At 41.1% G+C, this 288,358-nt stretch overlaps 2 protein-coding genes and 1 long non-coding RNA gene across 6 annotated transcripts; 1 reads left to right on the top strand and 2 right to left on the bottom strand.

The window, feature by feature from the left end:
• Positions 1-62,050: 62,050 nt before the first annotated feature.
• LOC129202436 (uncharacterized) lies at positions 62,051-76,567 on the bottom strand. Its single transcript, XR_008575699.1, has 3 exons — positions 67,477-76,567; positions 63,485-67,144; positions 62,051-62,870 (listed from the first exon to the last, which is right to left on the bottom strand). It is a non-coding gene; the product is annotated as an uncharacterized LOC129202436 (long non-coding RNA).
• Positions 76,567-137,230, top strand: TGFBR2 (transforming growth factor beta receptor 2). Of its 3 annotated transcripts, none has more exons than XM_054815115.1 (8): positions 76,567-76,626; positions 77,100-77,360; positions 104,577-104,748; positions 106,411-106,601; positions 118,638-119,437; positions 123,699-123,840; positions 131,688-131,815; positions 135,243-137,230. In XM_054815115.1, exons 2-8 carry the CDS (start codon positions 77,267-77,269, stop codon positions 135,420-135,422), a joined length of 1,707 nt encoding a protein of 568 aa, XP_054671090.1. In that variant the 5' UTR covers positions 76,567-76,626; positions 77,100-77,266; the 3' UTR covers positions 135,423-137,230. The 3 variants fall into 3 exon arrangements, with proteins under 3 accessions (XP_054671090.1, XP_054671089.1, XP_054671088.1); XM_054815114.1 differs by lacking the exon at positions 76,567-76,626 and adding an exon at positions 76,741-76,935; XM_054815113.1 differs by lacking the exon at positions 76,567-76,626 and having other exon boundaries at positions 76,967-77,360.
• A 12,787-nt stretch (positions 137,231-150,017) lies between these two features.
• Positions 150,018-282,710, bottom strand: GADL1 (glutamate decarboxylase like 1). 2 transcript variants are annotated; one of them, XM_054818276.1, is made up of 17 exons: positions 282,686-282,710; positions 281,325-281,480; positions 274,890-274,931; positions 222,799-222,971; positions 221,756-221,882; positions 219,933-220,023; positions 219,151-219,257; positions 217,403-217,518; positions 211,471-211,550; positions 211,301-211,355; positions 207,775-207,891; positions 201,811-201,875; positions 201,467-201,548; positions 193,138-193,337; positions 188,755-188,806; positions 185,593-185,682; positions 150,018-152,775 (listed from the first exon to the last, which is right to left on the bottom strand). In XM_054818276.1, exons 2-17 carry the CDS (start codon positions 281,326-281,328, stop codon positions 152,602-152,604), a joined length of 1,575 nt encoding a protein of 524 aa, XP_054674251.1. In that variant the 5' UTR covers positions 281,329-281,480; positions 282,686-282,710; the 3' UTR covers positions 150,018-152,601. The 2 variants fall into 2 exon arrangements, with proteins under 2 accessions (XP_054674251.1, XP_054674252.1); XM_054818277.1 differs by lacking the exons at positions 274,890-274,931; positions 281,325-281,480; positions 282,686-282,710 and adding an exon at positions 235,014-235,106.
• Between the last annotated feature and the right edge of the window lie 5,648 nt (positions 282,711-288,358).

Below are 288,358 nucleotides of genomic sequence, written 5' to 3'. Positions count from 1 at the left end.
GCTTCGTTAGAGGTGTGAATATTGCTATGTAGTTTTTACTCTGAGTTTTGGCTCTGTTCTCAGTTGTCGTTTTTATTCATAAGCTCAGAAATTCTGCTGAGTGTGTCAACCTCCTCTTTTTCTGCTGTGGCCAAACATGCTTTCTTCTGTTTTAGGAATATTCCTTGCGGTTCTCTCTGACAATAAGTTCTCGTTGATTTGTTGGCTTGATTTTGCTGAAAGGATGGGACGGGTAAGTTTGTGAAGAAAATAATCCTTCCTCTTAACTCCTCCATAGTTTTGCATTTGCCATCTTACCTGCACGATTAACAGGTTAGCTGATATGATAGGGTTTTCCTTTTTTAATAGCTTCAGGAGGAATTTTGTGATTGTGTCCTAGTATTCCCACCTGAGTGTCTGTCAGCTCTTTGGGCTTGTATACCATGGGATAAAGTGCCATGTTAGAGATACCCAGCTACCCTGAATGACTTGGTCTGTACATAACACAACTCAGCTCCAAGCAGATGCTAGCTTCAGAAATGGAACTAAGCCCAGCATTAAGCCCAGGCTAATTAGCCCCCCCTCCCCCCCCCCCCCAAGCTCACCACATTACCTAAGGTGTGACCTAAGATGCTGAAAAGCTTTGTTTTTCCTCTAAATATGTTTTATGGCTGCTTGATGTCTGAGCAGAACTCTTGAGCGTGACTCCAGTGTGCCCCCAGTAATTGTAACTAGGGAACATCTTCCTGACCTTTGTAATAAAGATTCCCATTCTTAAAGCCCCTTTGCTTTTGGCCCCTGGCTTGTTACTGGATTTGGTGTACTTAGGGAGCAGGAGAGAGACACGCTGAAGCCATTGCCTAAAGAATGGCTCTGTTATCTGCAGATGTGGATGGGAAAAGTATGGCACCTTTTACAGAGAGCGCTACTACACAGACTAGCAAAACTACCTTTCCCAAAGAGACTTGATGCAATACCGCGTGACAATGACAGAGGATTTGAAGATGTCATCATCACAAGTTTTTCAGCTTGTACACTCTGTCTGCAAGCATAATAATGATGGCTGAGCCCAGCAAACTTTTAAAAGCCAGCTGCAAGGATGGCTGCTATTGCTGCCTTTGTTTTGGTGCTTTGAAGACTGTCATTGAATTTTTTTTTTTGTGTCAGCTGCTTTCTTCTGCTAAAACAACTGTGGGCAGAATTAATTTGGGGGCGAGCAGATGAGAGGGAAGAGGACCAATGATAGTGATATCCGCCAGGGCAGAGGTAGCTCAAGGTCGCAGCCTTCAGACAGGGTCCAAGAGGTCTGCTCTGCTCTGAACCTGACTGGCCCGTCTCCCATGCAGCCGTGTGAGCCGACGAACGGTCAGCCCACAGTATCCAAGTTACTGTCATTTGCTGTTCCGGTGGTTCTTCCATGTGGACTTAATATTTTATTGTAGTAAATTTTACTGTAGTAAAATATTAAGTGAAGAGCCTTAGCCAATGTCAATAATATCTGGTTAATGCGTATTTTTGCAGTTGTAGAGCAAAATGCAGCAATATACGACTAAGCCATTTTTATTGTTTACCTAAGAAAGCTCAGTTTAGAGGTAAAATCTCTCTTTTTTGAATTTGGTCCCAAATTTATGCATCTTTCCAGATGAAGCATGTGAGGTGCCAACAGGCCTTGTGACTTTCTGAAGTCAGAGAGTTGGCTGGTGTAAATTTACATTGTCCACTTAAAATTAATGGAGCTAATGTGATTCTTGCTAGCTCAGGATCTAGCCCCAAGACTCAGTAGATGATTTTACTCAAATTAGAAACACCAGGTGTGTTACTGCTGTACCTCCAAGTTGTTTGTAAATAGGCTGCAGATGTTAAAACATTCATGATTTGCGGTGTCTGAGCGTGAGGTCCAGATATTATCTACTGTGACTTCAAAAGTAGGATAGGAGGAGGAGAAAACTGAAGCTTCCACTGTACTTATGGAAAAAGAAAAAATTACCATGGAGAGGATTCAGGGAAAAGTGCAGAAGAGAGAGCACAGGAATGGCGTAGGAATTTTGTGTCCATTGATGTGAGAGACGCTTGCCTTTGAAACAAGGCATTTAGCTCGGTTATCTAGTGTACAACGTTACAGTAGCAGAAGCAGCCAGCCTCCAGTTTTAACTTATTATCTCTTCTTAAAAAATATTTAGGGTGAGCAGACACACTACTTCCTTAAATACTGCATAAGATATCATTTATCAAAAAGAAATAGGTGCCATTTGGCACCTGCTGTAATTGCTATGATGGAAATGGCAATACATAACTATCAGAAGAAAGGGTGCCACACTTTTAAAAAGCTTACAGCTATTTTATGTATTTCTAATGGCCAATGAATAAATGATGCGACATACATTTTACATATCTGTGAAGTAATGAATTTGAGATTAAATCATACATAATGATTTTCAGGTGCTAGACACGTTTAATATACTGAGGCAAAAACTGCTTTTGATGTTAAGTATGAATATAATTACAAGTATGTGGATAGTTCCTGAGAGTACCTTCTATACCTGAAGAAAATTATTTGGCTCCAGCAGTGGACCCCCCTTAATACATGAAGAGCAGGCCTGTAGCCCTCACCCCAGATATCTAGTTCATCTTCAAAATGTCCAGTCATTAAAAACAAGTGCTAAATATTCTTGATTTTACCTGATCCTGCCACTGCTTGCTACTATAGTCTTCAACATGAGCCATTACAAGGCACACATGAACACAGCTGAACATGTTCATAAATGAGTGGCGAGGAATTTAAAAATAAAAAACAATAAACAAATTCCATGACCTTCTGACCTTCTTCCTGAAAAAAAAAAAAAACCAAAACCCCAACCTATGTTCATCAGTTACAAGTATTGTTCATATAGTAATAAAATATTTTTTTTCTTCCTAACAAAATGATGTCTGATTTTTTTTTTTTACTTACTGATATAATCTTTAAATCATGGAATTTTTTAGTCATTTTTTAACTCTTAAGGAGAAAGTGCATTGTCTGCCAGGCAGATGAATCTTCCATCAAAGAATTTCAGATGTGATTTTTTTCTTAATGTAATAAGACAGTATGCATTTTGTCCTCAGTTCTCTGGAAGGGATATCAAAGAAGCAATTAATATCAAACTGAATGACTGACCAACCATCTGCCAATTCCAGCACATTCAATACAACTGATGCTTTATTCAAATACAGAGTCAGAGTACAGACTCTGCCACCAGAAGAATTGATTTAGCTCAGACGGGAAGGCAAGAATGATATGTAATTACACGTACAGTGAAACCTGCTCGTATAAGACTTTGATGCAGTAAAAGTCTTTTTCTGCTACAGTAAAGGAGAAAAAGATAACAGGAAACTTTCAGTATATTGCAATGGATAAGATTCAAGGCAAGTCATACTGAATCTTTATTTGCCAGGTTGTCTGGGGAAGGGAAGGAGTTGCCTCATTACAGGAGGTTTTGCTGTTTAAACTCAGATATTCAGAGATGCTAAAAGGCTTAGACACTCAAATCTGATTTATTTTGGTGGACTTGGGCAACATAATCCTCGGGCAACACTTAACTCATGTTTTGATACCACAGAAGGCAGCTGCAGGGACAGGAAGCTATCCAACAAAGGGAGAGGAAATCCTGGGTTGTTTGGTTCAATAGAATATAAATGAAGAAGACATTACAATGAATAAGGAATCAAAGCTTGCAGAAGACATTTTGTGTCAGCTTCTGACCGCTGATTTGGTGACAGCCTATAAATCAACTGCAAAGTCAGCTGGAAAAGCCATGAGAGGTTTTCTACAACCTTGGGAGAACCTATAGGCCTACACTACAGTCTTCCTCAGTTGGTTTCCTTAGCTGCAGGGGGACAGGTTACAGTCTTGCCTGGAAATAAGGGCATAAAATCCTACATGGGTTACCATTTCTGTATTTACACAGAAAGTGTCCTCAAGTCACTGTGCAAGATGTGCAGCAAAGTTAGAGGAAATGGGATTTCTCAAAGTAGGACATTCATGGCTGGTTGTAGAGATTCCAGGTTTTGATAGAGAAAAATATCATAATAGCAATCAAAAGTAAAAATGATAATTCAAAGAATACCTACCTTTTCCTTCTTTTTCTGTGAAAATAACACCCCTCTGCTACGTGACATGGGCAGAAATCAGGAAGGGTCATATCAACCAAGCTCATCTCTACAGCATGGAGTTCTGGCAACAGGCACAAAGCGCTCAGCCTTTCACAGAAGTGAAAGTGCTAGTTTATTTATTCCTGAGACTGTTAGAACCTCTGCTTTGATATTACACAGAGCCAGTCATTCAGAAGAAGTTGATTTTGAGTCACCAACAGCTCTAGGATATGAGTAAGTTGCAGCTCAGGACTTTTATGAGTAGAGTTTGAAAATATAGCTTCTTGACCCAAATGCTTAGGTTCTAGGATTAGCTAAGTATCTTCACTGTTCACCTGGTGATTCTTATATGAAGTACCTACAGAAAACACACATCCTGTACACTTTGGCTGTCACAGATAATCCACCTTTCCTCCTGAAAAAGGTCAGCAGTTCAAACAGTGCATGCTTTCTTTTAATACAAATTGAAACTAATTAGCAGCATGTGAAAATGATTGCTAGCAATTAAGCCAGTGTTTATATAGCCAGGCACATTGCAAAGTTGGGATAGTAGGTTTTCTGTGGTTGTCTATAGGAGGCTTCTGTGTTAATTTTTAATTGCATAGTAGTGTTTAAACTAGAGCTTTGCTTGTTATACTTTGTATTTCACAGGTCAGTAAGGATTTATTTGTTTGTTTAAAATAAGGAAAATGAATTGACATTAATTTTCAATTTTATTGATTTAACTTGGTGTGGAGGAGGAAACTTTCTGGTACTGAACATTAACTGCTTCTATGTAATCTGATGCTCTTGCTGTGTCTGCTGTATCTTTTAAAATATTGCTGCTGACATTTGTCAACCTACTGAGCCCAAGGAAGTGAAACTTAGTGAACTTAAAATAATTCAGATTCCTTAGCAACAGCTATGCCTGCTGCTATTTTCTGCTACTATTGGGGAAAAGGGTGGAAGATCTCTAGACTGGAGTCTAGCTTTTCCATAGCCAAACTTGCTTCTTGTGCATGGTTCTGGCTCAATCCGTTCCATCAAACTGTACCTCTAAACCAGTCTGCAGATAATGATGGCACTGTTAGAAAGTTGGTTGGAGTTCCTGACACTAAACTTTACTTACCCTGCATACAGCTGCTGCAAAGAGAAGTTCTGTTTTGCCTTTCTCAGCACCTTCTAGAGGCAGCTGCAGCCCCCAGGTTCAACTACCTTGGTATGTTGGCAGAGTGATAGTTTTGATGACTCTTTACAGGTGGTGAGGTAATTCTCTATTTATGGCTGTTTTCCTATATTTCCAGGTAGTGTTTCCTCCTTTCTGTTGGTGAGCAGACATGCTGAACAACATACAGCATCAGAGGAGCAAGTTTTAGCCCAGTTCGTTGGTTCTTTAGGCTGCCTTGCACAGTTCTGTTGCAATATTGAGACCTGCCTTGACCGAAGGATAGCCCCTCTCCAAAATGATCCACAGCACTTTCACCCTGTCACCCCAGAAGGTGCTATCACAGGAGGACTTGCTATCTTGGGGGGAAAAAACAAGGGCACAGGCAAATCTTTAGGCTACTTTCACTTATACTGAGAATTGAGTCAAAATGCAAACAGGACAGATTTCTCTGCACCAATTTCTTTCCAGCAGCAAAGAGCTCTATGCAGACTTAATGATTTGGCTGCCTGCTGAGAGATGTAATGTATGCAACTGTCTCCCAATAGATTTCTTGCCTAAAAGATACCTTTTTTGTTTCATTCTTGTCATTGTTGTGCTACCTAACATGAAAGTAGAAAGGACAAGAGTAATTTTTTGAAGACATTTCTTATTGCAAATACGAAACTCTTAGAGTTGCTCAAAAGTTAGTACACATCTAAAAACATGGTCAGACCATCAGACCCTGAGTAGCCCAGGAACAGGTGGTGTATTGGCTGCTAAAGGCTAATCTTCATTTAAGATACTCTGATTGCAACTGAATATAGTGTAAAGGTATGGCTCTCAAAGCCCCTGCTGCTCAAATTGTTCTGTTTCTATTCCTGCTATTATACTTTTTTTTTTTTCTCGAGATTGGGAAGATTGAGATGAATGCGATCTCAAAATGGAAAGGCAACATGTAGCTTTATGAAAATTAAAATTTTATTTCTTCCTGATAGCACTAAAGTAAAAAATTGTTACCCTTATATTTCTAATTCCCTTCTCTGAATTTCTAAATCTGTGTTATTTCTTATGAATCTTTGTTTAATAAAACATGAAAATCCTGTAGCTCCTTCAGTTACAGTGATGTTTAGTCATTTCTGTTGTCTCAAACTAAAATAATAACAAATAGAAACCATTTTTAGAAGACAAACAACAAAATACCTCTGGTACTCCAGCAAAACAAATTGTACTATATGTTTGTTAACAGCTGTGAGTTGTCAGATATAAATTTTTACTTAAACATAAATCACAATTTATTTAAACAATTTATGATATTTAACAATGGTATTTATTTTATACTTAACAATTGTATTTAAGTAACACCCTTTGACTACTACTTCCTTTCATGGACTTTTCCTCACGATGCATTCTTATATTAGTATTTCCCATGCTCATGGGGTAGGTCTTCAAATCTTTATGTGTTTTTAATGTTTCTTAATCACAATTTTGCCCTTCTACTTTGCTTTTTTCCTCTGCTATTTTGACTAAATGTTTTAAATAGAATTCTTAAATATTTTTTACATTTGTGCAAGTTTTTAATCAAAAGTATTTGTCAAACTTTGTGACTAGTAGAATACTTTCAGTTGTCTCATCATTATTTTTCTTTGACAAATTCATTATTTGCAAAAAATATGTTTCTGGGTTCTTCACAAAGACTACTTTGTAGATAATACAAAAATGCAGAGAATGATTTTGGTGAACTTGGTGATCCTGAATGTTCATTAACAGGGAACATAAAGACCAGAATTGTTTCAATAGGCTATATGTAAAATGGATCTCTAGGTTACAGTGAGAAAATAATAGCAATATTATTTCATCACAAAAGGAAATACCACTGTAGGAAATGAGAAATCATGCAGACAAATGATAAGTCAATGCAGGAATGCTTCACTGTAATGGAATGATGAGGCTGAAGAAATTTTTTAAATGTTTCTTTTTTTTTTTTAATTGAATATTGTGGTTACTGTTTCACAGTCAATACCACAGAAAAGACTGTACAGACTGTATCTGTATATAATTTGGAAATGCAAGCATTCACCACTTACTTTGCAGGCTTGAAAACATGAAAAAAAGTTTTTCAGGTGTCTCCTAGGGGAATGGTGTTTTCCCTGCTTACGTGCAGGGTTATCATGGCAACTTGAATTAATTTTAAGGTGATGAACAAATGTAGTACAACTTGTTTGTTGGTTCATGATATGCAGACTGATAGTAAACTAAAAAAAAAAAATATATATATATATATATAAAATCATGGCTCTAATTTCCAGTAGAGTACAGTTGTGTGTTCAGTTTCTTCTGTATTTAGGTCAGTAGCATCCAAGAAATGGAGAGAGCAAAAAAGGCAAATGATTGCCCTTCAGTCTCACCTCAGAACTCCTAGCCAGTGTCTGAAACAGTCTGCTACTCCACTAGCATTTACAGGACTTCATGCAATATTTGGCATTACAATAGCTTAGTTTGGATCGTCTTTTCCAGAAGTTTATTGTAGCACTTGTGAAAAGATCTCGATTGACAGCTCTGTACAGTGAAGCCTTCTGTTAACTGGTCCACAGAAAATTTGCAGCAGCTGGTACATGGTCCCTGCGTGTCGGAGCCACCACCCTACAGAACTGTCTGGGGGAGCAGGAGGAAGAATCTCATTTCTCTGCCTGTAGCATCGCTGGGATTAAAGGTATTGATACTCACCGTTGTGTAAAAATCTTCAGCGTGCGTAACAGGAGAGAAAAGCGCTAAAGCAAAAGGTACCAAACCTTAACAAGCCTGCTTTTTAAGTGCAATCAGTTTGGCCTCAGTGTGAACGGTAGTAAATTACAGCACAAGACACCTACTAGAATGTTGTAGTTAGCAGAAAGGTATTTATACATGGATTTTTAAAGCCCAGGGAATTCAGAGTTAAGATTAAATTCACAAGCCATTGAACACTTGAAAGTTTGGAAATTCATAGTTAAGGTCCACAAACTTACTTAGCTCGCTCCCATGGATGATAGCAGCCTCCCTAAATTCTTTTTTATCTATGTTGTGGTAAATGGTATTTTTTTGATCAAGCATTTCTTAAATACTTTAAGAAGTCAGCAAATTTGGAAAAAACATTGCACTTGTACTTCCAGAGAAAATCCAGGAAGGGATCAAAGTGAGCGTGTGTGTTTGCATTTCTGGCTGACTCTTCTCTGTCCCTGAGCTGCTGATGAGCTAAAATTAGAACATCAAGATGGGTTGCTGGGAACTAATCACTACTAAAGTCTGGTTCTGTGCGTTTAGCTCTGACTGATACGTCCATTTAATCATGATGTATCTCACTTTTTTGTCATGTTTTTGCTGTGACATGGTGAAAACTGAGGAAGGAATGTGGGTTTTCTGTTTTGTCTCATAAATGCTGAAAAACTGCTTGTCTTTGAATTCCTCAGAAGGCACAGAATATTGTAATAAATTTTTCTTTTCTACATATCAACAAGCTTAGGGAAAATTATATCTTAGCACTTGCTTTGAAAATCAACTTGGGAGTGTGGGGGAGTAGGGGGTAAATTTTAGAATGAGGGCAAAATTACTAATAATCATGAAAGCTGTAGATGAGGCATTATTAATGTATGGTCTCCAGGAATATATACGAATGAGGAATCTATTGTGTTTTTGCAAACACAACTGTTATCATTGCATAAATAATTTATGCACTTTAGTGGTGAGCTTTTCATTTCCAGTACCTGTGTGTTGTTTGAGGATTACTAAGCCTGTATCTCTCATACAAATCCCAAAGTGACAGAGGCACTGCAGAGTTCAGAGCAGAGCTTCCAGAAGCTTAAACAATGTCAAACTTCACTGATGCCCTTTCCAGTCATGTGGATCCTGCTAGCTTTGCTTCTGGATACAAGTCAAATATAGCCGCCTGTAGAAGTAATGTAGAAATACATTTCCAGTGTTTGTTTTTAATTCTCCTTGTGACCTGGACAGCTTATGAACAAATTTGGAAGCCTAATTAAAATAATGCATTGAAAGCTGTCACTAGATTTGAACACAGAGTGAAGAAGTAGTGATGCTTTTCTGATTTAAAAACAAAGCAAGTTGGGAATCAGAGTGAAAAATAAAATCCTCTCTTTATTTGATTGTTCCCAGGGATTGAAATGAGCACACAGTGAAATGTTTGGAGAAGTCTCAGTTTTCCATTCCTCCTTCTTGTGTACTGCAAACACTATTATATGAGAACTGCAGGTAATATTGGCTCTAGGAAACAAAGGGCTGACGGTTTTCCAAGCTAGCGGCAGAGTATCCCTTACACTGCTGCTGGCTGGTGAAGAAGACCAAAGTGTTTTTAATGGCTTGCAGAGATAGCACTGTTTTGATTTAGAATCAGCACAGAGTATGCCATTCCCTGCTTATCTGCAACAAGCATCTGTTTTAAGATTACGGTACTTTCTATAGAGCTGCAAAAATGTGTTGACATGTTGTAAGTTAAAGGGAGATAGGGCTCTCAGTGTGCTCACACAAAGCCAAAAGCAAAGCTTGCCGTCACTTCATATATGTGAGGGATTCAGTCCCAGCTTCCAAAACATATCATGAAAAGACAAGGGAGAGACTATAAGGGCAGTGTAATAGCCAAGTTCTGAATCAAGTCACTAAGAACAGAGTGAACCTCTGACCCTGTCCAGCCAGCCAACTGTTTACCTGGAGGTAAGCAGTTCTTACCTGGGTTAAAGCCAACAGAGCCTTCTCCCATGCCACCCCTTTTGAGGAAAAGGAAGTGTGGATGTCAGTGTTCAGCTCTGTAGCCTCCATAGTGAAGTGAAAGCAGGCCCACCGTGATGCGGTTGGTTTGGCTGAGGGAACATATACAAACTAATATGACCCACAACCACCAACCTCTTGAGACTGTCTCCCAGATGTGTCTTTGCAATCGTACTTCTTTTCTGAAACAAGGATTTCTTATTTCATGCCATCAACATAATATATGCAGAAACACGCATACGCACAATTTACTATATGCTGAGGAAGGAAATGTTTGGTTTGTACTCAGTAACATCCAAGATCAGCAATCATCTGCTGCTGCAGTTATAAATACCAATTAAGGTTTTCCACTGTCTGATACTTGCTAGGACCTCCCATGCTTACCGTTCTACGGACATGTTACAATGCAATTTGTGTTTCTGTTGTGATGCTGTAACAAAGTCAAGGCTTTGAATTGGCTAAAAGTAATCTTGAAGAAAAGATTATTTTTTTTATTCTTAAAACTCTGGTTAAATTTAATAGCAATTAAGAGCCTGGTGATTCATCTGTATTATTCCTTTAGACATAACCACTGTGTGTGTTCCATGTATATCTATCAGCTGTATTTTACATTTCCATTTTTGTAATCTTGAGTGCCAAGAAGACAACTGGAGGTGCAGGGAGAATTTCTCAGAGAAACTGTGTTCACCTCTGTTGGAGAGTTGGAGGAATGTTGGAGGGATTTAGTAGTGCCATTCAATCAATGCAGAAATAATCATCTCAGTGTGATCCAATTTGATTACGTGCATTTGTATTCTTGTGTGATTTGGGAATATCTGCAGAGTTTCTATAGGAGGTAAAGGTAAGCAGTAATGCACCCTTTGTTAAGAGGCTGTATAATTTACATGGATCAGTTTCAGTGCGATTAGTTTAAGTGAGAAGGTGCTAGCAGATACTACCTGTCAGCTGTATATTAATAAATGTGCATAGTACAGAGATAATAGAAATGAAATCTCCCATATTTTTGTTTCTTTAGTCTTAATGCCTAAAGATATTGAAAGTAAAATCCCCCTAAAATGCACTGTAGCCTTTCTCCAGTTCACAACTGAGTAATTTGTTCTGCTCCCAGCTAGGCCTAGACGAGCTACCTAGTTATGTGTTATTTATATCTTGGACTGAATTCCATGCGAGCCCTAAGACCCTCTTGTCCTTTTCCTCTTGTGACTGAAGGTCTAGGAAGACTGATGCAACTTGAAGAGAAGAACTGGCAAAGTAGTACTTGTTGGTAGCTTGGTACGGTGCTGCTGTGCAATTTCTATCTCAGACATTGGTGTTACAGCCAGGAACTGCCTTCGTTTGTGATTCTCCTTTTGTTGCAGTTGGGAGTAATGGCTGCTCCTCGGGTTTCAGTGCCTCCAATGTGGCAAGTTTGGCTTCCTGTGGTGAAGAGTGAGTGAATGAGTATGATGAGAGACAGCTATGGTTGATGGTAGCCACAAGTAAAGTGGCTTTCCTGGTGATTGTGGCCCCAGTCATGGTTTCTGAAATGCCTGACACAGAATAAGTATCATTATTTTCCTCTACAGCAAACAAGCCCTTATTTCATCCATAATTGATAGAGAGGAACATAACTGAGAGAAATTAACGTATTTATTGACTGAAATAACAGAAATTTGGGGGAAAATATGTTGTGAATAACATTCTCTTATTACTTTCTTGACTGGAAACTCTACCTAAGAAACTTGACTCCGTTCAGGCTTGGAAAATAGGTGCTCTAACTGAGGCCGCCACAAATGTTCTCTGAGACTTGCATGTTCTGATAAAAAAAAGCAGATCATGTCCATCAGCAAGATGACAGGAAAGGAAAGGGGGCCTTCCCACTATTAAGTTCGCAATGTTTGGTACCTTGAGGCTCATTCCTAATAAATTTTGGGGTTCCACAGTCCTCCTGATGTGTCTGCCATGACTAATTGCATAATCTAAAGTTTTAAGCCACTTTGCTGTGGAATGGCAAAGCTTTTACAAAAGCATGACCAGCAATATATAAACGCCATCTTAATTACATTGCTTGAATCAAAACCATTTGCATGTAAGCATTAGCTGGAGAATGCAGCAAATTGCTGCTCTCCGTAAGTGTTAAACCAACCCTAGGATATCCTGCACTGTTATGAAATTTTGTGATTTATATTGGCTATTAAGAAATATTAAAAATCTCCAACTATGCAAAAGTGCACTATAGCTGGAGGGGATCTGGAGATACTCATATTGTGAAGTGATCCTTTATGAGAAAAGCTCTTCTTTACTTGACAGCTGCATTATTCGCCCTATGATATGCTTCCAAAATATTTCAAGTTGTGGATTAGTTGCACTGTTTTAATTACTAAATGCAGGCTTTTTTAATCAACCATGCTTCTAATGCCTGAGGAATTTGCCCGATCCTCTAGTAAATGTTAAGTCTTTGTTAGTGAAAGGCATTTGAAGAATAGCTCAGTAGTCTGAGGGCTAAAGAAAATCCGTATAAAACAAAGATATATTTTTATTTTTCTAGTTCTGCATATGAAAAAAATGCTGATATGCCATAAACTATGTAGCCTTCTGCCATTTTTCTAACCCTTGGGGAATGCAGTGCAGAATGGACACTTGTTCAGTTACTAAAACTTCTTTTCAGCCTCACAAAGACTTGGCTTCCCAACCTGATGAAAACATTCTTAGGAGTTTATATATAGCACTGATTCTTTGAGCAGTATTGTTTGGTGACAATAATAACATTATTGTTTTAGTTTCTCAAAAGCTCTCTTCACAGCAGTAGTTGAATAGTAGCAGGCTAAATGCCACAGTACAGTCCCATGTGTTGTACAATTTTCTTCTGCACCCATAGACGTAGAAGATGCAGGTGTTGGTTTCTCTCACCAAATGTATATTGTTACATAATATCCATGGGCATAAAGGTATTGTTGCGTGAAATACACCTTCACAAAATGTGAATAGAGCTTCACGATTTGTAAAATACAAGGACAACATTGATTTTTTTTAATTTTGGAGCAAACTCCCAGCTGGTGTCAATTAACTCAGATTTGGTGAAGTCTTTCTTTTGTCATATGCCACCATATGATTTAAGGGAAACATTTTGGCACAGTCATTTTATCCTGGCTCAGGATTCATCTGCCTAGAGAATTTGACAGCTTCTTCAGTGATATGAAGTCAATACAGAAGTTGAACACTTTTCCCTCACCCCATCAGGATGCTCTCATTTAGAAGTAGACTTCTTTTCACTGCAGTTGACAATAGAGTATCTGAAGTGCTTTTAAGGATTTTTTTTTGTTTTTATTTTCAACTTCAAACATTAAGCCTAAGCTTCCAGAGTACCTCTGGATAGATAAGCAAAGAGATTCCTTGACTTGCTCAAGAAATTTAACTGCATAGTTTCCTGGTATAGGTTTGTGGTAACATAACTTGTTCATGTAACAGTAATTCATAAATCAGGAGATCTCTAGGTTTGTAATTAACTGCTTAGCACCCATATTTGTAAAGCTGCCATTTTGCTTACCCACAGTTGTGAGAAAGCCCCATTCATCCAACCCCCATTTTACACTGTGCTCACAGATGTAGTATAACCTCATGTAATTGATACAGTCCCTTGTGACATGTTATAATATAATAGGCCAGCTGGTAAAAGTGGAATAATGAAGAAACATAAGTAACTGTTGATGTCAAGATAGGACTGATGTGAATGTTGTGTTCTGGCCAAATCCCAAATTAGAGCAGAAATCACAATCAGCTGAGAGATGTATGGTTTGAAGCAGCATTCAAAATATTAGTGTCCTGTAGCAATGTGCAAAAGCTCACTAGCTCACTAACTTTCAGAGGAACTGAGGATTCTCAGCACCTCTAAATGAGGCCCCTTCCTGAAGAATAATTCAGAGTGAAGTCAGAATGCATGAGAAAAGCTACTTTGCAGAAATCTCTCAGCAAGAACAGTGGTGCAGTTTATATCAGTGTCAGCCATTCCTTTTCAGAAATCAAATTATGTTATAACCCGGGCTCCTGAGGATGTGGGCACATTCTTACAGCATTGCTCCAGAAACATTCAGCCAAATGATATCGATAAAACATATGAGTTGTGCTTGCTTGATTGTGCTGAAAGATACAGGATGTGCACTGGCTAAATATCACTGTAAGATGCTTATCACACTTGACTTCCTGAGAACAGAGCTATACTTGTATGTACAGCTGGTCAAAATTCCTTTTTTATAAATGTTGACTTGAGCACAAAAATATTAGAATTTCTTGTCCAGAATATTCTTAAAAGGAGGAGGGGAGGAGATTTTATTATCTATAAGAAAAAATGTTTGAAGAAAACTTTTTTCTTAAAAAGAGCCATGCTCCACAAAAAGAAGATTTCTCGTCCCCTCCTTGCCTTTGCAAGCATTCCTGGTTAATTAAAAATTCACTTTTTGTCTTTGCTTTTGCTTTTTTATGATGTTCTGACTTGGAAGACACCAAGTTCCTTGCCTAGCCTAGCGATGTTACCAGCACTGGAAGTTAGAGCAGCCCACTGGGCACAGTAACTGCTGCTATTTTTCACTTGGTGTTGAGAAACAACCCTGAGACCCAGAATGGTTGAGGTTTCAGGGCTTCTTTGGCCTCACTCCTCTGCTAGTCTTCTGATGGAGCAGCTTGAGGTTTCACATACAAGTTTAGCATCAATCTTGCATTATGGAAAATTCTCTAAGAGGCTACTGAGATTCTCTTACGTTGTTGAACAAGTTCAAAATCTGACCCATAATGTTTGATGGTAATCTGAGTATGAGTGAGCTCAGGAATGTTACTTGGGATTTGGAATTTTTTTTCACTTTGAGTACAACAAATACAGGCTCTGTCTCCTTAACACTCATTTTGTTCAAACTACCGAAGGTTAGACAGTTTCTAATTTGGTACCAAATTGATCTTGTCAGTGGAAATAACCAAGTGCTTAACATGTTCAAATAGGCTTTAGCTTCCAGAGATAATGCTTTGTAAGCATTAAGAAAATAAAACTCTAAGTCAGCTGTAGAGTATCCAAAGCACAACTTACCGATGTAAATGTTATTTGCCACATTCCTCCATTTCCAAATGGAATAAGATGGCCAGCAAAGGGCAGAAATATCTTTAAAAGGGATGTTGGAACAGGTAATTTTTTTCAGATGGAAGAGACAAGTGAATGGCAAGGAACCCAGAGTTGCATTCTTGTGGCCAAGGGTAAAGGAAAATACAAAGACACCTTAGGGCAAAGAGCAATCTCCAATTAGTGGCTAAGGGAAAAGTTTTTTAGATGCTCGTATTACTAGAATGGGGGAAATAAATGAGAGTGTTGAAATGAATATAGACCAGCTTCAGAAAGTCTCATCTGATGATGTTGAGATGGTAAGGTTAGCTGGAAGAACCTAGCAAGCCTATATTTCAATAGAAAATACCTGTTTAGTTTTGAGGAACTGATTATTCACTTCGATTTACCAAAACTGTGTAGCTACCTCGGCTCTGTAGTCAGTAGGCAGATAAGGTGGACTCAGTCCTGTGCTAGGGAAGAAAACTGGCTTCACCACAGTCAGTCAGTGTGATCCTGAACATTATGTGTCTCTGTTCACGTTGGTCATAACCAAGTGAGTTGTTCTCGGTCAGTTCTGTAGAGGAGACAAGGACAAAGTAGATGGAGATGCTGAAAGTTATGGAGATGACCTTAAGCATCCATGTGTTCTTTTCTCTCCCTGTCACATAAATTCCAAAAATCTGAAAGGAGAAAAATAGACTGAGATGGGGAGGGGAAGGAAAAAGGCAGCTGCACATATGTTTCTAAAGAAATTTGACGCACTGAAGACAAGATAATTTGAGAAATTTCAACATCAATTGAAATTGAATTTTTGATTTGTATTTTATTTGTAGCCATCAAGCAATTGCTTGGCCTTCCTTATTAGAAAGCTATAAAAGCCACTCAGTTTATGAATTGTGACAGGAAAAAAAATCAAGAAAAAAATTTAAAAATCACCCTAAAATTGTCATATTATCTGCATGTGACCCAGTGTAAATACTTAAAGAATTCCAGTTTGAAATACAATGTGGTAGAGAACAAAATGAAATACAAGAATTCTCGAGTTCTAATGATGTGCCTTTAAGTGAAAATTGCTCAGCTTACACAACTCATTACCTTTTCTGTGTAATGGAAGAAATATTCACCTACCTCAAAGGAATTTATGAATTGGATCCTGAGTCTGATTTTATGGTCACATAAATGGTAAATTTACCAATGAACATTTTGGCTGGTAAAAGGACAGAGGGGAAAATTTTTTTTTTCAAAGTAGAGACTTCTGCAGGTGCAAAGCAGCAAGCATTAGTATTTCCTTAATAATATTTGACACCACATAAAATTATGAATAGATCCCCATCTCTCCAGATTCCCAAGCCACTATTAACAATAATGATACAAATAAAAACTGTTTTGTGTCCTGTTTGGAATCAGTAGATTGGGCTGTTATCTCCATCTGGAAATTTTAAACCCATATAAACTTAGTGTAGCAATATTGCTTTTGAACTACTTTGACAATACTGTCTGGACTTGGAACAGAATTTGCCTAGAAATGCAATGCAAAGACATCAAAACAGAAGTTTGCATCTAAATAACCAGAAGAATTAATGTGATGAGGTTCTGAGTTCCTTATCCTCTGGAAATGAATAGCAAAGGTCCTGCTAACTTGGAGGGTGGCTTCAAACATCTGTCTATGTCTGGTACATGGAAGAAAAAAAATGATGATTTGATACATCCTCAAGACTTAGGAGTCTGAATTATCAGATCCTTGTCAATTTGTTTCTTCCTCCCTTTCCTGCAAACCTTTTTCCTTCTGGTTCTTTGTTGCAGGCTGTGCTTGCTTTGCTGTGCCTGTTCTTTAGACATTTAGGATGGCGCAAAACAAAGACAGCCACTCTGTGCTTGGAGGAGATAGTTGTGTGTCTTGAAATGGTTAACTTGAGATATATAACAGTCACTGCTTTGCCTCAAAGACTACTTTTGCTGTTACACAAACTGCTTTTTCCCCAATGTCTTGACATAGTCCCTGTTCATGCAAATGGTAAGATTTGAAATTTAAAATGCTTCATTGCCCTGGACTTCCTGCCACTGGCAAAGGAGGGAAGACAGTGTCAGTAACCTTGGTGATTTTTTCAGTCAGGCCTTTTCAGCAAATCCAAACAAAATCATAGGTCTCAATATAAAAAGCTTTACAAGATTGCTGATTCCCTCTCAAACCAGTCTCAGTGCTAAAGGAAATTATTTGATTACTTTGCACATTATAAATTATTATGAAGGATATTTGCAAAAGTTCCTAACTTGTGATGTATTTAGGCACACAAGTCATGACCATAGCTCCCTTCCCTGCTTTTACTCTCTAATATATAATCTGGTGCTACCAGACTGTACTGTGCTGGCAGTTCTGGTACAGGATGGGTCCACGCAGCTGCACCGTGACTTCAAGGAGGCCAGGAGTCTGCCCTAAAATTTTCTTAATCCAAAAGTCCAGAATGCAAATGAGCACAACAGAATCCCATTCTCCTATAAGCAGTCCAGATGCAACTGATGGTTGCTTCAGTTTTTGAGTTCTTAATCTCTTACACCATTGCCATTGATTAGAGATGCAGAAGGTTTAGTACCTTTGTAACAGCTGCAGTTTCTGTCTTTACGTCAGAAGATAAAAATATTCTGGTCTTTGTGTCTAATTCTGTTCCATTACAGTAAAATTAGTGCTGAAATTAGGGATTCTGGTTTTCAGGTTAGTAAAAAAAAAAATCTGATAAAATTACATCAGCTGCAAATTTCCTAGAGTGAAAATAAACATACTTGAATGGCAGAAAGTGACACATTTCCTTTAAAAAGCTTTACTGGAATTTACATTCTGTTCACACTTTCTGCTGCACGACACACATCTCTTCCTGTTCATGCTCTCTGTGGTTCACATGTGCACTGGTAAAAGTAGTATCATAGAATCATACAGTGGTTTGGGTTGGAAGGCATCTCAAAGATCATCTAGTTCCAACCCCCCTGCCGCGGGCAGGGACACCCTCCACTAGACCAGGTTGCCCAAAGCCCCATCCAACCTGGCCTTGAACACTTCCAGGGAGGGGGCATCCACAACCTCTCTGGGCAACCTGTTCCAGTGCCTCACCACCCTCACAGTGAAGAATTTCTTCCTAATATCTAATCTAAATCGACCCTCCTTCAGCTTAAACCCATTACCCCTTGTCCCATCACTCCATGCCCTTGTAAACAGTCCCCCTCCAGCTTTCCTGTAGGCCCCCTTCAGGTACTGGAAGGCTGCTATAAGATGTCCCTGGAGCCTTCTCTTCTCCAGGCTGAACAACCCCAGCTCTCTCAGCCTGTCTTCATAACAGCTTTTTATTTGAGTTCTAAACTCCATGTGGGACCATATGAAACGAATTCTAAATGAAGTAATGGCAAAGTTTGTATATGTTTTCCTATTGCCTTCCTGTCTGTCTTGTAAAACAGCTCATTTTTGCTCAGGTTTACATGGCTACCATTCAAATCATAGTGTAAAAACCAGTTTTCTAAGAATTTACAAAGTACTAACCATTTGTAAAAACAGACACTAAGGATTCACTAATTATACCACTAATTAAAAAGAAATCTCTTTCCTGGAGCTGTAAATAATTCATTTTATGTTATATGCCTGGGAAGAGTACAGTGTCTCTTTTTTTTTTTTTTAGCGGAAAAGAGTTGGAGTTTATTCTAAATGTTACGAAGTCAAGGACAGAAAATACAATTAAAAATGACATTTTTATCATAATCCCCCTTTCAGATATGGTATGTAAAAGAAAAGGTATATTTAGTAATGGATCATTTCACAGAAGGGCTTAAAATGTCATTGCTAACCATATTTTCTAACTTTGCTCTGTGCGTAGATAACCCCTTGTTCCATTTGCCGCCTACACACTGATAAAGCTTTAAGACCCCTTCTCCAGGTGAAAGGATAATCCGGTGGTTAGACTGAAATTTGAATTTGATGAGCAGCTTTGCCATAGACCTATATCTGGTGACCTGCCACAAATCCCTTATTGCCATATGCAAACAAAAGGCAGTAAATGCTGCAATATTTAGGTCTTTTCTGGTGGTGTCTGGCTTGTGCCGGCTTACCGGGCCTAGCTGAGCTTGTGGGACACCTCACCTAGAAGCAGCCACCTCAAAATATGGGAACATTCAGTCTAGGGAATCAGGCTAACTCATGTCTGAAGTAAAACACACAGAATGACTTGCACGGGATCCTCAGTACCAACTGCTTGATCTTCTTTTATTCCACTGCGCTTACTAGCGTGACTGACTCCTGGCTATGTTTCAGCATACTGTTTGCCTGATTGTATGCGCTGTCTGCTTGCTAGACCAGTCCTGAGATTTCACCTGGAATGGAGTAACTAGGTCTCTTTCTGGACAAAATTAGCAGTTATGTAGGATTTGAACAGTGATTGTTCCACTAGGCAGGACGGTCCTCTGGTACTGGTCCTCTAACTAGTCTGGTCATCCACTGCCATTCCAGAATGTGCAATCATTTTGGCACATGACCTCCTACAGTAGCATAGAGAGATTAATGCTTAGAGAACCTTTAAAAGGTTTCTAAGGTATCTCAACCCAAAAAAGGGACCGTGAGGAACCTGGAGCAGAGATGGGATTTTTATACCAATGTTCCTCAAGCTATGCCAGACGAGATAGGAGAGTTCATGACTGTGGTGTTGGTCATCTACAAGGATGTGGAATGGTTTCATCTAGAGGAGTTTAAAAACAGCATTGAAACTAAATGTGATCTGTATTAAGGTCCAAGGAGAGAAACTGCCCTGTAGAGCACAGAGCAAATACTGTGCATGGCATGACCCATGTGCTAGAAATGTCTTTGACAGAGGAAAAGCGAAGGTGTATGGGACAGCTGTGGAGCCAGGGTTGGCATTAAGTGGTGTGCAGTGTGGAATTGACTGGCTGATGCTAAGTGTGGCTACTCTGGACCCCTTGGCCAAAGCAGTGGGCCCACTCATAGATGAAAACCACAAAAAGGGGAAACTTGTATACTTCAGTTCCCCAGTGACAGAATTAGTATTTCACTGTCAAGTATGTTGTAAAGTGAGTAATTCAGAGGCACGTTTTAAGGGAGTTGTGTAAGCAAGTACTAGATACACGGTGGAATCCCATTGGCCCTTGAGCCAGCAAGGCAGGTGTTTAGTTCTGCTAAACAAGGATGGATTAAAACAAGAGCATAAGGTCAAGGTGCCTATTTTGTTACTTTTTTCTCTTTGCTTTGGCCCTAACAACATCTGCTGTACTGCATCATCCTGCTAAGCACATCAGAACAGTCAAGACAGCACTTCTTAAAAAAAGCCGGTTGTCATTTCATACTAATTTCCTGACAGGAATGAAGCTAAATTGGTTAGAATTTTTTTTTTTAAGGAACATCAGCATTTGGCAAATAAGGATGCATAAAAATAATTGAATATACTATACATTTCACTAGAGCAGGCTTGAATAGTTCCTGCACCAAATTACATACGTGGATCCCACTGTTTCATCTGAGATCATCTCAGCAGGGATGACTATGGAAATGCAAATTTACACTGCTGCTGAGTCCTTGCAGATTTTACACTATATGTCAATAATTCGCTTAAGGATCTTGGAATGGCTTGTTTTCTTTCTTAACGTTTAGCGATTCAAACATTCTGCTCTCCAAATTATATAAAACTATTTAAATCATAATGGTCTTTTCATTATCTGCTCTGGGCCTCTTCTTGCTGCAGGAGATTCCAGCTTTCCCTATGTCTCCTTTGTGCAATGTATGACTATGTCCGTCACTTCATCTAAAACATGGAGGGGACTTTGTGCCAACAGTCTTTCAAAAAATGACAAAATGTTAATTTTTCATATAATTTTTTATTTTACCAAAACCAGAGTCAACACAGGTGACAGTATTGTTGTTCATACAAAATCCTACCGTTATTCTGCCATCTATTTTTTTTGCAAAGTTTCCTTCAAAAGCACTGCAAGCTATGCCTATGTAATGACTGATGAAGCATTCTCTGTATGGAGGTGTTAGATATCTTGTAAGACAGACTGATAGAGTTGTTAAAAGATAGCCGAGTTTTTGCCTATGTGAGCTGTTTTCACCTTGTCTCACACAAACTATCACAGCCAAATTGACTCAAAGTCTGTAAATATCCAAAACTGGCAAACTCCTAATTGCATTAATCCTCATAGTAACGAAGCAGCAGCAAATGACCAAGACTGGTCTGTTAAAAGTTGGGAAAAAAATTAAGCCTCCTAATAATATTGTCTTGCTTTCTTCTATTAGAAAAATCCAGTTTTTTCTGTAAGCATCAAAGGGAAGGAAACTTACTTGCCTACGAATTTCTTTGGTGATTGACTTCACAGCCTAAGACGCAAGGTCTTGCTCAAGCGTTACCAACAGTGGGGGTGTTTAGAGGGGCTTTTGATACTGCAGACTTTCTGGTATGTAATAAGCACTGCGTCTTTCTCCCTCATGGGAGGCACTGGTAGCCTGACTGTACCCTGCCTTCGTGGAGCTGCTAGGAGCTTAATGTCTCTGAGACTGCCCTCACTCTGCCGTGCTTGGCTGAGCATATTATTGGGAACTGGATGGACAGATAAGCACAGCACTTACCTAGCCTCATGTGACTGCGTGCTTCTTACCTTACTAACAAGGGTAGAAAACACTGCTGCTTGTAGCGAGGCTAGTCAGACTCACATTTTGGGGCATACCTGATTTTCAGGAGATCGTTAACGTTCTTCCAGTTTACTGTAAGACTCTGATACATACCTCTCCATCTGCCAAAATTTAATTGTAGAACAAATTAGGGATGTTTAAAAAAATCAGTCATTCTGAAAAGTAAACTGTACTGGGATGAATTCTCTTAATGTAAAATGGTCTTTCTGTTATGTCTGCTTTTGAACTCTGTTTCTGAGGGCAAAGTGTTTTAGCAGTCACAGTGAAAGGGATGGCACGTTTCTGTGGCAGTGCTGAAGGTGCTTTTAGCTTGAAACTAGTGCTACTCCTTGAAATGAGATACTCGTGGGAAGTGTGCTTGGAAACCTGACTGACTGAAGCATGCTGCCCTGGGCATTAGCTGTGGCCATGTTTTGTCATAGGTCAAAGAACAAGAGGAAGTCTTGTACGACCCCAAGAATAGAGTGGATTGGATGTTCTCCAGTCAAACCATTTTTTTTTTTTCTGTCAGAAAATGGTGACTCATCACATCTGGAATTATTTGCAGCACTCTGTCAGTTTTAGCAAACTGACAGAGAACCGTAAGGAGATTTTCATCATTTCATACTTGTTTGCCTGGTAGGAGGTTGTAGGCCCCAGCAACAGTCACTTCTTCAGCACCATGGGACTTCTATGGGTTTTTATAACTTCCAGGAACTCTCACAGGCATTTGGAGGCCAGAAGCCCGAGGAGCCTTTGGTCCACTTGGAGTTTGGCCCACTGTTGTGCAGCTGAGAGCTCATGTTAGGGGCCTCTCTCATATAGACATGAGAGACACTGTTGAAATTTTCCAGATATAAACTGCTTTTTTGTTCTGAAAAAAACAGCTATTTATATCCATACAAATAATTTACAGATACTTTGAGTGAAAAAGAGAGTCAACACATTTATTTCTTAAATTGACCTAAATTTAAAGTTTAAAAAAAAAACCAAACCCAAAACCAGAAACCATCACAAATTCTCGAACTCCAACATTTCATTCTGCCCAGAACAATCTTCCTTCCGTATTTGGGAGAAAGAAAGGCTGAGAGGTTGTTTTCTGGTTTTTGATGATGGCTCGTGTGGAAAGCAGGACTTAAGCCAGCCAAAAAGCCTGCTCCGTGTAAAAACCCAACTCTGGACACCTTTGCCAATGAGCTGGAATGCTCGTTCCTGCACTCCCAATCTGCTGCCTCACCCATGGACCCTTGGGGCTTTGCCGTTTCTGACTCCCTGTTGTTACCCCTAGGATATAAGCATTAAGCAAGAGTCTGTCATTGTCTCAGTTTTCAGTTTCTTCAACATTTTTGAAAAATCAGTCATTTTAGCTATTTGGAAACAAAATATTTGGGGACTTCTAACTTTCATGGGAAACTCATGAAATTTTTACTTTTTTTTTAATTCCAAAAGAAAGGAAGAAAAGAGTCTAGAATTTCCTACAGAGAAGAAATGTTAACTTTTTATGTGGTGTTCTCAGGAATATCCTTGCTAGAGGCCAGAGCATTGCAGCCTTAGGAACGATGGGAGCTGGGTAGAATAGCTGGAGGCAATGTGAAGTGTCCGTTTTCTGTGATGTCATTTTACTTTTATCCGGGAACAGCAGAGTGCTAATGCTTTGACAGCCAAAGTCACAATAAGCTCTAGCTGTAGTGAATGTAGGGATGCAGACTTGCCTGCAAATCATAAGAGGTGTGAGTCTTGGATGCAGTCATCTGTACTGCCAAACCTTGCCCACATGTGCTGTTCGCACATTGGGGTTTTTCAACTGTTACTTCTATTAAGAAATAGCCCTCAGAAATTACAGAAAAGAATTTTGGGAAAAAGCAGAGCATTTTTGAAATCTCATCTCTGTCACCCCCTCTCTAACATCCCATTGTCACCTTTTCCTTCCATAAATTACTTGAAATAATTAGAGCTTTTTAACAAATCTGAAATGATCTGTTTATCAGTGAGCTCTTCAATAGTGCTTGTTAGCAGGGTCACACTGATTAGCCAATCACCCACAGTTTCTTTCCTCTCTCGATCTTGGAAAATGTTGCTGGTGAGATTAAAATGAATGACATCGAATATGCTGTTTTCTAAAGAGCGACCTTTTGGTTCCATGGAAGGAGAGCTGCCTTTTTCACTCTGCTGCCAAAGCTTTTCCTCTACACTTTCAAATTAGTATGAGTCATTTTTTGCAGAGAGCTGAATATCTGTCTGCTAGTGGGGCTGCAGGTGTCGGGTGTTATTCCCAAAGTCCTCTTCACATTCCGTGCTTGCTGTTGTGTTCCCTCAGCACTGCTCCTGCCTTTTTGCTTGCTAGATTGAAACATGCATTCAATTCTTGCGAGGCCTTTGTTGCAGGAAAGCATTGATCCTGGTCTTGTTCAATAACCTCTGACACTAAAGGTGTCTGCGTGTTCTCTTTGAAGCAACTCCAAGCTTGAAGGGAGAGGCCATAGTTTGCATTAGAACAGCTGAAACCCTTGGAGAACAGAGACAAGTCTTCACGCATGCAAACTTTTCTTCTGGTCTGAGGGAGAAGCAGCAGGCAGGCTCATGCCAACTAATATTACTTAGCCATCATGGCCGCGAAAACGCCACTACTGTTGTATAGTAATGCTTTCTATTTTCTATTTCTCTGGCGTTTTTACAGAAAGCTGGGCAGGGGTAGTTTAAATTTTTAGTATTCTGCATGAGAAACAGTTCCCCAAACTGAAATAATTTTGTTTGGCATTTTTCCTAGATTTTTACTTGCGCAAGTCTGACTCCAGAGTGAATATGATCGCTTAACAGGGTCACAAAAGTATTTATCAGCAGGCATCTTTAAGATTGCCTTCCTCTCTTTCGCCTTGTTTCAGTTGCCAGGCCATATTCCCTCAGCCCTACAGAGCTTCGTTTTCCTTCCAGCCTGAAGGCTGGTTCTCTGCTGTCTATTCATATCCATCATAGTGCCTTTACGTTTACAAAATATTAGGACCAAGCACAAGACTATTCAGTTTGTAAATAAGAGCAAAATCTATTAGGCAAGCAAGGAAGCAAGAATTCATCATTTCAATCCCAGCTTAGAAACAGTGGGTATAAAAAAGCTGCTTGAAACTGTATCATGCATTAAAAGGAAAATAGAGCCTGTCATTTATTCACTGGACTTTATTTATTTTTCTCTCACGCAAGAAGTGGGCTTCAGTATATGTGTCATATTAATGATGTTTGAACTTCAGCCATCTTAAGGCTTGCCCCTTAATCTCATGAAGTATCATAGTTCTGTTTGGAGATAGAGAACAGAGGCAGGAAGCTCCTGAGAGTAATTCAACCCACCTCTCGTCTAAGAGGATGAATAGTCCTGTGTGACTGTCTTGGATTGCCTTTCTTCAAGGTAGCTTAAGTTAGGGGAGATGAACCCCGTTTCCCAAAGTGAAACCCTAGATTTTCCCCCATTCCCTCTTCCTATGAATTGATCTGTTTTTCTCAGAAGCACTAAAAGAAAATAAGTGGATATAGAATCAGTTGGAAGGATCCCTGCGGGATGATGCCTCTCTTTAAAAATAATTTTTAAAAAACTAAAAAAAGAGAAGAAAAAAAAAAAAGAGCTCCAGTGATATTGTACAATCCATAAAGAGTTCTCTACATTTGGCAGAAATAAAATGCAAAGCATTTATCCCAGTATTGCACAGGGCCCTAGAGGTGCAGTAATCAACACTTTATACAGCCAAAGCGGCGTTCTAGGAGACACACTGTAAAGCAGAGCCCGACTCAGTGGCTATACAATCCCGTGTTGGTGGTAACTTTGATAAAGAGGGGAAAGTGGGGATCGTTGTTTCACAAGGAGGTTTGGATAGTTTAATCCTGGGGATCCTAGCAGCAAAGGTGATACGGCTGGAGCAATTTATGTTTGATTTAAAGCCTAGAAGACCGTGAGCATTTTCCATGCTGTCAGAACCAGTGGGGCACAGGGAGGCTTGTATTCTGCAGAACCAGCCCCCTATTTACAGTTCTAGTTTATAAAGAAAATGACATGAGATAAACTTCTTTGTCAATGCCAGGGAAATATGACCAGAACAGTCCACTTTGAGGGGGGGTCTTTAAGTTCCCTGAAATATTTACCATGGTGTGGCCTGATCCTAAAGTGAGCTGGGGAGCAGTGGCTCTTCAGACTGCATGGAGACCCCCTATATGGAGTCCCTCTGTGGGACACTCTCTCCAAGGCGGATCACATTGCCACCTAGCCACAGGTCTCTGCAAAAATGTTACTAGTCGACATGCAGTAACAACCTTTATTGGAGAAAAATGCAGTCTTGCAGATCCAATCAAAAGACCCTTTCCTTTGTCAGAACTGGGGAGTGACTCATTTCAGTACTGATAGTAGAGCCTCCTCTGCATCTCATAGGCATCTAACCACTTTCTAGGAGCCTCAAAACCCACAGAAGTAATTTCTGGGTAAACCTTAAGCTGGGTATTTTGAAACAGATGTTTTTCCCCAAAATAAAGGTACCATTTCTCATTGGTTATTCTACTCCACCTTTGTCATTCTCTTTTCCTTAGAAAAGGCTGTAACTGCAATAATTAAATTGACACTTTCAAGAATAAATTTACCTGGAGCCACTTCTACAAATATGAAGTCATTAGACTTTGGCCTGTGCTTTAGATTTTGCCAGAAAGCCACTTCTCTTTACAGTCATGTCCATTCAGCCAAAAAGGAAACTGTCCTAAAAATATTATGCAGCTTGATAGAATGAATGGACCATTTATCAGTTTTGGGCCAAATCTCATCTTCAGTGATTACTTCATGCCACTCTATCCACTCTAATGGATTCGATGTGAAAACAGACGGAGCTGATAGAAGCTCAACCTACACTTTCAAGCCAAGACTACAGGCACCAAATCCAAAGCGTGTTGATTTAATGTATACTGATGAGGGCAACATCTTGGCAGCAAAAATTCAGTAGTGTGCTTAAGTGAGCAAGTCCAGTAGGCTAATATGTGCATGGTTCAGTAGAAACAATTGCACCTTAAGCTGGCAAAGTATGATTAGTAAGAATAGGAAATCCAAATTCTGGTAAATAAACGTTAGTGTTTGTTACATCCAGTAGTTGTGCAGCAACAGAAATGGAAGAAAAATGTTATCCCCTGACACACTCAATACTAGTCTTGTTAAATTTCAAGCGCTCCGATGCCATGAAACGTGCAAATAAACTAGCTGCCAGCATCTGAGTAGTCACATGGAATTATTAGCTCCGTTGCATTTTCTTCAAATGGATAATCAAGTGTAAACTTGCAGCTTCTTTACTGTCTGACACTTCACACCTAACTAAGGTTCTGCGAAGGCGGTTAAGGACTTCCAGAAGGCCATTCACTGAATACAGGTGATGAACGTGCTCCTCATTCCGGGCCCTCACTTAAATCCCTGAATTTGGATGGAAATAATGCCAACCATAGTCTGTTCAGGAGGATGTCAAAAGCCAGTTACATGTGATGAAGAGGCAAATCTGATGGTGCCCAAAACAGGTATGGAAAGCACAATGAGATATCATCAGTCTATGTGACGTGCCCTTGAAATTTCTCATCCAGAAACACAATCTGTTTCTGAAGAGGGGAGCAGTGCTGGGAAGCAAGGCTGCAAAACTGCATGGCTAAAAGCAGCAGTTAAACTGCTGTGTGGCCTGAAAGGCATTTGGGAAAGAATGAAATGGGAAGGCATCACTCAGGGCTGCCTTAGTGTGAAGTTTGTAGTTTTACGATTGCAAAAGGAAGGAAAATAGACTCTGTAAATCTCTTCACTATTATGGGAACACATGTAAGACAAGGTCAGTTTTCTGGAAGCTGGTCATTTGAAAGTTATTCTGATCTGCACCTTCTCCTTTAACCTTTACTTCCTGAAATGCATGAAGTTAGTTTCCTAAATAGAAGATGGATTAAAAGCTCCAAAAAGCTGATGTCACTTGATTCTTTTCACTGGTAGATCTATTGTTACATAATCATCACAGAAACATTTAATTGGGAAGGGACCCGTGGAAGGCAACTGATTAAACTACTACTAATGAAAAAGTTCAGAATTTCTAACTGCAGAATCTTTGCTGGCAGTGGCATAAACTGTGCTCTTTGATTTCAGTCACTGTGGTTAGTGTAGAGACTGGGGAAAGGGAGAGAGATTTTAAACCACCTCTTTGATTTTCCTGTATTTTTGTGCTCTTAGGTCTGCCTGGCTCCCACTGTAAATTGAGACCTCTCTAAAGTATGTTTTGTTAATGGGCCGTGAGAAAGAAAATACAGTTTTAGCATTCCCTACTCTGCCTGTGTCTTTTGTTCCCATTTTTGAGGAGTGCCATTACAGTGGGAGCTGAGAGAAGAGGTGGAATAGGGTCATTCCCACAACCTGTGCTGATGGGGGAGGCTCCTTCGCCTAGTCCCACATGCTGAAAGATCAAATGTAAACCTTTCTTACGTCTTTTGCTGTACTCAAAGAAATGGTACAAAGGGCCTATGCATTTACGTTTCAAATAACCATGTTTGCTAATACACAGGGCCCAGCTGCATCTGCAGGGAGCTGGAATCCATCCACGTCTGCTGGATTTCAAATTGGCACTTTACATATCTCTCCAAAAACCAATAAGAGGCATGTAAAGAAATGAGATATATTTTCCAGTTCAGAATTTCCCTGTAATTAGAAATATTTCAAGTCCTCTTTTTCTGTTTCAGTAATCTAAAATGGAAAAGCTCATCATAAGCAAAAGGCAAGCAATTTTCAATCTACATGTGAGACATCATTTATCATTAGGAGCTATGAGAGCATGACCATTAATTTTTTCCCAGGTCTTTCATATCTTGTATTTTTTAACTCACTTTTGTATTACGTTTTTGAATGATAAAGTGTTCAATTCACTGCTTAGGGATTGTTCTCAAACTCTTTAATATAAACCACATCCATACAATATTGAAAGATCTGACTTAAATTAAATCTACAGAAGAAGGGATATTCAAAGTTCTCTATTTTTATGAGTGTATCATTCATCTTCATCTGTCACGTCAGTGTCTCTCTGTACTGTAAGACTGTGCACTTGTCCATTCTAAATTGCTTAGATATCCTTGAAAAACGAGAAAAAAAATCAGCAGCGCTGAGCATTTTGTCATCAGCTTCACAGAGCCCAGAATTCAGCTTTTAATGCAAGGAGTGCTACTTACATGGAAGTCTCTGCTCCGTCACTGCAGAAAATTAAATATCAGGTGTGAGAGTCTATGGAAATTATGCTCACCTTAGTTATGCAAGTGTTAATCAAAACGGAGCTCCATGGATTTAAATGGAGGTGCAGCAAGGTCAACCAGCTGCCAGACAAGAACCAGGTTCATTAAGTGCTAAGGGAGTGACTTCCACCAATTTTCCAGACGTTGCATTTTCCTGTATCATTGCAGGGTGAATGGGAAGCAATAAGCAGCAGTAAATAACAGAAGAGGACCTGACAAAGTGGTGGGGGGGAGGTTAACCGTAACCTTCTTGTGAGTCGTTTTCCTGCTACGCATTGCTTTCCCCTGCAGTTGGTTTGCCTGCCCACAGAATGTCAAGTTATTGCAAGACGCACTGTTCTAGCACATCTGTCAATTCTCCAACCAGTCTTGACTTGATGCACTGTATACGTGCAACGTGGCTTACACGTACCATCTAAGAAGGCATGTATATATGCATATGAACCTGAAATGTTGTTGATGGAGACTTTCAGTGGTCTGGCCTCTTTGGAAACACGGTAAATCGTCTGATATCTGTGCACCAAATTGTCTAAGAATTTGCTCCTGAAAACACTTTTGGTGCCAGAGTTTCAGTTCTAAAATTTGTCTGTGATCAAAAGGCTTATACAGCGTCTGCTACTTAGAGTAGTTGCACAGCATATATGCTCTAGAGAACATTTACATGCTTTTGATGCAGTTTAGAAACAGTTTCTCAGAACAAAATACAATCCAGTATAACTTATCACTAGCAACCTGGATAGTTTTTAGAGCTTAATTACTTCGTCCCTTTCTTAAAGTGCAAAAACTTGACTGACTTCACAATGCCTTCTCTCGTGGAGAAATGCTATCAGGCATGGGTCATACTACCTCCGCTCACAGTTACAGGAGCATGCACAGATATGCATCAACAGTATCCCTAAAAAAATGATGTCTCTTATGAGCCCTTTTAAATGAATTTTCTACTATTTATTATGGGGACTGTATTTATTAAGAGCTTTTATCAAGAGTTTTGGACTTTTTAGTTATATCAAACAAAAATATATTATTCTTATTTGTGCTACTGTAACTCCATTGCTTGTAGTGTTTCAGCAGCCAGTGTAATTCAGAGGACAATCTGACTTTTTGTATTTATATTCCTAATGAAGTTAATATGAAATTTCATTCCCATTTCCCTATTCCCAGATGAGCTGTCATAAGAAAAGTTCAGGGCAATACCGTTTGGCCATGGCATATCTAAGAAACCCAAAAGCTTGGATTTCAGCTGAAAAATATCAGTAACCAGAGGTGATTTTTGTTTACTGTTCCCTACCATGTCCCTGTTCTCACACTGTCCTGCAGTGGGCACATATGGGTTTGTTTTTAACATTGTGGTCTGGACACGTGCAGCACCTCTCGCTGTAACAGCTTTCAAGATTCCAAACCTCCAGCAAGCAGAAATGCCTGATTGCAGAGCTGTGTCCTTGCTGTCCAGCTGAGGAAAGCTCTGCTTGACCTCACCACCTGCATCCTCCCAGCACTTCTAAGAACACCGTGCAGTGGGGTGACTAACTGGTGAAACGCTCTTCTGGGAAGAGTTAGCACAAAACACAAGGAACCTGAAAAGAATGAACTCACTGTGTGGTTGCGGGGGGGGGGGGGCGGGATGTGTGCGCGCATGAAATTCAAACCAAATGTCTTACAGAATTAAGACTGGTTTGCAGGGAGACCTCCTGTGTTAAGACTGAAAGCTGATCATGGTCTGCAAACAGAAAGAGATGAAAAATGAATACCCCACAGGTTTGTAGTCACCTGGGAACTTGGGCACGTGTGAAACTTCCAACACGTAAGCAGCTGCGTTGAAGCCTGTACCCACGATTAAGCCTCTTCCTGTACTGGGACCTGGTTGTGAATTATTGGCTTAGTTCTAATTCTTGCTACTTGGGACTGCTTTTAAATCTAAATTCATTCATTAATGTTTATAAGGCGCACTGAGATCTTGCAATGTGTATGGCACTATTGAAATGTTAAGTGTCGTGATAACTCATGCTTACAAAAGCAGCTGAAGATGGATTTACTTTACGTGGCAGACGGTAATGGCTCACTTGGAACAGTTACACATTCTATTGGGTAAATAACAGGAGTGTTATAAATTATAGCAGTGATATGTTTACATAATAGACGGTAACCACTCCAGAGGAGCCATAACAGTCAGCTTAATAATATGTGTTTTGAAAATGATGGAAATATATGTATATGTGAGGAAGCAAAATGGCTGTAGGAGATAGAGAGCTGACAGTTCTTGGTAAATACTGCTTGTTTTGAATGCTGTATTGTAATGTTTTTATGCAAACATGTCCATCCGGTGGCTTAACATGATAGCAGAGCAGAAAAAGGATTGTATTCCGGGGCCTGTCACTAATGTATACACCAGTACTATTAAATGCACTATAGATGGGCTGTACAGTGGGCTGCTGACTTTGCAAGTCAGGCAGTGCTGCTAAAAGCTTTCAGGCGTGCTTGTTCCCCAGGACAACTCCATCTTCTCATCCCCTTTTTGGCTGTGTACCTTCACATAAGCTTCCTCCCACACTTTAAAAAATGCGACCACTTCTTTTCTGCCAAGCACGTTGCTTGTCCTCCATCTATAGAATGCCTCAGGAAAAAAAGTTCTCCCAGCTTTGTTCTCTGGCTCTGTAGCATTTACCTGGCTGTTTCTACCTTATCTTGCCTTAATTTTTAATATTCTGGGTAGTGACGTTCTGGTAAGGAATGCTGCTCTATGAAACAGTGTGAAACTATATATTCCGTATCAATAACCACGCTGTTAATGGCACTACGTGTGAGGGGAAATAATGCGGTAGCATTAACTGCAAGAGTGAAACCAAATTCTTGACTGGAGCTATTCTGTGGCTGTTTGTGAAACATTTTTTCAACAAAAGCAAAAATGCCTTTTTGCCCAAAGGAATTTTTTTCATGGGAAAAGCATCTTTTGATCAAAATCATTCATTTTGGAAAGGAAAAAGGAGGGGAAGCATACAATAAAGGCACCATTTTAATTTAAAAAAAAAAAAGGGGAGGAAAATCATGATACAACTTTTTTTTCCCACCTCTCCCAAAATAGCCAGTCAAAAATGGTCATAACGATGTGCTGTATTCCATAGCTGTGTTGGCCGCTACATAGTCCATTTAAAAGCGTTCCTCATTATTCTTCCACTATTCTGAGAAAAATACCTGAACTGTATCTATCACTCTCTTTCGTTTCCCCATCTTTTAAAAAATAATAAATGTACTCAAATAACTTTTTAAGTATTAAGAATAAGCTAAGAACACTTTCAAACTTATCTTTAGTATTGAAACTATTTTTAGTACCCTAAAATAACAAGCCTAAAGACAGGAAAATTTGTCAACAAGGAGCTCTGTTACCCCCTGTGCTGTGGTGGCTGTGTGACAGACCAGGAGAATTATATTCTTACAGCTTCAGTACAGTAACAATCATACTGCTCTTTCCATATTTATCTGGATTCTGTTTCTCTCTAAGTCTGTGCAGTTTGGGTCCTTGTGACAGAAGAGTTTTTCTGTGGGGCAAGTCACATGGGAGTCCGGAAATCAAGCTGCCTGTTCAAATCTGAGGGACGCAGCCTGGCGCTGTGGCTGCTGAGTCACCTGGGTCTCTCGGGGTGCACCAACACTTCAGTGGAGCCCGCACTGCGGGGGACATGGCAAAAATCCCTGTCCCCTGTGGAGGAGTCCTCCGCTGCTCCTTGCCCCCACTGGCACAAAGAATGTGATTCCTCCCTTTTGGGTCATCTGGGGTGACACGTGAGGAGGAGAGAGTCTGGTGGAGCTGGAGAAAGGAGTTTTGGAGGTGTAGTCCATGGACAAACTGGGACCAGTTTGTCAATTATGGTTAGCACTAAAAAATGGAAAAAATTTCTTGAGGGCTGGGACTGGGGGAAGTGCTTCACTCCCCCAAAGCTCTCGTACATTCAGTTTACTCATTAGGCATCTCCCTTTGCCAGAGGATGAACCTGGGCTGCAGCTTTAACACCCCCTTGCAGCTTAGCCCCAGTGCATGTTCCTCGCCCCCTCCCCTCTGCTGTGAGGCTCTCGAGTCTCTTCCTCTACATCTACAGCAGGAAGCCGAGCAAAAGTCAGGAACAGAAAGGTCTGGGCATGAGTCCTGTGTCAAAGCTGAGAGAGAGGAGCAGTTCTGGAGATGATATGGCTGTCCATATTCCTAATAAGGATTGCTTAGAGTTAGAATAAAGCTTGCTGTATGGTTTTGATTTGTTTTTTAACTTAGTGGCTTTCAGCAGTGCCTAGGAGCTAAATAGATTTCTACTATTACCTATTTCAGATGCCTTATTTAAAATCTGTTATAATACTTTGATCTAAATTTATTCATGATTTTATAAAGATTTTGCTTCCTTGAGGATTCTCTTCCCAAACTAGAAGTAATATCTCAGTGTTAAAAGTACATGGCAGATCTAGAGGTTTACAGTCAATTAGATGAAGCCTCGGGGAGGGGAGTTTGGATTTCATTCTTATCTGTGTGCGCAGCAACTGGGTTAGGATGAGGACACGCTCCAAAGATTGATTTTTCTTTTCCTGTAAATACAATGGAGGGATGAGTCTTTCAACTACAGAAGAACCACACCCTGCCATAACAGGATCCCCACCCTGTCTCTACTCAATCCTTTCGATAAAAGCCCCATGCTGTGGGCAATACAGATTAGTTTTAGATGAAGGAAGCGAATCAGAGAGGTAAGGATGGGGGGGTGGGTGTCTGACTTACAATGCTGTCCATTATGGTTATCTAGGAGAATGTCTAGGGACAGCACCTCGTCTTACCCCAGCAATTGCTAAGAGCTCTGCGTCTCATCAATGTTCTGTCCAGCTCTGGGACTGGGATAGTTTCACTTTTCATATGAAATGGTCTTAGCTCTTCTCAGGCACATGATTTTAACCGAAATGTGGTATTTACAGTATATCCTTTTCTCATTTATTTTGCAACATCATCTGTCATCTAAAAAAAAGACCTACAGGAAATATTAGAGGGAAAGGCAAAAGTACAAGAGTTTCCATCAGCAAGACACTGGGAAAGTGAGAGACACACAGACCAAAAAGGAAAAAAGGAATTACCAAACCAACCCAGCTAACATGGACTTGATGTTATTCTTCCTAAAATCAAAATGTCATGGCAGCACCAAGAAGCGAGTTGTACAGTGTGATATTTTAACTGGGCTGATTCGTGGTAGACTCATAAGAGTTGCAGAGAGACAACCCCACTGATAAGTAAATTTTAATCAAGATGCAGGTCTTTCTCTTTCCTTCTTTCTCCTAAAGACACATCATTAGCCCAAAAAGTGACTTGTGCTTTCTGTTTCTTACTCAAGTAAGAGAAGCTGAATGGGAGAAATGAGCTAATCTATAAAGTAGGCCAAGTTCTTAAAATTTGGATTTTGGACAGCATATTTGGGAGTGTTAATTGGGGGATAAACTTTTAGAGTTGTTTCCTGCAAGCCCTTCAAGGTGCAACCCAGTAACTCCAATTAAGTTGTTCTGAAGAACTCCAGTGAGGAGTGGGATTGACTCACGCACATTATATTTAAACACTTCATCTGAATAACAAAAAACCTATTTCTCTCTCCTCTCTTTCTAATATCCATTTTGTGATGATGGCTTGATTGTAGCCCATATTTTCTTTGTAGCATTTTTGGTTGAGAGTTTCAAAAAGCTTAGGCAAGTCTGATACTTCTTGCCACTGAAACGCAGGGTTAACTGGGAATCGTAACTATGTTTTATTAGCTTCAGAAATCTGGACTTTTATTTTTCCATCTGTTACTAATTTTTTTTTAACAGATTGCATTTTTTGAGGCGTGAAAAAGACAAACAGATTTTATTGGGTTTTTTCACCTGCGGAACCTGATTAAAAAACATCTTTCTGCACAGAATACACTCAGCCTGTGACACTGTGGGTGGGGAACTCTTCTGGGTCCTCATGTACCAGGAGACCGATTTAGTACATAATTCACATTTTAGTATGTAACATATTTTTCTTTCTAAGCTGTAGCATTTTCTAATAACTTTGATGGCAACATTTGTCATCAAAAGGAATATATGCAGTACATGTATACATATGTGTACATATATGTATATGCATTTAATTCTAGTGCGTGAGAGAGCATAGTGCTTTATGGAGATACTGGACCATATATGCTATCCGAAGGTACTGATATCTGCGTTGTAAAATCTGAGAAGAAAGTAAGTTAACTATTGTGATACCAAGAGAGAGCTGGCAGCTGAGTATCTAAATACTTCCTTGCATGCCAACCTGTACAAAGGCAGCAGGGCAGGTGTGCTGTGAGACCAAGTAGGACCCCATGGCATCTCCACCTCTTATTCCCCTTCCTGATTTCTATGTTAAATAAGACGGTTTCAAGTTTGATTATTTTGTCGCCTTCCTTTCAATTTTTAGAGGCATTTAAACGAGTCCCTTTTGAAGAAGCTCTTTGGCTTGGCTGCAGGAATTGTTCCTTAGAGGAAGGCAGCCAGTAAAATACCCTAGAAACAAAAGAAGAAAATGAGAAAAACAGCCCCAATGGGAATGATTTACAGGCAATCTCAGTGAGATTAGTAAATGGAATAAAAGCCAAGTCTACAAAAGGAGGCAATGCAGAAATGAGATACTGATCTCTCTGCAAGAGACACTGTCCCAGAATTTGGGATCAGCTCAGCTGAGCAGCAATAAACAAACAAACAAAAACCAGCAAAGCTCACAATAGTTGGGATCATAAAAACCTTTAAACCGTTGAAAGCCATATTAATACAAAGCCAACAGGAGAAACAACAAAATTTTTGAGTAAGCTACAGTTTACTGCAACTCACAAGAAAATTGCCCCACCAATATCTAATGTGAATATGCATTATGTTACAAGACCTCAGCACCGGCTGACCGTATCTTGGTATTTTACAAAGCCCTTTACATGCCGGTTCAGCTATGTCTAGTAGTCAGTGCCTGTATTTGCTCTCCATCCTTATCCCTTCCTAATAAATTTGGCCCCACGCACTCCAGTCAGCTCTGGGAAGGTTGGGGTTTTGGTTTATTTTTGGTCAAAAAAATTACTGAAACTAAAATTTTTAAGAATAATGTGTCACTTATGACAGAATTTTAATTGGAAAATGTTTTTTCAGTTCCAGGAATTTGTAGTCCAAGTGTGAGTGTAACGAATTGTTTCAGTCTGGGTTTTAGTATCTCCTGGTTGGAAGAGAACGCAGGTTTTTTTCAGATTTAAGGCATGGTATCTGTTCTGGTTTCCCGATCTGTTAAAAGAACCTGACGATGGATTAGGACTAACAGAAAACGTGCTCTAGGCCTCTTGGTGTAAACTGTGAACATGAATGAATTTACATTAGCAAAAGGCAGTCAAGCTACCCAAAGCAAGATTTGGTGCAGCACCATGGGGGATATTTCTGAGCTACCTTATTCTGTTCCAGCTCTGGGCCCCTTGCTCTGCACTCTGTTGCACAGTGAAGATATGACAAATTCAGCCTTTGAAGATTTTGCTGCGTTTCACATCAATTATATTCCAGGTCAGATTTCTTTTCACATTAATAGTCGCTGCCCTCTGATTACTGCTGGAGCCCACTCTTGAAAAGTGCTAGTGATTTGCCCAGTCCCAAACGCTTTACTTCAGTACAAATAAAATAAAAACAGATCCACAATTTACAATCAGCACATCCATTTTATATTTTAAGAAACAGATTCTACACAGATTGTTCAGTGCAGCGAAGCAGTATTCATGATGGAACAGCACTCAGGCATTTCCCACACTACAAGCTGGGATCTTTTAATTAGACTCAAGGGATTGTTATTCCTCAGTCTGTTTTTCTAGCCCAAGGACACGGTGGTAAGAAGTTCAGCCTGAGAAACCGATGTGGGACCTCGCATTCGTTGGCAGCTTTGAAAGCCTCACCTTCGAGGCCAAAAGCTGCACTGTCCTGGAGTCCATCCTGACCTCTCAGTTGAGACGTTGTCTGCACGCTAGAGCCAGCTCACAGAGAGGTAGGACATGAGGCATAAAGGCACTCAAAATCCAACTTGTTCTGCTTTGCTACTGGATGTGTAGCAGAAGAGCAGTCACCTGGGGGAGGTAGGATGGAGAAGCCACTGCTTCCCAACCTCATCCCCAACCCACTGCACTCCAAGAGAGCTTGAGGAACAGTGCTGGGAAAACTTGCTGCTGTGCTGCCAGAACTCACTGTTTGCTACAGAAAAAGGCCATTGGTCTGTAGTTCTTCTCCAAGCCAGGAAGCATTACATTCACTCCAAAAGGAGTGGATGTTTAAATAATTTTTTTAAGGAAGAGAAAAAAGATTTTATGCTGTGAGCAAGGGGGGTGCAGAAAAGGGGCAAAGAACAAAAAAAGAAATGCATAAAAGTTAATTTAAAATTATTTGCTTCATGAAGCAGTTACGTAACATGCACCTAAAATACAACATTGGTAAGAAATCAAAACATGGATTTTTTTTTTTTTATATGCAGAATGAAACTCTTCACTACAATATCCAGTAGCTAGAATCACTAAAAAACTGTGGATCCATGTTGGAAGTGGGTTTGAGGTTATTTTAAAACAAAGGGAAAAGAATAGCAATCAATGAAATACAATGGTTTGTAAAGACTTTTCCTGGAAGAGAGATATACTTTTTAGGGCATTCATGATCCAGTGGGACAAGTACTTCTGCTGCTGCTTTGATAAATGATCTTTTTTGCTGCTTCAGAGTCAAAGGGAGAGCCACTTTTCAGAGTGAATGGAGCTGGGTGAATCACATGGTCTATGGCAAGCTCCGGAGTGCTTAGCAAATGAAGTCATCCAGACAGGATTAAACAGAGTTATGTCTCCGTAGCAGAGCCTTGTTTATGGAAAATGAGTTTGGGCGATTGGCTTAGCCTAAGCACATACTGTTCTTTTTTGCCTAGGCACATACGGCTTTCTTCAATAAAGTAGTCCTGTCCCAGGCAGCAAACGTTCCTGGTTTTAGTTCATAGAGGTGGAGCTTTGGGGAAGGAGGCTGGACTATCTGTTCCTCTGATTTCCCATAGCCTTGGCAAGCTCCTCAATATATGCAGCAGTCTGTGCTGCTTTTTTTTTTTTTTTTCTAATGAAATCCTACACTTTTTGAGGTCCCTGTGTCTTTTCCAAATGAAGCCGCCAAGAAACACATGAAGCGTATATCAGCTGCAATTAGAAAATGGTGGTTTAAAATTATGTTGGTATTTTAAGGCATAAATATTCCTATTCATATGCATTTAAAATGTATAAATGCACCAGCTGCAAGGTTTTTCCTTTACTTCAGCTTATGAAAAATTCCGGGAGATCAGGAAATTTACAGCACAAGGATGGTTTATTTCTATACCTATTTCCCTTGTCATTTCCTTTTCCCATTCCAGTCCCTCTGAGAAGAACCAATTAACTTGAGACATTTTCCACATTCATTAGTATCTTCATTATAAAAAAGGCAGAATTGTTTCAAGACTGGTATTTTATGCCCAGTAAACTATGATAATGTTGCCTGTCAGAGTGCAGCAAATAGGGGAAGTGCTAAAGATGTAAAATCTGTGAATAAATAAACCTGTTAAATTTTGCATCTGCACCTGTATCAGAACGGAACAGACACCATTACAAAACAGCAGGTTGCTAAATAAAATGTACTTTAAGAAAGTAGGTTAGTGGCCATAAATGAAAAGGTGATTGCTAATGCTGTTGGATCTGGTTGCTGGAAAAGAACCCGATTAGCACTTTTCAATAGAAGAACAAACTGTTGTGACTTCAGCAAAACTCTTCAATGCTGTCAGGCGTGTAAGGAGTCACCAAAACGGCACCGGAGCTACATGCCGCAATCGGAGCAGTAGCACAGCCAGGGAGACAGGAGTGTCACATCTGGATGCCATCCGGGGAGTGCTGGACCCACAGAGCATCCGGTGCTGGTACCGCCGCATGATCCCCTTCTCCTTCTCCCTCCTTGCCTCTCGCCCGCCACCATTACAGAGATGCCACAGCCACCCTGCCGTCAGCGCAACCAGTAGCAGAGGCAGGTGATGGGTAGGAGCACAGTACGTGCAGGGGGTGAGAGCTGGTCCCTTCACGTGTATGCTCTTCTCACCTGATTTGGCTGGCTAGGGACATTGCTCTGGGCCCAGAATGCTCCTTAGATGTATGCTCAAGTTTGAGCCTGATGCTTTTGCTCCTTTGCTTCTCGGCTGCAGTAGAAAAACAGTAGGTCAGTAATAGTGTAGGACAGAGTTACTTTTGCTGCGTACACATGGTTGATTCCCTGCTCTTTATCACTGTGTTTCTATGGGCTATATTACAAACCTTTTTATTATTATTATTATTTCTAATAATTTAGTGAAAAACACTAACAGGTTCTTTTCCACTGCTCTTTTTCTTTTTTACTACTGAGGGGGCTGGAATTGGCTCGAGCTGTCCAGCCAAAATTGTGTATGATATCCAGAAGTCCTCAGATGGCATGAGACCAAGGTAGCTGGTTCTTACACCCACTCATCTTAATTCTTTGCTATGGAGATACAAAGTCCAGTGCAGATTTTTCCTGTCCTTCAAAGATTTCTCAAATTATTTACAGTGAACATTAGACACGACCAGTAGTGTACATTGGAGCAACCCCAAGTTTTTTTTTTAGGATTAGAAAAGCCTGTACATCAGCAATATGTCACACTTCCTCACGCAACTCTCTGTATTCTTTCCTTCTTGCCACGCTGAGCAAGTTGTCGTAGAGCTATCGTTTTTCACTAGACTGGCAGCAACCCTGCTCTGACCCATTTACCCCAACGGGCTCGACAGCCTCTTGCAGCGACAGTTGCCCAGCACAGACAGGTTGGACACTATTTTTTTGGTGAAGATCCAGCAACTTGCTCTGTAATTCCTAGCTGAATCTGGTTTTCCTATTACTAGGGTTTTTAAGTTGCCAAGCTCAGCCAGCATTTCAGACTTAGGGTTTGTGGCTAAAGTCAAATACAGTCAATTTTGAAACTAGGGTCTAGCTGCTGCTTGAATAAAGTGAGCAGATCTTTAGTAGCTCCATCTCAGCTATTAAAAGTAGAGAGAGAAAGAAGAGGGAAGGAAAATAAAAGCATGTTTGACAGAGCAAAACTGTCACCCCAGAAATAAAGCGGAGGAACCTTTCATAATTGTTAAACTGGTGTCACCACACCTCTGGTAAGGTTAGAGAGGCTTTTTGGTTAGACGCCTTTAGTTCCCAAGCTCCTGTTTCTTCAAGACCCCACTCAGAAAATTCAGTGTACTGTTATGTGAAAGATTAAAGTTTTCTTGACTAAATTATCAAGAAAGATCACAACTGCCTTCAATGACTGCTTGCAAAATATTGTTCCTCTGGGGAAAGAAAAATGGCCCCGTTTTTAACAAAAGGGCTTTGCATATGACTGCTACAGTGTAGGTTCAGACATAGATAAGAGAATTTTAAATGCAAAATTTAATATGAGAAACAGAATAGCTGTTTGAGTTCTTGATAGGCACAATATGAATGGCAAGTTCCTGATCTTCATCACAAACAGCATTGAATAGAGCCTCCACCTCTTGGTCATATTTGCTGAAGTAATTTCGTATCTGTTATCATGTTGCCTAAATGGTTTCATTACACATAGAAGACAAATCTGAGCCATGTATCTCAAGCATCTTTCAGAGTTTGTAAGCACAATATCTTACAATACAAAGCATTTCAGCGTCAGAGTGCTGCAAAAATCTCATGCTTAAAAATGTTATGTATAGGACAGTTCACCTCAGAAATGATGTTTAGCTTTTTAAAAAACATTTGCCAATTTTAATTAGCTTATTCTTCAATATCCTATACTTAAAAATACAGGAAACAAGAATTAGACAATGGATAAAAGAGCTCATAATAACTAAACCAAAATTTCCTCCCATGAAGTCAGAGCTCTGAACCTTGCAGGAATATCAAAGTACTGCATATATTTTCTGTGTACTAAACTAAATATTTTAAAATACCATAGAGGCTTTTAAAAATAAATACCTTACTTAAAGCACTACTCCTCCTAAAAATATTTTTAAGAAACACAATTGTGTTTTTGGTTTCTATATTGTTCAAAAGAAGAAAAGAAAATCTGATGAAGCAGAAGCCAGAAAACAGAGCAAATGCTGCAATGTTCCTGTAGAAAAGTAAACAAACACCCCCCACCCTCCCCAAACCACTATGTGGGGAGATGTACTGAGCTATCCACGGCAAGGTTGTAAATGACAGTGAAGGGAATCACGTATGCCACATCAGGAAAGGAAAAGCAGATTCAAAGCTAAGTCAATCCCACTACATAGAATAAAAAAGATAACCTAACCATACACAGACATTCTGTTGGCTTTACGTGTCTGTGCCACACATCTATGGATTTCAGTGGTTGATTAAGGATTTGGGAGGTTTTTACATTTTCATGGGTCTGCTGCTTTCTTGGGGATATAAACTCTGTCCTTGGCAGTAAACTGCATGTGAAGGATGGATGCTTGCAAAAAGAAATGCCAAATGTCCTCAAGCTGAGCTTAGAGCTCTGCATTTCAGTGTTGTCCATGGAGCTGGTTGTACAGTACTCACCCTGCTCTAATTGTTAGTGATATCTGTGCCTGTGTGACCAGGAAGATGGAGTGATAGAACCTTAGCACCTTACGTGAAGAAATGATGTCTAATATTTGTGAATGTTTTCTAAATTGTTGAATAACAGCTGAGACTGTTCTGATGGTGCAGGTGCCTTTGCAGTGGAAAGATCAGCAATAAATGTTACCCAAAGCAATATTTGATTAGTGCAGGAATAGTTGCAGCTAAATTTTGTGAGCTCTTTGTCTCCTGAATTATGACTTTGGGCTTGATCCAGCCCCTACTGAAATCAGCAACAGTCTTTCCATTGACATTTAAGAGAAGCTGGATATAGAGAGACCTACAAAGTCAGTAGTCTTTGGGCAAAACTTCTTTGGCTTCAGCTGGAGAGAAAGCAGCCCAAAAAGGCTGTAAATATTTCAGGATGGAGTTATATACTTGTGCTGACACAGCAGACAGTTTCTTTTTATCTGGACATAAAGTGCATTTCAGCCAACTTCTGGATTTTAGCTGGTTAGAGCAGAGTTTTAAAATTCACAAAATACCGCATTACAAGTGGCAGATATATTCTTACTACTGTGGGTCAATGTGAAACAGTGAGAAAGTAAAACAGCCTGAGAGAGCTTGCCATGTGCTGTGTTGATGGACATTCACTAAATGGCTACATGTTCTTGGGGGTTAACTGCAACTTTGGATTTGAGCGTTTTGGCACATCCATGGGTCAGCAGAACTCTAATGCAGCCTTTCTTGGAGTTATTGCATGACTGGACTTGTGTAGTGCGAATGATTGATTCAGGCAGCCTGAGCCTCCTCCCTGTGCCTGAGAGGATCCTTTAGAGAACTGTTTTCCGTGTTTCCTCAAGTTTCCTGGAGAGATTAAATATGTGGAGTGAGGCTATAATAGAACTAATGGAGGGCAGTGGGAGAATCTCACAGATCTTCACAGCCAGAAAGCTGCTATGGGATTCAAGTTCTCCAGCACAAAGACATGTTAGGAGTGGGCCAAGAACAAAGGCCTAAACAGACCACTGAAATCCTCAAAGGGACCAGATCGGATTTAATTAAACGGACACTGAGCTATCTATGTTTGGAAATAGACACCCTATATAGGGGAATAGAAGTAGTACATGCCTGGTGGGGATGGCAGGAAATCTAGTTTCCCCATTAGAAGATCTGGTATGTGTCGTGCATTGAGTGATGTTAATGAAGCAGACTATATTTTCATCATTGCCTGGTAACTCCGGCCCTGCTGGTGTATTTGTGCATGCTAAGTCTGTGTGTGCAAAAAGGACATTTTTCTCTATCTTTCTTCACCTTCTCTTCCCTTCAGTGGCCAAATCTGGCAGGTGGTTACTGCCTTTACCTCTGCTTCTGCATGACCTCTCCTGAGAACAAACACTGTACACGAAAGCTTTCCCCTCAAATTTTTATAGCTTTACTAAAAATATTGTACACACACACTTAAAAAAGATGTCTTATCAGCATAAAATAATGTTGGAGCCCTTTTAGAGTAAATTACTGTAGGAAAAACATATCCTTCCTCTCCTCGCACAACATCAACTCATACCATTATTATGTATGTGTTCCTGTCTTGAGTCCAACCACGTGTACTGCTACATATTGAAATGTCTGTACGTTAGACAGTTACTTACTTTGAGCAGCTTCAAAAATTATAAGCAAATTTTTAAGCACATTCTGTGCTTCGTCCTTATGGCCCAGTTCCTGTTATCCATCAAGTATGTTTTAAAATAGGACGCGTTTTCAGTACTGCAAAGTCAACAGTGCTGGAAAATTGGCAGGTACGCTTGTTTAAACAACATTCCCAAGTAGTCTCCTGGCAGGTGTTTCCAGAGTACTTTGAGCACAATTCTTCGGATGGGATATCTGCCAAAGTACATAGCAACAGGGAAAAAAGTGTTTTCTTTTTACCGCAGTTGGGACAGTGCAGTGTTTTAGATGCTGCGCTCCGCGTCCATTTCAGGAGCTTATTTTGGCACAGGGTCAGAGCCTATACAATGGTAAAATAAACAGCATCTTCCTGCCTGTTTAACGCGAGTGAACTCCAGAATACCAACTGGTAGGTTATCTTCCTGGCAACGGGCCAAGCTTCTTGCACCGATCTAGTCTTTCAGCTGTATAGAAACCCTTTACCTTAGAACCCCTTACCGTAGACCGTCATGCTGCAAGGGTTTCTGCAAGTTCAGAACAAATGTTCATTTCATAGTGGGCCAAAAGAACAAAATGGGAAGGGCGGGTGAGGCAGGAGAGGGATGGGAGAAGCCTTGTCTACCTGGCACTGATTTCTCTTACAGCTGAAGCTAGCTTTGCTTAATTGAAACCTGTCCTTTAGATTTGAAAAACACACGACTGGTTTTATAATCCTTCTGGCAGCCTGTCTGTTTCTCAGTATGTGTTCTAGACCTAAAATTACCCTCTGTATTATCCATGCAGAAATAGTCTCTTAGATATGTGTGCTCTTAGATACGTACAAACGCTTTCTGACCTAAAATAGAAACAGGTATGTGGAACAGTAAACAGACATCAAAGGCTAAAGGAAACATTAACTGAGGGATATGCTGGTTTGAAATTTAAACTTTAATGCTATACTGAAATAAGCCCTGTTCAAAGACATGGTCACAGCATGTTTGGTTGTTAAATGAGTACTTAGTAGTCTAATACCAGAGCTGCAGCTGCAGGTGACCTGCGCTCACGCAGCCTTGGCACAGGTTATAGAGAGTGCTCTATGGCACAAACTGGTTTCCAAAATAAGAGCTTTCTTCTCAAATCCAATTCTAGCTCTTGGTTATAAAGAAAAAGACCTGGGTCAAACCAAAGCACTTGCATTTTCCTGGGTGTGTAGACAGGCTAACACAAAAGTTTCAGATGTGACCTACTCCACTCACTTCAGAACCTTTTACCGTTTAATTGCCTGTGTAAACATCCGTACTGCCGCGCATTTCACATGAGCTGTTACTGTGTGTGTGACACAACTCCATGCTGCCTCCTTACTCACCCCCTTACTCACCTCCTTACCAATCTGCCCCACCTGCTATATAGTGAGCTACCAATACCTTCACCTTTCTCATCTGTAACTTCTGCAGGTTGGCATAGGTGCACAAACTCTGTAAGCTGCTAATGACAATATTGTGTGGTAAATAATACTGCAGGAAGACAAGCAGCATGGGTAGTAACTTTTTTGTGTTTCATTTTGTAAAAATCTCCATTCTCTATTGCAATTGTCTGGCACAGAATTTTCAGGTTTCTGGAGTAGGCTGCCATCAAATCCAGCTGGCCCGGCTACGAAATGTGTGGACTGGCAAGGACCGTCCCTTGTCCTTTGTAACTGCCAACCTTCCTATTTCACTGAGCCTGTCCTGTTTCCCACCCAAAATTCACCTTGGCCTGAGCTAGAGGCAGGCTCTTCTGCAGGGGCTAAACTTCTCTAGGGAGTTGTGACTACGCCTGTCTTCAAAACCAACTTTAAAGCTCTCCTGTTGTGAATATTTTATAGGTGACTATTTCCATTACTTTCCTTTGCCTTTCATGTGTAAGTAGAAGGGGGATCTTGTTTTTAGTATTGTATGTTTTATAGGTTAGAGAGCCTATGCGTAAGCATATGGACAGGTGGATAAGGAATTGGCTGGATGGTCGCACTCAAAGAGTTGTGGTCAACGGCTCAATGTCCAAGTGGAGAACGGTGATGAGTGGCATTCCTCAGGGGTCAGTGCTGGGACCGGCACTGTTCAACATCTTTGTCAGCGACATGGACAGTGGGATCAAGTGCACCCTCAGCAAGTTTGTCGACAACACCAAGCTGTGTGGTGTGGTCAACACGCTGGAGGGAAGGGATGCCATCCAGAGGGACCTTGACAGGCTTGAGAGGTGGGCCCCTGCGAACCGCATGAAGTTCAACAAGGCCAAGTGCAAGGTCCTGCACGTGGGTTGGCGCAATCCCAAGCATGACTATAGGCTGGGCGAGGAATGGATTGAAAGCAGCCCTGAGGAGAAGGACTTGGGGGTATTGAGTGATGAGAAGCTCAACATGAGCCGGCAGCGTGTGCTTGCAGCCCAGAAAGCCAACCGCGTCCTGGGCTGCATCAAAAGAGGTGTGACCAGCAGGTCGAGGGAGGTGATCCTGCCCCTCTACTCAGCTCGCATGAGACCCCACCTGGGGTACTGTGTCCAGCTCTGGGGACCCCAGTACAGGAGAGACATTGAGCTGTTGGAGCGAGTCCAGAGGAGGGCCACAAAGCTGATCTAGAGGGCTGGAGCACCTCTCCTATGAGGACAGGCTGAGAGAGTTGGGATTGTTGAGCCTGGAGAAGAGAAGGCTCTGAGGAGATCTAATTGCGGCTTTCCAGTACCTGAAGGGGCCTACAGGAAAGATGGTGAGGGACTGTTTATCGGGGAGTGTAGTGACAGGACATGGGGTAATGGGTTTAAGCTGAAGGAGGGTCGATTTAGATTAGATGTTAGAAAGAAATTCTTGACTGTGAGGGTGGTGAGGCACTGGCACAGGTTGCCCAGAGAGGTTGTGGATGCCCCATCCCTGGAAGTGTTTAAGGCCAGGTTGGATGGGGCTTTGGGCAACGTGGCCTAGTGGAGGGTGTCCCTGCCCATGGCAGGGGGGTTGGAACTAGATGATCTTTGAGGTCCCTTCCAACCCTAACCATTCTGTCATTCTATGATTCTATGACAGGGATGCTGTGGGACTAGGCACTGTGTGAACACAACACAAATGCAGCATCAGACACCTCCTTGTCCAGATGTAAGGGGTGGATGAGCAGGAGAGCAGGAGGACACAACTAAACACTACAGGGTGGCACGGAAGGTCTGAGCAGCCCTGCCCTTATTAGACTGTGCCATTATGAGCATTGCAGCAAATGAAAGTTTTCAGCACGCTTTAAAAGAAAAACTAACTGTCCAAACCAAAGCACGAGTCATCACTTCAGGGGAGCCCAGCCCAGATAAGATATTTAACTATTGTGGGAGAGAGTCTACAGTATGTTTTTTCTAACAAGTCCTTTATAAATTGTTTTATATAACTTTGTGTAATAACTGTTTTAAAGAATGAAACCATGAAACAAAGAAAATGTGCAACAGATCCAGGGGAATCAGGTATTCAGTGCCCAGTTTTGGTGTTTGACTTACAAAACCACTCCTTAGTGGTACACATAGACACTTGAGTATTGCTGGAGCATTATAGCTGCATTAGCTAAGTGTCCTTTTCTCTTGTTTTGTAGACATAACCTAGTTGTCAACTATTGACTTTGATGCTGGCTCTGTCCCCAGGGAAGAAAGTAACCCAAGAAAGTAAATATAAATGCTTTAAGTCTGGGTAAAGCAAAATTTGAGTGACTATCTCCAGAAATGTTTATAGTATTTTCCATTCTATGTTGCTCAGATTAACAATAGAGTGAAGAATACTAGTACTAGTACTGCTCGTAAAAAAAGCTATATTCTGAGTCGTTATTGGAATCTTAAGCATTTCCAGGTGTTGTGCATGGTTTACAATAGTAAGGATGGAAATTTTCCCAGCCTCCTTTTCCTTTTTGTTTTGACTTTTTTTTCTATACTTGTGAGGGATACTAGACTGACAGGCCTAGTGAATACTCATTTGTCTTGCCACAGATCATACACACTCCTGATGTTTGGGCTTTTCCACTCTGACCTATGACCATATTTCTTGCTTGACTTGATTTCTATATGTTTGAGCTGTCTGCCTTCTCCAGATAGTGGAGTAAGACCATCACCATTTTCCATTGAAAAAACCTTATTCCATTCAAGTTGCATAAACCCACCATGGACATCAATGTGAATGCAGTCACTTTCAGTGATGATAATGTGTTCTAATCATTACCAAAGTAGGCCAGATAAAGGCTAGTGACCTAAATCCCTCAGAATTACTTTATTAATCCTGTAAATCTCTGGATTCCTCTAGAGGTGGACCTGCTGCATGTGACCAGTGGTCAGGCTGATGGAGATTCCTGTTCAAGGGAACAAGGAATTTTTGGTTCCCTAATAATTTGGACTAGCGTATATTTTCAAACAACTTGTCTTTCACTTCTGAGGTTTCCTAAAAACTGTTACTTTTGAAGAAGCTTCTTTTAGCTGGTAAGTGCCGCTGTTGGGGAGGGTGCATTAGTGGTGTAGTTTTTCTTAAGGAAAGTCTTTAAACATAATCTCACAGATTTGCATCAGTCAGACAGGGCCTTGGAGACAGAGCTTCTGCAATAGAAATTTTAGAAGGCGGCATTTCAGAGGTTTTCCAAACCTTAGGGAACACTGACTGCCATTCTTACAGATGCTTTTTGAAAGGGGAATGTTCCTTTATATTTTACTTCCCTTACAGTTCTGAATGTAACTTTACTCCAATGCTGGCATAGCTTTCGCTAGAGTGGGCAAAGGTCTTGCAACCAAAATGGAATTTCTGTGAGTGTGGTTACAACATGCTTCCTCCAGAGAACCTGACAAGGAAAACAGGGAGAAATGTGCTGAGCAATCAGTGTGGATTGGGTTTTTTTGCCAAGCATGCTAATGCCTGTCATCCTTTTTGAACAGTCACTTCTGAAATTTGTGGGAGTTTATCAGTAGCACTGCCAAATTACCAACAAGGATTCAGTATTACATCAACTGTTCAGACTGCAAAGAAATCACCACATCTTTTCCTCTGTTGAGTGCAAGGTGCATAATAATAATAATAATAATAATAATTCTTCAGTGGACATTATCCTTTAGAAAGTAGAAATCACTAAAAGCTTTAGAACAAAATATTTTCTAAGCCTAGCTGAACAGTCACCAGGTTGCTGAGTTGGAGCCAGCTTTCAGATCCCTGTTTGTTTGGAGCTGTGTCTAGGCACAGCTTCTAAATCAGCTTACCAGCACACCTCCGTGGAACAGATCCTCTGTCTGGTATCTCTCATGAGCACGTGCTGCCATAGCATTCGGCTGCCAGAGACCCAAGTACCAGTTCTGACATATCCCATTCACTTTACTCATCTCACTAACTGAAATATGTCCAGAGCTTTAACCATTGGATTTTGTGACCAATTAATATATGGGATATATCAGCTGGCTGAGTAGTCTGTTCCATTGCAAGGAACACAGGCTTGGAAATCCCAGCCCACTCAGGACAGAAATAAGGAGTAAAAAAATTTAAACATAGGAAGGACAAGAAAGAAGTAATGCATTAGAACTGCCTATTGGAAGGCAACTCACTTTCTAGCAAGACAAGAGGACAAGGCTAGGAAGGCAAAACCAATTCCAGATTCTTTGGAAGGGTGCTGTGGCCAGGACTCTCAGGAAAGGATTCTCAGTGGAGACTCTAAGAGAAGATCATGTATTAAATGTAGTCTGTTTCTTACAGGCTGTTGTCCCCTGAGCTTTGTCAGTAAGGTATCTCATTTTAATAGTTGTTACAATTGTGTTCTGTGACACCATCTAGTTCTAATTATTCCAGCCTTGTTTTAAAAACAACTGCAGTACCCAAGAATTTATTTCCCAAGCCAAAATTTGAAATTATCTTCAGGCTTCTATATGCAAGCAAGAATTGCTAGGCTTGAAATGACTACTCCCTTGCAACATCTTAAATACCAAAGACAGCCAAATGATTGTCCACATTTTCTTTGAGAAGAAATTTAATGATTATAAGGCAGTAACGATTCAACATTTCCTTTTGTTTTGTAAAACCTGTTACTCGTTCAGTGTTAATTCTCAACTTCTAACTTGCTGAACGAAAGTAGTGAATGCATTTCCAATATATATTTCTCCTTTACATATTTTTTTCAGGAATATTGTAGCAAATAAATTCACTAATAGCATTCTTAGAAACTATGAATTTTAAGTGCATATTAGGGTTCATCTGCAGAAAATAAATTTTGGACTCATGAAACCTAATTTTTAGACAAGATAATCTCAAGCAATCATGTTTCAGCATCTTAATAATTCCATCTCAACTCAAAATAATTGCCATGCAACTAAGTCATTGTAACAGACTGTTGCCATGTTTTTAAACCAGTGCTGAGCAGAGTCAAATGAATTACTGCGAATAACCGCCACTTGTTATTTTGCCACAGAACAGGAAAAATACTCTGTGGTCAATGTATCCAAACCAGACTAACCCACAGTCTTTGAATTTTAAGTATTGAATATCCTTACCCAACTGTCTGCAAATGATGCAGTCACTGAACTTTGAAAAGCATATACATTGGAGGAAAACTGGAAAGTGCTCACAGATTTTTTTTCCAAAATTTTTATTTCATCGAAGTATGTGATTTGTTGCAAATTATTTACCAGTTCCACTAATAAGAGAGAGAGAGGAAAAGTTGCACAACAGCTTCAAAACAGAAAATGGAAGTAGCATTGGATGTCTTAGGCTACAGTGTAAGGAAGAGATTGTGCACGCAGATCAGGCTGAACTGGTGCAGCAAACCATGTAAGATGGAATTCATATCATATCATTTCAGTCATCTGGAAAGTAGATGTTTAATTTAGTAGCAGCTTCAGTTCGCTCTATAGCCAGTGGCAAGTAGACACCTTCGGAGAAAAGTCATCCACTTCAGATGGGTTGAATACTCCTCCACACTGATTACAGAGGAAGCCTCAGTAACCAGCGCAATAGCTCAGACAACTATCTTTCAGTAGGTGTTGTGGTTTAACCCCAGCCGGTAAGTAAGCACCATGCAGCTGCTCGCTTACCCCTTCACCCCAGTGGGATGAGGAGGAGAATGGAAAAAAAAAACCTCATGGGTTGAGATAAAGAGAGTTTAATAGGATAACAAAGGAAGGTGGTGGTGGTGGTGATGATGGTAATAATAATATGAAACAAATGGTGCACAAATGCAATTGCTCACCACCTGTGGAGGAAAAAAACCAAACCCTGATACCCAGTCTGTTTCCAAGCAGCAATCCCGCCACCCAGCTAGCCTCCTCAGTTATATATGCTGAGCATGACATCGTATGGTATAGAATATGCCTTTGGTCAGTTGGGGTCAGCTGTCCTGGCTGTGTCCCCTCCCAACTCCTTGTGCACTCCCAGCCTACTCACTGGTGGGGTGGGCTGAGAAGCAGAAAAGGCCTTGGCTCTGTGTAAGCACTGCTCAGCAGTAACGAAAACATCCCTGTGTTATCAACACTGTTTTCAGCACAAATCTAAAACACAGCCCCATACCAGCTACTATGAAGAAAATTAACTCTATCCCAGCGAAAACCAGCACAGTAGGTTAATGTTAGGTGAGACGAATCTTGCTTATAGGAGGGCCTGGCTTCCAGTCAGAGCCAAAATTACAGGTCAAAGTTTGTCATGTGCAGTAAAGGCGTTTACGTTATGCAAACAGTTCTTTGTCGCAAGGGCCTCCGGCTGGTGAGGGCCAAACGCCTTCGTGACATGGTTGCCCTGTGCCTGGAGTGGTTCCTGCTCCACAAAGCACAAGAGCCTCGGTGCTGGCGGCACTGGGAAAGAGCGGCTCAAGGAACAATGGGCTCATAGCTGAGCAGTGCACACACGAGGAAAGGAAGCCATTTATCATCTCTAGGCCATAATGGAGAGCCACTTCCTATTAATTAGAGAAACACAGAAATTGAAAAAAGAAAACAAGAAACTTACGTAATATGATCTCAGAGCTGGCTGATTTGCTAATGTAAAACACAGGGTGGAAAAAAAAGGCTGATAATGTGGAACAGTAGGGCATGACTGCTGATCTCATAGAAAAAACATGCGGAAAATACTATTCAAAACACTGGCAAAATGACTTCATGTGAAAGGCAGATTTCTTCTCTTCCAGTGGGCAGAACGTTCCAAAGGAACCTGCGTGCGTCTGCCTGCGTGCTCTTTCCATTAGCAGGCGTGCAGACGGCTTGGGTGTCGCAGGGCCAAATGGGCAGTGGTTGGTTCACATAATGTGAGTATCTTCGTCCTAGATTATGAACCTGTTAGATTGCATCAGATATATTTTTCCTTCTTGAGCCCTGGCTGTAAGGCTGAGAGCATTTTCTGTGTTTTTGAGGGCTTGGGGGGCAAAAGGGAGTTCCTTATCAGATGCAGTCACTCACCTCTAGCTCTGTAGACCCAGATGGTATCAGACGCAGCATTAGCAGCGGGGTATGGCCAGTCCCTGTTTTTTAAAACCGGAGTCTGGAGCATGGGCAAATGACCCAGGGTCGCTCCCTACTACTTCCATTCAGTAACCATGTACACATTTTATTATTTTCGTAGTAGTTATGAGTGACTGAAGAAACAGGCGTTAGTTCAGGTAGATTTAAAAAAACCCAGCCATGATACTGTAAAAAAATGACAATTTACAAGACAAAACTCCCCTTCTTTTTCATGTACAGGAAAGAAGGTTTCACAGTGATTGCTTTAGGAAGTGATAGCATGTTGCACTAAAATAGTTGATGGCCAGTATTTTGCATGGCAGTATAAGGTGGTGTTCAAAATCTTTAGTAGCTCCTAAAATTTTAGGAGGAATTTCTCCATGTGCTTATGAATTCTGGCTCCCACTATTACACACTCAAGCACTACACTCTTTTGCTGTTATTGGCAGGAAAATAAGTTTGACAGGGGCTGATCAGAGGCTTGAGAAACAAAACTGTTGGCCTCTATTTCTCATGCTGTTTTTCCTGCCCTTACAAAACCTATAATAAGCCTGGGCATTGAATGAGATCCCATACATGCTGAGAAATGAACAGCAAATAAAAAGAGACCCCAGAAGTGCCTCTGGAGGTGAACATGGTCCTCTCCTGAACAGGCATCTCTCCATCACTTGACCGGAGGTAAATGTGCCACATCAGCACTAATCGTGTGACCACAGTCTCTGTCACCTCCTTCCTTCCTAGCAAACCTATGCTTCCTGTCTGTGTATTTTTGGAAACATCAGTGTGAAGATAAAACTGAATTTTTAACCCCTGTCCAATACAAAAAAGCTGTAGAGTCCTTTTACTGTGGCTAATAGGTGCTTGTTTGAGCGTTGGTGTATTATTTTGTCTTTACTTGCCAGCTTCTCTGACACCTGGTGTTACGACACAGAGAGCCTTCTAATTACCTGACAAACCCAATAGCTAAATCAATTCTTTTATTGCTCATAACTGTTACATGCACCATCTTACCTTGGTAGTGTTATCATCTGGCTTAAACTAGTATGCTTCATGTAAAAGCAACCAGGAGCGCCCAGTTTCAGGCAGCAGTGTTTCTGTTAGGTCAGGCACTGAGCTGACTCAGATGTAGCTCACGCTGGCTTTTGGTTCTTTTTAAAGAGCTGTGCAGATGCCATGGCAACTGACCTAGGCTAAGAGAGGCAAGCTAGGCATTACTAAATGAGGCTTTGAGCTTTTTAGTGCAGTTCACTGGAGAATAACCTGACCTCCACATATGTGGCACTCAATCAGGATTTTAAAGTTTGGGGTTTTTTTTCATTAAGAAACTGTTTTTATAATTTCTGGCCTGAGGCAAAACAGCATTGGCATTTGCAAAGGCTCTAAAGATTGTTAATATTTGACTAGTCCCTATCGCTTTCAGCAAACTGAACGTAGGAATGGCACAAGGGATACAGAATGTATCAGGAGTTTGTCTTTTTCTGTTATTCATATAGGAAACATACAGTGCATAATAAAACTTTATTCTGAGTCATTGCATTCACCAAGAATATATCTAAGAGCTGTAATAGTCCACAACAGAGATCAGCAAGAAAGCCAAAGATGGCACACAGGCATTTTTTCATGGCATGTGGTCTAGAGCTAGGAGCAACATCGTAGAAGAGAGATCTCTGAAAGGCAACACTTCCCTGCTTCTGTTTACATCTAAATTGAGCTGGAAACCATTGGCTCATGAAAAATCGAGATGCCATCAGTAAAACTTTCTCTCATGGAGGTACAGCATGTCCTGGATTCTGGTGTATTTTTACTAGGCAGGTTTTAATCTCTAATTCGGGGGAAGAAAATTACATCCTGATGCAACGCCTTCAGATAGGTTGCTGCCTCCTGACCTAGAGCGCTGGGCAAAATACCATATTGCCTAGATAAGGAGGTTTTTGTAATGTAAATTGTGTCCCACATTTTCTCCTAAGAAAATTTTCTTCGCTCTCTCTCACTTTTAAAACATCTGAAAATATGTCATGTACCTTAATATAGGGTTGAAATCTTAATCCCAGTTTTATGAGCTCTATGAAACTGATACGTATTGTGCAATGTGGGAATTAATCCCAGGTGACCGCTAGGCAAGCCTGGTGTCTCTAGTTATCAAGTGCTAGTCTCCTACAAGTCGGTGTGTGATCTCTGTGTTTTCCAGTGTGTACAGTGTGTTAATGAGATAAAGACAAGTGGAATGTGCACACTTAATCAGTTCAAATGATAGCATTTCCTAACCCACATCACCAACAAAGGCTCACAGCTGTTCAGGCTCATTCCAGGGAATAATAGCTGTCAAAGAAAAATGAACTATAAAAAATAGTAGAAATCAAAATGTAATTAGAGGCAACTGGTAATCTTTCTGTCCTAATTACATCATGGCAATTGTCCTTACTTCAGAGAGAGAACTCCTGGGAGAATTTTGCCCACCGGATTGTTCAGGGGAAAAAAATGAAAAAAACCTGTATTTTTTTGTCCATTTCCCTCTTGTGTGGTTTCTTCCTTTATCCTGAAGACTGTCAGGTTCATGTCCTTTTAATTTCATTGTCTGGGAACATGTTAGCTGTGGTAGCTTTACTTCTCCCACGTGAGTTCCAGTGAAAATGCAGCCCAGTCAGGAGTTTTGGGTGCAAGACTGAAAGACTGAACGAGAGCACCACCGGGTCAGATTCTGATACCTTTTCTAGTGTCCTACACCCTAACTCCATACAGAGCTTCTAGAGTAGCCAGAGCACTTCAGAAAAATAGGTCTTTGAAAACAGTGGCAACAGCCTAGTTCTGCACCCACTAATATCTTGAGAAACCCCAATGAATTCAGTATAATTCATCCATGAATTTGGCTGCCCTTTTTCTTTTCTTTTCAGCATAAACAGTTGACCTTAAATGCCAGATTATGAAACAAATTACAGAAAATGTGATGTTTTTCTAGGAAATGGATCCAGTGTAACCATAGAATGTGCCCTGTCAGTCTGGACTCTGTCACCCTGGGATTTTTTTATATGTGCAAGTAGTACTGGAAGGAGTCAAGAGAAGTGACCCTTGGGAGCCCTTTCTTAGGGGAAGCAAAAGCCAGGCAGCACCGTTTTTGTGAGAGGGTTGAATGGTGCTTCTTAAGGACAGCCTTAAGCGAGATGGGAAAGCATCTGTCTGAAAATCATTTCCTTTGCCAAATTTTGTATCTCTTCCTCAATATCTTTGTAAAGGCAGGCTGGGAAATCTGTGGGTAGTTGTTACCAGCAGTAGTTTTGCCTAATTTCCTGTCCAAAAAATTCACCCATTTTAGCCTAGTTTCCTGCCTTCAGACACAGCGAACATTTTGAGATATAAGTTAAGATAATGAACATTGCTGTGCACTGAGTCAGGTATATAATGTTGTTCTTGTACTTGTGTGTGCAATGGGATTCCCTCTTGATCTCTCCAACTGTTAGCTTATGCTCTGAAGATTGACTATGAAGAGAAGCAATAATTTTAGGTCATAGTCTGATTTTGTGGGGCAGTATCACGAGACAGTAGAAAACAAACACTTGGCTGTGGAGACAAGGAGTCAAGCGTCCTTCTAGGTTTCTTTTTTTCTTTCTTTCTTTTTTCTTTTTTTGTGTAATTATGAAGGATTAATCACTTTTGTCAAGCATTGTCAAGGCCTACGATACACATTTATGCTACAGAGTCTGGGATCTCGGCTCTTTTCACTTGTGCTAACACAGGGCAAGCATGAGACAGTAGAATTACTTTTTTTCAACAACAGCCTACTGGTTATTAAGCAAGAAGTGTTTAAGCAAAAAAGAAAAAAGGAATGATTTGAACGAAAACCGTTAGCAAGACTTCTGGTGTCCTCTCATGGCAACCTGGGGAGCTGAAGTGAGCCTGCCTCTGTCCCTGGCCATGCTGTGGACCACTGGCCTGCCTTGGCAGCTCAGCAGCCGCTTGCCATCACTGAGCATCTCCTCACTGACGTCAGTCAGCCCTGAACTGTGTCTCTTTGTGGATAACTGAGACATTTTGCAAAAGAACCCAGAACCATCAGGGGAAGCATTTATAAAGCAACTGGAATCACTTCTCTGTAGTACTTTCCCAGACTTTTCCTGCCTCACAGCTCTCCTAGATCACTTTTCCCTCTCCTCCATCTTCGTTTTCTCAGGTACTCGGGTAGCCACCCTAAAGTCTATTGTTCAAAAAAATTCTTTCTAATTTGCAGGCGTTTTATCCTTGCACTTAGGACAGGGCCAGAAATCAGTCTCCACTGAAGGAGAAAGACTCCCCCTTAACTGCCTTTTAACCCTTTCCTTAACCAGGGCTTTAAAGCATAGAGGAGATGCAAGGAACCAGGTTCAAAACTTTTCAAAGGGTAGAGAATATAACTTTGCTGGGAAAAAACACCCTAAATACCTCAGTTCCAAATACAATGATTAAGAATCAACAATATTTGTTATCCGTTCTAACACCGGAGTTAGGCAATAGCATTCAGCAAGAACTGCTATGTCACTGATTGTTGAGTCAAAATATTTTCTATGACAGGTCACAAAATGGTTTTGCAGCATTTCCACACAGCCGGAGAAATAATTACACAAACAAAAGGGCAGCAGCTGTGAGATTTCAAAGTCTTACCAGGAAAGGAATTCTGAAAATGTAACAGATATTTTAAAGTCCCCATCATTCTGTCTAGTCCCCCCATCTCTTTCCCTTTCTTGCCTACATATGTCTTAAATACCAAGTAAAAAAAATTACTGATATACTATAGTTCTGGTTTCCAATATATATTATGATATTTGCAAAAAATCTATCCATAAATAAAAGTAGAGCTCATTGTCTTAAGGGTTGGATGTCTTAGCTTTAAGTATTAAATTGTTCCTTAAGAACCCATAAAGTAGATACCCATTTGAATCCAGTAATTCCAGGCTGTGTTGTGAAACAAAGACAGAAAGGAAACCTCCGAAACTGGATGCGCACAGCAGCCATTGACTAACTTCCAGCCCACCAAACAACTGAACATATAACTTGCCTTTTTCAGCATACTCCTAACTCTCACAGAGAATACTGCCTACATGCACTGTGGAATGAACAGTTTCTTGAGCAGCAAAAACTGATTATCCTGGGACTGCAAGTTTGAAGAATATGGATGAAGGAAGAGAAAATGAAGTAGTAGGCAGTGCAATCAGCGTAGTGATTTTAGGGACAATTTTTTCAGGGACTTGCTCTCTGGTTTGGGGAATAGTTTGAGTTTGTCCAGATTTTCTTGAACCATTCCAATCTAGAGCATTTTTCCTCACACAAAAGGCACGCTATTTTCAGTTTGCAAATCTTCAGCTAAAGCAAAAGAAGAGTTTATTTAGCGCTCTTGTATTTCACATACATCCTCTCAGCAGTAGTATAATGCAGAGAAATACTGACCAGCATATATTTTGTTGTTCTTAAAGCTTGCTTTTACTTCTGTGATTCCTTATGAAGCAGCTTTGCACTATGGGTGCTCAACTTACCATCTTCTGTAGGTACAACCTCTGTGGTCACCTGTAACAATAAACTCCTCTTGACCTCAATGGCAACAAGAATGTGTATCAGGCAGAATCAAAGAACAGCATGCAAGCACTCAGAAAACAGGAACCATGAACAGGCAGTCTCAGATTTACAGTCTGAGAATCCACCGGTTTCATCAATATCATATAAACAGCTAAATGCGTCTAGTGGTGATTTTGTCATACCTAAATACAGGCCCGCAGCAAAGAAGGATGTATTCTGGAAGGACTTAGCAGACCCGTGCAGGGACAGATTCTTGGAGCTCAGTTCCTTTGGGCTATTTCAGTCGCAGACTGTCCAAGATTCCTATTGGTCTCATGGGAGCCAAAGTGGGTTTTGGTTTATTCAGTTTGGAAAGCTTCTTTCTGGTTCCTGCATGGGTGCTTGGGCTTTTGAAAATCTGGTCATTTATTTGAGACGTTTGGCCCTTCTGAAAAGCAAGCTTGTACTGCAGTGTTTGGCATGCGTGTTCATACAAAACAGAAGTGTGGGAAGAAATCTCTTGTAGCCAGCATAGCCTGTTAAAAACCTAGCAATAACACAGGGTAGGCATTGCTATGCCAAAGAAAAGGCTGTCTTCTGATGTATTTTGTGCCATGAGGAGTTATACAGAAGGTCTCCACTAGGAGGCTCTGCCAATTAATCTCCATTAGCCCAAGTCCTCTGGTTCAGTTCTGTCTTACAGGTGGGGTCCTACTAGGAGGGAAGGGTTCGCACCTTTTTCTAAGTCTTCGGAGTACATGGCATGGCTATAGATTTTACTAGGGTGTTAGTGAAATACCTAGAAGGGAATTCTGCCTTAATTTAAGTTACCCCACAGTTACAGTGAAGCGTGTCCACCCACGTTTACCTCCTCTTGCTTGTCTTCCTGTACACCAGCTGTTGAGCAATGCAACCACCATCACTTCTATGACGTCAAAATGCCTACTAGTAACTATCCAGATGAAGAACAGTCAGCTCAGGCTGAATCTAGGCAAGACTGAAGTGTGTCTGGCTGAAAGGGGAAACACTTTGAAGAGATGGCCAAAACATTGTCACCACCCTTCCTCAAAGATATACAGCCCTTATTCATCAAAGTTATGGCTGACTCCTTGCTAGGCTTGGATGATCAAATTTGCAGCAATTTCCAGAAATGCTTTCTCTCACCTTCAGCTCACTAGAAAACTCTGTCATTTCCTTGTAGATAGGCATCTCGCCCCAGTGATTCATGCAGTTGTCACCTTCAGCCTGAACTCCTGCAATGGGAGTAGAATCCAAAACCTGCAAATGGATCCAGAAGGTGACTGCTGACTTTTGCCATGGTGTAAGGTGCTTTTAGCACAGTATGTCTGAACTCAAGTCCCTCAGCAGGCTTCCGCTTTTTCTCAGTACCTGTTTACAGCCTTGGCCATCATTTTCAAAGCAACTGAAGAAATGTCAGGGACACCTGCATACCTGTGATGTGCTTTAGATCAGGAGGTTTGGGGAAAAATGTGTGAGAACTACTCACAACATGAATATGGTTTTGCTTTGCTATGTCTGCACCTCTTGCCAAGGTAATCCTGCAGTGGAATGCTCGGCTGGATTCTGATCATCTTTGTGAAATATTGCCATTTTCCCTGTGTGATTGGGTGGGGGGAAGGGGGACTTATTACCATATATGACACAATTCAACAGCTGGTTTTATTCAATAATCCCTTCCTCCTTTCTCCCAGCTTTCTCCCACCAAATCCCACTTCATGAATGTTGATCCCACAGAGCATATGTAAAGAATCCTATCCAGGCAACCAAGGATTTCACTATTGCTTTTGATGTCCTGTGGAAGGTACTCAGATAGTACCTTGTTCTGTTTAGGATTTAAGTCTTAGTAGCTCATTTTTTCACCTTCAGGCTCTTTCAAGCTTCTGTTACTTTTATTTAAGGGGGGGCATAAAGGTTTTCAAGTACTCTGAGTTTTAAAACAATTTGAGTTCTGAAGTTCCATGAGTGAGACCTCCTGAGGGCAAAAGTCAGTTTATGTGGTTTATTCACTTGGCTGTGGAATAAAATTTGTTTCAAAATTGTTAAATACTGAGAAGTTCTCTGCTGCTTCAAACTCAATTTGAGGTTGTTAAGATATTGTGTTTCTGATGTGATAACAAAAATGTTTGAATTAGTCAAGTAAAGGCAACTGTTCCATTTAGAATGAAAACACAGGAGGGCGGAAAGAGGCTGTATTTAGAGTTTGCTTCTAAAACAGTGAAATAGTTTAATATTTAGGGTTATTTTGACAAGTGACTAAATCCAAGGGAGTACAGGTCAAACCACTGTAGAGAGGATGGTTTTCATTTGATAGCAAAGAATGTGAATAAAAGTAAACTAAACTGAAAGGAATACTCCATCAAAAATGCACATTTTTCTTTGGGAGAGCAGGACAGTAAGGGTTGACACAGAAGGCTTAGATGGAAGTGAGCGTATGCAGACTGTTACTGCACTTAGGCCAAGACTTCAAAATGCGTGCAAGAGTATGTAAATTGCATAGCAAAAATGCTTTTGGTCTTCAAAGTATAAATCGCTCAAGTCAGTATTCCCATCACAAGGAAAATTCATAAGCAAATTGGCTTGCCTCCATCCTTTTTCATTGCGGAATATCTTGTAGAACTATAAGGCCCGTGGCCAAAAGTTTTACCTGTCTGTATAGACCAGAATGAGATTTTGGAGATGTGCTTGAGCCCAAGTTGTGAAACACCAGCTGGGAAACAGAGCTGCTTTGAATTAAGCTGAGCAATAGGCCTGACTGGAATTCATATGACAGAAAGCCAGCTGTAAATTTGTGGCTAACACAGATTTCTATGGAGAGGAGGATTAAAAGCTCCTTCACACCAGTCAGGGGTTGTTGCCTTGGTTGTTCACATAGCAAGAGAGCAGTTGTGTGTCTGTAAAGCTCTCCCCCAGTTTTCCTTTCCATCACCATTCTGGCTGCATTCATTTCTGGCCAAGGGGCATACACTGGCAAAATAAAGCCTTGCTATGCTTTGGGATAACCTCACAGCCTAAACTCAACATCTGATGCATATAATTAGTTTGAAAAGTAGACCAAGTAAGGTCTTGTAGAAAATGCGTATTTCTGTATGACTGTCAATGTTTTGGGAGTAGGGCCTGCCTTTAGGTGCTGTGCATTCAGTGATTTATACAATCAGATGACAATTGCCAACTGCATTTCCATGTTACCACAGAGGAAACTCACTGTAGCAATTTTAATTTTAATGTAAAATTTGGGCCAGATGATCTTTTGAAGTCCCTTCCAACCTGGGCTATTCTATGATTCTATAATTAAATGAAGGATTTGCTCTATTTCATGTATGTCACAGATGCAAGAAAAAAAAAAAAAAGAAATAATCATTCCAAACTGCCATTGTGGTAGAAAAAATGGGTAGGTAGGTAGGCAGGCAGGCAGGCATATCTAGCACGGACATTACTGTGGGAGCCATTCATGGGAAGAGCCATTTCTCTATTCATAGGGATTATTGCTGTGGAGAATGGGCAGCCCGGAGAGTTTAGACAAGGCATTTGGTGTGAGGTTAACTAATAAAATTCACAGAAATACCTCAGCATGAATTTCTACATCCCTGCCAGACTGAAGTTGTTTGTCCCAAGGCAGACCCCATGAGGCTGAAGCCATGGCTCTTCCTTTCTGCCATACACGGAGGAATTTCTACAAGAAATCCAAATGTATTCAAGTAAAAAGAGCCTAGTACAAATGGCAGAGAAGCTCAGAGAGGAGGAAAGATTAGTCCAGAACAAGAAAGCTACAGAACCTCGCTTTCCTAGTAGCCATGGATTAGAGAAGTGCTCTGCCCTGAGCCCGCAGCCAGTGAGAAGAAGCAGCAGGAGCTAGACAGATAGAGCTGCTGCCCACACGTTTCCTACTATTCTCACACTCTTTCAGAGATTGCTAGAATTTACGGCCAGAAAGGACTATTAGTTGTTTTAGCCTGACTCACATTATTTTTTATTCTAACTTACACCAGTAACTTGTGTTTCGTTGCAACTTCCATCTTCTCAATCTGAAGACATCAGGAAATACAGAATCCACCACTGCCTGCAACAATTTGTCCAATGATCGGTCTTCCTCACAGTTTTTAAAAGAAAGTACCTAATTTCAAAGGCATGTCTCTTAAGCCTCTGGTCATTGGTTATGTATGATTTTTTCCTGGTATTTTCTCCAGATGAGGGTAATTAGTGGAGACTTCTCAGTCTTACTGTAGGTGTCCCTCTCCTACTTGTGAAGGCGACTTCCCACTCTCAATTTATCTGTAACAACATAAGCTAGGAATAAAGCTGTGTAACAGTGTCCATGGAGACATAGCATTGGTTTAACTCAAATAATTCATTTTAGTTTTGTATTTTGCTTAGCATAGAAGACTCTCTCCCATCACTATCCTTCTGTGGAGACCTTGGACATTGTTAAAATACAGCTAATGTATGATCATGGACATAGCATTCTGTCCCTCACCGTTCATCTAGCCTTATAAGACTATAACCCTTTGGGATGATAGCTGTACTTTCATTGTACTTACATTTATTTTTGCACAATAGCTAGCACTGATGTCGTGATCTCGTTTGTATGTCTTTGTAACAGTGAACACTAATAATTGATGAGAAAACTCTGACGAGAACAAGGAAATGGCACTGTTCTTCAGTCTCTGCAAGTGGGAATACACAGCGGTTGCAATGCTTTGTAAGCTCTTCAAATCCAACCACTGGCCATACTTTTTCATTTACATGCAATCACTTTTATTGGATGTGGAAAACATCAACAAGAAAAATAACTTAAGAAAACAAGCTAATGTAGCAAGTTGTTTACAGTTACCGATGTCATTCTTTCCATCTCCAGCTGTTCTGATTAATCTTTTGAACCCTATCACAAAAGCCGCTGTGTTCTTTACAGCAGGATAGTAATAACAGTCACCATAGTTATTGCCAGTGCTTCAAAAACCTAAGAAGTTAATGAAAAAATCAATTGCATGTTTTCTTTAATGAGAAAGTTGCATTATTTTGAAAATTATATTCTTTTTTATTCAAACCTGGAGATTCTTCATGGCAGCCTGAAATTAAACATTAGTGTTTTTCTGAGTATTCCTCCATTCCATTGTCTTAGGGGCAAAATGGGGTGTGCAGAGGGAAGAGGGATGGCAGTAAAAACAGAAAGATAAAAGCTTGTGAAAATTCTGAATATTCTTAAAATATTTTAATGGAAAATGCTTAGAGAATGAAATGCGGTTCCCTTTCAAAGCATACAAGATATGTATTTCTTTAAATTTCCTAAAAAATCTTCATCATGTCTCAGTCTTTTCTAATGTAGTGGATAAGGGAGGAATCCTGGGGAATATGGGACTAAGCTGGTTGATCCAACAGATCCTCCTAGGGACATCATAAAGAATGTTTCTTCTGCAACTTCCTCAGATCAGGGAAACCTGCTATATTTGCTGCTTCCATATTTCCCTTCCTTTGTGGAACAGCAACGCAGAGGAGTAATTTCTCAGAGATGCCACAACAAATGAGTGTATGGATCCAGTGGCTGTAGCTCAGAGTGAAGGCAAACAACGTTCCTGATCAGCTGAGCAATATGAATTGCTTTGCTCCCAGCATGAGATTTCTTGCTACCTGGTAAGGCTTCAGTAGTTTAGAATCACTGACATTAGACATTATAAAGTGTCCTGGTTTTAGCTGAGAGGGTTGATTTTCTTCATAGTAGCTAGTGTGAGGATATGTTTTGGATTTGTGCTGGAGACAGTGTTGATAATATAGAGATGTTTTTGTTCTATGGACTTATTGTTGAGCAGTGTTTACACAGGGCCAAGGCCTTTTCTGCTTCTTGCACTGCCCTGCCAGCGGGATGGCTGGGAGTGCACAAGAAGTTGGGAGGAGACAGACAGGACAGGTGACCCAAACTGACCAAAGGGATATTCCATACCATATGACGTCATGCTCAGTTTATAAGGAGCTTGGGGGGAAGAGAAGGGGGGGGCGGCGGCGTTCGGAGTGATGGCGTTTGTCTTCCCAAGTAACCGTTACGCGTGACAGGGCCCTGCTTCCCTGGAGATGGCTGAACACCTGCCTGCCCATGGGGAGTGGTGAATGAATTCCTTGCTTTGCTTTGCTTGTGCGCGCGGCTTTTGCTTTACCTATTAAAATGTCTTTATCTCAACCCACGAGTTTTCTCACTTTAACTTTTCCAATTCTCTCCCCCATCCCGATGCGGGGGGGGAGCGAGTGAGCGGCTGCGTGGTGGTTAGCTGCCGGCTGGGGTAAAACCACGACATAAAGTCACCCAGAGTAAAAATCAGTAAAGTAGTTACAGTCCCTGGGAAAAGGTTTAGTATTTTGCTTTAGCTGCTTTAAAACCAGCACCTTCCTTAATGCACTAATGCCTTCACTCTTTCCAGAAAGATTTACACCGAATCCTGGTTGCCCAATGTAGATTGACATTAGCAAAGATAAACAAATCTACAGATCTTTCTCTTAAGACCCTGATTTAATCTATTTGGTTCTGATTACAATTCAAGCACCTCTGAGAAAGGCATGGTTTGTTCAAGGAAGAAGGTTGGACACCTTTGAATTTGACTGCCCATATTTTATTCTTTGCCACAGCTCAGAGGGAGATCCTGTCACCTGCGGAATTAACTGTGCTAACCAAGTTGCAAAAACGCTTGAGCTTGAACACTAACCTCATTACAAATATCAGCCAGTTTTAAACAACGCATTTGTGCAGTGCTCCATCTGAACCAGTCATATGTGTACAGCACTCTTCTCCTCCAGCAGAAGGCCAGATGGCACTGTTGCAAAAAACTCTTGCTAATTCTGCTGACCTGTGTGTCTAAACTGGTAGTCCTTAAAGAACTGCTTATTGTCACTGGTGAGCCATTTCTTTCTAGTTCTCACCAGTAAAAATTGCTTTCCTGGCTTTAATCTTTCTGTGAAACCATTGTAGGTAAGTCTGCTGCCACAGCAATCAAACAAAATATTGTACAGTGCCAAGACATTATGCTACACATGAATTCTCAGCACATAGCTCTCCAAGAACATCTTTCCACCCAGTTAAAAAGGGGTGGGACTTTTTCTCTGATTTCCCTTGGCAGTGTCTCCAACAACTCTCTCCCTAATTAAAACAATTCTATTGCAGATTATTTTGCCTGAACTTACTTTACTGAGAGAAATGATACATACTAAGAGTTTTAAAGCACTTTTGGAAGGTAGGGTACAGGAAAGAAAAGACATACGATGTAAAAGGCAGGACAAGGTGTGGTTTGTGAAAGAGAAAATGAGCTAAATATCAGCTTGTTCCCAAATATCCAGCAGCCCACAGAACTTTAAAATTTGGTTTTTTTCTTTCTTTCAACTTTAAGGTAGGGAAAGATTTTTCCATTAATTGTATGCATACCCATACTGAAGTATTGCCATCAGCTTGAACAGTCTTTTTGCGGCAGAAGATGTGGAGACAGTAACTCTCCTAGAAAAAGCAATGTACAGCAGAAGGACAAGCTTCACTGGCTGGAAGGGGCTCACCTCTCCCTCTGCCCTGCGGTGCTGGGAGTGGTTCTGCAGCAGTTGTCCACAGGACTGTCCCGACGGCTCTGGAAGGGGTGCACAGCGGCGTGCTGCTGTTTCTCTTGAGAGAACAATTCACCATCGTGGTTTCTTACAGAATTCAATTCTTCCCTTATTTAAGGACTTGTACCCGTACTGTAATGAAGCTGTCTTCTGGATAGAAGCCTGAAGCATTTCATAGTGCTAGGGAACTTCTGCTTATAGAAAAGCCGATATGTGGAAAGAGTTTTAACCTTGGTAACAACAGACTTCACTTTATCCAGGTACTTCTCTACCCACTTCCCAATTGCTGGAAAGTGTCCCGCATAGTTCTGTGAGCCTCACAGCACTGTTGTATTGTGAGGTTGACCCCTTCAAAAATGCTCCCTGTCCCTTTCATAAATGTGAAAGTATTCCCAGTGTCTTACTGTTCAGTGACACGGACATTTAATAGCTTGTTCTTTGCAGAACCTTTTTTTATGTGTTTAAATCAAATCTCTTGCCTATACTCACATGGTAAGAGCAGTAACAGAGCTGAGAAGTGACTGCATGAGTATCTTCCTCTTTCCTTCCTTACACAGCCTAACCTACATGCACAGTAGCTTGGTGTGACGTGCTGCTGCAACTGAGATTTTCCCAGGGCTCTGTTCCGATCTCTAAAGTCTGATAGAGTCTTTCTGCTCTTGCTGCTTTTCCAAGCACTTAAAAACTGGCTGTCATTATTAGGCCTCTGAAATGAAATTCAGATATAAGAAGATGTCCTTCATCCAACACAGTGAAGTTTCAGACAGACTCTGAACAGAAACCGCTGGTGTGTTTTGGAGGCTGACAGCAGCACAGGAGCACCGTACAGCACTGTGGAGGAGTGCTAGGTTAGTAATCAGAGGTCACTGAGACGGCTTAACAGTGACCACAGCCACCCCTTGCTATTGATAGTGTTTCTTTCTACACGGTTGGAGAAGCAACTGTTTATACAAATAATCTTTATCACACTTTTACCAGGAAATTGCTTAACATGTGTCCGAAGCTGAGCATGTTCAAGTTGAGCTCATTTCATTTCAAGCCAACTGCTGTTTCTGTGCTGCTCAGTGAGCACAACCCATCCAATTTTAATTTTGTTACAAAAAAACAAAAAAAGATAACTAACAACATACGTGTTAGACTCTTTTTCCTAGAGCAATATGTTTTCCAAAACCCTTTCCAACATAGAGCTAAGTGCAAAAACTGTTCTTAAAACTCCTGTGAGAGCCTGGAGAGTGCTATCCTCTGCTGTACATTGCTGTCATCTCCTTTGGACAACCGATGTTCTGAGCCATTCAGCGCACCATCAGCCCTCACCTACTTAGATCAGACTTTGGCTTTACTCAGTGGCAGAAACATAAAAATCATTGCCTTGGAACGGCTTGGCGGTCCACTCTCATCTGTTATCCTATGTCAATGCTAAATCTGTTAGAGGAAACAACCCACCACCCTAGAAGCAACTATTAGAATGTATGAGGTAAACCAAGCAAGGACTTTTTTTTGGACATGTTTGTTGAGTTAACACTAAATAGAGAAGGCCATGAGTCTAATGAAATAAATTGTGATCACAAAATGGAGATTTCTACAGACCTAAGGTGTCTAATTGGCAGCAAAATGTTAGGCATGTAGGAAAACTCCTGAAAATTCCAGTCGGAAATGGAGCTAAACCAGAACTACAACTCCAAACTCCAAAGGTTTGAGGAAGTTTTGGATGAAAGACAAGCTTTGCAGCTGGGCTTTGATCTGAACGGAGCAAGCCCAAACCTAGGATGAGATCTCCTGTGAATGCTGAAAAAAATTGTGTTGGGATCTAGTTTCAGACTTTACGACTTGGGGACTATCTCCTAAAATGGTGTAGATGAAGGCCAGAAATAGCTGCCTGCTGTAAAAGGAAGCAGAAAGTCCCCCACCAGCTGCGTACTCTGAGCAGCCTAGCTGCCTGTGCAGAACAGTATCAACACGGCAGGGGTAAGCCCACAAGGAAGTCTCTGCGGTGAATTGGTTTGCAAAAGCTGAGAGTAGTGTGCATCCTTTGTAGCACGATAGCAGAAGGTTATTCTGTGGCTGCTGCAAAACAACCTCTAATTCCTGTTTAGGTCTGCAAATGCAGCCTTTGCAAAATACGCGTTAGGCTTTGAAACCAAAGTTCACACTGGTTCCTGCTTATCGCATATTGGCTTACACACTCTATCAGCACCTGCCAGTTCTCAGTTGTCACCGCTTCTTTCACACCTGGAAGCTCACATTGCGGGTCTATGATTGGCAGTGAGTTACAAGTGGTAAGTGGTGATGTTAGCATGCTCCAGATGAATCACATTTGATGCTGCAGATGTCTTCTTAAGAGTCATCAACATGACCACCACAAAGAGAATGATGTTTGCACCTGAAAGACCATATAGAAGAAAACATACTGGAGTTATGAAGTACATATATCATTTATCGTGCTTTCCACCTGCGAAGTATGCCTTATATATCCTAATATACGTCTCATCCACACAGTGAGATAGCAATTATTATTTCCATGTCTCACATGAGAAAACATGTCCACAGAGGTATGTGTTACCCCCATCTCGTCCCTTCATGTGCCACACACAAAGGTCAACAGCAGAAATAAGAATAGATACACATCCCTGTCTAAAAATCTGCTCAGTGCTGTAAGAAAAGGGACTATTATTTTTTAGGTCATTGTGATCACTCATGAGAAAAGAAACTCACCTGTGCTTTCCAGGGGTCTCTTTCTCCATCACACATTCCAGCTGAGGATCTTCAAGCACTTCACAGGGAGTAGTGCGCCTCTTAGTCGATGAGAACCATTGGGTCCCCTCTGATTCTTGCTCGTATGGCTCCCTGGAGAGAGGAGCAGGCTGTTGGCATGCGTGGTGCAACTGTGATAAACTGTAGCTTGAGTGGTTTATTCCAATGCAAAAACAAAAACAAAAAAAAAAGTTTTTTACAAAAAATAGCAGGAGGAAAAAAGACTCAGGTCATCTCCAGTGGAAGATTATAAGTTACACTTATGGCTTCTTGACTGCAGTTCAGTGAGGTGAAGGTCTACGTGTCTGTGTAGAACAGGCTAAATGCTACCTTGCTCCCTTCATCACCTCCATGAGTTGCCTGCCTTCTTGTTGCCAGTGAAGGCCCTTCAAAGGCATGGCTTCCTTTGCCATCAGGTGGGTGGACAGTAAGCAGAAAACAGGACAGCAACAGAGCTTGGCTCCATGCTCCAGCTGTATCATGCAACACAACCGCAGCTGGCACCATTTGGAAGGAATTGTGACTTTCAGGAGATGTTCTGCATCATGACTGATGATTTTGGAGCCTGTGTACTAAATGATTGGGCTGACAGCCATGTCTGGTTTGGTATGGGGGAGGGAAGGAGCAATACTTGAGCTGTCTGTGTAAATTCGTTCTTTGCCAGATTCTTATTGTTCTCACCAACACCCAAGAGGATGAACAACATCAAAACTGATCAATAAGCAGCAGCTAGATATCCAAGTTCTTAAAGGGTCCAAGACAGCACTTACTCCACATTTTTCTGTGTACAAAGGCAGTGATTAAAAGCCTCTTGTCAGTGATTATATGACTGTGGCACCAGCAAACTTTAATCACAGTATTAAAGGCAATTCAGTGGTAAAAATTGTGTTTACCTTTTAAATTGTTTTGCCCGCTGCAGCTAAGTAAGGAAAGAAATTCAACAATGACCTAGTAGCTGGTTTAGATTGCTTTTTTTTTTTTTAAACTTTTATTAGTTTTAAGAAACTTCGCATGAAATACCATGTAAAAGCTTCTGCAAGAGCCATGAGGGTGATCTGTACAGGATGGGCAGGGACATGTACCCCAAGCGTTCCTTCCAGGGGCACGGCAAACCAAAGCAAGTACGTCAAACCCCGCCAGCCGGGGCTGCTGCCCCAAGCCGGGCAATGGGCTGAGGGGGGCGAGCAGGCAGTGGCAGCTGGCAGGAACTCAGAGAGGCAGAAATAGCAGCGGGAGGGCTGAAAGAGAGGACTCAGGAACTGGAAGGAGCAGGTGAGAGAATGTGCTGATGGCAGGGGGAAGGCAAGACAGAAAGGAGATGTTCTGAGAGTGAAACATCCTGCTGCAGCTCTGGGTTATGGTAAAAGTCTGCTGGTGTTTTAGCATCCCATTTGGTTACATGGAAGATAGGTCTTCACTGCAGTGAGCACAGGCTCTGGTGACCTGGATCTGAGTGCGTAAATTAGCCTAATCCACCCTTGTCTCCTCTGGGTCTCCCAGGGAGAGTGTGTCAAGCAAGTCTGGGAGTGCGGCTCAGTGCAGCATTCATCTGAGCTAATGATTCAGTCCCTGGAAGGGTGGAAGAGCTCACAGCCTGGGCAAACTGTGGGAGAGCACCGAAAGATGTTCAGTGCTCACATGAGTCAGTTTATGTCCTTGCTGCAAATGAAGCACATTTTTTGAAGCAAAAATAGGATCTTTACTCCCTGATATGTCACTGTGCTTCATGAGTGGATCCGAGAGGAGTGGAAACAGGTTCTGCACAGGAGGCCGAGCTCATTCTGCAAAGCCAGCCCCTGTTCAGCTGCACCCTGCCAGCACCACACACATGTATGTGATTGCACTGGTAGAAAAAGTGGACCTCACTGCCATGGCTTTTTGCAAGGCTTTACCTATCAGCTTATCAGCACATCTGAGAAGAGCTAGAAGAAATGGTCAGTAATCGAACGGAGGCCAGCCGGGGCTGGGACTCTTCATTGTGGTTAACAGGGCAAATAAAAGAGCTGTAAAGTATATTATGCCAGTCCCATTTCACAACACCCTTTAATCTGGGCTTTGATTAAAAGAGACTATATTAGACCCAGAAGTTTTACCACTGATACATTAACTGAGTGTGGTTGTTGCTAGTTGTGAAACTAATAGGAATTTCTTCTGAATGAAATGTTAGTGCGTGCACACAAACACACAGCAGAAACGCTTTTGAACAAGCAGCTTAAGTCTAACAGTACCATAGTTTGAAACAACAGTAATTGCAAAGATGGTAAAAAAAGATTTATTTTTTAAATAGCAGTCTGTAATTGACAGCCAGAGGAAAAGTCAATGGCGATAGATTAACACAGAACAAATAATCTGAAAGAAAAGAAGGCAAGAGATAGCAGAGAATAGGAGAAATAAGAATAAGGAACCCAAAGAAAGGAGGCACAAAAGGCAACAAAATGAAGAAAAGACAGACGTGCCAATTCAGAACAGCATGTCCTTTAAAGGGAAAACATTGAAATCATACAAGAGTAACGTCATGCAGACAGCTGTAAATTACTTTTCATTTGTGATGGAGATTACCGAAATTGACTTTTTTATCTTGTCTTATTTTTGAATTACAGTAAAAAAATCATCCAAAAAAAGGTAGAGATGGAAACCAGGCTAATATTTACGGCAAGCAAATACATGCATCAAATAGCAAATACTGTAAAAGCTCTTCAGAAAAATCATCCTGACTTCAACAGGACCTCCTCACTCGCTACTAAGCATCACTACACTTTTCTGTACAATGTCCCACCCCGTTGCCTGGCTGCCCTGTTTGCCTCACCATAAAGCCTACCAACTCCTCAATTTCTAAGCAGTTTTTGTATTAGATGGGCAGCAGTCCCTCAGGACAGGAGGTTTCCAACTGCTGCATGATTCAGAGATCAAACTGTGTCAGCACTGGACAAGATGTGTCCGTATCTATACTTCAAAGCATGTGAAGATGCAACAAATGCTCACTTACACTCATCCCTCATCAGTCTCAATTGCACCTCAATTTGTAGCAGGCAGGAGAATTGCCAAATCACTTTCTCCAGCCATAGGTCACCAGAGACAAGAAAATGTTCTTACAGACAGGGCAAAGTCGAGCAAGAAATGTTATGCACCTTTGTATAGAAGGGAAGACTGACTTTAAACCAGCAATGCTCATTTGTTCCCTCACTGCAGTCAATATCTGGATGTAGAACCTGGGGAATTGACACTCCAGAAATGCCAAATTGACAGAAAATGCAGTGTTATTTCTCCATAGACAGTGGAGTCAATCATGCATCTTTTATTAACTGCAAAGCATCTCATTCTCAGTTACATTAAGGACTATTTATAACACTTTAATATTGTAAAAAGGTAATAAAATGGGTGTAAATTGCACTAAAGCTTTCTCTAATAGCCCCTATATTGCTATAGTGAGGCAGGGAGCCTTGAATATCACTGAGGCTGTGGATTAACCACCTCTCCCTGATCCTTGCAGAAGTCCTTAATGGCCCCAAGGCTAGTCCCCATCTACCAGATGGAATTGGTATCCTTCACACCTATTCAGAATTTCAGGTGAGCACTATGTAATTTTCACTGCCCTGTATTAGACAGCTCCAGCCAAGAATTGAAACTATTGATGGCAGCCCAGCTAGTCTTGCCTAGAGATGTGAAGGGAAATGCCTGCCCAACATTCAGGGCTGGTAGGATGGCACGGAGAGCATCTTCCAAGTGGGGACAAGTCATACCATCTGGAAGTTGTGGGAGGCTGTGTGTGCACAGCCTGAAAATGGGGCTCACAGGCTAGTTTGGTGATGATCTTGGTCACAGAAAAGGAAAACAGCAAAAGTGAATTATATTAGCTAGGTTATCTGCAAGCCACAGTTAGCCCATTTGTTCCAGGGTTAGCTCTGTTGGAACAATATCCAACTCCCAAGGCATTCTGGATCCTCCTGTACTGCTTGCTTCTGACCTCTAAAGCACAGTAGCCACCTCCTGTGACCACAGATCATAAAGTTGCCTTCCAGATAAAAATTATGGAACCATGCATTTCCTTTCTGAGAGGAACAGCTGTGCTATCACAAATAAATTTGTTTAAAGATCTTGGTCAAATGAGTCAGTTTAGCATCATCAGTGTACTGCATTCCTGAATAAAACAGACATGATCTACTTGGTGGGGTGGGAGGATACTTTCCTCAGTTCTGGGGCTTTGTGGTTGAAGTACTGGGATTCTTTCAGATTAGATTTAGGGATATACTCTATCATAGATTCACAACTCCCTTTTGTTCCAGTGGGAGCAATGAAACAGAAGGGCCTCTGTGTTATGCTACTTAGGTTCTTTGGTAGGTTCAGATATTTTCTGGAGCTTGGCATCCAGTGTTCAAATTCTTTCTAATGAAGAGCCTGAAATAACAAGCTTTGATGATAATAAATACTACAAATTATGTGGTAACGGAGGCAGGTTCCACAGGTAACCATGTTTTTGAGCAACTTAAATTATCTCCCAAGTATATCTGTAATAATTTGGTTCCACATCTTTTAAAAATGCCACTTCGTCTAGTCTAAGTTTTACTAGTTCTTTGTACATGTAAAAGAGTTAAGACAAAACATAGAACATGCTTATGGAAAAGTGCAAGGTTTTTCCCCAGCTCCGATACCCATTGTGAGAAGTGGAAGAAACTGAAGAAAACAGTATAAAATTCTCCAAATGTCCTTTGCTTTTGGAAAAATAAAGTGGAATTCTTCATGTAAAATGTTGCGTGGTGAGATTAATGGCACTTCCTGCGGGAACAGTATCTCTTCTGACACTAACGTACTTCTGCTTTCACTATTGGGGGTATTTATACATACACAGTAAACACAGAACAAGCCAATTCAGTGAAGCTTAAAAATGGTTGATTTGCATTATAGCTAAAAGTCAGAGATCGGGTGAGCAGCAGTGCCCTGAGAGTCTAGTGCTAATTTGAATAATGTTTCAAAACTTTGTTTTGCCAAGTGTCATTCAGGAGATTTGTACAGAAAGCATTACTAAGATAAATCTTGAAGATAACATTATTCTTGTTGCCTCTGATGTATGCAGGAGTTGATAACAAGTTGATTGCCTCCTTCTGATGGATGATTACACACAACAGATGTTTTAATTTGATTATATCTGTGAGATAAGCATAATGCTGTGTTAAGTCCAAACACTTTTTATGAGTCTTTCAAAACATCTTGCAATGAATGTAACCTTTTGTAAATGTCCTTGCTTGAGGCTGCGTGTGTTCTCATAATGGTGCAAATTATTAGTAACAAGTGGAAACCAGTGATTATGCAAAAGAAGAAAACTGCATTTAATAGTAGCTGCAATTCTGTGCTCTATGATAACCTACATTGAGAGAAATATGATGCAAGCAGTGATACAAGGCACAACAGTTTAACATTATCCCAAAAAGGACTATGTGTTCTTCAGCGAATGGTGCACCAGAGGGGCAAAACTTTTATCAAGAATGCTGAAAGGCCAATACTCCATGCCAAGCACCCTCGATTTGAAAATTAGCCCGCAAATGTCAGCTTTGTGAACAGAGCGCTGCAGGGACCAGAAGTTTTGGGTTGCAAATAATACGGGGTTACAAAATTTTACTTTGACTTGAACTGAAATGCCAAAATTTCCCTGAAAATAAACCTCTTCCTTCACTGCAGCGAAATCAAAGTGTTGTATGTTGCTCCCATGTTTTGCTTTCATATGTAACATGGAGAGAACAAAAACATTTCAAAACAAATTGGCTACTTCAAAACAAAAAAAGGATCTCTATCACCAAAAATGTCAAAATGGGACGCATCAACTTTTTAATGCAGATTTCCTATTTTTCTTTTGAAAGTAGTTATGACAAAAATTACTCCAAGTCATCAATGGTTTTATTTTGGTCAAACTACTTATTCCAGTTATGTCATTAATAGTTTTGTCAAGGCAATATCAGCATTGTATGGACCCGATTGCCTTATTTCGTTCCAAACAAAAATCACAGGCAGTAATGACTGCCAGTCAGTAAAGCATCTTGTAGCTTACGTTATATGATGTATACATTCTTTAGGATTCATGTCATCTAACATCAGATACCTAAAAAGTAGATGTCTGGGCTAACTATGCTCTCTGTTGTCAGCTCATGTATCTAGCGGTTTTTAAAATATGTAGACTCCTCTCCATCCTTAGGTGACTGAGGGAATGTAGGTGCCCTGATAGCTTGCTGCCACCGTAATGGCAGATCTGTTCATCCAGCCTTCGTCCTCCATCCTTTGGTCCCTGAACCTGATCTGGGACTAACCCACCACAGTCAAACAAATGAGACTGCTCCTTTAGATGGCAGGAAAGGTGCTAGGTTGTCTCAGCCATCTCCTGGAACTTAACTCCAAGGCTAACTTTTAGACAGCTGAAGTAAGGTGAGATGTCTTCACCCTAAGCCACATATGTCAGCTTCACATAGGCACGAACATTACGTTGTGTTAGTGCAGCTGTATAGGCCTTACTTAATTCGGAGTCAATGGATCTGGGAAGTAGCTTGTTGTGGGATTCTTAAACAAAGCAACACTGGAGCTAATAAATTAATCAAAATAATGGCTTTACTGGGCATATCAGCAGTTCTTGGCTGTAGGTAGAACGATTTGGGGTTAAAAGTGTATGTTGCGTCCAGTGAAATGACAGTTTTTAGTAACAATGCAAGTTTTGTGGAAGCTTGAAAGTGTTCTTCGTATAAGAATAACGCTGCAGTTCTTATGGGATTTTGACAGAAATATGATACTGCAAGCTGAGAAATGGTTGGAATACTAAAGAGAGATCATTCATACTCAATAGTTTTTATGAACTGTTTTAAAATGCTGTACCTAAAACTGCAGCAAGAAACGCTTAGCTCGTCTTCACTAGGAGGCCTTGAGATACAAGAGGTACTAGCTTGTTTGTGTTGTGGGTATCTTTTTTTAAGGCTCAGAAAGAAAATAAAATATTCAGTGTTTCAGTATCTTGCCTTTCTGAGTAGCAAACTGAAATTAGTTGACCCTTCCTTACCCTGTCAGGCTGGAGTTAATTATTTACAGCTTTAATCTGCAGCACTTCAAAGTGGGCTCTTTCTTACCTCAGTAAGGCTGAGGTTAAATATTCACAGTTTCAATCTAGAAGTAAGTAATAAACTTCCATCTGCAATAGGGAACTGGGAACTATGAACAAGGAAATGGAAAGAAACGACTGGCTTAGTCTTGTTTTATATATTTTGGTTGTCCAGGAAATCTTGATTAAGCTGCATTTGGGCCCTAACAGGGAAGCTTATAGTACTAAAAAAGGCAGGATGTGAGCTTTTGTTAATAAACCTGTCTGGGACAAATCTGTGAACCAAAATGGGGGTTACTTCAACTTCCATGTTGACTTCTGGTGACGAAGTTACTCCTTCACTGAGGATATCCAGGTAAGATAGATGCCTTCCACCCAAAAACTTTCTACCACTTTCATGGGTTATCTGAACATCCAAAGTGCAGCTGTAGCACAATCCTTACCGCATGACATGTCTGTGGAAATAAAAGCAATGCTTATATGGAAATATCAGGCTTCTGAAATCCACTTGTAGACTCCTCACTTACTGGGTAACAGGCGCCATATCACCTCATGTGACAGAGAGGGGCTGTGATGCCAGGCTGCAGTCAGAGACTACTGGGGACCTGAGGACAGCCCTCCCCGAGGCCTCCAAATCCTGCAAGCCCCTCTCCTACTCCCAGACCCTGGATGAGAGAGACTGGTCAGAAGGTGCCCATGTGGGAGAAGAGCCACGGCACTCGTGCGAGGAGAGAGATGCAAGTGAGGCACAGGCCAGCTTGCCAAGTCACGCCTGGATTGTGACAGGGTTGAATAGTAACATTAAATCTGCATTTAATGGCTTTTAAGCTTCTTTTCATATTGAAAGTTAGTCATCAAAAACTAACAGGAGAGTTCAGTGTACAGAGCCAACTTTCTAAGCAAACAGCAACTCCTTGGCACCTGCAGCTTGACAGCTACAAGGAGAGAGGAGTGTATACGGCATACAGTATATACTGATGGAGGTTGAGAAATGCTTTGGTTTAAGTGGATTACTGAAAACACAGCCAGCTTCTAGCACAGGGCTGGTGCACAGGAACTGATAAGAACACTCCAGTCTGTGCTCAAAGGGGAGTCCAACATTTTTCATACCTCTGGAAGGTGGCAACTGTGTTTGAGTGAATCTTGAAGGAAAATGCTCTTGGAGAGGTTTATGAGAATTTGCACCATAAACTGGGACTGCAATGTGACAATATGCATTTAGGGAGTTTTTAAAACTAAATTTACATAAAATCACAATAAGATTTTTTAATGTCTGTAATAGGCCAATTAAATGCTTTATGCAAACATTTCCAAATTCATACAGAGTTGATCTGGGACATTCAGAGCATGATTACATATATTCCCCCTGAGGGCTTAGCCCTTTTCCTGAAATACCCAGATCTGTACCTCTATCTAACTCATGCTGTAATTGACACAAAGGCGAATCACCAAAATTTAGACAGACACCCTCAACTTATGCCCATGTGCATCGCTTTACATTTCAATCAGTGCCCAGCCATTTTAACTTGCAGCAGAAGACTCTCTGAACCAAAAATGGGTCTCAAGACAACTGGTGGCTATGCAATGGCTGGATTTATATTGGGAGAAAGTTCAAGCCTTAATCAGATTGAGAGTCTAATGGTTCCTATAGTCTCTGTCTGGGCCACGCAAAGCTGGCATCACCGGTGTGGTCCTACTCCCTGAATCCTATGTGCAATTTCTCCCTTCTGGAGAAAGCAAAATCTCTCAGAGGGGACTGGAGATAACTTAATCTGTGTCACATATACAGCGTTTGGGACCAAGTGGTGTGCGTCCAGCCCATTTGGGAGCAAAATGCAAAAAAAGAGGCAGGTGACAAGTTGTCGCAGTCAGCCTCAACATCTGCAAGCTGAGTGCCCAGCTAGTCTGTGTGCACGTTTCCGGTTATTACCCCGCCTTCAACCTCCCCTGCCCCCTGCTTTAGTTCATCTGGGGGTTATGTCCGTCTTTCAGATACCAGCTCTGCAGAGGAGGAAACAGGCTGCAGCAGCATCGATAAGGTCAGGGATACGGATGCAAGGAGGAGCTCTGGGTAGTCCCCCTTCCCCCAGATGACAGAACTGTCAACTCGTGTGGAGAAGGGCCCGTTCGAGTTGGCGGCTTCCCGTCGACCTTGAGTCCCCTCGCAAGCCACGCCGCCGCTCCGGGGCCCGGCAGCGCGGGCGGGTGGCTGTGCCCGGTCCCCGCCTCGGGAGGGAGGCAGGCGCAGGGATCCGGGCTGCACGTCGGGGCTGGCCCCGGCGCGCTTGTGGTGGGAGAGCCAGACCTGAGAGGGGCTGGCCTCTGGCAGATGATTGACACCAAACTGGGTGAGGTTTCATGTTTTTTAAAAAAAAAAAAAGAAAGAAAGAAAGAAAAAGGGCGAGCGCAGGGGAGGGGGTGACTGTGGGAAGGGGGAGAAGGAACTACTGTAAGAGTAAGAGAGTCCTGCCCAGCTGTTTGCGAAGTTTAAGATTTCCTGTTTCCCCTGCAGCGCCGAAGTGAAGTTTTCAGTGAGTCACCCGCGGTCCCGACCAGCGGAGCCGCGCAGCCCGCTCCCCCGCCGCCCTGCCAGCCCCGCCGCCGCGGCCTCCCCCGCTGCCCGGCCGGCCCGGCCGCCCCCCGCCCGCGGCTCGCCGTCTATGCCGATCCGGCTCCGCGATGATTCTCCGTCTGCCGAGGAGCCTGGGGCGGCTGCTTCTGCGCGTCTCCCTCTGGGTCCTCATGGGCAGCTCGGTCCCCGCTCTGCTTCGGGGTAAGTGCGCGCCGGCCCGGCGCTCCCGCTTGACAGTTGCTGGGGCCGGAGGCAGGAGCGGAGCGGGGCAGGAGGCAGGAGCGGGGCAGGAGGCAGGCGTCCGCCGCGGGAGGGGGGGACGCGGTTGCTAAGAAAGTTTTGAGGCTGGAAACATTTCGGGAGGGGTGAGCGTGTTTGTTTATTGCCCTGCTGGAAAATAAGCGGAGAAGAAAGGACGGGGAATCTGGGGGCTTCGCCGCAAAATCTGAGGTACGTCCGTGGAGGGAGGAGGGGGGAGAAAAGAGAGGATTTGGCAGGAAATGCAGCAGGGTCTGGTCCGGCCGGAGGAGCCCGGAGAGGGCAGCTCGGGAGCGGACTGCTGTCCCCGGGGGCAGCGGCTGCCCGGCCCTGCAGCTGCTGCAGCAGCTTCCGCACCTGGTGCCGGGCCGCACCGTGTGCCCGGGGGGCGCCAGGCCGGGGGGCAACCAGCCGGCCACGGCCCGCGCCTCCAGCCCCCTTCGGTGCGTGCTCACGGCTGCAGGATCCAGCCCCCGGCAGAGCCTTTGCGATGCCCTGTGGGACGGGGAGCAGCTCGCCCTGCGCAGCCACAGGGAGAGGGGCTGGAAGGTGCCACGGGCGCTACATGGCCTGAGCCGGTGGGTGCCGGCTCCCAGCTGAGGGCCTGTGCGTGGCCACAGAGCTCACTGCTGTGTGGATCAGCAGTTGCTTACCAAAAAGTTACTTTATATGTTGAGTCTCTGCCTACAGCAGAATTAAGCCGTGATCGTGAGCAGCTGGACTGAGAGTAGCGGTCATTCCTGTAGCACTTGGTGCTCGTGGTGTTCAGTTCACTTTTAATGACACTTTACATCCCTTATTCCATTTTTACCAAGACATCCTTAGATAGGTTTTTGAGACTGTGGCTTGCGGTATTCTTCATAGGGTAATTTGGAATGTAGCAAGAGCTTAAAGTGCTGCTGCAAAAGCAAGGTCCCTGCCCTGAGGAGCTTTCATTCTCAGTCCTACCAGCACTAAACCACATCTGTGAACTAACATCTGTAAATGCAAAGTTAGGCCCTAAATCATGTTGCAGTGCAACTGGTGAACCTAAAAAGAGAACATCAGATTGCAGCACAACTACATCTGAAACAGTTTCGAAGAATTAAGTAGATTTCTGAGATGTCTTCTGATATCACATCTAGTTTTAGTCTTCAGGTAAGATGTGCAGACACCTGAGCTTCTACAAACTTTGCTCTGTGCCCTCTGATTCTCCCTTGTGGTCCGTTCATGGTCCATAATGATCTCAAAATTGTTGCTAAAACATAATAACATGAACTAGATAGCCCTTGTATGGCTACTTCCAATAGCTATGTACAGTAGGAATAACTTCATGCTTCATTAGTAATCCTGTCAAAGTCAACAGGTTTTACATACCTGCAAAGTTACTCATGGAAGCTTAGGGCAGATGAACAAAACAGTTTAAGAATAAGATGCTATGGTGTCCCAGGGCTCAAAATTGTATTATTTTAAATGTGAGGTTTGCAGCTTCTTGTTGATTGTCATAAATATTATTTCTGATTAATGTCAATCATACTCAACTAGTGATGGCTTTTATTTTGACCCCAGCCCCAATTTTTTTTCAGATTCCCATCACAAAGAGCTTTAAATGAAAAAGTTCCACTTTTGTCAATCTTGTGTTATTTATTATTATGGTTTGGTTTTTTTTTTCCACTCAACCAGTATAGACAGTCTCAAACTACAGGTAGATTTTTAAAATGACATAGCTTAAGGATTTGTTGTTCTTTCTTGTCGTAGGTCCAGTGAGGAAAAAATATATAGAAATTGGTTACAATTCATCATTTTTCATACTGATCTTCATCTACACCCTACAGTAACTAAAACTGAGTAGACCTGTTGTCAGATAACCTATACTATAGCTCCAAAAGTTGTTTTAATAATCACCATAGGATTCTATTGTGTGCGTAACAGGAAGAGTTGGTCAGAAAAGGACAGTTTTGTGGGGGCAGAAAGTATGAGGTTCGCGTATCAGTTATTTGGCATCAGAATGAAAACTAGAGCTGCCAAATGTTTGGGGGAAAACAAAACAGTAAAGAGATACTTACTTTGTAGTAATCAATAGCTCAGTAATTCAGTGAGGATGAGGCAGGAGAGATACCTGTCTCAGGAGAGCTCACTTCCCAGGTATGCCTACTAACCAGCTGACTCTTGTTGGTGAAAAGTTCAATAAAGGCCTAGTTAAAATTTCATTTTAACATTCTTCACAGCGAAATATTAGACAGGAATGGCACATTCCCATAAAGGTTCTGGACAAAACCACAAATTTATAAGCAGGTCCAATAGGAACTACCTGCTTTGAAAAAGATGCTTTCATGTCTTGTACTACACACAAGTAACTGAAATTTTTTCAATAAAGTAAAGGGACAAGGTGTGATTTTTCGAATGATTGTGAATGCTATATTGAGCATTTAATCAATACATGGCAGTGCAAACCAGCAATTGCCCACATAAGAAATCAACACTGCTGTGTCCAAGTGAGTATGAATCTGTAATTTATCTTTGGGGTATCCAAACCAAAAATTTATTCTTTGGAATAATCTGTGTAATTATTGTTCTTTTCTGAACCACAGGAACTTAATTTCTCCGTACAACCAAACTCTATTTGCATTATTGTCTCATTTTTTAAAAAGTCATATCATGGGTAATTTTATAGTAATAAAATCAAATTTAGAGCTTCAGATATTTGCAAGAGTGAAGTATGAGAACAAACATCTTCATAACATGGTGGAACATGCTTGTAACATGATTGAATCTAAAATGCATTCCTGCCCACCCAATTAAAACTGGCAAATTTCCAGTTATTTCAGGAGGGAAGTAGGAATAGAACAGAGATATTATTGCATTTTCTTCTATTTATGGGGTATCTTGAGTTCTAAGACTTCTATACCTGAGACTTTGAAAATCACTTTTACTTAATTGCTATTTTGGACTCCTTGGCATTAACATGCTTCTATAATATTCAGGTGGTGAATACATACAGGAATGGTTTCTATTAAAAAATGATGAGCCAGATCTTAAGCTGCTGCAAATTAATATAGTTCTATTAGCATCGGTAGAGTTACGTAGAGTTATAGCATAGAAGTGTCCTGAAACAGTTTCAAAAGTAATTTCAAAAAAAGGACAATGGAATAATTCAGATTTTTTCATATTCATAGTATTTTTTCACTTATATTTTATAAACACTTATGACCTACATTTAACCAAACAGCATTGCTTCAAAATGAAATACTCCTTTCTGTGATGAATTGTTACAGTTTCATATAATGGTGACTGATCAAAGTTGTCATTGTGACAACATTAATTCTGAACTTAGGAGCAAAGATGGTGTCGGGCTCTTACCAGAAGGAAAATTCTTCATGCTTTGATTTTTGGGGTTTCATGTTTTGGTTTTTTGGAGTTTTTTGTTGTGGTGTTTTGTGGGGTTTTTTGTTTTGTTTTGTTTTGTTTTCAGGACTAGGCCTTTAGAAAGGAGTTGCTCTTTTGGGGGGAGGAAAAAAGAGTGTAATAACACTGTAGCACCAGTTGTTGGAGTTTCCCATGCTTATATTTCCTCTGCAGGATATTTTTATGATGATGTATTTGCATTTGTGGCATAGGAACTTTTTTTTCTCAATACTGTATGTCTGTGCTGTGTGCATTTTGCTAGCATTAACTTTGTATCACTGCGTCACTCCTCTGACTTCAGAAGAGCTGCGCCTCACTTACGGTATAGCAAAAATAAGCAAAACCAACTGGTTGGGCCCAACTTGTTAATCTCTTGGACTTTGCATAACCAGGTGCATTTGTATCAGCTAGGTATGAAATATCACTAGCGCAATGACAGGTGTTGATCTGAAAGTGGTCCGTGCAGTTTCCATGCTGGCTGGCATGGCCGCAGTTGAGTGTTGGTGGCACAGTGAAAGTCAGGGCTTCCAGCCACCTTTGTGGCCCCATGGTCCTGGGCTCAGCAGGAGGAAGGTGTGTTGTTACAGCCCTGGTCTGCCCATGGTCCCCCGGCCCCTCTGGCACCTGCTGAGCAGAGGAACTGCGGGATGTCCTGAGGCCGGTGGGACACCAGAGGTGCAGTGTCTCCTTTGCCACACACGAGCCCTTTGACTCAGGGGAAATTACCAGGTAGGCACATCCCAGGGACATCAGCTAGTTTGTATTGCCAGAGCATTGCAAAATCAGTAAAATGGACTGAGATATCAACCAGTTCTGTGCAGATGTTGGGGAGTACAAGGGTTTTCCAACTTGGAGTAGTGGAGAGGCAGCCCTATTGTGAAAAATAAATTTGGCTGAGTCCTAGTCTAAGAGATTTAGTGCTGAGATTTTGGTTTACTTAATAGGTCTTCAGACTTAAATTTTGTTGGGGTTAGAGGGTTTTTTGTTTCTTTTTGCCTATAGGATAATGGGAACTGGTTTTTAAACTCTTACAATCAAGAATAAAATAAAAGGTTGCAACAGAATACTTGTGCTTTTTTATGAACCATAATTCTGGAAGGTTAAAATAGACCAAAATAAATCAGAAAGAATATGCTTTGTTTTCAACAGACTAGTTAGAAGTCCTTTTGAAGTTTAACTTCACTGGCAGGTGGAAGTGATAAGAGTTGTATTAAGAAACAGTGGAGAAACTTCTTACTACAGGGGATGGATCGCTTTTATAGCAAGGAGTGGGCTTACACGCTGAGGCAGGGCATTGTAGTTAAGGCAGATGCTGGTGATCTGCATGCCACTGTAAGCAATGAGTTGATACTACGTATTTGCAAGGCTGGGTTCTCAGTGACCCAGCTAAGTCTTCAATGGTTATTTTTCATAGTATGTCTTCATCCTGGTGTAAAGACAGAGCAGCAGCGCTGGCATTAGTTGAGTACAACCATTTATATCCTACTGCCTGAAAGAGCACAGATTAGTTAGTATACAGATGTTTAGGGTAAGATACGTAGAGAGAGCAAACCACTTCAAACACCATCCAGTGATGAAGAGCTCATCCAGATCAGTAGTTAGAACTAACAAATCTCACCAGGAGTTGCTTAATTCTATTTCTGTTGGTGACAGCATGCCATCGTTTGTTTGTGTCCATTAACTTCTAGGGATTTAAGCAGAATTTAAATTGCAGTGTGCATTAAGGAGTTTGCCCTCCAGTCCGTATGGATTCCTGAGTCAGGGACTAATGTCCATTTGTTTGCATTGCTGCAAAGTTTAGCAACTGTTTCAGATTTTAATAAACAACAACATTAGCAGTGGCAGGAGAAATACTAGTTGCCAATTTGTCCATGTTTGTGCATTTTTTTTAATATGTCATTTCCTTGCTCTTTCTCGCACTCTGAATGTCATTGTGGTTGTTACAGCTGGAATTACCTGTCCTTTTTTTCATATTGATTTTAAAGCCTTTTTCACCTCTGGGAAGATCGTCTGGTGGAGGAGTAGTTTTCCTTTGCTCAAACAACTGGTATTTAGCAAGAACTTCCTGCTGGCATTCATCCCTGGGTTAATCTGGTTAGAATTAGAGCTGGTTGAGAGTTTTTGACACTGTTTTTCATGGGAAAATGCTGATTTGTCAAAACTGAAACAATTTGTGGAAATGTACCAGTTTCCATTAAACTTTCGTCAGGAAACCCTTCTTTTTTTTTTTTTTTTTTTCCTTTCCCCCCCCCCCCCCCCCCCTAGTCCAGGATGGAATTTCTGATATAGAAAGAGAGAGAAAGAGAAATAATCATTAATCAATAATTAGAATAATCACTGGTTGAGGTTAAAAGAAAGGCAGGATCAAGTGCCTGGTCTGGCTCATAGAGTGCACATTTGAATCTGGAGCTCCCCCTATCCACTTTCCCCAGGATATTGGAGAGCTGTCACTCTCTCGTTGTGCGTGCATGCACAAACACCCCTGCACCCACCACTTCAAATGATTTCGGTTTGACTCTGGTAGTGAATTTGAAAATATATGAAATGTCACAGCACTTTGTGGGGCAGGAAAAACATTTTCCTGCCAGTGTTTTTTAGGTTGACCTGTAGCCATGTGCACGTTTTCTTCTTGTTGGGTGGGAATGGCAGTGCTCTGAATGACTGGTGTCTTCTAGTCTTTGTTTCATATCATAATAACAAGCTGTATTCAGAAATTTCTGTCATGCAAAGGAACCACAATTTTTATTACTAACAGTCCTGATAGTCTGATTCCAGGATTCCAGTTCTCCACTCATACAGAGTAGTATTTTGGCAAAAATTCGACTGAAATTAATAGATTTCAGGAGCAGAAGGAGTCGTCTGCTTCCTCCCACTTACAGCATCCTTCAGTTTACAACCCAGCAGATAGATCACTACAATGATGCCTAGGGATAGCATTGTGCCTTTGAAATGGTAATCTGGAACCAGAGGTATTAGAAAGCCGTCTTCTATTTCCTACATACCTTCTGTTTGTACCCAAGGACTTCAGCCCACGCCTGCCAAAGAGCTGTTGCCCTGCTCCATAAGTAGACACCTGAGGTTTTAAGGTAAAAAAGACTTATCAAGTAGCTAAAGCCATAAGCTCAGCCACTGATTTGACAGCCACACCACATTCTTTCTGGCTTGTTTATAGTCACCAGTAATACAAGTTTTGAAAGATAGCTTCTGCCCTCTGTGCAGTTGATCGGTTCCTCCAAAACATTGCGTTGGTATACCTGTGGGCTTCATTTAATTCAGCATTTAAAGTCAGTTAAAAAAAACGAGTCTACGCAGAAGACATTACAAAATCCATCTTGTGTTCCCAAGGTCATAGTGGCTCTGTCAGGGCTTAGAGACTTCCTTCTGTTAGAAAAGCAAGTGAATTTAAACAGTACAGACTGAGAGAGCAGCGAGAAGGTTTCACAGTCTTACTCCTCAGAGCAACGTTTTCCAAGTAAAGACCCGAGTGTGGTTCTTACGTGCCTGGGGCACTTTAATGGGCCTCTTTAAAAACTAGCATTGTGCAAGTGGAACGCATGCAGGGCCAGACTGTCAGCTGGCATAAATCAGCTTTACTCTGTTGTAGGCAAGGAACCTGCCCTGATTTATACCAGCTGAGAATCTGGCCACAGAATAAATAATAGGCAACTGTATGTTATGAGGCTGTAATTCCCTTGAGGGAGCTTTTGTGATATCAGTCTTACAGGAGCCAGAGTGATTCAGTTCTCTTTCTTGGAGCAAAAGAGTAATTTGACTGCAGTATTTTGAAGTCCTTAGAACTTTAGGAAGGAGAGAATTCAGGCATTTGAGGGAAGGAAGATATTTCCAAACTTCTTGTAACGTATCATTGAAGATTTTTGCCCAGGAGGAATTGTGGGGAGAGAATTTGGGAGGATGGAGATCAGTTGATTTGAGATAGGTAGTCCCCCCAAAAAAAGATAAATGTGTAAGAAGGTTGATTTCTCACTGAGACCAGGCTTTTCCTTCAAAAGCACTTACGTATGTTTCCCAAGCTGTCTGAAAACTGCAGCTTTCTCGTCACTGATAAGCTGCTAGTGCTGGTGTAATTAATAAGAAAGCAAAGTGGAGAATGGGAAGTGAGGACTGAGGGGCAACCTCCTCCTCAGAATGTGGATGTGGGTTTTAATTTTGTTTAAGGTTTTACCCAAAAGGGTCATAAGTGAGCTGGTATTCATTTTATTGACTTAGAAATTAAAGGCGGTTCAGTTAGATTTTTCAAAGAGTTAACCTGCAGTTCTCCTAAGTCTAGATATTTTAAATGTGAGATGCAGGTGAGCCACCTCCCTCTGGTTTTAATCCTGCTGTGGATTCTGCAGCCCAGAATGGGAGTAAGCACATCACACGTGTACGGCACCTGTTGGCACGGTTAGGTGGTGCCTGGGGCTTTTGGATGATAATGTGGTAATTTTGTAGATTTCATCTCACTAACTAATAGAAGTACATTTTTAATGTTGCTGTACAAGGGGGTGAACTTTGAAACAGACCACAGATGATTACTAATGGATTATCACTTCTGGTTATTTTCAGGGAAGGCAGCAGAAACAGCTGTCCAGGATTCTTTTGTTTCTTGAGATGCTGATCTGGTCTGATCCTTGAAGTCTAATTCATAGCTCGGATTTTATTGACAGGCCACTATATAAAGCTGTAGAACAGCAATACTTTTGATAACATGGCTATAATACTTAGGCAACAATTTAAGAAAGGTCTTAGTGCTCAAAGGGAGCTGAAATTTCTTACCATTTTGACTGCTCCCCTCTTTTTAGTGTTACCTGGCTGTCCTGACTAACTCTGTATGCTTCCTTTGGGAGCTCTGTGGCTGGAGCAAATCTGAAGTCATAGAATCATAGAATGGTTAGAAGGGACCTTAAAGATCATCTAGTTCCAACCCCCCTGCTACAGGCAGGGACACCCTCCACTAGACCAGGTTGCCCAAAGCCAACCTGACCTTGAACACTGCCAGGGATGGGGCCTCCAAATCATAGTTACATCAGGACTTAACATACCTTGTGCGCTTAGAGTGCTCCAGGAGAGCAGTGTGTGAATAACTTCTGTCAGTTGAAGTGCATGCTTGGGGAAATATGTTAGATGTAACTAGACTTTTTCCCTTTTCCAGTTTTTTTCTTCAACTGTCTAGTCTCTTAAAATATTCCTTCATTAGATAGTATCCACTGTGCAATTTCAGGCCAGTGCTAAAGGGAGGACTGTAGCTACATGTCAGTTTATTTTACTTCAACGCACTGTAAAGCTAATTAATATGGAGTAGCACTTTTTTGGTTTTTTGTTGGGTTTTTTTTTTACCTTTTACCCTAAAATGGCTGCATTGTAAAAATTACATGATTAAGGATGTATCTTTTTTGTTATGTTATCAGTAGTGATAAGATGGAATGACAATAAAATCACATGCAGGAGTTGAGCATCTGACCAGCACTGAGTTGCTTCTGGAGTTCACATGATAGTTGGTCTCTTCGTGCTCTCAGGATGCTCCCTCCTCAGCTCCATGGCTATCTTAAGCTTTCCTGTAACGTGACTGGGTGGTGACTCCAGGGTGTCCCATTCTTCTTGAGAAACCCATAGAAAGAATGTAGGAATGAAGAAGTAAATCTTTGTGTGTTTCACTAATGGGAAGAATTTAATGAGGTTTTGAACAGCACGAATTTGTCAATCTGTGATCAGGAACCCGTGAAGCTTTCAAGAGAAGAGCTGTCATATGCAGGTGGTTGTTGAGCTTTTATTTCCTTTGGCTGGTTCTGCCTGCAAGCATGCAGCAATTACCCTTCTCATTTGTCTCCTGCACACAAGGAGATCTGTGATTCTGCAGTGACTGTGCTGTGGCAGTTGGCCAGCTGCCCTGCTGCGTACCTTCTACCTCCCCACAGTTCCCATTACCAATTTTCACGGTTGCGTTGCCTCCTTTTCCTGCAGCGGTTAGAGCCTTTGCCCAGAAAGTGGGAGGCCCATGGTCATGCCACTCCTCAGCCTATGAGTATCTAAACTCCATCAGTGATGGGCTCCGAGAGGAAGGATCCTTGCTGGCTGAGACTGGGCAGGGCTTTAGAGGCAGCACTCTGCAGAGAAGGGGTTGACATGTGTGCGGGTGGTCTCCCGAAGCATGTCAGAGGAGAAGAAAGCCTGTTCCCTGATGGGTTCATTCATTATTCCAGCCCCTGCAGGGTGACTGATATTCTCTCCAGGGAGTTCACAGCACAACAAAGAGAGACTTTACATACAGAATCTTTTTTTTCTGTTTTTAAACTGAAAACAACCATTTCTCATCCTCATGAAAAGATCAGAGAGGACCATGTAATAGTCATGACTTCGTAAGCCTCTTTATTGAAGCTTTCACAAAGTAACTAGGTCAGTGATACATGCTTCTGGGCTATTGAATTTCCCCTCTTCCCCTCAGTCTGTTCTTCTGTTTCCTCACCCAACTTTACCACAAGGGAATGCCTTAAGTCAAAAATCTGGGAAGCTGATCCTTTTATTGCATTTGTAGTATTTTCATCTGGTATGTACAGTGCCAGGGCATCAGGCTTGCAAAGCTGGTGTAGCCCAAGTTTGCGTGTAAACAGCAATACCACATTGTCTTGTTGTAACTAAAGCCATATCTGCTCTCTCTTTGTCTCTGGATAATAGAAACAGGAAGACATTCAGCGGGAAAAGATTGCTGAACTATTCTGGAAAAGGGAATACAGCTAAAAAGTGTTCCTTCATCAGTGTTTTTCTTTCTCCTTCAATTCCTTTCTCATGCACTCCTTTCTTCTCACATTTTATACTTTTGCCTTGAAGTTTCTGCCTGGCTGGAGCTTTGCTGTTGCCACTCTTCCCTGAGGCCACACTGGTACCATGAGTATTAGCATAGCAAGTAGCAGCCTAGAGCTTCCCATATGTACATGTCCCCTGCCTTTAAAGTGTATAAAGGAAGATAAAAATGGGTTTCAAATTAAATCACCAAAATCCAGGAACATGGGATTCAGAATGTGGACCCAGGCATATCCCATGTAGATTTTGAATTGCTAGGCACTTGACCCTAGGAGGAAGATTTCCAGGTATCTGTATTAGGCGTGAAGACTCCTTCTATATATGTTGGAAGGAGTTACAGGCTCATTCTTTTACATGTGAGGAAGAGGCAAGATTTGTTGGTGACCTATAACTGAGAACAGCTTTTGCATCTTGATCCATGGTTAAAGCAGTGAGCTGGGAAGTGAGAAACCTGGGCTCAATCTCTTAGTCTCTGGAGACCCAAACCCAGATCTCCAGCTTCCCATGATTTCATCCTTTGTATTGTTGATGCCACTGTTAAACTTCAGTAGTTATTTCAGAATTTCCACAGTTTCAACTAGATGTGTGTAAAAAAAATTAATGCACTGATGTGTTAATTACAGTTTCTATGGTCAACTATAGAACTTATGGGAAATGAGCAGAGATTGTTTCAACATTGATCTATTGTGATTGGGAAATTGAGGTTCCAATAGAGAAATAACTGCTGTTATTTCTCAACAGAAATTCTGGATTAAAGCCCTCGGAGCATCCAGACATTCTCATCAGCCTCAAATACCCTGCCAAGTTCAATAAGATACAATTAGCACTCTTTTTTTTCCCCTTTTTTTCTCTGGTTAAGAGGCTGTGTGCTAGGAGCTGCCAGGGAATGGTGAGGCACAAAGAAGCTTTGGTAGCTTGCTTCAGTTTGACCATTTAAGGCCTAACTCTTCCCACAATTGTCTACATACATATTATTCACAGTTCAGCCAATTTGCACTTCCCCTAACTTGGCTTTTTTGTTTCGGTGACTTGTAGTATGATTGTCAGGCACGTACCTACTGGTGGTTTGAAATCAGAAACATACTGACCTTCTCATGGGTGAAGGTGGGTAGCAAATGCTAGAAGCAAACCACTAATTATTTAAAGTATCTTCCCTTGAAAGTTAATGACAAGGCACGTTTACCACTATCGTAACCACACACGTAGAAATAGAAAGCACTGACACATGCCTTTCCAAGCTGTTGCTTAGCATGAGTAGTTAGACTACCCGTACAATCATCACTCTTCCCTTTAAAACGTGGATTTTGGTTTAAGTTTCCATTTTGTGCTTTTGAAACGAAGGTGTGGATAGCTTTGACCAAAGCAGTAATTTCCACTCGATTGTCCTTAGGCCTGCAGCCGGTTAGGAAGGAGGTGGTACTGTTTGTTTAGGGAACCATACTGCCTCTTTAGCATTTTCAGGTAAGAGTTTAATGTTAATGATTGCCTGCCTTTTGAAAATGACAGACTGTGGTGGTTTTGCACATATGAAGGACATTCAGCTACTGGTCCCTGGCTGGATACAGATTTGGTCAGATATGCAGGCAGTTTGCTATGCCTTAATAAGATACCACACATCACATAAACAGCAGTAACTGGGAGCATTTGCCTCGAGGCAAATGTAAGGTAGTGCAACCTAGCTAAATCTGCTCTGCCGGAATGCTAAGCTGTGGGTAGGATTGCTCATGTGAAAGTTCACCACAGTTAGTTGATGGAGAGTAAGGTGCTAAGCTGTGCTAACTTGATATTTTAGACTCTGCAGGGGATGAGAATATGAAAGGTGAACAAGCATCCATTCCAACAAGTGAAAGCTGTAGGTGAACTAAATCACTCCAGAAACAAGGTGTGCATTTTTAACAGCATCATTTCATTATTAGAGCCCTGCCAAGGGACGTGATGGACTTCCCATTGCAAATCAAGACAGGGTTTTGCTTGTTAAATATATACTCAGATAAATTAGGGCTTTGCAAAACTAGCTGAATGGAATGACTTCACTTGCAGAAGGCCAGACTGGGAATAGCGTCCCAGCTCTTCCTGGCATACAGGTCCTGTAACCTACAAATCTGTAATGCAGCAGGTTACCACCACCAGGCTGGTATCACTCATGTCCCTCTCAGAATTAGGACTAGCATCTCCAGAAGTAACAAACAAGCTACTCTGCTAACTAACCCTGCGCAAGCATATTTCAGATATGCACGAGTTATAAAATTTTGCATCCAAGGAATTAAAAAAATGTCTCCATTCCTACGGAGCACTTTCATCTGGTATAACCTATACTATTGCTGCATTTGGAAGGCTTGGAATTGTTGTGTTTTGTGAGAACACTTTTTAAAACATATTGTGTTCTACATGAGTGCAGTATTTGTGAAAGATGCCAAAGTGACAGCTTTAGAGAATGAGCTGCCCACATCACTGAACAGTTACACCAGAAACCACAACAAAGCATGCAACTAGCTCCTGATGTTTAAAGGGATGCTGAGTGGTTCAGCTACTATGACCATGTTATGCACAGCCTCCTCAATGACAGTTGTTGAAATAGTATTTTCATTACATAATTATTAATCCACTTGGCATTTGATTAAAATGATCAAGGCATTTCATAGAAGCCCTTTAGACATCCTGCAGACTGTTACCGATTTCTACAGTTGAGTGCCCTCCAGGTGAAGGATGATGATGTGCTATGACCAATATCCAGAAACATTCAGTGACTCTAAACTGTTAAACATCAGCTAGTATAATTTGACATAGCAGCACTCAGAAATCACAGATTAGCATCTGCTGAAGATCTTATCCTATTAAATTTAACTAATACATGTGACAGTAAACATCTTCTGTGCTGCGGTAGCAGGATGAGGAATGTTATGCTTTTGCCAGAAACGAACTGCATCATTTAAAAGTTTGTGAAGTGTCATCATATTTTGCTTTTCATAGTTCTCAGTTGTTAGAAAAAAATTTTTGAAGTAATTGGATGAAATTTGAAGATATTCAGATTAAAATTAAGAGGCAATGGAAGGCTTGCTTCTGAGCTGCTGCTTGATGCACTTGGTCTTGTGTTTCTATCTTATCTCTTCCCAGCTTTTCTCCCTGAAACAATTCCTTCAACAGAAGTAATTGTTTTGTAGACACTTAAATTTCTTTTTTTGCCATATTTTTTTTAAACAAACTTGTCAGTGTTTATGCTGTCTTGGAGTTCTGCTGAAAGATTATGGTCTTGAGAATGACTTAGGATATAGCTTGAGAACCTGAAATTAGTTTACGGAAACAATGACCATATCAAGAGCAGTTGGGAGGGGAAAACCCTAGAAACCCAACTTCATGTGTACATTTCACATTCTGAGTTTATTTATAATTTTGTTCTGCTTCATCATAAACAAAGTGGAAGAGTCTGCAGTCCCTCACACATCTTCAGGCAGGTAGACTAAACATTTTAGACTGGCAAGTTCCTTCCCACTGAGCTATGTCTAATGTAGGAATGTCCTCACCTTGCGCTGTAATGCCAACCCTGCTGGGGGCTGGCTGCTGCAAGCAGTGAGTAATATTGTATTGTTGTATGGAGTGAGAATTGTTGTATTCCTACATGCAGATTTTTTTAGTATCCGGGGCTCATTTTTTTTAAGGGGGGGGCTTACCTGCTGGGCCATGCACACATGCAGAAGAGGCTGTGCTTAAAATACTCAGTTTTATAGTATAATGAATGAATTCTTTGCATGTGATTTAGAAATAATGGCAAACATAAGGACTTTTCAGTGAACTTTCAAGGGATGTATTTAGGGGTGAAACACCTATTTATTTCAGAATGGGCAGGTTTCACCCATGGCTTTTATTTTCCTTTAAGCCCAGTAAAATTTCAGCCTCAAACGGAAATGAAAGAGCTGATTACTCTTTCCCTTATTTCAGCAGGATAGTGTTACCAGCTACTGATTCATAGTCTCAAAGGTAACTGGAGGGAGTCATCTGCAAATGCATTAAAAGAACAGCTAATACCTGGGGGATATGTTAGCAAATTTACCTTTGGCAGATACGGGAGATGTTGCTTTGTTGGTAGAGATACTTCTTCACCAAGAAATCTGATAAGTCTCTAACAGCATGCCACAGCAGCAGGATTTCTGCAACAGAAGTCGGCAAAAGAAAGTTTTCCTAAGGTTGAATATCATTAGAAGCGTGTATTTTTATGCATGTGCCCTTTTCTTAATACTCAGTATATAATTCCCATTAACGGTTGTGGAAGTTAGATGCATCTATCAAGAGAACATATCCCCAGGGTATTAAATTCTGTTATGCTGCTTCTTTGCATGTAACTTGACAGAGACAAATATAACCATCCAAGCTACTGAATTTGAGAAGGATGTGTATTTTTCTCCAAATCCATTCAAAGTGATTCTGCTCCCAAGGGATTACATTTGAGTCTAACTTTCCTCTGATTTACTCTTTTAGCTGAGCTGATGGATTATGAAAGAGAGTAATTTCTTTTTCATACTGTTTTCCTGAATCTGTCATTCAAAACTTGCTGTGTGGGGACAGAATGGTTCGTAAACATTATTTTCCTGGAGGAAAATGGCTTCTCACAGTAAAAAAGAGCTCTGAACAGAGCTTCCGCATAAACACGTTTGCCCATCAGTGACTGACAGAGAAGCCTCTGTGTGTGTTAAGGATGTGGACTTGTTAAATGAGACTTCTTATTTGGAAACAGTTTTTCAAATAGACTAAGAAGGATGGGTTATATTCAGGTCTAGAGAAAGAAACTGCATAGAACTCTGTTTTACCAGAATTTGTAAATTAAATTGTAAACTAGTACCATAGTAGGAGCATCCTTTGGTCAGGGGATGTGCCTTAACTTAAATTCCAGATCTCTCAAATATTCCTCAAATTCAGAGGTCTTCAAAAAGCTAAGCAAAATTAAATCTTTTATGCTCCTTACATGAGTAAGTTGTCTTTTTATATTAAGCTTAAACCAAAATCCCCAAGTCTTAAATAGTGACTACAAATTTTGCACCCTAAATGCATCCTTGTTTTTGTTTCATTTCCTTGTTTGTTTGTCTATGGCTGCGAGGGATGGATAGTGGTAGTGAATGCACTTAAAAAATCCCACTAATACCCTCCTTTTATCTGGAAAAACAAATATTTATAAATCCCTCTGAATCATGTAACTGTGTAACAATTGCAAGTTTGAAAGCACAGTTGTCTGGTTAATCTATTTAAATGCTTATTTTGAATGGGCAGCTGTGAGTCTTTGTGTGCACACAGTTTCTCCCCGTACTTACTGGTGTGTTAGAAAATACCATAGAAATTCTACTTTGGTTCAGTAGCAACCAGCATACACACATATAGTTTTCTCTTGTACAAGATAGAGACTCTTGCTTAAGGTGGACTTAAAAGCTGTGGCTGAAGCCAGTTTGCTCGGTCACTTCCAATCCTGGCTGTATAGGTTGCTGAGATCGTGCTTAAAGAATGTGTGGGTCCTGGTCAGAGGCACAAAGCACCCCCTAACTCATGACTTGAACATGCTCCAGCAGTTGACACAAAAGGTGCGCTTGTGAAGGGCCAGTGCAGAGGCGCAGGATGGAGTTGTACATGGAAAAAGATCGAGGAACTTTAGTTTGAATTCCTCTACCTAGGTAAAAATAAAACACTGAACAGCAGGACTGTAATTTATGTACTCCAAACTGTGCCATTGTACCTAAAATCTTTTTATGTCTTACTTGTGCTATTTGTGCCCCTTGTACTTCAAAATGATGAAGTATTTCCTACTTGTGAATGTGACACTTAAAACAATATTTGAACAGATGCAGCCTATTCCAACTACTCTGTTACATTTTGAGACTGGTTTTGATATTTTTTTTTTAAATCCCAGATCTATTATTTAGGTTTGGCTTCATTTGACCTATGTTTTGTTCCTTAGTACACAGGATCTTGCTTGCAGTTTACAGAAAAGGAAGTGCAGTCAGAATCAGGCCCTTTGAAATCAGAGGTGGGAAATAAAGTTCAGCAAAAGTTTCAGAGCAAAAGCTGAAACTCTAGCAATACTTTTGTCTGGGTTTACAGAGCATTTTCCCAGACTAGTGGTAGTTTCAGGTAAATGTTCGTCAGAATTTTCCCCTGAAATAAAGCAGAATTGGGGTGACTGGCTGAATTTTATTTTTAGGTTCATATTACAGATCAGCAGCAAAATCAGATGTTTCACTTTAGACAGAGGATATCTGTGCTTCATAGTACTGTCTGTCCCATTTATATAGTCCTTTCTTGTGAAAAAAAGTGTATTCTAAACCCAAGACTGCTCTGACTCCATCAGCATCCTATGAAGAGGAGACATCTGCTAGGTCTGCGTACTGCTGAGGAAACAGTCACAGAGACTAATACTTATCTTCTCAGATGTCTCCCATAAATGTTGTTAACTGACTTGAGACACCAAAAGTATTTTTACTACACTTCAAAGTCAAAATAACCTCCTGTCTACTTTCATAGTGGATTTAAACAGCTCTGGGGCCCATCCTAAGGTGCCTTTGGAAATATTTCTGGGGAGAAACATCAGTCCTTGGAGTGCTCCCCAAAGTGTCGTAACCCATGCAGATGAGTCCTAGGCAAGTCCCATCTGCCTTTGTGGTGACGATGCCTGGCAGAAAATAATAACTGCAGAACCCTTGTTGCCTCTCTTGGAAGGGCTGTGACGTCTCCTGTCTCAGGGCAGGTGGCATTTGAAAGCAAACTGTGCTCGGGTTGGAGACAGCAGCAGAGAGCAGGTCCCTCATGTCCCTGGCGTGGTGGGCTGCCTGACCGCAGCCTGGGGTGCAGAGCCCTTGGGTGCAGCCCTGCCCTCGGGGCTGGACGCTCCAGGCTGATCAGCCTGGGTGTCAGCAAAACTGCAGGGATCAGCCAGCTAGAGAAATTGAGCCCGTGCTGCCCTGGGACAGCCATTTAGAACTTGAAATCCCCCCAGACTAGGAGTCCTAAAATCTAGAAGATCTTTCCTAGAAACAGAGAGTAGTATAAATTCCCACCCCTGCAGCTATCTCCCACGGCAAGAAGGCCTGCCTGCCTTTGCTCTCCCATGATCTTGCCCCAGAACTGCAGCCATAGATCCACTGAGACTTTTCTCTGCCCTCAGCAGTGCTGCTGCTGCTGTTGAAATATGCACTTATGCATTACCCTAGCCGTGGGTTCCCGCTCCTCATACCACATTCTTTATTATGTTTGTGTAGTCAGATAGTTGTCTAGACTGGAGAACTGTTCTGGGTCAAACTGGCCTCTTGGAGGGGGAGGGAGGTATGGTAAGGTGCGGTCTGATTCCTCTGTGAGAGAGGAGAAAGTGCAATGAGGGATGTGAACAAATAACCAGAACAGAGGAGCAGCACTGCTGGTTTTTGCAAAGCGAAACTGTGCAGATATTTTCTGTATGGCCTCACTAGAGAGAAAAGGAAAAGGGAAGATCTTTTGGGTTCACAATGCTTAAGAAACAAATCAGTCATTTTTCTTAAAATGGTCTGAGGGCTTCTCCATGAGACAGACAATTGTTGTTCTCAAAATATGTGTTTCCTTGCATCAAAAAAGGAACAACATTAAAAATAAGATGTCAGGAAAGGTGTGTGAGTGTGAAGGAGGCTCTGCAGTGGCATCCCTAAAGGAGGGATCTGCTGAGGGCTCTGGAAGGCTGCATGGGGCAGGAGCCTTTTGAAAGGCAGGAAGGGTACGGCCCTGTGCCTTCCAAAACCTGTCTGGAAAGCATGTCAGTAGTTTTAGGGGGATATTACTAAAGTAAATAAAATGAAAAAAAAAAAAAAAAGCATGAAATGGCAAATACAGGAGTGATATTTTTTCTGATTCACCAGGCAACCTAGCTGTATCAAAGGGAACCTGGGGGAGTCAGACGTAACTTTGAATTTCCTGTTTTGTGTGATTTGTCACAGTCTTAATGTCTGCGCTTCATTTTCACTGCTTTAAAAAGCAAACAAAAATCTCCCCCCAAACTAACATATTTCATGACCTTTTCTGGAGGTTCTTCTCTGAGACCAGAGAGGGTTTGCAAGTGCCTGCCAGTCTCCTGAGTGAAGCAACAATATTAATAAACATCTGCTCGTCTGTATGAACTAACTCTTCATAAGGCCCGGCAGCTGCTTTTAGGTATTATTGAGAGTTTCCTCTACATTTTAGTTACCTTAGTCTGCTCTTTTGAATACACTAGAGTCCAGTAGTCATACATTTAGCAAGAATTTAACTGTAGCAAGAGTTAACTTTAGCAAGGGTTAACTGTAGTTTCAGGAGAAAGACTCGGCTTTTTGCCACCTGAGTTGCTGCGTGCTGCCAACGTAGAGATCAGTATTTAAATCATTACCATTTTGCGTTTGGAAGAGATGGTTTTCTGCCGTCTATCTAACCTCCCTTATTCCTGTTGAAAATGCTGCAGATAAATAGTCAAGTAACATGAAAGCTTTTTCCGCATACAGAATTCGCACCTTTTGAACTTAGAGTTGATTTCAAAGTAATTGAGTAAACCGCAGCAACTTTGTGTGTGGTAATTCTCAATTCTGATGCTGGCTAGACTTGTTCCTGATATAACCTATGCTGAGGTAAATCAGCTTTAAAAGGATTTGAAGATCCACATGCAAAGCTGAAAAACCTCCACCCCTTTAATTTAATCAGTTAAACTCATGTGGTGGTGGTGTGTGTATGCCGGGCCAGCACTTAGTTACTTGAAACCATTTGGAAAGTTAAGCATGACAAGACCGTTTACTAAAGATGAGTAAAGGCCCTGTAGGAGTGTCATTTGTGGGTGTTTGGCCAAGCAACTATGTTACTATTTTTAATTTCTGTGCGGCTTGAGTTGCGCAGCCCTCTGTGGGAGCTGAGGGCAGGACTCCCATCTGCGCAGCGTGCCCTGTGGCTGCCCGCTGTGGTGTCCAGCGATGAGCCGGCATGGCAGCCGTCTGTGTAAGGGAGAAGCCGGAGCAGTACCCATGTGCCCATCACAGCTACCACAACTGCAGTTCCCCGTGGGAAGGACGGCAGGGTTTGGCAATGAAGTATAGCGGGAAGCTCGTAACACGTTTGAAGTTAGCCTCTTTGGCCCTACCGTAGAGCTGTTCTGCTGCCCAGAAGTTTAGCAGAAGATGCAGTCACTTGCCCTGTGACATAGACTTCAAAACTCCTCTGCCTTCCTCCCACCTGTAGCCTACCTAGTGAGGATGCTCCTAAAAAGCAGACAGGATTTTTGTCTTTGTGTTAAGCAGGTATCACAAGACAGACACTTAGGCCTGCTAGTAAGTAATAAAGAGATGACTTTAGGTAAGCAGCACTGATGCCTTAAGGATATGATTTGGGTTTTTTATGATCTCATGGATTTTTCAGTTTGTATATGCCACTGAGCACATTCAGTAGCCTCGCAGGTAAACTGAAGAGACAGGATGTGTCTCTATGGAATACTTCATGGTTAATAGAAATAGCTTGGCCATAATGTTATTAGAAAATGTCCTAAAGTACTGTTCCACCTGTACTGGGTGGACTCCTGAATTTCCCTTTTGGAAACCGGGAGTTTAATGAATAGGGCCTTGAAAATAGGGTTGAGTGACTCTTTAAGGTGGACATTCCTCATTTCTCTTGTAGTAAGAGAGAGAAAGGGAAGAAATATAAACTAAGCTTTTTGGAGGGAATATGTGCCTCTTGCAGGACAAATGATTCACCTTGTGAAGAATGAAGAGCCCTGTCGTATCTCGAAATAGGTTGTGTTGGTGGTGTGACTGTTGAGGGGGCAGGAGTGGAGAGAAGCATGCTTCAATAAACAGGCTTTCTTAACCAACCGAAGGGAGAGGTACAATGGGTTAAGAAACTCCATTCAACCTACTTAGAAGATTGAATTGCATGGTTTTGTTCAGGTGAGGCTCTGTAGCTGAGAGTGGAGGCACATTTGAGTTTTTCTGAGTCAGAATTGTTCCTAATTGTGTGTGTTTTAAAATGTTGGGGGGTTTGCCACAGAGACTCTCCTGTCATGAAAAAATCTTTGCTTCCTTCTTTATCACAGAAATAACTGTATAATGCTTGAATGACTGCTGTCTATTTTCAGAGCATATAAGTTGGAAAAATAATATTTGTACAAAAGCTGGAGTGTTTATACTCTTTCAGCTCCATTTCAAGTGAAGTAATGGCAGCTTTCACTGTGCGGGCACGAATACAAAAGGAGGTGAAGTTGCAGGATATGCTTTTTAATGGACAGGTCAGAATTAGCTATGCAAATGTCAGTCCTGAACCATGATTCATGCTTATTCCAACAAAGCTGTTTTTCCTGATCTTAAGCATTGCTGTGCTTGGTACTCACGATATATCTGAAGTCACAGAAGGAGTTAACCACCAAAGACAGCCTCCAGTAAATTCCAAACTTAATGCATTATGCAGGAAAAACCTAGAGCCTGTAGTCATAGTTGAATAAATTGATCTTCGTGTTATATCACATACGGTTCTCCAGTGCTGTGTGCTGTTTACCAGCTGTGTTAGGGAGGCTGCGGGTTAAAGTCAGGAGAAGATGAAACGTCTCTTTGAATGCCCTATGGGAAGCCATCATTTAGATTTTTTTTCAGCCTTTTTGCCTGGAGACAGTATTCTTTTGTTCCGCCTACCATGGAGTGCTAAACAGTGGCCAGAAAATGTGGAAGAGAGCAGCAAGTTAAAAATCCGCAGGTAAAAATCCATCTCATTATTTGAAGCATCACAATAATGCTATTTTTATTGCCTGTTTTCAGAATGTGTTTGCACTTCTATTCTAAGTGCTGAGCTGGCATCTCCTCACACCTGCACTAATGTCAGTCAGGAGTCAGGGCTGCCAGCTCCGTCCTTAGGCGTGTTTGAGGCAGTTCACTGCCATGCCCTGGACCAGTGAGAAGAACCCAGCCCATGATTAAAACTGCCAGTGCTAGCTCATTTTGGAAGCAGGGGATAAAAATAGTCTTATTTTAATGCTTTAAATACAAGAATGATTTTTATCTTCAAGATCTCCAGCTTAGTATGCTGTTCCTTCCCATATTTTCTCTGGTTGTGTCCCTGCCCCCAGCTCCTGCCAGATTTGATTCTGTTTCTGTGTCAGTGCCTGCGGCAATCCCCAAAGCAAAGTTTTGCCAGTTCCACTTGCTGTTAAAAGCCAGGCACTTCCACAGAGAGGAGAGTTAAACGAAGTTTTCTAACTCCTGCTCCTTTTCCTTTGTCTTCTCCCTCTGCACGTATCTTCCTCTGCCCCTCACCTGGTGGGAAATAGCATTTTCCCAGATTTCAGCACAGTCCATCAGTGGCCTTCCTGCTGTGAACCAGGTCTTCTGCTTTGGCCTTCCTTCAGCTGGGGGTGGCCAAACTACTTCTGGCTAGGTCTAGCTTGTCAGAACGGCTTACCTAGTCTCCCCTCTTCTTTCCTAGCAGACTTCTTGGGGATGGCTGAAGAGCAGGTCATAGCCCACATAAACCATTCGAAGGCCTGTGGACCCCGCTGAACTGATCTTTCCACCCATCTCATAGTGTCTGCTTTGTGATAGGATGGGTTGCAGGGGTGTACGTGTGTCTTGTTACATTCACAGTGGTATTGTTGCCATCTGATAGGTGTGACTTGCATTTTTTTCACATGACGAGCAAGAGCCATTGCGTGTTAGGGAAAAGCCAGGACACACGTCTCCTCCAAGTACTTCACAAAGAAGTGTGTTCATAAAAAGGAACTTATTTTGGTCCTTATCCTTTGCAAAGCCCTGATGAGGTTTGGTCAGGCAGGAAAGGAACACAAAGGTCCCAAACACTTTGCAAACGAAAGTGTAATTGGTAAGCTTAAAGGCATGTCTTTAAGCACTAAGGCAGCTGTTGTGCTAGGCCCGAAGGCTGAAGATCAAAAGGAAACCTAAGAGGTGAAACACCTTCTGAGGAGAAAAAAGGGAGTAAGCTGCTAGGGGCAGACCAGGGTGGTGTCAGTGATCAGTGACTATATATGATACAGGTCGAGGCAGAGAGATTCTGCAAAAGAATCTATAGGAATGTGGTTTTCTGGAATCCCGCCACAGGGACAGTTAAATATGTGGTGAGCTAAACATTTATGGAACCTGTTTTCCTCTGACATATTTTAGTTGTACTTAAAAGATAGCTCATATTTGGCTTTACAGAGGCTGTCTCAGCACTCTTGTTAATAGAAACATGCGCAAAAGTCCTGTGCTCATGGTAATCCTACTGGGGTAAATCATAGTTGAGATAAAGGACTGCAGCCCCAAGCAGGGTCCAAGACAGTATGATCTATGTGAGTTAATACTCACGTAGTGAGTATGGAGTATGTGTCACAGAGCGACCATCAGGATATATCCAGGTCTTAAAAGCAAAGCTCGGATCACTCATTTTCCTTGACTCCTTCCCTCCTGTAGTTGATTCATCAATATCTATAAGGCAAAAAATGTGCTTTTGCATCATCACATCTCCATTTTCATAATGCTGGCAGTGTCCCCATCACTATCAAAGTTCTGCTGAGGTTATAGATTGTGTACTGGGGGTGGTAGGCAAAAGAGAAAGACTGTTGTGATTAGCACTGTTCCTGGCAAAACCTGGTGTCTTTCTGTTGGATGAGAAGGTTACACAGCTTGGATGTTCTTCATAGCTGCTTCTGTGCTTTCCAGCCACTGAGACATGATGTCATGGAGCTATGCTTTTTGGGAGAACAAGGATAGTCTCCTTCAAGACTTTCTGATAAAGGCATCCTCCTCCTTGCAGATTTCCGTGATGTAGCAAAGTTTTAAATTCAAGCTTCTTCCATCAGGTGGAATTCTTTTACAGCAGCTGAGTAGTTGAGTTCCCATCCCAGCATCTCCCTCAGCAATTTTTTTGTTTTTAAAGGGATGGAATCTATCTGCTCAGCAGTGGTATTTTATATATGTACATGTGCCAGAGGCACTGGATGAGAAAAGAGAAATGCAGTAACTATTTTACAAGATAGGAGTAAGAGAAATTGACTGCTGTTTCTGAAATGCATCCTAAGACATAAATAAAGCTTTCCAGTGTAGATATTCCCAAAAATACAGCATGTTGGTTTGGGCTTTATTTAAATGTTGTTGGCTTTTGAGAGTTCTGTAATGATACTAAAAAAATAAGAGGAATGTAAACTATAGCCTGAGGCCTCAGTGAAAGTTTTACATCTACAAACAACAGAAACAAAGCGAACAATTTCAAGATAGTGAATAGACTTTGGGCGAGGCCTACTGTTTAAAAGGTCCTGAGAAATCATAAAAAAGGTATGAACCATAGAGTAAAAATTTTGTCCTGCAATCCTGGCTCCACCAGAATCCATGGAGTTGATATTTCCTATGTGGCTGCTGTCGTGTCTCTTCCATAATATCCACCCCACGTGCTGGCTTGCATGTTCCATGCATTTTAACCGACTGATCTATGCTGAACTGGTTGGTTGAAAGCTTCATAGCCAAGAAACCACAGTCTTTTATTTGGAGACCTCTCCCTGGACAAGGAAGGAAGGAAAGCTAGAATTAGGCTTCCTGTAAAAGTCAAAATAAGAAAACAAACATTAGAGAGTAGACGACAAAACTCACATTTTAGGAGACCAAACACACGTTTTAGGATGGCTTCCTTCAGATGTGCGAATCTGTGTTTTCTTTGTTGACTTTCCCATTATATCCACTTTTTTTTGTTTTCACGCAAAATGAAAGGTTGCTTCTGTCCACAGTGTTCAAGTGACTTTGGTTGTCTGAATGGGAGAAAACCTTGAGGAGCTGGCTCACGTGGTATGAAGTGTGCAACAGGATAGTCAAGCATTTTTAGAGATGGACATTCAAGTGACTACAAGAAGAGGAGCGATCTTGCTGATCGGGAAGCACTCATTGCTTGTGGGCCCCTCAGGGAATGAGTCAATACACTTCCCTTGGGAAGAACCCTAACAACTTGTCATTCTCCAGCCAGGATTTTGTTGATTAGAGACAGGTCTGAGTTCATGTGACTTTGAAGGAGACCAATCTTTCCTGGATTTCTAAGTCCTCAGAGTCTAGTAGCAGACTGTGATCAGAAGAGAGGTTGGGGTTCACATCTGACTCCAGATTTAATCTCAGGCCCTTTGCAGAGGTTAATTTCAACATCAGTCTGATAGGGGAAAGTCAAACTTAGCTTTAGCCCAGTTAGTTTAGAACTAGATGGGATATCAGAGTGGGCAAAGCCAAGCCGTATTAATGAACAACACATCAACACCTGCTAGAGCAATGTGACAATATCACTTTAAATCAGATGCTGAAGTGTGGAAGAAAGGTTGTCCACCTGGGCAGTTTATCCAGTACCTTGAAGTGCCAGAGGAATGAAGAGAGGCACTGCATGTCAGCCTCTATTAAAGAATTTTCAGAAGAAAATTCAAGTGCAGTCAGTTCTGGAAGTCCTAAAACCCCATTAGCTTTCGCCATTAATTTAACCTGTTCAGAAATTAGCTGGTTCTAGCTTTTGCCAGTAATTGAGTTAAGGCCTACCACTCTAACTTAGAAACTTAAGGTTTGTGACCTTGCAGTAGATTGCTGCATTCCAGATAGTTGGTTTTGGGTTTGTGGGGTTTTGTTTGTTTGTTTGTTTGTTTGTTGGTTTTTTTAAATCAAGTCGCTTGGTTTGGAGATCCCTTCCTGGAAGAGGTCCAAACATTTTCATATGTTTGTTCCAGTGGGTGAGTCTTGGCAGAACCTGGCATGGCCCGGGACCGCACAGGAATGAGCCCTGCCTCTCAACAAGCATAATGTGCTTGAACCAGTTTACCTAAGGACCCACCTTCATGTAGCTTTTGGCTCCAGTGCAGCGGGCATTAGAGAGGACTGAGTCAAGCCTGTGGCAGAGGCATCCATCGTGACACAGCTGCCCAGTGAAACACAGAGCCGTGTGAGCTCAGAGCTGAAAGCAGTGTAGATGCAGATAAAGTCTGCAGTTTGAGCAGCAGATATCTTTCCCCCGTGCTCAGTTGTGAGGCACTTGGCACCCTGCCACAGGTTTCCTGTGTGAACTTGGGTGAGTCACTTAATCTCTCCCTTGATATTTGTCTGTATTGTTCATCCAGACTTTTAGGACCATAGCTTGTTTCTTACTGAGTAGAGGGACAGTCCCTCGTTATCAGGTTGTTTTGATCATTACTGGAACTTAGCTATTAGTTTCTCCTCAACATGTGGTAAATATGAGGTACCATCCAGAAGAGAGGAATAATTTGCCATAATGATGATTATATTAACACATACAGATCACTAGATTGAAGACCTTTTTAGTTCCTACCACACCTACTTCAATGATGTTTTGTTCTTCTGTATGGCTCCTGGGAGTTTTTTGCAATATAAATAATTAAGAACAAGAAATGTTTACCTGGGGCTTAAAATTCAGCCAGCCCGTAACATACTGCCAGCATTCTCCACCTGAGTGAGTGCTCCCAGTGAGCTCATCAGAACCCTCCCCTCTGTGTAGGAGCTTCTTCTAAACCATTAAAATCATTGGGAGTTTGCCACTGATTACAATGGCAGTAAGATCAGGGACCTTAGATCAGTACCAGTGCATGCTAGTGATGAGAGGGATGTGTGATTTGGATGAAGAGGCAAGACTTTTCTCTCAGTCCCTCACAATGGCTTAGAAATCCATTGAAAATGTTAGCAAGAGGCCTTTTTATTTCCTTCTGGAAAAAAACATGTATATTTAATTCCTGTAATAAAATATTCTAATGGTAGTAAATTGTGAAGTTCTAGAAAGAAAAAAAATTGATTTCTCAGCTAATGGAGGAGAGAGGGGGAAATTACAAATCCCTGATTGCCTATTATTGGTTGACTAGCAACATTTGGCCACAGAGAGCAATATGAACATAGTTTTAACATGCAGGTGGCTACAAGAGAAAGGCTGTGCTGTGTGAAGCCCAGTATCTCCTTAAAGTGGTTCAACCTACTTTTCTAAATATATTACAAAGTGAGGCAGACTGAAACTGTTGTAGATGGTCTGCTCCACTTCAGATAGTCACATATTCATTTTAGCTTTAGAAAAAAAAGTTTATGTTGGCATTTTCTGTTCCTTGTAGTCACGCTGGCTTTTCAAAATAGTTTTTGAACTAAAAATATGTTTCCTGAAATTCATACACTGGGACAAAAAATATCTCTTCCCTTACTGCTACCACACCAAAGCAGATGGTGAGTGCTAACACTCAGAACCAGTAAGCAAGTAATTCTTCAATGCCTGGGTGCAGAAATGTAGCTGTTGGGTCAAAGTAGACTTCTACAAGACAGACTGTCAGTGCAAGTTAGTTTGAGTTCAAGTTCCCTTGAGTTAGACCAGGAAGACTCCAGTAGCAGATTACATGAGCTGCACAGATGCCCTATTGCATTTCCAGCTTGAGTTCACCCACGAGCTCTGGCAGACCATCTGCCTTAAGTTGAAAGTCAGTTCCAGCTCTGTGTTTTTCTGTGTGAACAGTAGTCAGATTAGGGACAACATTCAGGTTATGCCTCAGGTTAGTAAAGGCAAACTTGCAAAATTCATCATGATCCAGGTCATAATGATGTCACCCACCTAGCGTGCTTTCCCACTATGGTATCTACAGTTACTTTGGCACACAGACCATGATGCAATATAGTGTACATGGGAGACAGATATGCTGCCTGTGAATAATGCAAATGGGTGACTACAGAGTAATTATTTCAGTGCAAACTGGACTCAGAATAAGCTTGATTCTGCAAAATACAAAGCAACTTTTGCTCCCTCTGAAGTCAATAGAAGTTGATTTCGCTTTTCACATTCACTTTGATTAACCTGGTCTTGACATTGTGGCACTTGTCCTGTTGTAAAGAAAATTGGTAGCTGAGAAAGAGCAAAGATTTTCTAATTTAAGATGGGAGGGAGTGTTTGCTGCTGACAAAACCTTATCTTCATAATAAGCAATAACACAGTCTGATAATCTGCCATTATTGAGTTTCCTTCTCTTTTTTTTTCCTTAAGCTGAAATTATGTCACCTGTAGACAGAAATAAGGAAAATGGATTGCAAATGCCGAACCTATGCAAATTTTGTGACATTAAAGTAACAACCTGCTCAAACCAACATCCGTGCAAGAGCAACTGCAACATCACTGCTATCTGTGAGAAGAATAATGAAGTCTGTGTTGCTATATGGTAAGTTATTTCTTCATACAGGTGAGGAGGGGAGCACACCCTCATCCATCATTACTTAGTACTTTCCTCGATTGCTTTGATATTCAGAATGTCCCTGCTACCTCACCAGGTTTTGCGCTCTCACTTCCAACTCATATCTGTGCTCAGCATACTGAGAGTTGCTTGAGGTTAACAACAATTCTGATATGAAATGTTCTGGGAATTTTTTTCTTTCAAAGCAGTTCTGTTTCAGCTTATGCTGTTATTGGAAAAGAGGCATGTTTTTGCTCAAACCATTAAGGTGCATCCACCCACAGCACTGAGAGTAGAAACAGATTTGAGACTCAGAGAGGATTGTGGTGGCATTTGCTGAAGAAAGACAATTCTCTTTCAGGTTTCAAAGTAAACTAGATTATGTAGGTCTATCACAGGAGGCTTATTTACCGTGTATAGTTAGAAATACTTTCTCTTAATGGTAAAAAAAAAAAAATTTTGTATATGTAGTGACTCTGATGTAAACGTGGTGCTTTTTATATAGCATATTTCTAGGTTCAAAGAAATCAAGGGTATATGAAAATGAGTTGTAACACTTTTTTTAGGCAGTCTAAAAACTGGGCTTTTTTCCTTCAATAAAAGATAAGCCAATCCTACCAAAGAAAACCAGAAACACTCTTAATGAGTTCATATGTGGACAAAAGGAACAGAACTTGGCAACATTGCTGCTGATTTCGGAACATAATTAGAATCACTTACAGAAAGACATAATTAATTCATTTATTGAGGGTTTAGTTGTGTCTATTGACTTGAAGAGATGTTCAGCATAATTGGAAGTAGACACTTGAAATGCAGGATCAGTCCAGTGTGCTGTTCCTTATTTGTCCTGTGCTCCTTTAGTAAGTGGTCAGTGTCTATTATTGCCATACAAAGTGGCTGTAGTGCAATTTAAGATACATTCTGGATTTTTCATGCCAACTTATCCAAAAGGCAAATGAGTTGAGAACTGTATTTAAAGTACTCTCTGTCTCTGAGTCTTGTGTCAATAAAATGAAATCTGTGGACCAAGACAAAACACAGGAGTATGGTCCAGATTATCAGCTGTAAATACTTCTGTGACAGCGAGGCAACTCTAGCTTGCACAAGTTCTGTGGTTGGTTTTGTTTTGGGTTTTGTTTTTGTTTGGGTTTTTTGTTGGTGGTTTTTTTTTTTTTAATTATAAGGATAACTCCAGAAATTGTGCTGATTATAGGCCTCAAAAATAAAACAAAAAGGCCAAATCACTAGAAATTCTTCAGATTTTGAGGAAATAATTCGGTATTTATCATAATTTCTCACAGATTTTTTACTGTCTGCACAGTGACCACAAAAACCAAAAGTATGTTCTGAAGTTCACAGCAGTTCATTGAGCATTAGCCTGAATAATTCTGGATGAGATTTTCAAAGGCACTCATTGGAACTCAGTGGTAATATGATACAGGAATAGCTGTGCCATTGTACAAATGCCCCAGTGTGAGGAGCCCAGACACAGCCAAACTTACCCCATTCAGAAAGGCCGGAGAAGAACATATGGTACTCTCTAAATCCCAGTTGAGTTCTCAAAAGAGGCAAATTTCAGGCAGGCACAGTCCTGTCTGCTCCTTTTGTAAAATATTGCTTTGATTTCAGTTTTCTCCTTTTCCTTTTCAGGAGACAAAATGATGAAAATGTGACATTAGAAACAATATGTCACGATCCCCAGAAAACACTCTATGGTCACGTGTTGGATGACTCCAGCTCAGAGCAGTGTTTGATGAGGGAAAAGAAGGAAGATGGGGGATTGATGTTCATGTGTTCCTGTACAGGTGAAGAATGCAATGATATCCTCATTTTTCCATCAGGTGGGTTTAATAATTCACCCTGCATTCTTAGGGTATACCTTACAAGTAATATTAACTGTGTCACAACAATGGACTTTGGAATTGCATTTTGTGGAGGAAAACTTATAGGGGCAGGAGATACTTTGGTCTCTTCTGAGTCTTGCAAAACCTCAACCTTTCTTTTCTGCATTCAGAGGATATTTCTTCCTGCCAGGCTATCCTCCTTTTGAAGTAAGTCTGATACTCAGCTCAAGACATTGCACTTAAAAGTTGATGAAAAGAAAGGTGAAAGCAAGATGTTTAGAGTTGTTCTGTTGACACACCAAAATGCAACATATGCTAATTACATTATAAAGCATAAACAAGAAGCAAATGCCATATTTAAGGTCTTGCCTCTTCTAAAAGGCTGTACTGCCATAGTGTGGCATCTGCACATACTGATACTACTGAGTAACTTGATAGGATGTGAATTTAAAGTCAGCTTCTCCGTTGTAACTGACCACCTGTGCTTGTTCTGTGGTGGGTGTGGAGTAGCTAGAAGGTTCCTTTGCTGGTGGATATGCTACTTCATGCTTACTACAGCACAAGGACATGTATGTGAGTTCAGTTAAACCAGTGAAATCCAAGTGTAGACTACTATCATAAGCGCATAACCTTCTAATTCATGAATGCCTATATCAACCACTGCAAATACAGTAAAGACAGTGCAGGTGTGTACAGTGCTGGTGAACCTCATGCTGCATACACAGATGTGCATGTGTGCACACATACACCTCACTTTATTTTCTCCTACCTGCTGGATCCCACAATGATTCTTTTACCGAGACTAAGTCAGGTCTCTCGCAGGCAAGTGTGAGGCCTCCTGTGGGGAACTTTGTGTGCACACTTCTAAATGAGTGTGGCACACAGCACCTATCCTTATCACCTGTAAGTTCCTCAGAAAAGGAGGAATCAAATCCTCGTCTGAGGTAACAGAGGGTTGGGACACTGTTTCCACTCCTGGGGAACATGGTGCGTGACTGCACTGAGGCGGACAGCTATGTGAGTGGCTTCTAGCTCTTGTTTCCCTGCCATCCAAGAAGGCTAACTAGTTTAGGTTGCAAAACCACACCAGATTAGCCAAGAGCAAGCTAGAAAGTCTTTGTCTCCCTTGGCCCAGGCTGTCCATACCCTTCCCTCTTCCTCATCCCCTCCCCAAACTTGATTTGAAACCAGACAACCTGACTGCTGATCCGTGGTTGTGTGACCACCCCTTACTTGGGTGGGCTTTAAAGGAGTTGGAGTAAATACTGATATGGATTTGAGCACAGGTGGTAGACCCAGGACCTAATTCTAACAGATTGCTTTAATTTTATTGAAGAGAGTGTGTTCCTAGTGAAAAGATCTTACTGTGTGTTGGCTGTCTAGAGTTTTTATACAAAGCGAACCACACCCTTGTGGATTTTGGCTAATTTGTTATAAATTATTCACATTATAGCTTTTTTCTCCTGGAGCTATGTAGCTGAATACAGTTGCTCTGACAAGTGTGTGTCTTCTGTGTGTATGGTTATGAAAACTGTACTGTAAATTCAACACCAAGTGCCTTCATTCCCATCAACTCTGCAGCCCCCCCCCCCACTTCCAGAGCAGCCTAAAAGGAGCTGTAGGATAAATTAAACCCCAGTCTTTTACCCTAATTCATTTCACTCTTCAGAGTGGAGCTTTTCCTTCTAGGTCATGTGCTGTCAGCACTCTAGGTGACTCATGAAAACTGCCCTGCATTCACATGTAGTAAGTGAATAACTACAGATAAAAATTAAAGTAATGTAAAACTTCAGTTTGTAACATTTCCAGTTCATTCACAAACACAAGCATTAGCTCCAGTTGGGAGGGGGGGAAAATTGAGCCTTTGTCATTCCTTTTTTATTGTTGTGGATTAGTGTTTCTTTTAAATGAAAACAGCCCCTTTGGGTTGCTTGCCTGGTTAGCCATGGCAGGAAGACAAACGATTTTTACAGTATCAGACATGCGGTTTCCTGTCTGTGTTTAACTTTGAGCAGAACATCACAGCCAGCTGGTCCACGGCTCCTCCAGACAACTAGATAATAGCCTGTAATAATTTTGCCTTTGGAATGACTGTCATCCAGATCTATTCTGTGCATTGTTCTTGCCTTTTTTTCTCTCTACATTTCTTGTACACCAGAGCAAGATTTTTTTGCAGTGTTTTTGCACATCCTATAGTTTTAGAGAGTGGACAAATGCTAGTCTAAAAAAGCCTGATCAAAAAGTGATTGTACTCATTTATGAGCAGAAACTGAGATGATAAAAAAGATTGTAATTTTTGCCTGATATTCACAGCCTTTCCTTTCAAGCTATTGCTCTAAATGATCAGTGTTCTAGCTCTTCTTCCTCCTGGGTGCACGCTTAAGACAGACCAGATTTAGTTTCTTCGTGGTGTTTCTGAGGTAAGAAAGAAAATTGTGGGTAAGGCAACAAATTCTAATTTCCACCAGAGGTTAGTCACAACATTTGAGTGATTCACAGCTGAGCTGTTATTGCTTATAGAAGAATTGGTTTATATCACTCTTGGCTTGTATCAGTTTTGACTGTGAAGGGTAAACATCTAAAGGTTTTGGGTAGTGGGAGATGTTGTGACTCACCAAGTGTGGCTTTGGAAATGTTTGAAGTAGTTACATCCAAATCAAATGCTTGTTTCTTGTACGAACTTTCATTTAATTTGCCAATCTGCAAAATAAGCAAGACACAGTCAGACATGTGCCTAAACATGCCTGTAGTTCTGCTGTGTCAGGGGGCTTCTGACCCTGAATCAGATCCCTGGCATTTCAGGCCACAGGCAGCTGGTGGAAAATACTGTGTGCAGAATCATTCCAAACAATGTTCTGTAGTTCTTGGAGAAATAATATATAGGAGACAGGTAGCCATTGCAAATCTGACTGTGTTTATTTTTAAATCCCTTTCTTTTTTGCCAAACAAAATTGTGGGTGACTGGCAAGCAGCTTACACCCCTGTGGTGGAAAAATGCTTCTAACGGCAAAACTCAATGCCAGTCTGTTTTAATTATTATTTATTCAAATGTCTAATGTCAGTGTTACCAGAAGGCAAAGCCAGGGACCAAAACCACTGGAAAAGATTAGCCAAAATTCAGGGGGGAAAGGCTCTGGCTGGCTAGAAGTTGGCTAGGTGGCAGACAGGGACAGGTCCTGCTGTCATGGAAAAGATGAGTGCAGGACTGGACTACCAGTTTTTTCCTCCCTGATGTCTAGTTGTGTCTGGTGGATCTTCTGCATCTTGCTTTGCCTTCTTATGTTCTGACCTCTTGTGATGAACAAAGTCTGTCTGTAGCTGTTTGCACAGTTCCAGGCCTCCCTTGGTGTTTGGGCAGCTTTGTTCCTCAGCCTTCCCCTCACCGCACCATCTCTCTGCCTCTATTCATCAGCCAGTGCGAGCATGACAAATGCCTAACAAAGTTCTTTATTAACAATCCTAAGCTAGTTGGCTGAGGTCAGGGCTTGTTTACCCAAAGGGACCAAGTAGGACTGTGCTTTTTCCAGCCTCACGTCTGACCCGTTCTCCACGGGCAGGGATGACCAGGCACTCATTGTAGCTGAGGAACTGGGATACCTGCGTGTTACTCCGTGCATGACCTACCTGCTACGCAGCACAATTTCTCCCTGTTGTGCAGGCTCATTCATTCAGCAGTGTGCAAAAGGGTGACCCCAGCACTGGAGACTGCAGGCAGGAAAACAAATCCTTTCAGTAGTGTTGTTGTTATCCTGGGCATGGAGTTCAAATCCAAGCAAAAATGCAGAGAACTCAAAATTTGGAAACAGGGTTTGCAGAGCTGTAGCCCAGCCCCATTTGGTTTAGAGTCATTTCGTTCTAATAATTTACGTGGTGATCGGTTTTCATCCTCACGTCTCTTGCCCTGCTACGCAGATCTTCATGCAGTTTGCAACTGAGGTGCCTGTGGGATTGTTCAGGTAGTCTCTGTTTATTCCTCGTGTACTGCAAGATGAGGTCATTATCTAGGGCATTCCCACTGCACTCGGACTTAATGTGGGAGAAACCTTTAGCAGCAACAATGTATACAAATTTTAATGATTATCTGAATCATCCAAACAGTTGCCTTGAAATATCAAAACTTTAGTGACAGAGATGACTGACAGGCCAGCAAGAGTTTATGAGAATAATGAAGCTAATTGGGGAAGTGTGTTGGAGGGGGGGAGGATGTTGTGTTGCTAGCAATCTTCACATTGATCATGGATTTACTAAGTTTGCTAATTGAGAGTGTAAAAGACATAAGTATTTGATTAATCAATTGTGGCTGAGTCATTTGCCCGAACAAATTACAGCCTATGGATTTGCAGCGTGCCAAGTGCTGTGATTGCTCACTGTGTATGGTTGTTGCCTGGGAGACCTGATATTGTTCTGCTTCCTGAACCACCACAAGCATGCCTGCATGATGCCTTGTCCTGTGCCCAGATCGCAGGAGATATGGGTAATGTTTTAGAATTTCCTTAACTTGGTATCTCTTGCTTGTCTCTAACATGTTGCCCCTGTCTTTTCCTTTCTTTCTCTCTCTCCTCTTCCTCTCCTTACTAGAGTCAATCACTTGTTAGTGATTTTACTTGACTACATAGGAGGATCTCAGACTTAAGAGCAGACTTAAGACCTGTGCACAAACAGCCGCCAGGCCATAAATACTCATGTGATGAGTTGCCCAGTGCTGAAGGAACAGCAGAAGGGAGATGATTACACCTGAACTGCTTCCAAGTGGATTTTAACAAAGGCTTTCATTAATCTGTTTTTGTTATCCAACTAACATGTTCAGAAGGTAACTGTCTTCCAGCTGCCCCATAAAAGAGGTCAGTAGCATTACATAACGTTGCACAGAGCCTCTCACTGCTTGTATATTGGCATTGTTCTCTATGTTTCCTCTTAGGTATTTGCAGCCACAGAGTCCCACCCAATGCCTGCAGCTGTGTGTAACGAAAGGAGAGGCTGTCTAATACTGAACGTCTGATTCATTTAGTGGGATAGAAAGGAAATAGAATGGAAAGAGGCAAAAGAAGCCAGAATTTTGTTTTGCGCTGTATTATTTATATTGTTTGCTTCCTAGGAAAATAACCGTGCAGAGCTCAGTTACAGATTTGTGTAAAAACAAACTAGGCAGAGCTCTTCCAGTCTGGTTGGCATATTTGTTACAATTTGCATCACTCGAGAGCTTAATAAGTGTGGGAATGTGGCCAACCTTTTATCAGGTTGTCATGGAAGAGACTTTAATAATTACAGACAGAAACAAACTGTAACTAACACTGGCAACATAATATTTTGGGAAAGGTTGGAGGGGTGAAACTCAGACTGAGAGTAAAAATAGTGGTTAGCGTGTGGCATCTGTTGGAACATATTGAAACTGGAGAGATTGATTTGTTCCAGAAAACCACCAGCAAACAGCAGCAGACACTGAGTTGTGTAACTGAGGCATGTATCACAGAAACACAGTCACATCATGTAAAGTTAGAATATGTTGGCTTTCATATCACTGAGTAGGTAAGCTCAGCTGCAAAAGTCAAAATATGTGAGAGGTGCCATGTACACACAGTGAAGTGACCTGTTAGAATGGGAGAGATAAGAAGGGAATGATCCGGGGGTGGGAGATTTTAAACAAATGAGTGCTGTGCCAGCAAACCAAGGAATTACACTTTCCAGCCAGCAGGGAGGGAATAAAACAGCAACAAACTATTTGTTCTGTCTTAGAGCTTAAGAGTTTCTTAAACCTCCTGGGTGCTGAATAGCATACTTGGCAATCAGTTGAAAAATGAAATTCTGCTTACGATAGATAAAATATCCATTACATCATTGCTGCCTAGCCTTTTCACTGAAGTAAGCCACCCAGAGGCAACCAAGTTGCCTGCCTCCTGCCTTCGTGACTAGGATGCAGCCATTCCCATCAGGTGATGGGATGCACATGCATGACTCTTCCAACATGTAACACATATAACTGGGTCACGTAACTGGGAATTTTCCCCAGGCAGAACAGAGATGTCTTGAGTCCTGATCACCCGATCGTGGGTAGTCATGTGCCAAGGGCAAAGCCTCTGGCCCCCAGGGGAGAGAAGCAGTGAGTGCGCCACAGCTCTCCAAAACTGCTCATGCCTTTGCCTTACTACCTCTCAGGAAAAGAGGTGAGTGGTGGCACTGAGCAATGGCCTGCAGTAAGTGCTCTAAGGGCTGGGTCTGGTTTGCCAGCCATATTTTGACTGCAGAGCAACATTCAGGCTGGCAAATAACCAAAAGGTCAAGTGAATGAGCTCCACACCTCTGAGCAAACATCCTTAGGGCACAAATTCTGAGCCATGAGGATGGCAGTGCTTTTAAAAGACAGCTTTAGAAACAGGCTCTAGAGATGGCTTTACCTTGTCACTTCTACTATCTTTGAGCCCCTGTAGCAGGCCAGGCAGACCTAGCAGCTACTGGAGCTGGTGCCTCTCCGGGAGGCTGCTTCAGCACATATTGTGTTTTGGATATCCTGGCAATATCCTCTTTAGACTAAAAGATGAAGACATACAGCTCAAACACAAGTTACCAGCCTTGACAGACTTGGTTTACCTAGTACAAAAAAACCTGTTGTCAAATTCAGGAACTGGCTGCAGGAATTTAACTTTGAGGAAAGTCTACAAGAAATGTCAGGCTTTATTTTCCACTGGATAGCAAGATAGAGTCCACTCTGGTTTTAAAATCAAGTAATCTCTGTCTTCTGCTATCAGATGGTTCTACATAGAGCTGAGGGATGGGTGGAACTGATTTCCTGCCCCACAAAACTATTAAATTTAAAAAAAAAACCCACCAAACTTCATCTCCAGCAAGGATGGAAAATTAAAGTGTTTCCAAGAAACTGTCAAGATAAAAAAATGCAGGTTAGTTTGAGGTGCAGCATTTGAGTTCGATTATTTCTAAGTATTTTGTGTCAAGATCAACCATTTTCTAAGGAAAAAGCCCCCTTACCCCAATAAAAAGATCCCCACCCTCATCCACAAAGGCCAAAAAACAATGCCTGTAAAATTAGCAGAAGTTTTTAAACGTAAAAGTTATATCAACTTTCAGACCACTTTTGTCCTCAAGATAGGGGTTTCAGGGAAAAGTACAGGAATGTCAGAAGCAGAGTTTCTGTTTTGAAAATCAACATTTCCCATCTAAAAATGTTTTGCTGAAGATTTCCAAGTCATTTTAATTCAAAAAATACCAAAATCAGGAAGGTATATGAGACACTGTGCTACAGGATTTCATTGTCACTTGAGGATTCTTCAATAGAGAGAAACTAAGTTCCCCCAAACAGCTGCTCAGAGTCTGTGAAACTTCATTTCACTGAAAATGAAGCATTTTATGGAATTAGTTTTCATCCAGAAAGTAATGCTAAAGAGATGGGCAGACTTTGTCGTATTTTATTGCCTCGTGTCTTGCCCAGAAATCGGTATGCATGTAAGGTTCAAACTCACATTTTGCCTGATTGAGAATAACCAGAGAGGAAAAGCTCTTCCCTGAATCAGAGAAGGACTTGAACTTGGAGGTCTCATACCCCAGACTAGTCCCTTCACTGGTGGGAATTCAGCACTCATATCTCTTGCCAAATTGCAACATTTGAACAGAATTCTGTTTATGCAAAAACATTCAAAAAGTGTTAGTTTTCATTCCAGTGTGGAATTGAAACCAAACTTTGAAACCTCAGAATTGCTGCAAATCAGAGTTGTCCTCCAGTCAGCTCAAAGGGCTGCTTTGTGTCTCAGGAGCTTGCAAAATAACTAGATCACAGTCCCGGTTCTGAGCCCATATTTTGCAACTGGGTGTTTCTGGGGCTTTTTAAGGCACTAGACAAGCTTGCAATACATCAGTGTCGATATGTTTAACCTGAGTTCTGCCAATATCAGATATATTCTTGCCCTGCAGCGTGGCTTTGACTCTGCTGCTTTGAATAAGCAGCAACTTTAGACCTTGCACAAGCAGCAAACAGCGCTGCAGTAGTTCTGTCAGGCCTGGCTGTGCATTTCTGCTGCCCTGTGCATTAAAGTCCGGGTCTTAATTTTATTGCCATTGTTTTATTTCTTGTTTCCAAAGTTCGGTGACACCGAAGTTCAATCAAAGGCACCCAGTCCAACCTAAAGAATTTGCAGGCAAAGCGCTGTTGTGCTTTGAAGCTTCTTGACTGAACGGGGGCTGTACAGTGTTTCCATTTTCCTTGGCACCTGAGCCCTATTCCCTAAAGGCTTAGGTCGTGTTAAGGGTTGTGCAGATGGCTTGTGCTTAGTTTAAACCGCATACAGGAAGCTTTCTTTTAGCTCAACTTCTCTATTGTTATGCTATATTAATAGGCTCTTTTGAAGCTTAAGAAAGGACTGATCTGACTAAATAATAGTTCTGGGTGTGGAAAGTTATTTAGGACCACTGTTTGCAAAACCCAAAAGGCTGTTTCATTTAACTGTTTCCTTGCCTGCCTGTGCAGCCAGGTTTTGCTCGTTGCAGTGCTCAAAAAGAGGAAGCTGCACTCCCATTTTTGAAATGATGGGCTTTGAGTTATAGGTATTTATTTATAAGCAAATGAACATATTTATTCTTAGATTGCTGTAGTCAAGCCAGAAAATGTTGGCTAGCCACTATGCAAACATACAGATGTGCTCTGAATTTTGATCCTGCCCTGCCTTTGTGCGCAGATTCCACAGAGAAGTACCCCAACCTTAGCTTGTGCTGGAAGGGCTGATTTTGTTTTGCTCGTATCCACAGTCAAAATCAGAGGCAGTTCCAGAAGTGCCTTGCTTGGACCAGCCCTCAGTGCCGCCAGCGCTTCGCTGCTGCTGTCCCCTTTAATTCTGCTGGCAGGCAGCTCAGTCCTCTCTTAAGCTCAGGGTTCAGCCTTGTCAGCCCTGACACTCAGTTCTCCCTGTTGGATGCTCGTTCTTGCACTTCCAAAGCCCTGAGTGAGACTTGCTTAGTGTCTTAAAAACAGAAATGAGCACACCCTTCGTCCCTGCTGCTTTAGGTGGGGATGTGCAGCCATATGCTCTTCACCCCCTACCTCCCTACTTCCTCCAAGGGACGGTGCCAAAGTGGATGTGTCACTTTGCAGCAGGGGTGCAGGACAATACAGTGCTCAGGGGAAGTGGCCAAACTGCTCAGCTTCTGCTTTGATTAAAAACTTCTTTTCATTCTTTTTCAAGTGCCCATTTGCAACATCAACAGTTTCTCCCTTCCACCCAGAAATTCCCCTGCACCACAAGCAGAGCTTTCTCTTGTGCAAAAAGAGGAAGAGCCAAAGGGGCCATGAAGTCTGCTGGAGACTTCTTAGCTGTAGGCCAAAATAATCCAGCCTACTCTAAGGCATTATAGGAACAATTGGAGACTCTCAGACAGGTAGCCATAACAGTTAAGGACTGGAGCTTTTGGGTGAGTTTCTTCTCAGATCTGAACATGCACCCAACCACCTCCAACTGCCTGGAACTCATGGGGAGAAATTTGAAAGAGAACTAACACATCTTGGGTTTTGCTCCCTCATTTAGAAGACATTGGTATTTCAAATATCTGAGCTACATATTGCAGTTCTGTAGCAAATAAAAAAAGGCTTAAAGAGCCCTAAAGGGGCATGTTCATCTTTGTTCAAAAGTATACCACATGATACAGATGACACATTACTCAGTTCCAAGAGCAGAGTCCAAACTTCAAGCATGCTTTTCTGTGGTGGAGAAAGGAAAAAAAACCCAAACCCCCAGAACCCTAAACATTAATCAAAACTATTTTATCTGATTGTTACAGATCACACTTGCATTCATGCAGTTGTGGCCTGCTTGCAGCCAAAACTCTGAAGCAGCCATCCCACAACGTAGTCAGTTCTCCTCCACCGAGGTGTTTCCCAAGTTCTTTATAAAGCAGATTTTCTGGGACTGAAGAATCACATGGGAATAAGTGATGCAAATCTTCTGTTTGCTGACAGTGACATTGGACTTTCTAAATATATAACTCCAGTAAAAGCCATAAACAAAAACAATCTTTTCCTCCTTTTCAACATGTTGAGAAGCAGAAAGGGTGCCTGTAATCTCTGACAAATTTTAAAGTGGGGGTTTTTTATTTACAATTAAAAAAAAAATTAACATTTTGTTGCCAAGGGAAATCACTTTAGAATAAGGATTTGTGGTTTGCATAGCTGTGAAAGAAAGGATTGGTTTAAAAGGGATTGGCTTCATTTTGCATAAATGAAGGAAATTCATTCTTTGTAGGTGCTGCTAGTGAGTGCCACTGACCTGTGCTAGCCGGGAATGTCAGTGCTAGAAAGGCACTTCCTCTTCCTTGAAACCCTATGAGAGAGGCTAGGATTGAATTACTTGCTCTACATCTGGTTGCTGAACCTTTCAAACAGAGGAAGCACATCCTGGTTCAGAATTCAGGCCTTCTTCCAAATAAAGAATGTACTCTTTAGATGTCCCATCACCTGCCTTTGAATAGCTAATGGCTCCTGCTGTTTGCCAGCTAACTGTGTTTCCAGTGGAAAAGTGATTACAAGGGAAATTGAAGGGTCAGAAGTGCTGCTTGTTCTGACTGTAAACTCTTTCCCCCCACCCCTTTCAGCATTGCTCACCTTCATTTTGAGAGGCACAGGGTAGGGAAACCAGAGGCTCGTGGCTAATGTAGTTCGTGGCAACTTCCCTTCAGACCTTGTTAAACTTTTCCTATTGTCTTATTTGGCCCGATACACAGAACCTGAGTCAGTGACATGGCTGTAAGCATTCACCAGAGCATCGTGCTGCCAACACAAGCCACATGCTTAACTCTGGTTGCCGCTTCAGTTGTTTTAGTCCATTCAGGTTAGACTCCCAATCAGCCCCCTCCCTCATGGAAAGATAACGTAGTACATTTGCTCTGACTCAAAGGAAGAAATAGGCTGGGGGAGTACATTGCCATGTGTCCAATCAAATCAGGTTCAGATAAACTCTGACCCTCCTTCTTTAATCTATTTTCAGAATAAAACTCTTCCCTTTTAAACTGTTTATCTTCCCTGAGAAAAACTGAAGTAGGTCACTTCTAGAGGCGACATGGCAGCTCTCACCTCTAAAATAATGTTCTGTACTGTTCCCAGAACATGTCCCTATTCTAGAATATGTCCCTGTTGTTCTTCTGTTCCCTATGCCTTTCTGTTCCACCTAAGAATATGTTTGTGTGTGGACTGCATCTGCTAAGGAGTTTGGAGTGAACCACCTACTGCTTTACAACAGGGCAGCCGGTGTACAGCTAGCAAGGGACACACAGAAGATGTGTTCAGTTACATAAATCCATGCAAGAAGTACATGGGAGGGGTGACAATTCTCAGATGTGTCATACATGCCTGATTGTGCCTGCAGGATTCAAACGCCTGCGTACATGTAGGCGTTTGAATTCATTCTAGCAACACTCTTTCACATACATCAAAGTATGAGAATGAGTTTTGTTTTTCAGATGTGTATGCAGGCATACATACTGTGCCTGAATACTGGCCTGGAGTAGTTGTGTGCAGACAACTACTTCAGGCTTCCTCAAGATGTCTTTACATGGATACCACTGAAATATACTGGATCTGGCGTGATAACTGGGCAAGTGGGAATTTATATGCTGCATTATCTATTTATTTATCAATCTAGTTCTTAGAAAAATTAATGGGTTTAGTAATCACTGGTTAAAGGGGCAGATCTGTCAAGAGTACACTGACAGAGACTCTGGCTATAGTCTTCCGGAAAGTAAAGTTTCATTCATAATGTATTAAGAGCCTGAGAGAAGAACAAAGCTATTAAATTACATTAGGTTCTTGCTCATTCAGTTCCGGCTTATAAAATAAGCAGACAGGGAAGTCCTGGTAAGTGGAGGCCTATGTACAAAACAGCATTTTGAGGTAAGAAAGTAATGATAATTTTTATTACTTACTGTCAGTGGAGGAAATAATGTATTGCACTCTGGATAAAAATTATAATTACTGACAGCTTCCTGTACCCAGAAAGCTATGATATCATTTAATGTATGTCCTCCTTCTGTTCTTCTTTCCAGATGACCCCCATAAGCCAGAGGAGAAAGATGAAATTTCCAAAGTCACAATCATAAGTCTTGTCCCATTACTGGTGATTTCTGTTGCTGTGATTGTTATCTTTTATGCCTACCGCACTCATAAGAAGAGGAAGCTCAACAAGGCATGGGAGAAGAATGTTAAGCCTAGGAAACATAAGGACTGCAGTGACGTTTGTGCCATTATGTTAGATGATGACCGCTCAGACATCAGCTCTACCTGTGCCAACAACATCAACCACAACACAGAATTGCTGCCCATTGAGTTGGACGTTGTTGTTGGCAAAGGAAGGTTTGCTGAAGTATATAAAGCCAAATTGAAGCAAAACACATCGGAGCAGTATGAAACTGTGGCAGTCAAGATCTTCCCCTATGAAGAATATGCCTCCTGGAAAACTGAGAAAGACATTTTTTCGGATGTAAACCTGAAGCACGAGAACATACTCCAATTCTTGACAGCCGAGGAGCGTAAGACAGATCTTGGGAAACAGTATTGGTTGATCACTGCCTTCCATGCTAGAGGAAACTTGCAGGAGTACCTCACACGGCACATTATCAGCTGGGAGGACCTCTGGAAACTGGGTGGGTCCTTGGCCCGAGGGATTGCCCATCTGCATAGTGACCACACACCCTGTGGTCGCCCCAAAACACCTATCGTGCACAGAGACCTAAAGAGTTCCAACATCCTGGTGAAAAATGATTTAACCTGCTGTCTTTGTGACTTTGGGTTATCCCTGAGATTGGACCCTTCTCTGTCTGTGGATGACTTGGCTAATAGTGGGCAGGTAAGTTAAAAGTTTGAAAGGGGGGGGCAGGGGGTGTTGTACCAGTTGGTGTGTCAGTTCCTGGGGCGAACTTAACATTGAAACAACAGTGAGAAATGTGCAACGAAGATTTTGTTATGATCAGAGAGCTGCATATGTATATGATGCAACCATCCTCTTTATAAGCTTATACTATGTGTGTATGAACTTGTTAGCTACTCTTTGTGGTGCTGCTGCAATGCACATGCACACACATGTGATAAGGATGTGCTTCACATTGTGAGGTTGTGCCACAGTTTTCATGCCTGATGGCATTACAGTTTTGGGTGAGTAGACCCACTCCCAGTGTACCCCAGCATAGGTGAAGTCAGTCTTCTATCCTTGAGAGGCGTAAGCGGATAACTAGAGTGATAGATAACCACTTTAAAAGGCCAAACATAAACTTGTTTAAGATTATGGCACTTTTTCCAAATGCAAGTAAATGCAAGAATCTCAAATAAAAATAATTACCCTGTTGTTACTTTTTCAACTAAGTAGCATGGATAATACTCATCTACTTCAGAAGGATGTCAGGAGGATGTTTATGAATGCTTTGAGGATGAAATTCTTCATGTAAATCTCTAAATATTGGCTCTTCTAATGAAAACTCCTGTATAAATTCAGACCATTTGTTAAGTTAATTCATTATTTAATTGTACATATATTTATACATGTATTTTTCTATTTATATTTTTATACAGAAGTCCCATCAAAGCCTGTCCATTTACACTGACTTTTACTTCACATGGAACTAATATTTTGGTTTGGAACATTTTCAGGGGCATTTCTTCAGTCAGTAGTTCTCCACTGAGTTCACAGGAGCTTTGCTGTTGTTTATCTAATGAGGATCTGTCTTTGAAAGTCTCCTTAGTGAGAGGCAACCGTCCTGATCTCATTTTGAGAGCGTTTATTAACCGGCACCGGGAGTAATGATAACCTAGGAAGCTGTATTTAAAATAATACAAACACCACTCACAGTTATATATCGTTTCTCTCCAGCATGCCAGACCTTTTTGGAGTTCAGGGAAATCATACCATATTGTAAGTCATAAAACTGGTTCCATTTGGAATAAAGTGAAAACAGAGTATTCAGCAGTGTAAGGCAGGGGCTCTGAAACTCAACCCCACAGGCACTTTGATTGCGTAAAGCCAACCCATATTTCAAGCTGATTTCTCTGACATTGCTCACAGACACTCGGAAGTAGGAGGGTAGCGTTGATACTGCCACTTCCACAGTCCACACCGACACTGATGACAAAGTACAGTGCTGCCCAGAGTAGGTTACTGCTTTGGAATCGGTGTCCTTGGGCACTGGTGTTGAGGCCCACTGTTCTACTCTGTTTAGCTTCGCTGAATCTGTTTGAAGGTGACCCAGCTAGTGTCATTCTTCTCTGTGACGAGGAGTAAGATGGTGTGAAGTGGCTCCACTTCAACCTCCACCTTGTTCCTTCTGGGGACGCAAGCACCACCCACACAAATTCCCCAACATGCCAACTTCAGTGCTGCAGCTTTTGCTAAATGGATCTTGCACCAGAATTTGTCGTATGCATATTTTCTATACTTTACCCTTTGACTCAAACCTTTCCAACCAGGAGGTCCAATCTTTGAAGGTATGTAATGGAGCTGACTCAAATCTTAAATCAAGGAAACCTCTAGCCTCCTATGAAATAGATAAAAGAGTGTAAGCACTTTACCATTTTTCTGGTCAGCTTTAGTAATATGCAAGGCAAGTTGTTGGGGTTACAAAGCCATCTTCTTTCACGTCTACCCAACTACCTTCCCTATCACGCAAATGTTGCTGTTACTGACGATACAGAACTAGTGCCCTTAGTGACTGGCTGGAAACCATCTTTTTCCCCATTAGAACCTTTGCAGTCTTTTCAGTTTGGCCACCCATGATGGTTAATATTTGCAGACATTACTTAATATGAGTAAATAAATCTGGACCTTTGTCCCATTGTGTTCAAAGGACTGGTAGGTGCCTTCCAGCAGTTCCTCACCCTAGCAGCATCAGCAACCTTGTAACAGATGGTCTCTCTCATCAGATAAAGAGGAATATCTACTGCCTCTCTGACTGACACACCTCAGGGCACAAAGCATCCCTCAGCAGCTTGAAAGAAATATAAGGTCGCCAGTAAAAAAGACCCAAAAGTCACAAAAATTATAATGTACCACAGGAAGAGAGATGGTCCCTCACTAGAAGTTTTGCAGAAGCAAGAACTGAAACCAGAGTGGTCTTTGCAAAGAGAAAGCATATCCAGACTCCAGAGAGGCAACCAAATCTGAATTGCTGGAATTTAGATACCTAAAATGCCTTTGAGACTCAGGACTCAGGTTTGTGTGAGATACAGGAAAAGTATCTTTGACCCAAAGACCTAATCATCTAAATGCAGATAAAAGGACACAAGCAGAGTGGAACACATGATAAATCCTAAGCAGGATGGAAATGGGATTGATTTGATATAATTTTAAGTTGGGTTTTTGGTTTGGGTTTGGTTTTTTTTTTTTGGGGGGGGGTTGTTATTTTAAGTTTTCTTCGCGTTTCCAACTGTACTTTTTAGTTGTAGGGTTTGATCCTCCATTGTCCAGCAAAGCTGCAGAATAATGTTCACTGCTGCAAAGAGATTGTGAAATGCCAGACCAGACCAGCACTTTGTGACAATGTTAAGAATCTGTATTTAGGCACAATTAACTCTTGTTAAAATCAGCAGGGATTTGGGAGTGTGGATCTGTGGGCTGTAGTGTACATGTAACCCTTTTCAACCTTTGGATGGGATCTGCTTGGGGAAGAAGTTGTGTGTTGGGGAGCAGATGGGGGTGTAGAAACAGCCTCTGCTGCAGAGTTTCCATACGTTCGTGTTCTGTAGAGGGAGATGCTGGTCACCTCAGTGGTGCTGACACACGATTGTCCCAAGTACCTGTTCAGTTGCTCACATGCTCGGCCTTAAATTCACCACAGAGTCCATGTAATAGGGAATTTAACTTTGGGACTGGTCACACAGGTTTTTTTCTGTCCTCTGTTCACAGAGGCTTTGATCCTGTGACCATTTGGATATTTTTGACACAGAAATTCTCTGCTGTTGCAGGGTCCTGTGACAAAGCTATGGCCTTGATCTTTCCTGCTGTCTTCTTATGGTGCGTTGCACTTCTTGTGGAACATATTCCCATTTGCCCTGAGCCTGGGGTGATAAGATGTGTTCGCAGAAGCTTGTAAAATGGATGTCGCAGGGCTCTCTCAGGGACTGTACATTTACTATGTGGCTGCCTGCAATTGCAGCCCGAGTTACTGAAATGATCTTTTGCAGCCCTGCTCGCCGCTGGGCTCTGGAGTGATTGCTGTAGTGCAGTCTACAAATAGCTCATTTGAATCACAGGTCCTACTGCATCACCCACTTGTGCTTGTTCATCTCTGTGATTAACCAGTCTCCAATTTGAAACTGTCTTTGCCTGATCAAAGACTTATTATGTTTGCAGTTTTTCAAAGGGGATGAATTTTTTATACCTACCCTGTGAAGAGTTTGTCATTTGAGAGCAACTGTTGAGTGATTCAAAAATTCTTCCTTGAATCCTTCCTTGTCATCAAAACAGACATTTAAACTTTGCCTTCTATAACGCAAGGTCATAATCTAGATTTCAGCAAAGCTGCTAAAATCATTGCTGAAAATTGCACAGTATGAATAAAGTTTATGAGAACGGCTTTTCAAACAAAGGGGCCAATTTTTGGTTTCGATTCAAATGTGTGCTTCTGCATTCAGTATCTGTGTATTTGCTTTCTTCTGCCAGGCCTGCATTTACCACTTTCCTTTTAAGCCTATCATGAAAAGAAACAGCTAACACTGTAATATGCAGCGCAAAAGAATACAATGTGTTTCTTGCTCATCCGAAAGACACTCAGTCAGCCGCAATTGCTTCAGGCCCGAAGGGCAGAGTTTATCTGTGAACAGCCAAAGAGCGAGAAAGCTTGTTAGTGTCAAAATTATTTGCTTAAAGAACTAAAAAAGAGCTGCTGCTTTTTTTTTTTTTTTTTTTCCTTTACAAGGGAGGTGCAAGTGAGTTGGTAGTCAGGACAATGCCAGATTCTCCTGGCAGCAGAAAATATGACCTGTGCCAAGTATGGCCTGAATTTTTTGGATATATGTCAAATGGCACCATTTCTGTGCAAGCTGAAGTTAAATCACAGCAGAATCCAAAACATGAATTACAATTGCAGCTCCTGAGCTCTCCCCAATCTCCTCTCCTGTAGGTTGGCACAGCGAGGTACATGGCCCCTGAGGTTCTGGAATCCAGGATGAACCTGGAGAACGTGGAGTCCTTCAAACAAACAGATGTATACTCCATGGCTTTGGTCCTCTGGGAAATGACATCTCGCTGTAACGGCGTCGGAGGTAAGTGCCATCAGTTTTCTTCTCTCTAAAAGTGTATTTGGACAGACATGCTCTTGTGGTTGTCTGGGGAGGGGATGATTCTTTTTAACTCTCACCAATTGTTCTAGTGTACCTGGATGCTGTAAATTAACAGGCCTTTGGTAGTATGGGAGGCACATGTGCATGAGCAGGCTTGAAGGGCAAGCACCTGCGAGCACGAGAAAATTGGTTCTTGATTGGTATAAGGATAAATCTGCTGCAAGGTAGACCACTTTTGAAGATAATTAATGTCTGTTTTTTCTTATAACATCTTGAGTAGCCATGGATTGACTCATTGGTTAACTTCACCCAAAATGATTGGAAACATAGGAATTTGAAATATTAGGACCAAGAAGTGATAACTGCCTCCCATTTACTTTCATGGAATTTTAATTATGAAACCTAATGAGAGCCAGTTAAGTGTCATATTTACTAATTGATCATTTCAGTAAGAGCCATCATACCTTCCTGCTTTCCCAAAATCCCCAGCTACTGCTCATCATTTGTTGTGATGTTGCAAGAGATCATCCATATGAGAAATCAAAGGATGTTTGTTGTATGAAGTGCAGTAACAAAATAAAAATCATTGGAACTATCAGAACAGCTCCAGGAAGAGCTGCTGTGCTTGTTCATATTCAGAGTTTGTTCACTGAAACAAAATCTCCATTTCTGCTTTGCCTAAAGCTGCCCCAGAATTCCCAGTGTGCGGCACTGGTATGTGCTAGAAATCAGAAAAGTTGCTGTTGAGATATCTGCATTACATATTGCCATATTTGAAGATTTTCACCTTACTTCAGGGACTAAAATGAGACAGTTACATATAAAATTCTTCAGTCTGCTGGTATTGTCTAATATTCATTGTAACAAAAACTGCTGTGCAGTCCAGGGCTCACACAGGCAGTCTGAGGAGTGGGGCTGTAAAAGGTAACACTAATGTGGATGTTATAGTAGATATACAACTATGATTTGATTTGTTAGCCTTCTTCCAAAACCACAGAGGCTGCCTTTTAATTGGGCTTGGCATGGTTGCATATCGAAGGACTGCCACAGAGACAGGACAATCTTGCAGGCTAGAGCGCTATAGTATGGGGAACACAGTGTACAGGAGGGGAACCAATGTCCCATGAGAAGATGTGCATAGCTGCTCTTTGTTTCTCTGCTAATATCTGTGGGATACCACAAGGGTGTCCATGGAGGTCTCTGAAGCCGCTCTGCACAGTGGCTGTGTGGCTGCAACACCGTGTCCCTGTGCCTCCACCTCAGTCTCCTCCTATGTCTGACCAGCATTTGATCTTGCTGGGTGGGCCGGACTGCGGGCAACAGATTTGCCCCTGCTTGCACCCTGCCAGGAAAGCTACAAAGGGAGTATGTGTGCAAACAGCTAGTGCTAGCATAAAAGCATGAAAATAAAGTATTTCCTAGTCAAACATTTCAGGGAAAAAACATTTGGTGCTTCAGGAACTGAACCTCAGTCTGGCATATTCCAAGGCAAACCTATCCACGTTTAACTGTCGTGGTCATGCCTGTTCCAAATGCATTGGCACAACCTCAGCCTTTCATTAGCACTTTGTAAATGTGGCTGAGGAGATTTAAAACCCGAGAAAAAGGATCTTTGCCCTCTCTCTTGAGCTCTCTCTGTTTCTTGCATTTAGGGACTCAACTTATTAATATAAATATGAGCCGTTCACTGTGGAGTCTTTTATCTTTGCGGATGCCTGAGTCCCTTCCTGTTCATTATTTGCTGAGTACGGCAAAATGGATATTGTGGCAAAAGCAAACCTTATTGCTGCTGTTCTCAGAAGACGACTGCCTAAAAGAGGATATAAAGGGAGTTTCATAAGGAAGGAAAATCACCAGCGTGTTTAGCTAGAAGAGACTGACCCACTATAACCTTGAGAAGAAAAGCTGAAGTCATTTCAGGAAAAGGAAAGATTTCTCTGGCTCAGCATCCCCCTTGCTTTCAAGGTGGAGTTTAACCCCCACCCACATCCAGATTTTCCCTATTCATTTCATCCCTTGGTCATCCTTATCTCCAGAAACACATTTCTTGAGTTTTGTTTCCCTATTTCAGTCATCTTTCCAGGGGCTAAAGTCCCAGGAAAGGAAAAAGAGTACTTGGGCAGATCTGTAGCAGGTGGAACTTGGGCTTAGTGTCTCCATCCAGAGCAGTTAAATACAACTCCTGGGATGTAGCTCCCTTAACTTGTCGCTGGTACTGAGCTGCAGCAGAATGGCACAGTTTCTCTCATTTCCTTCTTAGATTTTCCCCTGGTTCGTGCAGTCTGGCTATCTTTGCAACCAGCTGGTGAAATACCCTTACAGTGATTCATGACTACAGCTCCCCCTCTGCTTTCTCTCTCCATCTGTCACTCGTGAGACTCCCTTCTCTCCTCGCAGCCTTCCCGAGGAGCTGCCTCCGCTCACGCAAACCTCTCTTTCCTTCCTAAACTGCTAGGCACTGAGAGAAATGACCTCGTGTGTAAGCCAGAGCAGGCTGACCTGCTTGCAGCCAGCCTTTCCAAAGGAGCCTGAAAGACGTAGGCACCGTCTTTGCGGGGCAGGCTTGGCTGCCGTGTCAGCTCCCTGTCACTAGAGAAAGCCCGTGGCAGTTTAGAGGACAGGAGCGGCAGTCTAAGCCGAGGCAGCGGCATTAGCAACTTTCATTAGGGAGGAAATCATGGGGAGGGGGGTGGTAATTGCCATTCAGCCACGTAAAGGTACAGTGACTTATTTCTTTTACAAAGGGAGCTCTCAGGATTCATTTGTCAGCGTGCAGGTGTTCGGTGAGTGTGGGAGGCAGTGGAGGCAGGTCCTTTCACTACAGCAGCTTTGTCAAACACAGTCTCCATGCTATGCCAGGCCTTTTCAGTCAGCAGACGTTTAAACAAAAATACCCAGCAGCATAATCCATACTGTGAAGCTGCCGTAGTAAATAAGCAGGTGGGGATCGGCTTTCGAGAAAGGCCATGCTGTTCATTGTTACTTTGTTGTGCTAAATATGGAGAAGCAGAAATGGGGCACGAGGGAAAGGCAGACAGAGGCAAAGATCGAGTTTGACTGATTTTTCACCGGAGTATAATTTAAGAGGCATATTTAGAAACTCAGCTATACTACTTTAGGGAGAACTTCAACTGCTCCACGCTGCCGTTAACTTGGTATTTCATTCAGCGCAACAGCTGTGCACCAGATGCTGCACGTTGCAAGAAATATAATTTTCATCTCAACCACTTGCTTTCAGAGCGACACAGCTTTGACGACTGAGGCAAGTGTAATTTCTCTGACAGCCTCCTAGAAAGAAAAGAAAACCATCTGGTTTGTATCTGAGTTGCTACGGGTGGGGGACTGTTGGGGGTGGCAGGGGAGAAGGAGAGGAAAGGGAACTTCTGGACACACAGAGTTGGTGAAGAGGGAGAAGAGAAACCCCTCAGAAAATGGCGACGTTGCTCGTGCAGGATTGTACTGCCTGGAGTGGTGGCTGGCTTCGGTATAGCAGCAGGGCTTTGTGTGAAATGGCAGCATTGCTTTACCAGAGCCGTGTTTAATGTGAATAAAATCACTGATTAATCTTATGCTTACTTGGAAAGAGTCAGCCAAAAGCCACAGTTCGGTAACTAAACATTTGTGCATCCTGTACCTTGTGAAATGCTCAGCTTTCGTCATATTGACGTGGAGGGGTGACAGTTTCTGGCGGCAGGGAGCACGTTGATAGCCTGTACAGTGGGGCTGTGCCTGTCCATTGGGCCCTGAGGTGGCTGCAGCTGGGGCCTGATTTAAACCTCTCCTTCTGTGGAGCGGAGCCCAATTAGGGCATGTCTGCACTGCGCTGGCTTGTGGTGGCGTATAACCCCGAGCTGGTACATCCACACAGTGTAGCATCACCCCATGGCAGTAACTCATGTCCTAGAAAGTCTCTAAGTGTCGCCACAGTACTACATCTAAGGTAGCAAGTGCTGTCCTTCAACAAGCCCAGGTAGCAGTAGACAAGATCACTGCACTGGGCTCCATGTTGGGTGCTGATGTGCTCTGTGTTCCTCTACTTTCCCACCTCAGGATCCAGCACATAATGACTAAGCAGCCTGTAGCCATACACTGATAGCACGTGTACTCCCAAACCTTTGGAAAAGTGACTGCATCTGTGATCATCAGATGTGAAGTCACTTAAAACATGTCTGTGCAAAGGAAGCTGCACAGTGAGTTCACCCATCCCAACACACCCTCAACCATCCCAGCTAGCATCTATATTCTGAAGGAGTGGAATGGGGAAACCTAGGCAAAATGTGAAGTAAGAACATGACAGCTCCTTAAACTTGGCCACTGAATGGCTTTTGAGCCTCTGCTTTGTGCATTATTATCCCTTTGTGCAACAGCTAGGTAGATCCACCACCCAAATTCCTCTAGCATGAAGAAAGACACGATCTGCACACACATGCAGGTGTGTGTGAGCTGTCACAGTACCTCTACCCCTTCTGTGGCTCTCCCCTTGTAAACTCTAAAGTCAGGGATGTTTCAAAAGGGCCTAAAGGTTCCTAAACACAACCCTACTGCTGTGGACTGTGCTTCACAGTTGATTTTTGCTGGCCTTCTTTCACCTCACTCTGGTTTTGATTCTACAAATGAGCCTTCATCTTCCAGCATGAAAAGTTGTCCCACAGAAATCCATAAGACGCGTGTGGGAGTGTTGATAGGGTTTGCAGGTGTGCTGCTCTGACCCAAAGGAAGAGAATCTTACTGCAAAGAGCTTAGAATAGAAAAAAATCATGTGAGTGAGGGGTATTTTTCATGAGGAACCCACGGCCAAATTTTCCAAAGCATTCATCAGGCACAACAAATAGATTTTCAGTAATGTCTATGTTTGAGGCTAAAAATCCAGTCCCAGCCTTTCTGAGACTTATGGCCAGGCCAGTGTCAAAGGAAACCAGAGGTACAGTGATTATTAGTGCAAGGTAGCTCACAACCGTAAAGATTAAATGCTGGAGGTTAAAGTTGTAGGAACTCTGCCATCACTGAACGCTAAGGGTGCTGTAGTTCATGGTATCAGAGGTATTTATGGTACTTCATCCAGTTGTCATTTTTAGTGCCTGACTGGTCTAAAAACAATCAAAAGAAACACATAAGGCATGAAAAATAGATTCAGCATCTATATACAGCCGTGCACAAGCAGCTAGACACAAACATCTTAACGCACCTCAAATTGACATCTGTTACATCTACTGTAGCATGTCAACATGATCCATGAATAACCCCAGCTATTACTGCAAAATGTGTCTGACACCTGAGATTCCACAGCATAAGGATGATTTACTGCAAGAGGATTCAGTGGGCTTTTCTTTCTAAGGGAAAGAGAAGCAAGACAATAAATAGAAAGAAGATGCGGCATTCTTTTCAAACTGTATTACTATAAAGTTGTTACAGCGAATTGGCATCTGGCCTCAATTTCTCTCTCTTTACCATTAAAAAAAAAAAAACAAACACAAAAAAACCCCAAAAAACCCAAAACCAAAAAAACCCACCCCAAACCTGAAAAACCTATTCAATCTTTATGTTTGGAAGAGGAATGCTCATAGCATAGAAATAATTTCTCAAATAGGGAAAATTTATTACAAACCTATCGATTCCCTGGTAAGGCTTTTCCTCCCCCCACATGAACCATCTCATGAACCTGAATGGCCTTCGGATTGAGCTCAGCAAGAGGAAACAGGTCAGCACCACAGCACCAGTTTCCCTCTGTTGGACATTTGGACTCCTGACTCCTCATACTGCAAGAAGATCTCAGGGCCTTGGCTGGTGTCCACGACCACTACCACAATCAAACCATGACTGATGGAGATGGTGTAGGAAATGACCGTCTAGGTCATGCTATTTAAATTTTCCCAGCAAACTTTAATATTTTGGTTAGCTTTGAAAGCAGAGGTATCTGCTTTGTAATCATTGTGCATCCGCTGCAGAGTAATCCAGGTCTGACCAGCAAGATGGCAACTTCCCAATTAACTTCTAGGGCTAAAGTCTTGTAAATGTACTTTGGCTGAGTAATCTTTGACTCAGATTAATGCGGGTGGAACTGGTATGCCTTCTCGTAGAGGAAAAAAAGCAAAGCGGTGTTTGGCCCTTGAGTCCTAAAGAAAGTGTTGCGTATGAGAAGATAGGAGTTGTGTTTCACGACTATAGGCACTCTCCAGAGCATTGTGTGGACAGTGGCCAGCACCAGATGGTTCAGGAGAAGGAAGGGCAGCTCTGCAGGAGGCATCTGTGGGGGTGATCTGCTGCACTGCACACACAGTTGTTTGCAGCTGGATCTTGTAACACTGAACATTTGAAGCACAAGGTTTAATATCCCTTCCCAAATGTTTGTTATCCGTAACTTGGCTATTCTTTTTAAGCATTAGAAATTCTTTTTCTGTAGCCTGATAAAATCTTCATCTCGTAGCCATCACGTAGAAGTGAGATCTACAGCCTGACTCTAAGGTTTTGGAGAAAAGTCCACCTTTTAGCTATGTTTGGTTCTACCTTGTTTTTATCCTGAGACATGACAGAAGGATCTGACCTGTGTTACCTTGATCATTAGTTATTTTCAGTATTTTATCATATGACCCCTTACCTTTCTCTCTGAAGTAAACAAAGCCAAGCTTTAGAGGTTCTTCCCATTTTTTTTCTGGGCCTTTAATCATTGTTATCACCCTTCTTGCAGTTTATTTTTATCGAAAAATGCCCCTTGAGAGGAGTCAGCAGCACCGGATGCTGCATTTGAACTTTGGTTGTAAGATTATGCAACAGTACTGTGTCTCCCGTCTTGTTCATCCCTCTTCACACATCTTTTGGGCACTCACATGTATTCTTCAGACTTGTAGATTACACTTCAGTTTTTCTTGCCCTCAATTAATTCCTAGAAAGAAATAAGAGGCAGCAGAACAGGCCAACTTCATAAATCTTTATCTAATACTAGCAAGTCATTAGGCCTGTGAGTAAAGTCTCCATCTGTTCCCAAAGAAACCACAGCATTTTCTACACTGTGTCAGCATCTACTATAATATTTCCGCTCTCAGAGATTTCTTGAGTTTTCTCCAAAGGTCCCATATGTCTGCCTCTTCCTTACTCCCTCCAAAGAAAAGCAAAGAAAGTATGCAACATGCAAACAAAAACTAGAACGGCAGCAGCCCCTTCAGGAAGCTGTGCCCCCTGCATCATGGGCCAAAAATGACCCATTTGGGGAAAGAGGCCTAAAATAAGAGCAGATTACTACTTTCTGCAAAGGAATGCGGCTCAGTAATAAACAAGGGCAGCATGGCAGCTTCCGGCGCTGCTCCTTAAGTGTATCTTTGTCCTTTTCAAGCAACTGTTTCCTCCTGGCAATCTGGCACATCAACATCTATCATGACCTAGTTAGATTTCGGTTTATATTTCACCTGGTAAGTGTGTGTGGACTCCAGGGGACCTAAGGGGCACCAGTTCTTGCAAGCCTCGCTCGAGCAAAACTCACCTTGAACCTCCTGTGTGTTCTGCCTCAGCACAGATTGAAAGGCTCACAAACCATTATAGGTTACTCTGCTGCTCTGACTGTTGCTAATATGATTATGTACTAAAGAGTTTAAATGAAAATTGTTTAGTTGGCTAGGAAAGAAAAGGGGAGGGAGGGGGCGTGTGGGAGAAACACATTTGAAACATTTTTGAAAATGCCAACTGGCTTTGCTTTGTTTGGAGCTGGTCAAGCAGAACAGTGGCACTGAGCAGCTAATCAGTAGCTCTTACTCCTCCAGAGAATAGCCAGCTCCCTTCACGCTTGGCACCAGCACAGCCCAGCTGAATACCCTTGTGTTTGCTTATTCTCTTGGCAGAAGTGAAAGAGTATGAGCCCCCATTTGGCTCTAAAGTGCGAGAACACCCCTGCGTGGAAAGCATGAAGGACAATGTCCTAAGAGACAGAGGGCGACCCGAGATCCCCAGCTCCTGGCTTAACCATCAGGTAAGAGCACCACGTGTGAGCAGCTGGGAGCTGCTGCCTGAAGCCTGAGCCCTAACTCAGCTCAACAGGCTGGACGTCTCTTTTGCACAGATTAGAGCTCTGTCACGCAGTGACACCGGTGCTGCCGTGGTTCAGGCACCACAGTGCTCTCCACCATGACTACCCCAAAGGCCTGAGATTGCTGCTGCCCACCAGTGTAATCTAAAAGTGATCAAAACAAAAAGGTTGGAAACCTGAGATCCGACAATCATCCAGCCAGCCTCAGAATAATTAGGGCTTTAGAGCGTACTGTGTGCAGGCTCTGAAAGGTCAAAGAGAAAAACTTCACACATGGGCCCCTTTAGCAGAGAAAACAAATCTCAGTACTTTATCATGGAGAGCAGTCATAGTTGTATCCCAGCTGTTGACAGGTTTAAGAAAATAGGAAATGAGTCTTCAGCAAGCCAGTCTGTTTTTATTCAGGTTGCACGTTAGCAGTCCGTTTCCCTTGCATGTCGTGAAGCACTCTGTCAGCTTCCCCATTCACGGACACCACGGTTGCACTTCCTAGGCGATAGTTGCAGCCTGATTTATCAGTAAAGATAAAACGAGAATCGTATCAGGGGAGAAGTGAGGCTTGGTCATTCCACTTGTCAATGAAATATGTTGAGTGGTCTTTACAGAAAAGAGGAAAGCATTGTGAACAAGCCCAGCAACCAAGATCAGCTAGTATTTCTATCAGGAGCAATGTAACACTCCCTTTTTCATTCCAGTGGAGATGTTAAAATCATAGCCTAACACCTACTTAGCAAAGGCCAAGTGAGTGGCCGAAATCAATCATCTTTCCAACTTAGAACAACATGTCTGCCATCTGATGACTATGGCAGAGTGCGGCCCCTTCCAGGACCACAAGGACTTGCTCCCTGTGTAGTCATCTATGATGAGTAGGGTAATTGAGGTGGGGTGCTTTAACTGGGGAGGAGAGCTGTATTTTGAGGGACACCTGGATATTTGATGTCACTAGTACTAAAAAGCTCTTGACATTTCTAGGAGCCATAGATACAGCCATCTTCTCAATGACAAGTTGAGCTGAGAGATTATATTAATACTCGTCTTTGTAGAAAAGAACTGGTTGCAGAAATATTATACAAATTGTGGATGAGCTGGTGAAAGGGATCATGAGTTGGCTGCAGTTGTTTGTTTTCCACAAAGCCAAAATGAAGTCCAAACTGGTAATACATACGTGGTACTTTAGAAGAGCCCAATTAACAAAGCAGAAAAGAATCCTGAGCCAGATCGTTTGGGAGAAAAAAAACCTAAATAGTAGAAAATGCTTAAAATTAGTAACAATGTGAGAACATGTCTCGGGATGTTCAAAAGACATGGTCTTATGTGTGGAAAAAATTAAAGTAAAGAAGGGTAGAGAACTGATAAGGGAAACAGAAGAACAACAGGAAGATCTGTGGTCAGCAAACTTGAGGATAATCACCATTTTCTCAAGAGCAAAAGGAAACCTAACTTAGTACCAATCTGTTGCTGGATACGAAAGAAAGATACTGCTTATGCTAATGCAAAGGCAGACATGGTCAGCAAATATTTCTGTTCTGCATTTGGGAAGAGTCAGATGATGTACATGTAACAGAAGGTGATGAAAGCCCCTATAAAGCAGAAGTCATTGGCACTTAAAGCAGGCCAGGGGCAGTGTTAGTTGGCCCAGAGCCTTGTCCGCATTCGGGACAGGGCTGCTCCCGCGGGCACTGCCGCAGGGCACTGCATTACGTGGCGGTAGAAGCGGGCAGTACCGCCGGTTATGCCCTGGAGAGAAATGTCTGGGAGCTCGTTTCATGCGCAGCCAGGCATAGCGGCAAGCGTAGGTGTGCCGGCACGCCCAGGGTGCCGGGGCAGGGAAGCGCTGGGCTCGGGATCCCCGCGGTGCTCAGGCATGGGGCAGGCCCGCGGCTGCTCTCATGGCAGCAAGCCTGAGCGTGTGGAGGGCTGCAGCTTGAGGTACTGGAGTGGAGCTGTAAGATACTCTGAATTTTGTCACCTCTAGGTTTACATAACAAGTAAAATGATGGCAGATTTGGGCCTAAGTGTCCTGAGTTCAACTTCAGAGATTTCTTCCCTATGTAAAAGCCAGACCTCAGTCTGCCCCCCCCAGTACAGGGCACCCCGCCAACTGGGAGAACCACGCGTCTGCGCTTGTGTGTCACCGGCACGGGCACGGCTGGCTCCAGCAGGGTTCAGCTAAGAGTCTAAGGCAGGAAATGGATGCCTGATAGCACACTCACAGGACATTTAGTGAAGGTGGATTTAATTCCCTTCGTCTGAATCCCTTCAGCATTTCACATTGCGCTATCTAAAATGCAGTGACGCATCGGCTTCCGCAGGGCTGTGACAGTTTGCAGCAGCTGAGGATCTGCTTTGAACTCCATAGAAGTTGCTCTTACTGTAATGGCTCTTCCATATTCATTTCCTTCCTCTGCAGTCATGTTTTTGTAATGAACTCATTATTCATCGTGATAAAATTCTGGAATGGATTTACATACTACAATTTTTCCCCCCTTAATGAGATTTGTTGCACTATTGATTTCAAGTTAATGTTTAATATTTAATTTAATTTACTGCTTGTAATTTCAATGCCAGCAGAAAACTAATGTTATTTGTATACAGACAATAACGTTCTGCTATTAACATTGACATCAGTCAACATCACCAATTAGGTAAATTATGCAATTAATGCAGTGTTGTGAAATGTTATTTTTTTAAATAAGAAGTTTAAGATAAATCCTACTTAATGGGCTTTTAGTGTCATAAAGCAAAGCACACAATTTCCTGGCAAATACCTCATGTTTATAAAATGCATTACAGAGCTGCAACTGTTTTTTGCTCCTGTAAACATGTGCATCAGCATTGAAATGAAGGTTAAATAGTTACATCTGTGAGTGACATGTGTTTAAGTGTTTGTGGGACTGTGGCCCGTATTTGCACATAGATTTAGTTAGTCTGCAAGGAATTTATGAAGGGCTGATGTAGCGCCTGATATTGCTGGCAATCAGAATTTTGTTCGAAAAACCCAAACAGAATTCCGCGCAAAGTCATGGGTTGAGCGGGAAGTCACCTTATCCAAGAATTCTGATCATATTTATTAAAAATATACCCTACTTGATTCTATAGCACTAGTCCAAAGTATAATTTTTCTTATAAAGTATCAGAACATATGCCCAGAAATGACAGTACCAACTAAAGTGCTGAAAATATTGTAGTGGGGTTTCTTTTTATTAAAAAAAAGCATGCCCCCATGACAGGAGCGGAAGAGCCCTTAAAGCTCCTCCAGGACACACGTGAATAGATGCCCTGAACTTCGGAGGGCACTAAAACCACTCTCCCACGCCAGCTTTCGTGGTGACTGGCCCCATCACGGCTTCTCTCTCTGTGCTCCCTGCAGGGCATCCAGATGGTGTGTGAAACTCTTATTGAGTGCTGGGACCACGACCCCGAGGCCCGGCTGACGGCACAGTGCGTCGCGGAGCGCTTCAGCGAGCTCAAGTACCACGACAAGCTCTCGGGGAGAAGCTGTTCAGAGGAGAAGATCCCCGAAGACGGCTCCGTGACCACTGCCAAGTAGCACGCACCCTAGAACTCTGAAACGGAGGGAAGTCACTCCTAGACGTGTTCACCTTGGCAAAGGAAGAAGTCTCGATCGGTGCCTTGACTTGCTTCCTGGAAGACTGAGGCTGTCACTACTCCCTTTAGGCTCCGGCTCCGGACAGGGAGATGTATTCATGGGAATTAAAAGCCAGGGAGTAGGTGTCATACCCTAGCATTGGCTGCCAGCATCATGTCATAGGAGGAGCTATGTATGTTAGCACTTCCTCAGGAAATGGGATTTGAAAATAGCCAATAACATTATGCACTTTATTAATGCCTGTATATAAGTATGAAATTGCTATTTTTATATATATATACATATATATATATAAAAAATGTGTGTGTATGTGTATATATATATCTCTCTCTAAACCAGCCATGCTCTGAAAAAAAGAGTTTATTAAAAAAAAAAAAGTGCTTCCAGGAAATTACGGTGCATTAGAGATCCCCCCCCTTAGGGAAGGAGACTGGGGAGACTGGCATAGCACCACACCAGCAATTGTGCACTAAGCGCTCTGCCAAAAAAGATAGGAATGATATGCAATAAGATGGCTAGCAAAGCATGTGCTGTGAACAGCCGGCCGTGGCCCTGCAGTTCACAGTTGCAGGAGCAGTCTCACAGTGGACAGGCCGATTTGGCTTTACGGTTTTACCTATGCATTCCTGTCTGCAGCACATTTGGGAAAGTTCAGGGATGCCTTTGCCCTCTCACCTTAACCCCAGTGTCCTCATAGTGGCCCAGAACGGGAGTGTGAGGAGGTTTGGTCCCTCCCACACATGTGTTTCCATACAGAGATCATTAATGTTATACGTTTATTGCTTTGAATTCACGCTGTTCGCAAGCAGGTTGCAAAATAGCAGCGGGTTGCATTTTTTTCCCCTCCTCCCATCCCCACCCCCAAACCACACAAAACAAGACAGGGCCAGCAGTAATCCAAGCAGATGTTTTATATTTGCTGTGCATTCTGAGTGCAGGCAGTATTTTTTTTTTTTTTACCTTCCTTTTACCTTGATTTTGTTGCTGCAAGAGCAAACATTTTTTTCCCCAGCACGTCTAACTGCTTGACACACCGCAAGCCTGACTCCGTTCCACACTTCCTAGAGAAAAATAAGGACGACGGCCAGTGCCTTTATTTTCGCAAAAGGACCTTGGAGGTGAGGGAAAACTCCATAGCATTAAGTTAATGGCATATCCTGCTTGCATATAGGGCTGCCCTCAGCGAGGCAGCAATTAACAGAAAAACCCCCAAACCCAAGGAAGATGATTTATTCCAAAAGGATCCCTCAGACATTGCTTACATTCTCTACGTTATCCAAAATGTTTAAGACAGTTGCCATCACATTGTGCCTATATAAATGACAGCAATGTGTTTAGTAAGTGCTAACAATTTTATCTTCAAGAATTTTGAAGTGATTTTTCCACTTTTTTCTTCCCCACAGCATGTAGGCAGGCCTTGGAAATTAGAAATTCAGCCAGCACAAACCAGTCCTGTACCAATGTATCTGGTGTCACTTATTAAACACCTTTGACAGATAAACATCGATATTTCTCTAGAAGACATTGCTGTGTAAGTCAATAGGAATCATGCTTATTCAAATAGGAGTTAAGATTTATGATGACAAATACTTTAATTGAAATGGTTTTGTATCTGTTGTTGTTTATTTTAACCAAACTACTCAGAAATATTTAAACGGAGCGGGGCAAAACCTCAACAACTACAGTGGAATTCAGAGGATACTGTATCAAATTTTATGGGAGGAGGGGGGGGAGTTTTTTTGTAAAAACAAACGAAAAGGAAAGGGAAAGCGGGCAGGGGCGCGGGGCTGCGGAGCGGCGGCGGGAGCGCGGCGGGGCCCGCTGCCCTCTAGCGACGCGACGCTGCCGCCGCCTCGGCTGCCCGGAGCCGGAGTCCGGGGGGAGGGGATGTCGCGGCCCGTTTCTCTTCCTCCATCCGCGCTGAAGGTCAAGAAATGACGTCTGGTAGTTCCTGACAATACTGACATTTTTATGGGTTTGGGGGTTGGTTTTTTGTTTGTTTGGTTTTTTTTTTTTTACTACATGTAAAGGAAAATTTTTATTCTTTTAAGGAATATTTCACCTGTACATCATGTATGAAATAGGAATGTGAACAATATATACTCTTGTATATCAAATGTTTCAAGCACTTAACTTGCTTTGTAAACAGTTTTGGGGTTTTTTTGGTCTGTTTGGGTTTGGTTTGTTTTGGTTTTGTATAAATCAAATGTTTATTGGAGCAAATAAAATAACACCAACTCAAGTTTGTCTTTCATCTTTGGAGCATCCAAAACAGGGAGAGGGCTCTTCCTAATATGATCCCTCTCCTAAAATGATTCAGGCCCATTCCTTCCCACCAGAGGTCTGAATGTCATGGTCAGCGTGTCCAATGGCCTTTGCGCGTGTCCTGCTTTGCTAATGACACCTTGCCCAGTCTCCATCCTGCCCTTCAGCAGAGCGGCACCAGCAGATAGCCAAACTTGCTGGCCCGTTAGCCCCCACGGTGTAAAACCTTCCCTAGTCTCGGGAGGGAGAAGAGGGTTCACAGCTGATGCTCTCCTACTTCTAGGTTGCTCAGTTCTCAGTGCGGATAAGGCCTTAGTTAAACCTCAGTCATTTTGGTACTGGTATTAAGGTGAGCCAGAAGACAGCCCACTAAATCTGTGTCACTGAGAAGTGTATGATTAATGTGCTTGTGCCTTATAGCTACTGCTCTCCACTCGGCGCTTTCACCTTTTTAAGCTGATACCCCTCCCATGGAAGACATGCAGAATACAAGCACCACATAAACAAAGAGCGAGATACCTCACCAAAAAAAAAAATTGCCTCGAGTGTGACTTTGAATCTGGCCTTTACACAGGATACAGTCCACCAGTGCCTGATTCCAGCATCAGAGACTCTGCAGGCATCACCCTTTTTTTCAGGGAATATATTTTGGTACCAAAACCCCCACCAGAGCTTATGCTTGGCTGCATTATCTCCTTTTTAACCTCCAAGTGGGGATTCCCCAAACAGGTGCCCAGATGTCTTTTGTTCATGAGTCAAGCAGAATTGGAGAATAACAGGCTGGCAGGGACCTCCAGTCCAGGTGCTGCCCGGTCCAGGCTCCTGTTCAAAACAGGCAGCTTGGGTCAGGTTGGTCAAGACCTTGTTGAATTTTGAATGTGTTCAATGTTAATGATTTCACAACCTCTTTGGGCACCTGGTGGTCTGAACAGAGCAACACACATAGCCGAGGTCAGGTATGGTGCAAAGCACAGTGACCACATCTAGGCTAAAATGGGCAAAATGGGGGCTTTGTAAGAAGGCCCTGCCTAGGTCCCCCTCAAGCAGACAGCTGCAGGTGACCAGCTCCTCCTTCAAGCCAGCTTCCCTCTGCCCCATATTACCAGCCTCTAAACCAAGCTGCACAGTGAGGATGCTCTGCAGCCAGCTGAAACCATGGGGACACCATGAAGGGGCCTGCAGGGACCTTTGTGGGGCAGCTGCCGAGGGTGCACAGGACAGGACCCCTGCCAGCTGCAAGGCAGCGCTGCCCACACCAGCCTTGCTGTGGTTGCTCTAACATTGAGGGATGGTGGGATGCTCTACAGCCTCCCCAGCAAGTGCTAACAGCGCAGCCTTCCCTTCTCTCCTGTTCCTTCAGCGAAGGGCAGGTACAAAACACCTCCCAGCTTCCCTACGGGCATGCACACACCCTTGCTGCCGACACCTCTGTGGTTTCCAGCAGCGCCTTGCCAAACCCTAGGCAAGCCCAGCTGTGGTCAGCCCCAGTATTTGCTGGTGCACTGGTGGCATTGCCACCATTGGCTGCGTATTGCAAAGATCTTCAAGCCCTGACATCCTGTTTACACTGGCTCAAAGTCTAAGTCCTTCTGGCATAACAAGGCAACCAAGTGTTGCAAATGCCACAGACCCTCAGTCTTGAAGTACACAATATCCTTGAAATGAAGTACTCTATAGCCTTTAAATTTTTTTTTTCTCAGTTAAGGCTTTTGTCCACCTTTCTTATCCTAAATATGGTATTCATCAGCATTCTTCCGTAAGTAGCTCTTAATTAGCACGTCAGTCAGCATTTTATCGCCAAGGTACACAGCAAGGAGGCTCCAGCTGTGCAATGCAGAAGGCAATCCTTGGGTTTACTACTGAACCATGCGATGGGCTAAACTGAATGGCAAAGTTTCCCACTGCAGCCTGTTACCAGTTCATCCAATTTCCAGCATGATGGCGATTTCAGCCCCTTCTAGGATATTCCCAACTGCTACTGGAATAGACATGAACAATAAAAGAAGAAAAAATCATGACCCAGCTCCTGAGGGGTGGGGGGGTGGGGGGGGGGTGGGGAAGAAAGGCATTAAGACATCGTTGTTCTGAATGCTCCTGGAAACAAACTGGGCCACATGTAGAGCACCTGCTATATTGTCTCTTGTCAAGCCAGCTGTGCTGGGACCCAAGGGCTTCCTTTGCTTCCAGAGGAACACTGATTAATTTATTTCCTGATCCTTAGCTCTTTCTCTCTCTCCTGCTTGCCTTTTTTTGCCTTTTTTTTTTTTTGGCATTATGTTTTTAATAAAATGCTGCCTATGGCAATTTTTCCCTCCAGCCACAAAGAAGATGGAGTGAATTCTGTTCCAGACTGTCTGCTTCTTGTTCCTGAATGCAGTTTGGCTGCGTTCGTGCTGCTTATTACTTGGCAAACATTCATGCAAGTGGGTGCACACCATGTGCATGTTCAGAAGGCTCTTGCTAGGGATTGTGCCAAAAATTCCAATCTCATCCCAGCAAACAGGGTAGGTATAACTGACGCACCTCACTGCAGAATTTTGGTAGTGTTTTTTCAGGCACCTGTGCCCCACTGGGTTACATTCCATGCATGACCCACAAGACCCAGTTGGCCCAAGCCCATGGTGTCCAGCCTGGCTGTTTGGAGCCCATTTCCTCACCGTGCCTTGACCTAGTGGCAGCTCTCACCTATTTTTGACCTCTGGCAGCTGAAAGGCCTTGCTCATGGGCAGAAAGCTGAGGAGAAAGTCAGTGTTTTATTTGAAATACAGCCACATTGTGAGGCTCCTGGGAGGACCAAGCCTAGGAAATAGATTTTAAACTCTTGACTAATGAATACTTTGAGCACTATCTAATCACTTCATGAACAGGCAAAGGCAAAAGGCAGCTCATAAATTATCTGCTGTGAATTATTTGCTCAGTTATAATGGTGATAAACCAATCTCTTCAGACAGTTGCATTTATGTAGCTAAATTCTTAAAAAAATAAAAATAGTCACCTGATCAAGTCAGCATGATTAAACTCCCGCTGCTGAAATGTTGGTTTGGTAAACATGCTGCCATGTGAAAGCAGGTAGAGCAATGATGCCTGCCACTTCTTCCCAGATTAGCCACCTCCTGTGTGTCACAGGAGGGACACACACAGCTGAAAACACTCCTCTTTCTCCTCTGCTGCAGCAAGGCTTTCCTGTGGGAGAAGAAAAAAAAAAAGCAATTCACTCTGCTCTCTTTTCTGTGGCTTCAAGCCCAGACTGCCACCGTTCCCTCTCTGCCACTCCTCTCCTCCACCCAGGCACCTTTGGGTGCCTGAAGGGGGGCTGTGCAGTACCCTCCCGCCTCTGGTTTTGGACCGGGGTGCTGGCATTTCTCTCATGCAAGTAACTCGTTTTTGTGGTTCAGAACAAGACTTGCGTCAGATATTAGGGTTTAAGCATTGAGCTCTGCCCTGCATGATCTCCCGAAGGTCGCCTCACCATCATTTCTGCTCCAGCTGGAGCCGTGCCCTTCCTCCTGCATCCCTCTGTCTCCTGGCCCCCTCCTCTCCCCAACAGGGACAGTCCTGACCACCAGGGTCTGTCCTCCTCCAGAAACAGCACCTGAGTACACCCATCGCACACACCTGTTTCATACACCACCACTTTGTGGGGCAGGAGCGATGCAGAGGAAGCAAAGCCCAAAAGAAATACACATCATACATGTTTCTAACCAACTTGCATTGGTTAGAAACAACCAACAATTGGTTAGAAACAACCATACATGTTTCTAACCAACTTGCATTGGTTGCATTGCCCCCCCCCCGCCCCCCATGAATCCCACCCCCTGAGCCTGGGATGAAAACACCCCTATGGCATTTAGAGCCCTGCTGCAGCAGGGTTTTCTGTAGGGTGCAGCTCAGTCGCCTGCCAGTGTTAACAGAAGGACCTTTGAAATGTCCCATTTTTTGACGAGTGCCTCAGCTAGCAGCTGGCTGCGTGTGGGGTTTAGGGGAGTGCTTTATTTAGGGTGAGCTAAACCGCCATGGGATGCAGGGCGTGTTATCAGAGCTGTACGGTGAGCTACAGAAGTGGAGCTCCTCACCACCCACCCCACCCCCCCCCAAAACCCGCCGCTTTCCGTCTCACACAAAGAGCTCCAGGAGCAGACTTCCTTCTGTTAGAAACAGGCCAGGGTCTTCACGCTTCAACCTTGTGGGAGACCATTTAAGGTTCGAAAATGTTTTACAGAAGATACTGATTGCATCTAATTCCTGCTTTCTCTTGAAGGTGAAAAAACTGTCTTTCTAACTCTCAGACAGAAGATGGTATAAACTTCTCCTGAGATAAACATCTGTCTGTCTGTGGCTGCAAATGTTTAGCTCTTAAAGGCTGGGCTTTTTTTCTACTGACTTCCTTATCCATGTATGTGAATGCTGACAGAATCTCTGAGCTCATCTGGCAAGGCTGTCTGTTCTATGATTACCCAGTAAAATATTGATATTAAATTGGGAATACACAATTTGGTAACGTATAAGAAATGCCTCCCCAGACTCAGAGTGCCAAGGATTGTTGCCTCAGAGATTGAGGTGAAAATACGAGGCCTACTCTGGGCTCTTTCAGTGCATCATTGCAACAATTGTTTGAGAACCGTTTAAAGTAAAACACTCTTTTTTTTTGAAAGAGCAAAGCCTTTTATACAGGGCGTATGAACAACTGGAATGACAATACCAGTGTTTCATCTTTGATCCAACAAAACTGAACTAAAAGCTATATCAGAGCGAGGATCCAGTAAAAGAAAGCACAAAACCCATCTGCTCACCCCAGCCAGAAGAACAGCTACGCGGTGCTGCCACCAAGGAGAACCGTAACTTGCAGCACGTGGGTTAACGGGCAGCGTATTCAAGAGCTGCCCATCCGTAAGAGAGGCACTTAGCAAGTGAAAGATGATAACTGCTGATACTTGAATCCAGCCTTATTTCTGGAAAGGTGAAGTTTTTCTCCTTTGGTGAAATTAAAGCCAGAGTATCGATTCTCTTCAACCGAGACACTCGCTTTCCATCAGCCATCCGGTGCTCCTGGAGGCAGAAGAAAGTAGGCCATACCTTTAATTAGCTAAAAGGTTTTGAACAGGACATAAATCTCATACCAAGACTTTTAATTTTCCAGTTGTTAAGCCTTGTACACTTTTACACAGACTTGCTCACGTGCTTTGGCTCCAACCACTTTTTTTGCTCATCTAATCCCCGCGTGAGAAGCGGTAGCAATGTTTCTATAACATGACAATGTCACCGACACTTCAGCCTCACCACTGAGGAGGAGTTTGCAGAAGCGACTTGCAGGGGATTAGACTGAACTTTTTCTTGTAATGCTTTGAACAGCATAGCGAAATGCTATATTTTAAGGCGTTAAGGGCATCTCCCATTAAGCAGCAGGTTGTTTAGCCTGAGTACTTCTGGAAAGAACATGTAAGCCTTATAAAATAAGGGGGGAAAATTAGGGCAATTTCATTTTAATGTAGGAATGTTAAAATTAATTTGCTTGTCTTGAAATAATTTCTGGAATGGTTGCTTTAAGAACCTAATCTTAACAAAGCCATAGGAAATGGAAGAAAGAATTTAAATTAACTTACTCCATGCATTTATAAATTGTTTAGGTTAATCACAGTAAACCAAACAGGATTCAGCCATACTTAAACACAGCCTTTGCCCGAGTATAAACTGTTTATTATATCTATGACACACAACCAGACAAAATTCATTCCTGATCTGGGGAAGAGTCTAATTTGGTTTTATTAGCTCTAGAGGAAAACATTTTGGCAGAAGAAGGTTCATTTTTCAATGTAAAACATTCTCGAGCGATGCAGCAGTGCCTCACCACCTTCACTGCATCAGCAGCTTGGCCTAAAATTGGCTCCTGAGGCAGGACGGGCCCTTCCCGGTGGGAGCGGGGCCACGCAGGGGGCCACGAGGGAGTCTGAGCACCGGCAGCGACTGGCCAGACAGCCAACGCTTGGAGAGATGAAGCCTGCCCCATGTGCTTTCATCTGCTCGCATTAAGGTCGTCACTTCGCTCCACTGTGACACCTCTGAAGTCACTAGGTTTGACTTCAGCACTGTGATCTATTACATCTGTGGGTTATAGGCAGATTCTTAGTATGGACAATATGCTTTTCATACCAACGTATGGAGTCTAGCTTAAAGAGTGATTATTCTTTTCTTTACTTATCTCCACATTGCTGCTAATGATACAGAGTATCAGGTTCAAAAATCCTAGTGAGAAATTCAATGGATTTTTTACAAAGACATTTTTGCCTTTCAATTTTTCCAACGAAAATTGGAATCTTTGGTGAGTCTTGATTGCCACGTGGGCTGGCTAGGCTGGAGCTCTGTATTTTTGCACTACTTGCCCTGATGTGCAAAATCAATCATATTAGCTTCTAGAAGAGATGGAAATTTATTTCGTGGACAAATGCATGAAATAAGCTTTGGATGCAGGGTCAGACAGGTCGAATGATGATGTTCATCTTCTTTCATCTCCTTTTCTGTATGTGCAGCCAATGCATTAGCAATTGGAATGTCTGAATGTTATAGAGCAAATGACTGCTCTCGCCATCATAGCAACACATTTCTTGCTTGAGCCACGCATCCTGGCAATAATGAAATTATTAACTTGAAGGTATTGAATGCTCTGATTAATACCTTGTGTATGCCTGTGACTCCATTTTGCTATACTTTATGGTATTTTTAAATAACTGTTTTAATTGTCTTCCAGGAGTAATTAAAATTAAATTATAGGTATTGTGAGCTGCATGTAGTGCTTTCATTAAGACAATAATTATGAGGGGAAGGGCTTTTTAAACGGGCAGGGGCAGGAGCTCTTTTATTTTAATATCTTATGCAAATATCCCATACACGATTGCCTCATTGGGCACTCAAAACTGGACACAGTATTTGAGGTGGGGCCGCAGCAGTGCGGTGTAGAGTGGGACAATCACCTCCCCTGACCAGCTAGCTATGCTGTGCTTGATGAAAAAACATGATCGTCTTTAGTGGAGACACTTACAAAGGAGTAGTTAAGCATATAGAAGGGGAAAAGCCATGCAGAGCAGTTGGCCAAAGAAGCTCTAGTGCTCAGAGTGGATCACAGACCTGACGAGAGTCAACAGCAACTTGCTGTTACAAAAGATGACGATCACACTGTGATGTATAAGCTAGCCGAGTGGCTGAGAGCTGTACAAAGTAACCCTGCCCCTCTTTTAAACCCTGGCAAGGTTTCAGAGGCCTGGTCTGTCCTGTTTTGGACAGCAGAATAATCAGAAGATTTAGGAACATGGCCTCTGAGGAAACATCGGAGGAATGACTGTAATTCAGAACTAGAAAAGACGATGATTAAGGGGCAATAAGATAATAATCTGTGAACGTGCAGAAGCTGCAAAGAGGAAGAATATCTTTTGGCCCTAATCATGGTGGATGGATCAAGCATAGCAGGGAAAAAATCTAGCTTATTCATTAAGAAAACCTCAAGGGAAGGCTGCAGGATGTCCAGCAATTTAGGTCATGAATTATAGACTAGGCAAAGGTTAGATGCTAGTTCTCTGGTATCACTGATCCTATCTCAGGATGAAGGTCATATTGTCTCAATGACATCTTGAGACCCTTTCCTGACACAGGAAAGTATTTCTATGTTCGGTCTGTGTCTCCAAAGGTCTGAGTTCAGGGTGGCCAGAAGCTGGAAATTTTGTTCTATGGGAAATTCCAAACTGTTCTGGAGCATGGTGGCAGGTCATCTTCTCTTGTAACTCACCATAGACCATCGATATTTCTCATGGAAAGGGAAAAAAACCAAACCGAAACAAAACCAAACCAAAACACAAAAACCAAACCCCACAAAACAAAAAAAAAAAAAACCCCAGCCCCAAAACAAAGAAACAAAAACCCCCAGACTTTTGGATTGCTTCAGAATAAAATCAAGCCTGGAAGCTCAGCGCTCTGAGGTCATAGAGCTTAAAAGTAGCTTGCATGTTCCTGACTCCATTTTTAACCTTGGTAAAGAGCAAGATTAAGGAATCACTGCTCAGCCGAGGGGCTTGGGGTGGGAGTGGAGCATTTTTCATGGCACCCTGAGCTCCCCATTGCTCAGCTTGGATGCCCCAAACACACCAGTATCATCATGGGTTACGCAGCATGGAAACACAGTCCCGTCACTATTTAGGCAGGATGACAAGAAATGATCACAGGTCTGCATGCATTTCCCTGAAGTCCACTGAAAGCCAACATTTTCACAGGAGACCGCCTAAAACAAAGCAACATTTTCTGACATACCATCTTTGTCTGAAAAAAATCCCAAGAAGTTTTAGTCCCAATTCCCTCCTCTGCCACATATGAGAGATCTAAGAGCGCTCTGCGGACGAGACGTTCCGCGTGTTGGTTACCAGAGGACGCACCAGTAGATGGAGCACGCGACTAAGCGGCGCTGCTCTTTGGCTCCGTAAAACCGTTTCATATTCTCACTCTTCACTGCTCGCAGCTTGAGACAACAGAGCTGGGGGACAGAAGCCTGGACCAGCCACCGAGTCTGCTGCCCAGCTAGGGTTTCCTTGCTGCCATGCTGCAGAGGAGAGATCTGCTTTGATGGTTACCACCGAATTTTTTGGCTGGCTGACTTTATTTATATGGCATTTAGGCTTAGCTCATACACTGCTATTTATGCCATCATTACACTAATCCCCACTGTTTTTTGTTTCCCAAATGTTTGCCATCCTACCTCTAACCAAAAAGCTCTTGCAGCTTTTTGCAAGTCCCCAAAGATTTTGCGCTTTGTTTGTCTGAGTCTCTCCTGCCACGAGCTCTTAAAGTCACTGAGTTCTTCATGCATCTCAAACTCTCTAACTTCCAGCATACCTTCATCAGCAAATTTCATGAACAGATGTCTGATCTTTCTGAAAGGGTTAGTGATGACAGTATGAAGTTAGATTAGCCCAGAATCAATACCAGTACTTGAGTGGCATCTTCCTTTCTCCATCGCTCGTTTTCATCTTTAACTAAATAGTCCTACCCACCTTCCATTTTCTGTCCTGCTTCCCATCTTAGGTAGGCTTTCCTAAATGATACCACGTCAAATACTGTAAAAGTCCAATCTATATATTTTTTTATTTTTTTTTTTTTTCCCCAGAAAGCTCTCTGGTTAGCCTAGCACCATCTCCCTCTGCTAAGCCCATAGCACACTATGTCCACAGCTCTCTCCTGGTAGTGACTCCTTCCACATTTTTTTCTAAAGCCAGAAAACAGTGCAAGTTTTCACAAAAACAGAAGTTTAAAATTCGCTGTGCATCATTCGTCTGTAAAACAGGTCAATTGACATTTCTTTCTCCCACTCTGTCTTAGTTTCCCAAGGCCAAATTGGTCTCCCACGTTGTACAGTGCACGGCGAAGTCCTGATGTTGGTGTTAGCATGGTTCTGACAGGAGCAGTGAGTGATCGTCATCTGAGCATCTAGACAAATCCGTTGCTGAGAAAGAGAAGGCAAAATGTCACTTCAGGATACCAACGTGAGCACTGCTTTTGCTTCACCCTTCAATCTTCCCCCTTCTGCTACTCTGACATTTTTCCTATGGTGTCGAACACTGACTATCTCCCTCTGAAAACATGTCCAGGCATGAGGGAGGGCACAGAAGCAGAGCGAGAGTAAAAATCCGTATCACCTGGCACGAGAGGGGCAGGATGTATAAAGCTGCCAGTGCCAATGCCTGCCAGATTTAAGGAGTCACTTCCCAGAATGACAAGCTGGGTGAAAGTTTCTTGGAAGAAGTGTTGTGCAGAGGACAATAATGACTGCACAGTCCCAAAGGCAGATGTTATTTTCCATGGACCTCTGCTATTTCATGGCAAGTGCTTTCATCATACTTTCCATTTTTAAATAGCTCTGTAGAAATTAATGCTCTCCAAGTTACTTACGAGAAAGAAATTACTTCATCAAAACAGAACATCTGTGTTTGACAGAATTGTTAAGGGTCCATGGCCTTCACTTTCTATTATTTGGCTTTGTCCTTCATAAAATAATGATTTTACTGGGTTTTTCTAATGAATTTTAAAAATGCGATCAATTGTACTTCAATTGTACATGAGCTACTAAGGCTTAAAGTGGTCATCTCTGTTGGACTTTTTCAAGATCACCCTTTCAGTATCACTTTTACTACTGAGACTGCTTTAAAACACACTGTACCCTGATGTATACAAAAGTCATTACCATACTACAAAGCGTCTTGCCCCCTGAAAGGGCTTCTCTAGGATCAACGGATGGACCGTGCTCCATTGGGGCAGATTGCTGGAGCGTCAGGGTATACGCAAGTTCTTTGATGACTCCGTGGTGGGCACTACTTCACTGCTCCACTCCTGCAGCGCAGCCATGCGGCGCATTCAGAGGTTAATCGTTTGCGTGACCATTGTTTCCTTCTGTGGGTTTGCCTCGAAACCTTTGACGTTCTCTTTATTGTACTTCTTGCTGTGCAAATTTCCTCGTTTTGTTTTGCTTCTCAAAGTAATGTTTGGTTGATTGTTGTGTAGTTACAGAATTAGAGTAATAACATCTAATTGTACATCTCAAGCAAAAACATGTAATTGTGGGAGAGTAGATTCAATTTAAAGAAAGAAAACCCCTCCACCAGGGTTTTGCGTGGTTTGCACAGTGCATTTGCCAGGCAGTGCTGCTTTGATTGCATCTAACCCGCAATTAGCATGTGCAATTAAGACATAATGAATGTGTGCAATTGCATTATTTCGGGATGTAACAGTAGCAATATTTAGCAGTTACTGTACTAGATACTGCGCTTATAAGCTCAAATGATTCATCAGCATTTACCAATTACGCCACAGGAAGGAGGGCCGGCGTGCGAGTGGGCCTTACCTGGAAGTGATTTCCAGGTTGAACACCCTTCGCTCTCCCGTTGAAAGCCCATGGAACTAGCCGGCAGGGATGAGAGGCTGGGCAGATTTGGCGCTGTTGAAAATGAGGGACTCAAATGACACTTTCAGCTTACCCTTGGCTTGTCACGTGTGACATAATAGGAGAAAGCAGGCTTCGCATTTAGTATTTCTGAATTATTATTCTCCTCTGCCTTCAACATTTCGTATCGGTTTTGTAAGCCAAATCAGGCTACCCAAGCATTTAAAAATAAAAATTATTTGAGCATGAACTAATGCTGTGATCTGTGTGTATGACGAAGCCTCGGGCACGTAACAGGTTTTTACACAGCTCTTACCTTGGCATTCTGGGAATGCAACTCTGCCAGCTCTACCGGGCTTCTCTTAAAGGACATTACTTGTCCTTTAAGGGTCAAAGGATATTTGAAAAGCATCTTAATGCATCATTGAGCGATACAAATGAAAATACATTTCAATTCAGTCTCACAGAAATAAAGATAAATCTGAATCTCTAGGCACGAACCTTGAATAGATAACTGAGATGTTCTGAGTGCCAAACTGCTGGTGTTGAAATGAAAGATCCCAGCGATAAAACTCAGGGCCCAATCCAGCAAGGGTTTCCAGTTAACTCAGTGGGAGTTAGAAGCACTAAAATCATACATAACCAGACTCTATTGATTTGTATTAATCTATGACAGAAAATTGCATTTGAAGTCCTGAGACCAGGACTCCTTGTTCCAGGCACAATGATTTGTGTGAGTGATTTTGCACATGGACCCAGCACAAAATGCCCAAATTTCTCACAAGATACATCCACACAACTAAGAGCAAAAACTGTCTCAGCATCCCGTCTCAATTCCTTTTCTATTGAAAAAAGATTATTAGAAGTAGACACAAGAAATCACAAAGACTGAAAGAGCCAATGGACCAACTTCTGCAATGATTTATACCTGTACCTCATTACTTCTAGAACTTGGCTTAGCATCCTGAGAGATGGCGCTTCTCAGTAACTAGGAGAGGGAGCTCATGGGCCAATCCCATCTAGTAGAACAGTAAAAAAATAAATAAAATTGCCAATTCTGAAAAAAAAACCCAAACCAAAAAAACCAAAAACAATTTAACTTCTGCATTTGAGAGCAAGGGTAAGAAAAATTGTGACACATTTTCATCCAAGATGTTTATTAAAGATTAGATGGGCACAGCACACAGGTAAACCATGTCCTGAAGCAGGGTTAAACCAGGTTTCACATTTTAAAGCTGTGCTGGCAGTTTGCTGTTTCTCCATCTGGCGAGCTCATGGGTACCTTCTTTATATATATCACTGCAGGTTTTGATTGACAAATGACAAACACAGCCTGTATTTATAAGGGTGTCATTTACTTCACTTTTTATTAAAATCACCAGCTACAAAACAGACAGTTTGTACATACTAGTCCTAAATAGGCAGCTAGGAGAAAATGACATTAGTCCTGAAATGAGACCATCATATCGTGCACCTGGGAGGTGATAAGGGGTCAGAAATAATAGAAAATATATGGAGATTAGATAAGGTACATCACACTGGAAGATTAACCTATACCTTTGAAGAAATCAGTGCTTGTGTTGATTGGAGACCTATTTTCTGCAGACGTTAAAAAAGTTCCATTTGCTCTCATTTAAAAATACTATAGCCACTGCCGCTACAGAAAGGAACTGTGTTACTTCAGTCTGACATGTGCCATAAGAGTCACAGTATCTGGAAACAGAAATGCACTAACACCACAACGAAAAACAAGACAGTAACACTTTTTCGATAGCAGCGGTGTCACGAAACACCACGGACCAAATTCTTAGCTGACAGAAGGTGACATAGCTCCCCCTGAATGAAAAAATCAAGTACTCACCAAGAATCTGGACCATAATCAAAACATCCTGACACTGTATTCTGTCTTTCCCTTCAAGGTCAAAAAAAGAGAAGGAGAAGGGATAACAGTCTAACTCAAGAAGGAACAGCAAAGTCACCCCATCCACCCAGCACCCCTCGGGTACTCTGCACTCCACTCGGAGTGGCTGGGAGGCTGAATAAGCTGAATTTAGTTATGGGCTTTCCAAGATCACGATGGCTGGTATAGCCAGAAGCACAAGGCAATGAATGATAAAGCGATCTGTGGGTATTGCAGGGCAGAATCCAGGGGGCACATTGTGATATTCATTTTTATATTAATATCAACGTAGGGTTTGGCTTAAAGTCCAGTGGATCACTACAATAGCGCAAGAATATTCACTTTCAGGACACTGTTAAAGGCATCTGTCAAGTGCTGTAGGATGACTCTTGCTCTTATCTACCGCTCTGCTAGTGTGACCTCCTTGGTTATCATGACCTTGTTAAACCTTCCACACCGTCATCTTGGAGATTGGAAGTAGGAATGTCACGCGATGTTGGATTCTAGTACAGTGTAGGAAATGAAACCAAGAAAGCGTTGTGTTTAAAGACAGCTTTCAGCAGGACAGAAAACATCATAGCAGAAAGGTTCATATTGGTCAGTGCTACCTCAAATACAGAATAAGGAACAAACATCAAAACAGGAAAGTAAAGCAGGTGTTGACTGTAAGGTGAAAGACACGGTTATTTCCATTATTTTGCTGCAAGTACTTCACCCCATGAAATATATTTCTATCATTATAAAACAGATCATCTTAGAGAATAAAAACAGATCAAAAGCATACTGTAAGTCTTAACACAAAGACAAAGTTTAGAACTTAATTTTGCAACTTAAGATTGACCAAAAACATTTAAGCTGTTTATACCCTAAAATTACAGGCAGGTCTTCTCTGATCATGACCACATTAACTGCAGTTTGAAAATATAAATTATACACTGATAACATAAGATAGAGTCATCTCAAATCTGTAGGAAAATACAAACAGACAATGACAAATAAGTCATTTCACTACATTCTTAATATATAGTCACCATGCATAAAAAATACATATCTTTCAGGTATTTTTTTTTCTCTGTTATAATTTTAAAGTGCATCTAAAAGCTGCTAAACATATCTTTGCACTTTAAAAATAGAGGAAGGTGAACAGCAGTTCAGAAATGATAGGGAACTCCTGTTACCAAAGAGGTAAGAAGTTCTAAGTGCTATTCCAATAGTCTCAGCTCTTCTAAAGTGGTGGTGATATTTTGGGCGGGCAACATTGGCAAATGCTGACTGGGCCCAATGACTGTACTTCATAGAATCACAAAATCCTGTAGGTTGGAAGGGACCTTAAGAGGTCATCTAGTTCCACCTGCTCAAAGCAGGGTCAATATTGGTTGCTCAGGGCTTTGTGTAGGTGGGACGTGCAAACCTCCCAGGATGGGAACTGCACAACCCCACTAAGCACCTGTCCTGCTGTCTGCCTGAGCTCACGGCGGAAAACCTGGACAATCCACGTAGTTAGGGACCTTGAGGAACTCTTCATATAAGTCCATGATTTCCAGTCTTATCAATGTAATTACCAACCAGGCCTCTACCCTTAATCACATACCAAACTAAAATATTGACAGAGTACTAACTAGCACTTTAAAGCTCACTGAGCTAAATGCACTCGTAACAGTAACTTCAGAGGAGTATTGCCTGCATGTGTAAGTGACCAGTTTGAGCTACACTGTGCACAGGCATCCCATAAATAGCTGCCCTCCCTGGGACACAGACACCATTTTCAGAAGTGCTCCCTTCTCAAGGAAACACTTCCCAGAACGGCAGCGGTGCTGCAAGCACCGGCCTGCCCCTGGCCACTCTCAGCCCCCATCAGCAAATACTTTCCTGCAAAGGGGTGTTCTACCCGCAAAGCTCTCAACATCACTCTGTAAAATGACAGTTTCCAAACTACGTGTCAAGCTTTTTACTACTTTTCACAAAATAGCACCAAAACGCTGCCGCCATTCTCTCTCCATAAATATCACACGTGAGCAGCGCCTGGTGCTGTGGAGCTACAGCTACAAGTCCTTAGCAAGCAGTTCAATTTCATCCAGCAAGAAGTCCATGTCCTCTCGACTAACTTGCGGGCTGATCACCACCTGGCGGAAGAAGTTGACTTTGCCTTGGTGAGGTTGGTACCCAAGCATCATGCTGCCCTTCTTCATCATCCTTTCTTTAATTATAGGAGCAATCTGAAAGTAGAGATAAAAGAGAGTTGATGTCACACTCAGAAATAAATCAGATTTGAGCAGGAACTGTATTTTGTGACTTAACAAAGTTTTTTTGAAGTGTCTGAGTTTTGCACCCCTTGCCTGCCTTCCCACTGCCTGCCCCAAGAAACACTAAAGCTCAGAACTGCAGGTTTAGAGGCAGACTGTGCATTGAGACCCTCAGGTACTGGGACTCCTGGAAGAATCAGACCAAGATCTAAAACCCTCAGAAGCCTGCTGCTTGGGCCATTCATCAGTGACACGGGAAAGCTTGCGTTAAGGTTCCTAGTCTTCCTGATTTACATCAAAGGTTTGAACTCAGGAAGAACATTAACTGCAGCTGGTGAAAGGCAGGGTTTCTCTCCTTGCGCTAACTAGGCTAAGCCTGACTACACGCCCTTGATGGCCCTTCTCCCACCACATCTGCAAAGCCACTCTCCCTAGAGGACACTCTCCATTGAACCCCTGTGAAGCTCAAGCTGCCAAAGAAGTCGGTGTGATACAATATTAAGGGAGAAGGCCTGATCCTGGAGCGTAAGATTTCATTTCTTAGACTTAAGGTTTAAGTAGCATTTGGCTACACCACTCTTGCGTCAAATGAGATGAAATCTCATAGGTGTCTCACTGCAGAAAAAAACCATGAGTAAGATTGGCAGAGTCAGGTCATTATAGCTGAACAGTTGATCTCAGCCCAGCAGGGCTATTAACCTTGTCCAATTAATCTCGTGCTTAACTTTAAGCATGTGAGTAGTTTTGTGTTCTCATGCTTGAAATCGGTCATAAGCTTAAATGCATTGCTGGATTAAATAGTCTGTTCCTTGGAAGAATAAATAAGTATTTTGACAGAAGTAGTATTTTTTAAAATGTGTTGCATTTTAACATATTACTAATAACACTAATGTATTTCAGAACAGCGCGTTCCTTTTTTACCTTTTGTGACGGTTTGACTTTGAACTAAGCAAATAGGTGTACGACCTAACCTTGGTTTCTGCATTAATTTATTTCAGCTCTAAAAGTTAGTGCCAGAAACTACCACCTGATCTGCAAAAAAGAAAAATGATGCCACCAACCTTGCCTTAACAGCTTTATTTTTACATGGCACGTTTTAGTAGGCAAGTTCCATACAGTTTGCTTAGATAGAAACAGCTAAGCTTTTCAACACAAACGGCCTAGCTTTCCCATACTGGTTTAGTGGTACATGTCTAAATTACCATTGTTTCAGAATGTAGATTGAATTCAGAGGAGTGTTTATGGTTCTAACTTAATTTTCCTCTCTGATTTTGGTTTATCTTTGTGACAAAGCTACGTGTTTTATCTAGTGTTTGTTTTTTTAAGCTGTGAGAGTGACGGAGTCAGAATTCTAATTGAAGTCCAGAGTGTGACATCAGTATGAATTATGCATGTGAAAGCAATTAATATCCTTCCAGAATGCAATGTGCAATCAGAATTTTTTTTTATTATTTTCATATTGCTGCAAGCAAAATATTAGAAGTAAGGTGTGAAAGTAGCTCTGATAAACATTTGGGAAACAAGATGATAACAACAAGGACAGGAACACTCAGAATTACAGCAGAAATGTTAAGAGGCATACTGCGATACCTTCAGTCACATTCAATAGCACCTTTTTCCGTAAAATCCATAAAATCTAATGTGGAGCTCCAGGTGTTCCTCCTGCATAAAGATCCTAATGGAAGCTACCAATGAAATCACAATGCTGCGTGTATCTGCAATGCGTACATCATTTAGAAATAGAAGTCATCAAACATATCCCTATACCATCACCCACCTGGGTTTCTATCTGCCTAGGAAATGGTTCAATTTTGTTTTATAGCTCAGAGTTACTTCAGACTAACCTCATTTAGTCCATACTCAAGAAAAAAATAAACAAACACTGGTGTTTTGCTTGGATAGAGATGGTAGCTATTTTGCATGAGACAGCCTTCTTCATTCTGCGAAGTATGTTACTCAGCAAACAATTCTCTCTGCTTCAGATCAAATATTCCAAACTGCATCCTAACAAACCGCTGAAGGCAGTTCTGTGCAGTGCTAACGCTAGGGCAAAATCTGGGCCTTATAACCGTTCTTGCGCAATTTGCCAGTGGCGGAGTCAAATGGACAGACTCTTGGTTGGGAACACTCCTGGTTACGCGCACTAGTGAATGGACCTGCAACACACGGTCCCTTCAAGAGTGAATAACTCCGGCATGATAAAATTCTCCTACTTCTAAAGTTTGCATGTGTTGAACCCTTTAACAGCACATGAGGCTATTAAGAGCTCTACTCTTCCGGTTTTGTTCATGCCAGCTATGGGCTGAGATAGCAATGACACTGTGACAAAGCTCGGAAGACCTTGTGCCCAGGAGGCATAGTGCTAGGCACCATACACGTAGAGAAAAGAAAAAATTCCTCCACCCCTGTATTTGACAAGAACCCCCAAGCGACTTCTGCTCATGGAATAAAGACACTAGTGCGAGGGGAGAAGTGAATTCTTCTTAATATACTTTCTCAAGCTCTTCTTTAGGATTCAAATCCCTATGGCAACTTTTAGCCTTTATTGATGTTCCATCAGAGTTATTTCATCTTTTGTATCACACTATTGATTCTGTTCATCTCAACACCCACTGCTCCACAATCCATCATCCCTAAATGTGCAGTAGCACAAATGGAGACCATGAAAGCAAAAACATTTAGCGCTTCAGTAATTTGAGGACTGTAAATACACTGCATTTCAGTAGGTCTTCTCTCATGGAAAGGAAAGGTAGAAAAATCTCACTTTCATTATCTCATTCATCCTCCATGCTAATGAAGTTGTCCTCTTAATTTGAAGTGCATCCATCCCTTTTTGAAGGCAAAGCAAACACTTCCTACTTGAAAGAAACAAAACAAAACAAAACATAAAACTATCTTATGGGCTTTTGACTGGATTCTTTTTCGGAAGATTTTCCATCAAGTATTTTGCATGTCCTATTTGCCAACGTGATGCAGTCGGTGTAACAAAACCATCAGGGATCCTATCCACAGAAAGCAGTAAGGAACAGAATGTATGCACAAACGCTTAAGTACATGTCTTACAAAAGGATCATCGAATGATACATGCACGCTAAGGCTTGGACTTGAGGAGCACAGGGAATGACTGCTAACTGAAAGTAAAGGCAGCTACTACTTTGCAGCAGAAAAATTAGACCTATGAGAAACTAATTGCCTAGTGAGGAGTTCAATGAGTTTAATTCCCACTGAAGTCAATGAGACCTGAGAATGCTCAAATATCAGAAAAAGCGGAACAGCCCCATTCAGGATAGGCTCCGCGGAAAGCAATTTTGTGAGAGTGAGATTGCTTCACCAGTCCAATTATTTTACTACGGAACTTACTTCAAATTGTAAATCTAATTCTTTATGTGGCCCGTCAGTGGAACAGTCTCAGAATTTTAAGTGTAATGTATCCTAAAACTGAAGTAATCTTCTCTCCTTTGCTCTCTTCACCTCTTCCTTCCCGCCGCTGGCCTCCCCTGCCAATCCGCCCTGGAGATTATTCCAAACGCTCATTTCAGCAGCGTATTAGCTATCAGACATGCCCTTCTTCCACCTAGGAAGGTGGGGAGGAGGTGCAGCGCATGGAAGGCCATCCTGCAGCAGAGCTGCGCACATTGCACTGTGCAACCAGAGGCCCAGGGATCTGCTTCCTTGTTCTACTTGCTTCAATAGAGGAATCAGCACCTACTGGGTTTAATTAGCCTCTTATTTTTCTGCTCTAATGTTGTCTCTGACAATTGCAATTAACAGATATGCTGAAAGTGCAAGAAAGCTCAGGTTGAACAACTGCAGAATAGCTTGCTGATAGTGGAAGACTACGTCCAACCTTGGTTATGAATTTCTTTCTCCATGCCCTCCCTTAATCTTTAAGGGATCTCATTTTAGACCTAATCCAGTCATTTCAAACTGTCCCATCACAAATGATTTTCTATGCCTCTAAGACTGTACCTCTGTTACCTAAATGCTACTTGTACTGCTGTCATTCTCACAGGCTCTAGTTGTATTACTCTAGTCATACCAGATGTTGACATATCGCAACAGCTTTTCCAAACTGTAGGCTAGAGGCTATACTCTTTAAAAGCAACATTTTGTAAATTTTGTATTTAAACACTAAGGCAACAGGAATGAGTTGTAAATTGATAACAGTGCTGGGTAAAAATATTCTGCTAAGCAATGAATTTACAAAAGTATTTTGCTTCAGGGGAAAAAAAAAAAAGAAATTGTGAATTTGACAAATAGCCCAAGTGAAAAGATAGCATTAGCCACAAAAATACAGAAACTAGAAGAGCCTAATGGTTCTCTAAATTTTTAAAGTAAAAGTATTTTGAATATTTGTTTCAAAACACTGTTTTCAATTAAATCTTAAATTCAATTGGAAATTGACCCATTTTTATTGCAGTAAGTAGGAAAGGACTGGGGAAACAGAAACTAAGCAAATTGTTTCATTTTAGCTTGTCTGAAAACTAAAATTCTTTCTGGTCAACTAAAACCAAGAATTGCTTCCAGTTTCTTAATTCAATGGCCAAAGCAAAAAATCCATTATTTGTACAACCAGAAATATGTAGGATCAAAAGTGCTGACACTGCTTAACTGAAACATCTGTAGAATTTTTGGCTCCCAGAAAAAACAGAAAGTATGGGAAAATTCGCAGGACTGCCTGTTCCGTCGGCAAAAATTTGGCTGGGAATCTCATGTGAACAGCTTCGAGTAGCGTGGATGACTAAACGTGCTAGCCCAGCAAGTGCTACAAAGTCAGAATACCTATAAAAACTGGTGTTAATACTGGCAACTACTATCAGAAACATTTTTTTTCCAAATCTTTTGGACAGTCCCCAGGTCATTGAGCATCTATGCAACATAAAGCTGAAGAGGTGTTTTCCAGCTGCTGGCAGAAGCGACTCCTAGTCACCAGAACCCCATCCTGCTCCTCCTGAAATTAATTTCAAAACTGCCAAAGTCTTCAATGGAAGCAGAATGCAATTATCTAAATTTCCTCCTTATGTGTCTGCTTCAGGTGGCAGTTTGCAAACAGCCTTCAGCTTTAACTAGAGAAAGCCACACTTGCAGTAAATCAATAACCTTTCCAGGGATCCACAAAAGCAGGCTAGACAGTGTTGGAAGGACAGGAGCATATTAGCAGCTCAAACTATTTCTCTTCCTCAAATACAGCCTTGATGAAACTTTCTGAAGTACCGAATACTGCACTAGAAATTGGCTGAAGATTTGTAGCTAGAAGAAAAAAGAAAAAAGTTGCCCTTTTGACAAAATGGAAACATCACATTCTCATGATTTCACAAAAATGGAAAACACATTTTGTGTTCTTACCTCAATTATTCCTTGCAATGGAAGACAAGTTTATAAAGAACAGTCTCTCTCATCTAACCACAAAAATCTATTCTGGCTGCCCCGGAAGGGGCAAATTTTCATTTGGAAGTTCATGATTGTTACTTAAAAGGCAACTTATTGCCTATTCAAAGTCTGACAAGTTATGCTTCCTGCAAGAAATGACCAGTTTGGATTCATGTATGTTCATAAGAAAACAACTATTGTACAGCAATTGCCATGCAAAAAAGTAAACAAAACCCCAATTCAGTGAAGTATTTGGACACAATTTTAAACTTTTACATATGGGCTATTGAGTTCAGTGGGTCTTCACAATATTGTGTCTTATCTTGCCCAAATGACAGCACAGTGGTTGTACTGGATACAGACTCAACAAAGAGGACTGGTCCCTAACCCTGCCAGAGCTGTTTGGACAAATCATCTCCTGTGGGTAACAGGTTTCTCTTTCCCTTCACAGGAGGCATGTAACCCTTCAGGGCAATGAAGTCTCTAGGTGTTCATACATGTAATTGTAATCGGCCCTGATACCTGGTGGGTGCTCTGTAGGCTGCTGTGATATATATTAAATAATTGCTGTGCCAAATAGGTCTCACAAACATCTGTCACAGCGTATCATCTGCTGCATTTCCCAGTGTGACTGCAGAAGGTAACTTTGATATCAATGATACCAGTCAGTATTAAGTAAGAACAGTAGCTGGCATTTTAGTATCGATCATTGGATGCAATACAAATGAACAAAACACTTTTCTTGGTTGGCTGTAATCACAAATCTAGGCTAAACACTATAAACATTTGGAAGTAATAGTGCTTTCAACATATTCTAACACTGAGAAAGTATACCCTCCACTGTTAAATATCTTTTCTTGCCTTGTGCTGCAGCATCGGTTGCTGGCTTTAAAACAACAGGCTTTTTCCCTTTTGGTGATAATTAAAAACAAACTCAGACCATTTGTCAGCTGTCATCCCAACCGGGACAATCGAAATACCAAATATTTGCACACCCAAACACAGCTTTGTTCCTGTAGCCAAGGCACTCTGTAAAACCCAAACATGTTTTTCTTTTGTCTAGAATTTGTTCTGGGCCCACATCCCTAAACCACTAATAAATTATTGCGGTACACTATTGCGCCAGTGTTCCCCTTGTGCCACACCAGGCAACAAAAGGAGAAATAAGCGCATTTGTCAAAACAGCAGTAACTGCTTCCACATACTTCGGAGCAACTAACATATCAAAGGAGAACAGATGCTGCTGTATTTTTGTCCTGATACCGACGTTCTCCATGTACCTTCGACTCAGGGCTGTGCTGTACGCCTACGCTATCACATTTTGCACGTCATCTTCTCACCCGTGGCTTTTTGCCAGAAGACACATTCATGAACCCCACAAATCACTCAAAATGATCTAATAGGAGATGGTGGGTTGGCTTTGGATTTTGATTGCCTTAAATGACTTATTTAATTGGTCTTTTACACACACACAAAAAAAATAGCCTTCAGATAAAGGCTTCTACATTAATGGTGTGTATCTCTGAGAAAGAGGCGGCTGAACAGACAGCACCCAGAACAGAATCAGCACTTAAAGATGTTTGTGTATGGTTTTACTTACAGCTAGAAGGTACATTGGTGAGCAACATGGCTTTCCAGGTGCACAGTCCCATGTCCCATGCTGTCTGAGCACATGTGGCTTTTCAAGACAATTCACGTGCATTTCCTATTATTTTTCTGTCATTTCTGTGGTGCTTTACCGAGGTCTTATTAACAAGCCATATGGAAAGCGTAGGCATTAAGAAAACTCCAAAGACTAGCACACAACGTTATGGATCCACTGCTCTGATCTGTTTAAACAGTAGCAAGAGAGTTGAGCGCTACTGGTTTTATAAAAATACTTGTTTTAAAAGCTTTCAGAGTGTACACGAGGTTCTTCCACGCAACATTTTGTTATTCTCCATTTTAGTGTCTAGGTTTTCCAGTCTTTCAACCCTGCCAAAGACAAGCTCCTTTTCTCCATCCAGGATGAAAGGGTAGCTTGTTATCTTGAAAGCAAGAGTAACTAATAAAAAAAAAAACCCAACCTTTTTAGTTTATATGCATAGGGATGAGCTTCTGTTCTACTCCATTGGGGGAAAAAAGAAATCACAGTGCGACGTGAACGCCTGGGGCTGGGAGGAGCACTTTACACAAGGAAGATTACATTATATGGTGACACAAGTTCCCAAACTTGACACACTTCAGGTGTAGAAAAAGCAATGTTGCTTCAGAAGCTTGAAATGATTCCCAACTGTTAAGATCTTATTTACTACTTGCACCAGTCAGCTTCTGACATAAGGTAGCAGCACCTTCTGTATTTGCATTACAGTAAGGATTAAAGAACAGTAACATGTCTTTGCTCATATTCTTTAACCAGATCTAAAGAAAAATGAACATTTCAACAAAACTAGATATCTTTTGTGGTTTGTTTTTTTTTTTTTTGTCCTTAAAAACATCATAATGACCTCCTCAGAGTGTGCTTACAATCTATTGGGAGGGATGAGGGGATGGTGTCTACCATGACCCAGACTGCTACCACAAAACCAAGGCTGCAGTCTGATCTGATCACCGAATTTAACAAAGAAAATTATCCCCTTTCCCCCTCCACCCAGTGAAATATAGGACTCATAACTGACAGTTATTAGAATTGTTTTTCTTACCTGAGATTCATTTATTTAAAGCCTGATCTGACCATGAAATAAAGGCCACCAAACCCTTCCACGTGGAGCCCTATCAAAGTCAAGAACACTTTTTCCGTGTACAACTTGTCCCAGGAGAGTGGTCATTCCAGCTCAGCCTTCCTCCTCTCCTCATCCCCAGTAAGCATGTTTTCCTTTTTTTTTAATCCACAACTTAAATGCAACATATGCTACAAACCTCTGTGCTTAAATGCACTTTCAGGAAACTGAAAGAACAAAGCAGGATCCCTAGGGTATCAAAATTCACAAATTTTCTTGTGGTCTGAAAGGGTGGAAAGTGAAGGGAAAATAATGATTTGCACCCACAAGTATTTGCAAACCAAAGAACCAAAATATAGGTAATTATGATTCTTAAAAGTCTTAGCTAAATAGAACTAGACTGCAGTCAAACCCTAGATAATTTAAGGGCAGCTGGAGGGGGAAAGGCACACTGGGCTCAAAATTTAGCATCTGTTTTGCAGAGATTTGTAACAATATACTTACCTCAAAAGGAATACATGGAATAAAAAATTTGCTAACCTCGGGCCTACCCTACACCGTATAGATATGGCTCAGCATTCAGAGGCACAGATTAAATCCTCTAATCCTGTACACCAAATTGCTTTGAGAACCTTATTCTTTCACCAGTCTGACCAGGTATTCACTCTGGACCATTGCAAATGTCGTAATTGCCTTAGTGCCACAGCTACCTATAAATCACACCAAAAAGGTAAAAATGGTACAATTAGAAGGAAAATAGCAGGGTGAAAAATGGTGAAAATCTTGCACGTTTTTGTCAGGCTTCCACACCAGCACACATATTTTGACAAGAGAGAGCGAGCGAGGACAATCTTTTGATTTTTGAAAGCAGTTACGATCTACTATATAAAACTCATCCATTAAAGTCTGCTAGATTTCACTTCCTTTATTGAAAAGGTTCTGCAGAATTCAATAAATACAAATAACCTTCCTACAAAATTTATAAAGTCTCCAATTGATCAGTGGCTCCAGAAAAGACTCTCTACGTTAATCAACATTCACCGACAGAAGTCTGCCATTGAAGTCGCGGGGAGTTTTATAGCTGAATTCACCTGCAGTAGAGTTAGACTAACATATGTTTCCTTATAACTCTATCAAATTTGAAAGGAAGGTCTAAATAGCTGCTGAATGGATATCAATCTATCTCAAATATTTTCTACTGCTTTTAGAGGAACTCTCCTCAGTTATAAGAAATTTTATAAGACTTGTAGATATTTCTGACCATACTGACACCTTTGGAGAGTAACAAGAAATTCCTCCCTTGTAGGCATGATAAAGAAACGTATTCCATCTCAATCCTCTCGAGACGCCTACAGTTAACAAGGAATCTGTGCTTAAATATCTGAAACACAAAATGAAATCTGAAGTTCTAGAAAAAACTTTGTAGATCAGCAGACATGAAGGAGTAGAATTTCCTCCCCCATTCACCCCCACAAATATTTTTGACACCACTCACAACATTACACAAAATACGAAGACTGCTTAATTGAGCAGATGATGCAAGCTACACACTTTTTCTGTGGCATTATTAGTAATTGATTTTTTTTCTGAACTTCTCTTAAATTTCTTAGCAAGCAACAGTAAGGAAGGGCAGTTTTACATGAAGAAAGGACAAAGAGTTCAGAGCCCAACCCTTTTTTCCTCTATTTGCAAATTCAATGTTTTCTTGCCATTTCTTAAAGAAGCATTTGATGCAGCAGGAGGGAAGTGCAGCTCCCCTCTCCAACTTAAGTTGGTGATAGGAAACAGAAGAGCACTAATGTAATAAGTAGATACTCATTTAAGTGGAGGCAAGCATAAGATTTATTGACCTGAGAGCAAGAGGTCAATATTTATTCAGAGAACAATAAATCTTGATACTTGGTTCTAACAGATGTTAATCCAATGTATTATTAAATCCATCCCATTAAAACTAATTAGATTGTGTGTCCTCGTGAGCCTTGTTGCCAATAGTTGTTAGTATTGCAAGGGTCATAATTACTGTGCTTTGATAATTAAATCATATAATTTCCAATAAAATTAAATATCTGGGGATAGAAATACTTATTTTTCTCTACCATGACTATAACTGTACATTTCATTGGGTTCTTCCTTCATGCTGCTCTAGACCTTCCTTCCCTTCTTCTGCCAGGATCAGCACAGCTAAGGAATCAAAAGCTCTGTTTGAACTACACCATTTTTTAAACTTCCTCATTTGTCTTAAAAACCTGATACTCCTAAAGCCACATCAATCTACTATTCATGCACTAGGCAGGTAAGGAGCAGGGGGACAAATTAGTAAGTAGCTGCTGTCGGGGGGAAACGAGAAAGGGAAAAGAAAAGGAGTCATACTCCTAAGTATAAGTGAAAAATTCCTTCTGTTTTGGAGTTTTACAGTGCTTTCCATCCCCACATTTCAATGTACTTCATAAGAGGAAATACTATCATTTTCATCTTAATCTCTGGAAGGAACTGAGGCACACAGAAAGGAAGTAACGACCAAGATCTTAAGCACTCAGGTCCATTAATGAGTTAGTGAGCAGGACAGGGTATTTTTAGTGCAAATATGTCTTGCAAATACTCTTGCAGAACATACACAAACTTGCTGCCATTTGGGTCAAAGTGTTTTCCTTCCTGAAGGAATCACAGCTGAATTCGGGCATCAGGGTGCAATGCAGAGTGCCCTGCAATCAAATCCTGGTCACTCCATCTTCTTTATGCCACATACATCAGTAAAACAGACCACAGTTCCCAAATTTCAGCTCCATATATTGACTTATATTGATCCTTGGAAGTATTTTTCCATCAGGACCTACATTGTTTACAGAAGGTAGATGTTTATTTCTGTGTCTCACACATAAGGGCAATAATAGCTTGAGAGGAAGCGTTAGGTGCATTGAACTGTACATCACGTGTTACCCAGAGACATGGCTTCTAGCACTGAAGGTAAAACATGGAAAGCAGGACTCAACCCCCAGCATTTTGGCAGTCTAAAAGTTAGACATCTAGCCTAAGCTAGTTATCTAGGCTTTGTCCTTAATTAACGGAGAAAAAGAGGCACCTCTAGAGAGTGATTCATCTCATCTTTGAGTAGGCATCTAATAGATGGGCTCAATTTAGAAAAGCTTCTCTCCTCCTCCATGGGCTTCAGTAGAAGACCTCTACCTAAGTTTTAGATGGCTAAAGCAAGGTAAGATGAAGTCTATGCAGACATTTTCTCTTAAATCAAAGATATCTAAAATCCACATTCCTCTACTGTTTCTAGGCTATGGAACTGCTGGATAGGCCCGAGAGCTGCACTGGTCACAGCATAGAGAGAGGATATCCAGAGTACAAGCAGAATCAAGGGGAACCAATGGTCCTCCGGTGACTAACATGGTGAATGTGCATTAGGTGATGTGATTAAAGACTAACCACAGAAAACACAAAGATCCAGCAAGGATCAGAGAAACAACAAGCAGAGGAACTCTAGTAACCTGGTCAGTGAAAATGGAGCACATCGTATTGACTACTCCTCTGACTATCAGAGGACGCTTGCCCCTCGTATGGAACCCACAAAGAGAAATAAATGAAAAACTCTCAAAGGAATGTCAGGCAAGGGGTGCAATACTTACTATGGGATGCAGAGGGATGGAAATTCTGGGACCGTAGAAAACATATACATCATGTATTTTTTGTGTGTATGTGCATGCACACACATGTGCGCCTATTGCAATATGTGTACTAGCTGGACCTGTGGACAGGGAACCACAGTGGCCTCATACATGTTGGGCTGGAAAAGGAGAAATGCTCCTGGGTCCCAAGGGCACCTGGATTTAGCCACCTTCTGACACTGTACTTAATTGCCACTGCTCTGAAGTCTTTTCTGTGGTTGACAATTGACAGTCGACAATTTTCACTGAAATGGTGAGGATGTGCTTTGAATCATTTTCTATATATAAGAACTCATTTGCATTTGATCTCGGGAGCATCCCACTGGTCCCATACATGCATACTGATCATTAGAAAGCTCTGTCTTCGGGGTGGAGGTTCATCTGACATGAACTTAAAATGGGACTTCAGACTAGGATTAAATCCATGTATGCTTTTACCTCGTTATCCTATCATATGTTAAGTTCTTTAGGATCAAAAACTGCAAATGCACAGAATGAGACAATGTGAAGTTTGCATTTCTGATTCTGTTTGAGAAAGAACCATCTTTAATCAAGAACAGTTGTGAGAATACGTGCTAACACCATACTAAGGGCGTGCCTCAGCTCTCTTGACGCTATTTCCCTTCTACATTCAGAGCCAGTTTTTATAAATTTAGTGCACACAAATCCCTTTGGTGCACTGTTGCCAAGCTGGCTATGTGTACATGCAAAGATCCATTTTTCACGCATACACAGATTATTTGCATGCGTATATTATATGCATGCAAGTGTATACATGCAGCTGTGTAGGACCAATTTAGAACAAAAGTCAGACTTGCAGTGGACTCCAAAAAACACAAACACAAAAACCACGCCAAGGAAAAAACTCCATCTAGTACGTGACACAACCTCCATCTCTCCAACGTGCTACAGAGCAATTGACTCTCCACATCTAGCATGGCTACAGGCTACTGCCCTCCTACAAGCTTCAAACTGTTGTTATTTTACTTCCCCTCAGATGATTCTCATTATAACCGGGCTGAGTGCTGAGTTAAAAAGTCAGTGTATGAATCATATCATCAACTCAGTTGTCTGGAATCTTGCTTTTCCGTGCATTTCCTCATTGCTACACAGATCAGCAGTGTAAAACATGTTGTAGCTGCATCAAATTTCCTTTTGCTCTTTTTAACCCTACAGTTGCCTGTAAGCAGATACTTATTTACTGTTCCTCCAGCTTCCTAACCACCGATGATCTGTGCCTTCACTGCCTGCCTCGCAGAAGTCGCAGAGAGTTACAAATATTTAGCTTGAGGTTATTGCCCGAGGGGGATCTCTTTATCCAGCTTCTAGGATAAGGCCTCAGCAATGAGCGTGTTCTGTTCAGGAAGGAAAAAAAGATGGCTCTCAATTTAAGCCATGCCTTTGCTCCACACAACATTACATCTCCTCAGTCTTTCCACACATGAAGGTGGCTCCACAGCACCATATCTTTTGCCACAGCCATCCTCCTGTGCTGGAGGACCAGGAGGGTTGTTTCTATTAGCTTTTAACCCTGCCAGAGGAAGGATGTATGCACGAGAGTGGCTCTGAGCACTAGTCCTGAGATAGGCTTCTGCTGCCTTACTTACAGACATACACAGAGGACAAAAAAAAAAAAAAAAAGCTCCCAGCTATTAAGACTCACTATTTATGTGGCACCCTCCTCCTTTCAACTGTTCATTTGAACTACTCTGTTGTCCTATAATGGCTATAGTACAGTCCGGTGTGTTGTACAATGGCATCTTACAGTCCCATGTGTAGTACTTTCCCCTTCTACTACCTAAAAACTGCACCGATATTCTCTACCTACCATCACTCTACACAGTATTGTACTAGCTTTCCCCATGTCCCTAATCTGTCTAAATCCATCTATCAGTCTCCATTCCTGAAAACTGTACTTTGATTTTTTAGTAAAAGGAATATTTTTGACTGATTCTCTTCAGTGGAATGCATTTTTCCAGTTACAGAATGCAAAATACATCTTGAAATCTTTCCCTTTGAAGCCAGTAGTATTCCCAAGTTACAGGATTAGAGTAGCTTTTGTAATTTCAGGGTGGGCAGTACGGAAACAGTTTCTGTTCGGTTTGTTTTCAGTCTTATAAAAATCTGTAATCATGTTTTCAGAGTAGTGCTCCCCCTTTTCCATTACTATCTTTTATTATCCTCTGGTAATCGATTTGTACATTCAGAGACCAAGTTTCAGTCCGTAGCAACTATTTTAAGAACTGGTACATTTGAATTCCTGTATTGTGGAAACAACACTAACCCCAGCTTGAAATTATGGGACATTTTATGAATATTTCATGATCACACAGACAGAAGTACTTCCAATGAGTTTATCAAACAACTGATTTAAAAATCACAGTTCCAACAGGATATATGAATTTAGCAGCACCACCAAGCACTTTCATTTCTACCTGAATCTTTAAGAAGATTCTGCTAAATAGATTAATCATTCATGGACAGAGGAAAAAAAGTTTAAAAGCTTGGCAGGAAAAGTGGTCAGTCTCATGTGCTTTCATTTTCCATTGTCAGCTGTGACTTTGGGAAGCAGAAGAGAGCACACAACTTGGACTGCTTTTGATCACCATCTAGTGCATGAATTAAGGAACTGCACACATTTAAGGAGTGACTTCCCAATTTAAAGTTAGCAACAGTAGGATTAACAGTTCTTTTCATCATTTTTAGAATACCTCAGATAGGCTTAACGAACTTGAAAAAGCAGGAATTTCCAGATGCCCCTAGCTGCCTGATAAAAGCCAGATGTTTCATGATGACACTGTTTTCTGTGACTACGATGGTCTAGGGATATAAAGAAAGCAAGACCTGCATAGTGAAGTAGTATCTTTTTCAGGCCAATTATTTAGTGAGAAAAAGCAACATGGTTTCAGGCAAGGAGTCCTTTCTTCAAGTCTCCGTGTCTTTTCTAGGTGTCTAGATGCTACACTCATTTCATTGCTGTCTGATATTTTGTTAAGATTGTCAGAAATACTATTTGCAACATTTTTCACTTACAAAATGAATTGAGTGTGTTGTTATAAACTAAAACCCACGAATTGCACTTCAACATTCATCCATGCAATGGGGACTTCAAGGCTGGTAAATAGTAAGACAACTGGTCAAAGGAAGACCACCAGTACCATTGGGGATGAAAGTCCCTGGCAGCTTTAGGTTTTGATCATTGCAGATGACTCAGGATAACTTGGAAAATGCTTTCCAACAGCACTGGCCAAGCCAGGCCAGACCTCAGCTGGTAGCTTTGCCTTTCAGAAAGCATGTTGTGACTCAAAAGGCAGAAACTCACTATCTTCACACCGAGGAACTTAAACTAAAACAAAACAGAAAACAAATCTTTACTGAAACAGGGTCATACCTTCAATATTAAATAATAATACCGTACATTTTCACCAAAGATGAGCAGGAGGAATTTCAATAGACAGTTGGAAGAAGCCTTTGCCGGTAGATAACAGAAGAGCCTTCTTTTTAAAAGGAAAAATACTACTTCCCACCCATTTTCTTGTGAGGCCAGGTCAAGGAGCAGGCAAAGATACTTTGACACCAGTAGCCTATAGTCACTGTTACACAATATCTACCCATGTTAAAATCCACACAGAGCAACTAGTCAGGAGAGATATCTTTAGGTATCCCTTCACATCTGAAATTCAGACCATCAGCTGAATTGTCACTCAGGAAAAAAACCAAAACACTCAACTGCTGTTAAAACTGTATACTAACTCCTCAAACATTATTGGATTCAGACCCCATATAGGACACTCAAATACCTAGGAAGGAGAGAACTGTAAAATCTTTACAAGCAGCTTCATATTTTATTAGACACTGACCTCTCGGTGACAATTATTCAAAATATCTTATGCAAAATAACTTTCTAGTCTAAACCTTGTAAGTAATACATAATTTTAAACAAAGGATTTTTTTAAAAAAAAAAAGACAAGAAAAGAAAAGAAAGACAAAGCTAGTGCTGCCTGGAAAGTAGGAGATAACTCATGCTTGCTATAGTTTATTCTTTAACAGCTCATGCTTTCAAAACAGAGCTGGAAGTATTACTGAGGAAATTATGTTGATTTAAGAACTGGAAGAAATTTCCTCCCCTCCTCAAACACAGGGGTTTTTTTCCCTGACTGCACCAAATAGACATTAACAGCGTGTGCACTAATTAGCAGTTCCAACATATTACTGTTGTTCTGGTGCCCCCCAATGGTCACCTGGCTTTACTACTAGCTACGGCTCAAAAACCATTCTCGGAAAAGCTACAATCCAGATGTAATCCCCAAATGTACGTGCAGGTCTCCATCCGGCTGGACCTGAGCTCCGAGCCCTGACACAGGTACCAGCACTGCAGATTTCCCATAGGTGGTACCCAGAGTTGGGCATGCAGGGCAGGTCCTACGGCCAGGTACTAACCACCATGCCTAACCACTTCCAGCAGAGCACGTTGGCAGCTGGAGCAGTGAGACTTCTGGGTCAACCAACTACTTCATAGTTACTGTTGATTGCGAAAATTAACCTGATTCACAAGCACAGATGTTACATCCAGGATCTCTGTAGAAAACTGCATTATACTAATCAAACTGAGGCATCATTCAAGCAGCTAAGCCACACGGATACCCAGCACTGGCTGTGCCTTCCCTCCCTTCCCCATCTGCCGCATCCCATTATCACACACACTGACCGAGCATGTCCAGACAGTCCCCATCTCATACGACAGTCAGTTTTGCACAGCAACCCATCTCGTCCCGCTCACCAGCAGGGGTGGCGCAGACCCCGTATGATACATCTTCATTTCCAACCGTATCGTGGCACAGAGAAATTAATCATTGGTCTATAAATCAGCACTTCCCTCTGTGAACCGATCACAACCTGACTATACTCACTGCAACCAAAGGAAAAGGATGGTCCCAATCACAAAGGGTGTTTCAAAAGACTTAATTTCCAAAAAACTTCAGGTGGGAAAGATAGATGAAATCTTAAAGCTCTGTAAGAAGAGATTAGATGGCCAAAAGCTGCAATCCTTCAATCAAGAAAGAAGACAGCTTTATCTAAAAGCCCATCTTGGTTTATTGGCAAAGTGAAGATAGCAAAGCAATATTTAACACGTTGAAAGGGGGAAGTGGATCAGATAGCAATCAATACAAATGTGACATGGAGAAAATTTATCAGAAGGAAAAGAAATCCTTGATTGACGGGACTAAGGAAAAAAGAAACACTTTAGTATGTACATTAGAGATGAGTGAAGCCCTACCTATGCTTAATCATTAAAAATGCAGGCAAGGCAGAAGTGTTCAATAAGCTTTCAATTTCTGCAGGGAGAAATTCCTACCACAAATATGATAAACTTTCCAAGCCATCAGCAGCTATCGGGATGTTAAAGACCTACTGAGGGCAATTACTTAGACCTACAGGCCTGGATGACTTGTACCGAGATTAAAAAAGGCTCACTGAATCTTTGCATAATTTTGGGGATACCATGGAAATTTCAGAAAACAAGCACCAGTATTAGAAGTGGTAAGGAGACAGACCTAGTGAAATAAGGATTCTTAAGCTAATATGAACAGAAAGTTTAAAAAAAAAAACCCACTAGAAACACTTGCACTGGATTTAATTTATAATGAATTAAAGGGTAAGAATATATAGTCATTTTAAAACTGATAGAAACAGATTTAAAATTTAGTCTTTTGTGTTCAGTTACATTTATATCTTTGCCAAACACCATTTTTTTGGGTCAGCCTGCCTTCATTATTTTGCTGATAATACAAGTTTTCTTGATGATTTACTTGCACTTAGAGCATTAATAAGAAAGCCTTACACAAGGCATTTAGATGAAAAATAGCAGGAACAATTCACACAGCAGCAGCACAAAAAAATTAGGACCACACAACAGCAGTACAGTAAAAATAAGCAAGATTTGAATAACTAGCATATCTCCACATGTAGTAAATAGGGCATCAATCAAATGGTGCTGCTAGTGAGGCTCCATGGAGATCAGGATTAGCCTTGATGCTAATCCTCATTGTTGGTTTCCTGGAAGTCAATAAATGACAGCTGATATCATTTGTAAGTGAGAGACTCACAAAGGGAAAAGAACTGAGGAAGACAAGCCATCACACAGATCTGCTCAAACCCACTCTAGCACCGGCTTGTCAATACAGCCAAAAGGTAAGTTGTGCATGTAGGGAAAAAAACCCAGACAGCTCAGAATGGATGACTATCCTAAAAACAGTGACTCTGAAAAGACTGTAGGAGTCAACAATAAAACAAAAATCATACGAGCTTCCAGGTCACATATCAGAAACCAAGAATCCTTCCTGGCAAGAAACTGACTTCCCTGCAATTGTTTTTACTCTACATCAAAGCCAAAATCAGCTTTAAAAAGTTCTGTCAAGAGACAGACTCCAAAGTTTTTACATTAGGTCATTTATGTGGATGCTTTAAAACAGTCAGGGCTGCTCTTAAACACAGATCCCCAGATCCTAGGACCACTGGTTAATCTGGAATGTCAGTCTGTTTTCCGTGGCCCAATTGGAAAAAAAAGAAAAACAAACCAAGATGTCTTGACAATTTATTTTGTTCGTGAAATAGTCATTTATACACACAAGAAAAGTTTTCATTTCAGCATTCATCATTGCAATATATATATTTTACAAAGCCTCATCAGCTTGAGCTCCCAAAGAAATACAATAGAAGAAAAAAGTTAATATGATCCACAATTTTACAAACAAGTGCACAAGCATTAAGGAGGCAATTTTGTCTCCACATGCAGTAGTGGAAACTCAGGTGCTGGCAAACAATACATAGTTCAGACATCCACTTTTTTTTTTCCAAATGATAAAGAAAAACTGGAAGGATGCTGATGACAGCTGCGGAAATGATTCAATGGCTAATGAAGACTTAAAGTTGTGAATCTATTTAATTTATAAATAAAAGAATGAGAGGTGGTTTGATGATAGCTTATAAGCAAGTGAAAGGGAAAAATAGAGAAGGCTTTTTTAGTGTGGAAAGGTATTTTTTCACCTTCCTTCCTCCCTTCTCAATCAATTTCCTTTCATACAGGAAGGCTAATTAGCCATTGAAAGAAGGTGCCAAGGAAAATGGTAGTTTTACCATTCCTTGATATTTTCCAGTCAAGAATATATGCCTTTCTAGAAGATATGCTTATACAAAAGTCACTGGGCTACCCAGAGAAAAGTCCCCAAAATACAGAGATGGCCAGGTAATTTCCTTCTGCCCTTAAGTTCTTTTTGATCATAGGCTTCAGTTTTATGGCAAGATGCAAATCAGCTGCAAACATGTAAATTAATTTATTCATTTATTTTCATAAGTCACATGCAGCACCCTGAACCTTGTTAAAAAATGGCTAATACGTTCCTGTCTGGCAGGCATAATTCAGTTTAAGCATAATTTTAAAGGAAAAAGGTAGAACCAGCTGATGCCTTCACGCAGGTCTCTGGACTGACTGCAGCTGGTTCATCTGATCTGCTCCAAAGAGGGAAAGGGGAGAGGAACTGCATTCCCTGTCCAGATGCATCTGTCCTAGCACACACGGTGCACTTCAGACGGTGAGAGCGCAAACATTGTACTGGTAAAGAGCTGCTGCAGCAGGAAAGGGCAGGGAAAGTACAACAGCTTCATTGCCTGTCTGCAGCAGAGCAGCAGAGCATGCTTTCCTATGTGGTACTTGCACTCCTATTCTGGTGCCAAAAAAAAAAAAAAGCATCTTTTGGATTGCTAGGAACAAAGTAAAGACGCTTCCATGCACTACCACTCTTCCACAAAATCTACATCAGCTGTCCAACAAAAGGAGAAGTGTAAAGCCATAAAGGTTTCATTCGTATCCTAATAACAACCACTAAACAATTCTTTGATCAAATATTTGTAACCCAGGTATGTTTGTCATTCTTTTCTAGAAATGCTGCATGTGCCCAAGTGCCCGCATCCTTTGCAACTCCACTCAACATGGAAGTTCCCCACTTATACCTGACAGAACAAATATCATTAAATATCTCCCCAGATAGGTTAACCCAGTGTTGAAATTGTCATCCCTATTTCTGGACTCCAGCAGAAGTTTACCTTTCCTATGAGGTAAAATAAAGGCTTATACTGTTAAGCAGCTTCTGTTTTCTGGGTGATAAGGCAGAAAGATATCTTATCTTGGTTTTGCATCAAATACATAGTAACTCATGCTGTAGGGTCCATTAATTAAGGGTGAAACTCAAAGATTTTATTTTCCTTCTGTCCCATTTGCTATAAAATGGCCAAAAAAAAAATCACTGTGCTATTTATCTTGTAATCACTATTACTACACTACAGCCAATTCATTGCTGTTATTTATTAAGCATGCCAAAACCAGCAGAATGCTAGAAAACACTTGGTTCATTTAGAAACCACAGCAGGTACCAGCTGGCGGGGCAGAACGGTCACGATGCCACCAGTAAGATTTGTAACTGGAGGAAACTTCACTGTATAGTGTAGAAAGGGTTCGTGTACATAGCCACTACCAACAGACCACACTAGCACTCATTATTCATGAGGTTGTCACGTAGTCCACCTGCAATTTCTGATATTCAAGTACCTTTATAAGATATTTAAAGCATTCAGAGAAGCTCCTGTTACCACACCCTTGCAGAGGGAGAGGCTGCACTTCAAAAGGCACCAACCAAGAAGTGGTGGCTTCCATGCCACGTTGCAGTTTTGCTGTGTGCTGAAGCAAGAAAAATCATGCACTAACAATTAAACAACTGCTGAAAATAATTTTTGTTCAGCCACGTTCTTTGCTTTCACTCTCAGTGAGATTCACCCTGTGCAAAGGACCAATGGGAGGGGCAGATGTTACTTTCATCCTACACATGTCCTTCAGCATTGAAATATCAGTTATTAGCAAGGTTAAGGAATATATATAACCATCACGTATGAAGCCAGTGGCTCTGCTGGGCCTTCACCTAATCAATCCCTAGCGCACCCTAAAATGTTCACTGCAAGTGCTCGCCTAAAAATCACCTGTTATCCCCTCATTTGCATTCCTCAGTCATCAACCTCGTTCAGTTGTAACTCCCACTGTACAACAGAAAAGACAAAACCCCTGATCCTCTGAACTGCATACCAAAATCCTCACAGGGATGGGGAGCCACAGCTCAGACAGCTGCAGGAAGGGCAATTCTGGGAGCAGCTTACAGGCGCAAGGTTAAACAATGTGGTGAAACAATGACGGTTCTCACGGAGCACCATTGCCCACCATGAGATGGGACTAATCTGGGCTGCACGGCTGCCTCGCTACCTCTAACCCGGAGGGCTCCAGATCAGACTTCACGCCCTGTACCAGCCCAGTTCTGCTACAATCCCACGATGCAGCCCTGGCAAAAGGAGCCCTGTGATCACAACTCAAGAAAGGCCCCAGGGTCTCAATTTGGCCACGCTTCCTACAGTTTCATTCCAAGTTTTTTTTCTGTCAGTAGGACGCTGCAGCAGTCAACCTTCCTTCCACCACCTTCACATGGGAATAGAATTTATCCCCTGTGCAAACCACAGAGCACCAAGTCCACAAAACCCTTCAGTGACTGCTGTTTTCCTGAGATGAGACTATACATCCTCCCCATACCTACACAATACCACCTGTGCAGCCCCAGGGTTGCAAATTATTGCATTCTCATCACCAAGGGACCAGTTACAATCCTTCAGAGTGCCCCAGGGGCTTCTCATATGAAAGGAGTAAATTCAGAGCTGGTGTGCAGACCAGCTTCACAGACCCAGAGAACATGTTCACTGCCCCTGTGGGACCATTCTGCAGACACCCAGCACAGAAAGGAGATAGCCGTGAGTCGAGTGTACTGGAGACATTATGAAATGCTAATACCTCTGAATGACTGTTTTCCTCATTTCACAGAAAATTAGTAGGTGGAAGGAGAAGAAAAGGGAATTCATTATTCCCCAAAATGCCAAATAAAATAATTTAAGTCAGTGCATTAAAATATGATTGGTGTTTGTTACAAAAAGAAAAGATGATGGGGGAAGAGACAGCTTTTATTCAAGTAAAAACTGAGCACAGAATGAAGCTTCTAGTGACCTCAAGACTCCAGTACTTAGACATTCCTGGGATGCTTCAATTATTGAGTTCCCCTGTGATATATATTGGGTTTCATTTTGATCCACAGGCTATTAAACATGATCTATGACACTTTCAGAAAAGCTGTAGTTTGTAGTTCAGCCTGTAACTCAAACTTTTTTTTTCTTCCATCATTGGTTATTAATGTGCATATAGGACTGAGAGAGCATAATAAAGAGGTGCACAGATATGCAAGAGCACAGTGCTGCTTTATAAGAACATAGTCAATAGGGTCAACCAGAACTAAATTAACTGTGTTGAGTGTCTTCAAACTCTGCTTTCTTATTAAAAGCAGTTTTCTTCACACACAGGCAGAAAAGGCCATTTAAAATATTAGTCAATATGTTCTAACTCCAAAATGAAGCAAAGGAAAGGAAGAATAATTAGTCCTATTTAAGCAGAGGAAAATACATGCTGTTTGGGCAAACAAGTACTATGTAGTCAGGAATCTGGATGCACTAGCTGAAACCAACAAAATACATCAAGAGTATAGCAGTTTGCCATAGCGCAGAATGGAAAATATTTGACTGTAGGCTAAGAATGCATACTGTATTTTTGTCAAAGAATAATCCATAGATTTAGAGGTCACCATTTCTTGGAAAGCATACATTTGCAAGGAATAAGACTGTGTTTGCTTTTGTAGGGTTGTGGATTGGTATGGTTTTTTCCCCTAAAAGTAGCCAAAGACTATTAAGATAGCAAAGATGTTGACCATGTTTATGAGAAACTGGAACATGCAGACTAAATAGAGGCTGGACAAATGGGTTGATGAGAACCTCATGAAGTTCAAAGGGAAATGCTAAATCCTACACCTGAGGACGAACAACCCCCTGCATCAATAAACGCTGGGGGCCACTCAGCTGGAAAGCAACTTGAGAGAAAAGGACGTAGGGGGCCTGGTGGACACCAAGTTGCATGTGAGCCAGCAATGTATCCTTGCCACAAAGGCGGCAAGCGTAGCCTGGGCTGCACTAGGTAGAGCACTGCCAGCAGGTTAAGGGAGATGATCCTTCCCCTCTACTCAGCACTGGTGAGGCCACACCTGGAGTGCTGTGTCCAGTTCTGGGCTCCCTCGTACAAGAGAGACATGAACATACTGGAGAGAGTCCAATGAAGGGCCATGAAAACTATTCAGGAACTGGAGCATCTCTCCTATGAGGAAAGGCTGAGAGAGCTGGGACTGTTCCGCCTGGAGAACAGAAGGCTCCGGGGAGGGGATCTTATCAATGATATAAACACCTGAAGGGAGGGTGCAAAGACGACAGACCCAAGCTCTTTCCAGCGGTACCCAGTGACAGGACCAGAGCCAATGGGCACAAACTGAAATGCAGGAGGTTCCCCCTGAACATCAGGAAACACTTTCACTGTGAGGGTGGCTGAGCACTGGCACAGGTTGCCCAGGGAGGCTGTGGAGTCTCCATCCTTAGAGATACTCAAAAGCCACCTGGACATGGTCCTGGGCAACCAGCTCTAGGTGTCCCTTCTTTGGGGAGGGTTTGGATAAGATGACATCCAGAGTTCCCTTCCAACCTCAACTGTTCTGTGATTCTGTTAACTAGTTTTTCTAAGAATCTAGATACTTCAGTGATACTATGCCTTATTCCATCCTCTCCCTTTTCAAGAATTATTTTCTTTTACATGATCCCGATATGTAAATACATAATCATACACATGTGCATGCATGAGCGCACATACACACTGACATTCAAAAAGCATATATGAACAATTCTAAAATGTCTCACAGTGTTACATCACAAAATATTAAATTTTTCATTTCTATAGCAGCAATGAACAAAAATACAATACTGTTCTGTGTGGCAACATGACTCCAAGAAAGAAGTGCTTATTTTTATTATGCTATTGGGAAATGACGAGAGGTACAAATCAAGATGACATGTTAAAGAGCTCTTATAAGACGATAAACTCTTACATCCATACCTTTTTTTTTTCCTTATTTTATCTGTAAAATATTGATAATTAATCATTAATTTACCTGCCTTTCAAATATGTAACAAGCATTCACTAGCAAGACAGATTCAATGTAAATTCCCTCCAGCTTCCTATACTCTGAAAATAGTGTAATGCTTGCTTTTAAAAAATGTCATAGAGTTGACTTAGTTTTCAGATTAGCTGGTTTTGACTATTAGCATAAGGACAGGCTAATAATAACAGAAAATGTTAAATTATTCTTTGTTCCTGTCTTCACAGCAATGATCATTATTTTTCTTTTCTACCTCGGTCATTCATAGTAGGATATACCATTCCAATGCTTCAGTTTACCATAGTATAACCATTTAATGAAGATGAACATTATCTCCAAATTAGGAGCACTTAGGTATCTTAGTTTTTCAATTCTTCACAAGCAGAGAGAGAACAATTTTCTGAGGTATGTCACCATCTACCTACTTAATTTATACAAACTGTGCCACTTCCACTTAATCCTCCCAAAAAATCACTTTTCTGGAAAAGAAATGGGGTTTAGTTTTACCATCTTGGTACTTCTACAAGCCGTGAGACTTGTAACAATGGATGAAAACGTCCACTGCTCTGGGTAACATGCTGTACAAATTAAATAGTACTGTCTTTGTTCACACAGAAATAGCAAGAAGCACTTATGCAGTGCTTAAGCACCGTTTAGTCAATTGAATCTGTAGCAACAAAGTGCAGAATGCAGTCCCACTGAATCCCCATGGCCTTTGTTTCTGTGATCTTTCAGTTAGAAAATAAAGCTTTTTAGATGCTTCCTATATATAAACAGAAAGATTTATTATGTGTGAAGCTTTTAACAATGCAAAGATTTAAAATCAGCTTGTTTGTTTTCTCTATCTGAACTGAAAGCTAGAATGACCTTCAGATTTTAGCACAAGAGTATGCAAAATTTTTAAGACACTGGACAAGTGGAACTTACGCTTCCCCCGTAAGAAGGGAGTACATCTACAGAAACAATACCCTATTATCATAGGTGATTTCCTTGGGTCCTGAAAGAATGGTCATGTTAGCTAACTAGTCCTGGTGAGATATTTTTTAAACTGAATCAAGTACCATACTTACATATGGCCAGATCACTCCTAGTACCTGAGGTAGCTCTTCACAGACCATCACATACTGTGATGAAAATACATCGTGCCTTGATCTCCCTGAAAGGTTTGGTCCTTTACTTTGAATCTGTCGGACTCTCATGATTTTATTTCCTTACAATATTTTTCTCCACTTTGTCTACCCCCCCCCCCAGCTTCATTTCATGCCATTATATGTATTACCACACGGAGAAATGATTGGACCCTCCATTATCCTTAAAAGGATTTCAAGCAAGAAACAACTAGTGTGAAACCTACTTCACCTCTGGAGAACTGAGCAATCTTGCTCTGCAGGTGGCTCGGGGAAGATGAAATCCTTGTTCAGACTGAAAGAAACATACGGAGCTGCAGCGGACTCCCTTCCCACAGCTTCGATCGTTTCTATAGGATGAGCACTAGGGATCAATAGACCTCAGTCCCCAGTGGACCTTGAACATGCACAGCTCAATGTTAAATCTCTGACAAAAGTTGCCCTGCACTCTCTTCTAGTAAACCATACAGCAGCAAAGCCATTTGGGTTTCTTCTCTTTGTTCTGAGAATTGAGGGGTAGTTTTAGCAGCTGTGTAACAGTGCTCTTACAAAAGAGATGTTTTGCTGCCAGATGTGTTGTTATTGCTGGATGGCACGTAAATATTGGCAGTTCAAGATATCACCTGATATTACAAGGCTGGGAAGGGACTGAGGAGTTGAACAGAAATAGTCAGCTATCCAAAGGACAGAACTTAGATGGTTAAAATGAAGTGAAAGGTGATTTAGTGATGTTGATTCTTGCCTATTTGCCTCCATTGAAACAGTACCACTGACCTAAAAACAGTAACGATTTCTGCATGAACAGAACTGCTTTTAACTGGTGCTACCCATTCCTCAAAAGCCAGTCTGAAAGAGAGTCCAAGCAGAGACCTAGAACAGAAATCTCTACAATGGGCATATGAATTACCAAAATTTCACTTAGGACTACTACAGAAAGCATGGGCTGGAAGCAGTTCAAATCCTTGCCTTGCCTTATGACATCTACTGTAGGTTACAATACAGTCATACAAATATACTTCCGTCCTATTCCCATACACATCTGATATGCCAGTCATCCCATGAAAGAGCAAGCGTGAGATCAGGTCAGTCTCACGAACCATTATATGCGGCTGAACGTTAAGCAGGTGTACAACCCCACCAATGTAAAATATAAGCTGAAGTGTTGCTAGCACCTGGGTCTAATGCTAAGGTGAGCTGGACACCATCAGTGTAAAATGCATTGATCCCTACTTCTCCTGATGGAAACTTCAACAGTAAATTTGTCCCCTTAGTCTAGCACTACTACTTCAGTATTCATGCAAGAATAAACATAACAGAGAACAAAGACATAAATTCCAGTTATGGGCAGATATAGAAACCAAAGTATTGTATTTTGAATTAATATTTTTTTAAAAAGGCATGTTATTATTGTGTTCTTACAACTCAAGCCTACAGAGGAGACATTTAAAACAAAGTCATGCTAAATATCTTTTTTAATTAACAGCTACAGACACTTTTGTACTGATGAGTTATATAAAACTGCAGAAAAAAAACATGTTAAAAGGGAAAGTGTGCAAATCCCTCATTAACAAGGTACTGAAACACTGCTATAATTTTTCTCTGCTATTATATTCCACTGTACTGTTCCTTCTCATTTATCAGAGCTCAGATCTCTCTGCTGAACAATAACAGTAATTTACATGCAGCTAAACTACAAAGATTTTATTCATTTGCTGCTGTATATTATGTACTATTAGTTGCAATATAAGAGATGTTGTTACTCTAACAAGTGACTGCTTATTGTACTATTAAATTTTTGAGCACCATTCTCTGCTGAGGAATGGTCACACTACAACGTAAGTCCTGGTTATTATTCTATTACTCATTTTGTGGTTTCAGGGCTTATTGTGCCTCTCTTCCCCTAAGGTCCTTGCCTGCAGCCCTGCCTCCACCAGGTCTCCAGCTCTCGTGTCTCCAAAAATGCTGCATTTCTGCCCTTCTTGAACACAATACTGAGAATTCTGCTGTAAAATAGAGGTCAAAACCAGCACAGAGCATGCTCAGGATTTAGTGTTGGTTTCTTTGTACTTGTGTTTATGAACTAAAGCAGCCAAGCTGGGACCCTGGCATCCCTAAAGTTCCTCTCCTGAATAATGAAGCCAGACATGTCTTTCCCAACGGTAGTTCTGACACTAGGTTGCCTAAGTCATGATCTGGGAGTTCCCCTTCTCCATGTTAAAGATGAAGGGAAACTGTGCCAACTTCTCAAGTAGCTTCCCTGGATAATTGCCTGAAGTTATATAGGATGAATCTGGAGCTTTTGTTAACCCTGAGGATTTCCCTGGCAAACAAAATTTCTTCAGACAACCCCTTTGAAGGTGCCTATCTGATTCCCTGAAATGACAATCCATCCCCTGGAAGGCCTTTCTTTTAGACTTGCCAAAGCAATCTCTTCTACTTGTAGATTTTTGCTTCTTGAAGTCCACAACAGATTTCTAGGTTGCTTTGAGAGAAAGCAAAAAGGTTAATAGATGGCACTATGTCTTAACAATCCTTACACGTTTGCAAAAAAACCAGAACTTGACCCACTCTTTTTCTTTCTGTTCTTTTCCAAACACATTTCTACACGATTACATTATTTCAATGCAAGAAAGCACTTGGGATCAGAAACAATTTGTGAATACAGTATTCACAAATGACTGATGAACAGCTCCAAATCTGTCAGTCACAATGATTTAGTCAATCTAACTCCCATATACTTCTGTGTAAATCTTACCATTGATTTTCCTGTCGTTTGATGTGGCCCTCCACAGAAACTTATGACAAACAGAGCTAGATGCTAGAGTCAGTAGGCTACTTGTTATCCTAAAAATTACTCACATAAGCAAAATTCACAGAAATGGGTCTCTACTGTTACTCTTCAAATACACACATGCAAATATTGTTTAATTGTTTTCTTGTTCAAGTGTAAGAAAAACTCAAAGTATAGTATACAAGGATGCCAGGCATTCAAGTAACAACATTTTGCACACAAACCCCAAGTGGAAATACACTTGCAGTGACATGTTGGGGACCTTTCTTGTGCATAAACCTGGGCTCACTGCATTGAATGTTGTGGTTATAATCTATGTCATTTTCCTCTTGTTACTGCAAAATATAGAGGGCAAATATTATTAATATAACCAATTGGAGGTCTTGTTTTCCCTTCCCAAACCTCATACCATAGTCAACAGATATTTTGAATACACAAAGAATACTGAATCGGGTCCTTGATTAGTGTTTGATTTATACCATAAAGACCACAAGACTCAGAGGTTGCCAAGGCAACACCACTTCAACCTCCTTACATTTCTGCTTTGATATGAAACCTCTCATTATATAAATGTATCACAACACCAGTCAGCATGACAGGCTATTTTACAAATATGCCTTCAGATAGCAGACAGCTATATTCTTCTCTTAAGTGGGGGGGGAAGGCAATAATAAGGTTACTTTTTACTAAGGGGGTGAGGCAAAAATGACATTCCAAGCTACACAGGCTTTATTATGAAATTGTATCCTGAGCCTTTTAATATAGCCAATAAATTTTGTTTTATTTGGCCAAAAATCCACAAAAAGGCAGGAAGCAAACAAAACAAAAAACCCCAAACACACCACACAAGTAGAGTCTGAGACTGAGATGCTAGAATTTTGAGTAAGTGCAACTAACAACTTCATATAAAAGTTTTACTGAACCATTGGAAATCGGATACTCCAGCATATGTTGTTTACAACTACAGATCCAGCAAAGTTCAGTAAAGCATAAAAGACCTACCAGGAACCTCTGACACTTTTCTATCCCCAATTTTGAGGTCTAAAGTGGTACTTCATAATATACCACTAGCCTCCTTTACTGAGCAGTATTCAATACGCAGTAGTCTACCTACAGTTACGCTCCAGGATCCTTCAGCAAAGCCAGGCTCCTGCAAGAGGAGGGCTCTGTTAAAGACGGTTACTTCTCTGTCTCCTCCTTAGTCTTCCAGATCCTGCAGAGTCTGAGCAGACTACAAGCTGATTCAGAATGCACATGGTATGGCTGGCTGGGTTAGTAATAGGGTGGCAATAGTTCCAGATACATCGCTCCAACCTTTCCTTGTGTCCTAGCACCCTTTGTGCTGTCAGCCCACTTTCCAGAGACAGTATTACTAACAATCAGCTAATTCTGCATCATCTGGAGACACTTCAGCATAAGCTGAGAAAGCTGACCTTTCTAAGAAAGAAGGTTGTAACAAGTAAGAATATACATAGATATTTGGAGTTATGGAAAAATATGAAAATTGGAATGGTCTGGACTTAATTTTTTTACTTCTTCCCTCACTCCATTTTTGGCTTGTAATTTCCAGCTACACTTTTCTCACCGTGACCCTGTGACATTCTGACTATCCTCAGCAGTAAACAAAGTAAATCTTACGGTGTGGCATAAGAGGAAGAGGAGCAAAAATACCACTAGGAAGCACATACAGTACTAGCAAAGGAATTGTTCCTTCATCCCACCAATTATGTCAGTTCCAGGTCAGAGACAACTGCCCCCAGTTTGCAATGACAAAATAGCATCACTTAGAAATATTTCTAGTTGAATGTAACACTAGGTGCCCAATTACCACAGAGTGCCCGTTTGCATGGTTTCTACAAGAAGAAATCTCTCTTTACTTACTTGTGAAGAATGTCGCTGAAAAACACCTTGCATCACAGGTTCCTTTATGGGTTATGCCATCTGCTATGTACTCAGAATACTGCAAAATGTTCAGGGCATGGACTGTCTTGGACCACCCAACAGCATCCAAAGCCTTGCTGTACTATAGAACCAGTTTCACTACACAGCCAATTCCTGCTGTAATCCCAAAAGATGAAAGTGTTGTAAGACTGTGGATGTGCACAGAATTCCCAGTTTCACTGGGTAATGGAGTAATGTACCATTCATGCTGTTCTTTACTTCCCCAGCATCATGTTGTTTCTCATTTGCTAAAGTGTTCAGGTAATGAATCAAATGACCAGCTAGTGGCTGATCCAAATCCTTCAGGCCACTTTCCTATCACCTTTGTTTTGCACATTGCACATTGTTGAGACTCTGAAGAGGGCAAATTTTATACCTAAAGTCCAAGGTTCCAGAATTTAAAACAAACAGTGTACCACAAAACAACAAACAAACAAGCAAGCTTCTGAGAGACACGGTTTAAGTAGGACAGCTAGAAGATTCACATCAGAATCAGGTATCATGCTGCAATCCAGTCAGCCCTGACACATTTCCACATAAAGTGGGCCATGGAAGCTAGAGAAAAGCCAGTATAGCAGAAAACCTTCAGGGTTATTTTGCATAGGATTATGCAAATTCTTCACAAAACTGAGGACTTGAGATCAGAGGTATTTGCTTATCAACTTTCACCAGCACTAAAACTCACATAACTAACCTTAGAAGGCAGCATGTTATTCTGAACACTATTGCTGAACAAGCAGCTGAATAAAATCAATTACTTGCTCAAGGGATATTCAAGACATACATTTCCTTAATTATTGTCAGATATGCAGGTCAACAAAAAGGAAGATTGATTTCTGGATAAACAGAATAACTATGATGTTAAAATGTTGTGTGGAAAGACAAATTGTGAATTAAAGCATTTTAACGCTCATTTTAGTGAAATGATGGGAATATTTAGGAAGCACTTACAGTCCAGAAACTGTACGCATCCCCATCTGCCTGTCGATAGCATAATGCAACAACCTCTCCAGTTTTCATCTTCTTATCACTTATACCTTGCTGATCAGGATGCATTCCTTCTTGCCCAACCACGTATTTGTACTGATTAATGAAATACTAATATAATGACTATGCTGTTTGCATCAGCAATGCTAGAACAAATTGACATTAGCTGGAAAAGTCAAGTCAGCCTTATTTTTTTGTGACCCAGTGCCGTCGCCTCATCTGCTCACTGATACATGTTGTGCCCCAAACTGGCCCTCAGCATCCAAAAAGGAAAGTGACCCCAGACCTGTCCCTGTAGAGAATCAGGGAGGTGAAATAACATATTTTAGTTGCATAACAGGCTCATTGCTGTAATGTCAAAGAATTTCCCAGCAGTTCTTAAACAACGCAATGAACAATCATCATTTGTTGTTTCCTCTCCCCATCATCCGAGAGAGAATTTTGTGCCATTAAATGCCTTGTTTTGCTAGACAGTTTTGGTCTGTTTTGTCGTAGATTTTCTTTTGGGCTTATTTGGGGAGGAGGGAAACAGGTTATGGTTTAGGATTTTAGTTTTCTTAGTGCTTCATCAGAGGATGCATAAGAATCAAGAAAATGTCACCTTGCCCATGAAAAGAGTGGTTGAGATCTGCAGTGGTGCTCAGTTCTTGGGGGAAACTGCACACAAGCTCCTTTCCCTCCAAGTTCTCTCCCACAAAACATTGGCTAGGAAATCTGCATTTCCAGCATCAGTCTGTCTGTATCAGTATATAAAATAAAGCCAGGCATCTATTCCCCACCCTGACTAGAAGCACCATAGAGCAGCAGAGCAAAGAACCAGTAAGTTACACTCAAAAAGCCACTCACAATACACATGCTCAAAGCCATTCGTTGTGCTTCATCCCTTTCCTCCTCAGCCCCTTCCGTAGCATACATAAATCAAAAGATGGCAGCTGCAGCATTATTTCTTCTATTCCTTCCCATTTCTCCTTTCCAAATCCTCACTCCTCCATCAGCAGGGGAGCTATTATACAGCTCTGTGTGCGTGTGTGTACATATATACATATATAGGCCTTTCTACTCTAACGAGAAGAAGGAAAGCCCCATATAAAAGGATCATTACCCATCCATGCTTTGTTGAAGCATGGTAAATGCAAATCCCTTGTATCCACACTGTGGCTATGCATGGCTTTGCACTGCAAAAGTTAAATATACTTCCTAAAACAATACAGACAGGATTAAGGAAGACCTCAGCCCTAAAGACACCAGCATCCAGCATAAATTGAAAGCAGTTCCTGTGAAAGGAAAGCTGCTGAAAGGAGAGTAGACATTATAGGAAGTACGCATGTATATATAGTATGCATAGCATGTATATATAGTATCTATAGATCTGTGTTCTAGTTAAATTTCTAGTAGTAAATTCTAGGAAAAAATAAATGCAGAACACCAAAGCTGCTACTGAGAGGAGCAAACAGTGAATTAAATTCAATTCCTCCCAGAATAGCTTATTCAGTACAACATAGTACCACAGTGTCTAATGGCTTCTTAATTAAGTCTTAACTACTGTTTCCCACTAGTAACTTCAAAAATTTACTGCTGCTTTTTTTTTAGATGTTCACGATTTTCCACCAGGATGGCAAAGAGTTGACAAAATGCTCACCAATGAAGTTTTTCCCATGATATTCCTGCTGTCATTTATGGGTTGTTGAACATCAGAAATGTATTCCTAAGCACTTCCTCACTTGTATTATCATAGATTATCATAGATAATGCAAGACAAGTTCCAAGGACAGTGTTAAGTTTATGAAACAGGTAATGAAGACTCTGGCTAGACAAGAGATGCAGACAACACTGCTCGTCTTCCCTCAGTTCTGCCAGCTGCTAACAGCTTTGATAGTAAGCTGAATACTTGTAAATGCCTGCATCTCTTACATTAAGAAAAAAATTAATTAGCCTTGTCTAAATAGAGATCAAACTTAAATCCTACCATTGTCTACTTAAGGATTAAATCCACATTCTACTGATAGGTTAATGGTGGACAAAGTCAGAGGCTACTTCACATTCTTCTCTGGCACAAGATAAATCAGCTAACACTGTTCATGTGACACTCACCTGGTGTAGCTTCTGCCAAAATTCAGGTCCATCTTCCATTTGTCTTAAGCTTGGTGGAATGTACCAAAAGCAAACGTTTGCATACTCCGGCTAAACAAGAAAACAAGTGATTGCTTATGAGATGTAACAAATGGGACAGGAATATTATATATTATAGCTCATCAAAAAGTTCTGCTTTCTTTTTTTTTTTTTTGCGGGGGGGGGGGGGGCGGGGGGGCAAGCCTATGAGTTTATATCCCGTTCATTAAAGCATCCTTCTCCAACTCACCTTTTGTTTCCCTTTTTAGAAACCAGAAATAGTTTTCATGTCATTCACTTCTCTTCCTGCTGCCAGAAAAAGGAAACCTGTTGGGGTTCCTTTTTCATTTCTTCTTCCTACATATGTATTTAACTCTGCTTTGCTCACTAAAAACTTTCATTAGGAAAAACATGTAAGAGAAGCATAGAGAGGTAACTTACAGATTTCAAAATTGAAGCAACCTTCTAGATAAGGATACATTTTCTTTTACTTTTTTTTTTAAATGAAAATTTCCTATGATGCATTTTACATAAAACATATAAACTCAATTTAACGCTTGCACACCTAGTCATTTTTCTACTGAAAAATGCCAATCTCCTTTTATATCATATATCACACAGCACACTACACAGTGCTGGAGTTGATGCTGGCTTTCTCAGTTTCCACATTTTATAGGAATCTCAGGACCACTTGCAGGGTATGTGCCATATCCTGGATATATCTTGTCCAATATCTAAGCAGGCCTTTTGAGCAAAGATTGAGACTACACATCTCTGCTTCCCTCCAGAGAAATTTTGCCTTTAAACTCAGCAGAGAGTTAGCTGCAAGACTCCCAACAAGAATGGCTGTTCGCCATGCATTACAAAATAAGGCATTTTGTGCTTATGAGGTTTCTGTTTCATATAAGATTGAGAAAATGTTCCTAGCAGATCAGTCTAGGGTCTCTCTATATTTCCTGCTAATTTGGAACATTTCTTTTTTTTTTTTTTTTAACCTGTACAGGTAGCAATAGCATGAGGAATAGATGTGCCTTCTAGCCCCATCCAACACTACCCATAAAACCACTCAGTCAATCTTGACCTATGTTATTTACAACACAGTATTTAACTGGGGTCTAGATTATAACATGGATTATAAACTCACACACCCCTCTCCTCACCCACACACCATCCTCATTAGTACTGGTTCAAAGAGAAAAAAAAAAGAAGTTAAAAGGGAGCTTGGTAGCTGGGTCACACCATCTCTTTGCCCCAGTGTGAATGCGGCTGCTATTACAATCCCAGGCAGTCTCCTGAACGAGGAGAGCCCACCAGCTAAGACATGTTCCTTCATGAAAGGGCACTGGGAACTGCTCATATCATTTTCCGCCTCACTTCAAAGAATGCATTAAATACAATTTAATCATCAAGAAGAATATCGTTGTCAGCAGGAACAGAGCTGCAAACCTGCCACCTGCTGCCACCGAATGAAATAAAGCTCAGCTCTTAAAGTCCCATTTCTTTCCCCAAAGAGCATGCATTCAGTACACACATAAACACAGATCCTGAAAAGGCAGTGGCTTCCTCATGAGTACAAGCACTAGCTCGCTGTTAAAGGGTTTATTTTAAAACTATTTAAAATCAGATGGCGTAGACAGATGGCATATATTACCATATTGCCATTGCCTATATTGCCTTCTTGATTATCTCAGTTTCCTTTCACACATCAAATACATCATCCCCCTCTGAAAATGCCATTCATCCTAGAAAAACTTAACAACTCCCAGACATACTTCACTCTATTTCTGGTTATCTTGTCACAGCTCTTACCCAAGCAGGTAATCATACCACAGCAGAATTCAAGATGACTCAAGCACGAGCAGCATTTCCAGGCCATAGAGTGGTTCTCATTACAGGACTTCCCTCACTGCATGTATCAGAGGATCATCTTCCTGAGCTTCTTGTCCAAAGTCCAACTTGCTCTCAGGAAGGGCTCACATAACTGGGTCTAGCTGCCTCCCAGCAGTCTTTCTTTGAACTCTCACTGCTTGTCCCCCTGCACTCCACGAAATCTTTCCTTAACCCTTCCTGAACTTCCTTCTCATAGCCCATACTACAAGACTCCCTCCAATCCCACTTTTAATCCAGGTGTCCTGTTCCTCCAAGAACAGTCTCTGCTCTCACCAACAGCTTTCACATCTACAGCAGATCCGGGCTCTCTGCTAAGCTCTATAATAATGTAGAACGGAGAGCTTTTAACAGATTTGCCACTTTAGTAACCCCATTATGTGCCGCTGGCCCAGAATTCTTCACTCCATGTAAAGTTTCCCAGTAAGCACTTTCAAATTAGGAGTTTTCAAAGTTAAAGGGAAAAGTTTATATTGTATGAATAGTATAAAACATTTTTTATATTTCATATTTCTTCTAGCCTAACCTGGAATGCTCATGGCATCAGCAAGTGTAAACCAAATCTACATCATTATGGTTTGCCCGTCTCCATGTGTGGCCCTTCGTTTCCCTTCCTCCCCATGCTACACACCCAGCTTTCACACACGTACACTTCCAACAACACTGAAGATTTTTCTAAAAATGACAAGTCTTTTCAATGTCCCCAGATATTAATCACATTAACCAAAAAGCTGGGCATAGGTGGAAAAACAGAGCACTTCAGCTCTGACCCTTTTTCTCACTCTCCCCTAAGCAAGATCACCAATAGGTAATAACCTGACAGGTTTAGCAAAGATGGGTGAAAACCAGAACTTTGGGGTAGTTTTTGGGAAAATGAGTGTAGAAACAGATTTAAGGGATAAAAACATAGACTTTACTGATGAAACGTCCATTTTTAGGATCAAAATATTCTTCCATCTAGCACACAGTCTTATCCGTAAGTCTGGCAAGCACTGGCAGCCAGACTCTCAGCTTTCTGAGAAAGTGCTCCATCCATACCCCCTGAGGCAATACAGGTCCAGAAGCTAGGAAAATAGGTAGAGCGATGGCAGGGAATATAAAGCATGTTATGTGTTCAATCATAGCTGTGCATCTCCAATACATAAAGCTTATTAAATTACATACTTCAAATACAACTTGGCAATTAGCTTAGAAGTACAAAATCAAACAGTAAACACCTCCCAACAACAACCACAGTTCAGTTCCATTTTCACTTACCTCCAAAATAAGCTGGAATCCTTCTCTTTTCTTAATTTCCTCCACTAGATACCTGTAATTAAAGATACAGGGTTTTAAAGCATAGAACATAGCAATACATACAGGCAACAACAAAAAGGATCTTGAACATTTATACACTTTTTTCTTTTTCTTTTTTTCCAGTGTTCTTTTTCTTTCCCCCCCCCCCCTGAAGAAACCACAGAGTTAAACCTCATTTCTTCCTGCTGTGAAAATGCAGTAGATATCAGTTCCTAGAAACAAATGAAGGCTACAGCCAGCCAAGGAGCACTGAGAAGAGGCCAAATTCTGTCCTCAGGCACAGATTTTCAGTCGAGCCACATGGCACAAATTGATCCTATTTGCATCAGGCTGTGAACCTTCTCAGTGTAAATTTCATTGATGTTGCTCTTTACAAATTAATTCCTCCATCTCTTTTTCTCTAGTGCTGATGCTCTGCTGCCATGTTATTTCATGGTCACCCTGACATCCCTTGCACTACTACTGTCACCGGGACCTCTTAGTTTAGCCCAGAACGTTAAAGTTTCCATGTACTTCAAGCCTAGCAATTTTCCTAGTACTGGCCTTGTTCCACACTGTACACAACAGTGCCCATTTCCATTCAGCGAGCCACTGCTGATGCACAGTAATCCCTGGGCATCCTACGCTAACAATACATTGAAATAAGTATTGCTTTTCTCTTTCACCTGTTAGTTTGAAAAACACAGAAGCCTTCAATGGGAAAATGGGTTTGAATCAAAACTTTGGATCCAAACAGCTTCAATTTATAGACATTTTTAAAATCATGACCTCACCTTTGCTATGGCACATGTCACACAGGAATTCTGAAGCAAAGATGACACTTTGACATAGCTGGGACTGCTCTTGTTATTCCCCCCTACAAAGCCTTCCCAAGGAAAACTCCAAAGAAATCACCTCAAATTCACAGTTTTTCCATTTCAACAGAATTTTATTCTTCTACACAAAGATTTTGCTGTCTAACAGTAATAAAACTAAGACAGCTAAACTACTAATTGTGTACCAATCTACATTTTTGTTGCATTAATTTAGCATTTTCCTGCCTGCAGCTGCATTACTGGTCATCACACAAATAATTCTTTCATCCACTATTTGACGAAGAAAAATATTGTCAAAATAACCCCCCTTGGTCCTATCCACCTGCCTGAAACCTGTCCCCACAGGGACACCGCTAGCACAGTTGTATCTGCAACGCCTGCTATTCGGCAGATGTGCTGCAGAAACAGGTTGGCTAGGGAGGCAGTAAACAATACCCTAGATGGTATACATTTTTCAAATCAGAGCATGGGGAGTTGTCACGCTGTTTATCATTAAGAAGGACTGTGCGTGTGACTCATTACCTCTTAGCACACATCCCTGCAAAACGATTGCTGTGGTAGAGTGCCAGTTCCCATGGCACACAGCTCTACGAGTTGTGCCGCACTGTGCGCTGTTGAGATGTTTCCTCTCACTACAGTAAGTCAAGGTTCTGGGTCTTTTCTGCAATGACCATTTAGATCCTACTGTGTGCTTTTGTTATCTGGCTGTTAATGCCCACACTACTGTTTACGTTGAAAGGTAAGTAGGAGGCTAGATATCATGTGAGGGTGTTGGGAGGAACCTGTTGCTGAACAAGCTCAGTGCTTTTGTCCTGTTGATTAGAAGATACTTGTCTGTGTCATAAAACCAACATTCAGCAAAATCAGCAGGCTATTCACAAGAAAGTGGCCCTCAATTTATTTTTTTCATAAATCACGAAAAAGAAACCTATGTATGATCACCTTTTTTTTTTTTTTGTAGGTCTTGATTTGTTAGAGCTATTTTACAACACTTAATACCCTTCCCTCTTACCACAAGTGCCTTTTTTTTAGACCACCATCTGACATAGGATATCTGATGTCACTCAGGCTCACAATAGTGTTAATCGTGTTCTTAACTACATTGCCAATAGCCTAAGAAGGCAGCCATTAGAAAATCCATCACCCATGATTTATCTTGCCAGGACCATTTGATGGCAGTGGAGCAATTTACTCTGTGCATCCTTCCACAGTTGACAGTGGAGTTTTATTATCGTGTCATGGTTGTAGAACTGTAGACGTTGAGTCTCAGTGAGGACTGGAGTGCACAGAAAAGTGATATTTGCTATGATTAAGCCTTGTAGAAAATGAGGGGTGGAGATTTGCAGTGAAAGTAGACATATGTCTGCTAAGAGTGGGTGTCAGAAAAGGAATCAGGCAGAAAAACTGCAAACATGCTGAAGCATAAAATGCAGAGGTGGTTATAGTTGTATTCTAAAAGCAGTTTACTTCTATTTTCTTTTTAGTGTACTTCATAACGCAACGTCCCTGCATCAAAAATAATTGAGGGGGGGAAAAAAACAGCAAAAAATTTTCTGAAGTGATCAGCAGGATGATCACTATAGGTATTTTAAAAATAAGCCTTTCCAAATAGGTAGCATCACAATATTCCTGGGATATCTAGTACACTGAAAACATGATTCATCTTCAGAATAAGAAGAAATTAATGGAATTGACAATAAGCAAAGTTTGATGCAACAGAAATACATGCCTGCAATTACCCTAAAACCTTTGCAGCTCTGTCTGGCCATGAGGGGGGGGAAAAAAAAAAGTAATCTTGCTCTTAAGTTCTACAGTCTAGTAGTAGACTAGTTCCAGAATTAATCCAGGTTTGTGTTAGGAACACTGAAATACTATCTTTGCAACATCAAAGTAAAACCTACTGCAGCAAATCAGGAGAAAGGCTGCACAGCTGTTGAGTAGTTAGGAAACCTGGCATAGTGCCCGGTAAACCTGATGTCTCAGCTGCAAAGCGCCCATGTCCATGCAAACTCAAGCTAGCAAGGCAGCTACCGTAAAGAATATACTTCATCAGATAATGACTAAGAATTAAATTTCTTCTTAAAGGGGAGGGGGGCGGGGGAGGGGGAGGGAAGACAACTCAAGTCACTCCTTAGAAGCGCTATCAGCTGAATCCTGATGTTTAAAGAAAATATCGATCCCAGAAAGGTCATTAATCACTACACTCTCAGTAAATGACCTTGGCCAGTGACCTTGATAAGGCTGAATTCTCCTACTGATAGTGGAATGAATTACTTACCCTGTACAGACACAGAACAGTACAATGCTTCGGAACAAAACCAAGGTGCAATTTAACCAGAAGTTATTAAGGAACACTTAACTAGCCAAACAACGAGTGGCTTTAAGGAAATAAAATAGAGAAAAAAGCCACGGCTCATTTGGGCTTTTCTGGTTTTGCTTCTTTCTTTTTATTCCTTTCTAATCCACTCTGTGTTTAGGTCATGGGTATTTTTACCTTTTCTTTGACTTAATTAAAGTGAGACTATTCCTTTAATTTTCACTTGAGTAAACATTCAATTCTTTTCAACTTGGTAGTTCACATCAAAAATAAAATGCCAGTATGATATGGGTGACTGTTTTTTGATATTAATGCTTTTACTTATGGTAGTGTGTAGCTAGCCCAGGAAATGGTGAAGATTTCATTGTGGTTTATCTTGTATAAATTCTGAACAAATATGATACTTCAAGTGAGTTGTTTTTAATGGGCCATTATCTTATTTCAATATTATTCCTTCTATTGGAAGACAAAACAACCTGCATATGGAAGTTTCTTCCCAGAAACTGAGACATCTTCATCACTTTAGACACATCTTCTAGCAAGTATTTTGCAGAATTCACTTGTGAAACTCAGTTCTGCAAGACCAAAAACTTAGTAAAATTGAACAGGGCAGGCTAGGGGAAGATCACAAGAAAAAGGTACTTCAGTCCCTAACAGGACATACTGTAAGCATTAAAAACTTCGGCAAACTTGTGGACAAAAAACAAGCAGTATCTTAGAACAATATGCCTTCATAGACCTCATACAAATTTCCCCAAATCATTGGCTTTCTGCATTTCTTCCTCAGTCATGAGGAATGAAGTGAACAGAAGAATGCTAATTCACTTCTTGCTAGACCCAGCTCAGAGCCTAGCACATAGGTCTGCTTTTATACTAACACCAGAACACACAGTTAGGAGTTAGAAGAGGGTGTATTGGTAAACTTGTCCTATGTCTGATTCAGATAAGTGTTAAACAATGTAGATTGATAGTCTAATTTAGACTTCTATGCTTACCAACACTTATGCTTATTGCTAAAAGTAACTATTACTATTAAATATTGTAGCAAATGTAATAACACTAATTAGTATTGCTGTTAGTTCTTCCCATTATACAAAAGGAGACGGGGGAAAAAAGTAACAATGTGGTCTGTTCCAGGATGTGGAGTATCAGCAGTGCCAACATTTCAGTCAATTAAACAGACTAGACATATTCAAAATTGTGAGGCGGTACCTAGCCAAAGCCAGTGCCCTGTTTACTCTCTCCTCGAGGCCTGTGGTTCCCAATGCTTTCCACATCAGCCAGAATTTGAACGCATCTGGACGCCTGCTGCACTGAATGGACTTGTCACCAGTGTCATAGCTGACATCGTAGAACTTGTCCTGCTGGAACAGGTATGCGGCCTTGGCAGAGTAACACTTCTTCAGGAGGCCCTATTAGAAACACAGTAAAGACTTAGATTGCTGATAAACATTTTCAAACCTTTTTATCTTCACAAGGCAAAGTCTTTTTATCCCGTCTGTACCACCTTCTTAGTAAAACAGAACTGGATGTGCAGGAAACTATCCAAAGCTTATGGTGTGGTTTAAGAACCCTGGATGAACCTGAACCCAGTGAAGTCAGCACTGACAACAAGGAAACTTCTTTTTTTATTATTTTCTTCATAATGTCACTGAAGAGTTGCAGGTAGAAGAGAAATTCTGACTCAGATGATCTCAAGAAACGATGGGAGTGAGTACCGCAGAAACAGTTGCCCAAAGACATACATAGGTGGGAAAGAGGGAGAAGGAGAAACCTGTGTTCACTGTGCCAGTCTATAGATTGGAAGAACAGGTCCTGAGGAGCTTCCTACATGTTCACAAATGGCTCAATCTATTCCTTCTTTGTCAAACAAAGAACTTTATATGTATACAGCACAGTTAGTTGCAGGTAGGGAAGATTTCAGCCCCAAGAAGTAAATGTTTAGCCCTTACCAGAAATTAAAGTCACTGAGGATTTAGTATAGGCTATCTGAGTGGAAGCACCATGAGGAAATTAGTACAACCCCAATTTTTGTCTCTTTTCACAGTTCAGACAATTTTAACATTTGAAAATAACCTCAGAAAAGGTACTTTAGCATACCCTAATTATGGTTTGTAAATGAAATTATTTTTATTCAGCAATCTTCACCCTCCAACTTTTGAGAGGCTGCCCGAGCAGAGATGAGCAGCAGAAAACAAAGATAAATGAGTAACGTGGCAAGTTCCAGCAAAGAACAAAGCTGGGAAAGAGAAAGCACAGAAGCTGTTACAGGTTTAAAGGCGAAGAGCAAGAGAAGAGGCATAGGACTGGGCATTGGCTGAAGAATGAATTATTGAAGTATATTCTGTAATATTATGAAGTAGAGAGAAGGGCTGGCAGAAAGCAGGTTACAAGAGCAGAATTGAGGATGGCCCTACAAGGAGCCCAGGAGACAGAAAAGATTGTAGAATTGTCAGTGATATTAAAAGCAGGTAAGAAAAACAAACCACAATCTATAAGATAATACTAGAATAGAAATTCAGATGAGGTTAAAAACATAGCTACAGCATCTGATTCAGATATGTAAACATGTATTTAAGTGACAGTTGGACCAGATATCTTTCATGCAGAACAGGCCAAGGAACAGAAGTGGACAGCATGACAGAAGTTGCTAAACAGTTTCTCAAAGAGCACAATTCATTTTCCAATTCAACATCACTCTTCAATTTGAACCAACTGAAAAAGCATTTCACATTTCATGCTTTTCTCTGCATCTGCTGCAAGTCTGATTTTAAAATGGCAGACAGTGTCTGACATCACTCTTAATCAAAGTGTCACATTCCCATAACAGAGGTACAATTCTTGATCTACATTACAATACACTACTGCTAACTTTGGAACTGGCAATAGAGAAAAAAAGGGTCAAGACAAAAAAATCCAAAGGAGAAATAATCCACTGGCATATACAGAATAAGTCTCCCTATCTCCTAGCCTTTTCAATTCCCTCCATCGATACTAAAAACAAAACAAACAAAAAAACCAACCTGCGCACCTACTGGTAGAGCACAAAAGGAGAACACCACCAAAGGCTTCTCCACAACTTCTGTAGAGGTCTGACAATCCCATAGTAATATCGCTGGTTTGCAAGAAGGACAGCAAATTCAGTCTGAACTCTTTAGCCACAGGAGCAGCACATTCAGCCTCGTGAAAAGACAGTTTATGTGACAGCTTGGGGAAAAAGGGGGCAGCAGCTGCTCTCCCTCTGCAGTCATCAGAGTGATAACGTGCTGCTGCAGCTGGAAAGCCAATGCTGGGCACAGTTTTTTTGCAGTATATAAGATTCTCACACCTACTTTCCAACTTTTGCAGAAAAAGAAAGGCAAGAAGATGACATTAGAAACTGAAGGTAAGTGAAGCACTGAAGCATCCGTCCTTTACAGTTTTTCCACAGCTTTGTGTTCTCGGGCTAGCAGCTGCACAACAGGAACAGGAATCTGTTTGTCAAGCCATTGTCGCATATTCGTTTACACCTCCACACCTTGATTTTCAGGGAAAATACAAGTTTACTAGATGTGGTATTTAAAAAAAAAAAAAATGGCAGCAACATCCACAAATTTAAGTTAATTGCTTTGTCTCTTACTGACATTAAAATTTTGCACAGTGTTTCTGCAGTAAGTGCAGAGCAGGGCTGATCAATGTGGGACTATCTTCTGCCTTATGAGAATGTAATACAGCTGCACAATAGAGGACATCACAGGATATTAGTTCCCCTCATGCCTGTTGTCTGAGAAATAATTACTTTTGTTTGTCACAAGAAACCTAAACTCTAATATTACAGAAAGACTGAAAAGTTCACTTAAGATCACAGTACAGCTCCAGAGTTTCATAGTTTAAAAACAAATGCTCTAGAGTGCAAACACAACAAGAACAAATAGTTCAATATGTCTGAGTGAACTCAAATTCCCGAGAAAATATTTCATTAAAAAAAAAACCAGTGGGTACTGTCCTATTCTCCTGGTGCATCCAAAGCAGACAAGATGTGCTGGCTTGATGATCCTTTTCCATCTGCTTATCTTACTACTAATGCAACATGCCTAAGAAATCCTGCTGAAGATATTGCCTATTGTCAATCTCCAGAGGTAAGTACAGTGACATCTTCCAGCACGTCACTAGAGCAGACAGGAGAAGAAACAAAAATCACGCTTTGTGAGAAATAAATATGCCAGACCAACGCAAGAAGCAAGGTGAAGGGGAAAGAGAAGGGCAGCGAAAGGAAATGTTGAAGAATAGAGTTTGGGCAGGGAGGACAACAGAAAAGGAAAAAAATCCAAGATAAATTTTATGTTCAAGAAAGCAGTTTCTCCTTGATCACTGCTCTTTCAAAAGTAATAGACTCAAACATGCTGATGACATAAAAAGTCATCTCGGTTTTCCTGAGAAGTTTAAAAGTAGCTTTCTAATTCAACATTCTCAGTCCCAAGAAGACTCCAGCAGTTTTCTACACAGTGAGCTGCCCCATCTGTTCAGAATTGCAAAAATTTCATTACAATTGACCCAGTTGACAAGTTTGAAATTCTCTCTTCAGCATCTTTTCTCTTTCTACCCTTTGTACAGAGACTAATGGTAGTGCTCTGCCTTATGCTGGGGCTGTTAAAGTTTAGAAAATGGAATACTATTTTCATGGAGGGCCCAGTCCACTATGAAGTTTCAAATAGCCTTTGGTTTTGATGAAGTTTATGGATAGTTGTTGTGTGTTCTAATTAATGGCAAATAAATAATAATTATAGATACTGAAATCATAGAATCATAGAACATCCTGAGTTGGAAGGTACCCATAAGGATCGAGTCCAACTCCTGGCTCCACACAGGACCAGCCGAATCAGAGCATGTGACTGAGAGCATTACCCAGATGCTTCTTGAACTCAGTCAAGCTTGGTGCTGTGACCACTTCCCTGGGGAGTCTGTTCCAGTGCCTGACCACCCTCTCAGTGAAGAACCTTTTCCTGATATCCAACCTAAACCTCCCCTGTTGCAGCTTCATGCTGTTCCCTTGGGTTCTATCACTGGTCACCAGAGGGAGAAGATCAGTGCCTGCCCCTTCGCTCCCGCTCATGAGGAAGCTGTAGGCTGCGATGAGGTCTCCCCTCAGTCTCCTCTTCTGTAGGCTGAACAAACCAAGGGACTTCAGCCTGTCCTCATACGTCTATGAAATCAATATACGTCTATTGAAATCAATATATAAAAGCTCCAGTTTCATAATTCAACATGTTTTCCTAATTGAACAGCAAGACTTCTGATACCTTTCATTTCCATTGCTAGTTAAAAGTGAATTTCAATTTCATTAACAAAGAATCTTTTCCCCTAAGACAAACATCTTCCAGATTTGCCTCATCTAAGGCAATAAGGACAATCCTTTGAATGGCATACTTGAATATTCTCAAAAGCAGTACAGTGCAAAAGGCCACCCCTGCAATTCACTTCAAGAAGTAAGAAGGAGCACTCAGTTGTGCTAACCCCAAGCAGAAAGCAATGGGAATAGTGTATTCCCTGTGGCTGCCCTAGAAAGGAACCAGAGAAGTAGATATCTTTGTGATTCTGCTAATGATGAGGAAGAGATTACACTGCAGATGACTACCGTGATCACCTCAATCAATTATATTCTATGCTAAACTGGGATTTCCTTAGCTACATTCTTTGAGACTTTATTTTAACTAAAAAGTGAAAATTCTGCTCATTACCTAGAATTCATTGCTAATTACCTAACCTAGTGCTACACTCTAACGAGCGACAGAACTTTGGCACTGGTGATAAACACTCATTCTCTATTTATATGGTGATAATATTCATGTTTATATAGATTATAGCAAGGACAAATATGAGTAGCTCTGTGGTCGTAAGGGAGTATGTACAACCCAAGACTGATTCACAGCATTTTAAGAACATGTAAGAACAAAGTTGACTCGCTAATATTTTGACAATATCAATCCATCTAGCTTTGTGTTTAAACAGTCACTGCAACTCACACCACAGCAATACAAGTGTTTTCTGAGTAAGTCTGTCTTATTACAAAAGTGATGAAAGTTTCTCAGGGTATGACAGTGAAAAAGGGTGTCCTGGTTTCAGCTGGGATAGAGTTAATTTTCTTCCTAGCAGCTGGTATAGTGCTGTGGTTTGGATTTAGGATGAGAATAATGTTGATAACACACTGATATTTTAGTGTTGCCAAGCAGTCAAGGACTTTTCAGCTTCTCATCCCAGCCTGCCAACAAGAATGCAGGGGGTGCACAAGAAGCTGGGAGGGGACACAGCCAGGACAGCTGACCCAAACTGGCCAAAGGGATATTCCATACCATATGACATCATGCTCCGTATATAACAGGGGGTTGGCCAGGAGACAGCGTGGCTCAGGAACTAGCTGAGCATCAGCTTTGGGTGGTGAGCAATTGTGCTGTGCAGCACTTGGTTTGTATAGTCTATTATTATTATAATCTTTTTCTGTCCTATTAAAATGTCTTTTTCTCAACCCACGAGTTTTACCTTTTTCTTTTCGATTCCCTCCTCCATCCCACTGTGGGGGGGGTAGAGAGCCAATGGCTGAGTAGTTGTTTTAGCTGCCTCCCAGTTAAACCACGACAAAGGGAGAGCTGTGCATTTCTTGAGTGCTTTAAGCATTCATAGAACTACTGTCATTGATCGGAGCTTTTACGGAGGATTAGCCAACTTCTCTTTCCCTTTGGTGAAAATGCTTCTCCCTTCTAATCAAGACAAACGCATATTTCTCTTTTCTATGTCTACGTTTTTTGGAAGTCATTCCAATTTTGTTTCACTAAGGCTGGAAGATACTCTTTTAATGGCATTTCACTGCAGTTTACCCTTTTTTTTTTTAATTTGTATAGGAAAAAATTTAAATACAATGTTTCATTCTGATAATCTAGCTGCAATGTTTTAAGCCTATTAACATCGCTAAAGCACATAGCTTTATCGATACCATGTGGCAAAAAAACCCCAAACCAAACAAAACCAGTCACTATTACTTTTGCTAATGGCAAATTAAAGTTTATCCACTACGTCAGAAACGTGATGATTCCTTCTAAAGATTATCTTCTCATACATAAAATAAAGTACAAAGTTTGGGCTTGTTAAACAATCTATACCTAAAAAAAAAAGAAAAAAAGAAAAAAGAAAAAACAGGAAAAAAAAAAAAAAGAGAGAGACACCTAGAAAATCTGAGTATCCACTTATAATCACCTAACCTTAATCCTGAGGTAGTCCACAGTTTCCAAATGGCCCTCAAAGCAAATGGGAAGACAGGCTAACAAAAATTCCTTAATCAGACCTTCAAAGGGAGCTAGGGCTTGATTCATAAATGGGACTTAACATCTACATTTAACATTTCACTGCTCTGATTTCTTGCAGAATTCACTGCTTCAGAAACTACCTGAGGTTCCCTGAACATTCACTAGCAGAGCAATGTGTGCCAAAATCTTCCAGATCCCACTTCAGCATCCAGGTCCCACTGACACATCCTAACCACAGTGTGAAGGAATTATATTCACATATAATTGTGTGCTTCATCTGCAGCCACAGGTATTTATGTAATTTAAGAGCAGTGGAACAAGCTCCAAAGTGCAAAACTGATACATATACTCTTCCCTTCTCTTACTGGTGTGAAAATAGCATTTTTAATGGGAAACTGGATTCAGCTGCCTGTTCTGGTATGGAGAGGATCAAAGTGAAGCAAGACCTTTCTGCCAAAGTGACTTAAATATGCATTTGATCTTTTTTTCTTAAGGATTTATACTCCAACACTTTCAAAAAGCTGAAAAGAAAGTACTCAAATTTGTATGTGCATCTGCATATAAAGACTGCACTGGCACATACACAAAATACGTAAGTGCCAATTTTCCAGGAATTAAACAGAGTAAAATGCCCTCTCCTCCCCATGCAGAGAAATCATCTACTTTACGTCTCACTGTACAACAGGATCTGACTGTATGATCAGTAATACTTGTGTTTTCACCCCTCAATGGCCTAGGATTCAGCTCTACAACTATTTCCAGCACAACGGTGCCTAGCTGTGATTTATAAGTAGAATAGGATTGCCCTACCAGACATTACACTGCATAGAAGGAGAATACAGAAAGGCTGCCAGAGCCCTGAAGTTGGAACAGTATTTGTAAAAGGACTCTAAATGCCAGGGCAGCTAGAATATTTCATTCCTCTCCGTTTCTTTCCTCATTCTTCCTGAGAAATCTCCGCTATTCTGCCCAAGTAGTCTAATCATTACCTGGGGCTATATCTACGTACTGGGCCTAATTAGTTAAAAATATAGCATTGAATTCTTCCCAAGCCTGCAATTAAGACACCACATTAATCTTAGTCAATAACTTCACTCTACTTGCTTTTCATCCTGCAATAAAGATAAAGTGATGGACGGGTAGTCCTGGAGTCTAATCCTCTTTAATCCCACAGTCTCTAGTCTAAGAAAATGAGGAGGCACACTTCTCCTTGCTGTCCTGCCATGTCTCACCCCCAACTTGGAACAATCAGCTCCAAGAGAACGCTGATTAGTATCTATGCTCTTTGGTTCTCATCAGTTCTTACTGCCAGAAGTTAGTAACCAATTACATGGATAGCTAACCACTAGCAGCTGAATAGAAACTAGCAGCTGTTTTGACAGAGATTTATAAGCAATGGCCACAAAATAGCGATGCAAACCTCAGAGGTTCCATATCTTCATGATGTTCAGTCATTCATAACCTACGAAGTATAAGCTAAAACTCACCCCTGATGGTGGACAATGGGCGTAAGTTTTAGCAGGGCTGAATTTGAAATGGGGCTTGAAATAATCGACCTCTTACTGGTTTCTTTATTACAATAGAAGAATTCCACAAAGATATAAGCCGGGACTTTTACGACATTACAGACTCATCTCACTTTTGTACCACTTGAGATCAGAGCTCTGTTCTTTGCTTGCTAGACCTTTTAATTAGTCATGGCTTTTGGAAAGCTTAAAGCATGCTGGTGATGAGGAAGAACTAGCAGAGTAAGGAAAGAAGGCTCAGCACCTTTACCTGCACATGCTCCGACTCCTATCCATCTCTTTTCCCACTCTGGTGCACCCACGTAAGAGGCTGTGAAGAGGAGCTCTGCCTACTTTAAACAGAGACACAGTACTGCTGCAGTCCCAATAGATGACAGCTATTCTGAGGACTTTGATGAGCTCAGTGCTTAAGTGCTGCAGACCCAGGTGATAAAATACTCAATTCTGAATGCAAATCATGCACAGAAGTTAACTAGCAAGGGCACCAGCTGCAAAATTTGACCACTGGTGAGTACAGTGACTTGGATCAGTTTGACCCTGCTCTCTTATCACCCTTTAATTTTGTGGTGAAATTCAAAGTAATATCATTCAGCCTTTTGCACTGCAGTGTAGTAAAACTGACTTGCAGTTGTTTTCTAATTATTTCCACTTCCATATTACAGCAATGACAGCCTACAGCATTTAAAAAACAAAAAACAAAAAAACCACCAAACCCAAAGAACAAACAGGAGGACTTACAGAGTTGTCTTTCACCAGAAGAGCACAGCACTGGATTCCTGCCAACAGCATTTTATGGGGATTCCAGGCAACAGAATCAGCCCTGAGAAATTTATAAACAGAGAAAGGGAGGTGAAAATTGTATCTATAATCATGGGTATAAGAGAATCAAAAATGGCCAAACACAATCCAAGCAGACAAATCAGATTTCCCATTTTTTCCTCCCCATATACCCATAGGTTCAGAAATATCTCCAATTAATAGTAATATTTATTTTGGAAAATGCAGCTCTCATGGAGGCCAACAGGCCACACAACTTCCATCTCAGTCCCTGGTAGGTGTGCCTATGAACTAAAGTGACTTACCTGTGGATGCCATGAAGAAGTCTGCAATGCTTCCTCGATATCAAAGCTGAGCCACCCCAAGAAGCCTGTTGGAACATTTATAGAGCCAAGACAATATTATTTGTACAAAGTTCTCTTGATAATGCTTCAACTAATAATTTCTGAAGATGTTTTATCTTATTTAAAACTTACTTTACTACACAATCAGTGGGCTAAATTTTGCCTTTAATATCATCTACTGATATAAAGATGGCAGCCTAAGGCTGTGCCTCAAATAAAGGAGCTGATGGTTTGTGCCACTATGTGAGCCACAAACCACACTGTCCCTTCTGTGTAAGCAAGGGCATGAACTGAAGCGTCCTTGAATAACCAGACCCATTCCTGATACTGAATCAGAGCTGCTTCCTTTCCCCTAGCCTAAACCTAAGCAGTGAGAGCAGAAAGCTCCATTTGGCATAACTTCTTCCTGCTAGCTGTTTCCTTTCGCAGACATTCACAAGGGAAATAGTAGAGAATTATAATCTCTGCCAATTGCATACTCCAGGCTCAGATTTTCCACAGAGTTTGGACATGAAAAGTGAAGTCAGTGAGTAGGCAACAGCAGCATTTCTGTTACCAGCAATCCAATTGATATTAAAACGGAGTAAGCCTCACCACGTCTCCCTCAGGTCATCTGAGAACTGTGTTGTCTAAGAGTCATTTAGGCCTTCTCTGTAATGAGGGGCTCACCACTGAGACTACTTATCAAGTGTCATTTTATCTATCCTAGATACTTGCCTTTGGGTGACACCTTTTGCAGATGTCTCTCCATGGACTATAGAAGGAACCCAGACAACAAGCTTTTATTACATAAGTTTAATTTCTGGCAACTGGATCCATGAATTCTGCAAGGATCAGATTTCACCCACTGGGTGCTCTGAATCTTCCTTTCTCAAAGAACGATATTTGTCCACAGGGGAGGGGTAGAGGCAACAAACACTAGACAAGTTATACAGTGCATTTGAGAAATTATTAATAAATATGAAAAAAAACCTATTTTCAATGTTCATGCAGGCAGAATCCACTTAAGCAAATTCCCTGTGAAGTAAGCAAGGCTCCTCAGAGATGCACAGGAGGCATAAGTCCACAGAACATGTGGACTCAGCATATTTTAAACAAAGATTCATACATTCTGGGCTAATGAAGAAAAAAGAAAAAAAAAAAACCAACACTGATGTGAAGATTCCTGACCTAAGCATGGAGAATACATGCTTGTTTGGCTTTTGTTCTTTTTTTTCCTTGAAAGAAACAGATGTGATAGCTGACCTATGAATTTAGCATCAGTATTTGCTTCATAAGCCATACATTAGGAATAAGATCTGCTATCTCTGGGAGACAGGAATGGTAAAGGCTCATAAGGGAAATGAAAGGTTAATAACTTGTCTTAACACATGTCATTCTCATTAATGCAGTATGTTAATGCACCACATCATATTTTATGTTGTCATGCTCACAACATCCTTGCTGAGGAAAGGGCTGCTGCTCAATCTAAGGTAACTAAGGGACCTAAGGTAGGAAATTATTTGCCTCAAACTGCACAGTAATCCTGTGGCAGAACTGTGACTTGAAACTGGGTTTCTCCAACTAGCCCAAATTTGCCATGTTATGGGAAAACAATCAAACTGAACTTCCTATTCATAGACAAATTTTACTCGTTCTATGATTCAGTAAAGTCAAAACAGTCACTAAATTATTCCCTGATTTTCATAATCCATAAGCAACCCATTGAAATACAGTTAGTCTTTACAAAATGTGTATCCAAAGGCATCTGTATTTGAAAAAGTTGACATTTTCAGAGTCTCTGAAAAACAGGACTAGAAAGGCCCTCAAGAGGTCATCTCAACAGCGTGCCACCTCCAAAGGCAGGATCAGCCATATTCATCTCATTTCTGTCAAACACTTGTCTTTTCTAGAGATTATTAATCGATGAACACACTCAGCTTGTGATTAGCATCAAAGTGAAAAGTAAGGTGCAGAGAGACATCAGTAATTGCTGCCTCCACAGCACTATTGGCACTACTTCCCACCTTTGTTTTAAAAATTACTGCTGGAGATCTGGAAGAGAGGGATGATAGTACTGGAGGTCCAGGCATCTCCACCACCTTTCAACCTCTCCTTGAGCCACAGTACTACAAGATGAACTTGTGCTCCATGCTTCTTTACCCAGTTCAAAGACCAAGCAGTCAGGGGAACAGATTATTCCTTTTCTTTTTGCAGCAGCTTTTAAAGCATCTGTAGACTATTACGTATTGTCTCTCTGTCTTTTCTAGTTTAAGTAACATCAGTGCTTTCAATCTTTCCTCATTGGTCATAATTTCTAGATATGGTTCTGTTTATCCTCATTGCTTTACTATTTTCTAATCTTTCTCCTGTAGGTTCTTAACCTTCTTGAAATGCAGCTTTTTATATGGACACAATCTCGACAAAGCAGATGGAGCACCAAGCAGAAAGAGAGACTATTTTCTGTATCTTCTTTATTCAACTCTGAAGACATTTAACCCTATCTGAAAATGCTTATGATCACTGATTTGTGATATACTGCACACCCTAGATCTTTTTCTGAAGACCTGCTCTCTAGCCAACAATCCCCAGCCTGTGTTTGTGCAGTTGATTATTACAGCTTAAACTTGGAGCTCTCTCTTTATTGAACTGTAGCCTAGTTTTTCCACTTTTTTCTACAAACTGTCAAGATCTCTTTGATTTCTAATCCTGTCCTCCCACTGCCTCTTGCAGCAGTTTTATGTCATTTTCATTTTTAGTCAGCGTATTCTTTTTCATCCAAGTTATTCATGAAAATACCAACTAACTTCTAACCTAGGATGGGCTGTTGTGGAATCCTGCTCAAAATTTTCTCCCCTTTCAGCAGTGAACCACTGGTAACTGCTCTCTGGGTTTGATTTTCCAGCCAGGTTTTCACCTGCTACCACACCTGCAGCTTGGCATGTTTCTCTGGCTTTCTGATGAGATATTGCAAAGACACAATAAAGTTAACTGCTTCTCCTCCATCCATGAGACTACAGAAGGAAGGTAGATTGATCAAACCAGATTGACACATTTTGTTTACGACAAATCCAGCTGATACAGCAATGCAGGGTAGCTCAAAACACAAAGATTATCATCTGTGTCCCATGCAACGTAATTAGTAACTAGGTATGTGAAAATTACTGTTTCATATGCAACAAACCACTTACAGCTGAATGATGGGGATCACAGTGTTTGCAATGTGATTAAACTCACTACCTAAGCACAGGCTAATAGGTCAAACCTGATTTTCTGTACTGGCCTAGTCACAGGAAAAAAGAAGGCAAAGTAAGGACCAGCAGGGAAGAAATACTCCTACATAGTATTTAAAGCTGCATGAACACAACACATGACGTACATAAGCGCTGGAGCTTGAGTGCATATTGATGATGCAAAACAAGTCATTAAGGCATCATAGATGAATGCGAAAAGCAACTGGAATGCGTGTACAAATACTGTAACGTGCACAAAATAAGCCTGGTTATAGTCTTTGCACTTAGGCTGCTGAATGGCTTGACTGCTGAGACAGTTTGGGCTTATTGGTATTATCTTCTTAAAACAACTTTTCCCTTAACTCCCTTTTCCTCTTTAGATTTGTCTCCATGCGAGAGCTTATCTACTATTTCTGACTTTATTGAAATTTATCTTGCTGAAGCCCACTGATTTTATGTTGACATTCTCCCTTTTGCCCTCCTAAGAATCATGAGCTTTATCGTTTCATATTTAATGAAAAGAGTCTCCCTAAGGCAAACATACCAATTTTTGGGATCAGAAAATATTCTGAAATGAGATACATCAGTGTCAATCTGGAAATAATACCACTGACATTCATATAAGATATTCTTATAAACAGCTCTTGAGACCATTTGCAGTAGAAAATCCTGATTCCCATCAACAATACATGAACAGTCCTAAATTAGACACACCTTTCCCTGTTTTTTAATCTTTGTTTTAATTGTACCATATCTTTTTTTTCCTCCAAAGTTACAGCAGGCCAAAACAGCAGCATTCACTTGCTAGAACTCAGACTGCATAACATGTAAATCATTCAACAAGAAGCCAGGTCTTTCAGAAGAACGTAGATCCTCAAAGCTTTCAAAAAATATGATATTCTTGCCTATAAGGCTAGAAGGAGGTAAGCTTACTTAAAAACAAAGAAAAAAAATCCAACTCTTCACTATGTTTCTTGTACATTCTTTCTGAATGGCAGATGCCTGGTCTTTTCACATATTATTCTAGTAAACGTATTTCTAATAGTGCTATGAGTGAAAAAAAGGTCACATTATGAATTACAATCTGCTCATTTTACCATAGCACATTTGTATATACATGTATGCCTGATGTCCCTTAGGTGGAAAGCTTTCAGTCTTTTCCCTATACCCTGTTCTCATATAAATACAGCTAGAAACTTTAAACAAAAAATAAAGAAACAGCCATCCACTCAATTCTTCAGAGACGGTGTAAGGAAAGATGGAAAAAATACTGATAGAACTCCTGAGAACCATTGAGAGGTTCATAACATGAATCACATCTTAACAGAACAATTGGTCTTTCAGACCATAAACCAAATTTATTACTGGACATTTGTCCTTCTACTGGGAATCAATTAACATCTGACAACTACAGTCACTGTTCAAACAGAAAGTTAACTTTAAGATATTCAATGACATTTTTACCTGAGTTTAACGTGAGGCAAAATTGGAAGAAGAAAAAACCCTATCAACTGCATATGAAGTATATAGTTCACAACGTGGCCCAGGCCCATCTCACATAATTTTAGTTATTCAGCTACAGGGAGTATGTTAGGAGACTACTCATTGTCCTCCTACAGCCATTGAATAGAAGTGGCTGGACCCATCTCCAACTCACCTAAGATCCAACACAGACTCTGAATACATCCCTCTTTCCACCGACTATACGCAGACACACAAGAGACTAGCGCCTAATGCAAATGCTGCACGTGTGCTGAAAATCTGCTGGGTCGTTCTCACCAGCACACAGTTTAAATACTAGGGCTAAATTCTCCACCTTTGCCTCCAAGTCAATAAGAAAACTCTTGTGACTCACAGCGACTTTATTTATTAATGTCTGCGACACATTTAGTTGAAACACACATCGCTGCCTACGTGATTTTTCTTTAGATACTCAACATTAAACAAACACTTCAAAAATTTAGTGCAGGTCTAAAAATCTCCATTAACGTTGTGCCAGACTCTCTCATTGCTCCATGGCTGTTAATCTAGCCATTCTGGAATTGTGGCATTGCAATTACAGAGAGAATGCAATTTTAGCAAATATGAAGAGACCTAGTTTTAAAAAAATACATTGACAGCTAATTCTTTCAGGTAATAAAAAGGCTAAATGATTATTCCAAAAAAGTTCATGAATGGATTTTAATATCCAAACCTAAAATTATAAAGAAATGACAAAACAAAAATTTCTAAACAATTCAGGATAATGTAAGGAGATCCACAGGAAACTCAAACCTGTAAATATCACACAGAATAATTTATGACTGGTTGAGTCAGAAATATACCTTTATTTTAACCCAGACAAACCATACACCGCAATTCTAATGTGTCCATTCTCCCATAGAATGTGGAAAGAATCCAAAGTTATATTTGTGTATAATCACCCTTGAAGCATTTTTAGGAGGTAGCAAGAAGAAATTGATTTTAAAATCATTCTGAAATATAACCTGACAACGACAAAATAGCTTTGACTGCTTGTCACAACCAAATTATTTGCTGTTTTTCAGAACATGTAACAGAGAGAAATCAGAATGTATTTCTGTTCTCCATGCAAAAAAAAAAAAACGTTACCAGAGTTCAACTTACTTCTACAAAGAAACATCAACAGTCAAAAAAAAAAAGCAATTATAAAAAAAAGCAATGCTAAACACAACTACACAGTATACAAACTCACGTCAACATGAAGCCAGAGGCCATGCTTTTCACAGATATCGGCAATTTTATCCAGAGGATCAAATGCTCCCAGCACTGTTGTGCCTGCTGTAGCGCAGACAAGAAATGGTGCTGACCCCTGCAATAGGATTCAAAACAAAAAATTGTCATTTGCACTGCTCATTTCCTCCAGTATATCTGCAAAGCTAAAGTATAAAAAGGTCTAGGAATATAGGACAAAGATGTGACAGTCTATATTTTAGTTTCCCAGCAGAAGGTAGTGCATCTAAAAGGTCTGGCTCTTTTAAAAAAAAAAAAAAAAAAAAAAAAAAAGAGCATTTTCCATTTCCAGTTAACATCATCCCAGGGCAGACTTCACCAGCTTCAGACTGTTTTGACAGATGCTAGTTTTGTCAAGATCAAAACATACCGAATATTTGACATCTCTCTTTATACACTGATTTTCATTTCTCAGTCTTCCACATTTTACTACCATATTTGCTGCCATTCTGCCGAATAAAATAAAGCTACTAGCTCAGCCAGCAGGCTACCCATGCAAGGAAAGGGCTCATCCCTTTAGGGGTTCCACCTGTGTCGTCTCTACAGTGCCCCTATTCTCTGTCTAGCGAAGAGGAACCTTCTGCTAGGGAACACGATTTGCCTTCAGCACCACTGGCACATACCGTGACGGGGACAGCCATCGCTGTCTGACCCTGACCTACAGCAAAGCGCTGTTCTCTTGCTCCTACTCCTGTCTAGAAAACAGGCAAGGCTGTAGATGGTCAGGAGAGACACCACTGGAAATTTCAGACAGTTTTAAGGTTAGACAGGTGGGATAAGGAAAACTACTGTCAGGTTGCAGTCTCAGACAACCGTCACAAGCCATCCATTTTGGTTTCAGTGGCTTTGCTTATTGCTTTCCCGTTCAGCTAATACCAGGGGTGCAATTACAATAGCAGACTAGGCCGCGTGCACCGGCTGGCACCTTCCCTTGCAGGTGTACGTGCCTTGTGCCTGCTTAGGAGCAGAAAACAAAACAATAAAAAGAATCCGTAGAGTTTGAAACAACTTCATGAAATTGAGGGTACCAGCCCTCGCGATGACTGTGCGGTCTCACGTGCTGGTAAATATATGTGGAAGGAACTCCTCTGAACATTTCAGCATCCGGCCCGCAGTGTGACAACACAGTTACTGAAGAGGGACTAAAGTTGTTATTAAATTGTATAATCTGGAATCCCTGGAGTTCACTTGCAGTGAATTAAATCTCGCAGATGACGTAAAGTCTCTCTGCTGATGTAACTCAAGATAGCTTCACTGAAATCAGACATCAGCTGGAAAATCAAACTCTACATATGAGTCTTTTATGTATCTTCAATTCAGCTGAAATCTGATCTGTCTCTTTAAAAAAAAAAGTTGTCTCTTTTAAACATCTGCTACGGAGACAGACAGGCTTGATTCATATTTACTCTCTGACAGTTTTATACTTCTTGAACAGCGTAGAAGATTGTTAGAACGGTACATAATTATGATTTATTTGTATTTTAATTTTCTTTACAAATTCCTAAAGCAGTGAAAAGTAACCTTGGAATTAATTTAAATTAATCTCATACATTCACAGAGAACTACCAGCCTATAATTCACTTCTTGGTCATTCATTCCTAGTACAATCTACCACAAAAGGCAATCAAACTTATAAACCAGCCTGAAGCTCAAGTGCAAAACACTTGTGAGTGCGGCAAAGATGTATCTGCTGCACCTAGTTCCTGTTAGCATTCTCACCAATTTTTTCCCACAGCTACATCAAAGTCAAGGGTCCCCCAGCAGCCAGAAGGTAACATGACTGAATATGGGGACAAGTCTGAGATCTCTACAAATTCCAAAGATTGTTACCATTACATTTTTCCCCACAAAGAAGGAAATTAAATATAGTTAAATAAATAAATCTTCCTGACTAAATTCTCTAAAAAGAGGCCTAAGACTCTTGCTATTCATAGTCAGTGATCATTTTGTGCTCCTATCACTACAAATACATTCTCTGCTGTCTAGAGTCATTAGAATATTTACTGTAATTCACTGAATTGTCCTTCTGTAAAAGTTGTAAAGTAGCACTTTATCAAGGACAGACACACTTACTGAAGCTCTGATGAAATGAAAACCTTCCAATACACCTGTAACTTCCATTAAAATGCAAGTGAAATAGTGTTCTCCTGTAAGCAGAGCATTTTAATATAGAACATTTGTTTTTAAATTGCAGAGCACCATACTGAGGTTGACCTTTTATTTAAACTCATAAATGTCAGAGGATTTCTTTCAAATAACCAGTACCTTTATTATTACATCAACAAACAAGAATTCTGTTTTTGCAAGAGCAAAGAGCTCATTCTCCTGTCAGCTTGCTTCCTCCTGCCCCATTTAATTTCAGTCCTTTTTTCCCCCCCTCCAGCTTGCTCAAATGAGTAAAGTAAGGTTGTCTTCCACAGATAACACAAAGCACAGAAAGAGGCAATCAAGAGAGTTTGCTAGGTCATTAGGGCCACCGCGTATCAGTAGTTATTCTGTCTAGCATGAAACTCACAGAGGAGATGGCTGTTTGGCAAAAGATGTATCTAAATCAGGTCTTAATGAAAGCTGTGGCCATGCCAGTGCACGACAGGACAGCACAGCCTTGGCATTTCTATCAGCCACAAAAGTAGGTTTCTCAAGGTAGGATTCCATGGTAGGCATTGTCCACACCACGGACGTTGCGCTAGTTGCTTGGTATTCACAGATCATGGACCGAGGACTGAGCTCTGAATCCTGCTGCTCTCATGCACAAACTGGACGTGAGAAATAGGGTGAGCTAACCGAGCCAAAAGAAGATGCTCCGTGCCTTAGAATTCACATCCAGTCCTCCAAGTGCTTTAAAATGAGTTATGTTGACTATAGTAAGTGCTGTCTTACAGACTGTGGGAATGTATGTTAATACACACATCAGTACATTTCCAAATGCTGGCCTTTGACTTTCTACTTGGCAAAGTCCCTGGGGGAAAAGAGGCACAGCATGGAATCCCTGCACTCTTGCTACAATACTAGAAAGGACCAAATTTAGCATTTGTAGGTGGTGTGATAGAGACTAAGCCACATGTTACAGTTCTTACTGCAGAAGATAGAGCAACAGCAGCTGTAATTAACTGAAAAACCTACAGTTTTCATTTACCATTTAAAGGAAACCAATACTGCATCCATTTAAAAAAAGGATCAAGGGCAAAAGAAATCCTAGCAGAAATGTGCTAAATACTTCAGAGCAGTGTTGTTCTCTCAGGACTTTCATTAGTAGCAAACAACCTGTGGAATTTTTCTCCCTCGGAAGGGTGCGGCACCTAGAAGTCTTGGCTTGTTACACAAGCTTGTGGCAAACAGATCACACCTGTTAGAAAGACACTGGTACATGAACTGCCCTATTTTTAAGATTTCACTCACTCTTAGTTCTCCTTCCTTTCACTCAGACACAAGCACACCATCTGCATACACTCTTCCTATCTCCTTCATACTCTCTCTCCCCCTCTCACCTCTTTCCTGGCCCGTTGGACTTGTTTCTCCAGTTCCTCAGGTATCATCTTACCTCTAAGGGACACAGATTTAAAACTTTTTCAGTTACATTGAAATAGGTTGGTTATGTACAGCACTACTGCATTTTAAAAAGGCTCAGAGACCACAGCCATGGCTTTTGCTTCCTTACCTTTCATCTGTTTTGATGAAGTAAACATTCTCTGTACCAATACCCAGGAAGGAGGCTGCCTTCTTCATGGAGTAATGACACTGTAAATGAAAGAGGCATGAAAAAAACCTGAGTACGCAATTAAAAAGAAAGAAATAGATTCCTTAACACAGGGAACAGTGACACTGAAATTAATTTAATAGCAGATAACAGTCATGACAACAGTATATCCTAATACAAAAAGCAAACTGACAAAAGCTTCGCAGCACCAAGACCATCTTGTATTTAACAATTAGTGACACACACTGAAGACTGGGGAAAACGACAAAAAACGATGCGCACCATGATTAAAACGTGGGCTGAAAAAGTAAAAAGCTCCATTCCATATGATTTTTTTTTAAAGCTGGTTCTGCACTACAATGAAAAATAGAAACTCTGAAGTGTCATCAGGGAAGAATTATTGTTTCAAAATGTTTTAATAGATCTGAGTCAAAAGTATTGATGAGTGTGAGAGTTAGGAAATGCACATGAAGAAAGGTCCAAAGGCTATTGAACTCAACAGCCTAGAGGCAACCTATAGGTCTGAAAGTCCAATGCACCACTCCTTGGAAACTGGACCCTTAATTAGGATGCATCTTGTGATATATCTAAAGCCTCTACTACTTTATCCTTGTGATTTTTCCATATGCTTTCTCTAAACATCAGCTGTTGTCCACTGCCAGAGACAGGACACTACGTCAAACTGATCCTTGGCCTGATCCAGCAGCTCTGTTCGTAGGTCATCAAGGAGCTCAAGTCCCAAGACTTACCAAAGCCTTTAGATGTGGTACAGTTGGGACTTCCAAGGCCTTCAAAGCCCCATCTCTGGAAAAGGACCTGAAAATCTTGGTGTTTAGATACCAAGGTTGTTCACATGAACGTGGCTCTTAGAAGCCATTACAAAAGTAAGCAGACTTTGGACAGGACTCAACACAGCTTCAAAAGTTAATATGGATTTTGCAAAAGGTTCCAGTTTGGACCAGTCTGCATCTTCCAGAAAATGAAGCTGCTATTTCAGCAAAGAATTTTAGCTAGGTCTCATGACAGAGGTATCTTTGAATGGTTACAGATGCAGCCCATTTCTCACTTTACACTAAGGGGCATTAGTGTATGAAACCTCAGAAGTGACTGTAAAAGCAGAGGCCCCTTGACCTGCTCAAAGGGTGTTAGAAATGTGTGCTTATTCAGTCAGAATGTGGTAAAATGGCTCTGGTGAGAAGGATACTCAAGCCTCCAGTCCACTCTCTACTTCTTACAAGCTTTTTTCTGTTAAACAAATACTCAAGGTATATCTTACCATCTTTCCAACATTCACCTCTACAAGGACCTGCTCTGCTGTGGATACTGTCATTCCAGCATAAGAACATTTTGTCTTATTCCAGAATAAGAGTATGCTGATCTCGGCTTAATCCATCTTCAAGATTAGCCTGGGAATTCAAGATACAGTAACCTTCTTGATCTGAAGATATTTTTAGATGTCAAAACCACTCTGAACAACCTGCAGCATGCCAAATGCCTACCCACTTATAGCAACGGAGTCAGTTTTGAGAGTACGCAGCATCTCACAGGGCTACCACAGTTCTCGGAATCAAGATCATCCAAACCTTGGATTATCACCGCTCTTCTCAAAACATAAAATTGGCTCTTTTTCACATTATTACTGAAGAGTTAAAATAACGCATATTCCAGCAACCGTGAAGATGTCTAGAATTGTTACTTTTCATACAGGAGGTGAAGCCAGGTGGTTAATTAATTCCATTTTCTTCCAGAGAGTTCACACAAATGCAGTTACTGCTGAACATAATTATGAAAAATGTACAACATATTAATGTGTGGGTATGAATATATTAAGGGTATTAAAGCCTGTCACGCTTATTTTGATGAGATGGATCATCTCAAAGGGCTCTTTTTCTTTTTGACAAAAAGGTTTCCCCCACAATCACCCACTTTTTAAATAAAGGCATACAAAGACACTACTTGATACTATCAGGTAGTTTTAAGAAACCTTAATTTTGTAACATGACACATCCACAAAGCCTTTAGGGCTCATTCATTTAGACTGTTACAAAAATAATAACATACATAGGTGGATAATTAGTCTTACATTACAGCAAATTACATCAATAATGGTAATAATGATGGTAGAGTGGCTGTGTGTTGTTCAGTAGAAGTTTGGAGATGTTTTCAACTGATTAGTGAATCACTTAAAACACTAGTTGCCTCCATCACTGATTTCTATCCATTAGGTTCAGCTGAAAGGTATGAATCACCAGGAATAATCAGATTGCTCCAAACTGACAAAGCAGTAGACCTGCAAATTCTGTATACTAGTGAACAGGCAATCACTAAAAAAATGTATTTTATTATAAAAAATGTTATAGGAGTTTAGGAGAAAGATGAAAGAGGCTTGACCATCTGAGAGATTATACCAAAAAGCAGAGGGAAAGAGAAGAACAAAGGGAATACCAAAACAAAACAGGCTACAAGATATATTATTTCTCGCCTCCACAAGTACTTCTGCACCTCTTGGAAAATTCTGTCAGGTCTTCAGTAGGACAGAAAAGGGACAAGACTTATACTACTACATAGACTTGGAATATGCTTCCTTTGATGAAAAAAAAAAGTAGTCTTCCAGTTATATTGATGGAAAACATAAAAGAATTTCTTTTTTTCCCCCCCATTATCATTACTAGAAGCCATTATGGTAAATTAGATTGCTTCATTTTAGGAAAATATATACCAGAGAACATTTAGCAGCTCCACTCACAACAGTGTCAACTAATACACTTGTTCATAGTTCCCTTTCCAAAAAAAGAGAAAGAAATATCCAGATAAAAGGTATTATTTGTATCTAGATTATATACATAATTTTAAAGAATAATTTTAAATATTGTGAATTCAGATTACTCTTGCCATGTCTTTGGCAGTTTTGTTTGTTTGGACACATTATTAAATCTGTAGCCATTTGTAGTAAGAAATTAATGCCTTTGAGCACAAGATCAAATTGGAACAGTGCATTCAGGATGTGCTGCTCTACTATTTTAACTATAGCTAGACACAGTTTTCGTTTCCTAATAATGTTTGCAAAGACAAGGTACTTTTCCTCTGTGCTCATTAAAACAGAAGATAAATTTGTATTTTCTTGATTTTGAAAAGTTTCTTAGAAACATGATTGCATAAAGCAATTACATTATTATGAGATTGTTTTATTACTCATTTTTGTCTGTTGTAATTTCAACAGGGGACAACATGGTGAGTTAATGTTGTGTTCTCTCACTTTATTACTTTCATGATCAAGTTGCACTGGGGAGGAATTTAGTTTCATTGCATCTAAAAAACTGCTCATATCAGCATGCACATTTCGACTGCTTACACATTCTCCTCTACCCTCAGTTACCTCAAATTTAGCAGATTTCTACCCTTCAGATCAATGCAATACATTCTTGGGTCAGAATAAAGTTCAGATGGGATTCAAATAGCAAGAAGTGATAAAAAGTTGGGCTGACATCTATAACTACAACTGCATTCAGCTCCTACAAATCAGAGCCACAAATCATGCCTCAAGAAAGTGAGATCTAACAATTTCTCTACTGCTGCTACTGTCTCAAGAGGAATCACTCTGTAATTGTCCAGTGAGAGAACTACGTAGTAGGAGCATAAACAGTGTTCATTGTGTATCACCACGATTTGAAGTGGCTAAGCATTTTACTTGCAGGAACAAGGAGCCTTTTTGTTCCTGAAGGCCAAACACAGCATGAGGACCTCGGGTGGACCACACATTAAACATACACCTTCATGTCATCCAAGAACATACAAAAAAATACATAGCCCCAGATCACAGAAAATTAAGTCACTGACAAGTCTGTGCATGCCACTGCTCTACAGCAAGGCAACTCTTTCAGTCTGCCAAGCGCCAGACTGAAACTTTGAGACTTGGCAACTCAAGACAAATATAATTTCATGTGAACACAGTGTTGAAGCCAAGCCCTAAAATGACAAAAATGCCTTAAGCAGCCACGTGTTTTGACTCCTTATCAATATTCTCAGTTCACTTTAGCCTCATGGCTTCTCCATGCCAACACTGTTTGCCCGATTCACATCAAAGATAAACATAGGCTGTTAACTTCTCCAGCATCACTTTTTAAATCATTTGCTTCTTCAGGTACCTCTTCAGTAAAAAAAAAAAAAAAAAAAAAAAAAAAAAAAGGCACAAAACACTAAATAAATGAAGGCTCAAAATAAAAACAAATAATAAAAAATTAAGAGTGTACGATGCAAGCACTTATGTACTTATCTTCAGTGTGGGCCATTTATTAAATATATTCTCAATATGACATATCTGAACTAAATACAATTCTAAAAGATAACTTAACTTGGACTCAGTACAGGTGTGTCTAAAATAAGGATATATGAATATGCACATCTTGTTGCTCATAACCATGAATAAACACTAGAGATCTTAGACAATAGCCACAATATCTAACCACTAAAAGTGGCAGCTCTGCAGCAAGTGATCATTCAGCACTAGCACTAAAGACCACACGGTTTTGTAAATCAAGCAAAGTATTGGAGATCAAGAGCACTGCCTTACAAATAATTTACCAATTTATTTTTCCTGTTCCGTTCTGTGTTTTATGGCTTTGGTCTTTCTAGAGAAGCAAAGATATCAAAATAAATTTACTCTGGGCATCGAATGAAAGTTATTTTGTTATGAAATTAAATGCTTGTTTATTTTAGAGTACAAGAGTATACATTTTAGTTAAATCTTGCAATGAAATAAAATGTTACTTCATCATAAAAATTCTATGTCCTTCTCTTCAAAAGCATTAACGGAACATGTTTTAACTTCATTTTTTCCTCCTTAGCTATTTTTAAGATGTAACGTGATGAATTAAGTATGAGCTGGCATGTCATTTCATATACACACTTTTCAGAAAGAAAAAAACCTAAATATATTTTGCCTGGAAAAAAAAAAAAATCCCTTTATTTAGGACATTTGGATTCAGTTCCAAAATATATGTGCTGTCTTGGACAACTTATGCAATGCCTTCATCCCTTGGGCCTCTTCAAAATAAGCCTCTCATCTATTTACACTGCAAACTGTTTGGAGCATAAACTTAAGAGCTAAAATTATTCTAGTAACTACATATTCCCTAGTACAATAAGGTTCTTAGTTCCACTGGGGCCTTTATATAGTGGAGTCAGAATTAATAACAATTCTGTACTAATGAAATTATAAACTCTTAACATTGGAGGAATAAGTGAGAGAAAAAGCCTCAAAAAATAGCTTCAGAATAAATATATGAATATAACTCAATTTCCCACAGGCAGTTTGGACAGATAATATTCAAAAACTTTAACACTAGCCACATATTTTCAATTATTTAAAGAAGAACTGTCTAAAGATCCAGCAGGTGGTTTCGGTTCTGTACTGCAGCCAGTATGTATCCTGATACAGGGCAGAGTGGGAGCTGCAGAGAGCTGTCTCACAGGTACAAATGCTCAGCTTAGTACAAATTAAACCATCAGGAAAAAAACTTTGACATCCAAAACCTATCTATGGTTCCTGCTAGACTTTATGCTGTGGGAAATCAAATGCTGCAGACCTCCACAACATCCCACACACATTCTGCTTCAGGTTTGCCCCACGTACAACCTATTCTTATATCAGCAGTTTCCAAGAGCAGAAACATCTGTGTTTGCGTTCTGAAAGGAAGGAAGCTTCTGCAGGGAAATTTACCATCAGACTTCTCCAAATAGCTCCAAAATTTCACATCATACACTGATGACAAATTTATCGCACCAGTGGCCCATCAGATATGCAAATGATACAATTTTGCAACCATTGAAAAATAAAAGTTCATTTTTAGAAATTCTATAATGAAAACAAAAGCTTTTTTTGTTTTGTTTTTACCTCTTCCGAAGTGAACAGGACTAGTCTTGGCAAACCTGAAAGGCCTTTTTCCTTTATCTCAGGACAAAATTTGTATCTTGCTAAGTTCATAGCATACATATTAGAAACAGAGCCACCTGGAGAAAAAGGCATATAGATATTGCGTTAGCCACAGTCCTAGCACCTGTCCTGTGTCTGAGCACTTGATCTATTAGGGAAAAAATAAACCATACAGTTAGCCTATAGATGCATCCATCATAGCTTATTTCCTCCTCAAAAGCCTACAAACATAAAATGAACTTTGGGCTCTGCAGCATGTATGGAAACAGCGTGTTTGAATGCTCTTTGGGGAAGAAATTCTTTACTGTGAGGGCGGTGAGGCACTGGAACAGGCTGCCCAGAGAGGTTGTGGATGCCCCATCCCTGGAAGTGTTCAAGGCCAGGTTGGATGGGGCTTTGGGCAACGTGGTCTAGTGGAGGGTGTCCCTGCCCATGGCAGGGGGGGTTGGAACTAGATGATCTTTAAGGTCCCTTCCAACCCAAACCATCCTACAATTCTGTATTTCCTGGAGAACTGTGCCCAAACAATCCTCCCCAAGAGAGGACGCCCTGCAACAGCTCCTTCCCATTTACACTGAAGCAGTGCCAGCTCAGCTGCCCGCACTGAGCTCTGCTGTGGTTGCACTGTACAAAGCCTAAGAGATCTCTTGGGCAACCAGGCCTCAGAGAAAAAAGCCATTAGAAAAGAAAAAACCAGAGTGAGTGGGAACTGGAAGATCTGCAAGGTGAGACCTGGATGGGTTTTACTCACTTGAAAGAACAAAACCAAAATAATAAGAAAAACCCTTACATAAAACTAGCATGAAAAAGTACAATGCATTTCTCTTTTGACAGTATCTCAGTAAGTTTTAATTAAGCAATTCTGCCATAAAAGCACAGATTCTACTGAAAATACACATCAAATCTGACATTAAAAAAAATCCAGACCATTAATATATTTTAAAAAATATATTTTATTTATTTTTATTTTTTTTCTACTACTTACATGTAGAATTACTGACTTAGGTTTGGTTTTGGAGGTGGGGTTTAAATCCATTTACTAATTTTATTTCTCTTCTCACCCCCAAATTAGATAGAAAAGCTTCACATCTAGCATAATAATTCGTTAGCCAAATAATCTGTGCAATAATATCAGTATGCTTTATTATTTCAATACAGTGGGCTGGAACGCTGCTTTACAGAACATTTGAAAACTGTGGCTTCTCAAGAAGCTTAAGTATTTTTTTGGTTGGCCTTATTGTAACATTTACAAAAACGATCAAAACTGAAAGCCGTTAAGCTTATGACACTCCCACTAAGATAAAGTCTGGCTCCCACAGCTGATAGGAGCATACACAGATCAGTGCTCTCAGGCACCACTGGTTGGTGTCTAGCACATAAATCAGGTCCCTGTCTGTCAACCAATTTGACTCAGTCCCATGAGGCTGTTGGTATTGCTGTTAGTAAGGTCAGGAAGGGCATCGGTTACAAACAATTAATTTCCACATAATTATATTTAATATAGAACTGTTTTCATTCATTCACTGACCAGGTTCACAGAATTATTACTAGAAACACATAAGATAAGCCTGGATTAAATAGTTATGTGTGTGCATCACTGGATTTTTGCATGCATTTTCAAATATTCTACACGATTGGATTCGTGTTCATGGAATTACTGGTGTTAGTTGTTTTATAATGACTCAACTTGAAATCTGAACTGTTCTTACCTGGATTGAATATACCATCACCTTCTTCCCAGCCTATGAACTCAATCATTTTCTTGATGACTGCTTCTTCCACCAACAGAAACACAGGGGATACTTCATATGTATATCTGAACAAAAATGAAAGCATCGTGATTGGTATTAAGACTACAGAACTCATATCACAGAATATTGCCAGAACTAGATAAAGGTTTCTTGCACCTTTCTCTAATCTATCAGAAGCTGACCACTATCAGCAGTAGAACTCTAAACTAAAACACTACAGATCTGACCCAGTAGAGCAACTGCTTAGTTCCTAACAGCATCACATTAACACTTCCAGTTTGCTTTTAACGTAGGTCACATGATTAAATTTCAGCTGTAATGATTTACTGCAAGCAAAAATTACTTTTTGTTTGGGCTTTACATTTGCAAGTAAACAGGTAACCATTTGCATTCAACTCAGTGCAGAATGCTTCAAAGGAAATGAACAACTGAGTAAGTCTGATTAATTCATTTTTATGCACTCAGTAAGATAAAAGTCTAAGTTTAAAAGCATTGAAAAACAAAGATCTCTCCTCTTAAGCTCCACCTCACAAACTAGAAAAAAAGGCCTCATCAGATTATCCAACCTTATGGTGAGCTATTCAGCCAATCCAGACTCTTTTCCCTCCAAAATTCCTGCACAATTCCTCCCTCCTCTGTAACACTGAAAACAAAAATCAGAAGGCCGGAGGGAGCAAAAAACACTGTTATGCTGAAAAGCATGCTAATTCATCAACGAGAGGACAAAGGACTACACTTACACACTTGGGTTCAGTGCTTCTGTAATGAAACGAGCCACTAACGAGGAATAATCTATTCCAGCATACAGCTGATTGAAAAATCTTGGATGACCTGAAAATACAGATGAAAAGCAATGAGTGACAGGATGTACATGCAAAAAGGATATATCACAGGCCCTCTCAGCTGAACACTGATCACTGCAAACCACAATTCACTCCATCATTCTCTCAGTATTTTCTGGACTTTTCTTAGGTTACACAATCTTTTGAAAGTAAATTTAATAAGCACTTTCAGGTCCCAAACAAGGTTTGAGAGATGTAAGTAGTGCACAGAATGAATGTGTGTTGTTCACAAGTTTTACAAATAAAAAGAAAAAAAGAAAAAAAAAGAAAAAGAGGAAAAAAAAAGGTATTGACAGTTAAGTATACACAGTGGCTTTTAACAGTGGTCTTCAGAGGCCACGATGGATGCTCGGCCAACTTTCGCTAAGCAGTAGAATACAGGAACCTGCTGATCCTAGGCAGCTGTGCCTGTGCTCCCACCAAAGTATTGGTATTGAGAGAGAGAGGTGGTATAACAGCCTGGAAAAACCTGCTATAGAGTTAAAATGACAGAAGAATTTGTTTACCTGCCTTGAAACACTGAGATATAACTAATTATGAGAAAATTCTAATACTACTGCTGACTATAAAAACAAGTCAGTTCCGCAGTGGGATCATCACCTAAATTTTAACCCACAACATAATACTTTCACATGCAAAACCAGGTAAACTGTATGGCTCCCTTTATAATATATCTGGGGGGCTTCAATAAGCGTTTATACTTAAATTAAAGATTATTTGTACAGTATATTTTTATTTACAACATCCTTTCTAAGGGGACATAGTGTAACAAATGAAAATCTAAAGGCAATTTGCAAAAATAAGATAAACAGAACACCTTCCAGTAACTCAGTAATTATATCTGCATATTATTAGTGCACCTCCCCTGCAGATCAGTATTGCTACTTTTCTATGATTTTCAAAGGCACGCATTCACTGTCAAAATTATTTAACAGTTTTACTTCATAGCAGTAGTGACTGTAGCAGGGAACGTCCCCTGGAAATGCATAACTAACTGTATCGAACGACCTTCTCACTTTCCAAAACACAGCCTAAGCTATGCCACATCTGAAATCCTGAGCTACTGATCCACAGCGCTATTTCCTGAACAGATGTTATTCATCCCTTTTCGCTAAGATTGAATTGTACTACACATGCTGCAGAAAGGTTAGCCGTAGAGAGCTAATCCTGCAGAGATGTGGCGTACTTTCTCTGAAACACTGCAGGCTCTCTTCTCACAGTGTCTGGAACAGGAATTGCTGCCTATCAGCAAATTAACACCCTATAAGACTATTGCTCAAAAAGAGCAATAGTAAATGCAGGGTAATCATCACTAAGAATATATGAGGGCAATGATGGCAACTCCACTCCTCATCACTCAGACAGCAGGAAATCACACGCAGAGGTCTTTCTCCTGCCTGTTTTCCTAGACTGTTATATCATACTCATCTAGGTGACTTTCACAAGACTTCAAAATAACAAAATATACCACTAATGTCCATGGCATTACAGGAATTAGTTTTCCTTTAGTTTGCCATTATTATACATTTTAGTCAAACCTATGGTGGCTAGCATCCAGTCAAACAATGGAAACACAGCCAAATGTTTGCATACTTGTATAGGCAGGAAGAAAACAAACATTCACACCCCTAGTTCCCTGAAAGGTGACAGAACTTTGTAAACATTATCCCATCTTCCTAGGTTAGCATATAAAATAACTTCACTAGAAATCCCATTCCTACTGGTTTTGACGCTGTATTGTATAACATCCCGGCAGAGTTGCAAGAGTTTCTGATGAGATTCTCCGGTGTCCCTCATTTCCAGATCAAGAATCTGCTTCAGTGCTTCGGGGGCCCGCCATTCACAAACCTAACGATGGGGAGGAAGGAGACACCAGCAGTGAACAGGTTTGCCAAGAGGAAGAGGTTATAAAGGTACCAGGTAAGCACCACATTCAGCACCGGTTTCACTCAACTGCCCACTGCAGTGCAGCATGCCACTAGAAAGTATCTCTGGTAAACTGGTCTCGTGGGATCTTGCGTTTATTGTGTCTCAGGTATTCCTTGACCATAAAAACTAGAGTGGGAAAAGCTGGAAGGAGGAATAGGTTTAGAAGAGAATAAGGTGTGCCTGTTGGAATGCAGGGGCGTACAAAGCTAGCTTCAAGTCTGAAAACCAAAATGCCTTGTTCACGGCTCGCATGTCCTAGCTAGGAGCAAGAGGCCTGCAGGTAAAGTTCTGTCCTTAGCTAAAGATTTGCAGTTATAGCATTTTCAGATGCGGTTCTGCCAACGGCTGGGAGCAATCAGTGCATGACCATAGGCAAACATGCTGCATTTTCAGCTCCTCTTCCCATACACCCTCTTAAGCAGGGGTTCTGTGAAACACAGAGCAATATCATAATGTTCCTCCCCCACAGTGGTACCACATCCACTGTTCCTCCTTCTCTGATAACCAGTACCCCAGAGGAGCAAACAAGTAAGTCCCCCACCCCGAACAGGAAAAACAGTGCTCCCATTTGTCATCTCAAACAAAGTGACCATTGTATTCTGAGATGAAAAAACTCATTATATTCTGGCAAATATGTATGCTAATTACATTATTGAAAGGTTTTACAATATGATCTCTCTTAATTTGGAAGGCTGTCTTTTTATTTCAGAGCGAGGCACAGACTAGAAGCAATTCTGAGGCTACTTAAAGTGCAATAAAATACAGCTTAGAAAAAAAAATGATTCACTGTTCATTATCTCTGTTACAAATTCTCAACAACACTCTATGGCTTTACCTTTTCTGTTACATCATCAGCCTTCCGGACGACTTCTTCCATTATAATCTTACAGGCCTCTTCCACAAACTTCTCTCCTGCTTTTGAGTCCATTATTGGACCATTTAGGATGACCCCATCCACCAAAACAGCATTTTTCTTCTTCTGGAGCATCTCCTGTTTGCAAATGCCAACTGTAAGATAAATAACTCACCATTAGAGCAAGGCCTGGACAACTAAATCATTAACTAAACAAATATTCTTTCATTGCTGACGATTTAGTCAACTTAAGGAAAAATTCACACTGACTTTTCACATGTACAAAAATCCTAGATTTTGGTGTAAGAATCTTTACAGACAAAAAACCTCAGTGTGTTACTTCAAAACTAGATTGCTATTATGTAAGTAATAATAGCCTACTGTATGGTATCTACTGCTTTCTGTAGCATAAAAAAGCATGCAAGGCACCTTCCAAACACAGAGGAAAATACAGCTCTGGCCTAGAACATGACGCAGCTGCATAAACAGAAATAAAGTGCAAGATAGCAGGCATTTTTCTTAGCTGAAAATGTTTCTCTCCACATCATCTCTCCTGCTCCCCTTTTCTCGTGAATTAATTTCAGCTTCATTTCCCATATCTTTATGCTGATCCTTCCCACCAGCCAGTCCTCTTTCTGTGTCTTCTGCATCCTTTGCAAAGTGTTTTACTGACCCACACTCCATGAAGATAAAACCTTTTGAGACTGCTGTCAATATCGCATACCTGTACTTCTCTCCTTTCTGGCCTTATCCTATTAAGTGCCCTCAGTCACTAATTACAGTAATTTGCTGTGCAGATTATCCAGTTTATGCACTTCAACAATGATGGCTCTTCTCCCTCACCTATCCATGAGACATACTCTCCTGATGTGTTCCATAAACACATTGCTACTTCCCTCTTTACGTTACTTCTGAATGCACATCCAAGATGCTTATAAGACACTGGCCAACAGCAGCAACCACGGATCTATTTCATGTATTGATTTCATACGGCAAGATCAGGACTCCAGTTTTAATCAACGTGAGGATAAAGACGAAAGTGAGACATTTGGAGGTATCAAGGGAACAGACATTTGAAACGGTACAGCTCTCAAAGGAGAAGCAGTAACTACTGTATCCAAATTATCTGGGTTACAGACAGCGCTTGTCCGCTGATCTCACCCTAGAACAGCTAAGATCTATGAAGCCAGGCAGCATTGCCTTGGAGGGTCTTCTTCAGCCAGTGCTACAGTGAGGATGGTGGAAGGGTAAGATGTACGAGGAGAAAGTTCTATGCCCAAATCAACTTTATCTTCTGCTTTACTTTTTGCTCCAGTTATAAAGTACAGAAGAAAGGTACCTTTTTCACAGGTTTAAACAAGCAAGTGAATTTCCAGAAGCCTGCCAGACACTGCAGTCTGACACATTCATCATACTTATCATAATTACAGTTCTTCATGCGCAGGAGAATATAAAAGAACAACAATGCTGCCTAGGAAGGTGACTTTGAGGTCCATTGATTGAACAAAACTCTGTCAATCTCATGAGCTTTTATTTACTGATGACTCAGAGAAGCTATTCAGTTTACTTTTGCTTATCAGGAGAGAGATGATAAACAAGATCAAATTCTAACATGAGGTGGAACCTCAGGCTTCCCATAGCGCTTACAGCAAAAATGAGACCGCTACCCTCTGCACTTCTGAAATTACTTCTATTTTTAATCCAAAGGGGTAATATACTGAAATTCACTGAACAGAGTAGCCTTCAGCACATTGTTACAGGACAGGCACAAATGTTCTTGTGGGACAGATACAGAACTGGCAGGTAAACAGTATTCCATCTTCAACAGGTAAAGAGGGAAAATCCCAGACATCAGAAATGTCAATTCTCATCATGCTTCCCAGCACACCACAGCAGAGGCACTGTACAGAAATTGCAGCTTTGAAAAACTCTTAGAGGTTTCTCTCTGAAAACACAAGCTAGTAGGTCAACTTTACAAGACTTACAACACCAGGTATTAACCAGGAATTGGAAGCCACCAGGTCTTTGGGTAGACAGAACAGGAACTATTTTTGGATTAAGAGTGAGTTAGTTGGTGCATAAATAGCTGCCTTAACAAACAAACAAACAAAATCTCAGCCTTGCCATCTCCTGGAGATGCTACCATCTCCATGTATGTCAAAGGTGGTTTGTTTCAACGGAAAAGAGGACAGGATCTGAGAAAACTTCATAGGAGATTAATATCTATCACAGAGCACAGATGTTGATACTTCCTTTTGTTACAGGAAGAAGAGACAGCAGAGCAAGAGAACTCACTAACTCCTTTTTTTGCTCTGCTCTGCCCCTCAGGTCTCTGCTAGAACCAGAGCTGTGCAAAAGCTGTCTGTTGGTAACTCCATCAGCCCTATTTCTGATACTTTTGCACAGATATGTGCTAGTAGTACTTCCATGACTTCACAACGATCTCTTCCAGAAATTCTGCGAAAACCAAAAGCAGAACTTCACATCGCTTCTTTTATCAGGTCTTTAGGGGGCTGGGTGATGGGTCTAACAACTGATCCCTATTTCAAGCAGGTCTATTCTCCTCTACACATAGTTTTACAATCTCCACAGGACACTTTGTGGAGGCTGAGGAAGACGACATCCTCTGGAAAATAAGCGACAGCCTACCCCTAGTCCCAACACATCTGTGTTGGGCCTCAGGCACAGTTTCTGAAACAGAAAGGCAAAGCAGAGGGTTCAGAAGGAAGGGAGGGAAAAGAGCCTTCACTACAACAGCAATTTACCTGTGTAAGGCTCCAGCAAAGAGTTCAGGACTTAGCCACGTTATATTTCATGAAATAATACACATTGCAATTATTTACCATTTTCTCAATAATTTTTTTTGTTATCACTTACCATTTCAATCTGAACTTGCTGAGCTAAATTCTGCCCTGGAACTTATCATGACTATTACTGGAAATTAATATGAACAACTACTTCACAATCAGCAGCTTAAATCTAGCCCCATAGACATTTTCTGAGGTATATGTCTTCAGGTTTTGCAAGCCACTGTTGGATATATACATTAGTCCCATCCCTCATGATTTTACTCCAAATCCTGTGATACTTAATCTTCTACTTAGAACTGTCTGACTTCAGGAATTCTTATGAGAATCCCAAGCTCTTCTTTACTGAAAAATAAATTTGTGTACTCTTGGTTGCAGCAAAAACCTTGAAGAAGAAAACTAAGTAGATTATAAAAGTCTGAATTTCCATAACATTGTTTTTCTTTTTACCACATTTTTAAAAAGATCCTATGACCAATTTATTATGTTTTAGATGGGTGAACCTCCAGAAAGATTCAAGTTTCACTTTTTTTGTAACACTACTCAAGTTAAGTAGCATGCTTTTAGCATCTTCTCAGAGCTCAGCATCCAAGCTAATAACCACACGCTATCTTTATGAGCTGGTAATTCATGTTGTCTCTTTAAAAAAAACAAAACCAAAAAAACCTATCCACACCTCAAATGGTCAAAACATTATTTTCCAGGAATTTGGGGCCTTTTATATATGTCTCAAACACACCTGATTGCACTATGGGAACGTGTTTCACATGGAGCCCACTTTGTAGAAACAGCATCTTGTCACATACGCCCTCTTTGTTTTCAAACACGACAGGCAAACAATCTAGAGATGTGGCTGCAATAATTATATTCTTTTCTATTTAAGAATATAGAAACAGACTCCTAAGCAGACTCAGAAAACAGACTTCCAGAAAGTATATCAAATGCAATTTCAGCCAAATGGCTCCAGGCTTGAAACAGTACTAAAATTTTACCAAACGGAAGTGCTTTAAATCAGAGATTAAGGATTATTGACTGTTCAAGATATCCTTCTGCAAAAGAGATGACTCGATCCTGCTCCAATTGAAGGTAACTGGGCATTCAGCCACTGGCTTCAGCAGCAGCACACTCAAACCTATAATTCTCACATTTCATCCTGAATGAAATATTCTATTACAGAAGCCTAAGGATTTCCAACTAGCATTTCATTTTTATGATCAATATTATTTTCCCAGCAGCAAATGTAAATTAATTGGAGTTGAAATAATGTACAGAAAAATAAACATTTTTCAGATGTTTCTATATCTTTATGTAAGCACTACCAAGTGTTTTAAAAGCTGCATCTGTGTTTCCATAAACATATAGAAACTTTCACTGCTAAATTCTTGCACTACAAAAAGAAACTGGAGCCCTGTACTTGGCACGTTCTGACAACATTTGGGAGAGCAGAATAAAATGCCCAGAAAGATTTGCTGCTCAGAAGGAAAAGGCAGAAACAGAAGGGGGTGGTTGTGAAAGAGTAGCTTGTGCTTGAATGCCGGAGCCAATACTGCTCAGTTTACACTGCACTAGCACCACTGACTATTTCAGTGAATCCAAAAGGCTGGTTTTGACCAAAGGCTGATATCTGCCTTGTAACAAATGCAGTAATAATTGCCAGCATTAATCAGAAACAAATTTTAAGTTTCTCATCCTGTATGATCTAGTCATTGTTCTTATTTCAGATGACCTCAGCATTTTCTTTCAGTGTGTCCAGCAAAAGAAAACAAGTGAACTTCAGTGTCAAGACTCCACACCACCATGTTTAATGGATTACTGTGGTGCCGTATCGTGTATCAAAGTATTAAAACACAAACCTGTGCCGTACTACGCAGTTATTCGAGTCCTTGTGGTGGGTTGACCTTGGCTGGATGCCACGTGCCCACCAAGCCGCTATATCACTCCCCTCCTCAGCAGGACAGGGAAGGGAGAAAAATAAGATGGAAAAAACCCTTGTGGACCAAGATAAAGGCAGTTTAATAAAGCAAAAACAAAAGGCCACACATGGAAGCAAAGGAAAAAAACCAAAAGATTTATTCTCTGCTTCCTATCAGCAGGCGATGTCCAGCCACTTCCAGGTAAGCAGGGCTTCAGTACACATAGCGGTTGCTCCAGAAGACAAATGCCATAAGTAACAAATGCCCCCATTTCCTCCTTCTTTCTCTTAGCTTTTATTGCTGAGCAGACGTCATACGGTATGGAATATCCCTTTGGTCAGTTTGGGTCAGCTGCCCTGGCTGTGTCCCGTCCCTAGATCTTGCCCACCCTCAGCCTGCTGGTGAGGGGGGGAATGTTGGTGAGAGACAGCCTCGGTGCTGTGCCGGCACTGCTCAGAGTAGCCAAAACCCTGGGGTGTTACCAACACCTTGCTGGCTACCGGTACACAGCACAGCACTGTAGGGCTGCTATGGGGAAAATTAACTCCATCTCGGCCAGACCCAATACAGTCCCATGGCATACATAATCTTTAAGTACACTTTTGTTTCTTTAATCACCGCTTTTTGTCAATGACTGAAGCGAAGCCACTCCAGTTTTAAGGCAAAATACATTGTTTCTTAGCAAACTGACTTCCCAGGCCTGCTGCCGAGTAAAGGAGAGGCAAGTTTCCTAGAATCCAGTATACAAGTTGATTTGGTATCCTGGGAAAGCCATCCACATGAAAGAAAATAGGCACAGGTACGGTAGGGCTCATGCAATTGCCCCTGTACGACATGCCTCTGTTTTGCAGGGTTATGAACAAGGCCTGTGGATAGGGAACAAGTTGGGTGCTTCCCTTCAGACGGTCCGTAACAGCCTCCACACACAGGAACCCTCTGACTGTGAAAATGCAAAAGTGACCTTTATAGAGCAGGACCCGAGGAAAACAAAGTGCTTGTGTCCGGGCTCAGAGGCTCCTCAATAGACTCTCTGAGCACACTGCTAGCACTGAATGGCAACAGTACTCCAAACGGGTCCTATGCTCCATCCCACACCTGAATTTCCCATTCTGAAAGGAAAGGTTGGGAGGAGAGAGAGAAACCTGGAGAGGAGCCCCAGCGAGGAATATCTGACAGGGAATGCAAGGTCCGTGCTAGGACAGAGGTTCTGCTTTCAGAGATGCTTCCAGAGTCCTGAGGAGGCACCTTTATTAGTTGAATGCTCATGACACGTTGTGCCCATTCACTGCTTGCTATACACAACAGTTCTAGGCAGGATATGCTAAAAAAGATAATAAAAGAAGCAGACAAATGTTAAGAAACAAGAATCGGGAATTTTTATGCAGCCAAACCTCAGGAACTGATGTTAATATTTAATAATGACTTCTCAGTGCCCTAACCGAGTAACTGCAGGAATGATTCATGCTGTAACATTTCCAATTAGGAAGAAAGGCTGCGGAGAATTGGAATTCACCTTGATGAGAAACTGAGAAACGGCAGATGCCAACTATGAAATGGAAATCCCAACTCCCTGACCCCAATGAGATTCTCTCAGCTCACATGTTCTAATTTTTAACATCTGCCAACAGTGTAGGGAGCATCTGAGAAACAAAATGGCTTTTATTTTAATTAGAAGTTGCACATTGATAATGAACATTTAATGAACATTCCTTTTTCTGGGGGAAAGTGAATATATGTGCAACATCCAAGGCAATCACAGGCACTGTGCATGGGATAGCAAAGTTAACAACTCCAGGAGGCTGAATTCAGACAGAAGCGACGAATACATGTGTGACCCACATAGAAAATAAAGAATCCCTGAGATTTCACTGCTTCCCACTGGAAAAAATTTAAGTGAAAATACAATTGGGTTCTTTTTCCAAATGGAAGTCCTGCAACTTGATTTAAGAGAGTCCGCGACAGGCTGTAATTTCATGTAAGAACTATATTTTCAGTCATAACATAAAAACAATTTTTAACTCCAGTCTTTCAAAAATCAACTAAGAAAGTAGTAATTTACTAAAACTGAATTTTCTGGGATTCAGCACAAGTTAAAATGTAAAAATAGATGAAAAGTCCAAATTTCATTTTAGGAAGTTTTACCTCTACCTTCAAGTTACAGTCAAACCAACTTTTTTCCTTTCACTTTTTCTTATCATCATAAACACTTCTATATTTTCTGTTTCCTACAAAGGACTTCCAATTACTGCTTACTAATTCACATCTGCAACATTGCTCTGAGATATGCCCTTGGTCACTAACACAGGGAAGCTAGTGCATAGTAAATCGGGATGCAACTTCACAGCCCACTCTGAACTAGTTCCTATGTAGGCATTCACTAATTCATTAGCATATTACGTATCGCAAAGTAGTTAATCCACTTTCAAAATGGAGCAAGCTGCCTTGCAGAGACCATTATATTGTTGCTGGCCAGATCAGCAGAGACCAGTCACACAGCTGAGGGACCCAGCAGAGCTCTGGATATATCACTTCAGATCACGCCTGCCTTGCTTTTCCTATGTGGTTTTGGGAAACTACTCCTGAGCTGGAAGAGGCCAAGCTGCTGGGTGACGATACACAGTGGCAAGTGCCAGCAGAAGACCCTGGCAGTCCTTTTCGAGGGCAGCAGCCTGGGTGATGCCTGGCAGAAGCACAGATCTGACCACGCTACACGTGCTAGGGCTCACCAAGGAAACAGTGTGATCCCTGCCCCAGCTGAAAGAGGCCCAAACAGAGTCCCCACAACCACCTGCAGTCTGACTGCACCTGTGATCCCAGTCTTCCATTTTTCCTCTAAGGCAGGCAGAAGATGGATAACTTCCTTTGGTTGGGGTTTTTCTGACCATGTCAAAACTTTAATCAGTCATTTGAGATCAGCCTCAGCACTGCAACCGAATACCATGTACCTACAACATTTGTTGTTTGCTCTTTCCCCTTCAGGCAGGTGTAACAGCTTTTGAACATGATATATTAGCCCCAAAGGGGGCTCAATAATCCCTGAACGATGGAGTAGGTCTGCTTGAGAAAAAGGAGTTTAAGAAACTCAATGAGACACAAGCTGTCTTCCAGTGTAACTAGCAGAGGGACGTCAAGCTGCTTACAAGACAACCTTTCTTGTTGAAACCCTGACATTTGCAATGGATAAGATCATGTTTATAAGGGTTTTCAGCTTATATAAGGTGAGAAGTGACAGAGGGCAGGGACATCCAAGCTTTAGAGTCAAAAGCTCTTCCAAATTATCTAGATTTAACCAGCTACTTTGTAGAGTTATTGCTACTTCACTGACAAAAGACCTTGGTCACTAAGAACCACTTTCCTCATCATATTTATGGCACTGAAAAAAGCTCTGGTCCAGTGAGTTTTTCTTTAAAGACACTTCTATCTGCTGACACTTGACAAGTTTTTCATTTAAAAAAAAAAACCAAACCCACAAAAAAAGCCAGGATCACATATACTTAAGAAACAGTAACAGAGATGGACGTAGATACATTTGAACCAGGTCAAAGTCACCTTTTATTACCCGTAGACTAGTCCTGATAATTATCAACAGAAACAACCTCCACTGACATGCCACAAAGCAACAGCCATTTGCCTTTTAAATTTATTACTCCCTCATTGCACACGTATAAACCCCATTAATGTTAAAATAAGATAACCTGTGTGCACAGATGGGAAAACAAAAAAGGGGGAAATTGGCCTCAATTTAACCATGTCCTGCTGAGTATCCTTGAGCTATCAATGCTTTACAAACAACTACCTCCAACAACCTCTACAGTTTGTGACACAAGACAAAGCAAAAAAAGACCATAAGAAATTTAACTTTTGATTTTTACAAAGCCTGAAGAGGTAGTAAACATTTGGAATGAGCATTAGGACTGACTATCCCAAATCAGACTACAGTGGAGGGAAAAGTCAGAGAAATACAAAGACATGTATTTTTTGTGTCTTGAACATGTAATAAAGGCTTATGGAAATGCAAACGGTCTTTATAGAAGCAGGCTACTTAAAATAATCAAGAGCAGGGAAAATTAAGGCACGTGAAATCTAAACTGTTTAATAGGCAATAATAGCTGAATCAGTATGCAACAAGATCTCCCAGTGCATTAAAAAGTGACAATTCTTGGTTGTATAAGTGACAGCTTAAAAGATGCCTTAATCAAGAAAGAAAAATTATTTATTGAACTTCTCAAATGTCAAATTAAGCTTCTTCACTAGATGTTCATTAACTGCCAAGAAAATTCTTATTAATTTTAAAGCACAATGAATGCATGCACGTAGAATGGCTTTATTTGACGCAAACTTCATTTCTTGCAAACCTATGTTTCCCTTCCTCTGATGAAGTGATATTAGCAAAGATCCTAGTATCTTTTTTATCAGATCAGATTTTAAGACACAAGAGAGATCCTATCCCTCTGCTCTGACCAAAATACTAACGCGAGTGTCACCTTACCAGAGCCTTACAGTCACCCTAACTTCCAGTACGTTTTACCACGCTTCACATTACACCTGTTTGAGATGGCAACGCAGCAATATCTTACATGAAATAGATGTTTGACTGACCCATCTCCCCAGTCTGCTGGCAGATGCAAACCACATAACACCCCAAATTTAACATATACACACTGAGCAGCCAGCAACTCAGAAGTTAAGCAGCATATTGCATAAATGCTGGCTGCTTCCTTCCTCTTGTGGTTTCCAGCTCCGGCTCTATTTGTTGTACTTGATGAGCTAGTAACAACTTGCTAGAGACTCTGCTTAATAGACTCAGCGTTTATACCCCACAATGGAACATCTCACCTATTTTTTTTCTCCAAGTACAGAACTCACCAGGCTTTCTCCCTGCCAAAAGAGCACTGGAAAGCTACCCTAATGCCAAATGACTGAAGGATATATGCAGTCAAGACCCATTTCTGCAGCTAGGAGTAGGAATCTACAACTTGGTCCCCACTCACACACGGGATTTTGCTACCTTTTGTATTAGTGGAGGCATAGCCTCAAGAATCCTCTTACCCATCCCTGCACAGTCAGTAAGGCTGCCCTCGCGGACAGTGGTGATAATGTCTGAGAGAAACTAGGCTCAGTTAGCAAAAGCAAGATGAATCTCACTTTCGGATATGTTAAGGGTGTTAAAAATCAATGTCACTGCCCAAGAGCGCTCCCACGGCCTTCATGGCCACAGCAGCCACTGCAAGGATAACTCTATGCACTGGGAAACACCTCCAAGTCTTCGCTGCAACTGCGTCCACTTTACCAGCTGCTCCAGCTGTGCAAAGCAAACACAATGCTGCTGCTGCAACAGGCAAGTACCCTTCAGTCTTTGTCTCCCAGATGTTTTCCCATACAGCCTTAACACGATGCAGCTAAGAGCACATAAAATCAGTACTGAAAGGAGAAAGACTGCACATACTAGCCCGAAATGATCTGGGTTTATGTGTGGATCTATACTTGCTAGAAAAAAAAGCTTTGAGGAGGCAGCAACGACCTTACCACCTCAAGAACCTGACCCTCATATGGCTTTGCATAAGGAGCACAATCTTTCCTCAGATCTCAAATCACCTAAATCCACAAATAATCAGGCTACAATCAACATCCCCAGCAAAGGCTACAGTGCAGCCCAGCTTCCTTCACCACCACACTGATGTGAAGTTCATTCACCAGACAGAAAACACAGCAAATCACCAAAGGTAAAGGGAAGAAGAAGGAACAGGGAGACTGAAGAATTTCTGATGAGAAGAAAGTAGCCAGAAGTTATAGATGCTACTCATGAGGAAGGTAGAGGGACTGAAAAACCTGCAGCACAAGGGTAGGGACTATCTTATCGCTAGACTCATTTTGTCTTAACCAGCACAAGCCAATGGATTTGGAAGGAAATTAGACTTTTGGCAGCATACTTTGGGCAATATTTCAACAAGAAAACTATTACTTAGCTGAAGGGAACACCAGGATCTTGGTCTTACTGACCACTAGAAGCTTATCTTTGGTGTTGTCTTGGCAGAGGGTATTAAGATAAGCTACATCTGAAGGGAATCGCTTTTGGAGCTGCTGCCATTCGTACGGTAGTGCTGCTGCTACTTGTACAGTACAGCCTTAAGCTACCGTGCAGTCTAGAACATATCTACTCCATACTAGAGTTGTCATGTAACTTTACAAAGCTCATTCAATTTACAGCAAGTTAAGAAAAAGGGAATCACTGTCCTTAAATATTAAGTTTAGGAGTTCTTATATTCTCTCAATTTCAAATATATTATTGTTGTTTGGAGATTTTCCACCAGTAGAGTGCTAATAACTTCGGTCACCCATGAATGAAAGAGACTGCATTTTTGGAGAAAAGCTAGGAGACTGCCAGTAAAAACTTTTTCAAAAGTGTCTCATCCACGCTTAGGGTAAAATCTACTAGATCCCACGCTTTTCTGACTGTTTTCGTAAGAGATTCCCAATTTGGGATAAGTGGAGAAACTCTTATCAAGACTATTGATCTTGTGGGAAGGGGGACTGCCATCTGCAAACACTTTTACTGTTTTCTGACTTAGCAACCAGTTTCAACCCACAAGATCAAGGACTTCCTCATTTTTGAACCTTGCAAATAACGGCATACCTAAAGCCTAAGCATACCACAATTTAGCCTCTTCTCATTTTCCAAGCTTCTACAGAAGCCTCATTATTCTATTATCCATATGTCATCCCTGTTGACAACTTCATAAACAAATAGTCTTTTATTTTTCATTACATAATGATGCAAGGCCTTCCTGTTAATGCAGGTAGACAAGTTAACTTTATAATACATTTATAAAATAGGATTAACTTCTCCCTTCTTGAGACCTTTTGCTCCAAAGCAAATCAACATATTGCCATGCCTGTTTTATTCTGGTGCCTGAAAGAAAATTAAAATAAATAAAAGGCACCACTCTTTAAAGATAATTTATTTCAACAAAAATACTGTGCTGCAATACTTTTCTAATAATTGTTGCAAACTCTATGCCTTATTAAACCATTCTGGCTATGTTACTGCTGCACTTTAACAAAAGGAGGTTATAGATAGGTATTCAACAGGCAGCCTTTCTGCTCATCGCCACACGTTACCGGGGAAGTTCCCGAACCGGTGGGAGCCCTACCCCTCCCCACCTCGGCTGCGAACAGACCCTGCCTCCCTCTTCAGCCCCCGGGTCCCTCTCCTCCCCGGGCACGGCGGTAGCCGCGGCGGGGAGGCTCCGGGAGCCCCCGCAAGCCGGCGGCCGGCAAGGAGAGGGGTTAAAAACCCCGAGCGGGGCAGAGAGCGAGGCGCTCCCCTCCTCCTGCCTCCCCCGAGCCCATCCGCCCGGCCGAGAGGGCGCCGCCCCGGCGGCCGCAGTCTGAGGAGTGGCGGGCGGGGGCTGCAGCCCCGCTGAAGCAGGGGGAGAGAGAGGAGGGAGAAGGCGGCTCTAGCCGCGGCAGCATTTACCCTCCATCTCGCCTTCGCGGTGGGAGCCGGGTGCGGACCGGAGGGGAAGAGAGGCACGGCACCTCCCCGGCGTGGCCCTGGCCGCTCCCGCGCCGAGCCGAGCCCCGCAGATTTCGCCCCGCACACCCGCAGCCGCCCGGCCGCTGCCTCCGGGCCGCCTATTAATACCCTCGGCACCGCTGGCCCGCCGCCAGCCACCTCCTCCGGCGACGGGGGGCGGGTGATGGGGCACGGCCGGGCGCACCGAAGGGGGGAGCAGCCGGGCGCGTTTTCCTACTCGGCTGCTCCCCGTGTAAGAGAACCGCCGGCGGGGAGGCCGCAATAAATACGGAGGGAGTTTTTAATACCGGCGGGCTGCCCTTATTCCCGAAGTCGGGGTTTCGTTGCTGTCGCTGCTTGTGACAGGGTGTGCTTCGGTACCTCGGAACCCTTCCCGGGGCGGCTGCCAGCCCCGCACAACCCTGCCTGCGCGCTGCTGCTCATCCGGGCGCGGCCTGGCACCGCCGGCCGCTGAGGGCTATTTTAAGGCCTCCGAGTGAGTTGTGATGGACCTCATTATCCCAGTTTATTCCAGGACACCAGCCCCATTCAACGCGACACAGGCCTTCTTAATTCTCACCCCTTTATTTCCTCCAATTGCTACCTTTAAAAAAAAAATAAAATTGCAAACAAGCTTTCTTTTTGACAAAAAGGATTAGTGGTATTGTCACAGGAAGGTCTGAAAGCATTCAAAAATTCCCTACCAAAGTCCTCAAAAGCTCATGTCCTCCTTTAAAATTCAGGCCTGATTAAAGTTTGGCAAAGACTTGGAAGCCAGTGAAATATTCAGGCATGAATTAAACGCTTATTCATATGTTCTATCCTCACTTTCCTTGTTTGTGAGGAAACAAAAAAGGTAGCCCTTTTCTTGCTTCAACAGCAGCCTCTATTAAGTCATTAATAACTTCCACAACTCGCAGAAGGTAATTTTGTAGTCCAATAGATATCCTTACACTGCAAGAGATAAGTATTTGAACCTCATTGTGATAGATAAAATGGTAGATATCACTAAATTAAAAGTTTGTAGTTGCCTGGGAACAAGCAATCGTGGCCTGATTGCATTCATCATGGGTAAATGAAGGACAGCTCCAATCAAAACTACGTATTTCTGCTGCTTCAAAAAAGCTGATTTCCACAAACTGAGAAAAACAGTAAGGGGAACTCACGAGGCAAGAAACACTTAGTGAGAACACTGAAAGAGGAGCTCTCAAAGACTCTATTAAATGGGCAAAAGACTATGATTTGGCAGTCACAGAAGGCAGTAACTTTCCCTTAAAAGCTCAAAGGTGGCAGTTAGAAATAAAATTGGAAACAAAGAGAAATTATGTAAATTACAATTGCTATAAATTACAAGTTACAATATCAAAAATTGGTAAGGGAAGTTAATAGGCAGGAAAAAATCTGTAGTTGTAAGACTTCCAGGAGACTATGAAGAACTGCTCCAGCCTGCTAGTAATTAAGAAAGATAGGAATCATGACCATTCTCCTATAAGCAAACTCGAGACAACTTTTACTCCCAGTTCCAGAGTAGATACTTGGGCTTTTTCACCTGTTTTAGTAAACTTTACTTGTGAAATTCCAAAGAGGTGCTATACCAGTAGTCAAGGTGTTATACCAGTAGTCAAAAAAGGGCAATTGCAATGACAGGAAAATACAGGCCAACATCAGAACCCCAAATAATAATGGGAATAACAGATTCAATTTAAAAAGATTTCAAAGAACAGAAATAATTCCAGTCTTTTTTATGAAGACCAGGTCTAATCCAACTTCTCTAAATTCATTCTTTGATGAGATTGCTCCTTTGGTTAAGTGCATATTGATGATTTAGACCTTTAAGACAGTCTGAAAGAAAATGTAGTACCCTGTGATATCATTAAAGCACATACTAAATTGACTAAGACTTGCTTAAATGACTGATGACAAAAAGTAGCTGACAGTAAGGAACCTTCATCGAACGGGTATGTTTCTGTGAAAAGAGGGTCACATCTGAAAATGACACAAAGAGGAGAGAAATGGTAGAAGTAATAAGGACCAAGCAACCACATGAAGTACTCTGAATCGAGTGGCAAACTGGACCTTGTCAAACAAAATGCATTTACTATAACTAAATCCCTGTAACAAGGTGCTGTGTACTGAGAGGGAGTTGGCACTTGCTGAAAAAGATTTAGGGGCTGTAGTCACCAACTCATCATAAACGCTTACTCTGACACTGGTAACAGGAAGGTTAATCTGCATCAGGGGAGTAGGAAGTAGGGGAGATAGTATACAAGATTGGTCTCATCAGTGATATATCCAGAGATAAAACTCTGTTCCTGCCCATGTATTGAGAAAAAAACCCCAACAAACAAACAAAAAACCCAAAAACGCCATTGAAAAATTGGAGAGGGGGCAGATTAAGAGCTGAAAATGTGACTTGAGAATTGAAGAAAAATGCTGCTAAGTGAGACTTAAAGAGCTCGATCTGTTTGTCGTATCAAAAAGATTGACTTGATTACAGCATATAAGTACCTCTATGGAGAAAAAAATACTGAATTCTGAAGGGCTCTTTAACCTAGCGGAGAATGGCATAACAAGAAGCTGTGGTGGAAACTGATGTCAGACGAATTCAAATGAAACACAAAATTTTTCATCTTAAGGTGACAATACAGCAGTGGGACAAGCTAACAAGGGCACAAAGAAATGCTTAATGGTTTTATGTCCCCCAACCAGGACAAGATGTCATTCCGGAAGATAGGTTTTAGCCAAATGTAGGTTACTGCCCTTAGTGCTTGTACATTCTTGAAATCTAATGACATAGGATACAGAGGAGATCAGACCATATGACATATTTGTGATCTTACGTCATTATTTCTTGTAATAGTAAATATAAGAAGGGGTGGCTACCGGTGAGCATCTGCTCAAGATAATGTTCTTTGTCAACTGGCTGCAATCAGCCTTTATGAACAATGTGACTACCCTGAATGTGTAGGATTTTAAATGTTCGCAGTACATGAGACATTCTTGGCAAGCAGATTACGAAATATCAAAAGACAATCAACATTAGTCACCTATTTTCATTTGTCAGTGCACTAAGCGGACAAGATTTCAATTCATCTGGGTCGCAGAGGAGCTCAGAAGAGCTTAAGGAGATGCTGAAGGAAAGGGCAGAAGCATGAATCCATTAAAAAACACTGGCCATCAGACTTAGGTAACATGATAATTAAACTGCAAGCTTTGAAATGCTGGCAGACAAACTAGACAACTAATTCTATATGCAATATTACACTAGTAAATATACATCAGTTTTAAATATTTATGGGTTTCTTGCCCAGCTTGCGCATAAATGAATCGAGTTACCTCACCTGAAGCTATGATCCCCCATAATGAGCAGTGGTATGCAATGAAGACTAAAAGGTTTGACACTGACAAGTAATACCTACCTCTCTGAAAGCAGCCAGGACGACACAACTGAATTGTGTTGCACATAAACTATTGAGAACTCCATTTAAACATTAATGAAGTAACATTCTTCTTAAATTGTTGTATTTGCTAGGATGTGAACCTGCTTCTTCTCTCTTCTGCTCACAAAGTTGATATGGCAATGTTCATGTCGGTGCCCTTTCTGTTCTCATCACCTGTTCCTCTCCCTGAAGTTTGTTGTATGAAGACACAACCTTTTCATCAAGTGAGGAACCTCCTCTAAACTATGCAGAAAACCAATGGCCATAAACAAATAGTTAGAACAGTAGAATAATAATACATTCCTTAACTGAAGGAAGAAAGAATGGAGAGGGAGAGTTTATTTTGGAGTCGGCATGTAAACCTTTTTTCAGTTCCACTACCCCAAAATTCAAAACAAGGGTGCTTTCCAAACAAGAAAACAATTTTTTCCAAAAGAGACTCAAAGATTCTGAGCTGCCTAATTTTGGTACGCAAACCTTAACACCCTGTGAATGGTTCTAATTTTTTAGAAATTATTAGAAAATTGCCAGGCCCTTTAGATGGTCTTAAAGATGGAAGCTTTCAAAATTACCAGATACTTTTGCAAATCTTACCTGGAAGGTGCATAAAATAGGGTCTTGGATCTTTCTCTGTCTTTTCCCCAGAGGAAGCTGTGGGCTTCATTTTTAGAATTACAAAGAATTCCCAATTCCAAATGGAGTAAACAAAAGCTGCAAGATCCCTGTGCTTGTGAAAATCAGATCCTGGGGCATTAATAATTGAAGTGTCATGGTTACCTCTATTGGCATCAACATCACCTATGGAACTCAGACATTAGTAGTTTGGTGCAGGTAACTGAGACAGGGAAGAAAAAGCATTAAGAGGTTGAAGGGCATTCATTACCTTTTTGATGCCTAGAGGAATAATGTTGCTGTGCTACTGGAGGCCAACCAAAGGTGAAGACTGATCATTCTATACAGTAAAGTGAAGAAGTAGTTAGGCTCTCAAGTTGCAGCATCTGATGCCTTCAAAGGAACAATATTACATTAGCTGGCTGGCAAAACACATTGTTCAGAGCATCAAGGCTCAAAACAACAAAACATCAGTAGGTGAGGCTCAGACCCTAAAGGCGTCAGCAAAGACAACAAAGCTGGCAGAAGGAATACTGTATTTAAGCAGCAAAATATGACTACAGGACACCTTCTGGAGATTATATTCTGCATATCAGAGGTGATCAGATGTCATTCCCTTGAGACACACATGGACCATATCTTCTTTTGGTCATCGCATATTCTATGAAAAGTCTAGGTGGAGGAAAGCATGGAGAGCACAGTTCACAAGCAGCAAAAGTCTCTGCACTCTTAGGAGGCAGGCCAAGGAGCTGGCAAATAACCAGAACCCACTGCTGTCCCAGCTGCTGGTGCCAGGGGCAGGATGAGCAGGAGATAACACCAGCCTAAAAGAGGCAGAGGCACTGAAAAGATGTCCCACCACTCCACCACAGGCCTGGGCTGGACATCCGGCTCAGGCCTGTGGCAACCTCACATTACTAGCTTTATGCCCACTTGCTGCTCAAACAGAAGCTCACTCAAATTGCTGGCAAATCTTTCACGGTTTCATCGACCCAGTTTAGATACCCATGTTGCATATTTAAATCTATTAAATCACATTTGTATATTCTTGAAAATAACCCAAAACAAAAAACACAGGGGAATCCAAATAGGGCTATTTATAACCCTTGAACATGCAGCCTTTCAAGAGTGACTTTTGTTGATTCAAGTAAATAATTTTAATTACAGATCTGACTGTTGTTATTCCCATGTTTAATAAAAGAAGCCTTGCAACATACTTTAATAAAGGGTAGACTACCTGAGGTGCCTGATCTCAAAATTGTAATATTGTTCTTGAATAACTGATACATTTTCTATACTCTCCTTCAATCAATGCTGACAAATGAAGTCATGTCATATCCCTCCTCTAATGATTGTTTTGATGGGAGGTGAAAGAATTTAAAACCTCATAGGAGGAAGAACCTTGCAGGATTTCGGAATCGGCATACTGTTTCACCCAGTATGTTTTAATCAAATATCTTCCTGGGGTAGATATGTGCTCTAGGAAAGATCCTCATGATAAAATAATGCTTAACAAATCTCATTACTCAGGTTTATGAAGTCACTTGCCCCTTCTGTAATTCTGAGGGATTAAATCACTCCTGCAAATTAAAAATAGGACGATCAACTGATTAGAGCAGGGCTTCTGTTTCCTATTTGAATCAGGCAGACAAAAGAGGGAGCAGAAACAATAAGGAAATCGTGTTGAAGAATTGTAAAAAATGAGGATATTTCAAATCTCAAATTCTAATTTTATATCAAGATCTCATTGATTACAAAGATGACGACTATTCTTATGTTTTATAACATTACCAAAATCTTTTGATAGCCATATAATTCACATTTGCCTGTTTCATTGTGTTCTAGACAGAGAAGCCTAGGGAAAAATGGCTAATAAAAGCAAGGTGTTTTCATCCTTATTATGTGTTTGTACTTGATGTTTTTTAATAAACAAAAATATACTAAAAGTGCACATAGCTTTTTTCTTTTCCTTTCTTTTTGTAATGCAAAAATCTTAACATTCTATTTTAAGCACAGAAAGACAAAGGGGATCACAGAGGAGGGATAGAGAAAAATTAAAGAAACACCAGATACTGCTGTACTGTGGTCACTGCGGCTGGTGTGGGCATGTATGAGCTATCTTTAAACTAGCAAGCTTGGATATTGCTGAAGAAGTAGCAAAAGTAACCCAATGCTCAAGGCAAGCTGCAGACTCTTCCTCAAGGCTGGGTATTTGGCACGTGGCCCACACAGAGCTACGCACTGCCGCAGCCAGCATGCTGTTGTGCACAGGGCTGTAACAGATGGTCATACGTGCCAGCAGAACAGAGGAAAGATCAGTCCTTAGTTTATCTTGGAAGTTAGGAGATAAAAATCCACGTATGGAGATTACAAAAATTGAAGATGCAATTAGTAAAAAGACAGGGTTTCATTCATCAGTCAGCTGCATCAATTAGACTCTCCCACAATGGCTCTTTTCCAAATTCTTTTATAGATACTTTTGAATCAGGCTTCACTAGATATTCTTTGGACAATAAGCTCTGAAGAGCACAACATTAGTGGTGGCAAAGCAGAGATGGGGCAAGTTCTCCACTTTTACATTTCGTAGTGCAGGAACCTTAAGAAAACCCTATATACCTGGTTTTCCACATAAAGTAGCTTGCACATTTGCCACCCTACCTAAAAAGTAATATCTTGTCATTTTCCAAAAGAATAAAAACTAGGAAATTTTGAGCAGGCTAAGTATATGCCATCCTGAAATACCTTTGTGGGGAAAAGCTGTAATTAACACATTAGCAAGCCATAAAATAAAAGGCATGAATATTGTTTCTAGAATCGGGATTTATCTTCTTTGTAACTTGCAGCCACCAGGAGGGAACATGAGCCCAAGAAATGCACTCAAACATGTCTACTCTTCGTCCAATGCAGGGCATTGGGTGGTACCATTTGGAGGCAGATACCGCAGAGTGTAAGTGGAACACGTCTACGTTGTCTTCCAGAGCATGTAACCATATTAAGTAAGATGGGCTAATGCATGAGCCTCCTGTCCCTGTAAACTTCAGGAAAAGAATGAAGTCTGTATTGATTCAAGACAGATTTTATATGAATTCTGTCCTCTTGCCAAACAAGAGTCATGGACCACATAACATTCAGAAGGATGCAAAGCAGCAGGCAATTTCAGAATCATACTGAGCAGTGTTATTTAGAAAAAAGGAGCCTGTGGGTTCTGCAAATGAAATGACCCCAACTCTCACTTGCATGGCAAATGTAAAATTCTGTGTACAAATAATGTACGTTGAGCATCATGAAAGTGCATTTGGGGACAAAAAAAAAAGCTTGAGCCATCTTCATATCTGATGTGACCTTGTTCAATCTCACTGGAATGAGTACTATTTCTTGTATTTGTGCGAAGAAGTGTTACGGCTAAAGAAGTCTGAGGTAAAATGAAATCTGCTATATGCAGGTACTGTAATAGTTGATGTCATGGCTGGGATACAGAAACTAGGCACAGGCAAAAGGCAAAGAGATGTCACTAGCCCACACCCAGAACAAAGTATTTTTTTAATGATAACATGTTTTAAATAATGCAAATACTGCATGTAGATTAGAGAGCCAGTTTCAGTTAGGTGGCTTACTACTCCTCCATCTTTCAGGAGAAGTGAAGCAGTAATAGAGAGAGGACTAACTTCTTCAGGACAGTATTAGCTACATGAAACTAGAAGGCACTTCTGGCCTATGTCATCTCTCTCATGCTAGCAGAGGTAGAAATTAAGTAGTTCAGTGGCCCTTTTGTCTGTCTGTACACTGTTGATTACAAAGCACAGCTATGCTAAACCTTGTTATTGTGATAACTGGAAGTGGTTTTAGTATTTAACCCCCCCCCCCCGCAGAAAGTGAAGTGACTAGTTAGTTCCAATGGACACACATTCAACTGCAATTCGAGTCTGTCCTGATGCATCTGGGTTTTGTATAGCTTTCACAACACTGAACTACATCATCACCTAGAAACAGACCATGAATAGGACAAGCTGGCCTTGCAAACTCAAACTTAAGACCAAGAAACGGAGATGATTGGGAGTTGGGCACAGTGCAACGCATATCAGTAATGTCTGCAACTTTTTTTTTTTTCAGTTATTTCTTCAGCAACTCTTTTATAGTGAGGAAAAAGGTTTGTGACAAAGCATCTTTTCTGAGATCAAAGGAGATAAACAAGAAATATAAGCTCCTCTCATGACAAGAATTATGCTAAGCAGCTCACTCCTCTCAGTATCTTCAACTCTTACATAACTTTTCAAAAGTCCCTATTGTTAGATTGAAGAAAACAACTTCCATACAGACAATATAGTGTATAGAAAGGTCAAGTCAATGCCAGTGGCTTGCTGAAAGTCACCTGCCACACTCCTGAGAGAGCAAGGATCTGAACTCCCATCTCCTACGTCCAGCGTAGTGCCCTGCACACCGAGTAAATTTCACATTTTGAGACTGAGAACAGGCTAGTGATTTAAAATTGTTCCACAGCAAAAAGAAAGGGAAGTCCCAGTCCCTGACTAGGAGAAAAGCCTATCATTGTTGCTGAAACACTAACCCCTGTTTCTGCTTTTTAAGGGCTAGGAAGACCACTTCCTCCAAAGATGACACCCATGAAAAGCACCAGCTGCTTCTACCGATAGAGCTGAGGCAAAACTAGGAACAGGTCTACCTGAAAAAGGCACTGATATAAGATAAGATATGGTACTTAACAAGTATAGCATAACCTTTGTTCTGCAGTAGGGTTTTGACGTGGGTACCTCCAGACCTTTTACAATAGGATCAGTACATTAATAAAGAAAGAAACTAGAGTTTCCAGTGTAGAAATGGCAGTGTGTAAACAAATGAGACAATAGTAGAACTGTGAACAAGAGGGCTTTTTTGACCGTTTTTGACCACATTTTTACTTTAGCAAAGACATTCACAGCTGAATAGCTGAACTGGAGCCTGTGCACTGCTATTTCTTTCACCATCAAATACTTTGGGAGCACTATGAGATATTAGGATAATGTGAACTGGTCTCTTGAAAACAGCAATTCACACATTATTTTTGAGATATTTTTTTTTTAAGGAAGAAAAGCAGAGGAAAACTTAGTCAGCTGCAAACCAAAAGCTGAAGCTTGAGGGAAATGGCTCAAAGTCCTGTTACTTTCAGTTATGTAGACCCTTTCATGAAGCGAGCTGGTATCAGGCTGCCCAGGTAGGAAGAAGGATTCATTATTTCCAAGAATACTTTTTTATTTAATCATTCAGAACTGGTTTTCTCCTGAGACACCCTCCATTTAAACTTCTAAGGCATTCTTTGCCAAGACATCTTTTCTCTTGGGGTCTCTTTCGATTTCACAGGTAAAGAAATGCAGACTGTGATTGCTCACTCTGCCAGTTGTATTCAAAATAGTAGAGATGACAACACTGCGTAGTCTTCTGTACTCGACAATACAGAAGAATACAGATACAAAGACTTACTCTACAGGCATATCAGAAAGAATTGAGCCAAATCAGTCACAAAATACGAGGCCTGCCAGCAGTGCAATGGAAAGAAATCAAAATGAACTTCCACCTTGTTTTAGAAAAGATGCCAGTACCGTTTTACAAATAAACTGAACTGTAGGAAATATCTGACAAGTATATAAACCTAAAATGTATAAATATACATAGAGTTAAAAATTAAATAAAGAGAAAATGCATCATTTTAATGCATTCTTTTAGTACCTATTTACATAAAGCAATACAGAGTGGTATAGAACACTTTTAGAGATAAAGATGCCGTTAAATTATATACTTCACAACCAACTGTGGTCCATTAAAACCAGTTACATTCCCTCCTGAGTCATAACCATCTTCAAACATTTAATGTCGACAGCAACATAAAACCAAAATATGTAATTTTACATCATCTGTGTTGCATCCTGCACATAAACAACCTATAAAGTTTTGTTTAGACACAGTTTTAGTGTCAGTGTAGTTTTTCTATGTCTGAACTACTAACACAATCACTGAAACAGATTCTCTTACCGCTGGTATTTAGAAGTGCTAAATCAGTAACTCAAATCAACATATGCCTTTTAAAATAGGGCTACTTATATTGATACAGAACTTCTTAATTGTGTAACTATTTGATTCCTCTTCAAAGGTCAATCCCTAGAGTTTCGAACTACTCAATAAAATTTCATTAATATAGTCCCCTAACATAAATTGACCCACTGTAGCAAAATTAGGTACCTCAGATTACTTCCAGTTTTTCAAGATGACCCTTTACAGCCATTTGCTTTTTATTACAGTATTGGGCCATCAAAAGACAGCACTTCTACTATTTTTGACCCTTCTCTGTAAATCCATTAATATATTCTTTAATCCTAGTCCCTTGTTACTCAGTTCATTTACAGTGGCAGGGTGGCAATAAGGGCTTTTGATCCATTCTGGATGCTTTGGTTCCTTTTCACATGTCAAATAAATTCCTGAGTATTCTCGGTACTAGAATAAAGATAATAATTGTGCCATTAGTTTTCAAGCAGAAACCTCTATTGATAGCAAACTGGATTTTTTGCTTAACAATCCTAGCTCTGAGTATCTTTTACACTTTACTGCTCCATTTTTCTCAGAGGCTAGTTTTAAGAACTGGTGCAGTAACAGAACTTCAAGTATCCCAAAGAGTACTCTCATTTCTTTTTCCTTTCTAAAGAAAATGAAAGCTTGTAGGAAGAAATACATAAGTGTCTGACCCAGCACAGAATCATTAGGAAAATCTCATAGTTTTAATTTTGTTACTCTGAGACTTTTTTCAGTATTCTAATTCTCACAACAATAAAAGTCAGACACTAATTAGTTTTATAATAAGGCAAGCTATCAAAAATGGAGAGAGCTAATTAGTATTTCTCTCTCAGCAGTCCAAAAAAATCAATTCAATAGAAAGGTTACAGCAAAATGGTGAATAACAGAACTGCATTCGGGAGTTTTCCAGAATCTACTCAGCACTAAAAAGAATACGAAACTTGTGATATATTAAGGCATTATAAACCCAATCTTTCCCATCTATTGGGAGCTATGTATGAGACTTTCAAAGGTTTGCAACTCAGAGTTCAGTTCCTCTGTTTAGAAAGTAGCTGGTGATTTGTGTGCCGAAATGCCAGTTTCTGCCCCAGGACAACATAAGCATTAATGGACTCTTTCACAGCCCCCTCTTTGCTGTGTTCTGCTCCACAATATTATGTACAACCTCTTGATGGAACGAATGAGCTGAAGCTTTCACTCGATTTCTCTTTTACAATGTCTACACATCTGCTTTCTTCCATTTTGTTTAAAGGCTAGAAGCATATGGCCCTTAGTGGGCTTGAAATCTCGTAGGGTAATTTTAAGAGACATTGTCTGTGATAAAGAATCTGAAAGTTAACCTAGTTTGACAGCAGTTCCCCCTACTATAGACAACAACAGTGAAAAAGAAGATAGACGTATATGGTGGCAACACAGGAAAGCAAACCAACGAGATTCCTGTGCTGGTCTCTGATGAGCCCCTTCTCCTTCACCCTGCAGCAAGGTCTAACAAGAAAACAAACAAACATTGAAAAAAAAAGTTAGCTTATTTTAAGAATTTTTTTTTACATGATTCAACAAGATCTCTGTAATGGTGGGTAAATGGTCAACATAAGATGGGTCTGAAAGTCTGTGTTAAAATAGTTTCTAGTGTCTCACTATCACTGTATCCATAATCGCTATGAACAAAGAACCTCATTAACTGTCTCAGAAGATAAAAGCCAGTGAGAAAACTGAATGGACATGGAGGATAAACAGCTGTCCAAATCATGATGCATCTTGCTCAGGCATCGAGGGTTAAGCCGGTCGCCAGGTTTGTGGCCAAAAAATTCTTTCAGAGCAGATTGGCAGGGAAGGCTTGGAAGGTTTTGGTCTCTATCAATAGTATGAGGGATTGTTTACTTTGTAGGATCTTCTAGACTTCTTTAGGGGACAAATTCTCCTGATACTTTGGATTCTGAACACAGTGGTAATGCCCCAATCTCTTCTGTTCTTTCCCTGTGGTGCAGTGCACTTTTGTGGTTCTGCCTTTTGAAATATGGTCTTTTACATTATTACAAGTTTGGGGGAAGTGTCCTGTGGCTCCTACAATACACACGGACTAGCATATCTGTTGACTTATCTGTACCAAACATTTATCACAGGGCTGCCTGCTACCACAAAGGACTAAATTCGATGGCTGAGGCGCTTCCTCCAAGATCCCTGTTCCCTCTAGGTGGCACTTCCAGTTTAGGCATTAGCCAACTTAATGGGCAGCTCCCAGGAAGCATGCTCCAAATCTCCCCTGCCCAGCCAGCAAGAAGAAAACCAGACAGCCTCCAGAGCCATCAACACAACAGAAGCTCAATATTGCTATTAAAATAAACAACGAAAGCAGAGATTTCTCAGTCTGACTGCAGCTGCTTCCACCATCTCCTTTCACACCCCAGGGAATCAAACTTCACACTGCAGATGTTTTCACAAAACGTCCTCCTGCCTGATATATTAACACCAGACTCAAAACAACACAGGTTTTCCATCTATCTCTTTCTTTAGCTGATTGTAATCCTTGGTCTGCAGATTTTAGTCCTTTCCCTCCTGAAATTTGTCATCTTATTTTAGACGTTTTTTAACCTCAAACAACCTACTGTCATTGCCACATACACAATTCCAGAGCCAATAGTAAGGAGCAGTGCTGAGGACAAATAGCATAATCAATGTGTTACCTACATCCTGCCCCGAACTAGTTTAGGGATTACAAGGAGAAATGCTGTCCCCATGCAAGTCAAGAAAATGAATTGCTCTTAACTATAACAGAGTCAGGTTTTTCAGCCATGGTGACTAAAACTCCAAGTAAAGCAGTTTATACTGAAAGCTCCCTCTGTGACTACCGCCAGAGGACCTGAATCAATTAGCAAGGTATTTGGAGGAAAATATGAAGACAAAAGTAGATCCACATTTATACACGTGCTCACACACACCCTCCTTCATCCATCAACATACCTGACCCACTTTCTAAATCCCTGTTGTTGCAGATGTTGCTGATGCAAAGCCTGTTTCAGCTTATTGGGAAAATACATTCATCAGAAAAATAATGCAGTGCAGCAGTGTCTTCTTCTGTCAGGAGCAGCTGGAATTATTGCTTACTTGGTCACCCCAAGGCATTCATAATTGGGAGGCAGGAGATGCATGTGCCAAAATAGGCTGTAAAAGACACGTTTTATGCCAAAAACAGGTTGGGAATGTCTTTGTAAGTACAGCAAATGGTTTCATTTATACCTTAATGAAGTCAATTTTCTTGGATTTCATTTTCATAGTTTGCATAGAAGCATTTGATCTGGTGCAATAAAGATTCAAGTAACATACATTTATGATGGCGCCGTACCAAAACCTGTTACTTCTCTCTGCAACAAATTCATAATTCCATGATAAAGAAAAAAAATCTCCACAAGAGGTCACATTTCTGAGTATTCAGGTATGAATCCGAGGATTTAACTTCACAATGAAGTAACATTAGTTTAACTAAAAGCATGATTTTCAATTAATTTAATGTAAAATTTAAGTTAATTTAAACATGAAGTGTGCTAGTTTAAATCCTCTTCACCAAGTTTAAACCAAAATCACCTTATTTGCCAATGCATCTGAGAGCTCACAATACCAAAGAACGTGGGTTTCCACTAAGACGCCAGACTGTGAACGGTGGAGACCTAGGTACGCTTTTCTTTCTGCCAGGTCTCCTACAGGAATAGTAACTGCTGACAGAGGGGGGGTACCAAGCAGCAAAGAGGCTATAAGAGCTTAAACCAGTGCAGCTGTTTTCTTAGCCTTAACTGCAAACACACAGTTCTAGCAGCTTCACCAAATGGGTGATAAATTGTTATCACTTGTCACATTCCCTTGCTTGGCCATAGTCTGAGTAGAGCTATCTGTGATGAACGGAAATTAGCAGTCCAGCTCCAGAAGAAGGATTGCGGGCAAGGTTGCCCCTCTCTACTCCTTCAGCTATACTGCTCGCTGCATCCAGCTCAGGTTCATCACCAGGACTGTGCTCTGCAGTTTCCCAGTGGGGCACTCTCCTGTCCTCTTCTCTCTTCAGGGGCAGACCAAATAGACCAATTCTTCAGTCTCTGAACAAGCCTGTCAGGAGCTTCCCGCTTGTCAGAACGAATTATTACTTATTACTTGCCACTTACTACCTATTACTATTTATTAGCTATTTCTAAACTGTACAGGCTCTGTGTATGGATGGAGAGTGGAGGAGGGACCTTTGTTTTCTGGCTGAGAAGGTTGAGGTCAAAGCCAAACCCCGAAGTGGATTGCAGGACTATCCCCATGCATTTGGCAATGATTTAGTCATACCTGTGAACAACTCAACTGGGAAACAAAAGCATTACAAAAGTCTTCAGTGTGGCACATTGCAGACCACTGACTCCCAACCTTTTTAGTCAAGGCCTACCTTCAGTGAACCATTTTGTAGCTGATCATAACCAGTGGCTCTTGGTCAGTACTGCTTGATCGAGGGCTCTGCAGAGCGCTGGGCTAGCATCCCTGCACCATCTGCATGTGTGAGTGCAGGCCAGTGGTACCCCAGAGGTCTATGTGTTGAGTTTCATTACTTAATACAGAAACATCGTCCATGACCTCAAGAGCCTCCATACAGCATTCAGAGAAGTCCCTCTGCAAAGATCAAGTTGCAGGGTTGGAGCCAAAGACAATCACACACAAAGCTGCACCATAATAAGCTCTTTCCTCATACGTCTTCCTGGATAAATAAAACTTACCTCCAAATGATCAAATATTACTAAAAAAAAAACCCCACCATAATTCAAAGGTATTATCAACTTCATTGTATATCAGAAAACATTTTAACTGGAATTTTCCAGCAAAAAATATGACCTGGAATTCCCAGATGCCTGTATATTTTAACCCAAGTGAGTGGATGATCATTATTCTTCTAAAAGCAGAAAAATAAATTAAGATAACAGTCACAACACAGAGGAAGAGAACACTGATCGAGTTTGACACTTACGACTTTCAGATCAGAGACCTATGAAAACAGTACTGTCCTGTCAAGATAAAAAAAACTGAAACTGGATGAAAATCATCTAGGGAATGCTAATTAGGCCTATGCTTCTCTGTCCACCCCTGACATGCCATATGTTGAGCTTCTGCTTCTTTCCTCTGCAACTGAAAGAGTGAAATTTCTGACATTCGTTGCTGGGCTGCACTGACCATTAAACAAATAGATGAGGTTACAGGAGATATATTTGTTAGGTCATCTTATAACTGAGCTGGAAAACATGCATTTTTAGGAATGAAAAGGAAGGCTTGTACTGAAGCATAGGATTGTGGCTACGTGATCAAAATTGTGCAGGACAGAGTACCTCAAGGCAAAAGCCTGAAAGTACTTGGCTCAGAGCAGCAATGTGCAAATGCAGAGTTTCTATGGGAATAAACTATTTTTGTCCAAAAAGAAGCTACTTGGGATTAAAACTGGGGCAACAGTTCTAAGGCAAAGGCAGCATCTGGTCATCATTTTTTTTTGCTTGAAGGAGCAAAGGTTTTCCAGTCTGATCCCACTTACACATTCATAGTCACAGAATATGAAACCAATTCAAAGCCAATGGAGTAAGTGGAGTAAGTATTCACACCTTTTTTCCATGAAGTTTCTTTACTATTGCTGGAAATTGTTAGCCATTAATAGCAAAGGTTCTTTTCTTTGCTGGTCAGCCTTGTTGCTAGTTGTCATCATTATGACCCTGCCATCACAGTGAACATCATTACAATGTGTTACAATGGAACTTAAAATACCCAAGAAGTTCAATCGTAATAACTATATACTGTAAACTAAGCAGGGCTGGGTACTGACCTGAGGTCTGGCCCATGATCATCGACGCCATTTAGGTGTTAGCATGCTCCCAGCCCATTTCTCACCCATGCTAACTCCCACTCTCCCATATCCTACCCGGGCTCAGTTTTGGGGTGGAACAGCATTGTCGTGTTCTTATTAAGCCATTTGGGCTCAGTCATCATAGTTGAAGAGGGAAAGAGAATGTATCTATGTGAACGTGAGCTAGGCTACACTACCTGGCCTAAGCACAGAGAATACTCCCTGGCCCATTTTATCTGGCATTGGAAACACTGCCCCTACACAATCCTTACAGTACTGTGCAGCAGAGGCTTGACTTAAAGCCAAATTGCCACACTAATTGCCACCTGGAAAGCCCTCAGGATGGCTTTGTGTTGAATCCATTGGTAGGCGGAGAGGGAAGCCAACCTTGGATGCATCTTAGGCTTTGCAGTACGCTTACAGGTGTACTTATCTACCAGATGAAGGGCTCTGATCTCTCTCTGAGCTCAGTGAGTCTCCTCACTGAGACTGAAGCAATTTTAATAATTGAATCTTGGTCAAGAGAACTTATTTTTAAGAAGTTTTCTGAAAGAGAATAGGTATATATTTAGGTGTGATAGAACTAGAACTTTTTCCAACAATGAAAATCATCTGACACTGCTTAGGAAATCTGTAAAACTTCTACTGAAAGAGTTCAGATCATCACAGTTTAGATCACCAAATTACATTTTTTTCAAGAGGAAGGGAAATGAAAATTAACTGTTGTATTTTAAAGTCGTTAATGATCTCATGTGAACTTTTTCCACAATGTTTAATCTAATAAGGACATTTTCAGCTCCGGCAATCTATGCTCAAGTGCAATGGATGTGAATATTTAGGAGGTTTTTTAAACAATAATATGACAGTATCGAACTGTTTTGTTTTGATTCCTCTTCAGGAAATGTTCTCTATATTTTTATTTTCAAAAGATTACAGCTGAATCAGGGCTTTGCAAGACATTTTGAATTGGTTTAACATCAGCAGGTAGATGAAATGCTATGAAGTGGGCAAAGCGTGAAGTTGCATGAGATATTAAATCAAGGCCAAGTGAAAAGCAAAGGTGCTAAGATGGATACTTGGGAAAGGAAATGGAAGAAAAAAAGAAAAAAGAACATTGAGAGCAAGATTTCTCAGAAACCCCATTCCCTGCAATATCAGTGACCTGTGCAGATCACAATCAGGTCAGAGTCCCTGCAAAACCAGAGGGCGAAGGATGGGAAAAGTCACAGAGTTCTCCCAGACAGCTGAGATGAAGACAGGTCTCAGGAAAGAAGAACATACCACAGCAAAAGCTAAAGGCCAAAGGAAGCAGGCAGAGGGCCAGGGCCAGGTCTCTCTGCCAAGAGAATCCAAAAGAGCAAATTCCAAGTCCCAGAAATATCAGACAAGAATCCCTAAACAGAGATACCAGTTCTGAGCACATAAGGACATAGTACCCATTGGGTATGTGCACACAGATGGAGAGGCCAAGACTGTGAAGTTCAGAATCAAATTCCCAGAATTCAGTGTTTAGGGTATCAGTGTTCAGGCATAATGGGAAAGAGACATGGTCATGAATCAAAGAACCTGGATTTAATTTCTGGCAGGAACTCAGGCTGTCAGCTCTGGAGAGAGAAAAAAATAAATCAAATTTTTTTTGAAAGTTCATATGTCAAACAAGTGTGTACAAGATCAGTTTGCAGGAGGGATATAAAAACTGTATTCTCTAGAGCACAGATAATCAACAGGGATCTGCACAGGGGACACTGGTAATATTCTCAAATTCTGTGATTTATGCAGCCAAAGTACATTTTCTGTGCATTGTGCCTTCAGACTCCTTAGCATAGCAAACATTTTGTATCATCAGAGTCACTTCTGACAATTAAGGAAAGTATTCACATAGCTTTCACTGAAGGTTTATTTTGCTTTGGGGTTTTTTGGGTTTGGTTTTTTTTTGTAGTCTTTGCAAGCTGCCTCTTTCCCAGTATTCAAGTGCCAGAGGCTTCAGAGTGTGATAGTGGACTGGATCTGGTAAGCCTGTGACTGGGAAGGATCTTGGTAAAAGGCTCCTGCTGAAGAAATTCTGAAAGTCTCTTTGAATACTGGATCTCATGAGAGGGCATATCGGTGCTTCATGGTAGCACCATGGCCTTGCCCCTCCACCAACCCATGCACTAGGTGCCACTACAGGCAGATTACAGATCACATTGGTCGTTCACATCCTCCATCATCAGGTTCCACAAAGCAGGAGAAAGTGCAGGGTGTTATACAGTGGATGGCTGCAACAAAGGACAGGCAGGTGAGGAAAATGAGATGTGACGCCATGGCAGGAACCTCATGAGCAATCGTGAGATTTGACAGGTCTGTGATTTCCTTAATCTAAAATAAAAAGAACACATTATCCTTTTAGGAGGAAAAGAGCTTGGGGCCCTTAATCCTCATGACAGTCATCCTAATAACATCCTAAAACCAATCCTAATAACAACGCACAGTAACTGAAAGGTCAAAGAAGGATTGCTACTAGGTTTAGCTAAGGAAATTTACATACGGTTTTAATTAATGACATCTAACTGCCTTAACCACTGTTCTTTGGGCTCTCTTGAGCATGTCCCAGAAGGCGTTCACTGGGTCTCCCCCTCCTAAACTGCAGGGAAGGAATTGGTGATGGTCACCACAGGGCCAAACATGCAGACACCAACATAACGAGTCACCCTGAGCTGCCTAAACTTGGTATTTGCAGCTATGAACACTGTGGGGGGCTAGTTCTCAGTTTCTCAGACCACTTGCCAAGCAGGAGATGCTCTCAATGAGGCATACAAAGAGGGGAAAACAGGACAAGAGGCTTCCTTAATGGAAAATGTCTGATCAGATTTCTCCAGTATCAAAAGCATTATACAAACAGATCTTTCCGTATTCAACTTGTCAATAATTTACAATAAAATTAGCATATACTTAAAATCTCCTACACGTAGATGGACTAGAAAACTTCCATGAAGCATTACACAATCAAGCGGGCAAGTGGATGTTAGATGCAAGAGATGAGGGATCAAGAGCAGGAGCTGCAGCCAGTACAGGCAGAAGGGTCTAAAAACCGATTCACACTGACCTTGACTGAAGTTTCAGCTAGCAGCAGAGAGCAGCATGAAGCCACCATTGAATGGAACTTGCTTTCTGATGTTCAACTAAGAAAGGAGACAGCTGACAGGACTGAAACAGGCTCTCTCACAGTTAAGGGACCAACTTTATTCTCTCACTGGTGCTATAAATATTCCCTTGGTTTAACTGGTTTCCAGCAGTAAGCACACAGACACGTCAGGAGAGAGATACTGCCTTTTTTAGCAGGATTTCAAAAATGCAGTCTCAATGACTTGCTTTTAGGGGGGCATGTAAGTGCCAATCCAGATTGGAAAATTATGTTTTTAAATGGCCTCCTTTGAAGCCCCACGCTCATAAGTAGCACATCTTGACAAGCAGAAGAAAATTATGGTATTTCCCAATGTGCAAAAATGCACTGTTGCTTAGAAATATGTATACTAACATTTTTGCTTTATAGGGTATTGATAGAAAGTGAAAAATATTACCAAGTGCTCAGCTAGCCTTATGCACTGTGAAATGCACTGTACTGTGTTCCGCTTTCTTGTGCAGAGTAGGCTAACAGCTCCCCAGGCAAAACACAGAGATGTTCTGTACTGCAGATGACATTCTCACCTACCTTGTACATTTGAACGTGTGCTGTACTGAGCCTGCTACAACTATCCAAGATTATAGTAGAGGTCATGTAGATTTCTATAGTGACAAATAAAAATATAAAACTGTTGTAAGAACTCTATGAAGAAAAAGAAGTCAAATGTGAAACTTTCAGGCCCGCAACAAAATGGGTTCCGATATCCAAAGTGGTGTGCATAAGCCGGAGCTGTCTGAGGAAACGCTGCTGGATTTTTCAACAGCTTCACTATATCATCAAAACTTGCGTATGAAAGCATCCCATAAAAAACCCACACATCTCAACGCAATCCAACACGTTTTCAAGCACTGCACTGTTACAATCTGGAGTCCTACTAATTAAGCCTTGCAGGTGAAAAAAAAAGTCCCCCGCAGAAATCAGTCAGCTTTTCTAAACTTTCCTCTAACTAGTTTTCTTTGTGTAACTTGTACAGCTGGCACCAAACATACATTACTGTGATTTGCTTGGCATGAGGTTGTGATGGCAGAAGGCCATGTTGTTCAAGTGATAAAGCTAAGTACCAGATGCACAAAAAGGCTAGGGCATCTACATTTCACTTGTCTCTGTATTTGCCACCCAGCCCTGAAGCTGAGATACATAAAACTGCTGGCTGCCTCCTTCCCCACTTGCCATGTAAATCCTCAAGTCCCTCAAGGGACTCAAGTGTAAACGTGAGCGTTCCCCAGGTATCTAAAGTACTTCTGAGCGTGCACACAGATACTTAACATCACTTGGCAATCAAGTGCCAAGCCTGGCTAGGTCCCACCAGTTGGTTTTCCAGTTGACAGGTGATCCAGGTAGTGGTCTGTCAGCATGTCTAAAGGAAGAGCGTTACTCCTGTCTTTTGAAGCACAGCTAACAGATGAACTACCGCTCTCCCTTTTGTACTGCAATCTAGTGGTAAATTCAGCAAATGCAGCAGCAGAAAACACACATTCAAAGCCATCTTCTGCCTGATGGGATTCAAACTGGTCTTTCCAGAAAACTGTTCTTACCACAAGCATCTGGCTATTTTGTGTGGCAGGAGTCTTTACCATCTCTCTGGCTGAGCCTGCTTCACTTTGCATAAAAAATTAAAAGCTCATTGGGTGAATGTAGGTAACCTGACTCTGTCACCTAGTGGCCAGGGTTCTCCCCAAGGACTTCTCATTCCTAGGTCTATAGAAGTGACTACAAATTTTGCAGTGAAATCGATGTTGGTGAAGGGATGGTGTCCCAGGACTCTCCATGGGGGAATCACTGAAGACAAAGCATAACTCCCAAATCTTTAATTATTTTACAATAACAAAACAAACAAAAGAAACCAAACCAACAAACAAAAAAAAGAATGAGGGGGTGTAAAAGATGTACTGTCCCTTATCCTCAGATCAGGGAAGTTTCACCAAGAAAGATGGGTTAAATGCCATATGGCAGAGCAGAACAAAGTGCCCCAATGTCTCTGCATGCTGGTCCTAGCCTCCGAGCTGTTGTGCTGCTGCATCATTCTGTAAACAAAAAGGACCAACACAAATCCAGTCTTCAGAAAAATGCATACTGCAAGCCAAAGGGGTGGCTGAAACATAACAAATCTCACTCTTACAATATACTGATTTGTATTCTAGCACTTGTACCCAGGGACACTGGGAGCCTCTGAGTTTGGTTAGCTTGCTGTCCAGCAACCATTTTACAGGTGAAAAGGACACCTGGAGAGTCACTGTACTGTACTGTTTAGACAACCATCTTCTGCTTGTTTTCTTTCACAGAGAGAAATCTATGAGTCATCAGCATCATTACCGCCTCCTTTCCGCTTACCTAGCCTCATTAAAAGGATTACACTGATCAGCAAGGGGCAGCAATTTAACCGGTGTGTGCTTTACAAACAAAGCTTCACCGATTTCTTCCATGTCCTCTGATATTTTTGCCACATGAAGAAACAAAGTGGCCTGATCTTTCCTCTGTAGGACTTCTGTTCTTGTAGAGGAAGTATTTATTATTTGCTGTCTCAAATACAAAACGTGTACGTGGTTTAATCCTTCCCATCAGTCTAACATCTCTATCTATAGTAAGTCTAAGATGCTTATCATTCTCTTGGCTAAGAAACTGCCCCTTACATGGCAGACAACATTAAATGCTCCTTAAATCCCATTACAGTCAGAGGAAGATGAGTCACTGAGTGGCAACTAAAATAAACATGGCATTGAAGTTGTTTTCAGTGACTATTGCACAAAGCCTATGGAAAAAAATCAGGATGAGTGACACCAAGAAAGAGTCTATTGGCAAAATCTGTCTCTTTTCAAAATAAGATAATAGCAGTGGCTGAGATTAATGATCTAAAGATCACAAAGCATATATATGCTTTACAGAAATAAGCTGCAGACATCTCTGAGATGCAACAAAAGCCACTTTGAAAAAGCTGTCATAATAGTACAGAGCAATATTAGGGGACACAAGAGTCTACTCTTCTCATGCAGCTGAAGGATAGATTTGGTGAGGGAACATTAAAGGTGAGGCCTGTTCTACCTCAACAATAAAACTAATGTAACAGCTATGGGCAATGACAACCCTTCCCTTCGGGGGGGAATGTAGCCTAATTCTCTTTCCTACCCTGCTAGAGCACTGTTTGGTGCTGACTCGGAAGGGGGAGTACCACCTATTGCCCTGAAAAGCACTTCTTCATTTCAGAAGAAAATTATTTTCTGGATAGTTTGCTATATGAGCAGGCACCCTGCCTGGCCTGCCATTCTACCTGTAAGCAGCTTCTAAGTCTGATGTGATACCAGTGTTTTATAGTCAAGGGTAGCAGCCGAGAATTCTTTATCTGTGGATTCGACTAAGCTGATACTTGCATCTCTTGAGTGAATGCTGAAGTCCTTGTTCCTTTCATCTCAATGGGATCTCTGCCAGAGAGGTATCAAGGCATAAGGATGCAGCTCTCAGGATTTCTGCTCTTCTAAACGGCATCTTAAAATTCTACAGCTATTGTTAAAGAAAAACTAATGAATAAGATTTGGCACAAAGTAACAGGGCAGGCTTTAGATCTTCTGTTTATTGCATTTCATTTAGTGAACTTCCTTGCATGGGATTTAAGATGTGGCTTTCTACAGCAGCAGCAAATATTTTGATTTCTAATAAAAAAAATCATGTTGATTATTCAGGCCAACGGATCCACAGCAACCGTGACATTACTTGTGACAAGTGATGGGAACACTGGATATTTTTCGCTAGAGATAGTAAATAGGAAGACAGCTGAAAAATAGAGCCAGCACTGGAAGAGATTAATGAGAAACTAAATGATTTACAAGTACCATGTCCTCATTTGACTGGGAATTAGATAAATTAACCAAAAAAAATCAATGCTCTAATGAAGCTGAAGAGCAACTCCACAAACATATCACAAATGGACTTGGAGACGAGAGGAGGAAAAGAGAGGAGGGAGAAGGAAGTGAAGAAAGAAATGACAGCCTACATTTAAAATGTGCTTAGCAACCCAGTGGAAACGGTAACAATTCAAGCAGAAGCCCTTAATGTTGTTTCCTGAGGGTGACAGACAGGGAAGGAGGAGCTGGTATATAGTAATCTTCATCTAAGATAGCTGATACAACTGTTAAAAAGAGGATACCTTCTATGTGGGAGTGTCTTATAAGATAACTGGGACATGCTACCCAAAATGCTTGCAGAAGTTTAATTTTAAACATAATGGACTTGGTGGACAGAGGAGAGCTGTAAATGCTGAGGCTAGAGGCTGGGTAGGAGGAAAATGAGCTTGTATTAAGGAACATGCTTTTGGGGATCTTCAGGGATACATTCCCCAGCAACACAAACAAAAAAACCCAAAATCAAAACCAAAACAAAAAAAAAAGCAAAAGCTGTGCAATTTTTCCTACTTCAGCAAACTTTCATAGCCACAAGATGAAAAGTATTGATTCTGCACCAAAGATAAAGCTCTGTATGAAAAGGAATACTTCTTGGGAACCTGCAAAAAGTTACCGTGTAACAGGATTTTAACAAAGGAAATAGCACAGCTGGTTTTCAATAATTATCAGCACCAGATCCATTTTGCAGGCACTGAATTCTCTCTTATTCTTGCCATAGCCAGAAAAGGGGCCACAGCTGCAGCAGAGGATGACCAGCCATTTACATATTAATGGTTCTCCCTCCAGCCTGTTGTTTTAATGACAGAATTTTCACTGAACCTGGAGCTGAGGGCTATTCAGTACTTGGTTTATCTTAACTATTTTAACAGGCCCACTTCTTGGTTTGTTTACTACATCCAGGTTCCTGGGAAACTGGAAAATTACTCACAAAAGATTTTTACAGGGCAGGTCTGTTACCCCAGCAATCCAGTAAGGTGATTCAGCTATATCTTGTTAATTAAAAGTCTATAAGTTTTTACATCGGTTTTACTTTTGGTGGGAGTTTGCAGCTGAAATAGCTATGTCTGCATAATATCCTCCATTTAAACTTCTGTTTAACCTGCTTAAAGCTTCTTGCTCTGGCATCTAATAGTGCACATCATAATTAATATGCACATTACTAAAAGCATATTCTTCTGAAGCTCTTCCTAGTCATGAATAAAAAGCAAAAATAACCAATTTTTCTGGTTCAGCCACCAAAACAAGAAATGGAAAAAATATTTTGACTCAACACTAAACTATTTGTTTTCAATTTGAAAATTACCTTTACCATAGAGCATATTCAAATATTTGTTTGAGAAGAGAGGGACAGTGAGAATCACTCTGGATGGTTTCAGGTCTTACCTGTAAAGGACGCTATCTGCTGCCATAAATGCTTCTGTATTACTGTGCAGTAAAAATGTTGTATCAGGAGGAGTCAGCACGCAACGTCCTAGAGATGAGCAACAAGAGCTGTTCCAAGATGTGAGAACCACTGCTGTGATTTAGGTTCAGCTTAGATTTAAACCTTCCTCAACTAAATCAAGCAAGAACCACTGGAATATGGGCTATCAATGGAGAAAAGGGAGGCATCACCCTCTTCTTTATTGTTGCAAGTGGTATCTAAGTTCCTTTCTGAATCAGATCCCTAATGCTGAAATACTCCTGTTTGGAAAATATCAGCCCTATTCTTGTCAACTATTCTATCTCTTCTTTTTAGTTTGTTTGTTTGTTTCAGCCAACATAATTTGCTGAATTAATCTTAAATTCAAGACTTGTTCTGACCGGCCAAATATGGCCTATTTATTATTGAAGGGAGCAAGCAAGCAAGATGCAATTCTGCTCTGGGTAAAGGCATTTTATAGGTAGCGCGTGTGTGAAAAGGTTAAGGAACATCACAGGGACCATGAGATGAGCTGTCCCTTCGGTGTGACATATAGCCAGTTTTAACAGCATACTTAGAACTACTGGAGAATAAAATTCATCTCCGTGTAGAAAATTGCACTTAAACCTTCAAAACAAGGCTTTAAGTGAGACATAAATGGTTGTCTATACCTTTTCCTGGCTTTTGAATGGAGCTGAATTTCCTCCCAGGAGGTTAAGAGAAATACGAATACTCTCCTGAAAAACTGCAGAAATGCCGCAGGTAAGTAGAAAAATATTTGTTTTAATGAAGACTTTGAAACAGAGGGGTGTTGTGAATTTTTCTGAAGCCTGCCCATTTGCAGAAGTGCCCTTAGTGTACAGGATACTTTGTGGTAAGTGTATTCATGCTGTGCCTCCTCACTGCTTGGTAGGCACAGCCATAAAAGCTGTGTGGATTTTTTGTGTTTACTCCAGAGCATTTTCCTTTTGATTCTATTTGAATGCTTAGGTGCAACAGAGCAGGAATGTAGCATCCAAAAAGTATCATCTGCACCTGAAGGAGGGTTACCTCTGCTATTTCAAACAAGCGTGGTTCAAGAGAGATTCATAATTTGTTTTAATTCAGCTAACTTTGCTGGACATAGAACCAGAACCAATGCTTTCAGTACGGCATTATTAAAAGATTCATAGATATTCTAAAAGTGAGATCCAGTGTTTGATCCAATCAGCATGAAAGCACTTTTTTCAAGGATTTGAATGTGAAAATAATGTTGCCATGGAGCAGCACAAAATAATATTTTTCCAACATGACATCAAGCGCCCATTAAAATCCAGTTTTGCTAGGCACTGAGTAATCTGATGAGAGCTGAAGTTGTCTTTGTGCGTTGCACAAAAGTTCTCAGTCTACAGCAGCAGGATCAAATAGAAGGGAAAACAATACGAAGATGATAAGAGAAAAAGAAGAAATACTTTACCCGTCTCTTCTGCCTTAAAGATATTTGCTATCAATGTTGATAGCGTTGCAATGAAATTAAACCTATTCTACGGTGTTGTATTCCCAAAACAAACACATACTGATTTATTTTCTTCATATAAACAGTATATGCCTATCTCGCAGAATCGGTGCTGTAAAAGGAGTAACTTCCGAGGCACAGGGAACTTGTTATGTTCTTCCTAGATCTCTCTGAACATACACAATAATCTGAACTGTCAGTCTCAGTAGGCAGGCAATGAAGGAGCACTAAAGCCACTGCTCCGCTGGTAGGGAAATTACTGATCTCTGCGTGCAAGGACAGCAGTGCTTCTTCACCTCTCTCTGAAGAAGAACACCCCACCTGCCAGGACACACCGGGTAGCGAGCAAACTACTCCAGCGCAAACCACCACCAAGTGGGCACTTACCGGCAGAGTACGTAAAGCGTTTGTGGGACTGCTGAGAGGACAAAATGCCTGCAAGAAAACGTGAGTGTATTTGAAAAGGAGGCAGGAGGAGGACGAGGGGAAAGGATGAGATCATCTACGAGGTCGGAGGTGCAAGAGAAGAGATGTTTGTAGCTCCACGTGGAGTACCTTTGAGATTCTTCCTACCAAGTGCACCGGGACCAAAATGTTTCCTGGTCTTTTAAAGATAAATTGGAATAAATTGGAAGCTGTGAGAAAAGCCTCAACATGAAATCACTCTGATAGACTAGTAAACTCTAAAAGGAGGAAAATCAGTTTCTGAATGAATGAAAAGCTCCAGGTGCCCTGCCATCAATACACTAAATGAGCCATCCTTACTCTCCACTGGCCCTGGGATAAGCGGCAGAGATGCTGGCAGATTCAGAGGGGTTCCAGCCACACATAACATACACCAGCAGCTCCTCATCCTGCGGATGACTCGGGACTAATCTCTGAACTGCTGGGTGACACTGCCAGAACTTCACAAAACATTGCACCATGGGAAAGCAATTTTTTAAAACAAAAATGGAGATCAAGAGGAAGAAACCCTGAGGAAAAATTATTTGAAGTATTTCAGCACCCCACCACATTCATTTCATTATGAAGATCACAAACAATATTTGATGGAGCAACCAAAGGTGCAAAAGTGTAAGATGTGCTTCCCTATTATATTTTAAAGCTTTAATTATAAAAATGTCTGACCAACTCTAACTGGCACCTTTACCTTTATGATAATGAGAACAAGAAGCAAGGGGACTTAAGAGACTGAACTACTCTTTCATTCCTTTAGATCAGCCCTTTGGATAAAGGCAAAGGCATAAATCTTGTAATTAAGAGGGAGTTTGAACTGCCAGCATTTGAGCTAGACAAACTAGATTTGTCTTGTGCTTATAACCTTGGTATGATAGTTAGGACACACATTCTTTAATGTCTATCTAGATCTACAGTACGGATATTTCTTTACACATGTGTGTCTTTCATTCTCCAGTCACAGGCTTTGAAAACTAGCTTGTTTTGGCTTGCCACCTGCCTTCTCACCCATTCAGAAAACCAGCTCACGCTCTGTGGACTCAATGCCAGCTTCATGTAGAGGGCTGGCACATGGTCTATGGACTATTTGAAACAGAAAGGAAACTCGGATGATACACAGTCCTCATACTAATCCTCCAAACACACACGACATCTATCCCTTGTGACTAACACCTGAATGAATACTAAGAAATATTCGATGTAGGTGGAATTGAGCAATGTAGTAGCAGTCACAGCAGGTGTGACCAGAGGTCCTTCCTGCCAGAACCCTCTCTGTGATGGGGGCCAGAATGGGATGCTTAGGGGAGAGAACAAGAGCAGAGTTAACATGTAGCAATGCTGTCCCTAAGTACCATGCCAGCCATCAGCAATTTACACCTTCCTGAACCATTGATGACGTATTTTTATTTCCTAGTCCACGCATTTGTCTTGTCACTTTTGGAACCTGCACAAACTGGTCAGGTACAGAACACTTCCCTCAGGCATGCCTAATTTTACCTAACTTCTGCTGTCTAGCTCTTGGATGTCTAGTCTAAGCCATTTTTTCCGTGTTTCCTCTATCAGCTGAGAGAAGCTGGCTTTTCAGAGGGAAATTCCACTCATCCTAAGATTAACTATTACAGACGTGGGGGATAAGTTGCCTCCTGGAGATGCTGTTTCTTCCTCCATTAACTTAGGAGGGAGCCTGATAAATGCCTAGCTTCTGACAACTATAGCTAGGTGACACAGATTCATTGCCAAAAGCCCGCCTCTGGAATGCAGAGATACCGTTGCCGTAAATGGCTGATCCAAGAAACCCAGAAAATAGAGTTAAAAGGGACCTAAGAGAGTCCCTTTAACTATACAGAGATTGTCTGGCCTCTGATCCGAGTGATCCCATTGCCCTTTAGGATGGAGCTGGTTACTGGAATGACCTAATCACAGTATGTAATTTCTTAATAAAGTCCAGGGCTGTGACAAAGGAAACTGAAATTAGTACAATATTTGACAACATACTTGACATTTCCAAGAGAATGCACTATCTAACAATAACAACAACAATAATAGCAATAAAATGTTTCAGAAAAGCTGAATCTGATTATGCGGTAAATTGCTAAACTAGAATCTGAACAGATTTTTTAAAGGGAGGAGATAATTAGGCAAATGTTCAAGAAATAGTCTCATAAGAATGTCAAATGTCACAATTATCCATTTACTTGATAAAACAAGTACTCTGCTGATTAAATTTTATTGCTCTCACTGCTTCCTGCTTTAAAGATGAAAGCATCAGAATCAATTCTGAGACACCGGGTTTGTTAGAAAGGGGGGAGGGTGCCTGTGGCAGCAGAAGTCCTCATACAAACTCTGAGCCTTTAGAGGGTCTGTAACGTCCACTGCCTTTCACATGCCTTGGTTTCGCTGCCTTTGCTGGAGGGATGGGTAGAGACCACAGCTTCATTTCCATCAGACTTTGTTTTGGGAAATCCACTAGCTATTCAACAGATGCAGTCCTCACTGGCTACGAAAGCTGGCCACTGCAGAGAGCAGGATGAAGACGACTTCACCAGCACACTGCTTTTCTGGAGAACCGTCAATCACCTGGCTTTAAGCAAACACGCAAAAGTCATTACCATTTGTGCTCCAATCTGATTCACCGTGGCATTTCCATCCCAGTGTAACTTTATCACGCATCAGCAGAAACCTGGAGTGACGCAGGAGTTATTCCAGCCCTGGCTATTTAGAGCTCCTCAGAGATGAGCCGTGTGTGTTACAGTAGGTCCACTTATGTAAGAGGGGGGACCTTGTGATTTACAGCTCGTGCCAGAATTTGGAAAGGCCAGCTGGCCAGCTGCTTTCAGTCTGTATTACACTACTGCTGGCTCTAGCGTGAAACTGCCCCATCAGTCTTAGAAATCCCTCTGCTTCTACCCGGGGCTGTTCCCACATCTTGCTCATTATCTGTAGCAACAACAGCTACTGTCTCTGCCACCAAATCCAGCAAGCACCGACTCCAGTCTTCTGGCCTGCTTATTCAGTGCCATCCCTGAGCCATCCCCTGCATGGTGTGGAAGGGTGCTGCCATACTATATGGTCTTCTAGCTTCTTGGCTCAAGGTTTCAGTGGATTAGGAGCAACTTTAAGCTTATCGAATGTCTTCTTGCTCCATCTCTACAATGGAAAAGAAGAATGGGGACTGTGCAGTAATACTGGCTAAATAGCAGGACCTGCTAATACCTGTGGGGATGCCTGGTGAGATAAAGCAAGTGTGAGGAAGGGGAGGGAGAAAGTAGGACCTCCTTCAATCACATCTTCTTTTGATACGTACAGATGTACAGGAACAGGAGCTGAAGGATGCTCAGCCTGACACGTTGGTATTACAAAGAATCTGCCAAAGGACAGTGAATACCATTATCTCTCTTCTGCTACACGTTTTGTCCTTTGCAGCACAATTTAAAAACCCCTGAAGACTTGGGCCAGAGTTTTCAGAAATAGAAACCTAAAGTTAGAGCTACATTTAGATACCAGCATCAAATGGTCAGTGGTGGCTGCTGCATGCTCCGAAGCTTTCACAGTCAGTCAGCCCGCCCGTGTCTTAACACAGACTTGGCTGCTCAGGTCTGCGCTTCTATTTCTGAAACCCTTGTGTGGTGAACCCCCTTCCATCACATGCCAAATCCCAGCCCTGCCTGTGCATTAGCTTCTGATTCGGTATCCTGCCAGCTAGCCTTATATTCAGATGAGCTACACACAATTCTTTCAGAGCCTGCTATCACCTTTCACCGTGATTTCAGCAGCTGGGCAGATCAACATTCAGAGGGCGCAAACAACTACATTTTGCTTCATTACTTTTAAGTAATAAATAAAATGGATTCTGAAAGTTTTCCCAACCTGGTCCTCGCTCTTTATTGCTTTGATATACTAAACCACAGTGTCCCAACCAAAGCATATTTCTCTTACATTCAGCTTACTTCACCGTGAAATGACTCAATTCCGCAAGTGGGTTTGAAATATACACTGAAGGCAGTGTAAAACAGCACCTTACCAAGTGTGGAAAAAGAAATGCAATTCATAAACAGAGTAGAAAGCATATTTAAAACAACTTCTAATGAACTCCAAAGACAGAAGAGCTTGAACCAGTCAACATGCCCCCGACATCAGCATAGGCTTTCAAAAAATCACATTGTCCCTGGGTCATATATTTCACTGTGTCTCTGAAGAAATGTTAAATCAATAAAATACCTAAAGGTTTCCGATGAATCAGACAGTGTTCTATAAAAAGCCAACCATTATTGCTGAGGGGCAACATAAGAGCTGAAGAAATATTTGCAAGGAAAAGGCCATCCCTCCCACCGGAGCCCATTCATATTCGGTCATCTGACACATTCCAGCGGACACTGGCAAGCAGCACCGGGAGCTGGAATCATGTCGGCCCGCTCACTTTACTTCGGCAGCTTTCCTTGATGATGGAGGATGTCTCACACACTGTCAGTTTGATTTCTTGAGTGCTTCCCCTCACTGAGCCTGGTTTTTAGCAACATAATGAAAACTCAAGCTTGCATTAGGCAACACATTCACCAATTAATGTTTGCGGTACATCAGTACCCATTTTTCCAGATTGCACATTCTATATTCAGCCTTCAAAAGGCCATAAAATTATCCATACCTTGTAATTGTGAAGTCAGGTCTGGGAACTTTTTAACCACCCACAGCAGATCTTTGTTTTAGTTGTTTATGTATGCACCACAAGGATGCAATCTTCTTGCTGAGGAAAATATACAGAGGAGAATAAAATACTCAGTGAAAGCAAACTTTGATATTTTGCTGTGAATCCAGAAATTTACCCCATTGATGTCATAGAAGACTTTTGCTTCTTGTTTCCTTCATATGCTGACATGTATCTTATTAGACACATTAAAGTGAGCGGAATCCTTAGAAAATCAGACTACCGTGCTCATCTCCCTCAGTTTTCACAGTAGTAACAATAAATGTAGGTGTCTACTTCCTGAAATCCTGCAAAGCACTTTGATCTTTTTAGGCTAGCAATTTTAAAAGAGGGCAAAGCAGTCTAAAAGCCAATCCAGGGTTGATGGGGAGGCTAAGCACTACTGGAAATAAAGTTCTTTTAATTTCTTGCAAAAGCTGGGACTAGCACCTGTATCTCCTGATGTTAACGTTATACAAAGCCCGCTCCTTTCAGTCACGGTAGCGTACAACTCTGCAGTAGTTTCAGAAAATAATAATTAGTTCCAGAAGAAGTATGTGTTACATATATTAAGTCTTGGCAACACAGTTTTCTATCCTGCTTTCCTGTTGCTAAAAATACAAATTGTTCACAACCATGCTTTCAATATCCATTTAATATTTGCAAACAGGGTGTCTTTGACAAACAGGGTTTTTGGCTAGGCTTCAATGAGCACTGTGTTCAGCTCCATTACCTACAGCATGACAGCCCTCTGAAGATATATCCTCCCACTGTTGCCACCAACGTAGACACAAAAAGGGGTCTTATTCTCCTCACAGTCACTCTCCCGCAAGCTTCACGGTTTGAAAAAGTCAATCTCACCTACATTTCATTACTCACCTCCAAGAATTTGCCAGTTCAGGGGAACATCAGATAGCCTTTAGGCTTTATACTTGTCTTGCTTTAAAATGTTGCTTAAGTTTTACCCCAAATCTTTACCTCTCTCCCCAACGCACTTCCATGCTGGATTCACTTCTAATAAGCGCTTGTTTAGAGATATAGGCACTTAGCAATGCCAAAGACAACGCTTTCAAGCAGATGACTTTGTGGGTGGCCAAATGCTCACCAGCCAAACGTACATCAAAATTGTTTTCATTAGTTTACAGGAATGCAGGCCAGAAAGACTTATGGATTCCGAAATGTTTATCACCACGTGTATTTCAACGTTGTGCTTGCTGGCAGATGTTTATTAAAAGCTTACTTTCACCTACCAGTTCTGTAGAACACTCACGATACATCAGATTTTTCTCTCTCCTCTGATAAACCCACTTGATCTTCATAACTTATGGGTTACGAATCTTTGCCATTTCTTCATACCTTTCCTAAGTTAGACTTTGAGATACTGGGCAATGAGTAGCTATGTCAGACAGCGTACTCCTAGTGTCTTTCCTTGTAAATACATCAGACATTTCCATTTAGCATTGTAATGATTTTTATCCCCTTGAAATTATCCTTTTGATTCCAATTGCACTCTATCATTTTCCTGAGTAGACCAGTTCCTTTACAATCATTTTAAACAAGTTTCTGGAAAACAATCATCCTTTTAGCCCTATTATTAAAAAAAAAAACTCCTCTGCTACACAGCATCTTTTGTCATTACACTATATCCCTTTTGTACAAGACTGTTTCTTGTTTATGTTCAAACCTGACATAAGTGGCATAAGTAGGAGGGATGCCAAGCCAAATTCGGTCCATGCATCTTTTCAGCCCCAGGGAGATCAAGCCAAAAATGAATTAGGCCTAAGTAAGTAAGGCACTAATGCAGGAATGACAAAGCTGAGCGTCTTGAATACCGAGTGTGTTGCCTAGGAGTGCATTTACAAAAGATCAACAAATACGGAGAATCATTTTCCTTTTCACAAATTCTGATTCTCAGAATGCCATTAACAACACCAGCTCACTAAGTTTAACAGCGATAGGTGTTCTTGTCAGATCCTCATCAAATGCAATGTTTATATCCTTCACCCATCGGAGTCATTAGTATTAACAATACCATAGTCCCACAAAATAACCACAGATTAGTTTGACTTGTTCAACATTTAACAGGCTCTAAAATGAGCACAGCTCATACCTGGAGTGGACTTTCTCCCCAAAAAACTTCTGTGGAGTGCATCTTGTGGTTTTTATTGTGGTAGAAGGAGAAAGTTATGGGGAACACCTTAAAAATTATCTTTTAGATGAGCGATACCTATATGTACAAGCTCCTATCATCAGGGTGAATCTTGCCACTAATATCCAAAGCTGCTAGGCAAACCCTAAAAAGTAGGCTGAACACATTCCCATTTCTTCCTCGTGAGGCCCGATAACGCTGGGCACAGCATGACTCCTCCTGTTCGAGTGTTAAATGGCGGCTGGGAAAAGCAGCTGGCTCTCTGTTACTGGGATGCTGAGGGTAGTACAGGGAAAAGACAGTTAAGGATCTAACTAAATCAACATTTCTGCAGTAAAAAATTGAGACGGCGGGAAAATGTGTGCAACTTTTATAGCATTATTTGTGTTTCTTCAGGCTTGGGTTATGGTATTGTAGCGATATCACCTCTCTGCCTGAAGTGTGTCAAATCTAAAGTGTATAGGTTTTGAAAGAAACTGACTGTTAAAAAAGATATATGAATGGTGAAATCTTTAAACGGTTGATGACTATACCTACAAGACCTTTTCAGATGAAATATTATGGCACATATCTCCATCTTTTTCTCCCCATACTATTCACAATTTTAAAACTGTCTCTGATTATGACTTGAATCTGAGCTAAGAATATAGAGGCTGATCAGCTACAGCTGCTTTAGCGCACTTCTCAGTAGGTGAAAACTGAGGTAATTCTATTGTATTTTTTAGGCTGAGGTTTGCTTTCCATCTCCAGAAGAATGCTGCTCTTGCAGGTGATGATTAGGAAACCCGCTCTGGTATCAGGATCAAGGGAAATAAGACTAGGCAGAGTTCACAATTGCCAAATGCCACGGACAGTCAAATTTTGGACCATACTCCAGGAACAAACTGTTACTGGACAGGCCACAGAAGGGACTACCTACCACTGGATTCTCGCATTAGATCCTTCTGATGGGAGCGTAAAGAATTAAGTGCTCCAGTGCATTCAGTCAAGCAAGGTCAGAAAGAGGAAAACTAATGTCACGTTACGCTTGGTCTCCTCTGCTAAGCACAGTCCAGTGTCAGTCGGGTTCAGTTTCAAATGAAGTTGTGTCAGTAGGGCTCAGGTCATTGAACTCTTCCAACCACTCTTCTTGTCTGATTAATTTTGCTTATAATGTGACAGCTTTCAGGTATGGAGGAGTTTGGTGAAAACCTCTGGCCACTGTGGTATAGAATAATGCACTGGAATTTTGCCATTTCATTTTAAATCTCAGCTGAAAACAGCTGTTCCCCGAGCCTATAACTTGCTGTGACTGTCTCCTTCTGCTGTTATTTATCTCAGTAGCTGTATTATTTAACTTGGCGAAGCATATTGGAATACAGTTTATCTGGAGAACACTATTAAGTGCAAAATGAAGTGGTACTCTTAAATCAGATTTCACTGATTGCTTTGAAAAGCTGCTAAAAATTCTCACCTGATGCTTCCCGTACAGTCATTCTTTACACATCTCTTCCATAACACGACATGGAAGGAATTTTAGGCTTCAGACCTTCTACTTTCTGACTCTGGCAGCTTCTGAAAATCTTTCAGATCAAAGAATAGACAGTTTGTCATCTTTGTAATGATGCATCTTTAAAGGTATAGCTAGTGCAAGAAGTTACATGTACCTTTTCTGCGTCAGTGCATCTTCCCAATTAAGTAGGATTCCCTGTTGCTGCAGGCTCGACTGGTCAGATAATGGACTGCAGTGAGATATGTCCCGAGCTGAATGCTGCAACATGGACAAAATTAATGCTGGGAGAAAAATGACATGAAAAGTAAAATTAAGTGGAATGATTAAGTAATGCGACTATGTAATTCACTTCTAAATTGTGAGAAAGATGAGAAAAGTGTTAATCTTTTAATATTTAATGGGCCAAATTAATCCTTAGTTTATACAGCCTGTTAGAAACTAACAGAAAAGTGGAAAAAATCTTGTGAAGACCATTTGAGCAAACTGCAGAACTTGGTTCAAAATTATATCCTTACTACACAATACTACAGGATTTTTTTTTCCTAGGGTATAAAAAGGATACATTTTATAAAGACATGTTGTTGTTGCACGGCTTTCATATTTAGGGAATTCCAGCCAGTCTGTTTCTGCCTGGTGGAGACAGGATCTCTATTTGACACCTGACTGCAGGGTAACATACAGCTAATTCTGTCACTGTTCTGCAATATTTTCCCTTCCTATTCTTCAGATAGCTGGTCAATTTTAATTGAAAATTTCCTGAGCCCAGGAAATTATTGCACGTATTTATAGTAACCAGTCTTCTGGTATGCTCATCACAACTTAATCTTTACTTGATCTTCAGCAGGAAAAATAAAAGAGGAGAAATATGGAAAATTGACTCTGGTAGCCTTTTACTTCAGCAACGTGTGTGCATGATAAGTGACTAGACTGATGCGTAGGCCTTGGGCAAGGAGGTACTGTTCACATGCAGTGTAACCAGTGACCCAGAACAACCTCAGTATCCCACCCTTGGTGACGGTATCCCACAACTGTGCCACAGAAAGGCAGGCTCCCCAAAAATTCTGGTCAGTTTTCAAGTTGAAGGAGCTCAAATTGCAATACGCGCTCACGGTATCAGGTTAAAGCACCTTCTGATCAACCACTGTGATCAGTAACTTCTCTGATATATAGCTAGACACAGATTTCAAGATCTTAAAAGGAGTAAAGGGTCTTACTTAAACATTCTTTGTGGGAAGGAAAAATGCAAATGAATGAGTCATGGCTTCAATTAACATCAAGTACACTCTAATGGCCAGCTTCATTCTGTCTGATTCATCATTTAAAGCTACACGCACTACTCTAGAATGAATAACTAGGGATATACTAGTGCAGTCATTCAACTTGCAGAGTTCCTATGCTGGTTTTGGACACGAAAGCACTCTAAGCTCATGACTGTCATGATGCACAAAGATTCAGGGTTTATAGATACACAGGGCAGCACACTGCATCCCCAAACAGACCTGTCTAAAAAGACATGGCCATGACGGGTATTTCATGAAACTAGCCTTACTTTGAGCAAATAAGCCTCTTTGCAAGAAGCGTACAACAATTAAGTGCCATAAATAGAAAGAGAATATGATCTAGATGGAGAAATGTTCTTATTTCAGAAAAATAATATATAATTAATCAATACATCTCTGATCCTATAATTCCCTTTTAGTAAGGCCTTGACATGGAGAGGCAAGGACTGTACACTGACACTGTTATCAGACTATTTCCTCTTAGCAATGAACTGATGTTTTGGACTAATGCTGAATGAACTTCAAAATATTAAACCCCCTAAGATTTCCCTTTATTAATTCTTGCATCAAGTCCAATGATTGTGTGCAATTGAACTAGAAAAAATCTTTCAGAAGAAAACATTGAATCCTGATGTAAAAAATTAGCAATTGTCAAAGATCCACCACTAGTCTACATAAATGGTTTGCAATGATTAATTATCTTCTTTGTTAGAATCATATTCTTTGTTATTGCTCTGAATCACAGTGTCCACTATCACAGATAACTGCTACAAAATTATCTTTTTTGGGTCCTTCTAGGTGTAAACACAGAGCTATAGCAGGAAAAGCAACTGATGTCAACAACTGGACAAAATAGATCCCCACACAGCTTATACCTTTTATTTATACTCAACAGCTGAACTGGAGACTAAAGGTTTCCATCTCATTAGAGATGTGAATGTGAAATCAGTTGCTATAATCTTTTTCATTCAGGAAGGAAGGAGGATATTTTTCTGCCCTAAGCTGCAAAACAGAATGACTGAAAAAACTCACTTTCCGTTTTATTTTTAACCAACAATTATTCACTAAAATGGGACAAAGCTGAACACAGCACTTGAGTACCAAGGAAGTGCTACCAAGTAAAAATTCACAGATCCTCAACAAGAAAAAGGCCTGATTCAGCAATAGGGGCGGATTTGAGTGGATTTTGAGGATTCTACTGTCTTTTGAGCTAACACACAACACTAAGAAATAATGTACATGTGTATTTTATATCACATCGCATTAGTTTACAGAGCTATTCAGCCAAATTATCTGCATAGACTACAGTAAAGATACGCAGGCTTCCACCAGCAGATACCATAGCTCATCTTCTAGAACCAAACAGAAATTAAAATACCTCCAAGGTATTTTACGTTAACACTGAAAACAATCATCCTATCTTTCACCAGTCTTAAAATTCTTGAGCATTATTGGTCTGTCTGGATTTAAACTCTGAGAAGCCAAAGACTTTCCTTAGAAGTAAAGGACATCCATGGAGAAAAAGCAAGTCTGAGGAAGAGAATGATCAGCGATAAGCCAAAAACTTGCCAGTTCATCCTGGGCTGATGCTGTAGTGACAGGGAATATTGAATGTATTGGAAAACTGCAAGGCTCACTTCCTCTGCGCTGAACCTCTTCTTACTCAATGGCCAGCTAAAGGGATGCTGTCATTTCTTCATTAGCACTGCCGACAATCAGCCTCTGCTTTGGGCCAGGGAACAGAGTTGTACAGGGTTATGCTAAGGAACAGGAACCATTTGGATCAGGGTACCAAGTCAGAATAATTATACAAATCATTGATTTTATCTCAGGCAGCCAAAGTATTTCTAACAGATTCCAACATTCACATTTATTCAGCCAGATTCCTCAGATTTCTCAAGCATTCATGTGATGGGAAGACAGCAAGTAGTCACAATGAAATTTAAACTAAGCGTTACTCCCCCTCAGCTCCTTACCACCTTTCACCATTATTCATCCTTCTCAAACACAGAGAATTTATAGCAATCTGTTTGAAGAAACAGATCAATTCCTTTGTTTCATCTTAGAAGAAGATGAGTGGTGCGGGCAATCCAAATAGCCTTCATTTTCCAGGAACAATAAAGTCAGTTCACTTAGGTTTACATTGCTTTGCTTGTAGGAGGGTCCAGAGGGGCTGTACCTTGCTTTCTTCCACCTTTGGCATGGAGATTCCTATGAATCCTAAATTTTACTAACAGATGAGACATGGACAGCAAGAAATTGTAGCTAAATCCTGCTAAGATCTCTGCTGCTAGGCAACCTGCCTTAAGCACAGCGTGAATAAGGTTAGCCAAGTTTGTAGTTCAATGAGATATATTTTCTGTGAGCAAAATTTGGTAGCAGACTTGATCTCATTCTTGATTCCAAGTTTACCCTTACTCTGCATCTCTCCCTCTCTGTACTTGGTCAGCTGTTTATCAGCTTTGAAATACTGCAAGGATGAAGTACCTCCTTACGCAGGCTGAGGCTCTGACCAATACAGCCATGATGGGAGAGGCTGATTATTACAACGCATTTAGCCTGGCTAAATGTTCTGCCCCCGACCATCAGCGTACTGAAAATACACGGTGCAAACCCTTGGTAGATGCTGGGACAGGGCAGGCAAAATACACTAAGTGCAAACAGGATGGCTGCAACTGCTACAAGATTACCTCCTTCACACCAGGTCACAGCCAAGGGCAGGCTGAAGAAAGGCACCCAGAGCCACTGAGAAGCCTCTCTGCTTTCTCTCCAGCTCCCTGTATCTAGTGCACAAGACCACAGAGACCGCGGGAATCTGTAACTCAGTGCAAGGAATGTGCGCGGTGCCGCTGCCACAGCAGAAACATGGTGGAAGCACAGAAACTGGGGCTTTACTGCTAGGGCCCCGTGGGCCAAAGGACAAGTCATTTCATAGTAACTTCATGTTAGGGGCTCACATTCACCCCAGATAACTTCAGATCCTCCACTGAGGCATCTAATCCCTTAGGCTCCCACTGTACCTGTCCTTCAGGGGGCAGTTCACGTAGTCTCTTGAGGGAAGTACGTTGTTCTGCCACTAGCCCACGTGCTTCAACTCAAGATCTCTGATGAAGTGGGGTGAATAAGGAGCATGGAGCCCTTTCTTGATAACTAATCGACCGATAGCACCGCAGGGGTTGCGCTATAGTTTGCTACAGCCTGATTCAGCGGTGACATGATGTCCCCTAACTCCTGCTAGTAGCAGTAGTAGTAGTGTCTGTTTGAATTGCTAGAATAGTTAAGGACCCTGCATGCCACTGCATTAGAAAAAAAACCATTTAAATAACAGTTTCTAGTTCATCTGTCTAATTTTGCAAAACGCAATTGTTCTGAAGATATGGATGGTTAGGAAAAATGGATTACATGTCAAAACCAGCCAAACTCTTCTTTTTTTGACACTGGATCTAGATATATATTAAGTAATGAGTACACAGCATATGAACATATATATGGCCAAATACTAATCCTGTGTGGCAACAAATACTGCGTGGCAAAATTGATCAAGAAGGCTTTTGATCTAACTTAAAAATAATGCAAGCAGTGAACTGTGCCTATGCATTTTAAATAGGCTGAATGCATAATAATGTCTTTTTTTTTTTTGGTAGTTCTCATACACAATACAGGTGAGTTGAGCACATTCAGAATACACCAGGGTTTTTTGCCTGATGTCACAGAACAGTTGCACATCAATTGTGCTATGAAAATTATGTTTGAAGTTTTATTCAGATTTCTGGATTTCCCCACTTTCAACAGAATTAGCTGTCATGTTCATGTTTAAAATAAGTTTGGCTGTGAAATCTTTAGATAAAATAACAATAGCTATTCCTCACCATAAAGCTGCACCTGGTAGACTTTCATATGAGAAGTGCTTCCTGAAAGACAACGGACAGATGACGGTGAATGTAGTTTGCAAAACACGAACAAGCACAAGAAGTAACATGGCCAAAACAGTCACTGTTACAGTTTGGGTACCTGAAATCTTTAAAAAGTCAGACAAAAGAATTTTAGCCAGTGACTGTATGCTATCTAAACTACATTATTACAGGGTAGAGGGGATTTTTTACTACCAGATGGTTGTTGCTCCAGTCGTGCTAGCCTGGATATGTGCTGACATCTAGTGGTCCTTTAGAGAATAAATACAGGCTTATTAATTAGCAATAACGAATAATAACCTCAGAATAAAAACCGTCAAAAAACGTGTTTTCCCCCTTCTCTCCCTTTTTCCCCACAGTGCATTTAATAGTGTTTATAGATAACCAAATTCTAGTGATTATTGTCCTTTTCGATATTTGTTCAAGCTGAGGTTTTCTAAAGCAATGTTCCCATTGACATCATGCTGAGTCCTTTGGGAAAATCCACCTGGAGGCATTACTTGACTGACAATCACCACGGTATTTAAGCAGAAACTGTAAAATTGAAAAAGAAATAGATAAAGTGCCGTTCTGAATGTCTGGAGCCACAGCATGATCTGTATTACACCTGATTTCATCAGAGACCCCTTAAGCTATTCCTAATAAATTCAGATCAGAATTCTGCCTTAAACTGTTATTTACCTATTAATGTGAGAAAATGGCTACAAATAGACTTTAAATTATAATTTAGTTTACTACTATATTGAAAATATCTGTCTGTATTAGAGACCCCAATGAATATTTATGAGATGACAGTCAAAACTCTACTTAGGAAACCCACTTTCCACAGCATTTACTGCATCTTCATTTAGCACATATATCTGTTCATTTGCAAAGCCGTGCATGTAATGAGTTATCCACTCAGGATAACTACATTGGGAAGAAAGCATTGGAGCTTTAGTCACTGACTCAAAGTAGGCTGAAAGAGGAAACAAAACCAGAAAATCAACTGTCTTTAGAAAGAACTGACTCAGGAGACCAAAACCTCCTGGTTAGGTTTCAGCTGATTTTAGAATCCCCACCACTGAGAAAGGCTTTTATTACTTAAATAAGGTAACTACAGGTTTTACAGTGATGTGTCTGGTCAGAGAACCCCAGTCTCCAAGATGGCATATTCAAACCCTAAAAAGAAGGTCTATACACCTCCAAGGGGTCCCTGAGGCCATCTTTTAACCTGCTTTGGTTTCCAGGAGATAGAGAATAGTCTTTTCAGGCTAAATAGTCTTTCAGGCTGCTGCAGAAGACCCCAGGTCAGAGAGAAGGGAGAGGAATGATATGCTGAACTAGCACTGAAGAGATTTATTTTGAAGGAAGAAAATGGAAGCCGATCAGAAAATGGCCTGACAGCTTGTGTTCATGTGCTGTCACTGTTTCACACAAAGATCACCAGCGTACCTTTAGTGGTCCCGTGACATGCATCCACCAGTGTCCCTAACAACACAGTGTGCTCAATTCCTCGTGAACAGGTCATTACTTATTACCTTTGCTTGATGTTCAGTTTGGGGGTATTACAATTCAAGTGGCTGCTCAGCTGGTACCCTATAAAGAGTCTTTCCACAAAATGTTATTTTTCATTTTTTGCCTCAGTGCAAGATCTGCTCATGATTTATTGGCTGTAGCAAAGCACAAAGCCATAATTTTCTTTTATTGAACTTACTCTGGGTAGCCATCACTCTGCAGAAATGCAGATGGTCATCTTATTCTTATTCTTAGTGACAGGATGAATGCCACAACTCTGCTGACAAAGACAGCAAAGCAGTCATTTATAATAGTAAGAGGAGCGGTCAATTTAATATCTGTGTTAACTGCACATAGTCAGGCATTTTGGACACAGCTTTTATAGGATCCTGCTCTGCTAATACTTTAGGACTTTACAGTATTAAGGCAAATTTGCATAACATGTATGCTGGCATCCAGGTGCAATTTCTGTGCTTATAGCAAATGAAACAGAACTATACCATGCAGAAAAAGTTGGCCCCCAGTTGAACCCTGATCATAGTCAGCTTTTATTATGTGCATTTGAGATACTGCAGTTTAATAATTCGTCTATCTCTTCCCTTACTTCACACTTCAGTTTTCAGGGGCATCCACGCTGCAGATGAAATTTGGGATCTGGATCAGAACCTATGAGCTTGAGTGGACGAATGTATTTCTTTAACTAGTTCATTGTCAATGGAATTAAAGAGATGGCTTGCAGCTTCCCTTCCATCTCAGAAAAATGTGGATTTAGGGAATTGCTGGGGCCAGCAAGATGCACAAAGTACACTTTCTCTGTTCTGGGCCGAGAAGAGTGGCAGTGAATAATTCACAGCACCTAGTGGAGTGCCCAGAGACATGCCCTGTGATGACCAGTGAGTTTGTGGAGAAAGAAAATACGGCGTTGAATATTAAACAGAAAGGATCAGGTGGTTTTTAATAAGCACCCTGCCTGATCCTGCCAAAGGGCCCCCACACAGGCCTTAACAGCTGAATCTGGAATGTGCTTCATTTCATCACAGAACTGGCTATCACTACAGCAACAGCACTAGGAGAATAATTCAAAGAAACAAAACACAGATGCAAGTCAAATCCAGGGGATTAGAGTATTTAATCATTTAGAATAAGGGGAGCTTTACCTAGCATATTCAGTGAATGGATTCAGAGCAAAACTACATCCAACATCTGCTAATGTCACATTTTAGTGTTGCCTCTTCAATCAGAGTAAATTATATAGCTTAAGTGTTCATATCACCAATTAATCTCTCCTGAATCAGATCTGCATATTAGTTGCTTGAAATAGGCCTAATATAGTCATAATTGTACAAAACATGAATATAATTTTTCACAATAATTAGGTAGTCACGTTGCTTTTTCTCTCAATTTGTCTAAATGTTCATATGTACATTAGAAGTTAGCAGTTAAATTTTATCTATGCAACATCACTCAACTACTCCATTGGTCTGTCTATAGCATCCTCTGCTTAAGGCACCAGACCTGTGCAAAGTACAGCTGCTCAATACGCGGTGCATTAATTCCTTCAGAGGCACGTTTGAAAGGATTGGAACTCTGTCCCAGCAAGTGCATGGCAAGGAAGCACGTAAGATATTTCCCACATTGGAAATGGCTCAGTGAGAGGAACCAGGCACGCTGACCGTCAGATCCTTTCTTTGCAAGCTGAGAGCAGGCCAGGAACTTGCTGTGCGAGGGCCGCAGAGCCTTGCGAGGGAACTGCATCGTGCTGAAACTACCCAAGCGTTATAACGCTCTTCCATAGCACAGCTTGATCGCCTCATTTGCTACAAAGAAAGACCCCAAAAGTGACAAGGAGATAATTACTCTGACCTCTGCTCATTGGAGTTGATAGAGAGAGAGTTGATAGCAGTTCCTTGAACTGTCCTCATGTTTCATTTGCTGATGTGCTGTAAACCTTTGACTTGCTGCCAAAATTTAAGGTTGCCTTATGAGATAATCCCAGCTAAGAAGTTCAGTTTATGTGCATCTTCCTGCCCTTCTGCTGGAGACAGGGGCGTGATGCAGTTAGCCAAGAAAAGAAACGCAAAAACTCCTGGGCTATGAATAATGATCTTGAATAAGTTCTTGGATTTGCAGAATGATGATAATGCTATTTACCCTTGTATTAAATTTATAAAGCACTTCTCCCCTGCTGGAGTCTCTAAATCCCTGATTAGACCACCAACAATTCCCTTATACATTTCCTGCTGGTTTTAATCGCCTATCCCCATCTTTTCAAGATATTTTCCCTAAAGAAAATAAAAATAATTTTAAAAAAAGCAGAAACTCTGCATTCAGAAACAAACAGTTACAGCTGCATTCAGGAAGGGTATGAGAGTTGGCTAATAATAATAACTTTAAAGATACTGTAGAGGCTTTATTAATCCATACTGTTGACAGCTTTGAATGCCAAATTATCTGTGTTGCACTGAGCCATGAAACTATCCCAAGAGGTACTAAGTCCACCTTGAGACAGCAGTGAAGCCAAAGCTTTGATCCTCAAGGCTGACTTGAGTAAATCATTATTTTTAAACTCTTTAATCCCTCATGCATCCAGAACACATAATTTCAGTAATGCATTTGACTTAAATTTCTTATTACTTCAGAATTCAGTCCAACTTCTACTGCAAATAAAGTCAGAGCTCCCAGAGGCTCCAGAGAGCAGAACTAGTCCTGCTCTACTGCAATTCTCCATTGAACTGATGAGACGACAGAAACAGTATGTCATCAGGAACCATCATTTTACCTTCTTTGGATGCTTTTTATCCTCTTTTACTGTATCTCAGTGTAGCATTTTTCAGAGATGAGGAGCTGGACTGGGAGTTTGGAGGTTCTAAATTTCAGTTCTTGCTCCCACACCAGTTCATGAGATTCCAGCTTAACTCAGAGCATTTTCAGAAGCAGCAGTGAGCACCTTGACCTGCCCACCTTACCACCTTTGTTTGACTGCTAGAAAATGACCGCAGATAACACACTTCGTACCAGACAACATCTTACATCAGCTCAGCTATACCCAGCTGAGGATTCGGACTTTATCTGTATTGCTAAATAAAGCTCAAGGCCCTGAGTGGCACTGCCCAGCCACTCTATGTAATGTTTGGCCCAGGGTTTCCCTTTGGTCCCCTGTAGTCTCCCCATAGCCTGAATGCATAAATGCGATTTCCTTGCATATTATTCTGAGTTCAGAGCATTTTGAATAATGTGATGGCTGTGTCACAACTCATCAAAATAACATTTTATCAGCACGAAATTGAGGCGATAGGTTGCACGCTCTGTGGTGTAGCAGAAGTCTTGAAGGTGCAAAGCATCCTAGGGTGTTGTTTGAGGGTGGGGAAAACAAGCCTGGTCCTGACAACACAAAACAGTCTCAGGCTGCAAAACAAGTATTAAGCAGGAGGGACAGTCAGAGCCCTGAGAATTCCTTCCCTGGCCCTAGTTTCTTCTACAGTACAGACACAGCCCTGGAGCCCTACATGCTCCGGCTTCCCCAGTCCATACTGTAGGCTCTCTACCCCTACGGACTATGCAGGCTGCTCCTCAGGCTGCTCCTCCCTATAGACATACTACCTCTTGTGCTGCCGAATGCAAACGCAATTCCTGCCTGTACCTCGGTGATAATAACATTTGCTCAATTACTTTCTGTAAAGTTCACCTTATCAATGCCAATACACTATTCACTGTATTGAAAAAATATATCTTTTTTTTGTGAATATATATACTGAATAAAGAGAGCAAACAGAGAGATGTTTTATATCACTGCAATAGCAAAGTGTACCTGTGAGTCAGGCAGTCATTTGCCATGTGCTGTAAAACACACCCAGTGCTGAAACTGCCCCATCTATTAACTGTTAGTTCCAAATCAAAGGCCAAACGAGCTCCCTCTGGAAAAAATAATTAGTGCCTGAGTATTGCTGCAGCATTCGTGTCTCTCTACAATTCCTGGAAGGACAGGTTGGAGAGGGAGCCAGGGATGCTCAGCTGCAGGATTCTTCCCACAGACGCTGCCTGCGGAAAGTATCACCAGCAAAGCTGAAAGGAGCTGTACGTGACTAATCCGAAATCCTGCGTACTTCTTGCTTGGCTGATCTAAATGGCCATTGATTTTCATGGTGCTACTGTAACTCAAACATCATTCCAGTTGAAGGAAACTTATTTTGTATGATACACAGTGTCCTGGAAGAAAGCTTGTCATTACTGTCTCAAGCTTACGTTGCTACCAGGAGTCATTGAATCTTGGTGAACTTGACGTTTTTTGAAAACAAATTTCTTACTGCTCAGAAACATGTCATGTGCTTAGTGTGAAAGGGATTGATAAAACAATCCCTTGCTTTGCCGGCTCTGCTCTTTTCAACTCTTTAAGTCCTCAAAAATCTCCTTGCTGGGAAAAATGAGCTGAAATGTGGATGATGCATTTCTGTTTACTGAAGGTATATACTGTGCATATGTGCCAGTGAACCTGTTTTCTAAACAGCATTAAAAAAACCCCACAATCAGCTAAATGTTTCAGATTTTTGTTCATGCTTTAAGGAAAGCTAGATGAAAAGAGAGGGGTAGACATTAAAAAAAAAAAAAAAGAGTCAAATTTACTAGCGTAAAACAGCATCATTCATCAGTGAACACTGTTTCCACTTAGTACTGCACACATGACAAGGGCAGCAAGTCCACACAAGCAAGGGGAAGCAGGGAAAGTGTCCTTTCACCCACCACCCTGGAAAAAAAGATGACTGCTGGCCCTCTGTGTTATGCCCAGCAAATATCATCTCCTTACCACAGACTTGTTTACATAAGCTGCAAAAAGTGACAGTTCTACCACCACCACCACAAAAACCCAACCCACAATAGAGGGAAACAACAGACACTCACCCATGCACAAAGTGCTCGCTTTTAGGTGTTTCTGATGCTGTGTATCTCCCTGTCTACTCAGAACAAGAATCTAATTTCTACCATAGGAGACACTTGGGTATAATAAGGTGCAGGTTTTCATAGGCTGTCAGTTGGTCCTTCTGTCCCTAACTTCTCCTGCAAAAAATGCAGAAATCAGTGCTAATAACAATTCTGACAACAACGTCATTTCAGTACGTTGCAGACCTTCATGCTTAAACATCTGTAGCTTACCAGCACCATGCAGACTAGCTTTACGACAGAAGATTAACAGTATCACCTCCGAATCACATTTGCTTGGCTAACAGTCTGAGCGCTAAGAGGGAGACAAGAATCAGAGCTCTCCAGAAGTTTGACATGATGAATTTGACAGGACAAGGGGTAATGGGTATAAGCTGAAGGAGGGTCGATTTAGATCAGATATTAGAAAGAAATTCTTTACTGTGAGGGTGGTGAGGCACTGGCACAGGTTGCCCAGAGAGGTTGTGGATGCCCCATCCCTGGAAGTGTTCAAGGCCAGGTTGGATGGGGCTTTGGGCAACGTGGCCTAGTGGAGGGTGTCCCTGCCCATGGCAGGGGGGGTTGGAACTAGATGATCCTTGAGGTCCCTTCCAACCCAAACCATTCTGTGATTCTAATTTCCATATTGGTGTTATTGAAAAAATAGATACAGGCAGAAGGGAAAAGAAAATGCAGTGAAACTGTCCTTTCACAGTTAAAATGAGCCATTAAATACTTGCTAATGAAGAAATTCACATACTATGAATGCAGAATTAGCAACTGTAATTCTTATAAGAGAATCAATTAAAATCAGCATAATAGTAGCAATATATAAGTTGATATGACAAAAATTATCTTCAACAGTTCATTAATATTAAAAATAATGTGACATTAATATTACTTTAGAAAACATTTTTTAGATGTTTGTAGGTATATGTTTTTATGTTATCTGGGTATTTATAAGTCCTTATCACCATAGAATAGGAGCACCTTACAGCTTCCAAAGGAAGTTCATTGCCTTTCATTTACTTCTCTTCAAGGATGGGAGAATATGAAGATAATGAAAAATAGTCAAAATGCTTTACATTTTGTCTATAGCTCTGCATATTCACTGTAGAGTTAAACATCATTCTAATCTCCTTGGTGTAAAAATGTCCATCAAAAGCGTCGCTATTTTACAAGAAAAAGTAAGAAATGGCCAACCAACAACTATTGAAGCCAATTCAGAGAAATAAATGTGGCTCGAATTCTATTTCCACTTATAAACTCTCCCACAAACACAGCAAAGAGCAGCTGAATGTGGCTCAGAAATGATCACGCTATTTGTACAAGGAGGTACCTACCTGTTAAGACACAGCAAAAGCTTCATCCTACTGCATTCTGTGCAGTGCAACCTGCCAGCCAAAACAATCGCCTTGGAACTGCAGGCAACTGTGGGATTTGGGGAAAACAGAGAGGTTGCATAAGCCAGTTCATTAGGAAAGTCAAAGAAAGTGTGTATGCAATTATCATGACAGTCAGACAAGCTACAGATTCACAGCCATATAAAGCCCAGTTTCAGCCACATGCTGAATGGCGAGAACTGAAGGCTGGGGAGACGTTTCTGCTATTGGGTAAACGTCAATGACATCGACACTATTGAAGAGGACTGAAGGAACAGGACTGAATGTCAAGCAGAATAGGTAGGTTCCATCTCAGGAAGACTAAGCTGGAAAGAAGTGACAAGATTTCATAATGAAAACGTATAAGCATGGGCAGCAGGGGAAGAAATTGTATAAAACTTCTCTTAATTTCCTTATCATTTCATCATCCCTACTTCCCATGCAATTTTGCCTATTTGAAATATCCTCTTCTTCCAGTCTTTGTCCTTTGCCATTCCTTCTCCTAACAAACCCTTCAGTCCTTTAAAGTCCACCAGAATCCAACCTGAGCTAAGAAATTAAACATGAGCACCTTGGAGAAGAAAGGACAAGTGAGAAGCAAGAGACAGGGACCCATTTAAATAATGGAAAAAATGCTGGGCGTGGAATCGGAAAGTGGAGGAGCATATCCCTCTCCTAAAAACCCATGCATTTCCCAGCATCCTCTTCAATTCAGACTGCCTCTGATGTCTGCTCTTTCCATCTAATTAATTATGGGCTCACTCTACAAAATGTTATCGTCATCACTCCATGAAACTTCTCAAATCTACAGTAGCTTCTGCAGTCTTTGTAGTATACTGCTTAGAAAACAAATGTACTACATCATGTTATTTGGGAGATCAAGAAAGATAGGGTGAATAGGGACATTCTTCACATTAATATTTGGTCAGATGGAGCTAAAACACAGTACATGCAGGAAAGCAAAAATAATTTTGAAACACTGGCTTGTGAATTTTAAACCATTACAGAAAGAAATATGGAATTATAAATTTTCTCCACTGACTTGAATAGATAGATACATAAATTGCACTGTTCTTTCAAAACCACTCCATAAATAAAATCACTCACGGATGCATTGACATGCCTTATTCAGAATCAACAAGTAATTTAGTAATAACGTATTCTGCAGTGTGTGAGCTCTACAATATGCAGTGTACAGAAACTGGATAATATCATTTTAAGCAGTCTGTGAGCACTTTAATGATCTTCACTCTTGTTCTGTGTCCAGAAGGCTCATGAGAACAGCTTCATACAGAAGGAACTAGCCTTCACCTGCTCTGTATGATTAATAAATACATTTATTGGTTATTTGGTTAAATATCTTACTATAATTATGCATATAGGCAAAAAACTCTTCTGTTTGTACAATTCCTTATCAGGCTTATGCATAAAGAGACAACTATATCATGCTAATATTAAAGAATATAGCTAATATGATTATTAATATGTGGTAAATATAGTTAATACAATTTATATTATATTTATTGTATTTATATGCATATTTGCAATACAATGTCACCCAGTTTCAGATGTCAGTGTTTCCTTTGAGCTGCTCATGTTTACTTGGAAAGGGTGTTCCTGAGGCTGCTCCAAACTACAGTCTCAAGCTTTCACCTCTCACATCTTGGGTCCCCACACACCCTTGCATCACAAGGACACCACAGGCTTCCACGATCTGAGAAGAGCTGTCGTTTGTCGTTAAAAGGCATCTCAAGATAAAGTGGGCTTTCTGCTTCATTACAGCATGGTGCGGAATCGTTCTGTATGCCATGCAAGTACAGACAAGTACAAGTATAGTGGAATATGTTGTCATCCTTTGACTAGAAAAGAATAGCATAAGGGAGGATGGTCGGGTCTCTAGTTCATTGTTGGACAGGCAGAAACAAAGTGTGGCATCTTCTGACACACAGGAGATACACACCCTGCATGGCACTGTGTAGGTATTCTATAGCTTACACTAGAAATGTATCATCTGATATAACATGAGTAGATGCAAGATTTGTGGTCTACAGATTGCATTTAGGCAAGCAGAGTAAAGCTGGGTTTTTAATGGGGTTTGAGGCATCTTGGAATCATATTCTCTCAACTATGCATTTGAACTTGACACTTCTAATATAGTATTAACGTACTTGTTTCAGAGCAAGATATGACCCGTAACTGATAACACCCACTTGCAACATGCACAGATAAAACTTATACAAATATAATACCATGTTTAAGAATCTAATGCATACGTATCTCAAAACTGAGTGCTGTAGAAAAGAGACATATGGCTAAGAGAGGATAATTTCTTTCAAATGCCATAAATTCTTATATTGGAATGAAAATATTGCATGCTGTCTGTGCAAGATACTAAATTCATACTATTTTATTTATACACAAATATTTCATCACTTTGTTAATTTAAAAGATTTCTGCCTTTTCACATTTCCCAATTATTAAAGTGAATCAATTACTTAGAAAGGTTACATGTTGCCAGTACTTTTTCCACACGGGACCAAGGACTGCTGCCTTTACTTTGTTAAGCATTAACATTGTTTATTTGGACCTGGGTGGCCCAAAAACGGCAATCGCTGGACTGGCGGCACTAAAGTACACATGCGATTTTAAGCACGAGAACTAATGAGACCTATTCACAGTCCTCTACTAAGTGAGATACTACAACAGTATTTACAGCATGTCGGAAAATTCCCAAACCAGCTCATCAACATGCCACAACTTTGGCACAGAGACACTAGAGAGGTTTTCAAGCTCCAGCTGTATTCATCCTTCAGCTCTTTTGCTTACAATTTCCGCCAAACTGATAGTCTAACCAGCACATTGTTTTTCATTAGCAAATAGACTGACGCTCTATCGGTCACCTACCAGCTATCAAAGAGTAACAAGCTCCATTTCTACTGGCATGGGCCACCTTTTAATTGGCTTTGATATGAAGGTCTCAGGTTATTATATGCAACAGCACATGCACAAAGCACATCTTCATTAGATCCCGAAACATGTACCAAAGCTGCATTTAGGATCACAGAAAAAATGCAGTCGCATCAGAAACAGAAGATACATTGCCACTGTAGGAAATACAATACAGACAATGCTGAGAGCAGGAGAAAAGAAGTCAGTAGGGTTAAATTAAAAGTTCAGTCCAAATGCTTAGCAATGTGAATGCAGTTGTCTGTCAGACAAAGAGCATAGTTTCCAATACTGTCAGTCATTTGCCGTAGAAAACTATAAAGTTGCTTTTTGAACTGGTCAGAGCCCAGGAGACTTCACATGAAATGAAAAGCGGAATGAAGAAATGCCAAGGAGGCAGCGAACTGTTTAAAAATCTTTCTGTTAAAAAAAAAAAAAAAAGAGAGAGAGAGAGAGAGAGAAAGCGCAAGAGAAGCAGATTGTGAGAGATCTTTTAAACTAAAAAAAAACCCCAACAAAAAAAAACAGAAAAGAAATATAATTTTAATTAATTTCTTATGTGCAAACATTCCAACTGGTCTTGAGCACAAGATAAGCAGATAATCACCTAAATACTGTCAAATAGACCTCGCCAGTGAAAGCGCTTTCCCAAGTTTTATTGCAATTCCTTAAATTTTATGGAGGCAGTTAAAAGGGATGTGAAGCAAAGAAGGTATTCTCTTAGCCTTTTATGACAGGCCTCGCAAATTGTTTTATTCTAAGGAAATAGCTGTACCTATTTCCTACTGTATATAATAATGATGCCTAGGAAACAGTTACTTCAGTAAAATCAATTGTAAACCAAGATTCTTTTTATTTTATTTCTGAATTGGTCTCCAAAGATATTACCAGCATTAAATCCCTGACATTTCTTGGTCATGTAGAAAATTAGTGACGGGTAGGCATATCATGCTGCTGTACCTCTAGAATTACTACAAAAGATTTAGCAGGACTAGGAAAAAATGGATTGTAGGGGAAAAAAGCTATTTAATCCAGAAACATATTCAGAGAGATCGCTCAGGGTTTGGAGGAATGATTTAAGATTTAGTCTTTTCTTTATATTTAGCTAGTCATTAGAGAGAAAAATGTTTCTGGAATATCTTTACAGAACATAAAATCAAAGCAGAGGTGAATAGTAAATCCAAACAAAAGGAGAAAGTGTTTGCTATTCAGATCTGTATCTCTGTGAGGAAGAGACACTCATTATTCCAGGATGTGTGTGCCAGATGAATGTTAATCTTTGCCTTTTTAAGATATCTGGCCAAGTTTTCTTACAGGTGCCCCAAATAATACGATTCTAATTTGCAGACACAGCACCGTACACAGGCATTCAGGCAAGGATTTCCAGAAGGTCAAATAAAGAAGACGCTGACTTCTGCTGAACCTCAGCAAGAAGTGGATGCCCAACTCATCTAGGTGCCCTGGCAGATCCAGTCTGGGGACGCAGGCAAGCCTGGATGCTGATATTTCAGTTGTATATGACAACAAAACATTTGAAAGAGCATGTTGGAAAAGGTGCCTGTACGGTTCAGGCTTTCTAAGTTTTGCCATTATTTCTTCTACAATCATAAACCAGCTATCTATAGTCTAATTAGCTATAAAAAAACCCTGCATCAGTCTTCATGAGGACATTTTCTTTAGAAAGTGAAATTTATACCTAGAGTGAGCTTTTCACCTCAAAAAACAGAGTAAATTTCACAGTCATAGCAGTGATATTGATCCTGGGACCCAAGAATGGAAAGAACAGCTGTACCATGCTGGATCTCTGCTGTACCATCAACTCTGCCACCGGCCAGTACCACTCTGCCTAGAGCAGAGTGGAAGAAAAAAATACCCACAATACTGCCCCAACTTCCTGCAATTTATTGAGGCAGAGGTAAGAGATTTCTGTTATGCAGCCGTCCTTAGATTTTCTTCCATGAATCTGTCAACTGCTCCATAAAACCTTAAAAATTTTCAGCATCTTGTGGCGATATGTTTCTTGACTGAACTACACATTACACACAGAAGCGCCTCTTTTTGCTGTGAAACTAACACCTTTTAATTTCATTTGAGGTCTCCTATGTTCTACACTGGAAAGAACAATGAACAGTTTCTCCGCTCACCTTCTTTATGTCAGGCTCTATGGACTTCTAGCGTGTTGTCCCTTAGTCAACTTTTCTCCAGGCTAAACAGCATTAGCATACTTAACTTCTTCATATTACGGAAATTTTTCAATACCAGTGATTGTCTTTGTTATTCATCTCTCTAACTTTTTAAGTTATATTACATTTTATTTGAGATGGAGGAACCAGAACTGTTTAAAGCATTTAAGATCCAAGCCTAATGTGGATTTATACAGCTGTATAATAATGTTTCCTCAAAATTGTTAAGACAGCTTGCTTTCATCATATAAAAATATACATAAAGCATCAGGACTTAGAATTCAGTATCTATAAGTGGATTTAGACAATATTTTAAAATATCCTTGCTGTCCTAAGGGCAATCTTATTTTCATATATATCCAAGAGAACCTACAAATCACTACAATCCAATAACTAACAGAGATTGACCTGCATTACTTCCTGTTTTATTCATAAGGCAGAATCACAGTCCTGCAGCTAACACCCATATGGCAGTTGCTACTAATTCTGCCAAATTATTAAGTGA

The sequence above is a fragment of the Grus americana genome, chromosome 2, assembly GCF_028858705.1.
Source record: "Grus americana isolate bGruAme1 chromosome 2, bGruAme1.mat, whole genome shotgun sequence".
Classification (NCBI taxonomy): domain Eukaryota; kingdom Metazoa; phylum Chordata; class Aves; order Gruiformes; family Gruidae; genus Grus; species Grus americana.
The sequence above is the reverse complement of the archived record's forward strand: the minus strand, read 5'-3'. Positions and strand labels throughout refer to the sequence as shown.

Excerpts from the sequence above, each read along its gene's own strand:
- TGFBR2 (XM_054815115.1), top strand. The coding sequence starts at position 77,267 with ATGATTCTCCGTCTGCCGAGGAGCCTGGGGCGGCTGCTTCTGCGCGTC. Across the intron at positions 106,602-118,637 it reads TATCCTCATTTTTCCATCAG|ATGACCCCCATAAGCCAGAG; the intron begins GTGGGTTTAATA and ends TCTTCTTTCCAG. Across the intron at positions 119,438-123,698 it reads ACTTGGCTAATAGTGGGCAG|GTTGGCACAGCGAGGTACAT; the intron begins GTAAGTTAAAAG and ends CCTCTCCTGTAG.
- GADL1 (XM_054818276.1), bottom strand. Across the intron at positions 201,549-201,810 it reads CTTCTTCATGGCATCCACAG|GGCTGATTCTGTTGCCTGGA; the intron begins GTAAGTCACTTT and ends TAAATTTCTCAG. Across the intron at positions 188,807-193,137 it reads AGGGCACTGGCTTTGGCTAG|GTATCTAGTGGAGGAAATTA; the intron begins GTACCGCCTCAC and ends CTTTAATTACAG.